The sequence below is a fragment of the Elgaria multicarinata genome, chromosome 1 (genome assembly GCF_023053635.1).
Source record: "Elgaria multicarinata webbii isolate HBS135686 ecotype San Diego chromosome 1, rElgMul1.1.pri, whole genome shotgun sequence".
NCBI lineage: Eukaryota > Metazoa > Chordata > Lepidosauria > Squamata > Anguidae > Elgaria > Elgaria multicarinata.
Genome location: NC_086171.1, coordinates 140560808 through 140809339, shown reverse-complemented (window position 1 = coordinate 140809339; position 248532 = coordinate 140560808). Strand labels below are relative to the sequence as shown.

The 248532-nt window shown below is 40.0% G+C and overlaps 2 protein-coding genes across 2 annotated transcripts; both read left to right on the top strand.

Moving 5' to 3' along the window:
- The first annotated feature begins 7483 nt into the window (after positions 1-7483).
- UBE2U (ubiquitin conjugating enzyme E2 U) lies at positions 7484-30549 on the top strand. Its single transcript, XM_063134880.1, has 10 exons — positions 7484-7552; positions 9580-9661; positions 10955-11047; positions 13938-14035; positions 15539-15665; positions 17624-17702; positions 20295-20383; positions 22373-22454; positions 28095-28192; positions 30416-30549. The coding sequence occupies exons 1-10, from the start codon at positions 7484-7486 to the stop codon at positions 30547-30549; spliced, it is 951 nt and encodes a 316-aa protein (XP_062990950.1).
- A 53976-nt stretch (positions 30550-84525) lies between these two features.
- CACHD1 (cache domain containing 1) lies at positions 84526-233727 on the top strand. Its single transcript, XM_063134748.1, has 27 exons — positions 84526-84768; positions 140653-140715; positions 159603-159751; positions 171556-171662; positions 180078-180204; positions 183425-183569; positions 184642-184858; positions 187229-187378; positions 187566-187799; positions 191197-191346; positions 191508-191631; positions 195376-195493; positions 196561-196729; positions 204743-204885; positions 205547-205728; positions 207114-207224; positions 213347-213469; positions 216555-216654; positions 216786-216902; positions 220095-220255; positions 222329-222415; positions 222618-222734; positions 223398-223549; positions 224470-224631; positions 226028-226105; positions 227009-227110; positions 232940-233727. The coding sequence occupies exons 1-27, from the start codon at positions 84526-84528 to the stop codon at positions 233176-233178; spliced, it is 3870 nt and encodes a 1289-aa protein (XP_062990818.1). The 3' UTR covers positions 233179-233727.
- The last annotated feature ends 14805 nt before the right edge of the window (positions 233728-248532 follow it).

The window sequence follows — 248532 nt, the reverse complement described above, 5'->3', positions numbered from 1 at the left end:
TTACCAGGAAACTGTCTTGATATACTCAGCTGTCTTGATATACTTGATATAGTCTGATCTTGATGCACTGGGCCTAACCCCATCCCCTCCTCTATCTGTTGTTATCAACAAGGCTCTAATTTGGCCCCAGGCCAAGGTGGGCAAATGCATTGGTAGGAGAACGGGACAGGTTGCTTAGCAGCTCCATTTTGTCTCAATGCCCTGCCATTAGTATTTAAAGGATAGAGCCTATTTTAGACAAGAACCTGGCAGCCATGTCTGGTTGCACAGGTTTAAGCTTCTGTTCTCAGGCTCCTGGTGTAGACAGCTTTAGAGAGGATGCTTTTGCAGTGGAAAACAATGCGTACATTTAATAAATGGGTAAGTTAGAGGACAATTTAATGCAAATTAAACATTCATTTAGTTATCATGTTCACATAATTGGCTTTCCTATATCTTTACATATAGCATGTTGAATTGAATATATTTTATTACGGTCATTGACCAATACCAACAGTACATTTAACAAACACTATATACAAAATATGTTAACACATTAAAACTACCAACATCTAGAAAGTCAGAGTTCAAAACAATTATATCAGCAAATCCATCTAAAATCACAGAGTACACTCAGGGGCTAAAAAGGTACGGCATGTTATTGCAATTGCACAAAATTTAGCTACTTTATTGGTAATATAGGGAATCTTATCAGAGAGTAATAAGGAAATATAAAATTTTGCAGTTCTACCCGGGTATTTATATAAAATAGGTAGAATAAGGTCATTCCTAAGATCCCGATAAAAAGAACAGTATAAAAGTACATGCCTCACCATTTCAACATCCCCGTTATTACAGGGGCATAGGCGGTCTTGGAATGGTATTCCCTGGAATCTCCCCTCCAAAAACTTGGAGGGCAGAACATCAAATCTGGCCAGAGTAAAAGCTTTTCTATAATTTGGGTAAGTCAGATTAGTCAGATAAGCACTTGACTCAAAGGTCTTATTTCTTAAGGGACTGTCATAAGACAATGAGCTGACATGCTCTTGCAGTACAATATCCCAGATTCTCTGTTTGACAGCTGCTTTGGCATTTGAATAGCCTAAAGCTATTAAAGCGTTGGGAGAAAATCCCAATAGAGATAACTCCTTACCCAAATACTTTTTCCATTTTGATTGAAAGGAGTCCAACAATATCAAAGGAGCCAACCCAACTGGTAAGAATATAAGTTTCAACCAATAATTTATCATATGCAATTTAGTACGGGCTTCAATGGGAATTAGACCAGCCTCTAGCCTCAAAGCAGCATTGGACACACAATGAGGTATTGAAAATATAGTTCTTAGAAACTTGGTCTGAATGATTTCTAAAGGGCGGAGGTTATAATAGGCGTACAACTGAGATCCATATAGCATTTGGGCAATAGTTTTAGCCACAAACACTTGGATCGCGGAAGGGATATGTTGCCCACCTTTAGTATAAAAAAATCTTATCAGTGCTGCAGTGCTCCTTCGTGCATTTGTCACCACATGATTTATATGAGTGAGCCATGATCCTGACGCATGGAACATCATTCCCAAATATTTATAGCTAGCAACCTGCTCAATGGGATTTTCATTAATCATCCATTTATGTTTTATTTTCCTCCTGCCAAAGACCACCACCTTGGTCTTTGAATAATTAATTGTTAGTAGCTCTTCATTACAATATAAATGCAAAGCCCTCATTAAGCGTCTTAACCCAATACTGGTTAGAGATAGCAGCACAGCGTCATCAGCATATAAAAGAATTGATAAAGAGCGATTGTTCAGCTTAGGTGGATGGAAGTCGGGGTTTGATAGTCTCTTCACTATTGAGTTAATATAAAAATTAAACAAGGTTGGGGCCAAAATACACCCCTGTTTAACTCCATTAGATGTTGGGACAGGTCTTGACAAAACCCCTTCCTTGTTACAATTTACTCGAAGCCTGGTGTTTTCATGCAGACGCCGCATAAGCAGCAATAATCTTCTGTCAATATTAGTGTTCTCAAATTTGGCCCATAATTTATCTCTAGGAATAGAGTCAAATGCTGACTTAAAGTCGATAAATACAGAGAAAAGGGCACCAGCTTTAGGAGAGGCATATTTATCAACTAAATGTTGAAGAACAAAACCTTGATCTGTTGTTGATCTCCCTGTTCTAAATCCTGCTTGTTCTTCTTCAATAATATTTTCTGCATATAGCCAATCCTCTAATTTATCAAGCAGATGGCGAGCATATAGTTTGCTAATAATACTCAGCAAACTAATAGGTCTGTAATTGGCTGGGTCAGATCTATTCCCTTTTTTATAAACTGGAATGATAATAGCTAATCCCCAATCATCTGGGATACATGCTGTATGATCTATCCATGTGAATAAGGAAGCTAAAACAGGTGCCCACCAGTCAAGGTTGGCCTTTAATAGTTCTGCAGGAATATTATCAGGACCTGGCGCTTTACCTAATTTTAGTTGATGTACCAAATTGGTAATTTCAGAGATAGATACGGGTGCCCAATCCATCATACCTTCTAGACTCCCCTGAGGTCCCTGGAGATTTCCATTATTCGCTGCATAGATACTCATGAAATGTGACTCCCATACAGTGGGAAGAATACAAGAGTCAAGTTTGTCTGTGTTGCTATGCATGCCGCCAGCAATTATTCTCCAGAAAGCAGCTGAATCATTCTTTTTAGATGCCATTATTAAACTCTGCCACATATCTTTCTGTGCCTGGTACTTTTTCTTTTTAATTAGAGCTTTATATTTCCTTTTCATCCCAAACCATTCATCAGGGATCCTTGTCAAATTCTGATCTCTGTATGATCTATATTTAGCCACTAGACAATTTTTCGCCTCTCTGCATTCCCTGTCGAACCAAGATTTCGAAGCAAAGGTTGGATTTCTCCTTACATGTTTATATGTCAGAGAAATCTGTAAGGAGTGAATTAACTCCTCATAAGTCATTAGAATGGTTTCAATGGAATCAGCTGTTCTGATAGAAGAGCCAAGGTGTAGATAGGGCTCAGTCTTAAGTAGTTGTCTCAAGGAGTTATCATATTTGCCAGACCACTTAATACGGGAGGCTCTGAAATCAACATCATTTAGCGGTGTTGATTCTGTATCTGCATACCTTTTTAGATCTCTAATTTCCAAGTTTAGGGCCAAGGGCAAATGGTCACTCTCTGAACGACAGTCAACCTTAAAGCCAGCCACGGCTGATAACAGATTGTAAGATATCAAAACATAATCAATTGTGGATGCTCCAAAGTTGGATAAAAAAGTAAATTCTCCCGGTCTGTCGCCCTCCGTATTCCCATTAACAAGGATCAGATCTAAATTATTAATCATGTTCAAAAGGCAAAAGCCAGCATAATTACAGCCATGATCCTTGGAGTATCTGTTTAAAAATAGGTAACCAGGATCAGGTTCAGGGGGCATCATATGAAAACGTGAAAAAAGAGCTTCATCATTTTCACCTGTCCTGGCATTAAAATCACCAGCAACAATAATCGAGGCTTCAGGATAAAGCAGTATCAAACTATTAATATAATCCTCCAATTTATGCCACATCATTCTAATTTGTGATTGTAATCGATAAGGGGGTAGGTAGACATTAATAATCAGAAGAACATTTAAACCAAATTTAATTATCAAAGCAGTGGCAAATTGAGAAAGAGGCTTTACATTAGTAATAGAGGCGTATAACTTGGTTGAAACAAAGATACCCAGTCCACCTTTGTAACGACCGCCTCGTTCACTCGGGGTTGATTTAAGAATAAAGGATCTAAAACCATCCAAAGACAACTCCTCCTGAGACCATGTCTCTTGGAATAGGAGTATATCAAATTTAGTAACATACTCTACAAATGTCAAATCTCTAACTTTGGTAGCCCAGCCTGCTATGTTCCAAGATAGCAACTGGATAACGTTGACAGATCCAGTAGTAAAATTATCAGCCCTGTCATCTTTCATAATAGCCACTTCTAAATAAGTTTGGGAATATTCCTTGGTCCCAAGTCAGTATTTATTTTGCCTAACTGATCTACCACACCAAGATTCACCCCACTGATCATAATTAGCTTCCTTAGCATATGCCTGGGTGGGGTCACCATTAAACCATGCACTTGTAAGGGCCAGCCTCCTCTTTTGTCTATCGTTCACAGTGTCCACCCCATTTCTATACCCTCTTCGCTTCCTCCCATTAAACCTATGTGATCTGTTTCTATCTCTAATCAACACTGGAATTTGATTTCCTTGATCATTTCTCATGCTGTCTGAGTCAAATTTAATATTGGATACAACAGGTATTCTGCCTTCCAGAGAACCTGTTCCTTGTGCTGCAGAGTATAACTCCTGTCTGTTGAAGTCTGGTCCCTCTAAGTTTGGCTTACTTGTTACATTTGAAGGGGCAGTCACTTGTGTCATCCCTATCACTGTTTTGCTATATGATTTATCTTTCTCTAATATCAAATCCCTAGTTATTCCTTCTCTTGATTTTGGTTTATTTTGGTCACCTTTTTCTCTTTTATTAGCATCCTCTATATCTAGCAACTTAAAAAGGGGCTTAAAATTCAAGCTGCTTCCTTTTTTCCCCATTTTATTTGTGCCACCCTTATTCCCAGTTTTACTATTATTAGTTTGTTTATTCAATGTGATATTAATAGGATTAGGTTTCTTATTATACGCTTTGCCTTTTTTGCTAACTTTGGATTTTGCCTTATCTACTCTGACAGTCTCTTGAGGTGATTTGGCTTCAACTTCATCAATGGGAGGGTACTGGTCACTGGCCAAATCTTGTTTATCTTGATTGGTTGAAATTAATTTTAAAGGATCCCAGGTGTTTTGTCCTAGACATAGCAATAATTCCTCATGTGATAAACTAGCAATTCTTTTAGCTGTATTAGGTGATAAATTATAATAATCGTCTTTATCTGAGCAAAATAAGGGATTTTCTTTCGTTCTTTGGATCTGTCGTTCCACTTGTTGAAGATGGTCTCTCTCCTTCAGTAGTCCCATCGTTACAGTCAATAATTCTTTTATTTCCTTCACTAAATCCCTAATTTCCAATAGAACATCAGAGGGTGAGAGTTTGGTCTCATCCATTGTAGGCACAGCTATATCGGGGAAGGGATACATTTCAGGCTGTGAACTCTTAATGGTATTTGTGTCCCTGGGTTGGTGTTCGTTCTGAGTCTTCCAAAACCCTTTACTTATATTAATCCCTTCAGATATCTCAAATGGGGTAGCAGGAGATGGCAAAAAATCCTCCTTTCTTAATTTACCAAAATCCACATTCAAGGAACTATTTAGTTGGCTACTGTCCAAAATCTGTTCCTCACTCAATAATGTATCTGATAGGTCAATAAGGAAGTTTGGTTGCATCTCTATAGAAACCTCCTGCTTGTACTTCGACTTAAGGGAGAGATTTTTTTGCTTCTTAGTAAAATCAGTTATCTTTGTTTGCTTTGTTCCTATACTGGCTTTTCCATATCTTCTGAGCATATCGTCTCCACAATTACAATTTCTGCTGACATCCATAGGAAGTGATAGAGACGACAGAGCACTAATATTCATTTCTAAAGGTAGACGTTCCTCCAGTAGCCCTGGGCACCGATTGTTCCTTTTAAATTCAGTCATAGGAGTTATAGACAACGGTGTGGTCCTCTGTATCTGCTGTAAAACCGGCGGAGATAATGTTATGTCCAGAATTTCCCCGTCATTAGAGAAAGGCAATTCCATTATGCTCCTAATTTAAATTAGCTCTGCCCGCTCTTCCTGCTGTATCAAGGCTGCAGCTTCTCCTTACCGCCGTGTGTCTTCACAGTCAGCAGCTTTGATAGATAACACCATCAGATCAAGCACTGTTTGTAGAATGTTTCCCAACAGTGGGGGAGAGGAATGCAGAGGAGTCTGACAACTCCGAGCTGAGCAATTAAACAAATTCCAGAGGCTAGCTTTCCTCATGTAAAAAGCACTAATAATAATGCCAAGATAAAATCGAACTTCAAACAATAGGGTAAAAGAATAAATAAATGAATTAAGATAAAAAGAGTAAAATTAGGCGGGCTAACAGGCTGCGTGTGTGCTGCCTCGCCCAACCGGAACCGGAAACCCCCATATAGCATGTTGATTCAAAGACCAGGAAGTTAGTGATGCTGAAGGAGGTGGTAGCTATTCACAGCAATGGCTGTGATCTTGAAAACCCATCCCTGGAATATGCCACATATATATCACATATATGCCATGTGTGTATGTACACAGGCATTATTGCATCAGTTATCCTGAGCCTTTCCAATGTGATTTTTACAGCTCAGAAAGAACAGAATATGTTTGAAAGTTTTCATGTATAAATCCTGCATAGGTTGAAAAATTAATAGGAAACTGCATTCCCCCCCCCCCAATTGAGAATTATTGCATCCCAAAGTAAAGTAATAGATCCATGCAATTGTTCAACCTACTTATGCTTAGGCAATTTCCTTATTGTCTTCAGCAGCTTCCTGAGGTATTTACAGGTGAGTTTTTTATTGAGCCATCATGCTGCCTCTTCTACAAATAACCCTCCTGCGTTTTCCCACCATTTCTTCCAACTTTTTTCTTACCACAGAAGATGCATTAAGAAAGAAAACACAAGTATAAAGTTGTAATAAAAGAAATACTTCTAGGAGCCCTCTGTCTGGAAGCATCCCTCATCTAGCCAAAATCTTAAATTCTTCAGAACTCCAACTCACAATTCCTTGCTGGGAAAGTAAGTTGATCGAGCCAAGCAAATAGGAAGCTGAGATTAATCCTTATAGTGAAGGGAAATGAAATTTAGCTTGTAACAGGCACTTCTGAACACTTCCTGTGTTTTTGAAACCCATTCTTCTGTAATCTAATCTCAGGAGAAATTGAGAATTGCAGTTTTCGTGTCTGGATGAAAAGTTCCCTATGATTGGAGGTGGGTAAAAAGAGAAAACAAAGACCTAGACCGATTGGTTGAGAGAGAGGACTACTCTACCAAGTTGTATCCTCAGTGGAAAGAAAAGCTGCTGTTGCTAGGTTACATACTATACACAGAGTCCGGCCTAGTTCTTGGTCTGCTTTTCTAGATTCTCGTTAAAGATGTTATGCCTGCAGCTGCTCTGCTATGTGTGTGTGTGTGTGTGTATAGATGAGGCAGATGAATCTCCATAAGGAATGGATAAAGGTTGACCTGTTTTCCCTGCTGTTTTCCCTTCGTCAAATATGACTGCATAACATCCTAGAGAATTTAATTTGCCGTGTTTCAGATCCTCTGCTTCAGGATTGCTTCCCCAGCGTAACTTCTAATTTACCATTATTTACAAATTCATCCCTCAGTTCATTTTATCAATTTGAAGAGAGGAAAATTGCTAAACCTTTATTTCTGTGGTCTTTAGAACAAATAATATCCTCTTGGTAAAGGAAAAAGAAAAATACATTTCCTGTGAAGCTTCATGATCAAGGTATAAACTACTGCAATTATGAATCACTCAAGAGCTTACTTATTACTGGAAAGAGAGTATATAGATTTTGAAAAAGCCAACATCTTTGTGAGTATATTTGATTCCTCTACTTTGTTTAAAGTCAAGATTGTGAGCACTCTGTTCATCAATGTACATTGATGGTGCTATATAAATAAATAATAATAATAATAGTAATAATCATTATTAGACTCCTCCACCTTACTGAAACATTGTAATATTTATTATTATTAATAATAATAATAATAACAAATATTGCAACGTTGCAGTGTCTGTTCTTTGTGTTCCATGAATCTAGAGACTCTGAAATAAAATGTTTTTATGGAAAGTGACAGGCTGCTGTGAGTAGCCTCCAGTTAGATGAAGAAATCAGCTATAAATGTTTTTAATAAAGAACTGAGAGAGATTATTATCTTTATTAAAAAGAAGGGTGGTAATTTATGAATTATGTAATCAAATGAGAAAAAAGTGTCTCTAATTCTCCCCACCCTTTTTTCTGACAAAGACCCAGTTCTCCCTTGTATATCTTGAATTATTTTATTTATTTATTTATTGCATTTTTACACCGCCCAATAGGCAAAGCTCTCTGGGCGGTTCACAAAAATTAAAACCGTTCAAAGTATAAAACAAACTGTATAAAAGCATGATATAAAATACAATATAAAAGTAGGATAAAATCAGCAGCAGTGCAGAAATACAAATTTGAAATACAAATTTAAAACAGCAAAATTAAAATTAAGTTTATAGACTGTTAAAATGATGAGAATTGCCAGGATCTAGTCTGCTAGGGCCTTAAAGCAGCTCTGATAGTGCTTAGGCTAGATAGTGCTTAGCTCTAGTATAGAGCTCTTAGGCTAAGAGCTCTATAGTCTTTCATTCTCTCTGCTTCCTGACAATAAAGTCGTCGATGCCATTTTTTAAAGCTTCATGACAGACCGAAACCTTACAGGTGAAGCCTTTACTGCAGTTTCTCCCAACTCGGTGTCTTCCAGATGTTTTGGATCAACTCCAAGCATTCTTGCCCATTGGTCATGCTAGCTGTGGCTGATGGGAGCAGGAAATCCAACACATTTGGATGGCACCAGTTTAGTGAATGCTGTTTTACAAGTTGATTTTTTTTCATCTGTCATGCAGCAGTTAAAAGCACAGGAGAGCTGCCACACAAATGTGCTAAGAGTCCCTGGAGTGACACTGTTGTCCAAGAGCATTTCTACATGAGGATGTTAATCAGCTGTTAATCCACTGTATCTACTTTCACTTTCGTCACAGAATTAAGTCTTGAGTACTATACAAGGAGTGTTTCCCTTCTTGCTTTTCTGCTACGTAACCTCTTGGTGGCACTGTGGTATAGTGGAATAGCACAAATATGCAAGAGGGAATTGTGCTTTCTTTCATGTTCTTTCACGTTCACAATTAAATGTTGCATTTCCTTGCTCTAAAAAAACTTGCCGGTTAGACACAGATGTCATTGTCTAAAGAATACATAAACAATTGTGAGTAGGGAATGACGAGCGCACAATAAATGCCTCAGGTAGAAAAATTGGGTTTTGCAACAAAGCTGCAGCAGCAGCAATCATCATTCATATGTACAAGGCAAACATCTAATAGCATTGTAGCAAAGCAATTATTCTTTCCTTAAATGGCTGCTGGGGTATGTGTACGCTATACAGCTTCTTAATGTCATATTGGTCTTTAAGATCTATCCAGTTTATGGAATTTTCTAATTCTCCCCTTCAGCACTTTTGTGGAGATGAGGAGGCTGGATGGACATACTGTTTCATCTTTTGAACAAGAATTAACTTTGAAATAACTTGAATTTAAGATAAACAAGGGCCAGATTAGAGTACTTGAACTGTGTGGAAGAGTTCTGCATCCCTGGATTGTGGCCTTCCAAATCATCTGAAGGGCAATAGGTTGGTAAAGTCTGGTTTAAACAAACCAGAGTCCCCCAGGGTGGCTTTAGAACAAACACAGTCTCCTCTTGCACATGAAAAAGGAGGAGAGGGATTCCCATTAAGTCTGAACTATGCCATTTTCCTAGTGAAGGAGAGTACATTAGTCAAGCCAAAGATTTTCATTTTCTTTCCTGTCTTTAGGGCATTTCTGTTACTCCTGTGACAGACAACTTCATGGAATGGGCAGCTGAAATCGAAGGACTGAAGGATTCCCTATGGGAAGGTAGGTGTTCTGTTTCCTAGGAATTCTACAGTACAGTTTGATATTACATTGCTAAAAGCAATGATGGATGCAATATTTTAATGTACTATAATGCTTACTATTTATATAGCCCTTTTGCAGAATGCTTTAACAGGGACAGACAACCTATGCCAGATGTTTTTGCCTTCAACCAGCCCCAGCCAGCATAGAATCATAGAACAGTAGAGTTGGAAGGGGCCTACAAGGCCATCAAGTCCAACCCCCTGCTCTATGCAGGAATCCACCCTAAAGCATCCCTAACAGATGGTTGTCCAGCTGCCTCTTGAATGCCTCTAGTGTGGAAGAGCCCACAACCTCCCTAGGTAACTGATTCCATTGTCATACTGCTCTAACAGTCAGGACGTTTTTCCTGATGTCCAGCTGGAATCTGGCTTCCTTTAACTTGAGCCCGTTATTCCGTGTCCTGCACTCTGGGAGGATTGAGAAGAGATCCTGGCCCTCCTCTGTGTGACAACCTTTTAAGTATTTGAAGAGTGCTATCATGTCTCCCCTTAATCTTCTCCTCTCCAGGCTAAACATGCCCAGTTCCTTCAGTCTCTCTTCATAGGGCTTTGTTTCCAGACCTCTGATTATCCTGGTTGCCCTCCTCTGAACACGCTCCAGCTTGTCTGCATCCTTCTTGAATTGTGGAGCCCAGAACTGGACGCAATACTCTAGATGAGGCCTAACCAGGGCCAAATAGAGAGGAACCAGTACCTCATGTGATTTGGAAGCTATACTTCTATTAATGCATCCCAAAATAGCATTTGCCTTTCTTGCAGCCATATCGCACTGTTGGCTCATATTCATCTTGCGATCTACAACAATTCCAAGATCTTTCTCATTTGTAGTATTGCTGAGCCAAGTATCCCCCATCTTGTAACTGTGCCTTTGGTTTCTATTTCCTAAATGTAGAACTTGGCATTTGTCCCTATTAAATTTCATTCTGTTGTTTTCAGCCCAGCACTCCAGCCTATCAAGATCACTTTGAAGTTTGTTTCTGTCTTCCAGGGTATTAGCTATCCCACTCAATTTTGTGTCATCTGCAAATTTGATAAGCGTTCCCTGCACCTCCTCGTCCAAATCATTAATAAAAATGTTGAAGTGCTTGTTAATATACACAAGGTTGTTAATATAAAGCTGCAATCTATACCCACTTACCTGGAAATAAGACCTATTGAATTCTGTGGGACTTACTTCCAAGTAAATTCACATAATTTGGGGCTGCAAATGTGCTTATATAATCATGTGTAATATATACCTTTTCTGTATTAGGAGCTGCACTCCAAATATCAATGAAGTACACCGAAGGCTACAATATCATCCCTCCATGCCTCACTTTCATCACTATTCCTTTCCATCCCAATGGTAAGGATGTTACTGATGGTAGGGTCCATCCTATTGTATCTGATCAGCAGCAGAGGCTGTGTCCTCATTGACCCAGTTTTGACTCTAGATATCACATAGATACTTCAGATTGTGTTTCAGCAGTTGAACATAATTCATTCACTGCAGCCTTATCTCAGTGATAGGGATCTATCTATTTACTACTGACATTTCTCCAAGGGCTTAGACCTGCATTTTGGCTTCACAGCAACCTTATGAAGTGGACCTGACTGAGAAAAAGCCACCAAAGAAATTTCATGCATGAACCATTCCAAACTGCTCTAGTCACTGGACCAATCCTGGCTTTCTAAAAGCTATCAACTTGAGAGCTAAACTTGCAATTTAGACAGGTGTCCTGAACATATATTCTGATAGCTCAGGACTAATACTGCATCTTGGAATACTTTTACATAAGTTTCCTTACCCTTGGTTTCAGGATTCCAAAGAGATCCACCAGTTAGAATTATAATTTACATATGTTCAATTGTTACAAGACAGATGTATTATAAACATATAAACAGAATGTTCCCTTAAATTGGACACACACAGCCTGATTTGGACAATTACTGTGTAGTATTCAGTATTCTGTTTTTTAAGCAAGGTGCTGGAGCATGTGGTGGCGACCTAGTTCCAGGTTTTCCTAGATGATGCTGATGAACAGATCCCTTTCAGTTGGGGTTTTGCCTGGTTTTGAGACAGAAAATATCTTAGTCGCCCTAGTGTGTGACTTATGCTGGGTGATGGAAGGAACGAGTGTGACCTTGTTGAGTCACACAGTTCTGTGACTTGTAGCACTCCCCCTGAAATAACAGCTTGGGATTGATCCTTCATCCTGCATGGTGCTGCTCCTGAAAAGCATACAGAAACAACCTGGTGCAAAGTACCACTTCTGTGTTGCTGCAGGGAGCAGCCCATCAGAACATATTATTCTGACATTGTTTGGTCTGCACTGGTTGCCTGTTTGTTTCAAGGCTCAATTCAAGATGATTGTTCTTACTTTTAAAGCATTAAAGCCTTGCACCCGCACTTGCCTTCCTTCCCTGGGGTTGCACGGGAAGCAAGGCAAGTGTGATTTTTCAGATGGGGGTTGACTGGTCCTCTCAACTCATCCTGCCCGGTGCTTCTTGAGAACTTTTTTTTAAAAAAGAAATGGGGGGGGGGGGAGGAAAGGAACGGGGCTATCCCTCACCCCCCTTTTTTTAATTTAAAGTTCCCAATATACGGAGCTCCACGTATTCAGATATGGGGGTTGATCGGTCCTTTCATTTATATTTATATTTGTTTCTGTGGAGCTCTGCAGATTTAGATGATGTGGAGGAACCCTGAAAAGGCAGGTTCCCTCTAATTGGGATTCATTGAGTGGTGGCCAAAAACTCCAAGACATGGTTTCTCTCATTTTAGAAAAAGTTTATTACGAGCAGTGCTGCAGCACTGCAAGGTGGTAACCCCTAGAGGATCTGAAGGCCTGCCCACTAGTTGCAGGCAAAGCTAACATACTTATAGGGTAACATCCTCAGAAGCAACAACAGAACTTCCTCATATAATAAACCAATCATAATATAGTAATAGGTGAACTTTTCAACCAGTGACAGGCAAGGATTGATATGCATGTGCAGAGTTCTAAGGACAGGAAAAACAAGACATGGATGGGTATTGCAATCCTAGAACATCTGTTCCTTGTGGTTACTACTGTTCCTGTCCTCGCCGGGAGGCTCACACTCTGACTAATGTGTCAACACTTCTTGTTGGTTGAGCAAGGGTTACTCAATATATTTTCAGTTACAGTTTGGATCAAATTGCTACAGAACTTAATTTCTAATAGATGGGGCTTACAGCAAAACGGTGGGCACAGATAAAACAGCCCATTCACTCATTTCTTCGACAGATGATAAAAAAGGGGGGGAGACAAATGGCACTGCTCCTCTACTCTCCCCCCTTTTATATTTTTTTAAACTTTTTTTTAGTTTTTAAGAGCCTCGGAGCCACCTCCTCTGTCAAAAAAGTCGGGGTAAATGCCCAACTTTTTTGAAGCGGCTTTTCCAGGGTTTGACCCTGGATGGCTTTGCATTTACGGCTGTATTTACGTCATCTGTCTGAAAATGGGATGATGCGCATTTACGGAGGTGTAAACAGCTGTATGGACAAGCTGCTGAATACCTTTAGAACAGCCTTCTCCTGTATGTACTGTCTCATGCACTTTGTTTACTAGTTGTGATCTTTTCTCGTCTGCTTGTGGGTTCCTGGTCGACAGCTGGTGGGCCACTGTGTGCCCAGAGTGCTGGACTAGATGGATCCATGCTCTTATCCAGCATGGCTCTTCTTATGTTATACTCCCTCAGTGAAGTTTGGTACATGCTTACTAGGAGCAGTAGTACCACCACCAACCTCATGGTAGAATTTTTTCCCCAGGGAGTCCTGCCCTGTAAAACCACTTTCAGAAGACATATAAAAACCTGGCGCTAAGGAGGCCATTATGGAATTAACTTTGCTGTCATTTTGCTTTTTTCATGGGTTATTTCCTGATTGGGTTATTTATGAGTTTCAGCTGATATGGTTACAGCAATTTGATTTTGTTTGTTTGTTTCTGCTGTTGTGTACTTTTTTATGTAGTTTATTATTTTCACAATTTTGTTTGTTAGCTGCTTTGAATTGTTTAATATCTAAAGTAGGGTATATATTATTAAAATAAAACTAACTCTGAATGAATAATCTTTCATGTGGCTAAATTGTTAGACATTACTGTTTGTTGTAGAGAATAATCCTTATTCAAAACTTTCCAATAGAACTCTTAAACCAAGTTTGGACTACCTTATTATTACACAATTTTGCAGACCTACATTTTGAACATTAATGCTTTTGTTCCCAATATAAGTCGATCCTAAGTCTGGGAGACCTTGTGTGGATTTTCTAGATGACCCTACCATGTGGGACACCAAGTTAACGATGACTAATATCCTACTTAGTCTCCAGGTAAAGAAAGAACTGTGAAAACATTCATTTCTCTTATGTTTCTTTTGCTAGTGGGAGAGTTAGAATTAGCTTTGTATATGCAAAGCCAGGATCCTAACAGCTACTTAGGTTCACTCAAGCTGCTAGTCCAGTTGGAATGTTTGCTTTTAAAACAATTTTCCTCTACCTCTTCCAAACTTGTTTGGAAGCTCCTCTCAGTTTCAAATGCAGTTTGACTTTGGGAGTGGGGGATGTTGAGGGAAAAATGTATACCACACACACTCATTTGGGCTCATACAGCTAGTTTCGCCATTCTCTGGATTCTGGCCACAGTATTGATTTCAAACCTAAATTCCATTTATATGAAGAGGGAATATTTATTCATGTATTTGCTTCACTGAACCTATTAGTGGTTTCACAGTCAGAACATGGAAATCAAAATAAAAGGAAATCTGTTTCAGTTGAAGGGGAAGAAGTAGTATGTTGCTTTGGATGCATTATAGAGCGGTTTGGTAAAAAAAAAATTCTTTGACTCTGTTTTTCTACTAAGATATGAAATATGAAACCGAATTCCTTGCTGTTTTTTTGACTCATGTGTTTACCATGCTCATTATTAACCTGTTTCAATACCATTTTGACAAAACTTTTTTTAAAAGCGTAAAATACAAGCAGAAGTAGATGGTCTGTAAAAGCAAGAACAGTAATAACATCCTTAATTTGGATATATGATGTTTTTGATGACACCTACAGACAGTGTGAATGGCAAAAGTTGATAGAAAGCTGTGTTTCAACCTTTTCCATCCACATAGTTCAGATGTTTAAGATCAAGCATTGGTCTACAAGGCTAGTATAACTTTGCAAGGGATCAGGGTGGACAGTGTAAACCACATGATTAGCTTCCCATCCTGAATATTTGCATACCCCGTGATAAAAAGGTACCTGCATTTCTTTGGTGTGGTTGAAGACACCCAATTGGATAAAGTCTAACAGAAAGTTGTAAGTGAATTCTTACCTTCCATGTGCATAAGGCAGGCAGAGCCTCCTGCCTTGCCAGGGTCAACTCAATGTTTGAAGTTCTTGCATGGCAACCTAAGGCCCTTCCCTCTTCCATTGGGGTATACAGCATCTATGGACATATGCTACTTAAGAGTAAGCACTGTGTATGGCGGGGCCTTCACAATTCGCTGCATCAAGAAGAGTGGAGTCCTTGGGAACTAATAACAAAGAGGGAATAGTTTATGCTGACCCACTCATTCCTCCTCCTCACATCCACCCCTTGGGGGTGGTAATTGAGAGGGACAGAGCAGAAAAAGAGAAGTGTAGGCTGACTTCACATGTTTTAAAAATCTGTATGCATATGTAGAGCAGGATTTGTGTCCTGTGTCTCCCTTGGCTCATCCAAAGAAATCATTTGAATTGTGTTTGTAACTTACTTTACATGTGTAAAACCAGCTTTACTCTTTGGTTGATTCTGGTGATTTAATAAAACTTTACAAACTGGTATGTACATGTATCTCCACACAGGTTTTGCTGTCTAATCCAGTTTTGAATAATGCAGTGAACTTGAATGCAGCTCAAATGCTACGGGACAATTATCCCCTGTATAGACAAAGAGTTATACAGTGTGTCAGAACTAGCCAGCACCTAGAAGGTAATAAACCTCCATGTTTTATGCTATTAGTCATAAATATATACTTTGAGCACCACAGGGAGTTTTAGAAGAAACCATTTAAATTGTGTGTGTTTTAAAAAACAACCCCCTATTTTATACGCAGCAGTAAATTTTAATTAGAGTGATTGGCAATGTAACTTGAGTATGGGCTCTCTAGGCAGATCTGTGATCTCACAAAGCACATTTGCCAGGCAATGTTCAGAGGTGATGCAGAGGTCATGAGCTAGAAATTGAGGGAAGAGTAACACTGATGTTAAAGAAAGTTAGGGTTGTTACACCAATGATTCCTTCAGATGCCATATGTACTCCATGGCATCAGCACAGTGAGAAGTATGTACACAGCAGTATCAGTGTTTTGCCACTGCTCTGCATTGTGATTTGAGCCCAAGTAAATATTACCACAACTTTGCCATTGTATTTGGATGTATTCTGCACCTTCCATGTATTCTGGTCAGTCTGAATTATGTCCCATGGACATATGTATAGCTCTGGACCTCACTCAAGATTTGGGACACCAAGTAGTGTGCTCTGGTCTTCATATGGCAAAATTCTATGTGAGCAATCCTTCTTTGAAGCCCTGTTTGGCTTTTGTCTCCCCCCAGCCCCCCAGTATTTATCTGCTGTGTTGGTCCTGGATTCGGTGAAGGATCTGAATAGTTAAGGCTTCCTGCATTTTCTTTCTCCCTAGCTCACCAGTTTTTATTATTGCCCTTTAAGAGCTCCTGCTTCTCTTGCAAGTAGAGATTGGAAGGAAATTATGTCTTTTTGAGTACTTTACTAGTCCACATGAGAGTGAAGGAAAAAGGCTCAGGGCTCTCATACAGATTTATTTACTGTGAGAGCATCTCTACACCAGTGATATATGGCATGTTGAATTAGTTGTATGTATTTTATGGTGTTTTTATTTATGTTGTACCCCGCCTCGATCCAGAGGGAGAGGCAGGTAACAAATAAATAATGATGATGATGATGATGTTTGTGATTGGCCACTCACAGAAGCTTGTGGGTTCTTTAGATGATGTTGTCAACCTCTTGCACACCTCCCATGCCTTTCCCCAGTTATCCCATTCTAAAAAAAAAAACTGGATATATCCCAATTCTTCTGAAATATCGCTGGATTTCCTAACGTGTGCAGCCAAAGTTGCACTACAAAGCACTCACTAGAGGGTGATGTCCCATTCAAGGCTATGAGCACTGAAAGGAGAGGAAGTTTCCAATTGCCAACCATGCGGTCGGCAATTCAAACCACATGATCGCCCTGTCCGCCCATGTAATGGAGCCCATCACAATTGTGCAAAGCAGCAGCCCCAGCAAGGCAGCACAATTTCCCCCTAATTTGAAGACTCTATGAATGTGGTTTCTCAAAGCAAGAGACATACCTTCCTATAAAGGTGTGAAGAGGGGAAAATCCAGCTGAACTTGATGGAACATTTTCAAGTTAAGGTGTTTAGGATTGCTGAGGGCAAGGCTGAGCTACAAGGCACTTCCAGGTTTTGGGTATATACTGTCAAACTGCATTCTTCAGCCTTGTTAGACCCATTTCAGTTCCTCATTGAGCTCAATGCAATTGCCTGTGGAATGGCATTATGTGTGGTACAGCTGCATATCTCATAAACCAGACAAGATCAAATGTGGCACTAGTTGCATAAATTAGTGTCCACACATGATGGGTAGACAGCAGCAGTGCTTTTTCAAGCTGTTGTGATTGTGCAAACAGCAGCAGTACATCTCACACTTGAAAGTGTCAGTTCACAGAAACATTTTATCTACTCAATCTTGGCCAGGTCGTGAGCCCATTAACATACCTATGTACTCCCACAGGTGATTGCATTGGGCCCGACCAGCATCTAAACAGGGTTTTAGTGTTTCATTTAGGTAACATGAAATGATTGGACTTCGTAAATGCCCATTATTTGAAAAGTTCTTCTCTTTTATAGCTCATCCCAGTTTGGGAAGATCTGGCATTTCACTTAAGTTTCACCATCCATCCGAAGAATATGTTCCTACCCAAAGGAGGTAATAAATTAGAATTTAAGTTCCTGTGAATGGGCCACAAGGAACCCAAAATGTTACAACCATCCAAATTATGGCAACTATACAGATTAACTCTTTTTGCCTATGACTGAATAATTAGTAATTATCTATTTAGCATCCTGCACTTCAAGTAAAAATTCTCAAGGTGGCAAATAATAAAATGACGTAAACCACGAAAATCTAAAAGAGCAAAAGCAGCATTAAAACAAACACATACATATTAAGAGAATGGACAAAACTGTAATCAAAATCCTTCATACTTTTGGAATGCCCAGGCTACCTGGCACTAAAATGACATCAAAGTTAGCACCAGTCAAACTTCCTTGGGAAGGGCATTCCATAGATGGGCACTAAAGCAAATTCCTGGTCACCACCTGACTAAAAGCAAATGGCATGGGGGTATGGTGGAAGGCGCCTGTCTGATAATACCTATGAGGTTTGGGAAGGCTCATGTGGTAGAAGCTGGTCCTTCAGGTACCTGGCTTCCAAGCTTTATAGATAATCATCAACACTTTGAATTGTGCCTGAAAATGGGACTGGCAGCCACTGGAATTGTTTCAGAACTGGTGAGATATGGTGAGATATAGCCAGTATATGATCCATATAATCTGTGCTAATTGAAGTTTCCAGGAAGTCTTCAAAGGCTCCGATGTCAGTGAGGCAGTCAGCCTACTCGAGGTTTCAGTCTGAACCTGTCAGAACTCTGTAGGAGTTACCCATGGCTGATAGCTCCTTTAGGGTTCTGAGTGTTTCTGACTGAAACCCAGAGCAGATTCTCCGTCCCACTGACATCAGAGCCACCAGCCTCCACTGCAAACAAGTGAAAATGTCAAGTACATCACGCATTCCTATATACAAAACACCAATACCCACCTAACTGCAAGGTTCCTTAGCCCTTTTAAAAGCATGAGCAGCGTGCTATCTCTTCACACTGACAATGCTCTTAACCATCCAACAACTGACATTCTATAGATCTTTCTTCACACTGAAGCTCCTAGTAGCAGGAATGTAATTCAGGTGCAGATCTTTCAGGCAAGGTGTATCTGGGAATACACACAAATCTGTAGAGACCCTGGCACAGCTTTTCTGTCCTGTGGAATTCGAAAGGTTTGGCCTTCAGTGGAAGGGATGTTAAGAACATATTAGGGCAGTGTATGGTCTAGGAGGCCAAAAGTCTTTAAAGTTGAGGATACTCAGAAAGTTAAGAAGTGCCAATCTTGCTGAAGAAGAGTTTATAGTGGAACAATTTCTCACAACTTGAAAGAAAGGCAAAAGAATAAAGTCTTTGATGAGCAGCTGCTGACATTTTACAGGAGAGCAAAAGCAAAAGAGGAGCAGAGTGAAGAGCAAAGACATCAAATAAACCAAGAATACTGATGGTCATTGTGCTCAAGATTCTTGTCATTTCACGAGACAGTATGTTGCTAGTTTCCTTCTTCTTGAGCTAATTTCTGAAGCCTGCTGAATTATCTTAGACAGCAATAAGCCCACATGAGAGTTGGAGCATATGCACTGTTCTTTATCTTTGAACTCTTTATGAAATTACTTTGGCCGTTTCACTTTTAGTTGCTTAATTATTGTGATTCAGTGATAGCCTTATTTTTACTGAAGCAAGTCCAATATGAACAAAACAGTACATAAAACCCCAAGAGCTATTTTTACAAAGGCTGTATGCAACTTTGCTTTCTTTCTCATAGGTTTTCCCCCTTCCCCCTTGACCTCTGCAGGTCTGACAAAAGATGGTTGTTGTTCCTGGGAATCATGTACCCTTTTTTGCAGAAGTCATCTCAGGAGGCAAGATCATGCTTGTCTTAAGTGAATCTCCCTCTAGGGTCCTTCAACTCCACTAAAAGGGAAAGCCTCCAGAGTAGTTTTGCAGGCAGGAATATCCCAATCTTTTTTCTTCAGTTGCAAACAAAAAGAGGGAGGAGGAAGCCCTCCCCAGCTCACAGGTGGAAACTGGTCACTTTATTTTCTCAATGTGATCCCTTCCATGGGTAGAGTCACATCAAGAAACAACAAAATGAAGCAGATTGTCTTCAAATGTTGTCACGTTGCAAAAGAAAAAAATGCTATGACAATTCTGGAAAAGTCTGCATCTTCATCAGCCTGATTCACTTTGAAGTTTGTGAATCACATACAGAGGAGGTATCGAATGGAGAAAAATGTGGCTTCTTCATATATAGATTTATAAGTTGTTCATGTTGTTGGTGGTGTTGTTACTTTCAGCAAATCACAGCTGCTTTTTATGAGGAAACCCTTTACATTTCATGTGTTTATTTTATAAAAGGGAATCACTTATTTTTTAAGTAAAAGATCCATCTGAAAGGATTTGGGTGAGAACCAATCCAGCTTTATCAAACTGAAAGTACGTAGGCAGGTCATGGGTTTCTTTAAACTCCTGCTGTTTGGTCTCATTTGTGTGTGGAAGATGAGTAGTGAGTAATGCAGCCCTTTAAACCTCTTGTTTATTCTGCTGTTTTGTGAACCATTCTGCAGGAAAGTCTGTGTCAAATAACTAATTGCAATATCACCTCTGAAAACTCATCTTTTGTTTCAAATGTATGTTTTCAGAAAGTTTACAGCTGTATCATATGAAGATTATTATTTGACATGGGTTCAGATTGCCACCTCAAAAGCAGCTAAAGATTTTAAAACCCCAGGTAAGCTGACGCTTTTAGTTTTAGTAAAATTAAACATTGCATGCCTGATTCTGATCTTGTGCTAGATTTGAATAAGTGCAAGGGCTCATTCTCATGACCTCCCAGTATGGCAGCTGCAGATTTAAGTCAAGCCATACAGACTTCCAGGAGTGCTGTCATGCACTGAGGAAGTTGTGGAACAAAAGGTTCCTCATGACTTTGTGATATTTTGGTTGGCCCTAATAAAAGTCTTACAATACTGTAGTTTTTGGATTTTTCTTATAGACAAATGCAGCTACCTTTCTTCTTCTTCTTCTTCTTCTTCTTCTTCTTCTTCTTCTTCTTCTTCTTCTTCTTCTTCTTCTTCTTCTTCTTCTTTTTAAAGAAGGCTGTGTGTATGACAATACCACATGCAGAATTACTTAATTCATAATAGCTAGGTGAAAAACATATTGAAAAGCTAATCTTGTGACAACTAGCAAAAATGTACATTGATATATATGGCAGAATGACTGGACATCAGCACAGATTAATGCCAAATTAGGTTTTCATAAGGCAAGAAACTTGTGAAAATGTACCCGACCCCTTTCACTTTGACCCCCCCCCCCCGAAAAGTAACATCTGTGAATGAGGGCGATGGTGGAATAAAAGTACCATAGGATTATGAAACAGGTTTTTTTAAAGTGTATATAAGTACATAAATATAAGGATGAGCTTTAAAAAAAATTAGTAAGTGAATGGCAGACAAAATTCCAATCAAGCCTGTTTAGAATTAGCCAGGCATTCATTGCGCCGACAAGATGATGACCCTGAGAAATGAAAGGACATGTTGCTTGCAAAGAAGACAATTCCGAGAGTATTCAAGCATGATTAAAAACTTTCTAATGTGGTTTCAATGTATTCCTGAGAAATTCATATCTTTTTTGCAGACTTTCTAAAAAATTAGAGAGAACATGTTGTGCAATACCAAAAGTCGGGCAAAGAGGGCAGAAGGTTGCATCCCTGAATTGGTGCATATACATGTATATAGCTCAACAGCGTATTCAATATGTAATACCTGTAGTCAGGGCTGATGTCAGTGGTAAGCATGGTTGGGCGCTTGTCAAGGGCCCACTGGCAAGAACCCACTGGACTTGCTCCTCCTCTTCATCATTGCAACCTGCTTGTTTACCTGTCTCTTGCTCTGTCCCAGACAAGGGTAGTGATGATGATGAGGAGGAGGAGCGGTAGATGCCACTTGCTCACTGGTTCTCTGCCTGTCAATCAAACAAGTAAAAAACAGTGATGAGAACGAGGAGGAGGAGCAATAGGAAGTGGTGGCAATGGTCAGGGAATGTAGACTCACTGAGGGAGGGAGCCCATGGAGGGTGTTTTTCCTAAGAATCCTCAAAACCTGGAGGTAGTACTGCCTGTAGATAACTACTTTGCACCTGAGTCCCTTATTTATTTGTTTATTTTATTTTAAATATTCATAGTTTCTAATAAAATAATATTCAAATCAGCTTACATAACATGGAATAAAATCCATAAACAATATCAGTAATTGACTGAAGAGCAGCAAGGACAATAGGTAATTAAAACTTTAAAAAGAGACAAAGAACTGTTAAAACACTGAAATTTAAAAGAGCAGCAGTAGTGGCATAATTCAAAGCTTCTGTGAGTAAATAGGTTTTAACTTGTCTCATGAATAATCAAAGGATTGGTACCTCCCTTAATTGCCATGGAAGGGCATTCAAGAAACAGGGTCCCATCACTGAGAAAGCTCTTTCTCAGAATGCCAATTGCCTAATCTCTGCTGGCAGGGGAAAAGCAGGTCTGAAACTAACTTTGTACATTAAGATTGTTTCATATCAGTGTCTACAGGGTTCATATTGCTTATTGAAGTCTTCCTTCCACTTTGGTACCACGCAGAAAGGCATAAAGAATGCACAAGCTTGTTGATCTGATATTTAATATTTTCACTGAACATACTTGTTCTCATATAAAAATTATTTCCAATTGTCTTTCTAGTGTTTGAAGACCCAAAGTTCATAGGAAATTACTACGACTGGATTGCAGACAATGTGGCCAAAGGAGAATGGGATGAAAATATGTAGGTATCTTATGAAAGTTCACAATGTACACACCTTGCAGCCATGGCTCAGCAAACATGATAGCAAATTTAAGGACATGATATTGCTGTGATACATGCACTTCTAAAGTGAAAAGGTGTTAATAATAGATCAAAGTGTATGCCTTTAATTATTGAGTCATAAAATCAAATCATATATAATCTTGTAACAATAATACTGTATAGCAAGGACTCCATCTGCATCAAATCCAATTTGCACAGGATCCAAACATTTTCTTTCACGGGCTTTGCCTCTTGTGACAGTTTCATAGCTTTTGCAAAGCATGGCACTTATTGGCTGTTAGAGGCCGTGTGTGTGTCCCTCTACCTCTAACCCCAGAATAAATAGTAATCCTGATTATAATGTTGCAATTTTTGTGAACCTCCCAGAGAGCTTCGGCTATTGGGCAGTATAAAAATGTAATAAATAAATAAATTTACATAATATATGTGATATAGGTTATAGCTGTATGGAATCATCTGTTTTGAGTGTCTCACACTATATATATATTTAATTGGTTTTCAAATATACTAGAAAAGATTGCAACTAATTATTTCATATATATCTTTTATATGTATGGTGTGAAAAAGCACGTCATCTGATAGTTTTGCCACAAGTGTATAGAAGGCCCAAGAAGCTCTAATTTGGGGGGTTCAAATGGAAGGAAAGCAAACTATGGACTAAATGAGTTTATTTTTCTTTCTGAAGAAACTCGTATATGATAGGGTTAATTTTTCTTTGACACAACTTCCTTGTTTTATTTCCTTTCACAGAAGTTCTTTGTTTTATGTATTTGATAATTGCTTCATTATGTACTACCACAGCATCCTACGTGACCCAAGAAAACATTCCAAAAAACTAGGATGTCCCTTTTGACCTATCTGTCCTTTTATTTATTTATTTATTTATTTACTTTAGCATGAACAGGCTGGTGCTTTTTGAGAAAACAGCCTTAGCTGTGAATCAGAACAGCTTTTTCATGTTAATTTCATAGAAGCATGAAAGGAAATTGCTATGATTCCCCCCTCCACACACACACACACTTTCAGTTGAACTCATGAGAGTAAAACAGCCACCTTCCACTGCCCCCTGGTGGTAAGATACAAGCAGTTCTTTTTACCTGCTGCTAGGTTTGGATGGTGAATGGCTGATTTCCCTAACCATTGTGTGTCAGGATAAGAGCTAGAGAAATCCCGGTTGTGGCTTTGCTGCTGAAATGGTTGTCTTCAGGCACAGCACCCCCTGCCACGCATCAGGGGGAAGTGACCTGCTTTGGATGTCCCTGTGGGCAAGGGGGATAGTTGAAGGAAGAGATTTGTGAATGAATGGTCCAGCAAGACCTTTTAAAGTGTTGACCCTACTGGGAGGTGCCATTTGTGGTCCACTTGAGGCAGCAAAGTGTCATGAGGCAGCATTGGCTGTTTGAGCACTTTACCCTGAGCATAGATTGTCTATCAGATATCTTCTGCAAAGGGTGAAATGTCATTTCACCCTTTGGAATGGCCCAGACTGTGGAATGGCCTGCCAGAGGAGATTCGTCAACTTGACAGTCTTTTAGAATTTAAAAAAGACATAAAGACTGATCTATTTTGGCTGGCCGATCCAGTGAAATTTTAGAATGTTTTTAGGATGTTTTAAGGATGTTTTAATCATGTATGGTGTGTTTTAATCAGTTTTTAATGTGTATTTATATCATGTTTTTATACTGTTTGTTTTATACTTTGAATGGTTTTAGTTTTGTGAACTGCCCAGGGAACTTCGACTATTGGGTGGTATAAATTTATTTATTACATTTATATACAACCCCATAGCTGAAGCTCTCTGGGCAGTTTACAAAAGTGCAATAAATAAATAAAAATAAATAATTTTTCAACTCAGGCTTGCAAGCAAGCTGTACTCAGGTGAAGTTCTGAGCCATTTCTAATGTCAGTATACTGAAAATAATAATTTTACAAGCATCATGAATGTGTATACTGGTTACTGACTATATAATGCATATAATATATTAGAAAGTAATAGTTTTGAAAATCACCATAAGCAAAGACTCTGGCAATTAATATTTCAGCTTAACATGCAGAAATGGTGATGTGAATTTGCTTAAGGATGAGTTCACATATGTGGCACTGGATTTCACTGTAAAGTGCTCTGTCTTCTAGTGGTTCCCCTATGGCAGACAATACATGTTTTAATATTTACAGTTTCTCTTTTACGATGTAGCTTTGGATAGGAAGAAAAAAACAGCTTGACAACCATAATTTCAGCTACACACTATATATATATATTATCACGATGATTAAAGCTAAATTCATAAAACATTTTAAAATAGATTGCAAGGTTATTTCCTTTTATGTAGCATTTGTTCCCACAAACTGTGGTGGGAACAGTCAGCCACTTCAAACTTCCCCTTTACCAGCTTGAACCATGAAAATAACCGATTGTCTGGAGGCTCTAACCACATTGTGAGCTGAGTGGACTTCCAGAACTGGTGGGGAGAAGTTTAGAATATACCATTCAGCTCAGCATGTAGCTGGAGCCTTTTAAAGACTGCCACTCAATGCAGTTGAAGTTGCCACTGGGGATCTTTTGAGTTGATGACTGCATGTTAAGTGGTTATCTGTTTTCTCATTCTGATGCTTCATAAAGTACTGAAGGCAATGCGTATTACTGAACTTGTCTGTTGGTAAACTTCTGACTTCTACAGAACTCTTTCGAACTCTGCCTGAAAACATGTTGTTTGAAGATAGAAAGCTCTCAAGTAGTCATCAACTATCACTTGTCTCATAAAAGCTACAATTTTTTTCTGCTGGTTCTGTCATTTGCTGAACCCAGTAAATAGCATTATGCACCAACATGCTACATAGCAATTCCACTTACATTAATAGCATCTTTAAATGAGTGATTTATAGCACGCTCGTGACTGGCCACTCACCGAAGTTCACGGATCATTTTGATGACATTGTGAGCCTCCTGCACGTCTCCCGCTCCTTTTCCCAGTTAATCCGTTTAAAAATAAACCTTGGAAAACCCAATTTTTCTGAAATATGTTGGGATTTCCTACCCTGTGCAGTCAAAGATGCGCTATAAAACACCCAGTAGAGGGTGCTGTCCCATTGAACTATATGGGCTGGGAGGTTTTAAATTATAGGCCACGTGGTCACTGCTCTCTTTCCGTGTAATTCAGCTCATTTCAAATGCGGAAGAGAAGGTAAAGAAATGCAGTTTCCCCATCTGAAAGCACTCTAAGTGATCCTAAACATTTGTTCTTTCCTGGTATATCTGCTACAATGTCTGGAACACTAGCATTTTGTTCTGTGTTTAGATATTCTGCAGGTGTACCAATTGATGTTCCCCTTCGTGAGTGTCTTTGGCAGATTTAGCAACTCCTATGACAGACCATCAGATTTTCTTTAATGAGGCATCAATTATCTAAAAGCAAGATTCTTGGTCCAGCTTCTTTATCACAGCATGATGAGGAATTGCTGGGGTGAGGCTGTACAGAAATGTGTGGGTTCATTTTTCATAGGCTCCCATTAAGTGCTGTGGGACAAACTAAGCTGGCTGCAGTTTGGAAGTCTTTGGGGAAGAGAAGGAATGGGGGAGGGGACTCAGTTTTTGTCTGGATATTCCAGACTCCAGTGTTTGGGGTAGAGAGTAGGTTTTGTCCACGGTCAGTATGTTTCCTGACTCTGGGTAGTTCTACCTTCACTGACAAGGGACTTCATGGGAGATGTGTGTAAGTTTGCGTGTTTGCAAATAGATCACACACACACTGGAAGAATATACACCCTGCAACAAACAAATATACAGGCATACGCACACACACACACACACACGCTATTGATTAGCAGTTTTATTAATTTTATTAGCAGTTCTATAAACTTGCATCACCTTTTCTATTTTTAAATATTAGTGTGCACATGAACATTTTACTTCAAACTTTAATAGTGGAAATGAATATTTATTTTAGAATTTCAACAAAATCGATTTCAACAGAAGCTCTTTGCCTGACTTTACAGTTTTATTGTTTTCTTCTTCTCTCAGTTACCTAGTGAGTGGACCAAATTAATTTCTGTTGCACAGAAAAACCTTTGGTTTATCCATGTGTACCAGACGGTGTACTTTGAAACTATATATATAGCAGTTTCAAATAACAATGACAAAGTTGCATATGGAGATAGATATAAATTTAAAATTTGTATTGTGAAGGGAGTTTCCAGTTCATTGAACAGTATGGGAGAGAGCATGAGGATTTTACCAATAATGCTCAGTGAAGACTTTTGAGTATAAAGTATGTTTTAAGGAAGGCTCCCCCACAATTTTTTTGTAGATATCTAAACCATTTATGCCCTCGTGTGGCTGAAAGGAGAATAACTAAATTACACATACATTTCATTGAAAGTACATTTTTGTTGTTATAAGAGGGATAAATCAAGAGCTTATATAGACTGTTCATGTTTTGAGTGATCAAGGGACCCTCAGCTTCACTGGTTTGACTTCCTTTCCATTTATGCCTTGCCAGGAAGTAGAAACTGGATTTTTCACAGCAAAGTACAAATCATGCTGGCCAACCAGATTTTCTCTCCCTAGCAACCACTTAAGCAAATTATGTAAACTTTCGTGTGTAAACAATTCTGTCATAGACATTTGTCTTATCACATCAGTGACATCAGTAATGACTCAGCTCCCCTATGTATAGCTGCACAGTACAAGAGAGAGAGAGGGTGAGGGTGAGGGTGAGGGGAGTTTTTAAAGATTAATACAAATGCCCAGGACCACAAAATTGTTTATGTCACTCATTTAAAAGAACTTTGAAGACTAACCCTTCTGCAACATAGTATTGTCCTTGCAATGTTAGATGACCTTAGATGTTGAGTGTACTAAATGCGGAGGTTCATGCCGGGAGCTGCGCTCCATCAGGTACTGCAGTCCCAAGCCATGTAAGACTTCATAGGTCAAAACCAGCACCTTAAATCAGGCTTGAAAACATATAGGCAGCCAGTGCAAGTGAGCCCAAATCATTGTTATATGTTGAGACCTTCTTGTCCCTGTTATCAATCTGGCAGTTGCATTTTGTTGAAAATTGTGGTCGCTGTAAATGGCCATTTATGGCCACCATAGTTTTCAACATTGGTAGATCAAGGAAAAGACAGAACCTCCATCTTCCTTAAAAATGGCGGCTTTCATGGAGGACAGACAGCTGCCAGTCATGACTGGGTGGTTCAGGTAAGACCTGCAGATGGGCTGAAGAAGTGGCTTGGCATCTTCCCATCCTGGATTGGACCTGTTCCGCACCACTTTAGCCCAATCTGGTCCCTATCCAGATTCAGACCAGAAACAGTGTACAGCCCTAGTTAAAGCCTATTTTGTTATTTTGCTGAATGGCAGGTAAAATTCTAAGTATGTTGCAAAGCAAGGCCTGTATTGCTTCATTCTTGCATGATGAAAAAAAAATTTCAGGTGAGAATTCTGGTGTCCATATCTTAAAGCCGTTTCTTGCAGATAAGACCAACTGAAAATCAGGTTTTACTGCTGATGCTATAGCAATAAATAAGCCCATTTCTGGTTGTGCTCTGAATTATGCTCAGTAGGGCTCATTTTCCTGGGGTTCTTTTTCATTTCAGTTTTCGATTTTTTGTCTATGAATTTATTGAAAAACAAAAGAGACAAAGGTTGTTAGAAAGCCGGACAAGCAGTCACCGTAGCCTAAGCCCATCTCCAGGTAAGACAGGAATATTTATGAGCCTTACAAGGTGTAATAAAGTTGTTTTTTATTTGTTGAACATGGTCTTCTCACATCCACCCTTAGGGCTGTACCTTTTTGTGGTGAACTTACATTTTCCCAACATTCCAGTTGCAGCAGTTCATATCTGGGAAAATGTAACTCTTTGTTACACCCTTCCCACTGTAAAACTCCTGGGAACATTCATCTACCAACCACACACCCCACTGTTTGGTGCAAACAGCAAAAATAACACCACACCTATCTGCCATTTTGTGAGACTGTTTTCTTCTCTTTCCATCCATTATGATCTTGGTATTGAAAAGGGACTTGCGGCGGTAACACACGAAGGCTAAAAATGATTGGGACACACTTTGAATGATTATGCCGAAAGGCCTCGTAATAAATTTCAGCTGCCAAGACGTAGCATTCAATTTTAATTTAAACAGGTCGTGTAAACACTACTGTGGGACCTTTAGTTAGTATTTTAATTCTGGACCCCATGTGTTTACTCCTGCTCCCTGTTAACTACAGCAACAAATCAGGAGGAACAAGAGTTGTCTGCCAGTATGTATGTATTAAACTTTTGTATAACCTGCCTTTCTTCAATGAGCCCAAAGTGACCAACAACATAAATTAATAACTTAATCTTTGAAAATCAGTTTCACAGCAATAATAAATACAGTAAATTAGCCTTAAAATATTAAAACAGTGAAGATAAAAAAATGTGAATGATAATTAAACATAATGTAACCACAACTATTAAAACCACTACAAAAAGGCTTGTTTTTTTACCATCTTAAAGACCATTAGAGAAGGGATGAGATAAGCCTTCCTTTGGAGAGAGTTTCAGAACCTCTGCACAGCCACTGAAAATAACACAACTAGCTGTATTTTGGGGGCCTCTGAGGGATGGGGGGTGGGGGGCTCTGACAATTAACTCAATTGATGGGCAGGTTCACAGTATGGAAACAACAATCAGTTCCTTGCCACCCAACTAATAGCTATTCATGTGGGTAGCGGGCAAAAGTGCCTGGTGATTCTCAGAGTGGGCTGCATAAAGAGTGTTTTGAGGGCTAAATCTGGCCCATGGGCCACAGGTTGCCCACATATGTCTTACTAGGAATATAAAATACTGTATTAAAGTTATAGCTTATCTTTTCACTGTTGAAAATCATGTAACCCTCTTTAGACAAATGACAAAGGTATGAGAATTCTGTTCCTACCTCTTTGTGAAGTGCATCATGTGAAGGAGTGCTCTACAGGAGTCTCTTTTGCAGCATGCTGCCCCTCCACAGCCATGGGTGCTGCTATTTATGTTCCTGTTAGGAGTAGCCTTGCACTAGGAGGCTGGAATGGAGGCCCTTCCAGGTGTGTCTAAATGCTCAGAGGGTTCATCTTCTGCCTGGATCAGTGTGCAAAGAGAGAGAAGATTGTTCTGTCAGATTGAAGAGACTTCCCAAAATGTAATGACCCATCCTTGGCAAATGCTTATCAATCTTCCCCTTAACTACACACCCTCCCTAGGCAATTATTTCTATTCCCCAGATTTGCAAGACAGGATACTTTCTCTCAGTTTACATTATTGCTGCCGCACTGCCTCTTCTCCTGCATGAATGGTATGTGTGAATCTCTATCTTCCCTGTGACTACATTTTTAATAAATGGAAAATGTTACACCCAGGCAGTGTACATCAAATACCAGTCCTTTAAAAACAACAACATTTAAATGTTTATTTACTTTAAACTATTTCTAAACCACAACTTCATCTTAAAACAGATTCAGGGCGGTGCACATAAAATCCCAGTTGTTATTTCCCCCACCCCTTTAAAATCCAGTGTATACATGTTTTGAGAAATGTTTGCATAAGAAAAGCAGTATCTATACCAAGAACTAATACTTAATCAATACTATCCCAAATATGTTATATTCCCATATACAAATAATTATATGTATATTATTTATTAAATTGTCCATATACTATATCAGGAAGGGTCACTTTAAATAACTACAATTTTCTCAACATATGAAAAGACTATTTTTGTTCTTTAGAAAAAATAAAAAATGCACGTTACTACACCACTTTCCCCCCTCTCTCTAAATAGCAACAATACACAAATACTACAATGCTCCATACTTCTATCTACTCACAAAGTTTTGCAAACTGATTTATTTTGTTCATTTATCCCTTTTGTTTCCTTTTGCATAATTCCTATCATGCAGTATCTGGATCTCAAAGGACTTCTGCTTTCGAACTTAAGAAGCAAGCCAGAAGCCAAGATGAGGAGCAATGGGAGAAAGAAGCAGAAGATCTAGTACTCTGGTCTACAAATCTTGATCAAAGAGGATGGGATTAAACTATGGTCACCAGTATAATTCAGCTTAAGCAAAACACTTATTGGCTTGTGCAGTAGGACCAAATGTTAGATATTAATCAGGAGAATTCTTATGCAGTTTGACAAGATGGTGATTCTCAGAAACTGGCATGTTCTCGTGGTTTAGGCTCTTCAGTCAGCCTGAATCACAGCCCCTAATGTCTTCTCGTTATAAAAGGCTACGCAAGTAGACAAGCACATGGACAGGTTTTTTTGGGCAATTCAGATAAACCTAGCTTGGCTTTATTCAAAGTGTTTCATTCATTTTGGAGAAAGATCACAAATGAATTTTAGTATCATTTTAGCATAACGGAAGGGGTTGGGGCCAGACCCCTTATGTCATTTGGCTCACTGAGGGCCGGTTGGGGTCATCTGGTGCCCCACCCGAATCCAGTTCACCACCTCTGGTTTAGATCATAACTGAGAGCATCTATACTTCTTTCACTGGTAGCCTTGTTTACATATTACTTTATCTATTGGAGCCTCGTAAGTTATTCCTGCTTTCACAATTGGTTAAGTAGTTCATTCCACCTTGCCATTCCATGTTTGCTGTCTATTGACCTCCTGTAATCCATTTATCCTGAGTCACACCCTTCTTCCCACTCTCACCTTCAGATCTGAACTTTGTATGCCTATAGCACACCCTTAAGGCGCAGTGTCCACCAGACGTACACATCAATCAAGCCCAAAACAGAGGGTAGTATCTAATGCAACACTACCGCTAATGTAAATTATGCTGCACTAGTGTAAACAACCTCTAACACAATGCCAATAGAGCTAGCTGGTCTGATGGATTTTCTAGGGGAAACATTTCCTGCATATTTCCCACCCACCAGCCAGCCATGATACCGCAGCCTGCAGCTCTTCCTGGAATCCTTTCCCACCTCCCCACCATATGACAGCTGAGAGTAATTTTCATATCATTCAAGCCTGGGATGATTTGCTTCCTGTTTCCGAGCTCATTGGTGCTCTTGTGAAGCTCACATTCATTGTCATGGGGTTTGTGCAGGAAAATGCCCAGATGGATTATGACTTGAGGTTAGTGTTGGAGATCACAGAGTAACACGATAACTGTAGGAAAGGAAACAGAGGTGTGGAGTGGAGACGTGGCTCATACTGCATTGGCAGTGACATGAACACATCATTGATCACTTTTGGGCAAGACAACCACTGACCTGATTCTTAGAGATGTACCTGTGGCATACTTGCTTCTGTGTCAGGTTATTCACAGGCCATTTTGTTACCCTTGTGCTCCTTGTACTCAGAAAGGATGGAGAAGCTCAAGAGTAGATCATGATTGGACATGTACACGGATGCCATCCACAGCCAACAGTTTGGGTGGTGGAAAGCTTTTCAGTTCTGTTTCCCTTCCTATGGGCAGCTCTCCTTTGGCAGCACAGTCTGTCTCTCACCATGTGTTTGTGCAGTGTCTAGTATGGGTGGGCTGTGATCTGTGCCAGGATTACCAGAAACTAGTGCACTATAAATATATTATTTTTTAAATGATGGATTATTTGGGCCCCCGGTCATCCCACTGCTTTTTCTGCTGGAAGGCCTTTGAGAGCAGCTTCTGCAGGAACACATGCCTTGAAGATGGTTAAAAGGTTTAAAAGATAGCATTATCACAGGTTTTTCAATTCAAAGTAACAGAGACATCAGGCATTCTTAATCATAAGTTGGCTTTGAACAAATGATCATTAACTCTACGAGCAGAACCAGGCTTTTCCGTTTTGTGCATTTTTATAGGAACTGTTTAACCGCAGGCCCTTTTTATGAGTTCTAGGATCACGAGGCTTAAAGAGGGGACACAGCCAGGATTTAGACGTGGGAGGAACAAAGTGTCAAACTGAGCGTAGCTCCACATGCACATCTGGGACCATTTAGAAAGCGTACACTTTGTTTTTAAAGTACTTCAACTGAGTGCAGGCAAGTAGCAGCACTGCTGAATGAAACCCAGCAATGTGAATGTGAGAACAATACATTGTTGGGGCTTACTTGACACTCCTTGATGGTGGCCCTGTTCAGCAGTAGATGTAGGACACTGGCATGGGAAGAAGCTTAGCAAATTCCTGTGGACCACCATGCTGGCATTTCCCTAATTTCAGCATTGTCAGCCCTTCCAGCTGATGAAATTTCATGTCATAAAGTTAACAATCTAATTGTAGGCAGAGTTAGGCAAACCATACCTAGGTTAAGCATGCAGAGCTCTCCATAGAAATGATTTGTACTTTTTGTATCAGTATTTTTCTGATTACATGCTTGCTGTGTGAAGAGGAATGCTGTCTTGGCAACATCTGCTAATTTGTGCAGTGCTCTATTCGTGCAGTGACAGTGCTCTATCAAAGAACATGAACTCCATGCATTGAACTGTATTCTGGAGCCCCACATTTCTCTGACCCATATGCTAAACTCCTTCCTCCTATGCTAACACACAGGGCCAGGCGCCTTAGCCTATCCTCCTAAATACAAATCATGCTAAAGCAGACAGAATTCTGCTCCTCGTGCTTTGTAGGAAATAACCATTTTAGGTTTCCCCCACAACTTGCCGCATAGACATTCACTTCCCAGTATCTTCGTTGTGTTTTGAGAATTGGATTGCAGTTAGTGTTCTTGAGCTCAGTGTCCTCTAGAAGGCACTATATCACTGTCATATTCACAGATTTTTCATCCTCTTGCTGTGCTATTACTTTGTAATTGCTTGATTTGAAGCCAGCTATCCAGAGTACTTTCCTGCTTTGAATTGTATATAAAGGGGGTTCGCCTTTTTAAACACAATACAGTATATCCTTCTCAACGAGTGGGATGTTTTGTATTTTGTAAGAGAGGAAGTTCCCTGAGAGGGAGTTTATCAAAGCATTTTTTTTAATATATAAAGACATCTCAGGAACATATATTAAAAGTGTTATCCTACAAAGAATTCTGGCATCTAAACTTCTAGGGAAATGGTGTATTGTTTTAACATTCTATAGTGTTTTTAAGTGCACAGCTCTGGAATCTCCGGTGTGGTGCCTGTGGGCTCCAATGTGCCCACAGAGACCTCTCCTGGTGTCTACCAGCTCCCTGCCCTTCCAGATGTTTATATTATTTTTAAAAAGATTTTTTTTTAAAAAAAATCCCCCCAATTGTGAGGCTTGTATGCTTCAAAGTGAAGTGCTGCCCTCCAGCGCCATCTTTATTTGGCTTCAAAGGAATGTTTTTCTGTTTTGATGCTCAGACTCCCACCTCTGCTTTCTACTTAAATTCTTGGACAATTTACTTTTAATCTCAGCAATTTGCCTAATAGCGAATGAGTGTTTTGTGGCTGGCCCTGCCCACCATGTGTCATGCCTGACCGTGGCAAAAGCTGAGATGACTCTTCAAATGAAGAGCCTGATTTGGCAGTGCATACGGACCCTGTGCCCCCCCCCGATTTTAGGAAGACCTTGGGCACCTTTGGCATTAGTGGAGAGAACAGTGGGCCCTTCAACAGCACTGGATTCTGAGGTTAGGCCCCTGAGGACTGTTCTCGCCAGTGGTGTCAGAGCAGGAAACTAAGCATCCACCCAGCCCTTGAGCGCACTGGCTCCAGAAGGTGAAGGCACAGGCTGCCACACAGAAGTGAAGCATGCACCTCAAGATCTGTAGCAACTGGACTCCTCGTGAGTAAAGATCTTTATGAGTAAGACTCCTGCCACAGTGTTGATGACCAACAGTGGAACTTTGGGTGAGACTCTGGAAGATCTGGCTGTATAAACTTTCAGTTGATAGCTGTTGGAATGCTGGAATGGTGTCTTTATTCTAGCTCCAGTGCCTTGAACCCTTGCTTTGTGGCTAATCCCTTGTCCTGCTGACCCTTGGACTCCTGCTAGACTCTGCTCTTTCAACTCCATTTATGTTGGACTGCTTACCTGTGTTTTGACTTTGGCCACACTTCAGAACCTGCTCTTGGACTTCTATTTTCTTGACTGGTAATTCTGTGCTCTTAACCTTTGCCTGCCTAGTGACTTCTGCTTTGAACTGCCCTCTTGCTGGACTGATAAACAGTGCTTGACCTTTTGCCTATCTGCTGATTTGCCCAGGCTTAGCCTGACTCAACAACAGCAGGACACAGCTCTTCTAGGAATAAGCAAGCCCCACTCCCATGGAAGCCATTTGAAAAATTCCAAATGTGCCCTCTGCCTCAGAAAGGGGGAAGACCCCTGCCTACACACAAAATTGTCGCAGGGGAAGAAAAAAGCTACCATAATGCTCAAGATCCTATGTAATCATTGTGACATACATTTTAACCTTGAAAATAATGGACATATATTCATTTGATCCGCTTAGTATTTATCTTTAGTGGCTGCACTTTCCCCCTCTGAATCAGGAATGAGGAACTTGTGGCTCTCAAGATGTTGTTAGACCACAACTCCCATCATCCCTGCCCATTGACCATGCTCTATATGTAATCCTTGATTTCAGTAGCTCAAGATTGCATTCTGGGTCTGCATAGAATATGGGGACCACAATAGATTCATACAGTAGGGCTTGCAAATGTTATATGGAGGTTGTTGCCCTCGTTTACACGCGGCGCGTTACATCACGGCCACCAATGGTGGCCACGATGTAATGTGCTGCGTGTAAACAAGGGCAACAATCTCACGATTGTAAAATCGCGAGTTTGTCGCCCTCCACCCCCCCTCGTCTAGCTGAGGCCTAAGTCTGCTTGTGTGACACTGGCAGACAAGCAGACTTATATCCTGCTCATCCTAAGTCTCCAACCAAATATGTGGATGTTTGAGCAGTGTCAGTAGCCCATTTCTGAGATCACTGTAGAGTTCCTACAAAATCTGACGAACACTATGTGCTTGATTTGATACCCCCCACTCCCTGCCACTCCACATTTATGAGAGCATTTCTGCTTCAACATGGTAATAATGACCTGATGAGAAGAAGCATACTGTGAGGATTATAACATCTTGACAAGATGTGACTAATGACGATGGCAGGGGAATGCTGGCAGGTTTGTTGAAGAAAGCCAAAGTACCTTGATCAGACCGTGCTATGGAATGCAGAGGGTGTACGGAGGTGCCCACATGCAGTGCAGCGTAACTCTGGACTGTGTGACCATAAGCAAGGCTCCACTGGTCATTGAAAGTAGATCTAGTGCAAGATAAATAGAGCTAAAGACAGAATATGAAGGTGCTAAGGAAAGGAAGGGGAACACTTGGAAAAGAACGGACTGCTTTGGACCTAGATTTACACACACACTGGCCTTATAACCCTTCCTATGTGCTTGATTTGTGAAAAAAAGCTCATGAGAAGAAACAAGTTGAGGATGTTTAGAACAGCTGTTGTCCTATTTTTAGCTGAGAGCATAATCCTTTCCATGTACCTTTACAATGACAAGGTCCCATTCCTATAGTACAGTTTACCCTGAAGACAGACTGAACTGCATTTCTGTCCTCTGTTATGTCAGCACTGCCAATCCGAATAACTGAGTTAAACTAGAATTACAAATTGCATTGCTACAATCTATGTCTTCTTGCTAGGTAATTTATGTTACAGCCACATGATGGAAAGTGGTGGCAAATCTTGGCCAAGTGTCAATAGTCATCCCAGTTTATATTATATCATTTCTTTTTGTAGTTTGAGTGGGGATCCTCCTGAAAGTTTCAAAGAAAAGGCTGTAGACATTAAACCAGGGAGAATTGTGTGTATATGTTAAAAGATAAACAAGAAATATACATTTAAAAATATGAAGAAAGGTACATTAGAAACCCATTTGTTGAAAATATCAAATAGTTATTTCTTTAGGCCATTTTCCACATGGCTGAAGAGATGCTTACAATTGTTTCCCTGAAGCAGTGTTGGTATTGTTGCTACCAGAGAATATGGCTTCTGCAGAAATTCACCTGAGGGAAGGTGGGAGGATAATGGCAGCAGTTCAGTTCCATTTAACCTGTAAGTATTTTTTGTATGTTCTTCAAAGCCAGTGTTGGCATCTATGAACTTCACATGAGGCATTTATTTTGCACTCATGATCCCTTACAGTTATTTATGGATTCTTTAGATGATGTTGTGACCCTCCAGTTTTGCTTCTGTTTTTAAGAGCACTTTCCTAGGGTGTGCGGTATGGGGGGGTTAGAGCAAGAAAAATGGGATGTTGTTTTTGAGAATGAAAGAAAAGGTATTTCCTTACTTGTGTAATTGTGATATTCTACTATGCCACCTAGAAGTTAAGTGGCAGAAAAGCAGGAAAGGAAAAGCTCTTTGTGTAGTGTTTGGGTTTCAGTTCTGTGATGAAACTCAAGATACAGCAATTAACAGCCTCGTAAAAAAGCTCTTTGTGCCTTATTGTATTTGCACACACCCAGTAACACCTAAGTTATTTGTATAACTGTTATGCCCATATTGCTAAGACAAAGTGTGAACTTGGCTATGCTCTTCTTGTTTAGGAGATACTGATCCTGTTCAGATGACATGTAAGCCACGGTGGTTAAGCATTCTGAGCTAAACTAGGGTGACCATATGGAAAGGAGGCCAAGGCTCCTGTATCTTTAACAATTGTATTGAAAAGGAAATTTCAGCAGGTGTCATTTGTTTATATGGGTAACCTGGTGAAATTTCCTCTTCATCACAACAGTTAAAGCTGCAGGTGCCCTGCCCTATTTTAAATCTGATCACTCTAATATAGCTCCTGCACCTTTAACTGTTGTGATAAGGAGGGAATTTCACCACGTTCTCCATATATACAAATGGCACCTGCTGAAATTCCCTTTTCTATGCAACTGTTAAAGATACAGGAGCCCGGTCCATCTTTTCATATGGTCACCCTAGCTAAACATTATGGTTTATGTGTCGTGTGAATCATTCCTAACCATGGTGGCTACATAACCATCATTTAAACATGCTCACTAAACATTTGCTGCAAAAGGGTTAGAGGCCTAACCACGGCTTAGGTTGTTGTCTGAACAGGCCTACTCAGTGATTGTTCCCTTTTGGTTTAATAACTTTTACTTTCATTAACCTGATAATTGGATACCTGCCTGATAGTTGAGTATTAGGTAAGAGAAACAAAGAATAGCTCCTCCATCCAGTTCCTGAGATGAAATGCTTTATTTGCTTATTTAAAGTAGGCACTGTGTTTACGGATAAAGGCAACAGCTCTAAGAAGTTAGTGTGCCAAATCCTATGTTGAGATATTTGTGAACTGTGGATTTCTGACATACTTCTGATGCATTCGTGACAATGCTATTACTTGCAGCATTGTCATGAAAGGATCAGATGCAAGTCAAGGACAGTGTCAACAGTTGTAGGCATCTGAACACCTGACACTGACATTATGGGGTCAAGTTACATTAGTATGAAAATACTCTTAGAAGAATATATGGAAAGTAAACTGGCTGTTTGGCAGGTGCCAATCAAACCCTCCAACTTCTGACAGAAGAAAATAGGTGCACTTGTGTTAAGTTAAGTAAATCCAGGTTAATAGTGTGTTACCGAGCAAGCCCAAAATGCAAGTCATTTCATTGAGGTGTGTTGCATTCCCCATCCAAAAAAAAAAGGCCTGAAGTACCTTTGTTTTATCACAAATGATATTTAATTGTTCCTTTTGACAGCAAGAATATTTTAAAGAAAATGGTGATAAAAGGTGTAGTTGCACTTTTAACAGTCTCTTTCTTGGTTCCCCCCCCCCCCCCGTTTTTTATTTGCCATTGTCTTCAATCTGTTGTTTGTTTTTTGAAATGTGATATCTGTGGACTATTAATAAACTTGAACTAAGTGTGTGTGTGTGTGTGTGTGTGTGTGCACATATTCATTTTTCGATATAATAAAGTTGACAATGTATCCATTTTATTATCATCGTATAACTCATTAAAGTGTTAAAGCATTCAACCGCGAACCACATGTCATAGAGCAATGTGGTTCCCTTACCCGTTCCTGCTTCATAGTTCCCTTGTCTTCCTGCCATGGTGGCTGCATAAACTAGTGTCCACTGCAGGGGGAATCAGGTTGCAATGACTGCTTCAGCTGTCACTATGTGATGGCAACCATAGAGTTCAGCCACTGTAACTACTTTCAATTTTGTTGCAGAATTGAAATCTGAGCTCTACACAAAGAGCTTTTCCTTTCCTGCTTTTCCACTACATAACCTCTAGGTGGTGGTGTGCTGTAGCATAATATTGTAATTACACAAGCAGATAAATACCTTTTCTTTTGCTTTCAGAAATAATACCTCATTTTCCCCACTCTAAAAAACCTGGAAAAGTGAAACTGGAGGATGTCACCATAAGAACCCATAAACAAACATTAGTCAGGAATCATGAGTGCACAATAAATCTATTGTGTAGAAAATCTCACACATAGACCTTTATAGGATTTTTTTTCCTTCTGGGGTGAGCCCAGTTGACACCTGCATTCACAGTGGAAGAGAACAGGCTTAAATGCTGCTAATTCAAGAGTTAATTCAGTTCTTAGGCTTTTTTTCTTCCTCATGCTTCAGGTAGCTGGGCGCCTTTTTGTTTAAGTGCCACATGGACACTTACAGTGCAGTTCTATACATATCTACTCACAAGTAAGCCCCATTGAGTTTAATGGGAGTTGCTCCCCGATAAGGAGCATAGGACTGCAATTATAATCAATTAAATGTATATGTATGGCCATCCCTTTAAGGAAAAAAAAAAGACTCAACTACAAATGTTGAAAAAGTGCTTGTGGGAGGAGGTGAGATAGAGATGTCACCTGTTCTGACCAATCAGTGCTGGGCATAATAAAAAAAGTTTATTCAGTTGTTTGTCAGAGCAGCCTTCTCCAACTTGGTGCCCTTCAGATGTGTTGGATTGCAAGTTCTATCATTCATTATAATGGTTAGGCTACCAGCTACTGGCATTCAAAATAGTGGCTCTGCACCTGTGGAGTCCTGTCCTAGGGCAATAATTGTGACCTTCTTATCCTGGTTTCTCAAGAAAACTCTCCAGAATATTTATTCCAGTCTGCGTTTGGTTGAATTGTGCTGATGCTGGTCATTATTAATCTGTGGTTTAAAGGCTGACATTGGGATTATTTTTATGTGTTTTAGAGTCTTGTAAACTGCCCTGCAAGGGCAGTGCAACGTGAGAGAGGCGTTAAGAATCTTTTAAATCAATAAGCGGGGGTTGGTTGTGGGGCTAGCAGGCACAATTTAAGATCCCATGACTGGCTCCTAGTCATGATGCTGAAAGGCTACCTCCAGGATCAGAGGCAGCATTCCTCTGAATACCAGTTGCTGGGGAACAGCAACAGCAGGGGAGGGCTTTTGTTCTCCTGCCCTGCTTCCAGGCTGTGGGAAACAGGACGCTGCGCTGGAGGCCTTTGGTCTGATTCAGCTGGGGCTCTAATAATGCTCTTATGCATGCCGGTATACAGATGTGGTTGTGTGGACAAGGCTGCATGTTACATTGTGGGTGTGATTAGAGATGCACCCAGGAGCTTGTGTACATGCCTTACTCCGGGACTGATTTCAAGCTATTGATGGTTAAAGCGTCAACTAAATGCAATCGCCATCCTCTGTCTTTCTCCTCTCCAGCACATTTCCCCCTGTCACAATTGTGTGTCTCTAGGCACCTCATTTCAGGTGGGTTTGGAAGCAATGCTCCTGCCTATATGGATGTGCTCCTATGAAAAAGGGCCAGCTTTGGGTTGGGGGGGAGGGGAGGTTTGCATCCATTATACTCTCTGTTCAGATTGATTTTCACTTAATAGCACCTTTCATCACCGTGATCTAAAGCTAGTTTTATATAGAAGCAAAATGGATAGATGAGAGAGAGGGAAAGGAAGAGAAGCAAGCAAATGAGACATTTTCTGTGCCACTTCTTACAAACATTTGATTCAACAAGTAATAAAGGCCAGCTGCTTTGTCTGAAGTGTCACAGCAGGGTGGAAAACCAGCACTGAAGAGGAGAGAGCTGTTGGCAAGCGAAGGGCCCTGGCGAACTCTGCCAGGGTTATTATTAAATGATTAACTTTTCACGAGAGGAAGAAAGGCTGTCTGCAGCAGGTCCGAATGGCTGCAGGATAAACAACCCAAGCCTTCAGCAAGCAGCAGGCATTGGAGAAGGGGTATTACCCCTCATCCAAGAGGGATGGGAGGTTAAACTAGAATCCCTTCAGATTTTTAGAAAAGCTTTTCTCTGTCCAGAAAGAGCCACCTTACACTCACGACAATAGTGTTTGCCAGGGCTGCACAAGTGTTAAATTCTGGAGAATGGGACAGGCAGTGCCTAACATGCTAGGGACACTTTTATCACTGTTTCCAGATGTATGTCATTAGGTGGGTCCAAATGTTTGCAGATGTGCAGCATCCTTTTCATACATTATTCTTATTCTTATATTTATTTGTATCGTGCCTTTTGCCTAATACTGGGCCTCAAGGCAGCCTTACAAAGTTTAAAACATACATTGGGGGGGGGAACACTTAAAATACACAACAAAATTATAAGTAATTTACATACATTGAGAAGGCATCCCCCTTTGCAGACACCAGTGAGTACTGCTGCAGTCAAATATGTCAGTATTGTTACTCATTGTTACACTTGCCCCAAGCAAGGGAGTTCCCCTAATACAATTAACAACATTTATCAGTACTGTGGCATGCAGATAATCCAACTGCTGCACTCATTGCTTGATTCATCTCCATACGACATCAGAGTAGATTATTTTCTGTTGTGTTTTTGCATCACTTCATACATATTAGACTTGAAGCTGAGGCTAAAAGTTAACTCCTGAATAGTGCTGAATTGGACTGTGAGATATCCCTTATCTTGTATATTTCCCTTTACTTCTACACACAGTAGCTCTATAAATATCAATAGAAATTTTGTCTCCTAGAATGCATCCAGTTCCATGGAACAAATCACACTGTTCTGAAGGTTTGTTTGACAAACCCCACTGCCAATGCAAGATTTGAATCCATGGCCCCAGACCCCACCCAACTATAAACAAATAAACCAAGTAAAACAAAATACATCTGAACTCATTCTTTCTGTTTTTCATATGACCCTAACGGAGACCATCTGTGTTCAGAAACAATGTTTTGCCAAGGCTCAGGAATTTAATACCATTGTTTTTTTTAAGGATAATTAATAAAATTCATTGCATATTTTAATCTTAAATCATACAGCATGTTGCAATTCAAGATTTTTGAAATTATTCATTTAGATTCTCATTCTACACTATCCTAAGGGCTTTAGGTTGACTCTCGACAATTTGAATGTCAAAATGATAAAATCATCCCAGTATAATTAAAAAAAACATTTTTCATATATATTTTGTTGTTTATTCGTTCAGTCGTTTCCGACTCTTTGTGACTTCATGGACCAGCCCACGGCTGAGCTTTCTGTCGGCCATTGCCACCCCTAGCTCCCCCAAGGTCAAGTCTGTCACCTCCAGAATTTCATCCATCCATCTTGCCCTTGGTCGGCCCCTCTTCCTTTTGCCTTCCACTTTCCCTAGCATCAGCCTCTTCTCCAGGGTATCCTGTCTTCTCATTATGTGGCCAAAGTACTTCAGTGTTTTATATATATATATATATATCTCTCACCTAAACCTATTCCTTAATCCCCAGCCTCAGTGAAAGAAATTGAGATTTTCCAGTTGTCCAAATGAAGAGGTAGAAGCTTAATAGTAGAAACATGCCTTGTTTCCTGAATTATCATCATCATCATCATCATCATCATCATCATCATCATCTCTTTATTACATTTTTGTACTGTCCAATAGACAAAGTTTTCTGGGCACCTTACAAAAACTAGAACCCTAAAATACAACAGAATTAAACATAATATAAAACCTTTAACATAAAACATTTTCAGCAATTTAAAACAGCTAAAAACAATTAGCAATAAAATACCAGAACCTGACAAAACTAAAACTTTAAAAACCCCATCATCTGCCAATAACAGCCTGGGTGTAGAGGAAAGTCTTAACCCAGTGGTTCCCAAAGTGGGCAATACTGCCCCCTTGGGGGCGGTGGGATTGCATAGGGGGGTGTTAAGAGGCAAAGGGACAGCAGGGAGGCGCTGGCAGGGGGCGCTAACAGGCAAAGGGGCGGCAGGGGGGCGCTCGAGGTGGTCTCTCCAGAAGGTCCTAAAACCCAGGGATCGAGCAAGAAAGCGGCAAATTCAGCTGCTCTGCCCACTCTTCTCCTGCCTAGGAGGGCCCAGGGCTTCTTTCCCGCTGGAGCCACCGCCGCCTGCTCGCTCCCTCCCTCAGCCAGAGCTGCTCCCTCCTACAAGCCGCCCTGGCAGACCTCTCACGATAGTTGCTGCACAAGGCGGGAGCAGCAGCCATGTGGCGGAGAGGAAGGAGCATGTGGAGGACTGCGAGTGGCAGAGTGACAGAGCTGCCAAGAATAACAGTCAGCCGGCAGGCTGGGTGGGGAGCAGGACTGTTTGTGCTGCTGCAAGGTCTCACCAGGCTCCCTTCCCCCATCTTGCTGATTGGGGCCATTTCCCCTCTGAGTTGCTGCCCTCCTGTCGTAATCAGCCCGGCAGCTATTGTGAGGCTTGGGGGGAGGGGGGTTGGGGAGAGAGAGAGAGAGATGCTGTATGTGTGCCCACCCCCCAAAAAATCTGGACTACAACAGGATTGGGAGAGAAAAGAAAAGGGGGAGGGAGAGAGAATTGCAATTCCCCAGGTCCTTCCTGGCTAAAGAAGATTCAGCAGCACCTTTTTCCAGAATGCTTGCTGAAACAATTCCTATCTGCCCTTGCTTATTTCAGGGTGTCCAACCCCCTTTTTTCAAGCGTTCTTTTGGTAAACATGGTATGTGTGTATCTTGTGTCACCATAAAAACAGAGCTGCAGCACAGTCCTAAGTATGTCTACTCAGAAGTAAGCCCCACTGAGATCAATAGAACTTACTCTGAGGTAAATGTGCATAGGATTCAGCCTGAAAACGAAGAGAGGGTGAAGAAAAGACAGGAGAAAATGAATTGTAGAAATAGAATAGCAAGGTAACTGTGGGATATTTAACTAGGGTGACCATATGAAAAGGAGGACAGGGTTCCTGTATCTTTAACAGTTGTAGAGGAAAGGAAATTTCAGCAGGTGTCCTTTGTATGCATACAGCAACTGGTGAAATTCCCTCTTCATCGCAATAGTTAAAGCTGCAGGTGCCCTCCTCTCTTTTGTATCTGGTCAAGAGGGCAGGACTCCTGCAGTTTTAACTGTTATGATGAAGACAAAATTTCATGAGGTGCTACATGCATTCAAATGACACTTGCTGAAATTCCCTTTTCTATGCAACTTTAAAGATACAGGAGCCCCTGTCCTCCTTTTCATATGGTCACCCTAATTTAACCATATTTAAAGACAATAAGTACAGTAAAATTAGTGCCCCTCTACTTCAGTCCCAGCCAGGTTTTCCATAGGAAAACTCTGTACAAGGTGGCAGATAATTATTTTAAAATTTTAATTAAAATACATTATCCTTTCCTATAACAAAATGGTGCTTACTCCTAAGTAAGTGTGTTCCACTAAAGAAGGAAACCCTATTTGATTCCTGTATTCATGCTAGTGTGACATGGTAAGTTAAAGGCACAACTTTATGCATGTTTAGACAGAAAAAAGTCCTTCAACTCCTAGAATCCCCTCTAAATGGGAAGCACCTGCCCCAAGCTTGCCAAGGGAGGGAGGGAAAAGAGAGCGAACGCCTCTGTTTGCAGCCAGCATGGCAGGGCACACCAATTGGATTTTGAATAAAGTATTCAATTAATTGTTACTGTTTTGAATTTTATTGTTATTATCTTCCTTGATGGGTCGTTGAAAACCGCTATTCTGAATAATGATTTTATGTTGATGATAGTGTACGGATAGGTTAATGCTAGGGAGGTGCTCTATTCACAGGCATTGCATTCTGAGCCAAGTAAAACTTTACAGGTCTAAACCAGCACTTTAAATTTGGCTTGGAAACATACAAGCAGCCAGTGCAAGAGGTCCAAGAATCGGTGTTATATGCTCAGACCTTTTGGTCTGAATCTCCAGTCTGGTCTCCACATTTTGCACAAGCTGCAGCTTCCAAACTGTCTTTAGAGGCAACCCCAGGTAGAGGGCTGGTGGTCCAGTCAAACCTGGAACTTATTTCTCAGCTCTGTTATATTTTATCATGAAAGGCCATAGAAGCTTACCAGGAATGCCCATATTTATTAATATTTTTACTGTCTGCATTGCATTCTCTTGTCACAATTTTTAAACAAGTGTTCCTGAAGGGGGAGCTGGTGTAGCATAGTGGCTAGTAGTCTTATTGCCCTTCAAGGGTTTTGTAATGATCACTAAAAGGGCATGTATGCATCACAAAAATGCCAACTCTGCCTTCAGCAGCTAGTGCTCTGCAGTTTATTGAGGACCATGTCAATGTTTTATTAAGAGAAGTAAGAATTAGGTGGCAGTGGGTCTAATCACGCTCTTCCCCTTCTCATCCCTTCATAGGTGGTTCAAGGACTAGCCCATAATCTAAAAGTAGCTGAACACACAGAGCCTTATGGCTTTTCAGTTTGGAGAAATGCACCTACTGCACCTATTTATGCCTGCTGGTTTCCTTCTACAGCCCTCCCCCCCCCCCCCCGCGATCTCTTCCTCATACTCATTTTGTGATCTTGGACAAACCACTTGTCTCTTCCTAATCCAGTATCCTTTTTCCAGTGGTGCCTCTACAAAGCAGGGCATGAGGACCATGCCATTCTCCTGCTGTTCGCCCTGAAAGTCAGGCATTTAGAAGTAGACTGCCTGGGAATGATGGAGTCAACTTTAACTTACATGGGTCATAGGAGAAGCTTGAATTGGTGGAAAAGGCAGCAGGAGCTTTGGGTGGGCCAGATGAAAGAAGGGGTGACTTGGCACAGCTGCGGGTGAGATTTGGAGCACCCTTTAGGCTCCAAATCCCATAGTTCAAGATAAAATTAAAATTGCATATCATATCTGAAAAAAACATAGAAAATACATTGGTTATTTTTTCTACTGAAATTCCATTTACTTCTGATTGAAAAAAATGCTACAGTGGGGGTGGCATATGAGCAAGATTTATTGGGAGGTTGTATGTCTTCCTTTGCTCATTAAACATTCTGTGGTGCCTGTCTGCTGTCTGTGAACTCCCTCTTGCAAACCAGGTTGCGTGCAATACAGTGTATATTATTGTTCTCCTTCAAGGACTCTTCACCACATGAGGTGCATCTGTCTTAGAGAGCAGAGGTCACTGTGGGGGTCCGTAGTATCCAGTTCAGCGATCTAAGCCTAGATAGCCAATTCGGTTAAGTCAAGAGAGATGGCTAGATCTTCTTTTTCATGGAGGAGCATTCAGATATATATGTGTCGTCGTCCCCCACCCCACCCCCACACACATACATCTCCTGGGCCAGCTTCAGGTTTTTGAGGACCATTAAGCAAGACACCCTCACTGTCTTCCCAGGCCCGGCTCAGCCTATCTTGCCACCCAAGGCTGCTAGGTTTCATGGGATTTGGGATGCATGGAGGCTGGAAAGGTGGGCTGCTGCTCCAGAGAGCCTGCTAGCTGCTCTCTTACTGCAGCAAATGCCACAGTGGGCGAACAGCTATTGGGGATCTCAAGAGCACCTATTGGAGGAGACGGCAGGCCAACCTGGTGGAGGCAGGTGCATGAGCAATGCAATTTGTGGGAGTCGGGAGATCTGTGTTCTAGTCCCCATTCAGCCATGGAAACCCACTGGGTGACTTTGGGCCAAACACTCTCAGCCCAACCGACCTCACAGGGTTGTTCTTGTGATGATAAAATGGAGAGGAGGAGGATTATGTACGCCGCCTTGGGTTCCTTGGAGGAAAAAAGGCGGGATATAAATGCAATAATAAATAAATAAATTTGCATTCTTCCCTCTCTGCTGCCTGAATTGTTTGCCTTAGACTACCTACTGAGAAGGCCAGCCTGTACCTCCCTGAGTAAGTCTACCTTCTCTGAGTAAGGCCATAGCTAGACCTAAGGTTTATCCCTGGATCGTCCAGGGGTCAAATCTGTTCATCTAGGTGACACACAGCGGATCCAGTGCTCAGGCAGGGGCGAACCCTGGATGATCCCAGGATAAACCTTAGGTCTAGCTGTGGCCTAAATCTTACCTATCTACCTGAGTAAGTCTACCTATTGTCATCTGCTGCTATTGCTCTTCAACCTCCTCTTTCTCATCACTTGCTTGCTTGACAGACAGAGAGGCAGTGAGCAAGGCCAGATCTACACCAAGCAGGATATAATAATTTAAAAATGGTTTGAAAACTGTATCTGGAGAGTGTCCTGGTCCCCAACAGTTGTTACTACTGTTATAAACCATTTTAAAGCAGTAGTGTAGAGTCTTCCCAAGTAGGCATCTACTGCTCCTCTTCTTCACCGCCACTGGGCCAGAGAGAAAGGCAAGTAAACAAACATATTGTACTGGTGAGGCGAAGGAGCAACTCCAGGAGGCTCTTTTCAGTGAGCCCCAGCTGTTGCTTGGGCCCTTGGGCTGGTGCCTGACCATGCCTACTCTTAACGTCAACCCTGTTATCATCACCCCATCTATAGTAGGTACAGTACAGTAGAGTACAGGTGTACATTTCAGGATCTTAGGACAAGGAGGAGACTCACAGGATCAAGGTGATCCTAGCCATCAATGCAATTCACGAGCAATCAAGCCTAAGTGAAGGCCCAATGTCTATACCTATATAGTCCTTACAGGAAAAACTGCATTGCAAGATTCTGTTTCATGTGTACAGACTGACTATTTGTGATTTTACTCATCAAAGATTTGTCAGTGACAATTGCTCTGATGTCTCCAGGTCCAACACTCTGTCCACTCAGGCACACAAGTTCCCATGGATATGTTTACTGAATGGATAGCTTAGAGGCAACTCAACCCTCATGAAGTTAACATTTTGGCCCTTTGGTCCTGAAAAAGATCAGTATAGGAGAACTCAAATTTACTATAGGTTACTCCAGAGGAGTCTCATTGGTCCTGAATGCTCCTGAGGTATTATCATCATGCAATTCAATGATACTGCTTTATTTGTAATGCTCTGTCTTTTCAGACTGAATATGCAATTTGGCATTAAGATACCTTACAGGATCACTGTGTCCCCCATTGTCGCAGCATGAATAATCTCAGAGCCAGAAATTATTTATATGAAACCACTGAGTAATTTCTGCTTTTGTAAAGGCAGTAAATAAAGGAGATCAGTTAATTACTGAAGCCAAACAGAAATAATTCTTTCCAAAAGCATAAAGTGCCTAATGCCCCTTCCAGTGCTGGGAATTGACTCAAATGAGATTTAATGTTGGATGCTTATTAAAGGCTGTGCACAAAATGAAGTTCCATTGAGCCTTCCACAGCTTGAAATATAATGAATTCACTTCACCAAAGTTCTTACTCGCACATCCTCAACAAAACACTCTCAAAATAGTTGATTCCCCCCTACTCCGCTGTAGTTCCTATAGCCCCTTCTCCTTTTCCTATCATGACCAAAATTAATCAACAGAGCCATTGCATCATATCCCATCTTTGAGCAACCAGTATTAAGGGATCAGTATTGTGCTGGTTCCTGTAATGCTTCTGCTCGTACTGTAGTTATAGCATGGTCTGAAATGCCAAAAGTAACCGAGTAGCTGGATAAAATCTTAACACCATTTGTCCTCCTTCAGATAATAGAAGAGGCAAATGTATAGAGGGGGAGTTAGGGAGGAAATCTACGAGCTGGAGCCCTGTTAGGGGTGCAAGACAGCCCCCCCCCAGCTGCCAGAGGAAACAGCAGCAACAGATGATGGGGGCAGGAAACAGCTACAGTGTCAGTAGCTGGCATGGGTAGCCGCATACCTGATTTGACATCTGCTGCAACATAGCATCCCTCTTTTTTCTTTTTCAACTTTTAGTTGGGCAAGGATGCTGCATCGCAAAGTGACCGTTGCTGAGACTCCAGATATACCTGCTATCTTCATTTGCCCAGAAAGGCTCTGGTGGACACGGTTGGCGCTTTGGCAGCAAGTACATCACTGTGCAATGTGCCTTCTAAATGTTAAATGAAGAATACACACAGAAATGTGACTGTTCCCTTCTGCTATTACCTGGTAAACTGGGGCTGGGAAGGAGAATGGAGCGGCCGGGTGTAATGCCTGCCCCAGGCCAGGATGACACTTTAGATGAAGCCCCTGCCACTACAGAGACTAAAGATCTTGTGGCACCCCCTTACCCTAGTGAAATCCCAGGCACCTCTGGCATTGGTGGGGAAGCTACACCAAACCCTTCCACAATGGGGAACCTTGCGGAACCCCCAGACAAGAAGTGTATTTCACTCAGGGGGTCAGAAGAGGAGTCCAAGCCTCTGCCCAGCCCTAAAACTTGCCAGCTTCAGAAGGTGGAGGCACAGCTGCCACTCAGAGGTAAAGCTTGCATTTCAAGTGTCACAGAAACTGGGCTACATGAAAGGTCTCCTTGACCCAGTTTGCACACAATGGTGGCAAATCATGGCTTAATTAATTTACCCACTATTTGCCACAGTGCATGCCAGGCACATTCCTCAGCCATTCCAATAGGGGGTTGCTACATGATGTCTGAATCCAGACACTATATGTTAATTAGTAGTTAGACTAACTGTGGGTTATTTATCCCATAATTAACATATAGTGTCCAGGTTCAGATGTCACAAAGCAACCCCCACCCCCAATCAGAGGTTGGCTATTCAAAAGTCTTTTCAGAGAACCTTACACAGACATTGTGTGTTACAATGTAAGACATTGTAACACATTGGCTGCTGTTTTGTGCAAAGGGCCCCCTTGTGAGTAGGGCCCTCCTCATGAAGAGGACTTCTTCCAGAAGCCTCTAATGTGCCACAGCTGAGTCCTGAGTGTGGCTCTGGAAGCATCAGCATATGATCCTTCAATAGGGATTTACTAGCTGCTGGAACAATACCTTTATCCTAGCTTCTGATACTGTGAAGCCTTGGACTGATCTCTTTTGCTGCTGGTTCCTGGAAAGACACTGCTTTTGAGCTGCCCACAGAGTGGGGCTCTTGGCCTTTTTTTGCCTGTAAACTTCTCCTGCTTTGAATTGTCCTTTTTTGATGGTTTGATAAAACTACTTTGACCCTTTGCTTGCTGACTTTGCTAAATGGCTTTTCCCCTAGTTTCCCATTGAGTTGAGCCCCAACCCAGCCATAGCAGGCGCCAGGGACTTGGGTAAAGAAAGTGGCAGAGTATGGAAGGAGGAAGTATGGAAGTAGTGGTGAAGCATTGGGGTGGGAAGAAAGTAGCTGCAGAGTGTCCAGGTGACAGGTGGGGAAGGGGGACCCCTCACACCTGGTGGAGTCACTGACTGTAGGTGTGTGTTTGTGTTGAAAGAATGAGAGAGCACACATGGATGGGGTAGGAATTAAGGGAAGCTAGCTGACATGTGACTCCTTTCTCCTTTCCTACAGTTCCAAGAAAATTTATGAGGATGACTCAGCGGCTAGGAATACATGGCTCAGAAGATCCATATAGTTAGCATATGTGTGAAATGAGTACAGTTCAAGTGCTGAGGTACAGCAGAAAGGAGACTCTCAATGCAATCCTATACATGTCTACTCAGAAGTAAGTCATACTGAGTTCAAAAGCATTATTCCCAGGTCAGTGGAGTGTAAGACTGCAGCCTTCCTTTCAGTTGAGAATAAGGTGAGGACACATGTACAGCTGTCATCTGGTTTCATGTAAAGATACCATGCAATTCACAGTATTCATAGTTGCAAGCCACAGATTGATGTGTGTGGTGCTGATATTTATGAAGTTATAATTTGAAAGAGAGCTAATTAATCCCATCTTAGCTGATGAAGCTTTATTGCTGTGGATGTGTTATATCCTGTATGGCAGGAAGTGTGTAATTCCCTGGCCAAGGATGTGGTGGGGATTATTGTCCATGGGTGTTTACAGATGTGCCCAATGAAGCTTAACATGGCCTCAATTATTTTATCTTCATCATCACCACCATCACCAGTGAAGCTTGTGAGTCATAAAATATCTTCATCTGCTTAAACATACCATAGAGACACAGCTGGTACATCTAGAGACATCACTAACCATTCTATCATAGCTTATTAGAAGATATTTAGAAAATGGGTTTGCTGTCTTTACTGAAGGATCAATAATCTACCTCAGAAGTGGGCAACTTGTGATCCTCCAGATGTTTTGGTCAATTGCTACCATCATCCTTCACTATTGGCTATGCTGGCTAGGGTTGATGGGAGTTGGAGGCCAAAACATCTGGAAAGCCACAAATTTCCCACCTCTGGTCAACACCACAAGTTATTATATATCTCAAACTAAAACTAGCCTCCTTCCTGGGCAGGATCTACACTACTGCTTTAAAGCGCTTTATAACAGTTTTGACAATTGTAGGGGCCCAGGACACACTCCATATACCATTTTCAAAACTGTTATAAAGCACTTTAAAGCGGTAGTGTAGATCCGGCCCTGAGGTTACTTTCACATATCTTGAAATAGGACTTCAAAGCAGTGATTCCAAACTTCGTAGGTCCCAATAGCACTGATGTGTCCCATTCAGCAATAGCCCTACCTTTCTTTCTTTTTTGTCCTGGACATCAGGAAAAACTTCCTGACTGTTAGAGCAGTACGACAGTGGAAGCAGTTACCTAAGGAGGTCATGGGCTTTCCCTAGAGGCATTCAAGATACAGCTGGACAGCCATCTGTCAGGAATGTTTTAAGGTAGATTCCTGCACTGAGCAGGGGGCTGGACTCAATGGCCTTATAGGCCCCTTCCAACTCTACTATTCTATGATTCTAGGAGCATGCATCCAACCTGCATTTCCCTCACCACATCAGAGGGACTGAGAAACAGAATTTCCTGATAAGACCATGCAAACTCCAACGAGACATTAGCCCTGGTACCTTTCTTGCTAGAAATTAAGCTGTTCTGATACCCATTTACATATTTGCTTTACTAAGTGGGAAGGGCCACACTTCAGTGAGTAACTGGAAGACTGGAGCACCATTTCAAGAATTAATAAGAGGAGAAAGAAGTCCCATCTCCAGGAAGTCCTGTTATTTGTTTTATTTGCTTATTTGTTTAACTTATTTCAGACAAGTAATTGTCTCTCAAAGCATCTCACCTAAATTTAAAAATGAGACTCCTGTCCTCGGACTTATACACTTTTTTTTTAGAAAAAAAGATACACAAGGGAAGGGGTGGAATGAAAAGGCCAGAACAACAAGGTGAGTTGTAAGCAGGCCTTTATATTCAGTTGGGGCTGGGCTGATCTTTCCTTACTATTGTACTTGCTTGGATAGAAGAGGTACAACTACCAGGTGGCCCTTAGTTCTCTAGCTCACTTTTGTAGAGTTATTTCTGGCAGGGAGTGGAGTAGGGGAAGCAAGCATCTTGCAGTGCCCCTTCTCTGGCCGATTGCTGGGGCCAGGCTGGTCTTCTGTGATGATCCTCTGAGAGGCAAGGGATGCAACCTCCCGATGTCCCTTAACCTTCTATCACAGCCATTACTCCATGCCTTTCACCTCTAATTGGCAATTGGAAGGGGCAGCAGGTTTTACCTCTGAGGGACAGATTTGACCCAGCAGCCTGCAGTTGCCGACCCCTTTACAAGGCTGTACTAACATGAAGAGACTTTCCCCTTCACTTCAGCCCAGTTATGATGTATTTTGCTTCTTAATTTGAAGTAAATTACTTGGGAGAAGAAATCAAAACCAGGTTACACCAAGGTTGGAAGGAGAAGGAGGGGAGAATTTTGCTCTTTTTCACCATCCCCCAGTGGTGTCCGGTCCTGTTTTTCCTTCCTGCTTGACAAGGATTGCCGACTCTTGAAAATTATAATACCTGGGCAGATCCTGGAATAGTTCAGGAGCAGTGTTATCCTGCCTTATATTTCAAGCTGGTTTTTTAAATAAATAAATAAATAAATAAATAAATAAATAAATAAATAAATGGTTTCTAGTGGATCCAGCATCATTGCCCAGCACAAAAACTTAATCACCTGGGTTGGCAGCTTTAAAAAATGACTGAGGGGGTGGGATGGGAAGGAAACAGCCCCCTCTTGCTTTTCTGGCAACTGACCTGAAAGCAAAAGAACACAGACAGGCCAATTGTTTTCTGGTTGGCAGTCTTGTGGGCAAGACCTGCCAGAAGCAACAGCCCAGCTTGCACTAATTAAAGGAGGAGGAGGAGGAGGATTTCTCTTTGTGTTTGTGGGCCGTCCTCCCTCCCTCTGGACTGGAGTCCTGGGTGGCCAAGTCTCTGGGGCCAATCAAGCAGCTGCCCCAACACATGATCTAAGAGGACCAGTTCTGTGATTTGCAAATCCAGTCAACACAGGGGAACACAGCAACCAGGGGATAGTTTCACTGCAGAAAAATCCAACCTGGATTTAATCCCTCACCCATTTCCTCATTGCCATTGCATTCAATGTCACAGGGATGCTTGCCTCTCCACCATCTCCCCAATGTAGTGAAGTTTCACTGGTTATGTGTATACAGACCCCAAGTGTCGTTTTCTTGGGACAGTGGTGCAGTTGGGTAACTGTAGACTCTGGACTCAATTGTCTTGCAGGGTAATATTTCACTTCAAAATGTGGTCAGCCCTCTTGCTCATTCTGTTGAGTGAGACCTTGGACTTCTGCCCACCCCCTGCCCAGTGTCCTGTTCTGATGGCACCACTGACTTTGAGCCCCCGCACTGTGTCAGCAGGATGCCATTTTCTGTGGCTGACTAAAGAATCATTTTGCTCTTTCTGTTGTGGTGCATATGTGGCTAAGAAACAGAGTCCTTCCTCTCTCTCTCTCTCTCTCTCTCTCTCTCTCTCTCTCTCTCTCTCTCTCTTTCTCTCTCTCTCTCCTGTAATTTTTTTCAGTGGCGTCTGGTGGCTCTGATGTCAGCAGGGTAGTGAATCCGCTCTGGATTTCAGTCAGAACCAGTCAGAACTCTAAGGGGGCCATCCAAGGTGTTTCAGCACCTTAGATAGCTCCTTTAGAGTGCTGACTGAAACGCAGAGCAGATTCAACACCCCACTGACATTGGAGCCTCCAATGTTTGTTTGTTTGTTTTCAGTTCCTACTGTGGCAAATTGGAATGAAGTAGATGGTGCATTAGGACCAAAGCAGGCATTACTTTAAATGGGTGTCTAGATGCTATGTCTACTTCTCACAGGGAGCCCCATCCAGATCTTAAAGCCCTCCTCCCATGCTAGGGTCCTAATCTGGATAAGGGGCCTGTTCCTATGCTAGAGTAAAAATGAAAGGCTGCTGGACACACATTTAAAGTAATGTCTGCTTTGGCCATGGCTAGTATCAAGGGCAGGCTTGATTGGGCACCTGCCAAGGGCCCACATCCCCAAATGTACTCATTGACAGAAGCTTCCTGGGGTTGCTTCTCTTCTTCAGCATTGCAACCTGCTTATTTGCCTCCCTCTCACTCTGTCCCAGGCAACAGCGGTGGTCAGAAGGAGGAGCAGTTGTGCCACTGTCTGCTTACTCACTGGCTATCTGCCTGCACAGCAAGCAAGCAAGCAGTAGCAATCATGAGAAACTGGAGGAGAGCGATACCATGATGAGTAGGTACGCTCACTCAAGGAGGGGGGGGCATCGATGGTATGTTGTCCCAGAGCCCTCAAAAATCTGAAGCAGGTGCTGATTTTGGCCTTTAGTTTACAAAAGTGGAAGCCTCTTTTTGAGTGTAAAGAGAACCTTGGAAATGTTGCACTGCCAAGACTTCGTGATGATGGGATTGATACTGCACTGGGGGGGCGGATATTGTGGGTGTCTTTTTGGTCATGGCGTGGCAGGCATCCAGCTGCTTGAAGTGGTTCAGGGCAGCTGTAGCTGATCAGAAATTCCTCCTTTGATAGTGGGCCCTGGTGGGCTTACCTGACTGGTGCCACTCTGAACACAAAAGCCCGTGTCCTGCCTGCAGATTCATGGTGAGATAATATATTCATGGCTGTGATTCATTGGTGAGATAATATTTTGCAGATGCTTAAAGGCCCTCTTTCCTCCAGTGAGCCAATCCGTAGAGCAGTGCTATTCAGTTGTTTGAGTCGAGTTTAATTATATGCTCCTTCTCCACAGTGGAATGTGCCCAAAGTGGTTCACAATAAACACCAGCTTATCAAAATACACCACATTTGGGGGGCAGGGGGAGCAAATTACAAAATGTGTCAATAAATTCAAATGAGAAAAATACAGTGCAGTAAACTTATGATAAATTCCATATTACAATGAAGCAATAATGAATTAATACGTAACAGGTACAGAGCAAAATTGCCATCACCCGTTTACCCTTACTAGTTTTGTTGCATTCAAAGGGACATAGTAGGCTGGCTTAAATACAGCTCGTCTTTCCTCCAGAGAAGGTGGATTACAGCCAGAGGGAGATGGTGGAGAGTCACAATGGTGGTGAGTCCTCTTCCCTGGCCTTCCAGGAGTCCCAGTGAGGCCGGCCTCAAAGGTCCACATCTCATCAGGAGGCCAACTGACAAGAACCCCTCAACCTACACCTCTTCTTCATCATTGCAACATGCATGTTCCAAACTTTTTGCACTGGCCCAGAGGGAGTGGGCAAGGAGGCAAATGAAGAGCAGTGGTGAGAAGGAGTGGTGGTGGTGGTGGGCTGTCACTGCCTGCTTGCTCATTGACTCTCTGCTTGGCAAGCAACCCGAAATGATGAGGAAGAGGAAGAGCAGCAGCAGCTAGGGAGCACTGAGGGAGCAGTCTGAGGGGAGCCCATTGATGGGCCTCCAAACCTGGAGCCAACTTGAGTTTCAGACACGTCTGCAACTCTTGTTGCATGTACAGTTCCTTCACTTTGCACTTATTCTTACACTACCCACTTTCGTTTTTGAAAAATCCAGATTTATGTCACCAGCACTGTACTTCTTTTCTTTTTCTAAAGACAAGACTCCATCTGAATTTAATAGGATGCCTCATTACCACATCCTCTTTCATTGCTCATGCACTCGGAAAAGGAGCCTTTGTTCTTCCTTGCATCCTTGAAAAAAAGTTGCCAATGTGCATATCAAGAGGAGGCCAGCAGAGGGGGTAGACATCTGCATTTAGTCTTCCACATTCATGTTGCAATTGGTTTAATAAGACTAACCGTCTCTAATACTTTTTCCTTAACTGCCGCTATTATTCTTCCTACTTCTCAAATCAATTAGATCGCTATTCATAAGACTAGGTAAGAGCAGGACCAAACAATATTCTGGAGGGCAACACCTAGGCCATCTAGTACACTTGACACCCACAGAGTTGAATACCATTCCCACTCTTCTGCTAGTCCTATTCCCGAAATCAGTCACAACTTGCATACATGTATTTCTTGTTTGTTGGGACCAACGTGGCAATTGCTGTAAGGGTTTTCATTTTTATGAAATGATTATTACTTAGATTTGGAGATTTGGGAGCTGTTGCTTGAATTTCTGGTAAGTGTCACTTATCTTTATGATACGTTTTGTTGCTAAAGAAAACAAGGCCCTGATTCTAACATGAACATTCTGGTGACCTAGAAGCTTCACTAACAAAGCTGCACTGCTGGAAAGGAAGCCCCCCCCCCCACAAAAAAACCCTCAGAAATACCCCCCTTCCCTTCTCATACCACCTGCTTATTTGCCAGTGCACCAAGTCTTCATCTTAGGTTATCAGTACATAGTCCTCAAACTATGTACTATCGTGTAGACCTTTCCTGTTCATCCCTCTGATTACAAAACAGACTGAGCAGAAATGTGTAGTTCTACTTTCTTACTGTGGATTTCTTTTAAAATGAGACTGGAGAGGAGTTATATAAAATTTGCATCAGTTTTCTATATGCATGCTATGTGTATTATAGATTTATGCAAGACTTGATACAGTATTGCATTAATATTCCCAGACCCACACACAAAGGTTTAAATTATAATGACAAGGAAGCTAGAAGTATGAGGAAGTCATGATGAGCAGGTGCAAAAGCTGAAATTAGATATCTGGCAATTTCTGCGGAAGGGGAGGGGAGCTGAAGTCCTCCATTGGAGGGTTTTTTTTAATCATCTTCCTGCAAGGTTACGTTTTTGCTCATTACTTTCATGTAGAAGCAATCTGACCTTAATTAGCCATGTTCCGGTAACCTCCAAGTTAGACTACTGTAATGTACTATACATGGGTCTGCTTTTGAAGATTGTTTTACAACTGCAGTCAGAACAGAATGTGGTTGCTAGGATAATAACTGGGATTGGAAGTTATGATCATATTATGCCTGTGCTCTGCCAAGTGTGCTGACTCTCAGCCCATTTTCAGAACTCAATTCAAAGTGACTTTGACTTTAAAGCCCTTTATGACCTAGGACAAGGGAATCTGAATGATCGTTACCTTGTCGTGGTGCTGGAGCTTGAGCACCTCAAGGACGCCATGAGCTAAACCGTGAAGGGACACCCAAGACGGGAAGGTCATGGCAGAGAGGTCAGACTAAATACGATCCCTGGGGAAGGTAATGGCAACCCACCCCAGTACTCTTGCCATGAAAACTAAATGGATCAGTACAACCAGAGATATGTCGGTATAGCATCGGAAGATGGGACCCCCAGGTCGGAAGATGGTCAAAATGCTACTGGGGAGGAACAGAGGATAAGTTCAACTAGCCCCAGATGTGATGACGCAGCTAGCTCAAAGCCAAAAGGACGGCGAGCGGCCGATGGTGCTGGTGGTGAACGACGAATCCGATGTTCTAAAGATCAACACACCATAGGAACCTGGAATGTAAGATCTATGAGCCAGGGCAAATTGGATGTGGTTATTGGTGAGATGTCAAGATTAAATATAGATATATTGAGTGTCAGTGAACTGAAATGGACTGGAATGGGCCACTTCACATCAGATCACCACCAGATCTACTACTGTGGACAAGAGGATCACAGAAGAAATGGAGTAGCCTTCATAATTAATAATAAAGTGGCTAAAGCAGTGCTTGGATACAATCCAAAAAATGATAGAATGATCTCAATTCGAATTCAGGGTAAGCTATTTAACATCACAGTGATCCAAATATATGCCCCAACCACAGATGCTGAAGAAGTAGAAGTAGATCAGTTCTATGAGGATCTGCAGCACCTACTGGATAATAAACCAGAAAGAGATGTTATTTTCGTTACAGGAGACTGGAACGCCAAGGTGGGTAGTCAAATGACATCTGGAATTGCAGGTAAGCATGGTCTAGGAGAACAAAATGAAGCGGGACATAGGCTGATAGAATTTTGCCAGGACAACTCACTGTGCATAACAAACACTCTCTTCCAACAACCTAAAAGACGGCTTTATACATGGACTTCACCAGATGGCCGACACTGAAATCAGATTGACTACATCCTTTGCAGCCAAAGGTGGCGGACATCTATACAGACAGTAAAAACAAGACCTGGAGCTGACTGTAGTTCAGATCACGAACTTCTTATTGCACAATTTAGAATCAAACTAAAGAGAATAGGGAAGACCCACAGATCAGTTAGATATGAGCTCACTAATATTCCTAATGAATATGCAGTGGAAGTGAAGAATAGATTTAAGGGACTAGATTTAGTAGATAGGGTCCAGGAAGAACTATGGACAGAAATTTGCAACATTGTCCAAGAGGTGGCAACAAAAAACGTCCCAAAGAAAAAGAAAACCAAGAAGGCAAGATGGCTGTCTGCTGAGACACTAGAAGTAGCCCAAGAAAGAAGGAAAGCAAAAGGCAACAGTGATAGGAGGAGATATGACCAATTAAATGCAAAATTCCAGAGGTTAGCCAGAAGAGATAAGGAATTCTTTTTAAACAAGCAATGTGCGGAAGTGGAAGAAGACAATAGAATAGGAAGGACAAGAGACCTCTTCCAGAAAATTAGAAACATTGGAGGTAAATTCCAGGCAAAAATGGGTATGATCAAAAACAAAGATGGCAAGGACCTAACAGAAACAGAAGAGATCAAGAAAGGTGGCAAGAATATACGGAAGATCTGTATAGGAAGGATAATAATATTGGGGATAGGTCAGATGGTGTGGTCAGTGAGTTAGAGCCAGACATCCTGAAGAGCGAGGTTGAATGGGCCTTAAGAAGCATTGCTAATAACAAGGCAGCAGGAGACGACGGTATCCCAGCTGAACTGTTTAAAATACTGCAAGATGATGCTGTCAAGGTGATGCATGCCATATGCCAGCAAATTTGGAAAACACAAGAATGGCCATCAGACTGGAAAAAAATCAACTTATATCCCCATACCAAAAAAGGGAAACATTAAGAATGTTCCAACTATCAGACAGTGGCACTTTTTTCACATGCCAGCAAGGTAATGCTCAAGATCCTGCAAGGTAGACTCCAGCAATTCATGGAGTGAGAATTGCCAGATGTACAAGCTGGGTTTAGAAAAGGCAGAGGAACTAGAGACCAAATTGCCAATATCCTCTGGATAATGGAGAAAGCCAGGGAGTTCCAGAAAAACATCTATTTCTGTTTTATTGACTATTCTAAAGCCTTTGACTGTGTGGATCATAACAAACTGTGGCAAGTTCTTGGTGGTATGGAGATACCAAGTCATCTTGTCTGCCTCCTGAGGAATCTGTATAACGAACAAGTAGCAACGGTAAGAACAGACCACGGAACAACGGACTGGTTTAAGATTGGGAAAGGAGTACGGCAGGGTTGTATACTCTCACCTTACCTATTCAACTTGTATGCAGAACACATCATGTGACGTGCTGGGCTTGACGAATCCAAGGCTGGAGTTAAAATTGCAGGAAGAAACATTAACAACCTCAGATATGCAGATGACACCACGTTGATGGCTGAAAGCGAGGAGGAGCTGAGGAGCCTTATGACAAAGGTGAAAGAAGAAAGTGCAAAAGCTGGGTTGCAGTGAAACCTAAAAAAAACCAAGATTATGGCAACCAGCTTGATTGATAACTGGCAAATAGAGGGAGAAAACGTGGAGGCAGTGACAGACTTTGTATTTCTGGGTGCAAAGATTACTGCAGACGCTGACTGCAGCCAGGAAATCAGAAGACGTTTACTTCTTGGGAGGAGAGCAATGACAAATCTTGATAAAATAGTTAAGAGCAGAGACACCACACTGACAACAAAGGTCCGCATAGTTACAGCAATGGTATTCCCCGTAGTAACCTATGGCTGCGAGAGCTGGACCATAAGGAAAGCTGAATGAAGGAAGATAGATGCTTTTGAACTGTGGTGTTGGAGGAAAATTCTGAGAGTGCCGTGGACTGCAAGAAGATCAAACCAGTCCATACTCCAGGAAATAAAGCCAGACTGCTCACTTGAGGGAATGGTATTAAAGGCAAAACTGAAGTACTTTGGCCACATAATGAGAAGACAGGATACCCTGGAGAAGAGGCTGATGCTAGGGAAAGTGGAAGGCAAAAGGAAGAGGGGCCGACCAAGGGCAAGATGGATGAATGATATTCTAGAGATGACGGACTTGACCTTGAGGGAGCTGGGGGTGGCAACAGCCGACAGAAAGCTCTGGCGGGGGCTGGTCCATGAAGTCACGAAGAGTCGGAAGCGACTGAACGAATAAACAACAAACCTGTTTCCATATGTCCTTACTGTACATTAAGATATTCCATAGAAGGCCTCCCAAAGCTGCTGCTGCTATCTGACGTCAAGTGGAAGCTACCAGAGGGGAGGCCTTTCTCAGTGGTGGTTCCCAATTACAGAGAGGTTTGTTTGGTGCCTGTTGTCCATTCCATACCTGGCAAAGGCCATTTTATTTTTCTGAGCTTCTTGGATGTAGATTTAATCCTGCTGGCTGTTTCATGCTGCTTTCAAAATATGCTGCTTTCAGCTTATTATGTGTTTTTATTTATATTTTAATTGTTTTATTCTTTTGGGGGGAAACACAGAATCTTGTGGCAACTTAAAGACGAACAATTGTTCTCTCAGCAGTCTTGCATTGATATCTGTCTTAGAAATCCTTTAGTCAAGATGTCTACACTAAATTGCTGGAGTACAATTCATCAAGAGATTCAGCTCTGTTCCCTGTGGTTTGAATAAAGAGAGAGGCTTTTTTAAAAAGCACATGTGTTAATTGGCTCACCATTGCAATAATGTCTGTGTGATCACCCAACCTTGTTTTGTGGATGGCAATTGTTAAGGTCATTATCACTGTCTGCACTTTTTGCATTTCAGTTCCCTCTAACAGTTTGCATCTCCACACTCAGTTCTGCCTGTATCCCCCCCCCCCCCCAGCAAGTCTGCTAATTTGATGCACTTCATGCACTTTGGTGAAGTGGACATTATCCATGAAAGCTTATGCCAATACGTATATTGTTTTTTCGGTGCCACAAGACTCTTGGTTGGTTTTGCTGCAAAATACTAACATGGCCACCCCTCATAGAATTTATTATTTTGGTAAACTACTCCTGGAATATGATGAGCCTGTAGTATTAAAATACTTATGAATTAAATTTATTTAATTAATCTGATGGTATTTAACTAGCAACATGAGGGATACTATTTGGGGTGTCCCTTTCTCTGAGTTCTAGTATGTTTAAGGCAGACCTTGGACTTAGAGAGGACAATACTGGACACACATACTGCCTTTGTAACGATCCATTTATTTCCAAATACTATCTATTATTTGGAAGCAAGCACACATGATGTCTTAGCAACTGCAGTCCAGTCCCCCCAAAATCAACTTTCTCAGTAAAAACTCCTTAGCCACATTGTCAGCCAACTCTAAATAGTGGCTGCTCAACTGTTCCTTCGAACGACACTCTTTCTAGGCTAAGGCTAATACGAGTTCCCAAACCTGGCAGATGGTTGTGACTTTCATTCCAGGTTCTTGGAGCAGACTAATTGTTTTGTGCCCACTAGGAACCACCCCGCATCTAGGGAAATTTGAATCATAGCATAGTGTAATTCTCAACAATACCTGAATCTGGCATCTAGAAAAACAGGCATTCTCCTGTAATGCAGGTGGACTCCTAGGCTCACCATCCACGAAAGCTGCAGGCAGGCCAAGGAAATCTGTGGCCTGAGCCTGGGAGCCAGTAATAACGAACAGAAAATGGGTCTATCTATATATTTTTCTTTGTTAAGATTTATAACATCTTTAAATCAAAATTGGTAGTTTGATTCCTTCCCCCTCCCTAATTATTTATAATTGTTTGATCTACTATGGGATCAGCAACCATTTTTTATAATTAGTAACATTTTGCACTTCTATGGCTTCTTTCATTGGGAGGCAATATTTTATGAATGTAAGCTAATTGAGCCACACCATATTCTCCACCTGTCAGGTTGGATAGATAAAAGAATGTATTAAAATCTCCTCTAATGTTATATAATTTTGGGTGGAACCCAGTTGCTGTTTGACACTCCCACATCAGTCAACAGCAGTGAATATCATCAGGTGAAGGAAGCACTCATAGACAAAATGGTTCTTTCAGCAGGCATTTCAATAAGCATTATGAAAGCAAAGTTCTAATGCTAAAATTGGCTTGGGTGATCAGTGTAGACAACTCATCCTGCTGTTGCAGATGTACCACAAGAGCTTTAACAACCTGTCTTAACCTGTCTCAATATTTATCCCATTAAAAGATTAACAGATATTTAACATCTGGCCTGCATATGACCCAGCAAGTCAAGCAAAGTCCACCAGCTTGGTATGGTGGTCCACTAGGGTGCAGTTAATTCCTTTCCACCCTCCTACATAATTGGGAGTGGGGTGAAAGGGTGGGTTGTAAAGTTCACACGTCATGATAAGCCATGCTGAAATCAAGCCATGATAGGTTGGTGAATCGCTTGCTAAGCCATGCTGCTGCCGACAGATGATCAGGTACTTGCCACCTTGGCATGATTTGTTTCCCATTTTATCTGCTCACCCACTCCCAGCATGTTTCCCAATTCATCTATAATACTACTACTGTGATTCTCTTGCCTCCTTTCTTACCTTTCAAAGCACCTGCATTGATATATATTCATAGTGAACATAAGAAGAGCCATGCTGGATCACACCAAGGGTCCATCTAATTCAGCTTTCTGTTCACACAGTGGCCAACCAGTTATCGACCAACAACCCACAAAGAGAACATGCATGCTACTACATTACCCTCTTGTCCATGTTCTCCAGCAACCGTTTTATATAGGCTTACTGCCTCTGATACTGGAGTGGGCGGATGTTACCCTACATTTTAGGATAAGGTGGCTGAGGGGTTTTGTTCAATTTGTTTAACCTTTTTAAAAATCCTCTTTGACTGCTCCTCACAGCTTGTTTCTCTTCTTAGTGTGATTGACTTACCTCTGGGTTTGTGATTGATTTACCTTTGGGTAAGCATGTGTACCCCCAATTCAGGACCATGATGATTTGAGGGTGGATTTAAGCTTCCCCCTCCTGTTTTCATGCTGAAATCCCCCTCCCCACAGGGAATTATTAAAAAAGGGAAGAAAATTAAGGTTTTCTTTCTTTTTTAATAGCTTCATGGGGAGGGGTTCAACATGAAGCTGGGGGTGGGGGGGAAGCATATGTTTATGTATTTTATTGCTGTAAGCTGCCTTAGGAGGGCTTCTGCCCTGAAAGGCGGCCAATAAATGTTTAAATAAATAAATACATAAATCCTCCCCTCGTGATTGGCCATGGTCCCAAATTGGGGGAGGGCAGGCACTAGAGGCAAGTCAGTCACACATACATGCACAACTGTGCTAACTTGGCTTACAAGGGATAAAGCCAGTTGCCATCAAATGAAGCCCTAAGCTAAATGGCAAGGAGAAGAGGGCAGCATGAGGAGTAGCGGGGTTTTTCGCTGCTCTTCCCTGGCAGCTCTGGAGCTCTTTCTGACAAACCATGCACAACCCACTCTGCTGGGTTCAAATGTCATGACAAGCCACCCTGAACATCCCCCAAACAAGCCGTGGGTTCTCAGGGTGGCTTGTGCATGGTTAACAAACCATGCTAAGGAAACTGTGCTAGGTTCGGATGTCATGACAAGCCATGCTGAAACAAACAAGAGTAACAAGCCACTACCATTCAACAGTTATGAAGGAATATGGTACTATTAGATTATATTCGAAGTTACATGAGCAGAAGCTTGGCTTGTGCAGCTGCCCTGTTCCCACTGCAGCTATGTCTCTATGTCTATTAATTTTTCACAACTAATTATAATATTAGTTTCTATTCATGCTGTAATATTCTCAAGTCATACAACTCCCAACTCTTAACAAATGATTTCCCATCTCATCCAACTTGTAAGATTCTGATAGATATATTTTTGTTTCTTCTTCAATTAGGGCTGTGCCTCAGAGGTTCATAAGCTGCCATGAGCTCCTTTATATTATACTAACCTGCTCCCAGGCAGGATATTTAATTTATTCCAAACATTCAAAATTGCTTTTACTATAACATTACTATATGATTACATCTTCATCTCTTTCTCTCTTGCCCAAGGTAAATATTCCAAGTTTTTTTTAATAGACTGTTGTTCAAAAGATAATTGTGATGTTACATTGTCTTGTCTGATCCACTTTAAATAAATCTAACAAATCTTCATAATATAAGTGTTAACTGACACCATTCATTTTTAAATTGTAACACCCTTGAAATCTTTTGCCACTTTCCATTCATACAGAGATCCTAATTTTTTTGCCATTTTTCCAACAGATACATTTTAATTAAAGAAATATTTCATAGCAAGTATATTTTACTTTGTTTTCATGTTTTTAGACTTTCTATTAATCACTGGATTATAACTGGTCATTCCTGATTTATCTAATTTAGGAGAGTTTAAGGAACCTAACTAATCCAGTTTCCCCCAAATATGTGCTCTGCATATGTTTTGTACAACTTCCATCAGCCCCAGCCAGCACGGCCAATAGCCAAGAATGATGGGCCTTGAGTTCAAAACATGTGGAAGAAGGCTGATCTAATAAATTGCATTTCCCACTCATCATTAAACATTGTTAGTATCTTCTATCATTGATAAGTTGATGGATGAACAATTCCCCATGGAAATGAGAAAAGACTGACCTGGCACACTAGTCTTTTCCAAAGAGATCTGGTGGAAAGAGTGGGGTGGCTCAATCAGCTTTTCTGAGGCCCAACTAATTTAAGATGCTAACTTAGTATCAGCCAATGTGGATAGGGCTGTCAGTTAGGTGAATATTGACAGTATTCCTCTGAAGCTAAATTTCAGAGAATGCTAAAGAGATTCACCAACTGTGCTTCCTTTATAAGGTTAGAGGCTAGACACAGAGTGAACATTAGATATACCCACAAAGATATGGGAAGAATAAATGCTGACAAGAGAGGTCTTTAATTGCAGCCGACACACGCCTCAAACAAGCAGGGCCAGCCCTACCATTAGGCAAAGTGAATCAGTCACTTCAGATGGCATATGCTGGGAGGCAGCAGCAAGGTGTCAGGGAAGATACATTTGTGTCATGCAGCCTGCTGCTTTCAGATGCCTGGGAGGATGCTGTCCTACCATCAGTGCTGAAGACAAATGAATCTGCCAGCCCAGTTGGCTTTTGTAGGTGGAATGGGAGGGGGGGCCATCTTGTTCTTTACCTCAGGCAGCAAAACATCTTGGGCCAGCCCTGCAAACAAGTGAATTCCATGCAGACCAAAGGCAGCAGCCTAACAAAAGTAAAGGGCTAATTCATTTAAAATCCTGATCTCCTCAGTCTGTCATGACATAGGAGACATTTACACTGTGAATGTAGGTTTAGAGATGGCATATATGGGGGAGGGAATAGAGCAAGAGAAAGATTTTTCATTAGACACCAGCAGCTGCATTAAGATTTAAGGTATATTAACAAAAGTATTGTTGAACCCTGGATTATGAGCTACTTGTTGTTCAGAAACTAATTTGACATGGCTCATGAGTGTCCATTAAAGGTGCATTTGATGCTGACATTGTTGCACTTAAATTTTAATTCTGTGAAGTCTGTTAAGCACATGTTTCATCTGACAGGAATGCATCTTTATCAGGTCATTCTCTTCCACATGATTAGTGGAGGTCAGTACCTGCTTAAACAGGAAGAGGTGGGGTGGAGGGAAGAATTCTGATTATTAATCTCGTGAAAAGTCCTGTTAGCCTGAAATCTGAAAGTGTAAGATTTATTTATTTATTTTATTTATTGCATTTTTATAGTGCCCAATAGCCGAAGCTCCCTGGGCAGTTTGTTTATTTATTTATTTATTTATTTATTTAAGGATTTTTATGCCGCCATTCAGCCAAAAAAGGCTCTCACGGTGGCTTACAAAAGTATTTCTTGACAGTCCCTGCCCACAGGCTTACAATCTAAAAGACATGACACAAAAGGAAAAGGGATTGGGAGGGAGGAGGAGGAGGGGGAAAAGGAAAGCAAATTCAGGCACTACAATCTTAGTTGCAAAGTTCAGCAGTTACAGTTGACAGCAGGAGGGAGGGGGCTCTCAGCTGGAGCTGGACCCAGGCATGGTGGAGAGGTGCCTGGCTGCTGCTTCCTCCCTCACTGGTGGCCTCTGCGGAGACAGTTGGTATCAGGAGGGAGGGGGCTCTCAGCTGGAGCTGGACCCAGGCACGGTGGAGAGGTTCACAAAAATTAAAACCATTCAAAGTATAAAACAAACAGTATAAAAACATGATATAAAATACAATATAAAGATACACAAGAAACATTGACTAGTTTTCATTTATCCTAAAGATACTGCTACCTGGGCTTCTTAATTTTCTGCTTATGACAATGCAACATTCTTCTGGCTACTCAAAGCAATATTGAAAAGGTATTTGTTTAAAAGCATTGGGTCTGATTCGGCCATTGTAGGTACTTTTCAATTTCATTGATTTAGTAAGGGAGATGGGCATGCGATCCATTGGAATCAATAAGATTTAATCACAGTCATAGTTTTTCTTTCTTTATATCAGGAATGGGAAACCTGTGGCCATCAAGATGGTACTAGACTCCAATTTCTATCATCCCTGACCATTGGCCTCCGGGAGGTTACAGGTTCCACTCCCTACTTTAATTCTTCTTCTTTTCTTTCTTTTTTTTTTACAGAAAAGGGGTTTCATACATTCAGAGGAAACAACCAGGTTTTCTACGTTGATAACTCACACAGGCCCATAGAAAAGCAATCAATGAAGATTATTTATTTGTACTTATGTGCAAAATTATTTATTTAAACATTTGCATCCCACCCTATATCATTGGGATCTCAGGGTGGCATACAGATAAAATCAAAGAGTACAGCAAAAAAAATTTTAAGCAACTAACAACCCAGTAGAAAATTTAAAAGCAATAAAAACAATTAAAACTATGTGCAGCTTTAGGCAAATTTAGCCCTCAAAGGCTTTGATAAAAAGCCACTTTTTAACTTGGTACTGAAATGAAGCCAGCGTCTGTGCCTGTTGGGCCTCCAAGGGGAGGGTATCATTTGCTCCCATGTGCAAGTTGCCTGTGGTAGGAGATACCTGTGGGGAGTGGGAATGTGAATATTAGTAATTTCATATCTATTACACTACCATATTTATCCAGAGTTTTTAACTGTTACCTTTCTTTTGAGTGGCAAATGCATGCATAAATTCTTTTTAAAAGTTTATTAATATTTTATTATCTCCTTCCCAGTGCATCTTTTCGCCAATTTTAATCTGTGGCGTGTGAAACTACGAAAGCATAGTAAGATCGTGTAACGAACCTACTTAAGTATCAAGCAACATGATGCAATTTCTGAGCTGGTTAATATTAAGAAATTCTTAGTAGTACATTAAGTGCTTGGCTTGTCATGACAATTCCCCTGCTTGAACATTTACTTCATTTGGCAGACCAATAAATTCTCTAATTACTCACATTCACAATGTCTTCTTGTAATACATGTTAAGATAAGTGGGTCATTGCTCCCCTCATCCCCAGGTTATGCAGCGTGTTTTTAAAAGGATGATTCAAAACATTGTTCAGATTCACACTGAATATGAAGAACTTTTGAATGATATTATGAGATGTCATCGTATGATAGTAGCTGGCAACTAAGGGTGCTTCCCCACTAGCCATTTTCTCTGGTTTGGGCCTGTTGAGAGTTTTAAAACTCCCCCCCCCTATCTAAACACCCATAGGATCGTTCACTAAAGGGCTGATTCCTATAATGTTTATGACTGACAGCAGGCAGATCTCCTTTACAAAACAGCCAATGGGGAGATCTTTGGCAATCGAGTACTGAACATAAGAGTACATAAGGGTGCAGTCCTATGCATGTTGAGACAGGAGAAATATCCTGTAATTCCCAGCATGCCCCAGTCAAGATGTGATATCATGAAAAAGTGAGTAATCAGCATGGCTGGCTGAAGCATGCTGGGAATTGTAGGGCTTTTTTCCATCTAAACATGCATAGGATTGAGCCCTAAGTAAATAGATAAAGAATCTATAATATGGAATAATGTGCATCTTGTCCTAAATTACCTACCAGCTTCTTGGAAGTTAACACATGGTCAGTGCAGATGCATCTTCAGAGCCCTTATGGCAGCCCAAAGACATATTATCACATTGGAAGGACAAAATCACACCTCCCATAATGCAATGGATCAAGGACCTAATAACATTATCAGCTTTTGAATGAGTGTTATATAAATGCAACTTGCAAGTGGATAAATATTTGGATATCTGGTCTGCTTTTCTTGAAGCCTTTGTATAACTCTCTCCCTTTTTGTTTTGTTTTGTTTGGAATGGTAGATATGATGGGAATGATAATTCTATATCCGTTTTTCCATTTTTACAATGTATCTTTTGTTTTGTTTGTTGATATTCACAATACAAAAGTTAAAATAAAAAATGTACTTATGATCTTGTGGAAGGGGGTGGACATTGTGGCCTTGTTTCAGGAAATACGTAATGCTTTGTGAACAGAGGCACCACTAGGGTGCAGAACATAAGAAAGGAAAATCCTAGTTATCATTTCTGACTCCTTTGTGAAACCCGTTCAGAGCATCCACAGAAACAACAGATGAGCTAATAAATGAAATGGTGCCCTACTCAGAATCCTGTTAGTGTGTAATTTATTAGGACCAGAGACTCAGGGGGTGGGGGAAGGTCCAATATACTATAATTAGAGAGATTCCAAAATGGGAATGATTTGGATTAGGGGTGTTTCTGAAAATGTGTGGCATGTTTTCAGAGAAGAAAGTGATGCTGCAACCCGGTTATTTCTCCTTTTTGATGTAGAAATGCAGAATATTTCAGCTTTGCCTCATTTGTTTCTTAAGGTGAAATTCCATTTGAAATGCACAGATTATTACACTGGGTATATGTTTTTAACAAGATGTATTCCTCTACTGCTTTCATGTCATTATCGTAGCTGTGTTATGAACTTTCAGTGGTTGTGGTTATTTTTAACTGTTTTTCCAGTAAAATCCCCAAGGTGCTGTACAAAAATAAAACAATCTAAAAACCTAGAGCCTAAAAGGCAGATAACTATGATGCAGCAGCTTTTCAAAAAGGCTTGAAGAACACAAAGGTCTTATCAGTGTCAAAAACTAAGTCGTGATGTTGCAGACTGTTCCATAGTTTCAGAGCCAACTCTGAGAAACTCTGCATTAAGTATTGGTGTCACAAAGTGGTGGACCAGTGCTGTCTAAATATTATCTGAAAATAGTTATGTTACTTAAATTTGCAGCTTTTTACATGTTACTATTTACAGTTTCTTTCTCTGAGCATCTTTACACTAAGGGAAATTGTGTTGCTTACATGGGGCTTTTGTTCCCTCATTCTTTGGTGCAATTGTTATGTGCTGCATTACACAGGCACAGAAGGGAAACCAAGTGCTTTGAATTGAATAGTTCCCCTCCATTCACGTCTATTGAGACAACGACATCTAGTGGCAGAAGATCCCAATTTCCCTGGCTATTACCACTTTAAAAGTGGTTCCTTTCATACTGGGATTTCCAGGAGATACTGTGGAAGACATCCTGGTTGTTCATGAGGTCATATAATAGACCCCAAAATGTCTGTGAGTGGCCAATCATTAGTGTGCAATAAATTGCTACTTTAGAGGAGCTCTCTCTCTCTCTCCCCCCTCCCCCATCCTGACCTGGGGTCATTCAATGAAGATGAAAGGTGGGAGATTCAGAACAGATAAAAGGAAGTACTTCACACTGTGCATATTTAAACTATGGCATTGTCATGGCCACCAAAGCAGAAGGATTTAAAAAGGAAATTAGCCTTATCCTCTATGAATTTGTCCACCAGTGGCTCCCAGTCGTAATGGCTATGTATTACCTCTAGTATGAGAGGCAGCATGCCTATCAGTACCAGTTGCTGTGGCACATGAATGGATGGGTGCCATTTCACGAGTATTCTGCTTGTAGGTTTTCCAAGGGCATCTGATTGGCTACTGCAGTAACAGAATACTGGAGATGATAGACCTTTGCCCTGTTCCACCATGGCTCTTTTTATGTTCTTGATTTAGGCGTAAATCCAGAGTCTTGAAGGAAAACTTCAGGCTTATTTGGGGCTGGCATATCTCCATAGCTGGTAGCGATGGTGGAGGGAGCAGGATAAATTGTTAGGTATCTATATGGCTATGTATAGAGCAGGTAAGCAAACCAAGAAAAATACACATTCTCATATTTCCTTCTAGCGCATAAGGGGAATTGTTTTACTTTGATGGACCAAGCTACTTATAGACTTAGAGGATTGCCAAGCTTGTGTAACTTACATTGTAGGAAAGCTGAAAAATATTACAGAGGCATCTTCATAGATTATTGCAGTCCCAGTCCAGATCTAGAAGTTGGCTGTTGTTTGTCTTGAACTCTTTGTAATCTCCCTTATCCATATAAATACTTTGGACGTCCTTTTATCTGAGCCAGATGGTCTCATAATAGTTTCCTATCATCATTCCTTTGGTCTTTTTATTTCAATCCAAACAATTTCTGCCCTGCTTGCCAAACTTTATATTGTATGACATTCCTTCTTTCTTCAGGCGCACTGTCTCAATATTGGCAACATTCCACCTGCCCTGTTGTGTCTATCCCTTATATAAACTTTCTGCTTTGGAATTGTATTATCCCATTCCCATCTGTTTTTACTTTGATCCTGTTCTCTGTTAATCCTGTTACATAATATATTGATTAGTCATGAAGCAGGGAGATGAATTCCACACATTCCAGTAGAAAGTAACGTGAAATAACTGTACCATATTTTCTGCACTTTTCTGCATATTTCTGATTGAATTAATAATTCTCTTTATTTAAACCCTTTTAATGCCACCCTTCATTGAATATGTTTTCATGACTGCCTCAATATATGCAAATCATAATACAATAAAACAATAAGCTTAAACATGAAAACATCAATAAAATCAAGAATACAACATCAAAACAGTTTAATGTCTGGGTAAATTTTATTTATTTATTTATTACATTTTTATACTGCCCCAAAGCCAAAGCTTTCTAGGCAGTTCACAACAATTAAAACCATAAAATCCAACATGATAAAATATAACTAAAAATATACAAGTTTAAAACTACAGTATAAAATAAAACTCAAAACTGAAATAAAGCCTAACAACAGTGCAAAGATTGTGGTATGTTACAAAGTGGTATGTTAGGCTGAGAAATAGTGACTGGCCCAAGGTTATTTGGGTTGGTTCAAACAGATCAGTAGTGGTTTTAACCTGGGTCTCTAAGGCTGATACTGTAACTACTGCACCAAAGTGGTTATCACTGGCAAATACTTTTATTTTCATTTTTAAAAAAACAAAAACAAAAACAAAACAAAACATTTGTAGTTCTTTCTACCAGAATCCATTAAAAGTATCTACTGAAGTATGCATTTTACTAAGGCTGTGCATGGTCCCCCCGATTTGCCTCAGAGGCCGTTTTAGAGCCCCCGAAATGGGTGGTTTGGGGGTTCTGCCTTGCCTCGGCACTGAAGCCAAGGCAAGATTAGGGGGCCCGAGGTGACTCGGCCTTGCAGGCCCCGAGGTGCCGGCCGGCACCCAGGAAAGCCGGGAGCAAATCTGGATAGGAGTCCATTGGACTCCCGACTCTGTGCTCCCTCCCTCACCCCCTTATCCCCCCCCAACCCAGAGCTGCTGCTGCTGCTGGGACTTACCTACTCACTTGCTGCCACCGTGCTGCTGCCGCCGTTGCATCGCCCCATCACTTCCACCATTGCCCCATCACCGCCACGACCAGGAAATGCAGCAACCTCCTGAGAGCCAGGTTGCAATTTCAAGATATCACAGGGGTTCTGTTTTAGTACATCTGTGGCCACAAACTACGGTGGCCACAAAGGGACATTTTCCCTTTGTGGTCCAGAGACCCCCACAATATCTTGAAATTGCGGCCTGGCTCTCAGGAGGATGCCATGTTTTCTTGTTGGCAGCAGTGATGAGACAGCAGCGGCAACGGCAGGTGAATGGGGAGAGGGAGGTGAGTCCAGTGCTGTCTGAAGTGGTCCAAGGCATCCCAAAGCTTCAGTACCAATCCACTTTGTCTTCGGGTCACCTCAGGCCACCCCAGAACCAACTTGGAACCAAGGTGAGGCAGGCTGAATATTGTAAAACTTCTGTACTTAATGTACACTGAGAAAAATGGTTTGGATCTAAAAGCTGTATTTAAAATTCCAATATGGTACAGCTTTCAATTACTTAAGAATAAATAATGTACTGCCTTTTAGCCTTATTGAGCCAATAATAATAATAATAATAATAACAACAACAACAACTTATTAACTTGTTATAACAACTTATAAATAATAATATCAACTTTAAAGTCAATTTAAAATCAACGAGCAACAAAACATCCCCCTCTTCAACATTATTGTTTTGTTACTGGTTGATTTGAAATTGGTTTTAAAGTTCAGCTATGATTTTATCAACTTGTTATACTGATATCAAATTGTATGTTTTATATTGTAAGCTGTTTTAGGAAGATTGGAAACTTGAAAGGCAGCAAAGAAATGCATTAAATAATAATAACAAAGTTTAACTTTTGTGTGAATGATTACTTGTGGTGGCCATCATGTCTGGTGGGGGCAAACTGGGATCATCAATATATCTCTTTTGGGAGGATTGGATGCTATGATTGTTTAGTCTTTAATGAAGTAAGAACTGTGGTTTTCTTTCCGTAGTTAGCCCATTCTGAGCCTTTTCTTACTATATTAGGTTGTCGAGTGGGAAATTGCTATTGTCTTCTGGAACTTCCTACCAGTCTGTTGTGGCACCAAGGTTAAACCTGAAGCTTTGACTACAGTTATTTTCATCTAGAGAAGAATGTGGGAAACTGTGCCCTGTTGGTCTCCTCTAAATGTTTTTCTTCTGATATCACCTTCAGTCTGTATACCTGATCTATGCAGTACACAGATTCCTGGGACTTTCTCCTGCTTGTGTTATGGGACCACTAGATGAAATAATGGAGTGAATAGCGTTTTGCATGCTAATAATAGTCAATTCTGATCCCCACCCCACCCCTACTGTTTTTCATTCAACCCAGCAGCTCTTACCATTTTTCTTATCTATGTAGATTGGAATTAAGATAAATGTGAAATATTTTTAAAGGCGTGGATGAAGCATCTTTTAAAAGATGTGGGGGCATTCGTAGAAGCACTTTTAAGTCCCATGAATTTCAATAGGAGGGTTAATCATATTTAAATCTCTCTCATTAAAATCAATGCTATTTAAAGATGCCTAACTGTGCGCCCTCGATTCATATATCTCAATACGTTTAAAAGGTAATGCATTGTATGTTCTTGCTACACCAGCGAAAAACATAGCACAGGCAATACATAGGCCATTTCGGCTTCCTTCATTTTGTTGCATTTTCTCCAGAATCGTAAACCTAATTGTAATTCTAACTCAGTACTAAACTCCAGGATGTGCTGAGAGATTTCTTTTCCAAGGCTTCTTTCTTTCCAAGATCATTCTCTTTGCCTTGTTTGTAGAAGGAAGATATATGTTTACATATCTCAATGAAATTTTTAAAAAGCATTTTAATGACAATGCCAGCAAAAAAATATTATAATTTCTTGAAAGTGCCAGAGTTCAGCAATTGTAGATATTGGTTATGATTACTGAACTATTGTGTTTCTTTAAACAAAATAATTGCTCGATGCACAGTCAAAAACAAGTTTATATTAGGTGTACAGTATGCTTTACTGGGCAGTAAATCTATGAACATACTAAAAGAATTGCCTAGGACATGAAAAGGACATTTTGAGAGAGAGACAATGTATAGGTGTTTATATTGTAATGCCAGAAACCTTGGAGCAAAGGAAGGGAAACTGTAGATCCTTGTACTAAAAAAGAACATAAATGTAATGGGCATATCATAAATCTGATGAAAAATATTAAACTTTTTTAAAAAGTGCAACATGTTCCAAGGATTGGGCGGGGGGATGTTCTTGGTGATATTATAGTGGGCCAGAAAAGTAGTATTAGCAGTGGAGGCTGGTGGCTCTGATGACAGTGGGGCATTGAATCTGCTCCAGGTTTCACAACTTGGATAGCTCCTTTACAGTTCTGACTGAAACCCGGAGCAGATTCACCACCCCACTGACATTGGAGCCACCAGTCTCTGCTGAGTAACAGAAAGCACCATCTTCTTGCAGGACCATTTTTTCCTGAGCTCTGAAAAAAATGCTTCTGTAAGATAGAGCTCCATCACACCTAGGAAGAAACGCTGGCTTACCGTCGCTTCTCTGTTGTTGCTCAGCTACTTCCTGTTTGAAAACTGGAAGTAATCTTCATCCTCAGAGAAATCCGTGAGTGCCCAGTAATGAGCGTGCAATAAAACACTCATTGGATGGAGCTCTTAGAAGCAACAACGCTGTGCATGATGCTAATTGGCTGGTCCGCTATAAAGAGCACCTTCTCCCAATCCCTGGAGGAATTTTGTACTTGGGGGGGTGGGGAAGCATCTTTTCCCAATGACATGTGTCCAAACCTGCTTTATCACTCTATATGTTATATCAGTCTTCATCCTTGTTCCTATGCTTTATATATTTCCTTCCTTTGCCTTCATTGCAGCTACAAAGAATGAGAGTGACATCCTTGAATTGTGCCTCATGTTTATGTAAATAGATTCCTCTGTACATGACATCTGAAATGCACTTTGCATTCACCTTTAATGGGGATGGATATGTTGAAGTGGGAAATAACAATTTCATGTTCTCATTAGCTAGTGAAACTGAAAATCTGTGATTAGAATCTGAACTGTATAGCAGGACTGATAAGTATTCTAATCCTATTTGTGGAAGAAGGAAAGAAAAGCCAGCTGGGAATGTATCCATCTACATTTGAAATTCTTTGTTGTTTTAATTAAGTCTAAAAGACTTTGTATTATACAGGTCAGAAATCTGATGAAATACATTCATAATTGCAGTTTTAATTCTGTGACAATAATCAATCAAATTATTAAATGAAAGAATTAACCAATCTGTTGGGGGCTGGGGGAGTCACATAGAAATGTATTCATTGTTAATGGAATATCACTGTACCTTTACTGGAGATATAAGATTTCCTCTATTTTTAGAAATCGTATGTTCTAAGCAGTGACTGGTCTGGATCTCATGGAATGGCAATTCTATCTTGAAGAGAAGGAATAAGGTTTCAATTTTTCCTGGCACAAAATTACTTACAGCACAATCCTGAGTTACACCCGCTGGGTAAGGATAGGATCATTTCTAAATCCTCTTGTGGAGTAGAGGCAGAAGATATGCTGGCAGAGTGAATTTGTGTTGGCATAGTGACACATTTGTGCTGGTGAAGGCACAACATTATGCCCCCCCCCAAAAAAAGAGAGAAGGGGTGTAACTTAAAACACTCTTATTACATTAATGGAAAGCCCCTAAATGATTGCTTTATACCTCCTAACACTGCCAGTGCTGCCACAGTGGAGGATAAGATTCCAGCTAACTCTTCATCCAGACACAGCACAGAGTCAGGAATATATATGATCCACTAAGTAAGGTTTAAGACCCATGGCATGTGGCTACATCACTCCGTGTCCATTGGGAACTTTGGCGGTGGGGGATGCTTTACACAAATAGCAAACGTTCAACAGCCAGGGAAAACAAAGAGATAAAAAAACCTATCACCTTCAAAAAATGCTTACAAGTACTTTGCCTCAGGACTGCAGATGAAAATACCCACCAAGAACCTCAATTCCATACCAGTAACTGCACCTACAAGGGCAAGGCGTCTCACACAAGTAAAGCCAGAAGGAAGGCACCTCCACATCTACTGTCTCTCCCTCCCCCCCCCAAAGTCTCCATGAAGAGAGATGGGAGTACAGAGCATTCAGATATGTTTGAAGATCTCCCATTCATCCCTGGCATTCTACCATTAGGCAGAATGAGGCAGCCACCTCAGGGTGTGATGCCACCCTGGCCTTCCTCTCAAACATCAAGATGTTGCCACAACTCAATGGTTTATAGTAGTGTTTCCTTCACAGGGTGCACAGCACAGGATAGGCATTATGGGATCCTTGTTGGTGAGCCAGGTGAACTCCCAGAATGTACTGGTCAAAGGAATGGGGCCATGTCCACTTTTATGAACAAACACAAGAGAGAACAAAAAAAATTTGTTCTCTGAGAGAACAAAAAAATTCAACAGTTTGTTCCTTCCAGATAAGCAACACCATTGCCCTGCCACATTTACAGGATTTTGCAGGGCGTCCAGATGTCGTTGATGGCCAGCCACTCATAATCTTCCCATGTTTTCCCACTGTTTCTTCCAAAATTTTCTCTTACTACAGAAAATCCATTAAGGACAAAAAGATGAAATAGATCCACACTGGCTTCTAATTGGTAGTGCTAAGAACGCTCTTTCTGTAAGCACCTTGTGATGCTCTCAGAACTCACTCAATAACTGATGCTGATCAATAAAAGTTAAGACGTTTTCAGCTTGAGACTGTCTTCTCATGATAGCTCTCCTTCTTGCTCACTTCAACTGCTTTCCTGATGGGATGCACAATGGAAGGGAATCAGTGAGTTAGTGCAGAAAAATGTCTGGTTCTTGAAAAATCTTCCCTTTCTCTGACCCACTGACTAGAATCTCCATCTCAAGGAGGCTGACACATCACCTGTTTCATCCATTTCTCTCAGACACGCAGGATGATAATTCCATTTTTGTTCTGCATACCAGTAGCAGATAGGAAATAACTGTGATTCACACCTCCTACCCTACCTGGGTTGTTGGAATGTGCTAATAACCCATTTCCACAAGTTGCTTTGTGTATGGACTGAAACACCCTGTACCAAATGTAACATAAAATCCACATCAAGGAACTCTGGGCATGCCTGATTGGTAGATTTGCTTCCCCCTACCTGTTGCTGTCCTCTGATGCTCCATGGATTAAGGTGAGGCTATTCCCCTAATGAATTAGACCTTTGTGACTTGCAAGTAAGGTATGGAATGTCTCTTATTGTAGCGTATTTACAAAGTAAACTTGATTTAATTTTGTTATGCTACCTAATTGATTTCTCTCTCTTCCTGTATCCCTAATATTTCTTCTTTTTTTTTAAAGCTTTTTCATTGGAACCTGCAGCTTGACTGCTTACTTTGATAGCCCAAGCATACTTGCCATTTTATAAGATTTAATTAAGGTGAGGGAAAAGAGAGAATAATGTAAAACTCTGCCTAGTGGTGACTGGATAGTATTAGCTGGTAATTGCCACCTCCCAAATCAGACCTGCAGATCAATGGGTCCCCCTTGCCTCAGTTCTAGGGTTGAAAAGAGGGATGGAGGTAGCAACCATAGGTAAGTTAGAGAGAAGCATTGTAGAGTGGCCCATCCAACATAGTAGATGGTGCTCTGTTCTCCATACTCAACAGGGCTGCCAGCCCATTTCTTGGCCATGGATTTTCCCCTGGAACACCAGCAAGAGTAAGGGAACTGGACCCAAGAGCTCATTATTCTTCTGGCTTCCCCATAGCTACTATTGCTGTGATAAACCACTCAGTTGGGCTGGATTGTAGGAATGGGTGGAAAGTGATTAATGGTCTAGTCAAGCAGACACCCAAATTCACACTGGAATGTTGATTGGTGGGATGGAGGAAGCTGGGCAAAATGAAAGGCATCTCTAGCAGAACATGGCCAGGGTAAGTCCATCGATTCTTGCACCATTCTGACTGGTGGTTAGATTGCATTGCCTCTGCTGTGAACATGTCTCTTATCAAGCCTTTCTCCAGGGAGATGATCATCAGGATTCTAACCTGGAGTATGCTAATCCAATGCATTCTACCATACCATATACAACACTTCAGTTTTAGCTCAGTGTGACTGGATCCAGGTGGAGCTGGGAGGTCAGAAGGGGGTAAATCATGGGACAAGCCCTTGAAGACTACAAGAACCTCACTGTGTCTCTCCCCTCCCCCGTCTAGTTATGCGGCCCTATGGAGAAATTTCAGCCCTCTGGTGATGGGAGTCCTGGGTTTGGATCCTAACTCACTCTTATGTTTGCACAAAGGTATGTGTAAAGATTTCTATTGACTCATCTGTCCATCTGCAGCCTCCTACAAAATATCCCATACCCACTCCCAAGGGTCCCCCAACACTCAGGAAGGCACAGGGGCCTGCAGGGAACAGGGAGGTGGAAAAGCCATACAGGTATTAATACAAGGGAAGGACCCATGCCCTGGTTTCTAATCTTCCTTTTCCATTTAATCCTATTGTTACAGCATAAAGTTTGACTTTGCCCAGTGGAGGACAGTTCATAATCTCCCACAGATGAACTTACCCTGTAAGGTAGGTCAGTATTATTAGCACTACAATTCGATGTATTTCTACTAAAAGCTACCTACTAAAAAAAGTCTACTAGAAAAACAACAACCTCCCAGCAAAGTGTGTATAGGATTGCAGCCTCACAGTACAATCCTACACCTGCCCTTTGATTTAATGAGGCTTACTCCTAGGTAAGTGGACATAGCATGGCAGCCTAAACAGTAATTACACAATGTAGCCTTTACATAAAAAAGATGAGACAAAATGTAACTTTCCATGAGAGATGTATTCCTTTTAATAGTTTCTGAAATTTCATTTGTAGAATTAAAGTGAAGGAAAGAAACAATTTGAATTTATTGCTAAAGTGTTTATGTTATCTTATACCATATATTTGACTAATAATATGAGTAATGGTTTAAAAATGTAGTGATGTCATGAAACAAATGATAATGCAACAGTAAGTGAGCTTTATATTAAAGCTATTGCTATGGTTTGTAGAGAAGATAATTTACAGAAGACATATGTAGGAGTATAGATTAATGAGTGCCTCTGAACTGCGAATAAAATATTGTCTCTTTTGTACACATTGTGGAATGCATGGGGAAAGGATTCAAGGATGTGTAACCATGACTTTAAATTGGAGTTCATTTGAATTAATGGTTGGGAACAGAGCTGAGATCCATCACTTCTTCAATAACACCCTCCACCCCAAAATAATCAAGCTAAATGCATAGATTACCAAAGGCATAGGATAAGTGTTTGATTCCTAAAGAGTAAGTGATTCAAGGAAGGATGTAATGTGTTGCCAGGTAAGAGCTGGACAAGAGTGCTTTAGGACAGATGTTGGGAAGAAAGGACCCATCAATAGCCATGGTCATTTACACAACCTTCAGGGCTAGGTTTCTATTCTAGGCCTTGACATTCTACATAGAGCACGATTAGATTATAATTTAAGTCAAACTGTGTTCCAGAGAATCCTAGGCTTTTTCAGCAACCATATAGCTATTTTTTTCCTGGGTGCTAGGCAGGACTACTTATGATATTTTAGATATCCTCACCGTTGGAAACATGGCATTGCACATCTGAGATGTGGTAAGAAAACAGTGGCTATTTTTAAATGAGTCCAGGGAGGAAGCAGGACAGATAACACACACTATTCATAAAAAGCTTGCAGTAAAGAACCTCACTCTGTGAGCATAACAACATACTTCATATGAGGAATTACTGCTGCTTTTCTAGTCTAAGGGTTAAATTTGGCTTTATACAAAACCAGACTTTTACTCATGCAGCAAGAGTTTCCCTTCTCCTTCTCCCCCCTCCCACTGCAGCCTCCTCTAATGTTTGCAGGTGGAGCCAGTTCAGAGACAGCAGTGTGAGGAGTCTGCTTTAGTTTGTTTGTTTATTTATTTATTTATTGCATTTATATACCGCCCCATAGCTGAAGCTCTCTGGGCAGTTTACAAAATTTAAAAACAGTAAGCATTAAAAGAAATATACAAAGTTTAAAACCATAAAAAGCATAAAAACACAGTATCCTTATAAAAAAGCTATTCTGGGGTCCGTTAAAAACAAACAAACTCAGCATATGTTGTTAAATGCTGTTAAATGCCTGGGAGAAAAGAAAGGTCTTACCCTGGTGCTGAAAAGATCACAATGTTGGTGCCAGCCAAGCCTCGTCGGGGAGATCATTCCATAATTGGGGGGGGGGGGGCACCACTGTCAGATGTAGGGAAGTGTGGACATACAAAGTGGGAAAGCTCCCCTGGGCAGAATCTGCACTACTACTTTAAAACGGTTTATAACAGTAGTGACAACTGTTGGGGCCCAGGACACACTCCAGATACTGTTTTCAAAGTGTCATATCCTGCTTGGTGTAGATCTGGCCCTGGTCATTCCTCCTGTTCTCCACTGTTGGAGGGCAGGACATAGCTGTATGAGCCACATCATGGTCCGCCTTGCACCCCCTAGGCTAGTCTGCTCCCCTCAGATGTGGTAAAGGATGCTTCCCTACTGGCACTGGTGAAGTAATATTCAACTCTCAATTGGGGGGTGGGGTGGAACAAACATCATGGCCTTTGCCCCAGGTAGCAAAGTGTCTGGGATTGGCCTTAGGCCAGGAGGTAGGATCCTATCCACCAAAAATAATCAGTATCCTTGAACAGGGCTATACTGAACGGCTGAACGGCATCCAGTTTCTTCATGCCTGATCAAACATTTGGATATGTTTCCCTTATCCAAACTCTCCATTCTTGCTTCTGCACCACACTGGAATTCACCCTTGCTGCATCATCCTATCTGCAAACAATTCATATTCAGGCAACAGCTTTCCACCAAAACAAGCATTGAGAGGATCCCCCAACTCTCTGGAGCAGGTTTGGGGGAAGTGCAGGTGACTGCAAGAAGCATTTCATCTGCCAATGGTGTCCAATCTGCTGGTAGAAGGGCACCGTTAGATACACTGCTATGTCCGCAAGATGAAAGCCACAAAGTATTTTAATAGTCCCCACAAAAGTGTTTCTACAGCTACAACAAGGAGCTCATGAGCAACACCATGAGTCTAAACAATCCACTAGCAAGAGTAGGGGTGTAAATAATCCATTGCTATTGGAGAGGCTTTTATGCCCAATGGGAGTGAGTTGCTAGTACTATCCAGAGCTATTATATCAGCCCCTATTAAAAGAAAAAGAAAAGAAAAAAGAGGCAAAGTCATTTGAGAGGAAATAATGCCAGTGTAGAGGCGCTTCTAACTTGAACAATCTTTCAGCCTGTAATTTTACAATAGGGTACCAAACATATGTTGAAATGCCACACATCTAGACATTATATAACATTGTGGTTTGTGTTAGAAATGAAGTTTAGCGATACATTGTTTAATGGAAAGAATGTTCTCAAATGCACAGCTGCAGGCAAGTTTCCTTTCATGGCCGTGCCCATTTCTATATTATAAACACTGGACCAAATCCAACTAAAGTTAGTTGTGATCAAAGGAACCAATGGAAAAAATAAAGCTAATTAATTTTTTTATTGCTTTCTATGAGCTATAGTCATTTCATATGTAACTTTAGCTGGATTGGGCCCCAAATATTAACTATAGAGGTGCATCTAATGTTAGTCCTACTTAGAGCGGAAAGGAATGGGACTTTAGTCAGCATTAACTTAAACCTCATTCTTTACAATGGTTCTACTCTAAGTAGGAATAACATTGGATACGACCACTGTAATACATGTATAAAATTGTGATGACCTCAAACTTACTTTCAGAAAAGGTGCACAAATAAAGAATAGTAGAGAGTTGTTGAAGATCAATGAAAGAAGACAAGTATATAATAAAGTAATCTTCATTACAAAAAGTAAATAATATTTATTAAATATGTTACACGCAGAAGAGCTACTGGGAACCTGATTTTTTATTCCCATGCAATTGCTGCCAAACTTGGTTATATAAATATTAGTGGGGTTATTACTTCCAATATTTACAATTGCAATGGGTATATAATGTACATCTAAAGGGTTAAAGGGGTTACTTTGCATTACTGCGAATCGTGGTGTGTGTGTTTTTACTTCCCAGGAGACTGCTTTACTACTTGGATGTCAAAGAGATTTTTTTTTCCTAGGGTTTTTGGCCTGTCACATTCTCTCTCTTTTAAGCGCCATGTCCCAAGATGGAAGCTGTCACTGTTTGTTGCTAAATCAGCTAGACTATTACATGCACTCCTGAATTTTTTCTGGGGCTTTGTAAATGTTTTCTCAAGAGTAAGCTGCCTCTTGTGAAAATGCATGGAACATTTGAAAACCTTCACCTTTTAAAAATGAAATATGCTTATAGAATATTAAATACTCCAATGTACTTTCCAGTTTTACAATTCAGGGAAGTTCATTATGAATGAAGAACAGTGTTAGTTTAAAATAGAATACAGAGGGAGGCCACTTAAGCCTCATCCTTAGTGTTTGGGGATGGGGCCCAAGCAGAGTGAGAAGTCCAGCTCAAGAGCATGTGGGGGTGCAAAGAGGTGAGATCACCCTGGTCAATGCTCTCAGTGGCCAGAGCTGTGTGTGCCACATGGCTTGACTTGCACCCCCTAAGCTAGTCTGCCACCCTCAGGTGTGGAGAAGGAAGTTTTCCCATTGCCACTGTGTTGACGTAAGGTTCAGCTGTAAGTCTGGTCAGCATTCTGTATATGGAATGTGGAGGAAGGGGGAAGGACATCTTGTCCTTCAACTCAGGCAGCAAAATGCTTGGTTTGGCCTTGGGCCAGTAGGTGAGATCCTGCTCCCGCTCTTCTTATTCATTATCCATGAACCAGGGCTATACTGGGGTGGTCAAGGCCATCCAGTTTCTTCATAATGATCAAGGATTTGGATCCTACATTCCCATAACCAAAGTCTCCACTCTAGCTTCTGCATCTTAACAATGCTGCATCACCCATAATCAAGCAACAGCTTTCTATCAAAACAGGCATCAAACTTCAGTATTCTTTAACGGTCCAGCCCTACAATTAAGCACAACAAGGCAACTGTCTCAGGTGGCAGATGCTGGGGGGCAGCAGTGGCAGACTGCCCCCCGCCAGGCATTTCTCCTGAGATCCCTGAGGCATTCCACTGTCCTGGAGGAGAGAGCTGTGTGCCCACAGCCTGTCCTGCACTCCTAAACAAACCAGCTGTCCTCAGATATGGTGGAAGATGCAACCCCACTGCCAATATTAAAGAAAGATTCAAGTCTAGTCCAACTCAACTTCTGTGTGGAACATAGTGTCCTTTGCTTCAGACAGCAAAATGCCTTGGGCTGGCCCTGGTTCTCTTTAATATTTCCATGGGAACTTCCACTTCCCAACTCTAATTATTGTGGGAAGCCTCATTTTCCACTCTACATAACTCTAACCCAGGGAGTTGTGGGCTTCCCTGTAGCCTTCTCAGAGCACACACTTTTAGTCATGTGATTGTGATTCACCACACATATGTCTGATGTGTTCCTCATTCTGCACGTGTTGATCAATGGCTAAAATGCTTCATGGCAGCTTCTGCACTGTTGCCTGGGGTGGGCGATATGGTTACATTTATTGAACCTAGCAATCAGGTGCAGAATTTAGTTGAGAGGCACAGTTGGGATGTATGCATTTATTTATTTACTCATTATGAAGTAAATTGGTCCTTTTAGAATCCTTGCTCTTAGGGAAACTTGGAAGGAGGTTTGGCACAGATGGAGCTGTGGCATAGGAGCGGACAACTTGGATAGATCCCAACATAAGTCCTACATAGAGTAGACCCATCGAAATGAATGAAACTTAACATAGTCATGATTAACTTAAATATAATTCATGTCAATGGGTCTACTCTAAGCAGCTCTTACATTGAATTCTACCCCTTGTCCCTATAGATTTTTTGGACTGCAACTCCTGTAACCCCTCACCGTTGGCTATGCTGTCTAGGGCTGATGGGAGTTGTAGATTCAAATAGTTGGAGATTACTCTGGTTTCTCATCCCTATCGTAGTATAACAATGGCGTCCTGTCACACTATGAAGACTACAAATTATTGTGACAAACTTTCTGAGAGGTATAGAATGAATTGTATTAGATGCATGCTGCAATGCTGTAAACGGGCAGGGGACACAAACACGTATAAAGAACCGGGGTGGGGTGAGTTAACAATGGATAGCTGTGAAATGCTCAGCCGATCCTCGCAACCCAACAGGTGAACGAGGCTGCGGCTGTGGAAAAGCTTTGAGCTTTCTCCCAATTGCAGGCCCGCTGAGGTGGGCTGGCTCAGTTCGCTGGAAAGTTTCTGCCTGCCGTGGGAGGGGGCGCCGTCGGGGAGCGCGCGAGGCTTTCCCGGGCTCTCCATTCTACTCGCCTCATTGTTGTGCACAAGAGCCTGCACGCAGCTTGGTGGCACCAGACACCTCCCTTTCCCCCTCGGTGACTCCGATCCCGGCCCTGTTGCTCCTGCTCCGCTTTCTGCTCCGCAGTTTGCCGCTCTCCGCAGCCACCGCTGTTTTCAGTCGGCAGCCAAGGCAGAGTTCCCAGTGTCCCTGGAGCTGGAGCGCCGGCGAGTAAAGCGACTGGCTGCCTGGCTCGGGAGGGAAGCTTACTGGACGCTTGCTTTGGCTGGTCTGGCCCGTTCGCTTGGGAACAGGTCCGCGGAGGGGTCGTGCGCTCGACGGCCCTCGTATGGAGACGTCGGCCGCCTCTTCTTGGAGCCCCGCGGCGTAGCGTTTTCCTCCCCCCGCAATCCCACACCGAAGTTTGGGAGGCGCTCAGGAAAGTTTGCGCGCCGCGCTCTGCACGGCGGTGGCCACCCTCCCCGCCAGGGCGCTCGCACAGTCGCCCTCGGCATCATGGCGAGCAGGCCGGTAGCGCTGGAGGAGGCCGACCGACTGGCTCGCCGCCCCATCGGCGGCCCGACTTCCCCCTGGAGAAGGGGCAGCGCTGGCCGACGGCCCCTGTGGATCGTCTACATGGCGCTTTTCTGGAGGCTCAGCGCCGCCGACTCGGAGTTTTCCATTTTGGATGAGGCGCAAGTTTTAGCCACTCAGATGAGAAAACTGGCCACGGAGGAGCTCGGGGTGGTCACTATGCAGGTAATCTCTCCGTCTCCTGGTCTCTCTTCTGCTGGTTCCCTCCCTCAGCTTTCCCTTGGTTTCTCAACCTCCTCCTCTTATTTTCTCTTCCTTCCTGGTTTTCTTTCTTTCCTTTTCCTTCATCTTTTCTTCCTGTTTTTCTCCCACTTTCTTCTCTCTCCGCCCTCCCCCTTTTATAATAATCTCTCCTATTTTTCTTTCCTTTTCCTTTCTTCTCTATTGTGAAGGAACGAGTGTGCTACTTGCTGCTTGTTGAATGCTTTTTAGATACTTAAAATCTTGATTGGAAGTAGCATCCGTCTCTCCCAAGTCCAGGGAGTTAAGAGAAGAGTGAACCTTTCTTAGTAGCGATTCTCCCCACTCTCTACGATGTGGGGCACCAACCTGGCTCTCTCCGTCGATATGGGGCGGGAACGTGGGGGGGGGGGGAATCTAGGCAGCAAGAGTTCGTGTTTTCTCACCATTTGCTGACTTCTGATCACAGCAGGCTCCTTAATGCTCTCAATATAAGAGCATCGATGAATGCTGAAACATGATCCCTTGGTTTCAAGCTCTTGCCCCCTGGGCAGAGATACTTTTGGTGTGTGTGGGGACGATCGGGGTGGGTGGGGTGGTGGAACATACTTTGTGTCCTTTTCCAAAGACTTGCTTCATTTTGAGGTGGTTATGGAAATCCTTGTCAAATCCAAGTCTGGAAGATCTGAAAAGTTTGAATGATTTCAGCCTCTGAACTTTGGAGCCCTAATTAGTAACTAAAGTCAGATTACTTTGGAAACGAGTGGAATGATACTTGATTGTTGATCAGACTTGTTTTCCTTTGGGACTGTTTTAATGGCACAGTTTGCTTCAGAAAGAAAGTACATTAACAGCACGATCCTATACATGTTTACTCAGAGTTAAAGCCTATGAGGTTTAATAGGGTTTTCTCACAAGTTAAGTTAGCATAGGATTGAATCCTAAAATTATTATTAACATTTCCCCTTCAAGTTGCCATGTGGCTTAATTATCTCTAAATATTATTTAGACTGAAGGCTTCTTGGCAGGGGGTGGCGTTGAGCGCCTTGGTTCAGATTGTTATTATGCATTTAACATTTTATGGTTTTTAATGTGGTTTATGTATTTTATGGTTTTAATTGTGCACTGCACAGAGAGCCTGGCAATTGGGCAGTATAAAAATGTAATAAATAAAATAAATGTTAGGATTTTTCTGATCCTCTCTATTTTAAGCTGGTAACAAATTCAGGGCGGGGGAGTGTCAAGTTTATAAATGGAAATATACACAGCACAGGGATAATTTACTTTTTAAATTTGGAAATGCAGTTTAACTAGTTCATTGCTTTCTTCCCGAAAGTCATTTCCCAGTTTTGGATAATTTGTCCCAGTTTAGAGGGCGCGAGATAATTAGTAATTATAGCCTACCTCTGTCTTTGTGGTTGCATATTAATGACAGTTTGACTATTGTGCTTTCTGTAAAGGAGGCTAATAGCTGTGTTACAGCAACCAAAGGCAGCCTCCCCTGACAAAAGGTGAAATTGGATCCCAAACACACTGCAAATGCAAGGTACGGTCAGTGGCAAAGGCAGTTTTAAAAGCCTCCCAGATTGAAAAGGAGACACTTCTATGGAAGCAGCAGGGGGTCTGTGCCCAAATGGCCCTTTATCTTCTTCAAACCAGCTCCCTTCTACTATCTTTTGAAATATTATTGTTTCGGCTCCCTCCTAGGGCTTGGGCTTTGTCAGTGCTTCTCTTCCCCTCCTTTATAGTAAGAAGCCATGCATTAAAATGACTTCGCTTAACAAGGTAGATAGTAGTAAATTATTGATATACTGAACTATGGAGAATTCAGAAGTCACTTCCTTGCTCCCACAAGAGCTAACGACACATTCTTTCCCCCCTGAGAAACCCGAGTATAATCTGTAGGCTGTGGAGATTCCATTCAAGAAATATTACTATTCTTCAGTATGCTGTACAGTTAAAATGGATTCCTTTGGTTTATGAACTTTTCCCTTACTGGTATATGTCTGCATGTCACTGTATGTGTAGAAAGCATGTATAAGGCACATTAAATGCATACACGTTGAGGGTGTATTACTTTCATGTTAATTCTTCAGCATATTTGAATGACAAAGGATCTGTCACTAAGAATTGTATCTCTTAAAGTTTATTGGCTTGAAGAAGGATATTTGCTGTAAATGCTAAGTATAGCACACTATTGTTAATTGGGAAGTGGGAGGCCAGATGCCATCAATACAATAAAGCCTGTTATTTTCATATTTATGTTGTGGTCTGTGCCCTTACATCTGTTTTCGCAGTGAAAAGGATGAAGGCAAATTTGCTAGATTTTTCAAGTTACTTTGCTAAGTCATTCGAGTAAAAATGCTTAATATATATATAGAAAATTGTAATATTTTTAACTCCCTCACCAATACAGTATGTTCATTTATATATGGAAAGTCATGTGGTAGTCAAACATTTTCATTATTTTGAAGGTCTACAGGCATTAGGATGCAATAACAGAGGATTGTCCTATGATCCTAAGAGCATAGTCAGATGTCCGTTGTAACTGGAATATATCAAAAAGAAAATAGAAGATTTAGAAAAACAGTGAAGAACCATTGCATACCTTAATTATGAGTCTGCTCCTTGCAGTGGAAGCAGCATGGAAGAAGGCCTAAAATTAGAGACCAACTGAAGGAGATAAAAGGACGAAGCCTGGAGAAGAGCGAATAGTGATATAAGGAATGTAGAAACAAATGAGAACCAGATACAAGAAGTTTTGAAGGCAAACATTTGTGTAGATATTCCAGATGTGGGGAAAATGGTCAGGAAGGTTGAAGGAGAATGAAATGTTCTCCAAGACCATTAAGTAAGTGTATAATTGATGAGAGAGGTTAAGATAGATGCTTAATGGGCATGGAAAAATTCATATCATGCCATTTGGAGTAAGAAGCCTGGAGAATGCTGAGAGTTTTCTGTCTACACATGCACAGGACTGTGTCCTTAGACAGCCATCTTTAAGTGGGAGGATGTGATGCAATCAGGTCAGCATGAAAACAAAAAAAAATGAATATCCACTCATAGGTATATGAGACTAGCGATGAGGGGATGGAAGTGTTTATCTGTACAACAGTTGATTTGAAAGGCATGAGAGGGTTTATATTTCCTTTTTAGGGAACAGTAAACTTCATTTCAGATATGATGTGAGTTTTTGATATTGAGATGAAATATCAGAATGGTTTGTGAAAACATATTGAGAGCTTGACTTAGGTACATTTGAATCTACGGCAGTTAGTTTAGATTGCCCATGAAGCATTTGTGAGGGAGCAACCCGCCTCCAACCCCCCATTGAAATGGTCCAAAGTCCCTTTCCAAAAAGGAGGAGAATGGATGAAGCAGAATCTCTAAATCTGTCACTGAATGGGCAGCTGGAAAGGTGAGAAGGAGAACCAGGAGAATACTCAGCCTCGGAAGTCCCAGCAATGGGTGCATATCTATAATAGAGGGCAAAATATTTTTGAGATGCCAAACTCCTGTTAGGAGCAGCTGTATCTTCAGCATTGTCTTACTACTGTTCTCAGATTTTAGCTGTCAGCTGGTAGGTTTGTTTCTTGAATTTAATGAATTATTACAGTTGTAATACCCAATGATATGAAGTGCTGGATTTGCAATTTTAATATAAGTAAATAATAATAATAATAATAATAATAATAATAATAATAATAATAATATTTAAAGGAATCTTCCAAAATATCTGTGATAGGGTGATTCACAACTGTATAGTGAAAGAAATATACCTCTGTTGTACAGAGAGTGAGGATGGTAGCAGTAATTCATCGTCCTAAACAGGAAGATGCATATATAGGTGCTTTTATTTTCTGTCGCACAAAGAATTAATAACTTTTGACTTCAGTGTGGGGCTCTAAATTCATATAGTTGTATTAATTTGCAGTTAATATACTGATGATGATTGTATAGCTGCTCTTATAATGAGTCTTGCACTGTATTTTTTTGTCAAAATAATACAGTACTATGCACTATGGGAACGTTACATAAACTGTATGAAGGATTCTGCAGTGCGATGGTTGTATCTCATTAATAGCTGTAAGGTATTTTACATAGTCCAGAATAAGAGTCTGATTGACGTTGGTCCATAATATTGTTGCTAGCATTTAAATGAAAATGAGTTGATGATTTCTTTAACTTAGGTTGCTCTCCTAAATACACTTACTACAGAGTAAGCCCACTGAACACAACAGGACATGTTTCTGAGTAAATATGCATTGTATTGTGCTTTTTGTGTACTGTAGTTTATAAAATAGAAATAATATGGGCCTCTGTAGCATAGTATTTGTACTTAGGTATAAGATAACATTGTAATTTTCAGTAGAATGCTCAGTGTTTAGGTGTTTTACTGTACTACAAATTTAATGTTGGTGCTAAGGTATTTTTATATTCTTGTTTCAAGCCATACTAGGCTGATTTGAAACTGCTTGAGACTGATGTCTAGGTTATGAGAATACATTTAAAAATTCTGGCTAAAACATCCTAGTTTAATTGAAATTGGTATCAATATTTTTATTCGGATTTTGTTTCTTGGTAGACCAATGAAGTAATCTTACCAAGTACCTTATGCTGACGTACCTGGAAGTGAGTCTCATTGAATTCAGTGAGAATGACTTCTGAATAAGCAGGTATAGGATCAGGCTGTTAGCCATTGCTATTTCATAATTGTTTGGAGAAGAATGGAGTAGTTCATGCCTGCATATACAATCACTTATTTTTTTTTACGCTTGAGACTCTTATGTGCATGATGTGTGCATGATTTCCTCTGAAATGTATTGTACTTTGAGTTGGTATCAGACAATAGGACAATAAGAAAATACCTATCAGTGTTATTCAATCTCTTGACAGTTCATGTATGCAAGCCATCACTTGATGCTACGTGTACAAGGTAATGTACCTGCATGTGACCCCATAGATGTTTGATGGGAGAAGTGTATGTGTGTGTCTTCAAAGTTTTTGTTTTTAATAATGAAAATCAGCTTCAGGACACTGCTAGCTTAATTGGAGACTGTTGGGAAGGACTACCCTTTTCACTCTGATTTTTCTTTTGCTTAAAATGTGATTTGCTTTTCCACTGACCCTCCCTCATTGTGAATGGAAAATAGCCAGAGAGGCCCCTCCCTCCCAATCCTCCGATCAAACTGGTAACCTCCTGCAACTGTTTTTCATTTTTTTAAAAAAGGGCAGACTATTTATATGCATTTTCCATGTACCATCTAATTTGTTCCTAAGATGATTCACTTCATTTTAGGAATATACTGAACTGGCATAGGGACTTTCCATGCCACTATGGTGGTCTATTAGGTGACCAGATGCTGTTTATTTCAGCTTCTGTGTGGAATCTCCTGCATCCAGAAGTTTTTCCACACATTTCACACCTGATGGCTGTAACATAAGAATTGGCCACTAGTTTGTAGCTAACAATAGGCTTTGAGTTCTAATGCAAGTATTTTAAGGATAACAGCATTTGTTTGGGGCAAGAGTCATGTCTGTATCACTCAAAAGTTGTATGCTTCACATAAAATAATTGGTGTGACCTCTCTGCTTTTGTTAAAACCCTGAAAATTCCAATCTTTTTGGGCCACATCAATTATTTCTTGAACAGCTTGCAACTTGTGATTTTCCGACATTCATGGTACTGGATATAAGCTTGAAACGGATGGTTGTATTAAAAGCACAGTATTCAGAAGGCAAGTAAGCAGGCATTGACATTTGTTCTACTTCAAAGTTCATGAAATCCAGAACTAGTTTCTGAGGGAATGATTCAAACTTTATATAGCAATTGTGGTTTGCTGCTAGTATATGCAGAAAGTGAAAGATATCTCCAAAGATGCAGTAGGCATGTGTACCAAGAAATTACATTCATCAGGTGCTCCTATTCATGTGTCCACTGTATGTTCTCCACTTTTTGAAGATGTGTGTGTTTTCTGCGTGCTGAACATGTATAAGGGGAAAATATCAGTGAATAATTTTTAATACAACAATTAAAAATAGTAATCATTAAAAGTATACAAAATTTTTAAAAAACATAAAAACAGTATAAAAACAACAACAGTATCCATTTAAAACAACAATTCTGGGGTCCATTAAAACAAACTTAACATTATTAAATGCTGTTAAAATGCCTGGGAGAAGAGAAAGGTCTTGACCTGGCGCCGAAAAGATAACAACGTTGGCGCCAGGCGAGCCTTATCGGGAAGACCATTCCACAGTCGGGGGGCAACCACTGAGAAGGCCCTCTCCCTTGTTGCCGTCCTCTGAGCTTCCCTCGGAGTAGGCACTCAGAGGAGGACCTTAGATGTTGAGCGCAGTGTACGGGTAGATTCATGTCGGGAGAGGCGTTCCATCAGGTATTGTGGTCCCAAGCCATGTAGGGCTTTATAGGTTAAAACCAGCACCTTGAATTGGGCTCGGAAACATATAGGCAGCCAATGCAAGCGGGCCAGAATAGGTGTTATGTGCTCAAATCTTCCTGTTCCAGCTATCAATCTGGCCGCCGCATTTTGTACAAGCTGCAGTTTCCGGACCGTCTTCAAAGGCTGCCCCATGTAGAGGGCGTTGCAGTAATCTAATTTGGAAGTTACCAAAGTATGGACAACTGAAGCTAGGTTATCCCTGTCCAGATAGGGGCGTAGCTGGGCCACCAACCGAAGTTGGTAGAAAGCACTCGTGCCACCGAGGCCACCTGTGCCTCAAGTGACAAAGATGGTTCTAGGAGAACCCCCAAGCTACGAACCTGCTCCTTCAGGTGGAGTGCAACCCCATCCAGAACCGGTTGAACACCCCCCATCCGATCAGAGGAACCAACCACCAGCAGCATCTCAGTCTTGTCTGGATTGAGCCTCAGTTTATTAGACAAATTTATTGAAGATGTCAATGGCTACTAGTTGTGATGGGCATATTCTATTTCCAGGATCAGAGGTAGCATGCCACTGAGTACCAGTTTCTGGGAAGCCACCCCAGGAGTTACTTGTCCCACTTGTGCGCTTCCAATAGGCATCTGGTTTACCACTGTGGAAAAGAGGATGCCAGACTAGATATATCTTTGGTCTAATCCACTAGGGCTCTTCTTGTGGAAGGCTTGTGAACCATCCAGAATATGAATATCACACAATTGCTCCAAAATGTCAGTAAATGTTGTTTTATTGTACTTGTGTAACTCAATAGCATATAATTAAAATAGAAAGAGTAGGTGCATCTTCCCTCCTCATGATAAGTTTCTAGTTCTGTGTAGCCCAAAGGGATTTCTTGGGCCTGTGAAGCACTAAACTGCTTTATGTCATGTGTTTAATGAAGCAAAAGCAGACTTAAATCATGCAAGGGTCAGCAGATCACTTTAAAATTGGGTGCTGTAATTGCATGAAGCATTTTGCTAGCTTGAGACTTAGCATATGAAGAGCACTTGTGGCTGCCAAGTCAAAAAATTCACAACACACTTTAACATGGTACAATAATGATTATGCCAGACTTAAAGGGACACCATATACATTGCACTTCTGTCTGTGTTGCTATTTAGTGCATTATTTACACACTTCGAAAATTGCTGAAGCTGAAAGAAATGTGAGAGGGGAATAATTCCCCCCAGCCTGCTGGTTTGCTTTGTGTTTTTGCAAGTGCTTTGGGCTAAATGATCTATTGGCACAATTTTGCCCTCAGAGAATTACACCATTTGTATAAAAGTCAAATTATTATAGTTTTACCAGGCAGTCAGGGTTTGGCTATGCCAAAGATATGATGGTGAAAAGGGATCAGATAAATGTGTTTGTAATTCCACAACAATTGATAAAGAATTCCTACTCAAATTATGAACTGCCCCAAATTATGTATAATAAATTTTAAATATTAATTAGCCCTAAATTTGACAAATGTTTTAATTTGTTCCATCACAATGTAAATGTCTGGTGTCATTGGTGCATACATTATTAATGGCCTGGTCTCTAACAAATAAGGTATTGTGGATTCTGTTTGCATCTGATATTGGGTAGCTATCCCTTAGACAAACCAAAACCTGTGATGAATGTAATCCAGAAGTGGTTAGGCTGGTGAGTACAAGGGAGAAGGTCTTCTCAGTGGTAGCCCCACACCTCTGGAATCATCTTCAATCAGGGGCTTGTCAGGCCCCTTCTTGTAGATCTGCAGGAAACTTCGGGAGACCCAACTGTTTCCACTGGCTTTCCCCATAGTGTTCTGGGCTGCTGGTTTTATTGGTAATTTCCGTTTGTATTGATTTTTATTGAATATGTACTTACTGATCTTTATTGTATCCATTTTGTATGGGTTTATTTTGTACACAGCCTATAGTGAAGATGGCTGTATATATTTGGTAATATCAGATACATGAACACACAGTGGGCTCACCTTGAATGTAGCAGCAAATGGAAATCTGCATCTATTTACAGATAATTGCAAACCTAACTTTACAGACAATATCATCTGAAATACAGTGTTCAAGTGCAGATAACTGTGGTGATGTTAATGGATGTGCAACCCATGGGAGTAAGGTTATCTGTTCTTTTGATAAGTACGGTTGCAATCCTGTACACACCTGAAAATAAAATTTATTTATTTTATTTATTTATTACATTTTTATACTGCCCAATAGTCGAAACTCTCTGGGCGGTTCACAAAAATTAAAACCATGAGGAACATGATAAAACAACCAACAATCTAAAAACCCAAATACAAAATGTAATATAAAAAGCACAAATCTCATCAAATTGGATGGGACCTACGTCTGAGTAGACGTTGATTGGAATGCCCTGCATGTGAGTCATTTAGGCTGGAATGCCTCTCTCCATATGAGCCAGCCTCTTTTCAGAATAGCAAGAGTTTTAGGAAGGATTCCAAATGGATTTCATTTTTTAAAAGCATAGAGTAATTTTCTATGGTTGTGTCACTTCAGTAATTTCTTAATAATCTAATTTTGTTATTTTAATGATATGCAATATTATGTTGATTTGGGCCTCAAATGATTAGAGCCTCAATTTTCTGGAAAGGGCAGGTCACACCTTCTAGAAACTTGAGGTTCTCGTTGTTTGGGGCTTGCCCTTGGAAGCACTACATTGCTGCTGCTGCCAGTAGGGGCCACGCACTGCCGGGGCTGGCTGCACACACACACTGGGAATGGTGGTAGGGCCCTGTTAGATCCTACTCATAGTGTTTAATTTGCCTTCTCAGATAGGCTTGTTGAACCCAGATTCCAGTCATTGCAATAGCTTATTCACTGATTATCCTGACTTGTTTAGAAAAAGTAAGTTTCTCAGTGCTTTTCATGTGGAGCAAAGTTGTTGGTCATGAAAGGAAGCGTTGTCTTGTCAGTGCTTGATTTGAGTGTTAGAATATTTAGCTTTGGTAGTGGAAATTATCATTTGGATAATGGATGTCACCAAAGCAAGTCTTCAACTGTTGGACTCGGCCTTATAGGCCCCTTCCAAGCTACTATTCTATGATTACTAGCTTTTGAGTGAAGTGTATAAAGAAGATAGTGTGATAGTGGAGTTTGCATTATGACTTTGCACATGATTCAAGGGTTGCCCAGGTTTGTACTGGATGAGATACATATAGCTCAGAGTAATCTTTGCTACTTTTCATCTGTTTGCTTAGAAAAGGAAATTACTGCATAGTGACAGTCTGAAGGAAATGATGCTATGTTTTAGTCTCCTTGATCATTATCGCACTGGCTATCAGTTCTGAAAGAAATGGGCTCTGGTCGCTGTTTATAAAACAAATTACCTCCTTTTGGCAAAAGTTTGGACTAAGTACTTGAAATAATGACATAGTCAAAGGTCATGGTGTTATAGCAGATTGACCGGGAATCCTTCAGTAATGAGAATTTGAATAGTCAGTGTCAAAAGATACATTGAGTAATTGAGGAATTTGATTGTGACATGGAGAGAGCAACCCTGTAGTTCCTGTGAGAGCATCCCAAGGACCATAGGATATTTTGGATTCCCTCCTCTGAGGCTGTAGACAGTCTTGGGATCTTAGAGGCAGGAATCTGAACAGAGATTGTTTCCCCTCTCCACTCACAGCTGCCATGAAAAGCGCTATGGTGCCTTCCTCATCCAAGATTAGAGTTCCAATCTTGGGAGAGAATGCAAATGAGAAGTGAAGGACATGGTTGGGGAATGCGGGGAATTATAGGATCTTTTTGTTTGTCTAAACATTCATAGGGTTGAACCCTAAATCAGTAACAGAAAGATGCCCTGCACATGAGCATTGTAAAACATTCCATGTTAGAATCATAGAATAGTAGAGTTGGAAGGAGCCTATAAGGCCATTAAGTCCAACTCCCTGCTCATTGCAGGAATCTACCTTAAAGCATACTTGACTGTTCACAAACACAACACCCTGTCCACACACACAACACCTTCAGAGAGTTTGGCAAAACATTTATGGAAACTGCTGTGTCTTGTAGTTATTGAATACAGGGTGATTGCAGACAAATAAATGGTTGAGTTAAAGTTTATGTAGAGAGAATGGGTAAAAAAAAAGTTGGCTCCTTTTCTGAGGAATTTGTTGACAAAAGTGATCTTATATGAACCAAATTTAAAAAACCAACCAACCACAAGTTTGCATCTGTTTAGTATGCCTGTCAAGAAGAATAGCAATAAAAATGTTCACCTGAAGTATCTGAAGACAGATGTTCAACTGAATTATGGTGAATCAAAATCATGACATGTATATTAAACAATTCTTCAAACATGAGAATAAGCCATTTTCCCTGGACAGTCCAGCATATACAGTAAGTATGGATAACAAATTAGGTTTGGTACTATTTTTAGAGACGACATGATATGACTTGAATTAGTATATCACATCACATAGTGAAGTGTATGATGGAGCACTTGCTGATATTTTGAGACTCTGCATGTTGGAGACATTCAAGCAGTATTTTATCTCTAAAGTCACTGGCCATATTCAGATGTAACACTTAACTATAATTTAGCAAGATGTGAATGTGAGCCTATGTGAGTACTCCCCCTCCTCCCACGTGATTGGGAAGAAGGGTCTGGAAGCTTTCTCTTCTACTTTGATTAGTTGTGGCTTCTTGTTTTGTCTAAACTAGCAAACTCTAATTAAAATGCTTTATCTTAAAACATGCCAATTTGAAAATATAGAATAGATGCACATCCTCAATAATTGGGATATTGCAAGGAAGCAAAGAGGAGTGGGAATGAGGAAGCCGATTGTATTATTGCAAATAACTGGCAGAATATTTACTAGGGATTTTATTGAACCAAGGAAAGGAATTTCAGCTTCTTGACACCTTTGCTGTAGTTTGTGTTACACATGTTCAGGTGGAAACTACTGTGGAATAAATTGTGCCCTAATGCCTATGATCTTAATGTTTTCTTTTAAAAAAATCAGTATTGTATGCTAAGGATGGGTTGTCCATATTTTGTCAACATTAAACATATTTCAACAGGTCATAAAATAAACTTTTACCAGTTAAACTAAGGTTTGCGTTCATTGTAGACGATTACATTAATAATGTATATATGTATCTAGCTTGTCCTAAAATAGACCAGTTTAATGACTCAAATGTAGTTTTCTTCTTAGGTTTTTGGTTGATGTAGATTGTTTGAATATCTGACTGACAGAAATTGGAACAAAAATAAAATGTTATAGCTGATAAATGCTTTATGGGGGCATTTCCCCTTCAAAAATGGTGTACACTACAGTAATTAGAATGGAAGGCAGTGAAGTAAAATCTCATCTGTTTTACATGATTGTGTGTTGGTTTGGTTCCAACCATAACAGTCTTTTAAAAGGCTGCATGAATGCCCCAAATACAGCAGTTTTTATCCTATTCCTCTTCCATTTTTTTTTAAATGAAACATTTTGGAAAGATATAACAAGGCCCTGGTGGAAAGGCAGTTAATATTGTCATGCTTAGGAGAACAAATCTGAATTTTTAATTAGGCTTTAGTTGTTTCTTCAAAGTGTCAAGGCATCATTAGTGATGTAAGCCTTGTTGCATTAGCAGAGACTGACATTTCACTTCAAACACGGAGAATGCAGCTGTCCTGTGCAGATAAAAGTTGCCAAATGTGGTGCAGCAAGGTGGATTTGTAGATAATTAGCTGTCCCATTTTACCGCTGTGTTGAAGAACCCTGCCAGTCATGTCGGGGAGAAAGAGAAAGCGGGAATTATTAACTGGGAGAAAATCCAAATATGCCATAGAGCACTTTGGGAATCACTTCAGCTGTGGCAGGGTTGATAAGACGTATGTTAAGGAAGCACACAAAATAAGTACTGTGTTTGTTAGCTAGGTGCTGCCACTTTAAAAATAATAATAAAACTTTAATTTAGCCAACTGGATAAAGCTGTAATTCTCCCTTACTATATTCCAAAAGAATTGCTGGGCCCCCTTCAGTCTCAAGCCCTGGTAGCATACAATAACAAAACATCTGAATGGATTGTGTTGCTTATACATGTCTCATAAGAAAAGCCCTGCTGGATCAGACCAGATGCCCATCTAATCTAGCATCCTGTTTTCCACAGTGGCAAAGCAAATGCTTCCGGGAAGCCCACAAAGAGTCTATGGAGGCAGTAGTGCTCCTTGTTTGCTGCTCCCCAACAGCTGGCATCCAGTGGCAAACTTTCTTTGAAGCTGGAGGTTCTATAGAACCACCATGACTAATAACCACTGACTATCCTTGAAAATGCATTGCGAATTTGTATATCCCTCTTTTAAAGCTGGCTAGACTTGGTGGCCATCACCATACATGGTGGCAGTGAATGCCATAAATTAATTATCATGGCTTATTGGTGAAGCATTGTGGAAGCTGATGGTATAGAAATCCACTCATATCTACATAAAAAAATTACAAGAGTTTGTAACCACCATCTTGACTGAAATGGGGCAATGAGAAATTCTGCACCTCTGTCACTTAGTCCTAGTTTTAATAGATATCACTTCTTGATAATAGTAACTTATGTACTCTGGAGAAAAGGTACAATAACTGATTCTCTTCCTTCACCCAGTTGAATAGCATAACACTTGAAAGGGCATTTTCTTTGGTCAGAATAAAGGTAATTTCCTTAACTATTTTACATAAGGAAATAATTCCATGAGTAAATAGTTAAAGTTGATAGGGTAGAAATCCACTGATCTTCGTGGTGGTATCTCATAAGGTTCCACTAATGTATGTTCACACATGTGTGCTCTTTTCCCCTCCCTAAGGTGCCTATGTCACGGTAGTCAGATAACATATCCCTACCACCATCATTTCCAGAGTATTTCCTCTTCTTGCTTAAGAACCATTTATTTATTTATTGCATCATTTATTTATTTATTTATTTACTGCCCCATAGCCGAAGCTCTCTGGGTGGTTTACAAAAGTTAAAAACAGTAAACATTAAAAACAAATATACAAAGTTTAAAAACATAAAAAGCATAAAAACAACAGTATCCTTATAAAAACAGCTACTCTGTTAAAGAATAGACTAGAGTCTGTTAAAAACAAACTCAGCTCATGTTGTTAAATGCTGTAAAATGCTTGGCAGAAGAGAAAGGTCTTAACCTGGTGCTGAAAAGATGATAATGTTGGCACCAGGTGAGCCTCATTGGGGAGATCATTCCATAATTGGGGGGTCACCACTGAAAAGGCCCTCTCCTTACATTAGAGGAATGTAGTCTTGGCTATAGTCATTTATAAATACATACATTTCTAAATGTATGTAATTATACACATGTTTACATTTATAATTTTATAAACAACATTACTTGTTTATAAATAATGTTTGTATAGCCATGCAGTGGAATTCATGAAGTCTGGAGTCTGCAGGTGCCATATTTTCTTTTTCCTTTGTTTTACAAAACTGTCTAATTATATTGGCCTTACTTTTGATCTGTCTTGCAGGTTCATTTAATTATGTTTTGCAATACAACCAAGCTTTGTGGTATTATTTTTTTAAAAAAAATATGCGTAAGAACTATTGTAAAGTAGCGACTAGTATATCTTTTTACTTTAAAAACAACTATTGTACATTTGGATCAACTTGCAAAATAATAAATGAGGGGAAATCTAGCCTTAAAATATTATTTTTCTTTGTCAACCTTTTAAAAAATGTCAAGCATAGAACATAAAATATTGATTTGTCTTTTGAGATAGATGGTTAGCTGTCAGCAATTGATATCTTGTGGGCCAAATCTGGCCTCTACATGGCCCTGCAGTTGTCAACCTGAAGCAAGAGAGTGGAAATAGTGTTGCTTGTAAGAGGATTTGTCAGCATGTCACTTGGGTAGGTTGGGCCCTCAAAATGGCCCTCCGGCAAAACTGATTGTTAACTAGGCTATTAAACAGATCTATGGCTAAGTAAAAATTATTTTGAAAAAAATTACCATTTACTATTATGTATGTATTCTGTGTTTTGCCTAGGAGCATGTCATAATAAAGCCTGAAATTTCATCCTAATGTTACTTTTTTCGGTGAAAGCAAATTCCATGATGGTTAACCATTTAAAAAGAAGTTAATGCTTTTCCAGACGATGTTGCTTGTTTGCCTTTTGTAGTTTAAAAACACAAATGAGAGGAAGAGATATTGTTGCAAACCTTGCTTTACTCAAATATGTTAGTTTAATTGACTTAACCATAGTTAATGCTCACCCACAGTTCACTATTATCTGAATTGGAGACAAGGGTTTGAAGCTAATTTCAACTCTCAGGATGAAACTAAACATTCTCCTAATCGTGCATAGTGCAGCTGAGTGTGATAGTTGTACTTGTGTAAGTGCATGTGGCCCTTATTTGAATTGGGACCACAGTGCTCTAGGATGGGTGATTAAACCTTTCCCCTGCCCCCCCCCATTTTTCACTGAAATTCGAGGTGGCGGGGTGTAAAAAAAAAGAAGACAAAAAGGCCTCAACTGACTCCAGTGTGACTTTTTTGTCGTTGTCCACTCCATGGTGTGCAGTGGAGTTTCAGAGAAAAAATGGGTGGATAGGAAGGTTTAACCTGCCCTTCCAGAGCATTATGTTCCTGCTTACACAGGGGGAAGTAAAACTATCACACATAGCTACACTGTCTGATTAGGAAAACGTTTAGTTTGGCCTTCAAGTTGAGAGCAAACCTTGCTTATCCTTTTGAAAGCAGCACTTACCAGTTAGGACCAGGATATCAAGGTAATATCAAGTGAAACAACTGCAAACAATAGGCAAGGAAAATATTTGTCAATAATTTATACTGATAATTTGCCTTATTTCATACCTGCCAGCCAAATGTATCTCAAGTTTTTGTTTCCATTATTTCTGTCGCTTTACATGGTTTCTTTTTTTGTGCAGCTTAATATCATCAACCGCGATGTTTGGGGTTTCAGTCAATCCAACTTGAGATGGGAAATAGCAGGTTACTCATTGATCAATTGGATTTTTGTCCTCAAAGGAGCTCAGGGCAGCAAGCATGTTGTCCCCTTCCTCTGTGTAAGTTAGGATAAGAGATAGCATCCAGCACTAAGGGGATTTGACCCTGGCCTCTTAGTCCACAGTTCTTACTAACTTCATTAGCGGTAAGCAACCTGATGCCCTCCAGATGTTTTGGACTACAACTCCAATAATCCCTGACCAGTGGTTATTTTGAGAAGAAAACTGTTATTCAAACAAACAACTCTTAGCCCCTCCATAACTAACTTCCTGTTATTATCTTTTTCAGCTACAGCATCTTGTGTGTTCTATACATGCTTCCCTGTGTTCCCTGGGATGGTGGGTCTTGGTCTGGTGTTTTGAACCTTGTTTAGTTTTTTGTGAACCGCCCAGTGAGCTTCGGCTATTGGACGGTATAAAAATGTAATAAATAAATAAATAGTTTGTCATCTTTTGTTTTGCCTTTTCCCAGAGAGCAGATGGGTTGTGTGTGTGTACATGTACGTGTGTGTGCATGGGAATATTTTGAGGATAATCCCTTTGAAAATACAAATTTTGTATGATACAAATCAAAGTTAAATTATATGGTTTTAGACCATTCAGTGGTTGTTACTCCTAGATAAGCATGTAAGGAATTACAGCCATCATAACTCTTTAAAGCAGCCAAAGTTAGGAGGCTGCTTGGGGCTGTTTGCATGATGTGGTGGGCTATTGTGTCATGCAAACAGCCCCAATTTGATATATATATTCATTGGTGCTTGCTTCTGAGTAGACATGCATAGGATTGCATTAGACATCTTCTACATGTACACAACATCTCTAAAATGTTATGTTCTAAAACTATATAATTTAATCTTAATTTGTATTGTACAGAATTTGCATTTTAAAAGGGATCATCCTCAAAATACTCTCCTCCCCCCCCACCCCGCACACACACATTTGCTCACTGTGGAAAAAGGCAAAACAGAAAGTGATCAACTAAACATTTATTTAACACATGGTGAGACTGTTGTGTGTGGGGTGTGTGCAACTGCCATTTTTAATATGCTACCTCCAATCAGGGGTTGTCATGTTGTGTGAATCCAGCAAGCATGGGTTATGCAAGGGTTAAACAGGTTTGTTTAACCCTTGCATAACCCAGTCTTGCTGGGTTCGCATGACCACAACAACTCCCAAATGGGGTTGGATATGCAACCTAGCAGTCATAATGTGTCATCTGAACCCAGTCATTTTATTGTCACGGACAAAACATTTCACTTTGGTGAAGAAGACTACTGAAGGGCAGAGTACATCTACTGCATCAATGTTGTTTGTTTATAAAGCTTCTCTACTAAAACGACACCACAAGTTATGTACAAATAGAAATAAAAGTGTCACATAAAACCAAATACGCAACAAAAGATCAAGTCACATTCCTCCACAAGAACCCAATTTTTAATTATCATGTAAATAATAGCTGGGAAAGCTCGGTGGAACAGGGAAGGATCTTCATTAATTTCCGGAAACATATAGAAGTTGTACTTAAGTTGCAGCCCATAGGCAATTTGTTCCATTATTCAAGCACCCACACATTTAAATTTACCAAGTTTGGACTTCTCAGCAGAAGAACTGCCTGAATAGATTCTAATAACAGGGAAGAGTCATATGGAAGCAGGCATTTATAAAGTTAGACTTTGCCTGACAATTTAAGAGCTGTAATGATTATAAGCAGCACCTTAAAGTTGACATGGAAGCATACTGGAAGTACCCTTGGACTGGAACATGATATGCTCTTGCTTTTTACAAGAGAACACATGACATGACATATTTATTAGTTTATTTCTTAATCAAGCATTTGTACTTGGGATTAGATTCCGTTTACCATATATTCCATACGAAGTAGTTTTTATTTTGAATAAATTTACAAATTTTAAATTTATACACATTTTTTATTTTTTGTAGAACTTGCAATTGTTTTAACAAGGAGTTGAATAGTGGCAGCAAGTGAGTTTTGGTTTTTAGGGTTTGGGAAAATAACTAGAGGTGGCAGGGCATGTTGTCATGCAGGCCAAAGAAGTTGTGGCTGAGCACTAAGCTTTTTGCAAATACTATGTGGATGTCTTCAAGTATGTCTCTGCAACTGTGAGAACTGGAAAGCTGAGATTCCAAATATCTGTGAATCACATACTAAGACTGGGTTTGCATAGTGTGATAAGTGATGATGGTTTATTTTTCTGAATTAGCCATGATGATTTATCATGTCATCTGTGAGTGGTTTTCCCCAACCACGGTAGTTTATTTAGCCAAAATAAGTCACCCTGATAAGCCATGGCCTGCAGTGAGGTTTATTTTAACCATCATGGCTTATCATGTCATCTGGTGCTCCAGAGTGGTGAAACAGATCGCCTACAAAGTTGCCTGGCAAGAGTGGTGAAAACTGCTTCCACCACCCTGCTCCTTTCGGGCAAACTCTGTTTCCAAGATCTGCCTAGCAACAGATTGTGCTTTCCGCCCCACCTCTCCCTTGGGAGTGCATGCTGCAAACTTCTAAAGTGTCAGACCCCCATGTTTCCCATGGAGAGGCATAGCTGCGCAGGGTTTTAGTTCTGCCTTGTGTGTGTCCCTGCGAAGGTAACCTGTGCATGTAATTTTGTCCCGTTCCTACAAACTTCCAAGGGTTTAGAGATACCACCCACACTTTTGGTGGGTGAAGGAATGCCTCTTCCCATAGGTACCTGCCCGGACCCTATGGTCATCCTCAGGGGTTCTTCTCTGTGAGCCCCTGCCAAAGGAAGTAATGCAGGTGGCTACCAGGAGGAGGGCCTTCTCTGCTGTGGCACCCTGGCTGTGGAATGAGCTCCCTAAGGAGGTTCGCCTGGCATCTACACTATATTCTTTCAGACGCTAGGTGAAGACGTTTTTATTCTCTCAGCATTTTAACAGTCTGTAAATTTAATTGTAACTTTGCTGTTTTAAATTTGTATTTTAAATTTGTATTTCTTCCCTGCTGCTGGTTTTATCCTGGTTGTGCTTTTATATTGTATTTTATATCATGTTTTTATACTGTTTGTTTTATACTTTAAATGGTTTTAATTTTTGTGAACCGTCCAGGGAGCTTTGGCAATTGGGCGGTATAAAAATGCAATAAATAAATAAATAAAATAAAGGTGGTTTTGGTTGTGGACTGGGTGCCTCCCTACTGCAAACTTCCAAGGGTTTAGGGCTGTCACCCCCTTTTTGATGTGGGCAGGCAGGGGGGAAAGGGTAGTGTGAGGAGAGATGGGGAGCACCATGGGTTGGGTGGGATGATGGGGGGGGATTCAGGCAGACAGGCGTGGGGGAGGGAAAAGCATGGAAATCTGTCTGGCAAAAAGGGCAGTGGGGAGCAGTGTGGTGCGGCTTGGGTGAGGGTGCTGGGAAGCGGGTAAGGATAGGCGCCATGGTGAGATAGATGGCAACAAGGCAAAGACTGAAGAAAATGCCCCTTAGTACACAGCCACAAGTTGGAGAGTGTAACATGACTTTGCTACAGTGCAGTGGTTGGCAGGGAATGATTTCCAGTGCAAAGGAAGCTGGGATACCATCCTGGCCAGACGGGAGGACTACAGAGGGAGGAGGGGTGAGGGGGAAAGAGACTACTCTGCATAGCTTAATTGTCCACTTGTGTGAGGGATCATAGTAGCTTATTTTTTTAATATTGTGAGTAGCTTATAAACCACCACGGCTTGATGTGCGAACCTGCCCTAAGTGTCTGAAAAATCAAGATTTGCATTTTAAGATTTGCATGGCACACAGATATCACACACACACACATACACAGAGTGAGAGAGAGAGAGAGAGAGAGAGAGAGAGAGAGAGAGAGAGATTAACTGCAGAATTTCTTATTAAAAGCACAAGTGTCGAGGTTCTAATAAATGTCTTGGTCATACTAATAAAACATGGTCACTTGGACATTAGGCAACTGGATTTTTGAACGTGCCTTATAATATCCACTGTTGAAGCATTTGGGAGCAACTATTGAGTGCTGTAAAAGAGTAAACACTTCCATTTTCGGTAAGCCTTGCATCTCCCCCCCCCCCCCCTTAGTATTACAATTAAAATCTTAAATATGTGGGTGATTTAGTGCATGAGTTTGCTCTTCATAATCTCTTTATAAAATGTGTGCACATTAAAAGGATGTTTTTAATAGAAGCACCGCCTGGATGAAAGAATGCTTTGTGAAGGGAAGCTATTGTCCATTTCTGGATCTCTCTGCAGTTCCTGTGGAGCTTCCCAAGTCCCTCTGACTCAGAGTAAAAAAAAAGAAGAAAAAAGAACCCTTCTAATTTTAAGCTTGAATGGAGAATAATTGGAGGGGGAGGAGAAAGAGATGTGAATGGGGGAAGGGAGGAGAGGATTGGTATTGGCATTTGTGATGTGAGCATTTAATACTTTTCATTCCTCCTCCTACAAATGGAGCTTATGCATTTGTATTGAGGGCCTCTCTGAGGAGAAACTGGTCTTCTCTTATTCCATTCATATTTAGACAGTTTGCTATAGATATGGGATCCAGAACACATGCATTGGTTCAGATCCCTTTTACCTATTGTCTGATATTCTAACTTTATACTGAGCTTACAGCTTGTTGTGTTTGTCCATTTCAGTGGAAAGTATTTTTTGGTTCAAAATAGCAGTGGTAATGTGGCTGTAACTTCTCCCTCCTCCATAATGAAATTACAGAGCTGTTTGTAAGTTTTAGAAGATGTGTAATATATAATGTTACCTAAAGGAAAATAAAGAGGCAGAATATTTTTGTCTTATTACAGAATAAAGAACCTTTTTTCTTTTTAGTCAAGAAAGTACACACTACATTCTCCATTCCCTTTAAATATTTTTAGCTGAATATAGTATCAGCTGGTGCTTGTTATCAATATATAACTTGTGTATTGCACATGTTACATTGCAGTACATTGTACAATTTTAAAACAAGCAAAAATCCATGTTGTTACTCATCAGCAACCCATTATTGGTACAGTATATATGAAGGTGAAGGCCTGATCTGCTGTGTGGTACATGGATTTCAAAGCTCATAGCAGATGCACAATTGCATGTTACCCTTATTATTAATAACAACAACAACCCTTCATATGTTAAAAATATGCGTGACTTTTTTGTACTCTTTAATTATGCAAGAAAATGTTATGAATAATCAGGGTTTGGGTTTATTCTGCACCCAACTTTACACCAAGAAAATCAGAATTCTGCGTCTGTTTACATTTTCTATTTCTGATAGTCACAGGGAGGAGCGAAGACATTTTACCTCCTGACTACTCAGAATTCTGCTCAGCCTCATCTGTTTTCTGTTGGGTTGCCAACCGATTGTTTTTGGAATTACTAACTTGGTTTTTTGACTTTAGGATTGCTTGTCAGACAAGGTTTTTGTTTCTTTTTAATGAAGGAAGACTTCTCTCCCTTCACCTGCTTTCTTCTCAAATATTTATTATTAATGGGTTTTGTTTTGCACATGACTGTGGTGTGTCTGTGCATGCATAGTGGATTATGGGAGTGAGGAGGCCCAAAGAAGCTTTTTTGTTTGACTGTGCACCGTGCATGAATAGAACATGACATAAAACACAGCAGGCAGAGGAAGTAGTGGCCTGTGTTTCATCTTGGCTTGACCCAGGCAGTTGATGGATCTGCTTTTGGAGGTGGCAGCAGCAGCCTAGCAGTAACCAGCACAGCTCTGGACAGAGAGGAAGCTGGAGGTGGCAGCTGAGTCAAGCGGCATGCATGTTGGCTGCATTTCACAGGCCAGCTCTGGATGGGGATACAGCAGAAGCAGCACAGCAGGACCTTAAAACTAGCTCACGTGCTCTAAACGTGCTGCCAAATACAGTGCAGCCCAGAGGAGGTGGAAGCTACTAGCATCCACAGTCACACTAGTTTTGTCAAAGAGTGGGATGAGAATATGCTGAAAGAAGTAGTAGTAAATGGGTGGGTGGGTACCATCGTTGTTACCATCTCCCAGATGCCCTCTAGGCCTTTCCTAGCTACTAGAATGTTATTTTTCAGGAATTGGCAGTCCTAAGGCTTACAAGATTTCATTGAACATTGGCCACACAATTTTCAGCCTGTTCTCATAACCATTAGAGCAAGAAAGGGCTGCTAAGATGCCAGGATGCTGAATTCTGTACTCAGTACCAACTCCAGTGCTTGAGAAATGCAGTCATGGTATACTGGTAGCCATGCATATGAAGTGGGCACCAGTAAAATGTCAGTGATCAAGCACACAAATGCATCTGTTTTTACCAACTGAACTCACTTCAGTAAGAAGTGTTCATATGGTCTCTTCTTCGCTGTTGTCAAAATGATAGTAACACTAAAAGAGCTGGGGGCCTACACTTAGGCCAGTGTTTTAGCATTTGAGCCCATTGTGCGCTTTTGTAGAAGTGGAGCTATATAGACTTAGGGCCAAACTAAATGTTCTTTAAAGCATGCATAGTGGAGTTATGCATACTAGCTTTCTCTACTCTCCTATTAGCATGCATGGCCCTGATTCAGATTTCAACCACAGCATTCTGGGAAAGGAGGATTTAAGCTCCCCCCCCTGATTTTTCCATGAAATTCAACACACAACTTCTGCAGGGGGGTTGAAAAAAGAGAAAAGGGCTCCATTGACTCCAATGGAATAGGAGGGTAGTCTACTTGAGAGAGGCATTGTGAAGTGATAGTGCAGTTGTGCAGTGCTGAGTTGGCTACATATTTGGTTCCACTTCTTAAAGGCTAGGAGTAAAGGAGAGATGTATGGGCAGTTGAGGTTCTCCTTTTTGTAGTTATGAAGAATTGCTAGTTCTTTAAGGGCCAGAAAGATATTACTTTTAAGTGTGTGCCTAATAGCTGTTTTTTCTCCCTCTCCATGTTCACCCTAAAGTAGGTGAGGGCCCTCATTCTGGATCAGACTGGCCCCTATCATAAGCAGAGAGGGGGTAGAGTGTATTCACTGCCCCACCGACACCATAGTCACGAGCTCCATTGCCTCACTATTTGATCCACAGTTGAAAGTGTGTTCACTTTCAGCTCCACACTTCATTTCTCAAACGGAGACACCAAATTTCTGTTGGTTCCTTGCTCTCTCCCCCCCCCCCCACTCTTCATTTAAACAGCTGACGTTAACTAATTCATGATTTGCTGTGGTTATGATGATTCTCCCTAGATAATCCTCTGGTTAGAACAAGATTTGTCATAGGCAAACCACATTCTGAATGTGCTGATAGCTTGAAACATATACAATTCCACTTAATAGTCATGTTATAATACAGTGCCTGCTGTGAAAAGCTGATTTTACTGCCACAATATTAACCCATAAGGACTATGAAATAGTTTATATATTTAAATTCCTCTTACTTTATATTTTATCTATGTATCACAATATTATTGCGGGAAAAGTAAATTAATATTATATTTTTGTTTTGTGAATGTGTGTCACTGTATGATGGAATAACAATTATGCTTTGTTTCCATTTCATAAATTGGCATATTTTATTTATTTACGGGGTGGCAAAACAATTGAAATGGGAAATGACCTTAGATACGGTTTCCATGACACCCTTCAGTCCTATCCAGTTTTCAAGAAGATGAAAGGCTAAAGCTGTCTTTTGATAGTGAGCAACTAATTGGATGGCTGAAAGTGGGAGAGATTTAATGCAAAAAATACAAAATAAAACAGAGGAAAAGTGGAACAGCTGTGTTTTTGTATACACCTATAATCCTCTTTTATAGCATTCCAAAGACAAGGTGACCTAACAGAGCTTAGAGTACACTCAAAATACTAAAACCTCTGAAAGCACAAGGCTACTTTAAAAAGAAAAGAAAAGTATTGCATATTTACAATGAAAACTAAATGATCTATGATCATAAAGTACTTTAATAGGATTTTCCTGTCCAGATGAACTTTCTCTAATTTCAGTCCTCCAACCATTTTTAGTTTGGATTTCTGAATTACTTCCTGGTTAGTAAAGCAGACAGAATATTTTTTATTATTATTAAATTGCTATAATATATCAACCTGTGTGTGTGTGTGTGTGTGTGTGTGTGTATATATATATATATATATATATATATGTGTGTGTGTGTGTGTGTGTGTCTGTATTTGCTCGCACAAAGTTCACCTTCGCTATTCAGTCGTATTTACAGGACTTGACCAGAACTTCTGTCTTCATTGTAGAGTTGTGTGAGGCCTTCCTTATTTCTCACTGACATTGCACGTTCAGGACACTTGTCTTCAAAAGTGGATATGGAATTTTCATGGAGGTTGGATTGTCCACATAATAATTTTTCTTGTTAGACTGGAGTGTAGCATTACTGCATATTGTTCCTTGATAAATTTGGTTATTGTTCCTTGATTTAGTCTAATTAATGCTCTTCTTGTTTCCCATTAAAATCAGAGACCAGTTAGCAATTTTTTGACTCATATAATCAGTGCAAAACCAGCTAGCAATTGTGAATCCATCTGATCTGATGACTGACTGCCCTTTTGTCAAAGCGGCTTAATTCCACAACTCATTGTCCAAGTTACCCCTTCTTAAATTTTGCAAATCTGTGAAAACTGTTGCATTATTGGTTGCACTTATCCACACTTGCAAATATGTGTTTACTTTAGGAAATGAAGATTGTTCATATTCTATGCATCCTTATTTATTTGCTTTAGCCAAAAGACTGAAACTTCTGCTCTTTGCAAAATAAAGTGCGTTATGGAACTAATATTAATTTGTAGTAATGACCTATTTTGAAAGCAAAGGTCAAAAGTAAGAAGTGTTCTTGTCTCAAATGGCTATCTTTCACATGGGTTTTGTATATAGTTATGGTAGGAAATTAGTGAGTGAGTGAACAAAATGGTGCAAGCAATATTGAAAGGTATCCTTTAAAAATCACTACCACCCTTTATATTTCTTTAAAGATATTTCTCATTACATTTTGCTAATCAATTATCTGTTTAATTTTATAGTCAAGTATTTGCAAAAACAACTCGAATGCAAGACGCTTTGTGAGAAGTGGCTTTCAGCCCTGCCTGAAACTAGGAGTTAGAACACAGGATAAGTTAGGAGGCTTGATCAGGATTGAGTGACAGTGGGGAAGTTTTATGAGCATGAACGTCTCACCTTAGTTGCATTTTAAAACGTGTGTTTATAGTTTCTATAAATATACTTACTGGAATGATATCTTTATTCTCATAAATAGTTTTAGGAAGTGGGGATAAGCAAAAAATACATTTTGGCATCTTGCCATTTTCTTCCTGTTCCCATGACATAATACCAGTATGGTGGATTTACCAGATATTAAGAATCATGGAATAAATATATTTTCAGAGTCTGTCTTTTGAAGTGGTACTCTGTCAATGTACTCATTCCCTCCGATTCTTAGAGGAACATCATTATCTTTTCATTACCACAGCCATTTGTTGCTTGATAAATATGAGCTATGTTACTCAAAGTTTTAACAAGTTTATGAGCGGGTGGTGTATCCGTCAGTTAGCACAAGTAACACATGTTGTCTATCTTTGGCCAAGATGGCCTTCATATGTTGTTGAGCTGGTTCTCTTCTAAGATGCTTCAGTTAATACTTGAAGTTAGCTGGAGAAGGTTGGTGCAGGCTCGCCTGGCAGCCTACCAATTAAATGTATCAATTAAGCATATCTTTTGGGAGGTACCAATAACAAAACATAATTGAACAATTCTAAGAGATGAAAGATTTTCTTAACCTTCAAAGGAAAAAAGCTACTACCCCTCTCTTCTCCCATTTTTACCATGGTGCTGGGAAAAGAAGACAGATTATAGCTTTTATAATATTGCTGTGTTGAGGAAGCAAACAAATGCCATTTAGCTTTAATTGGTTTTACTATTCAAATGAGTTACAAGCACTACTTTCAACCCTTCCTTTACCTGAACATCCTGTCAAGTTATAGTAACTCTGAATATATAAATATACCCCCCCAGGTTTCACCAATCAGCATTCTTAATTCTCTTGCCATTAAATTTTGATAACAGTTTCTAAACTGGACCATAGCAGCTTACAGTGCTTGGCAATAACCCAGGCTGATATTTACCTGCAGCACACATGGACCAGGCACCTGTTTTGCATGCAGAAGGTCCCAAGTTAAATCCCTGTTCCCTCCAGGGAGGGCTGGAAAAAGTCCTGCCTGGAGAACCACTGTCAGTCAATGTCAGCAATACTGGGCCAGATAAACCAATGGTCAGACTCCGTATAAGGCAGTTTCCAACTCCCCTTCTGAGGTTGGAGTGCTGTCTCTGACCTTGGAGAGGGGAATTCCTCAGATAAAGTTATGCTCCTATTTAATTTATAAAAGATAGAACACAAAAGGAAAGGAGCAATGGGGAGTGAAAAGGAAAACAAGAAAACTAAGGCACCAGTTCTTAATGTTACAAGATCCTTATAATGACAAGGTTACTGTGCAATGGATATGGGCTACTTATTGTCTAGAAGTGGACCTCCAAGGAATATCCTGGTGACCCAACCTTCCTTGACATGGCTGTAATGCAGCTGAACATTGTTGGTCTTACAGGGGCCTTCTGGGCCTTAGCTGGAATCCGCCACCGTCTTCCACCACTACAAGTAAAGCTTAGGGGCCCACTTGATACCACTACCACCCTAGAGCCGATGGGCCTGCTATTCTTCTTCACAGGGCAAATGGTTCTGATGGCCTCTGTGGGAATGGAGAAGGGGCCCAGTGGGTAAAAACAGCAGTGAATGGCATGGCAGTTCCTCTCTTTCAATATCACGTCCTTTATTAGCCCTCTCACAACACAGAAAATGTGTATTATGTCAGACAATCACAGTGGTAAACAGCACCCAGGGATGATATGGATTTCATTATCTGAGGACATGATTTACTGTACAATATACTTCTAGCAGGGTAAATGCAGTCTGTTATATAATGGCATTTTTTCTGTCTCTTTTGATTCTGTGCTCCTGTAGTATAGATAGTGACATGCCAAAAGCGAAGTGTTCTTTTCTTCTTTTCATCTTGGTTCCATTCAACAGGCAGCTTTGAACCCATCCTGTTTAATCACAAACTTAATGGATGAGCAGCTCTAATAACAAACTTAATGTATGAACAAAGGCTTGCAGTCTGGCAGTGATCTGAAGTGAATTTTGGTATGTCATCTGAAATGATGTACCAAAACTGTACTAACATGCTCCCTCTATAGTTTTGCAGAGTATCTGGGCTGGTTTGCACACCATATTAAGCCACTTCGGGTTAATAAACCCACAGGGTTTGGGATGTGTGCCAGCTGCCATTTTGAATATGGAAGTCATGGCATGCAAATTCAGGTGGCATGAGTTATGCAAAGGTAAAACAACCCATGGGTTGTTCTAGAGTTATGCAAGGGTTGTTTAACTCATGACACCCAGGTTCGCATGACGTTAGAAGCTATGGCACCTGCTATCTGGCATGCACTGTAGCCAGCCATGGTGGGCTGTTTTTATAGTACAAACCAGGTTACTGTGTGATAGATATGTTAGTGGGTTTTGGATCAGCATTTCAGTAGTAACTTCTGTCCCTGTCTCTAGCAACTCAGTTATTTTACATAGATGCCCCATATCCACCGATAGCTATGGACCATGTCAGGATTCACCACTGTGTGTCAGAGGTCTTGCATGTGGCTCATCAATTTACCCTCTGCAAAGGAGTTGGACATCAGATAGACTGCACGTATACTGGGTAGCATAGAAGGGGTTAAATGGTTTGGGTGGTTTTAGCATGGTAGTTTAAATATGTAGAAGAAGAAGGATGCTGGCCAAAAGATTTAACATTGGAACACCTGGGGAGGGCATGTGGGAAGATAAGACAGACCTTGGCGCCAGAGGAGAGCTCTCTTATCAGGCCCCAAGGCCATAAACCAGCATGGGTGGCAGAAAGGAGGTGCTGCAGCTGGGGAGGTGTGAAACCAGGCCTCTGGGGCTGTGCCAGAGGGAGGGTGGGAGCCCGGATGGAGAGGTGAGCTTCGAGGGTATAAAGATTGGAGAACTCCACCCCAGTTTTTGTCTTGTCTTTCCATTGGGTTTGGATGGAGGTGTCCGTGGCTGGCTCAGGCTACAAGGCCCTACTTTGGAGTGAGTAGATAGCCTAGCTTTATTGTTTTAAGGTTACTGGGTTTCTTATGCATGCTTGCATAGTTGTTTTACTTTTCATTCTTCCCCAAACCCCTACCCTTACTTGTAAATAAATTCCTTCTATCTCAGTTGTTTGTGCTGCTAGCTTCTTGCTACTGGGTCAGTGCTAAATCCAGGGCTACCATGCCAGGCCTCTGGTGTCCTTCCCTAGAAAAACAGCATTGCTGCTATTTTTATCTGGTTGAGCTTTTATATTGTATTTTATATTATGGTTTTATACTGTTGTTTTATACTTTGAATGGTTTTAACTTTTGTGAACCGCCCAGAGAGCCCTGGCTATTGGGCAGTATAGAAATGCAATAAATAAATAAATAAATAAATAAATAAAGGCTTCTGGTGCTAGGAGGTCACTGGGCATGGTAGCAGCAGAGACGAGGGTGTAAGCTAGCTACATGTCCTCGGACTACCTTTACATGGTGGTAGAAGTGGGATGAGACACTGATTCCAGAGCAAAAGGCTGGTGGAGGCAGTGGGAAGAATAGAACATGAAGGCAGCTGGTGTGGAAACCCGGTTACATAAGTGCACTAGCTAGGGATTAGTCAGATGCAGGATTTACGTGAGGCCATGGCCACCTTGAGATTTCGGCCTTCGGAGGTGGTGCTGGATGGAGGCACTGCCAGAGAACTGAACCTCACCTCCATCGAATGGGTGGTGGAGGGCTCGCCAGTCCCAGGGGAAGAGGCCAGGAGATTGTGTGCCGAGGAGGGACTGATGCTGAGCAGTGTGGCCGGACGAGCTTGGAAGGAGCTTGGGCCAAGACAACTCTCTTCCACAGCTTCGATGGGGGAGCGAAAGAGAACTTCCATTATAGGTCAAGCTTGGAAAAATAGTGAAGATCACTGCATAGTGAAACTTTTGAGAAGTTGCTGTCATAAGCAATCTTGTGTGTATTCTTTGTACAATCTATAATCCAGTGCAGAAGACGCATCTATATCAAGGTCTAAACTTTGACCTGTAGAAAATGGGAAGTCCAAGTTGTTTGTCTTTACATAGCAATTCTGTGATTCAGTCTACTCAGAAGTAAGTCTGATTGAATTCAGTGGCACTTCCTGATAGGTAAGCATGCATAAAATGGCAGCCTTAGAAGTGTGTTATTTGGATTATCCTTAGTCTATAATCTCAGGAGAAGTATTTTGTTTACTACTACATGGGTATTATTTTTAAAGTATGTGGAAAGAATTGGTAGATAAGGGAAGTGGTTTCAAATGATAGACTCTGGTAGAAAAGTAAGCTGAATATCCAACTATTTCTCTACATTTATTTACTTGTAGTGGAATCTGTTAAGGTAAGGTACAGCAAATTGGCTGGTAATATGCTGGCTAACTTTATCTTGGAGTGGTACTATTTGCATAGAAGCCAGCAAGACTTCCACAACTCATTATTTTAAGAGTAAAGAATGGCACACCATCAGTTGTGAAGGACAATGACGTGCATAGAAATGTTTCCCCAGGGTTTTCAAAGGTAGCATTTTATGTCTTGGGTTGTGTCATTACTCATAAGATCACAAAATCTGCCTGTCAATCATATTAGACTTTACTTGTGCACATGAATTATATCTACTGCTAAGGACAGAGAAACTGATATGTTTTTTCCTCTAAAATATTTTTTAAAATTAATGCAGATACCTGTAGTAAAACTGTAAAGCAGATAATGCTGCAATCTAGAATAATGCATTTTCTTGGTGCCTGTTCACATGGGCTGCTCACACGTGAATCTGATTCCTCCTTTGAAATAAGTGGGGCAGTTTGCACATGGAAGAGCTCTGTGTGCTAGGTGAGACTTGATTAAGATCCTATTTAAGTCAGTAGTAAACCCCCCCCCCCAATTTTTGTAGATTGGAATACTGTTTTTAAAAATCACTTACTAGAGAGTAAGGGTGGGTCATCCCATGAAGCTGATTGGTGGGAGACTCAAGTAAGATAGAATGAAGTACTTCTTCACACAGTGCATAGTTAAACTATTGAATCACTACCACAAGATGTAGTGATGGCCACCAATTTGGATGGCTTTAAAAGGGGGTAAGATAAAGGAGGAGAAGGCTACTAGTCCTGATGGCTGTGTGCTACCTCCAGTATCAGAAGCAGTAAAGTGCTGTTGAACCTATGACTTGCTTGCTGGTTCCTGGTTGACAGCTGGTTGGCCATTGTATGAACAGAGTGCTGGACTAGATAAACCTTTGGTCTGATCCAGCAATACTCTTCTTATTCTTATGAGGAAGTATGCATACAATGCATTATTAAAATTCTTTTAATGTCTAGATATAGTAGTGATTTGTGTTGGTAATCCATTAATTGCCCCAGGGTGGGTGTGGACCTCTAGAATTGCCACAAGCCAACAACAAATATGAACCTCTGTAGTTTTTTGCCAACACCGAAAGCCTGTGATAAACAATCCTAGCATATTTTATTAGTACTGAACCACTTGCTAACATCATGACTGAAAGTTAACCTTGGGATGTTGCTTTCTATTTTGTTATTTTCATGATATTGCCTTCTGCTATTACATTTCTGTCCTTCTAGGCTTGTCATTGTACAAGCACAAGAACAAAAAGACTCCTTTACACTCAGACTTGTACTGTCTTAATGGAACACCATTGGGACTGTCATGCATTGGAAGACTCTTCCTCTGAGGAAGAGTTAGAGGCCCCAACAGAGGACAATGCCCAGTTCCTGCCAGGTGTTGCACTGTGACAGGGGCCTGAGCCCATGGAGAAGCCTGTTGAGGTCCCAGCCCCTTGGGAAGAGAGGAAATCTGCCTCAGAGGAGGAGGCTGAACTCCCTAAATGCAAGGAAGTGATGGTGCCAGTGGAGGGAGGACCAACTCAAGAGAATCTCAACAAAGAAACTCTGCAGCAGAGGTCTACTTGGGAGGAAAGAGGCTCCTCACAAGGAGGACTTTCTGAAATTGAAGTGAACAATTGCAGCTGGGGCTTACTTGGGGCTCTGGCCGCTCCAGGATAAAAAGCCCAGTAGAAGCTTACAGAAGCTGTTGGAAAAAGATTCTGTGATTGACTTTGGCCCCAGCCTACTCCCTGCCTGTGGGCCCTATCTTCTACTTGGATCCCACTCTGTAAGTGACTTTTGCCTGGACTTGACTACTCTCCCTGCATAACCCCTTTTGTCTACACTGCCTGGCTTTGCTATTTGTTACTTTCAATCTGACTAGGATTGTTTGTGGGAGTCTGGTTCAAGTTGTTCCTTCTTGTACCTTCAGCTACTGACTCACCAGACCCCACTCCAGCCTCATAACATGGGTGGGTCGGTGGGGGATAGGGCAGGACAGCCATTTCGATGTGACCTTTTTCCAAAACATTAGGCCATAATGTCTCTTAGATTCTAGAACTACATTGGCTCATAATAATAAGCAGGATTCCTGGCTTATCCTGACTTACTGTGAACAAGCAGCCAATGCTACAGCCATTGGAGGCTTTCCAATGATAGTTGATGGGAGGCATGAAGCTTCAGATTCCCATTCAAACTCTATTCAATTTGAGCAGATTCTGAATTGGTCTGAGGTAAATTGTTTTGCCCTCAGTGTGATACAATTTAAAAAATACCCAAGGCAACGCAGCCCTCTCCTTTACCCAGCAGCACTAGGAGATCATTATCTACTTCTCACAAGGAAGACGGTGAATTTTTCTGTAGAGAAAGGCCAAGAGATAGAATAGTGACAGGAGAGGTTCCCTGCTCCCCCCACAAGTTTGTTTTCCAAAGCTCCCTTCATATTGCATCTTAAAGAAGCAAAACAGCGACTCACTGTTTTGCAAATAGCATCCAATACAAACACATCAGATTTTGACAGCCAAATCAAAAGTGCAGGAGGAGAGGAGTAAGCCCTCCTCCTTATACAAAGATGGCCGTCATGGTGTATACAGGATGCAAGCGCTGGTTTGCGAAAGCAGGATAAGTAGCGGGTGCCACAAGCACTGCAACACAATGGCTTAGTTGACAGACAGTGGACCGGGGGAGTGCTCTCTTCACAAGCAAGCGCTCTAGCAGTTCTAAGAAAATGTGCTGTGAAACTTCTCCATGTCATGGATCATCAATCATTTAATATAAAGAACTTCCATAAGGTCATGGACATGATGGGAATGATGGGGGTTGTAGTTCATCACATTTGGAGGGCACCAGGATGGGGAAGATTGGGTTAGGGAAACTCCATAATGATACCCAAATTTTGGATAACTTGGCAACATTTCACATTGATTTCAGTGGACTCGTTACTTTCAGGTAGTCTGCAATCAGAGAAACACTTAAGGTAGAACTCTGGTGTCGATTCAGATTAATAAATTGAGTCTGATTATGTACAGCTCTCTTTTTTATTTTCCAGAGAAAACCTTACATACTATTCTGCTCCCACATAATTGCCATATGTTTTATCGGTTTAACCCTATAGTTATGGATGCCAGGGATCTCAGAACAACCCAATATTTGTCAAGCTTCCATATTCCTTAAAGCTTCACATTTGCCTGAGGTTTGTTTTGGAGTCAGGATTATAATTATAACTATCTAGTTTGCATGAAATTATTTGCATTAAAAAAATATAAAGTAATTATTTTAGATGTTTAGACTTTGTATCTTTCAGGATTTTTTAAAAAATTAAACTTAGCTTATCACATTCCTATGGCAATGGCCATAAGCCTCCAAACACAGAGGCTTCTAGTTATTCTGTGCAGGGCAGAAGAAGTGGTGGAGGTGATCTTCACCTTCGCTGCTCCTCTTGCCCTGCATTTTCACTAGACAGCCTTTTTTTTTTTTTTTTGCCCTTCTAGCGAAAACAGTGGGAGGTGAGGAGGCTAGAGAGGCTCAGGATAGCTTTTAATGATGCACTGGTTTTAAACATTTGAATTAGTTTTATGTATTTTGTGGTGTTTTTATTTGTGTTGTACCCTGCCTCGATCCAGAGGGAGAGGCGGGTAACAAATAATAATAATAATAATAATAATAATAATAATAATAATAATAATAATAATAATAATAATAATTTCCTGGCCTCTTCCATCTCTTCCTTTCCCGGCCCACCAGAACATCCCTTTCCCTCATACTCTGAGGTTGAGTTCACAACCTCAGAGAGTAACTAGCATGGTTCTTTCCATGCACGGGGAGCTGGGAACTCTGATTCCCAACTCCAAGGTCAGAACACTGTCTCTGACCTCAGATCTGGGAAATCCAAACTATCCCCCATATGCTGGCTAGGAGCTATAGGATTGTCCCCTTACTGTTTTTTTAAAAAATATTAATTACAAAAATATCAAAAAACAAGTAGAAATTTTGACTGAGTTAAATATTCAGACAACTTTTTTTATATTATTTGCATTTAACAGGGAAATCTTGGGTAATCATTTGCAATTTCCACTGTTCTTTCACAATTAGTGAAGTTTATTCTTTTTTGTTTAAGCATATAAATTATGGATATGGAATTTGTAAGCCTTGGTGATGTTTAGAAGAATTTGGGGGTATGAAATTAAATATAAACATCTGTCGCTTCCCTCCCTCTGTTGTCAAATAGTCTCCGCCAGCCTGTCTGATTGGATTTCATGTTTACTCTTTCTTTTTCAAGAATGAAAGCAAAACAAAGTTGATGTAATTCAGGTTGCAAATCACATTTTTTTTGTCACTGAACCTTTGAGCTTATCTACACCAAGCAGGATATACTGCTATGAAAGTGTTATATAAAAGGCAGGAGCCACACTACTGCTTTATAGCAACATTGAAGTGCGCTGCAGGATCTACACTACTGCTTTATAGTGATACTGAAGTGCACTGATAACTGTTGGGGCCCATGACACATCAACACCAAGCAGGATATAACTATGAAAGTGGTATGAAAGCAGTACATGGTATGTGTCAAAGGGCCCCAACAGTTGTCAGTGCACTTCAATAGCACTATAAAGCAGTAGTGTGGCTCCTGCCTTTTATATAACGCTTTCATACCACTTTCATAGTGGAATATCCTGCTTGGTGTAGATGAGCCCCTCCTTGAAAACAGGCACAGAATATAGTATGGGTCAGTCTCCCCATCCCCATTGTGTGTTAAGTGAAAGGAAAAAAAATAGAGGAAGGAAAAGAAACAGGTCTTAAATTTGGAGTGGGGATGGCAAGTCACTGAATTGCTGAAATTTTGGAAACAAAATCTATACAAATAGGACACCATCTGGAAATTATCCTATGCATCGTTCTTGGTATTACCAGTATAATAATCAAATCAAATTCCCATAATTGCTAAACTCTGTTATACACATTAAACAGGCTTTGAAAAGGAGTTTAAACATTTTGCTTTGATTTGTATTACTTTGAAGATTTGTATCCCTCAATCTTTGTCTACATGAACGAACAGCGTGATCTACAAAATACCATACACCCTGTTGAGTTTTACAATCTGAATAATGGTATTTGGGCTATGGATAGACAAATTAGATACAAACATTCAGACATTTTGTGTAGCATACGCAACTGGTGGCCCTTGTGTTGATCAAAAACAGTAGCTTTGAAATTACTTAAAGTTTTGGAATTATTATTGGAAAATGGACATCTGTGGAATAACTATGAAGAATTTGGCTAGCATTCTGCTCTCTTTTTTAAAAAATATAATTTACTATGAGGGTCACCACCTCATAATTCGTAACACATGTAGAATGTTCTTAATGCCTTGGTGGTGGTTTCCCTGGACACTTTGTTTTTATTAGATAATGCCATTATTGCAAATTCCACTTTGTACCAAGAAATTCCAGACTTTGGATATTTTAACATAGTCACTAAAAAAGCTAACATGAACCCGCAACTGCATTTATGTAAATGTAGAATATAGTTTACTTCTAAAATATGTATTCATGATAATTTGCAACTTGGAAAGTTTGATTGATAGAGTTTCTAATCCTGAACACATTGGTGATGTTTGGATAATCAGATCCTCACTTAATAAGCCAAGTTATGAATGAGCTCAGTGTACCCACATGCCGTCCCTTTGCTGCTGCTTCACTCCTCCCTTTGTATGAGTGTCCCAACAAACAAGAAGCTGGAGTTAACCATAGCTTCCCTTTACATGCAAACTGGAACTCTATTAATGGCTTCCAAACAAGCCAAATTCAGAAGCCTTGGCCTTAGCTAGACCTAAGGTTTATCCCGGGATCGTCTCGGGGTCATTCCTGTTCATGTAAATGACACACAGGATATCCCGGGAGCAGGCAGGGACGACCCTGGAACGACCCCGGGATAAACTTTAGGTCTAGCTAAGGCCCTTAACATTGGTTTCTGAATCTGGCTTGCTTGGAAGCCATTAATCATAGTTCCAGGTTTGCAAATGGCTATCTCCTTTATTTATTTATTTATTACATTTTTATACTGCCTAATAGCCGAAGCTCTCTGGGTGGTGCTTTGCTGTATCTTCTGAAGGGAGCTGTGAAGCAGCAGCAAAAATTGCTGTGTGCAGCTACATGGAGCTCATGCTGACCTTGGTTTATTAAGCCAACATTTGATCATACAAACTGGGCCATTGGCCTCACTTCCAAATGTCCTTATGATTTCCATCTCCTTTCCTTGCCTCACGAAAACTCAAACGTTAACAGTGTATAGTTCAAAAGGTGCCACCACTACTTGGCGTATTATATTTCTTCAACAGTAAACAGGGAAATGATGACAGCGTAGTTTGTACAAAGTCTGGCTTTGTAGAACAGTCTTGCAATTTTGAAACATTTTTATTTCTATTAGAATAAATGTATTTAGCTCTTATTACTGTGAGACTGTGAGCTACTAGTGTTAGACTGTGAACTGCTATTTGGAGAAATTGTGATTTGTTTTGCTGCATTTCATGCACTCGTATTGTAAATGACCAGTATGATAGCATACTGGACAATTGAAGCAAGGGGGCAGTGAGAAAGTGACTCTAATCCTTAATGCGTAGTATTGGTGCTTGTGTTTAGTAACTTTAATATGCTAGTAATGCTATTTTTTATTTGCATGGAGAGAAAATCTCTATTTTTATTGGGCATTATGAGTACAGTGCTCAGATACAATGTGACAGTATAACAAAAAGCATTCCTCTGAAAGTGTGTGTGTGTGTGTGTGTGTGAGAGAGAGAGAGAGAGAGAGAGAAGAGCTATATTTACTGTGTTCCCTATGATTACCCTACTTGCCCCAAGGCATTTCCTGTCTGCTCTCTGATAGTTGGGAAAAGATGCCTTAATGTGAACCTTGTGCGTATCGCAGCTTTGATAAAATTAAATACACTGCCTTGTCAAATCATTTAAAGTAACAGTGATTTGCAAAGAGCTAGTTGGGGGTAGAATGAAGAGAAAGTGCTGACAGCGATTTATTTTTGAGCTTTTCTATTTGTAATTACTCTAATGTAAATTTGCGGGCAGCAACTGAATTCTACCTTTCAACTGTTTTTGAAATAGGGAAGTTGAAAAATGCAAAAATATTAGCCATTGATTTTTTTTATTCCACGTACATTTTTTAAAATAATAATTCACTTTGGAATTAGAATTAGATAAGAGAGAAGTTTATTGCTGTAATAACCATTCTCTTAACCTACTCTATATATCTTTATCTGTGCATACCATGGCAACCATTCTTCTCACCACAGTACTATCCAGTTGTAGGTGACTAAAACTTTGCAACATGCCCTTAACGTCTTTCATGGTGTTATTACTTGTTGAGTCCTTGGAGTGGAGAATGGGAAAAGACATCTTCATATGTTGTATGTTCAAATTATTTTGATGGAGTAGAAATTCCCCTTTCCAGAACCTTATCCTATTGGAAAGCCATAGAAAGAATTTTAGGAAAAGGGGTCCCATGACAAGGTTCCTCACTGATTGAGCACTTCAAGGGTTTTCCCAGTCTTCCTACAGTGCTCAGAGCAGTTTGTAATCACCAGTGATGGGCCTACTCTCTTAGGCAACAATTGAGTTGACAGCACCTTGGAACACTTCAGCTATTGGGTGGCACAGAAATGCAAATTAAGAGTAAATTAACTGTGCCCACTTTAAACTATTTGAATATTGTTGCTGCCACTATTAAGTGAGTTGATTAATCATCTGTCAAGCATTGCTATTGAAAAACTGGTATAGTGACTATGTTATGTAGGATTTTACAAGACAAGTCATGCCGTAGATGCAGGTTCCAATCGTTGTGCATTAAACCAATAAAATTCTGTGCCAAGGAAGTTCAGAACTCTGCTAGATAAGCAATTTCTTCATATCAGCCAGATGCTCCCCATCTTCATAAGTGTATTTCCGTCAGTTCTTAGCTCATATGTTCCAGAATAAAGTTTTAGCATTGAAAACATGCTGGGGATGAGCACTGGTGAGCACTGTCATTAATTAAGATCTAGTACATGAGGTGCTGTGTTGCTAAACCCCGCGGATGAATTGTGGACACGTCAGAGAAGAATCTTAGCAGGCCACCCCTCATAATTCTTTTTAATATTTCACATTGTTTCTAGTCTCTCTCTCCCCCCGCCCTCTCTAGCTATGCACGCTTCACCTGCAGACATTTTTCTGTGGTGTGCTTCAACCGGTTCTGCCATTGCCATGTTAGGCAACCAACTCTTTTTCTCCCTGCTGCTGCTGAGATAGTGTTGAAACCATTTTATGTTTCTGAATCTTCAGGGAGAAAATTGCTGTCTGCAAGGGCTTGTTTGTGGTCATGTTTCCAACCCGGTTGGATCTTGAGGTTTGTAACTTCTGTGTAAGGGTATGGTTATTGCTCTGTGTTCTTGGGTAGTGGCAAGAGCTTTCTTAGCAGATATTTTCTCTCTCACTTTTAGCAATGGCAGAGAAAGTCTTATGAAACTTTCTGGTAGTGTGTTTAATGCAATCCTAATATCTCCTAGCTTGAACATTTAATTATTTTCATGCCTTTCCTTATGTGTGTTGCATTTTTTCAAAACTTTTTTTTTGCTCTGAATCACCCTCTTTCTGTATTTTTTATAACAAAAATCATATCACTTCTACATACCAGTTTGTTTTTACTAAGGTCTGATGCAGTTAGTTTCTCTTGTTTAAAGACACAGAGATCACAGATTTACATATGAGGAGCACCAGGGGCATAACTGGAACTTTTAGTCAAATCCTTCCCCCAAATCTTTGCTCTTTCAGCTTTCCAGATGTTGAGTTTTCATAGAAATAGCATCCATTAGTAAATCCACAAAGGAATGGTAAGGAATGCATTCTGATACATGTATGGTCCTCAGCCCCCTAAACCCTGATCTCAAAAAGCAATCCTGCAACCTCTCTCTAGGTTTGAAAAATCTTCTTTTGTATGTTTCTTTAAAAGAGGCAGGTCCTCTTGTCTACAGTTTTAATGGAGGCAAGGAAAGTGAGTTAAAGAGAGAAGAGGGGGCTGGAAGGTGTTACCAAAAATGCTGAGATCACAGGGTGGAATATAGATTGAAACTCAAATCATTTATAATCCTTTTTCAAACACCTTTATTTATCTAGAATGTAGTTAAATCCGTTACATTAACATCTTCACATTCATTTCATAATAGTTACCAAAGTTGGAGCAAGAAGTTAGGATACCTTCCTAATTGCATTTAGAAGCGGGACAAGCCATTATATGCATTAGCCAAACTTTTCAGGTGTTAATGTCTTGCTTAAGGCTCAGTTGCCTTTGGGGTACCTTATATACCTTTTTTGTTCTTTGTCTTCATTTCAAGAAGATCTCATCCCTTGCCTTACCTGCCTTGGTGCACCTAATCAACGTATGTACTACATCACTCAGTTTTGATGAGGTCACTCTTCCAGTTACGCACACCTTTTGTAGCTACTGGTTCTTCTCAAACTCAATCAATTTTTTGTTGGTGGTGTTTGTCCAAATTCCGCCAATTATGCTGTCCATCGACTTAAGTTAACACATACTTCATTGTTCTGTTAATCTTATGGACCTTCTGGCAGTATTTCCATTTGAACCCATTTCTATCAACTGGGATTGTTTAGCTTGGAAAAAGGAGGCTAAAGGGAGACATGATAGAGGTGTACAAAATTATGCATGGTGTGGAGAATGTGGATAGGGAGACATTTTTCTCCATCTCTCAAAATACTAGAACCTGGGATCATCCCATGAAGCTGATTGGTGGGAGATTCAGGACAAATAAAAAGAAGTACTTCTTCACACAGCATATAGTTAAATTATGGAACTCACTACCACAAGATGTAGTGATGGCCAGCAATTTGGATGGCTTTAAAAGGGGGTTGGATAAATTCCTAGAGATGGAGGCTGTCAATGGCTACTAGCCCTGATGGTTGTGTGCTATCTCCAGTATTTGAGGCAGTAAGCCTGTGTGCAGCAGTTGCTGGGGAACATGTGTGGGAGGGTGCTGTTGCACCATGTCCTGCTTGTTCATCCCAGGCCAATGGCTGGTTGGCCACTGTGTGAACAGAGTGCTGGTCTAGATGGACCCTTAGGAACCCATACACCCGTTAACTTTGCGGAGACCTTTATATAATTTTGTGTAACAGAGGCATCAATCTAAAAAAGCCACAGCAAATGGATGATTGAAGTAGGCTTTTAAATGCAGCAAGCAGCAGAAGATGCTGACCAGGTGTTGAGGTGAAGAATTCCAATGTCAGGATAAAAAGGATGGAGATAGGCAAGAGAAAGATGAAAATCTGGTTTTAACTTGATTCTGTCCAACTGTTTTTCTTCAGTTTGCTGAGAACAGCTTAGGACACTACAGTCTCCAGTCAATCTTTAACTTTATGTTTAACTAAATCCTTGGTGTGTGATAGAAGGAGGCCAATAAACTGTAATTTGAAGATTGAACACAGACATGACATTGGCCTGGGTAAAATACCTGCTTTTATAAATGTTCCATTCAACACCCGAGATATTGTGCCAACTAGAGACAGAAGGACCCTCCAATTTTAAAAGATCACATCTAAGCACTGTCTCAAATACAGTAATGCTTGGATTATTGGTAATTGGCAAAAATTTGGATCGTGGTCTAAATTTGACCTTCTTGTCAGCTGGAGAGATACCAAAAAGTTGTTTAAGTTTGATTAATCATATCAATTTGTACACATCCACTCTTGTTGTATTGTATTGTGGAGTAGGGACAAAAGATAACCCTTGTTTAAAAGGTGGAGATTATTATTGGACAATGGAAAGGAGGATAAGTTGATAACTTAAAAGTGTTCCATACATGTATATATGCACTTACTGCATGAGTCCCTCATTTGCATGTTAACACACAAGTGATTGGTGTTACGTTTATACATGAATGGGCCAATGCAAATAATGTGTTTATAAGTGGCCAGGATGTGTTTGGAAGACACATACCTGTGGCTACCATCACATCCGTTTCAGCAGCCCTTTAGAGTTTATCACAAGCAGGAATGTGAAGCATATCAGTTTAAGAGATGCTGCTCACTTTTAAGCTGATATAAACATAAGATGGAGAATAAACATGCACGAATTGATTATGATGATGCTTACATTAACAGAATTATTGTTCCCCTTAATTAGTATATAATTTATTAATTTAAATGACATTTTCATAGGACAAGGAGATGAGTAAGGCAATTAGTTGGTGGGAAAGCTAGTGAAATTGGGGGAGAAGAATTGGCTTTCCTTTTTTTTTTAAAAAAAAGCATACATGTTATTTCCATATTTTGCAGGGATAGCTTATACTGTGTCATTTCAGAGATTGCAAAAATTAAAGATTTACAGAAAATCTTAAGTAAAATGAAAGGGGGGAAACTATTTTGAGAGGGAGCCTGACATTTTACCATTCCAGTTTCAAAAACCTTACTGATAAATAATGTATGTGCTGTGAACTATTCTCAAAAATTAAATATGAATGAGTATAAGGAAACCTTGCTGAACTATGCACACTGAAGTTTCATAATTTCATGAGTAAATGTGTGGCAGGAGATGTAAATTGTTTTTAATTAAGAAGGCGTTGTACTCATCATTGGCATAGGTGTAGCTTATATAATGAAGTTAATATAGAAAGAAGGTGTTTGGAAATAAATTGCATCAGAGGTTTATTTTGAATAAATGAGTATGCTTTCTCCAGAGACTTGTTTTTTCTTTTTTGTTATTTCGTTTCATCAGACAAGCAAAGCAAAGTGACAAGTGACATACATTTCTTCCCAATCTGTAATAGAAATGGTTTAATTGTAGCAATTTGTCAAAAGCAGCAGTTATTATGTAATTGAAGGTAGCTGACTGAGAGAAAGCAGTTGGATATAATTGATAATTACTGGAAACAGTCCTCCTATGCGTTCACTATCTAATTTATAAGTTTAAAAACATGTCTTCACACTAGTGTTACAGGTTTCATAGAATCTGTAAATCTGGGTTAGGAATGTTTTTTTTTAAAAAAAAAACACCTTACATGAAAAACTTTTAAAAACTAGCAGTTTCCCTTGCAAGTGGGTAGCTTATGCCAAAGAATGGGGCAGGTGGCGATGTGGGTCTGGGGATGTGGTTGTGCATTTCTTCATTTTGTGTTTTTTGTATTGTAGCAGTTAATATTTTTGTAAATATCACCAGAATGAATAGTAATACCTTTGAGGGGAGGGGAAAGTGGAGCATTGTTGTAAAGTAGAAATTCAGAGTACTTTACAATGATTCAGTATGACCAATAGAAGAATTAAGATAACCTAGGATCCAGTAAATCTGCTCTTGAAATAAAGCTGATGAGAGATGACTTTCACTACTAAGCCACAGGAATTTTGACCACATGCTGAAAATTTAAGATAGTTATATGATTGGAGACAAACTATCTCCATGGATATTTATTTATTTATTTATTTATTACATTTATATATTGCCCCACAGCTGAAGCTCTGTGGGCAGTTTACGAATATGCAAATATGTTGCTTGTGTGAGAAATAGCCAATTATATCTTGTGGATAACTAGGTTTTTTCTTGTAATCAGACTTTTAATGTTGTTTGATATATATATAGCTTCTTTGCATCATGTTTTGCTTTGGAGATGAAATTGTTCCTTATAAAATTTTAACTTTTGTTTTTGGGCAGCTTTTTTGGGCTGGGCATCAAAAACATTGTTAATCTTTAAGGAAGGTCCCATAGGTGATGTTGTTTGTTTTTATTGTGGAAAGAATGAGGAATATGCATTCCAAAGGTGTGCAGTGGAAAGCATCCTGGGTTGGATTCCTGTCGCTAATGTTGTCAATCTGCTGTACCATTTTTCATTTACAAGACCTTTATCTAAGTTCAATGATCAAGCTGTTGTGTTCAAACTGTTTTTCACTCTAAGCAACCTACAGATTATTAATACTATTAAAGGCAGTCTAAATATCATTTTAAATAAATAAATATTGTGTTGGTCTACATAGGTGTTTATCTACCCTCGTGTGGCCCATAGACAACATGTGGCCCCTGTTGTACTCCCACCCCACCCCCCAAATTCATTAAAAAGACAAGAAAGGAGATGGCTATAGAGCACCAAAAGGGTTAAAATTAGCTTGTTTGCAAGGTAATTTTGACCCTTTTAGTGCTCCATACCTGCTACAGATTGTGTTATGGGGTGGTCCCTATGCTTTGAAGTAGTCAGTGGTGTGACCACTCTAGAAAAAACCCTCCCTTGATTCAGAGATCTATGCTAACTATTGTCTAATTGCAAACACCATGTTTTTGAGCAAGGTGCTCAAGAGAGTGGGGGTGTCTCAACTGCAAGCACTCTTGGATGAAACTGATTATCTGGATCCATTCCAGTCTGGATTCAGGACCAGTTTTGGGATGGAATTGGCCTTGGTCGCTCTGATGGATGACCTCCTTTGGGAAAAAGACAGGAGGAGTGTCACTCTGTTACTTCTTCTTGATCTCTCAGCGGCTTTTGATACAGTTCACCATGTTATCTTCCTGGACTGCCTTTGTGAGTTGGGATTTGGAGGCACTGTTTTACAGTGGTTGACTCCTACCTGCAGAGACAGTTCCAGAGAATAGGATTGGGTGACTGCACTTCAGTGTCATGATAGCTGAACTGTGGTATACCACAGGGCACCATCTTGTCCCCAATGTTACTCAATATTTATATGAAGCCGTTGGGAGCAGTCCTTAGGAAATTTGGGACAAGGTGTCATCAGTATGTTGATGATACCCTGCTCTATTTCTCTATAACATCTGAATCAGGAGAGGCTGTGCAAGTTCTGAACTGGTCCCTAGATACAGTTATGGCTTGGACAAGGGCTAATACACTGAGGCTGAATCCTGATAAGACAAAGACCCTGTGGGTTGGTGGGTCTCAGGTCTGGGAATTGGGGTGTTTGCTTGCTCTAGGTGGGGTTGTACTCCGTCTGAAGGAACAAGTCTGTAGTTTGGAAGTGCTCTTGGGTCCATCTTCGTCACTGGAGACCCAGGTTGCCTTGGGGGCCCAGAGCTCCCATTATCAACTTTGGTTGATATTCAAGCTACACCTGTTCCTGGATAAGGATAGCCTAGACATGGTCATTCATGCACTGGTAACCTGACAATTAGACTACTCTATGTGCTCTGTGTGTGGTTCAGAAGCTGCAGCTTGTGCAGAATGCAGTAGCTAGGGTGCTCATGGAGACACCTAGCTATGTCCATATAAAACCTGTGTTAAAAGAACTGCACTGGCTGCTGGTTAGCTACCAAGCCACGTACAAGGTTATATTATTAGCCTATAAAGCCCTAAACAACTTGGAACCAGAATACTTAGCAGACTGCCTTCCCTTAAATACATCAAGGTGACATTTACGATCTTCAGAGGAGTTCTTGCTTGTCATTCCAAAGCGAACAGAATGTCGCCACGATGAACCTTAATGGTGGGCCTTCTCTGTAGTGGCACTCACCATCTGGAAAACCCTCCCTCATTGCAGTTCAGGAGGTGGAAAATGTAACATCCTTTAAACACCTCCTGAAAACATTAAAACATTTTGACTTGTATGTTATAGTTTTAATTGTAAACTGCCCACAGAACCTTGGCTATTGGGCAGTATAAAAATGTAATAAATAAAAATAATACAAATGTCCACAGTGGGCATATGGCTCATGGGGCCCCACGGACCTCCTGCAGTTACCAAACCCTGGTCTATGTTAATGCATAGGTGTTGATCTACATTAATACAAGCTGTAGTTAAAAGTATATGATTTTGTCTGGATTGTGTCCAAATGTAGTGTTATAGTCCTCATGCTTTAACCTTTTATTTTCAGCATAACATTATTCAATTATGATTGAAAGTGTATAACACCTTTAAGTAAATATTTCCAGGCAATGCACATTTTATTTACGAAAACAATTAAGTGCATGAGAACGTGAATAAGCTCTTGTACTACCAGCTTGTGAAAACTATATACTTCTGGATCAACTGTGCTGATCCGATATTTAATTCCTTTTGTTTTGTTTGTGTGTGTGTGTGTGCGTGCGTGCGTGCGTGGTTTGTTTGTTTTTGGGTGGGGTTTTTTGTGCTGAGTATGAAGTTGCACCAGCCTAGCTGGAATATTCCATGCCATCAACAGGGTGTGCTTGTGTTTGTGCGCTGCCTTGTGATAGATGGATCTGGAAACTAGAGAAACAAAGCGGTAAGAATGACATGAAACTCTTGGCATGAACAGAGCCTCTCTGAGACCAACATTCCTTCTTGATTAATTCTGGTCAGGTTTTCTGTTTTCTTTCTTTTAATAAAAACTCTTGAAGGACAAAACAGAAATTCCCAATTGTTTTAGCATGATTTCTCATGTGATGATATTTAAGACCTGGCTTATACTTTAGCAGCAGAAGAAAATTGAGTTACTTGCAAGTCGTCTTTCTCAGCTACTGCAGTAACATACAGAGTAAAAAATCAGCACCTAGCAGTCACTAGTTCATGGTGATGGAGTAGTAGTTCAACATCATTGGTTTACTGTTTTGTCACATATCATTGTTGTCCCCAACACACAACTTGTGTGTATACACATGTAACAATCAACACGATTTAAAGGGGCCTTTAAGTATGTTGCATACACTCATTTATGGGCTATGCTCTTACTAAATGGGTGAAAGCTACTTCTAAAATGGGGGAATTTGATCAAATATTTGTGAAAGAAGTGTTTTTTTTAGCTTGGTTTGTAAACCAACCTCTTAGCACATGGGTCACTATACCAGTTGTAATAGGCCTAATTCAGGAGAAAGAAAGAAAAAATGAAGATTGGGGAAATTAGTGTTTACTAAATAAGGAGGGGAAGGTGGTGCTATGGAAATGGCAGATCAAATGGATTGGAAGGCTGAATTACCAAGATAGCTCAGGTGCTGGTGGAAACGGTTGGGTCATGGGAGAGCGGAATGGATCGATTTAAAAGGAAAAGAAATGGGGCAGGAGTGCTATAATTGCTTAACTTAAATGAAAGAGGAATGCAAAGTACTTCACTCCCTGGTTGGTTGCCAAAAATGAGGGGAATGCTGTGGGTACAGAATTCCTCTCATGTTTCTCAGCTTTAGGTCCAAGTGCAGGAATAAGGCATTAGGCTTGTGCTATTTTGGCCTTGTTGACAATAGGCTGTGCCACACTGACCACAGCCATCCAAAAGAAAGATGTCTGGTCAGCAATGATAGGATACTGAATGGAGGGTATAAGCTGTTGTTAGGGATCCAGAATCCACCACACCTTCAGTTAAATGTGGGTTTAGATGGAATTGCTGATTGGGGTTCTCTTTCAAATTTCAGTTCGTTTCAGCTTGAGATACTTGGTTGGTAGCTGCTTCCCAGCACTCCCTGGATTTACACCTCTAGATTCAGAACTGATAAGTTACACACAGATCACAATCCTATATCAGGCACTGGAATGACTGTATAGATCTGGCAGGCTGTGTTGAGTTATGTGTGGAACCTGGGTTTGGACTCAGTGGGGTTCTTTAGTAGGGGTAAAACTTCTCTCTAGATATGTGAGGCAAATGGATCTGTCTGGAGCACATAAAGCAGGAAGGCAGAGGAGGCTCTGGCCCTGGGCGCTAGATCAGAGTGGAGAGTTGTGCTAGGATAGAGTCACAATGAATTCTATTAAAATTCAGTTGGACTCTGGGTTATTCTAGGAACTGAGTCACCACTCTTGAGGGATGTCCAAGCAGAAAGAATGAACAATGCCCAAACTCCTAAGTAGTTACAGGGATTAAAACAGAGCTCAGAGGCTGGACCCTAGATGGGTTGAAACAATGGTTTGATTCTTGTAACTAGCTCGCCTTTAGAATACCATAGAACAGGTGTCATCAGTGATAATCACTCAGGGCTTGACCTGGCTGGGAGGTGGAGACACTTCAGGATTTTTCCTACCAGGACTTTAGGTTGGCTAATTCACAGGTAACCTTGTGGGTTTGACAGCTGGGTGGATGTCATGGTGATCAAGCCAGCATTTGCATGTTTTCCCTCAATGTAGGGGAACAACTTTATTTATTTTAATCAAGGAGGAAGCAAGTTGCTCCTGTGTCTCTGCAGTGGTTCCAGAGCCTTAGCAGTGTTTCTAGTAGCTCTTGGCCTTCCAGAAAAAAAATGGATTCCTGAGCCAAGGTGTTGTGGTAACTCCAGTTGAATCCATAGCACATGGATTAGAGAGCCAGTAGGTTTAGTGGTTCCTCAGGATAACTACATAGGCACCTGCACTTCCTGGCTCTCCCATGCTACCCAGTGGTAATTGTTAGTATGTACACAAGTCTTTTTCTTCCTTGTTTGCCCAGACTCACCATCACTGTCATAAACACTAGAAAATGAGGGCCTCTTCTCACAGTCATTTCAGCATCAGCAGCATCTGTGGAAGCTTCTAACAATGTTGAATTCCTTTTGAGCCAGCTGTGTCCAATGTCTGTGCATTCGCCACTGTTAACATACATATATGTTTCAGACCTTTCAGCTACTGTAGTAGCTACTGTTGCAAAACGAGCTCCATAAGGCCTTTTCTCTTGCTCTACTGTCATTCAATAACAACCATTCCACATCCAGCAACAAAGCCAGCTCCATAAGGCCCCTCCATCTATCTATTGTCACTTGGTAGCAGCCATTCTGGCCCTTTTATCAGGCTGCAGAGAGGGAGAGAAGGGAAGCAGTGCCATTCTTTTAGCTCAGCCAAGAAACCAGTAACTTTTGGCGTCTATCCCTGGACTATTGCCGGACAGGAGAGTAGCTATGTGGCATCTTTAAGACTACCACCTTTTCTTCTGGCATAATCTTTCATGGAACCTGTCCACTTAGATACATAAAGTATTAACTTCAAATTGTCAGATTTCTATATCCTTGGAGGGCTGGGAGATGTAAACTGTGTTATCAGAGGGAACTGAAATGCAAAAAGTACAGACAGTGATGACTATCTGAACAGTTACCCTTCACAAAAGGTTGTTGAGTGATATCAGTTCAGTCAATGGCCTTAAGATGACCATACTTAAAGGAATTTCAAAGGCAAAGAAATCAACAGGAAATTCTGAAGTACAATTCACCAAGAGATTCAGCTCCATTTTATGTTTGAATAAGGACAAAGGGGCCTTTTTAAATCACACTGCATGTTTGTGTAATCGGCTTCCCGTTGCAATGATGTCTGTGTTATCTGATTACACCAGTTTACATTATGTCTTTAAGGTGCCACAAGACTCTGTTGTTCTCCTTGAATTGTTTCCATTCCAACTGATTCTTATAAGAACATTATAACTTAGAACCAGTGCCCGTGTTTGCATTTTTTTTTCTTCCCCATTTTTTTTATTTTGAATTGTGTCTTAGTTTTTTGAATTAGCAGCACCATGGACTGCTAATTACCTTGCATATGCTGATTGTGGGCCAACCAGATTTGCATAATTACCCTCATTGGCACAGCTTCTCATGTCATCCGAACCCAGTTAGGGTGTGGGTAATAAAGCCCTGGGCTGTTGTAGGATTGTGGGGTGGTTTGTTTTAAAGCCACCTCACAAAAGCCATCCTCATCAGGTTAGGACAACTCTAGAAGCTGTACCAGTGAGAGTAATTTTGTAAATCCAGCTGGCATGCAACCAGCATGTGCAAGGTGGTTACCAAGACTAACCTGCAATTGTGCAAACCAGGACTACGACTTTTTATTGGTTTTTGTAAGGCATTCTGGGATTTCTTTTGTTCTTTTTTTTTTTGGCTGAAGAGTGGGATAAAATTCTCTAAATAAATAAATGGATGGGATTCCAAAAGCTGAATTCAGCACATGGCATTTAATGCATAGCATAGGATTACTAGTTATCACAGTTTAGAGCAGCTGGAAGTTGACATGCGTTTGGTTTTTCCCTGGAAGTCATCAGAGGCTAGGCTGTCACATAATAAAATATTTATATGAAAAAAACATTTACTTGGCTGCATTAAATGTACAAGTGAAAATGTGTAGGTCACTCATATTGAGGTGGGTTGTGTGTTTTTTCTTGCTTCTAGGCTGTACTCAGGATATTAGGATTCACTTCCTGTGTTGTACTGATTCATTTTAATTATATACAAGCAAGTATTTTTGTACTAGAAATGTATATGTCTTGTCCTTTACAATTAAAGCATTTGGACTCTGCAGCCCTTGACATTGCATTTGGGGGCTCTTATTGGATACAGTTCTTCCTTTTGTTTCATATGTTGTTATGTTCTTAGTTTCCACTGAGAATACAAGAGTCGTACTAGAGAATTATTACAATTTTATTGTGGGTCATAATAAATAAATTGCCTTCATCCCCCACTCTCAGACTTAAGATGAAGAAAAAGAATAGTGTATGGAGGTTTATTTCCACCATCTGCTTTATATTTTGAGGTTGCATAACATCAACTTTAGTTTTCTGAAAGATTGCCATGCACATTGTCATGAGTATAACGTTAGTCAAATTACATAGACTAAATGCTGAATCGTTTTAACATGTGGAATTAATTTTCTTTCTCCCCCCCCCTCTTCTTTGGCTTTAAAAAAGTACCTTGATGACATTTTTGGTAGTTTTCCAGCACTTCTTTACTGAGGGTAAATAGGGGGTTTCTAAAAGGTTATGTCTAGAAATATTGTGCCCCAGTCGGGGTTTCACTCTGTGGGCTTTTTAATGGTCTCAATCTAGAAGTCTTTCAGTGGTAGCTTAGTTATGAGCAATTGCACTATCTCATTGACTTTTATATATTTGAAAGAAAGAAAGAAAGAAAGAAAGAAAGAAAGAAAGAAAGAGAAAAGCACTTTTGAGTATAGAGAAGCTCTACCACTCAAATCGTTTCAGGAATGGAGCCCAGTGGAACAGAATTTTAACATTGCATAACCTGTTGTGTTAACAAATAATTTGATTCTCTCCCAGCTTTCAGAATACTTTGGCAAGGATTTGATTGACAGACATTAGTGAGGGAAGGGAGGAAAAGATTGATGTAATAAATGTATTAGGAATCAGAAAACCTTCGTAAGTTCTCCCCACCTTCTCTCTCTCCCCCTTTTTTGTTTTTGTTTCATTCTAGGGCAGTGGTTCTCAACCTTCCTAATGCCTTTAATACAGTTCCTCATGTTGTGGTGACCCCCAACCATAAAATTATTTTCGTTCTTCTCTACACGATCCATTGTCATGGGATGGTTTGCTAATGAAAATAATACATAACAATAGCTTTAATAATACAAAAGATGATACATGACATAGTTCAGTCAATACAGTTTCCTAAGACCATCGGAAATATGTGTTTTCCGATGGTCTTAGGCGACCCCTGTGAAAGGGTCATTTGACCCCCAAAGGGGTCCCGACCCACAGGTTGAGAACCGCTGTTCTAGGGGTTTCACAGTGGTGCTAACACCTTTTCATACTTTTAAATATTTGATACAAGAAGTTACTTGCCTAAAAATGCTTGCTTCAGATACAGCTAAAAGCTTAATCAGTACTGCAGGTATCACTCCTGCTGCCTCCTCCCAATTTTAGTTGGATTCCTATTTGCACATGAAGGTACTGCCTAGTTTTCACCCTCTATCCTGTGTTCCTTAACAAGCTGTTTCCATCCATCAGGAAGTGGAACAAGTGCATGTGGGAACTAGAATGCATTTGTCTGTGTAGCACATTTAACTGCCCAGTAGTCCCACCTTCCCCTTTTATGTGAAATACCTTTAGCTTGGTTTTTCACAATCCAAAATAAAATGTAAAGCAGTCAATAAAATGACAGTTTGAATAACACAAAGAAGTAATGATTAGCAAAATGAATTAAACAAAAACCTGAGACAATAGAGCATTTGCTTGGTGCCTAAATAACAATAGCGTAGGTACCAACACTTAGAGAAGGTCCTCCAGTGATATATGATTGTATGAGCAAGAAGAAGTAATATGTATGGTTAAACTCTGCTCATTCAAGTTGTAGTTTGGAAGCAAAAGAGTTCCGCCTAATGGTGTTAAAACTCATATAACACTTATTTTTTGTGCAGGTCTAATAGCAGATTTTGTAGAGGAGTACTTAAATTTGTACAATGGCATAGGGAAGTGTTAAACTCCCTCTCCCTTAGCACTGCTGTTGCTACAATCCAATTTCAAGCCTCCTGGGAGCTGCTTTCAAGTACAACTCTTTTAAAATGTCAAAGATTTCCCACCTCACATGCAGTAAGCCTGGTGCCTGGGCCAAGCTAGGAATTACTACTCCTGTCATGCTTTGTCCTCCCAAATGGCAGCCTAGAATTGGCACAGAGCATGGAACTCAATGTAGCCAAATTTATATTAAATGGTAAATGGTGTTAGTGGTCAATTTCCCCCAAGACCCCAAATGCTTTGCATTACAACCAAGTACAATATATTATTGTTAGGAAAACTCATTCTCCCCTCCCCCAAGTTACTGTAAGAATTTCAAGTAAGCTCAGAGGGCCTAGGAAGCCTGAGGGGTGTGTATGTGTGTGTGTGACAGATGGCATTCATCGACTCTGCTAATTGAAAAATGCCATCCCTCTGACCCTGGCTCCATTACACCACTGGTTACAAATACTTGTAGGCTCATTCACACTTTGTCTTGTACCACATGTAGAAAATGACATGTGAATCAGGTGTATGTTTCTTCATGCAGATGCCATCCTTTTTTATGGATGGGAAGGATCATGGTAATTGGAGGGTTATCGCATGTGCACTTAAGAGCACATAAATCCAGTTATCACATGTGTCTTCCTATCTGCGATGGTAAGTGCATGCAGGCTGATGCCCTGTTATTCCCATTTAATCAATCAGGTTTACCAAACAGTAAACCAGCCATTAGTCTCCCAATGAGTTCAGATATACTGAACATTCCTTCAGTACAATCTTTATGTATTTCAATGAGTCTTACATAGGAACCATATGATTTTTACCCCTTCCTTGTATGACCTCCTTTTTTGGTCTTCATAATTTCTTTTGATTTATAGTTAGACATTTGGTTGGTAGTAGTGCTTCAGATTTTGGATGGAACATTTAAAGCAAAATCATTAATAAAGAGAAGATTTTACCATTAATGGTTTTTGCTAAAATGAATAAGAGCAGTTGCTTAAAAACATAAGCCAAGTAACCAAATAGGACATTATTAGTATTCTGGTATTTCTAGTCCGTAACCGTGTTCATTATTTTTAGTGCATCTTCACTGAGCAATGTGTAAGCTCAGGTGAAGGGCCATCTTCATATTATGGATAGAAACTTCCATGTTAGTTCAGTGGCTCTTTCTTTGTTTCTTTTGATGTACAGAGGTTCTGCAATTTGGGAGTAGAAAAGAAAATGTGGCCCATTTTGCATCAAAACGACACCCTTTAATATATTTTTGTCTGATGTTAAATTATCTTCTCATCTCACTGGTGCTTGTAGATGTTTGTAGTCTTAGTAACTGATCAGAGCTTTTAATAAGGGTGTAGAAAAGTTTCAGTGTTGGCCTCCCCCCCCCCTTTTGAATAGTCGTATTTTGCCTTTTTAATCCTTTTAAGGCTCACTGGGACTTGTAAACTCAGAAGATTTACTGCTGCCCTCTCCAGGGGTGGCCATAGAATTAAGAGTTCAAATTTCTTAAATTCCTGAAGTCCCCAAGAGGGAAACGAATAAGGAAAAGTGACAGTCATAAGCTCAGTGGAACAAAATGTAAGATTATTTCAAAGTGTTTTGTGTGACTATAGATATGCTTTCACTGAATAATGGCTATGAGAGTGCTGGGAAAAGAATTTGCCAATCTGCTTCTTATATCTTCATTTGATTATATTCTAAATGTAGTTATGTATAATAGTTGCTTCCTTGTTTTAAGAGTAAAATGGTGTGTTAAAAGGAAGTCAGAGGATTAAACTGGACAACAAAATTAATATAATAAAATGACAAAGGCATTTTACAAAAGATGCTTACAAGTTAAACCAATCATATTTTTAACACCTAAGGTTTGCCTAAGGTTAATTTGACATTAAATTACTGGACTTTTGCCATTTTGTCTTTTTCACTTAGCAACATGTAATGAAAGTTATGAGTTTGTAGCTTTTCCATTTCACCCAAAATGCTCTCTTCTACTGGTCTTCCATATTTCTTTTCACTAACTCATTGTCCGGGTTAGGACAGTAATGGGAGTAAAAAGCCATTGTGGCTTCTCACCTCGTGTGTCCTGTGCATGTGCCTGTCATTTGCATAATTACCTGCACTGCAGTTCAGGTTGACGTATTGGTCAAACCTCACACAGCAGGGCTATCTTGCAGTAAGGGCTGTAGGATGGGTACAAAGTTATGCCTGCCGTTTGTCGGGTTCGGATGACATGCCAACTCGTGCTGCAGTGCAGATAATTATGGGCATGCGGCAGGGCGGGGGGAGAAGCCACAGTGGTTTCTTTCACCCCCACGATTGTCCAAATACCCTCATTGTCAGTTTATCTTGTGTGCCTGTGATCTAAATGGCTTTTTAAATGGTGATTTAAACCATGAATTAACTGTTGATTTAAATCTAGTTTCCCATTTTGTAATATGTATTTCCTAGGCAAAAGTGGATACTAATTGTTGTTATAGCAATTAAAACAGCTTGCAAGTAAATAAAGATTTTATTATGCTACCAGGAATAAAATCTAAAACCTCTGGCCATACAGCTGAGACATCTTTTTGTACAACTCAAGTATATCTGCTTATAGGCTAGGGCAGGAGCTGGAAGGATGATGAAATTAAAATAGTTCAGGTTGGGTTTTCTCTATATACATGAAAATCACTTTCTTGAAGGCAAGGAGCTCAGCCTTAGTGAAGTGTGCATTCCAGTAGCTCTATGAATAAATGTTTCTCCGTGAGATGGAAAATAAATTTTCATGCAATTTAAATATTCAGAATTTGCCAGAAATAATAAATAGTATACACTACATGATTTTTTGTGTCATGATTGATCACAGGTAAAATATTTTCCCTCATTATTTCTTCCCCATATGAATAGAAAAACAGGGTTTAATTCAATAAGCTTAACCTTCATTCAGAACTCATACAAAATATCCGCAAACATGTGTGCTGGGACATTTTCACTATCCCAAGCTATTATCTAATATATCCTGGGGAGGGAAAATCCTCCCCCCCCCCGAAACAGTTGTGTCTATGGTGTCAGAAGAAGTATGTTTTAAACTCAAAATATTTGAAACACATCAAGGTTAAACTTTAGATAAAGCTTTATTAGTGGATTTGGGGGTTCTGAGGTATTTTTCTGACCCAATAACAAATCTGTTTCTGGTGAGGTAAATGCTCCTCATTGAAATCCCATAGTTTGTGCCAATGTACTGATGCAAATCATTCTTAAGCCTGCTTTTCTTGACCATGAGACTTTTTGTACCCCAATACCTTTGTGGCCATGAAGGGCTATATCCAATGAGGCCCAGCTCCACCTCTGCTGGTTCTATTGTTCATCTACTTCTGGGTAAATTCTTGTAATTCTGTACCTTGCCTTATTAATAGAGAGCCATGAATTCATTCTTATGAGAGGACGTTAACATATATGAATGAAATACAAGTTTCATTTTAAACCTAGTTCACAGTATATCTGAAATTTTAAAAATTAAATTGATTGAAATAACAAATCTTTTTGGTAGCAATTATAGCAGTGCTAAGTTGTATGAGAGTGGTATAGTTAATGGCATAGCATAAATTAATGGATATAGAGAAAGTAAAGAAAGTAATTTCAGGCATCCCAACAATACTTGTATCTTGAGGATAGAAAATGTATTGGAAGAGGGGAATTGTAATTATTTTTTCACTGGAAGTAATCTAGCTTTTATGTGTAAAACTCATATATACAGAAAACCTTAGAATGCAAATACTGTTCCTTGTCTATTAATTATGTATAGGCATTATGTATATCGGTATATAAAAATAATTCATGTGATTATTTGACTTTGGCTGCTACATGGATCAATCCTCGTGCAAGAATGAATGTGAGAACTGAAGTTGTGGATGACTGGAGTTTTCACAAGCACAAGGTAGTGCTTGCCTACATCCTGGGGGGGAGAGGATGGAGTGGTTTTCTAAATGCTTCCATAAATGTGTGGTTTTCTAAATGCTTCCACTAAATCCAAGATAAGCCCCTTCTACTGCTTAGGGAACAGCCAATCATACCTACCGTGCTGGTTATTGAAGGTTCTTGATAGGCTTGGACTGAAAGGAAGTAGTTTATTTTCCCCTTCTGCCTAGCCAAGCCTTGTTAAGAGCTTTGGATGCAGGGATAGGCTGAATAACCATTAGATTCCTGCCTCACTCACAGTTTGGCTTGCGGGGAGGATAGGTTTCCATCCTTCAGCCCAGTGCAAACCTTGCTGAATTGTGGATAAAGATTATCTACCTCTGAAGCCATGGTGAGACACTTTCCTCATTGCTGTTGTCTTAGCTGTGAGAAAGAGATAGGGTAGGGGTGGGAAACCGCAGGCCTATGGGCCAAAATTGTTGTTCCGCACCCCACCCCGGGTCTCAATCCAGCCCTCTGGGATTCCCTGGATAGCCCCCTTTCCCCTGACCCCTAGCCAATCATTTATTGGTTTTCCAGCTTATGCATGTTTCCCCCCCCCCCATTCTAAAAGGTTGAAATGCCTCTTCTAAGGCAATGACAAATCTTGATAAAATAGTTACGAGCAGAGACACCACACTGACAACAAAGGTCTACATAGTTAAAGCAATGGTATTCCCCGTAGTAACCTATGGCTGCGAGAGCTGGACCATAAGGAAGGCTGAGCGAAGGAAGATAGATGCTTTTGAACTGTGGTGTTGGAGGAAAATTCTGAGAGTGCCGTGGACTGCAAGAAGATCAAACCAGTCCATACTCCAGGAAATAAAGCCAGACTGCTCACTTGAGGGAATGGTATTAAAGGCAAAACTGAAGTACTTTGGCCACATAATGAGAAGACAGGATACCCTGGAGAAGAGGCTGATGCTAGGGAAAGTGGAAGGCAAGGGCAAGATGGATAGATGATATTCTGGAGGTGACAGACTTGACCTTGGGGGAGCTGGGGGTGGCGACAGCCGACAGAAAGCTCTGGCGGGCTGGTCCATGAAGTCACGAAGAGTCGGAAACGACTGAACGAATAAACAACAACAAACAAGGCTTAGTTGCTGGCAGAAAGAGATGTAAGCCAAATTATGCTGGCATTTGGGCCACATCCCTTTTGCCTTTGACCCTGCCCACCACTGGAATGTAGCCCCTGAGAGCCTGAACTTGAATTTGGTTCTTGGGCTGAAAGCGGTTCAGTAGGGGCAGATAAACAGCTGGAGTTGGGTTGGAGAAAGAGTACGAGAACAGTAGAAACAGGGCGGGCAGAGCTAGTTTGTGTGCACATGAATAGAGGGGGGGCGGAATTGTTTTTTGTTTGTGCTGTTTTCTTTATCAAACTTTTGAAATGCATTTGTGTATGTGTTGGCATGTATGTGTATGTACACAGTGGAAGTGACGTCTCACCCTTCTGTTCCATTCCCGCCACTGCAAACGTTCATGGGGTTTGGGACCCCACTTCTGTATACTAAACATCATCAGTTGAGTCTGAGTAAAATATAGACAGATTCCCAATGAATTAAGAATCGGGTGGGGTGGGTGGAACATGAAAGTTAAGAGATGTGGAAAAATTTTTTTTTGAAAGAGCTGCATTGCATTAAATGTATGATATATGTAAACAGTTTAGAGAAAAGCAGATTTCAAACGTGAAGCATAGCTATTTTAAATTTATAACATTTGGATTCAACAGCAGACACTCTGGATGTAATATCCTATACTTTTCCACAAAACACAAACATCTGTTTAATTTAATTATGGAAGCATATGTGTTTTTAATGAAGCTGGTATGGTTTTGCAGTCTCTATTACCATAATTCTTTTAATCTTTCATCTGTTGTCTTATATTACCTGTTCTGTATGTGCCTTTTTTTCTAAGTATGCTCAGACATTACTATTGTGCCAATGTGTCTAAGCAGCCTTTCTTAATTTTATTACAGCGGATATTCAACTCCTTCGTGTACACAGAAAAAATCTCCAATGGAGAAAGTGAAGTTCAACAGGTAGGACTTATTTTCCTGAACACCAGAGTAGTAGTAACACAATAGCAGTGATTCGTTCTTTTATTAATTTTACTCTAAAATTCTATATAGGAATATATTTGTTTCTTATGAATTTATTTTCTTTACTGCTCCTTGCTAAGTTTCTTGTACATAATATTTGTATGCAGTAAGAGTTGACTTTGAATGTATCTTGGCATAGGCAGGTTTCATCAGCGCTTATTATTTCATGAATAATATGCCTTTTTTTTAAAAAAAATCTTGATTGAGTAGCTGTTGGGAGTGACTGTCATGCTACTTTTCTCTTCCCTTTGATTCCTGTAGTTGGCTATATTCATACTAGGCCTGGGTTCTCTAGTAAAATTTCTCTGACTCGAAAACAGCATTCAAACCTCCTGAAGTGTAAATAAGACAAAACAAAACAAAGACAGTTCATCTGGAAGTACTTTTGCTTGTCCTCTGCCTGGGGGGAAAATAGATCAAAGGATGATGGAATGAGTAGGCCCATGTGGCCCAACAAAGAAGGACCATTTGGAAGCAAAAAGCCTGCAGAAGAAAGAAAAAGAAGCAACTGTGCCAATTATCCCCAGTGTTGATGCTAAAAACAAGAGGCAGGTTACATATTGCACTGATTAGGATGGGCATGGGAGGTAGTTTGGTGCTCTGCTTTCTGAAATGCCTATAGAAAGGTTTTTAACTTTTTTTCTATTTGGTGCAGAGTATACTAGGGCTTACTCTAGGCTAGGGTATAAACTCATTTGACATGAGGTGCTGGCTAGGCTTGAGAGCTCAATTCTCCATGGCTGCACATGGTTTTAATTGTTTCTTTTGCTTTAAAAAAATTCTACTAGTTTTAATTTGTTAACGATTTAATACATTTTTAGCTGTGTATATTATTTATTGTATTATATTGTTCTGATTTTATGTGTATGCCATCCTGAGATTCCAGTGATATAGGGCGGGATACAGATGTTTTAATAAAGAAATAAATAAGTTTAAGTGCCATTGTGTGTGAACTGAGTGTCCTAGAAAACCTAACACTCTCCTGAAGCTGCACTTTGTATGGGTGAGGTAGGAGTAGGAATTGTAGACTAAGTGGCATTCAAAGAAACTGCCGTTATTGAACTTATGGAGAAACTCTCTTAAGTTTTTCTCTGGCCTGGTTCAGAGAACACACTAAACCATGCTGTTTAACCACAAAATGGTTAACGGAATGCATTGACCTTAATGCATTCCATTAAGCATTTTGTGGTTAAGCAGCATGGTTTAGTGTGTTGTCTGAACCAGGCCTCTGTAACCTGTGTCCTTTAGAATACAGTAGGAAAACAACTGGCTTAGGTTATATACTTGTGGTTATGTGGGTAGGAATGGAAAACAAAGATCCTAAACCTTTCCTGACAACTGTCCATTGCTTTCCTCCCCAGATCTTAAAGCATGAGATTTGTCTCATGCTTTAAGAAAAACGAGCTTCCATTTATTTTACCATCCAAAGGATGAAGTGATGGTGGCATTTATTTCACAGTAATTCATCCTACTTTCTGAGAGGAAGCACCACATTTTTAAAAGGAGCATATAATGGATCAATCTGCCCCATCATGTTGTAGCCACTCAATAGCAATGTGAGGTTGTTGCTTATGCTTGTGTCTGGTGTAGAGCTAGAATCTTAATCTAAAGTAAACACTCTTCCTTACTTATTGGGCCAATATCATACTAACCAAAATGCCACTGAAAATATCAATTCTCACATTATTCTTTAACTGGTAACATTAATGGAAAGCTGTTTGTTTATTTATTTATTTATTTATTTAGTACTTTTTTTAAAAAAAAACCTTGCAAGGAGCTCAGGCTGTATACATAGTTCTTTCCCCTCTCCATTTTATCCTCACAATAATTCTGTAAAGTAGAATGACCTTGTAAAAGAGAGTAACTGGCCCAATTGATTCATGCCTAAGTGGAGATTTTAACCAGAATCTCCAGGGTTCAAGTCTAATCGTACCATACTGACTCTAACTGTACCACACTAGCTTCGTATAAATGGAATATATGCCCCAGTGTACTTATTAATGAGGCATATTGTTTAGGGGGATGGGTAGAGATGTGAAGGCCCAGAAAAAAACCAGAAAAATTCAGAAAAAAAGGGTTTTTCCCATTTTTCCCGAAGCCTTTTTTGGGTTTTTTCCTGAAAAATTGAAAAAATTGAAAAAAATGAAGAAAAAACTGATTATGGAATGTTTTATTTTAGCATGATGAATAAAATGTTTAAAACAAGGTGTTCAGATATTTACTTCTCCAAATGATTTCTAAAAACTGTACAGTATTATATTATTACAATGTCTGTGCACCAAGGACAAGCAAGTCCTAGGTTGCAAACCGAGACTACAACTCTCAAATGCAAGAGGAAGATGCATTTGTAATTTTGCATTGCTGCTGTTTTTATCTGGTTGAGCTTTTACATTGTATTTTATATTATGGTTTTATACTGTTGTTTTATATTTTGAATGGTTTTAATTTTTGTGAACCGCCCAGAGAGCTCCGGCTATTGGGCGGTATAGAAATGTAATAAATAAATGTCTGCCTCTAGGGGGCGCTGCCATTGACGCAGAGACTGAAACCAATAGTGATAGTTATAAGTCAGAAAATGAATCTGATTAAATTTCATGCCTATTCATTGAGAGCAGGCCCCTCCCACCATTTTTCTCAGTTCTTTTTATGGGAGTGGGGTCTTTATGTCTTGACACTGGAGGACTAGCAGAGACGTAAATAATTTTCTTTGTTACTAATGTTGATGGTTTCTTCTGTTGTTGTTTTTTAAAATTGTTTTTTGCCTCCTCATAAAGTGGCAGAACCAAAGAGGTCCCTTACAGTTCAGGTGTTCCTAACAGTTCAGGAGCTTGTAGCTCCATTTGTTACCAAAAAAAGTTTAAAAAGTAAATTAAATTTGTAATAATTGTTTGAATACACTAGTTTTATTATACCAAGTGTAATAATTTTATGCCAAACCAACTTGGACATAATTACATTTTATGTTCCTAAAGTAACAAAGTGACTTTCAATCTGTAAAAAGTGCTAATATTGCATTATTTCAATTTTTCTGAAAATTTCCGTTTCCCCCTGGAAAAAAAACGGGAAAAACCCGGGTTTTTTCCATGGCGTCAAAATTTCCAGAAATTTTACATCTCTAGGGATGGGGTCTTGTCAGGAAAGGTGCAGGCCTTCTTTTTCTACTCCCTCCTTAAACTAGTGGTTTCCAAATGGTGTTCCAATGAGCCCTGGGTTTACTGAAGTGCTTGTGATATAATGAGCTGGTTTGCACATCATGACAACCTATGGGTTGTTTAAACCATAGATTGTCGGGAACCAGCGCACTCCTCACTTCCACTTTCAATTAGCAACCTATGAGTAACAACCCAGAGTTAACCTATGATTGATTGTAGTATTAACTCAGGATTATTTAACACCTGAACAACCCAGAATGTCTGGGTGAGTTCAGACGTCACACTACCAACCTATGAACGGTGCAGTCATAGGCCGTTAATTGAAAGCAGAAATGAGGAGCACACCAGAGGCAGATCGCTCGCCTCTGCTCACCACCAATTCATGGGTTAAATAAATAGTCCACAAATTGGCATTATGTGTGAACTGGGTCAATGTATACCATCATAAATAATAAATCACCCAATAATGTGTCAACAATGCTCTTTTGTCATTTGTATCTACACAAGATAATAAGTGTAAAAAAGTGAGGGAGCCTTTCATTCTCCATGAGCTTTCAGTAACGGACTTGGAAGTTATACTTCTGAAGAAAATCTACAACAAAGCTTTACAGAGAGACTCTAGCACAGTGGTTCTCAACCTTCCTAATGCTGCGACCCTTTAATACAGTTCCTCATGTTGTGGTGACCCCCAACCATAAAATTATTTTCGTTCTTCTCTACATGATCCATTGTCATGGGATGGTTTGCTAATGAAAATAATACATAACAATAGCTTTAATAATACAAAAGATGATACATGACATAGTTCAGTCAATACAGTTTCCTAAGACCATCGGAAATATGTGTTTTCCGATGGTCTTAGGCGACCCCTGTGAAAGGGTCATTCGACCCCCAAAGGGGTCCCAACCCACAGGTTGAGAACCGCTGCTCTAGCACGAAGCAGCTATGTTGGTCATTTGTAGATTTGACACTATCAGACTTGGGCTGAATAGAGACTGGGAGTGGTCACCTTTGTACAGAATGTAATTATCCCTATTTAGGTGCTTATTTATACTATTTGCCTGCTTTGCCAATCATTACCAGGTGAGAGTGAGTCACACCCGCTTGGTATCTTTTACTCTTTTGACTGGATTGTATTCTGCATAGTAATGTGACACACCTACTTCCAAGATTGCTTGCCTTTTGGTCTCACTTCGTAATATTACACACACACCCATCCTCTTTGCATTGTGTGTATGTGTGCGTGCACGCACACAGACACACACCGACTGGGGATAACATCATGCATCTAGAGAAGTTGGTTCTTATGATAGAAAAATCTGTTAGTCTTTATGTTGTCATACAACTGTAGTTTCTATGCTAAGTCTGGGGAGATCTGAGTTAGCCATGTTGCTCACTTACACTAACTCTTTTGGGGCATCAAGGCTGCGGTCCTATACACACTTGTCTGAGAGTAAGCCTAACCCATATCCATTGAATTTACTGGATCTTACTTCTGGGCATGCATATGATTGTGCTGTGGGATAACTCCATGTTTGCAGTCCTGAGTTCCTTTGAGAAAGGGTATGCTTTATCACAAATTAATGTGATGATGATATTGGTTGGCAGTGTCATTTGTGGAAGTGCTTTATGTGGCCATTGCTGGGACTTCCTTAATAATGCTTCTTGCTATGCTAGTCTTCGAAAGACTGACCAACTTTTAGAAATGTAAATAAGATACCGCCAGGGACAATTGACATGATTATGACTGTTGCACAATATTTGCAACTGCTTTTTCATTGCTTGGTTGTAAGAAACACCTATCACCAATTTGCTATCACCAATTAGAATTTCTTGTCATTTCAGCATATTAATTGCCTGGCCGGGGTGGGTGGGTGTGGGTGTAGGCAGTTGATAGAGGCCACCAGCAACTGTGCCATGTCATGTGAACTGGTTGTAACTGAATATTCACAAATTTACTTTAATCAACAGGTTTATCGTCTCACTTCTATTGCTGGATTACTGGCAATGAGTTAGGGTAACTAATAACATGATAATTGATAATGGTGTCTCATAATGAAGAGTATCAAGATAATTGTTATATCCTTCAAGGAGTGCAGTGCTGTGAGCCAAGGGCTGTATATTACATTTCTATTAGTCATGCTTAAGCTCATGTTAACATTGTTCAGTAGTTCCATCAGTATGGTTAACCATTACTCTTCTAGACAATATTTCATTATGCAAGATTAGACTTTAAAATACAAGACTTCAATACAGTGTATAGATGTTGTGTTCTAAGATATATCTCACTTAAGAGAAGCATATATAGATTGGTATTGTGCTGTGGGTAAAATCTTTTTAGGATGCAATCCTATGCATATTTAGACAGAGAACTCTCAGCATCTCCATGGATTCCAGTGTAGATATTTTTCTGGAGATATAGGGTGGGGGGTGGAATTTGGGGGCTGAACTGAACCAGGCATAGGCACACTTACACTAAGAGAATGTTTAGTTTGGCCCCAAGGCTACAAGGATACTCTGAGACAGGAGATTGAAACTATTGGCTGACAATCATTCTTTTGCCAGGGAAAATGCTGAGGTCATACAGAGAAGGAAAGTCTACCATTCTGGTCCAAACAGTCAGCCAGATGTATAGTCCAATCAATGAGAAGCTCTGAAGAGAGAATCCACAGGTGACAACAGGAGGAAAGTTCTAGGCCTACACTACGTATGATAATAAGAAAAAGCAATTTATTGACGCTTAGTGTCAATTGCTTTCTGTGATTCTTATTTGGAGAAATTGGCAGTAGAGTAGCTTGGCAATAGTATGTTCATAAACTTTCATGATAGCAACGGTCATTCCATTCAAGTACTATGTCTGTTAAAAATGACTTAGAAGGTTCAAGAGAGGGTGTACAAGCCCAGTAAAGGATGTGTTTAGGTGAGGTATTTACTAACAGTGCTTCTGGGGAAAAGAGGAGAAATCCCTAATCCCAAACTTTGATGTTTGTCTTTGCCCTTTTGAGTAGATATTCAAGGAATTCACTTTATTAAACCTGGAGACAGTTGTACAACGAGAATAGATGGTAGGTGTATTTTCTTGCTTTAAAAAAGATAATTATTCCAAATTAAACTGGAATGTTCTCATAGTCAGTTCCAGGCATTAGACTAAAAACAAATCTACCCTTTTCCTGTACTTTAGATATCCTAAACAGTAGTTAAAGCATGTGAAGAGGAGACCAGTCTCTGTTGCAGTTTTTCTCTGGGCCAGTTCATAGGCTTATTTGCCTGTGGGGGTAACCAGAAAATAGACTTGAGAAAAGAATAAAAAACTCATCTCTTGTTAGTTCTTGTTTAAAATAGCAATACACCATGTTGTACAAATTTGCTGCTTTTATGAAATTTTCCTTTGCAAAGAAGAAAAGGCATGTTTTATTGGATCACTGAGTTTTCAAACAGAAAATATCATGCGAAGTGGCCAACAGTTTGTAACCACTGGACCACTAAGGCGACCTATGAGATGGATTTAAAAACCTGCTGTTAGGCCCTTTTCCAGGAGAGTGCAGCAAGTATGACCTAGGGACCACAAGAATCTTTCCAGGCATCAGGTCAGACAAACTGTGCCGAGTAAGGATGTATGAACTTTGTAAAAATCTGTTCTTTCTGCATTTTGTTGATTGTCAGGTTCCTTTCGTTCTGTTGTTTACTCATTGACAGAATTGGAGGATTCTTTTTCCAATTTCCTGAATCTGCGCAAATTCATATTTGTGCAAATTCACACTACATGTAGTTCCTTGTTTCTTATGGCTACCAGGCAAGTGCTTAAATACAAGGGTCCTATCATGTTTAGTTAGCTAATTAGTTCAAATATTTCTTATCTCCCTTTCAGGGCCAAAACCCTCCCATGGTCACTTACAGCGATAAAATATATAAAAAGATAATAAATAAATACCATAAAAACATCAAAGCATATTGTGACATCTTAAAGTCTGTCATCTGACTCCTGTGAACATGACCATAATTATTAAATGTCTTGAGACACTTTGCCACCCTGTGTACAAGACCTCACAGTGTAGTCAAGACAACCTTTACTGTCAGTGTATTTATGTTTTTGTCTGAATTTGTGGGGATTTTGTGTGAAATTGAGAGCTAAAAGGACTTATTGTGAAAGTAACTATAAAATCTAGCCCTTTTGGAACCATCTTGATCCTTTCAAAAACTGTCTCGTTGGCTTTATTTGAAGGATAATGCTTTTCACTACCATTTTCTGGGTGGTCTGCACACCACTTAAAATCATATGGGTTAAATTATACAATGGCTTTTAGAAGTAGGATGTGCTATGGAGGGGGAGGGGTTCCCTGGTAAAGCCTCCAATAGGTATTGCTTACACCACAGCACTATAGATGCATACATTAACTCTTAACTAGATATAAATAAATGTCTAAACATTCTAAGTATTGTGATGAATACTTGGCTGTCAGAGAAGATAGATGAGGCCTCCCTTAGAATATAACTACCATGGTTAAAAGCTCAGGATTGAAAAGATCGAAAGAGTAAGTGAGCACTTCTATTTTAATAATCGCTTGGTCTTTCAGTGATAATGAATCATGAGTACTAGAGTTTTATGAGTAAAGGTAATGTATACAAATGGATCACATTAAAACAGATGTGAACAAATTGTAAGCACACCTAATCTTCTATCAGCAGTTCATCGTCTTGTTGTTCATTAACTTCTTCACTGTCACCCTAAAAGCATTTGTTGCCAGTTAGTCAGCTGAGAATGTCTCTGGTAGGTTACTGATCTGTTACAGTTTTAAATGTACCAACTTTCTGCAAACCAAAGACATGAAAAACGTGAAGGGTTATTGCATTAAATTTTAATATCACTAAAAAAAAAAAAGGTGTTCTAAATGTAAAACCCAAGACTTGATTCTCCAAAATTTAAAGTTACCTCTCCTTTGGAAAAATATTTCTGATGACATTTCCCCACATTATTAATACTAGGAAATAAATTCAATATAGGGGAATTCTGAGAAAGTTGTAAGAAATAACAGTGGGAAACCATTTAGTTTCCTTTTGGGAAACCATTTTGCAGAAAAAGAGTATAGAAAAGGCAGGGCTTACAGAATAATAGAAACATTTTGGGAGACATCATGTTTCATCTACATAGAGAATAGAAGACCAAATTTGAAAGATGTAGAAAACAATTTTATTGGCAGCCTTTTAAATTAGTAACTGATACATTCTGCTTTGGTTGAGCTATGATATGATGAAGTGAGAAGAATGTAGTCAAGAAAGCTAACTCGGCTTTTCAAAAATAAACATCATCAGCATAACTATGTAACTAATCTCCACTCCACAACATCTTTGAAATAAAACGTTCATGAAAATCATCTTGATTTGTTTTACTCTGGTCTTTCACATTTACTTCCATTTTTCCTCCATAGAGACGTGAGGGAATGCAGTGGTAAGATCTTGACAGCTGAACCAAGATTTCAGTTCCATTTCTAATTCATTGGTCAGCCAAACCCATTCATCTATATGGGGACATTAATACTGGCCTGAACTACAGAATTAGGATTGCTGAGATAATGTGCGCGGCACTCCTTGGCCTCTCGTAACTTTTGCATCAGACCTTAATGCAAAAGATAGCTTACTGCCTTCTTTTCTGACAAGATTCTCACAATTCTTCTTGATGGTTTCAGCATTTATGTGGATAATATCTCTGATCCAGTGTAAGCAGTCTTGAACTGAGAGTCCCGATGGCCAATACCTTACCTTGTGTACCTATTTTCCAAAGGAGTTGCAGTCTGAACTGTCCTATCCATATCTACTACCTAGAAAGCATATCTTCCAGTGAAAAGGTCTTGGCAGATCAAGGTCCTCTTCCTCATAATCTTCCTTTGGAATGTGACCATTCACCTGTCTCAAACTGCATTGATTGCCTTGGGCATATCTGCTTGTAAGCTGATTTTTCAGGAACTTGACTTTTGACGTGTTTTAAAGTACAGAGATTGCTTTTGGACCCCATCAGGCTGATAGCTTGCACTCCTGTGATTTTTCAGGCTTTGAGACTTTTACCACTTGGGATGTTGATCTTCAGTGGACTCTGATATTGAATGGTCCTCCACTTCCTCTTCAACTTCATCCTTTGGCTTCCTCTTTGGGTCTGACTTCCCCAGTCACTGCCATGAACATTGTCCTGCTTTTGTCTTTTGTAAGAAATTTTGCTCCATCTCTCACTATCACTGTGTAATTTACTCTGATTAATGCAGCAAAAAAAATGTGCACTTTCCAGAGGCTCCAGAAAGCGTGTTCTCTCCCCACCCCCGCTCCAATGGGACCCCTTAAGGGTACCTTGCGTTAAGAGGGCCTTTAAGGGTCCCATTAGAACAGGTGGGGGTGAAAGTGTGCTTTCCAGAGCCTCTGGAAAGTGTGCATTCCCTCCCCCGCTGCGTTAATGGCGGCCGCCATTAACTCAGCGGGGAGGAAAAGACGAGATCCTGGAAGTCAGGGCAGACCTGAGCACTTGCAGAGGCTCATGAGCACTCAGGCACGGGTCCCATTAACACAGCAAGGGGAAAAGGGTGTGATCTTGGAAGCCAGGGTGGACCTGGGCCACTACTTGCTGTGACCACGGTGCGTCTTCCTGTGCAGCTGCCTCCATAGCAAAAAGGAGGTGAGGGAGTGTCTCTCTCTCCCCCTGCCCCTCCCCATGGAGTGGTGGTACCCCAGTAAGGGAAGCAGGAACCAGAAATAACCACTCCTGCCTTTATAGCCTACTCCACGGATGACTTATTAGCATGTTGCCCAAGCACAACATGCGAGTAGTCATCCGTGGAGTGGACTATAGAGGCAAAGTTGGCTATTGTGTCGTCCAAATGCACCCATTGTTTTGGTTGGTTTAAGTTGCAGAATGATTTATGCCTCTTCAATACAAAGTTATTCTGTAGGACATTGTTAAATATGCAATTCCTTTTTTTAAAAAAAAATGCGCAAGTTAATTTGTTTGTTGAAGATTTGCTAGGATATGCTGGCATAGATAACTGAGAGGGGCACCCTCTTTGATACATATTACAGAAGTGGCTGTTAGTAATTTTACATGTATGAGCCTGCTTGTGAAAAGGGTCAGAAAGTGTCACTATTGTATAAACAAGCCACCATCGCTGGCTTAACTATAGCTCTAAGGAAGGTGTTAGCATTGTATCATATGGAAAGAAACAGCTGATAGATAGCAGGCATTCCCATAGATCTCCTGTTTGTAATTCAAACTGTCATCAGATAGGGGTTGAGGCCGCTTCCTAAATCCATCTATGAGTTAAAGAGATGCTATCAGATACAGCTTAGCAATGGAACATACAAAATAGTTTCTAGAGACAATATCAAAGAACTGTTATGGATGTAGCAAACACCCTAGTTTGAATTATATGGGACAATGGCTAGTAATATCAGGCCATTTAGAAAGCAGTGAATGACCATATAGATTAGAGCAGTGTTTCTCAACCTTTTTCCGACCACCCTTGTGCTTGATGACCAGAAACAAGCTTTTTTATATCCGGTTCTATTGCTGTGAGGGATAACCGAAGATTGCCTCTGTCCATTATGTTAAGGCGATTCCGTGTTAGGCTGAGTAAATAATTCGCACGACTGAAACCTGATTCTACCAAATACGAAGTGGGAAATGCCATGAAGAACAATTTTGCTTTATCCCAAAGCTGTGGAAACTTTTTAGATATTGTACTCTTTATCCCAAAATCGTGTTTTTCTTGACTGAAAGTTACTTTGGCTGCTCTGTCGCTCTGTTGCTCTATGAGCGCTTCTTGCAAAGAAACATCAACATCAGCAGCATTCACAGCAAATGGATCAACTACCCAGGCCAGAATATCCATGTCCAGCAGATCACGGAAACGAACTTCCATATCATTATAAAGCTGCTTCAGATGATCCACATACGCAATTATTTCATCATCTTTCAATTCATCACTATCTGCTGCCAAAGAGGAAAACTGGGCGAATTCTCGACATCCAATATTGGTGGCATACACCTTGACCTTTCCAAGAAACCCTGTAATAATCTCCTTGCTTGAAAAAGGGTCATATTTCCACCCCTGTAGTTGTTTGTTTAACAAATTGAGCTTTTCGAAGACATCACACAGGTAAAATATATCACATTTAGCGGAGGTTATTTCCCCCCCCATTTCCTTGCCTCTGAAAAATGTCACAACTGACTCCCACAAAGCAACAAAACGACAAAGGCAGTTACCTTTTGACAGCCAATGGACTTCTGTATGCAATAATAAGTGTGTGAAGTCTTCGTTATTGTCTTCGCAAAGCTGTCGAAACAGGCGGTCTTGAAGTGCATTTGATTTAATGTAATTTACTGCTTTTATTACAATCTGTAGAGGCTCATGCAAGCACCCTGCTAGTTTTTTTGAAACCAAGTTTTGAAACCTCTGTGGCCCCCTAGTCTCGTGCCGTGGCCCCCCATTTACAAAATTTTCACCTGTGTGAAAATATCGTGGGGGGAATATCGTGGGGGGGCCCAGGGGGCAATATGGCCCCCAGTTGAGAAACGCTGGACTAGAGGATATATTCATTACAGCTGCAAACAGTTCTGTACACATGTGTAGCATGTAGGCATGATATTCTGCTGGACTGCCTACCTGGGTTGGGCAGGATGGCATGTTGCTATTATAGTGGTTCCAGTCCATCTTGAAGGATCAGTAGAAGGTATAATAAGGCAGCTGCCGATGTTCCTATCATGTGACAGCTGCATTGTACTGTTATTGGCCTTTGAAACCCTAAATTTACTCTTTTACTCTGTACAGCACCATGTACATTGATGGTGCTATATAAATAAATAATAATAATAATAATAATAATAATAATAATAATAATAATAAATGGTCCTGGTCCAGGTTACTTGAAGAAAGCCCTGCTTGTTTGCCTGTCTGCCTGATGGGCATGACGGATAGGACCTTCTTGGTAATGATGCTTTTTTGTGTGTGGAGCTCTGTTCCAATTGATGTCTGCCAAACCCCATCATTACAGGCCTTCAAGTGGGCCCTAAAGACTTATTTATTTACCTTGGCCTATAATTGAGTCAGGGCATTATTGGGTGTTGTTTTGTAAATGGTGTTATCTGATCTTAATTTTGATTTTTTAAATTGTTTTAACCATTGTTCTGTGGCTGGGGGGTGGAAGGGTTTCCCTAAAAGAGGACTTACAGATCTTTTAAATGAACGTAAATGCTTTTATTTACAAAATTTGGAAGACTTTTTTTTTAAAAAAAGAAATTATCCATCTTCCTAGTGGAACTTTCTTCATGGAATCATGCGGCTGATGTCCTACGTTTGTTATATCAACAGTTGTTAAATAAGTGTTGGCTTAGTTGATGTGTATTTTGAATACAGTTTGATAACATTAATTTTTCACAAATGGCATTAATAAAGCATATTCTGTAGCTTTTCTTCCTTCTCAGTGAGTGGGGCAAAGGGTTGAGGGGAGGGAGAAAACATCAGAGAGAGTTTAGCAATAAAAGGAGCTTTTAAAGCCCATGGGGTATATGCAAATAAGCAAGGTGTCTGAAGAAACTGAAAGAGAGATATGATGAAATATTATCAATAGGAGCAGTAGCATTTTAAGTGTTCTTACACATGGGCATAAATAAATGCAAACAGGTGTTAGCCTCCGACATGCATTAATAGTAATTAAGCTCTGTGACCTTCACTCTGGCTATCCCCCCTCCAAAGAGAACTAAAACAATAACATTGTGTAGACTTCTTAGTATTTTGTCATAATCTTCTTTTCATAATATGCAAGTTCTAATGTAGCAGTTCAAACTGCATTACATTACAAGTGTAATTCCATTATACTTGGGCAAAAGGGCAAGCACATGTGTGGCAAGTGACGAAGGGCAAGAGCCCATTGGGATGCACACTTGACTTTTGAACCACAGGGCTCAACTACCTGATACTCGGACCTGTGAGATATTATGTATGCCAAGTCAGAGTTTTCCCCTCATTTCATGTTGATTAAGCATCTCTGGATCTCCATAGCCTTCTCTCTACTTGAAGATCAAGCAGCCTGTACATAACAACGTAAGAAGAGCCAGTATCTTAAACAGTCTGGCAAAGTTTAGTTTAGATGCTGCCCTCCTCTTACCTGCATATGTTTTTTGTTTTTTTGGTTTTTTTGCTACTTGAGGTTTAGCTTTGGCAATTTTACCTTTAAGATTCTGTTTATATTTTACAGAATTATCTATGTATTTGGAGTTGGAATAATTTCTAGCTTTCCCTTTCCCTTTATCCTTGCCTTTATATTCACCTTTGTTCTTATTAGTGTCTTTATTATTAGCTGTTACGGGGGACCCATTGACGTTTACATCATTAACATCAGAGTTAGAGTGGTATTGAGAAATCCCACAATTAGGGTCTATGGAATTTAGCTGTTCCTCACCGGTAAGTTTGACAATGGCAAAGCTGGTTAGAGTTGTTAAGAGATCTTTGCATTCCGCAAGGAATTTCTTAATAGAAGATATATTTCCAGCCTGATCTAGCAATAGGCTTTTGGTTCTTTCATGATGATTATTGAGTAAGTTTATTAAGTCTATTTGGTTATTACTCTTTGTTCCATGGGGGTTTAGGTAGAGGGAGAAACTGGGTATCAAGGGGTCGCTTTCTTTGCACTGTGTATTGGACTGTTGTTCGCTATTATTCATAGGACAGTCAGGCGAGCGTAGAATATGCATGATGCTCGATGGTGCTTCTTCAATCAGTGCTAGCTCAGAGGCTAAGTCATCTTGCTCATTCCTCTCCGAGGTCCTCATTATACACTGGGGGCCAAGTGACCAATCCAGTATACTCTCATTGTGCTGCGTAAATTCCTGTTTCGGGCTTGAGTGTGTCTCTAAATTGGGGCAAAGGAAGTCTGTGATTTTTAGTTGTTTTTGTTTTGCAGCCTTGATGTGGATTTCCACATCATCGGTCACTGGGACAATCCCCTGTAGTTTATAGCCACCTCTGGTAAGAACCATGTTATCCACTGTGGGAGTTGATTCTGTAAAAAGTCTGCCAAAGATCTCTGAGGCTGTATAGATACTGTCAGCCCCTGAGTTAAAGCAACAAGATTTGATAGTACAATAGATATATGGGATAAAGACTTACGGATAGTCTCCAGCAGTTACTTCAGGTCCTTTAAATGCTTGGTTTCCCTTACTCCGTTGAGAAATTCCCCTTTGGTTGCACTTTCTACAACTGTAGTAACTTTAGTAATTAGTAATTAAAACCCTTCTCAAAGCAGCATCAATTACACCACCAGCAGCTGGTTGATATCATCAAATTTGGCTTATCTCTATTGCTTCTGAGCTGTTAATGCTGCTGCACTTAACTCTTAAAACTTTTAAAATTCCAAACCGCACGCTTAGTTACGAATTGAAGTTAAAATTGTATTTAAAAAATTTGTATTAATTACTTATCACATCTTGCAATACTTATCAGGTAAGTATGGCCCATGCTCCCCATACTCATTAGGCCTAACTAGATACACTAATAAAGATGGTCCTCCATATTTATGCTGGTTGACTATTCCCAAGTATAGGAGGGCTTTTACCTTGGCGAGATTTAATGCCCTTCCTTCCAGGTTGATGGAAGGTAGATTTAAAAAAATTCCTTTATGCAAAAGATGCTGCCCTTGTAATGAAACTGAAGTAGAAACCATTACCCATGTCCTGTTTTTCTGTAGCTTCTGTGACGATATCAGAAAAGAGCTGATACATCCTATTATACAGGTTTTGCCTGGCCGCTCCCCAGAGACCCTGATGGTTAGCCTCCTCCAGGGCCAAAATAAATCAATTACTATACAGGTTGCCAAGTTTCTGAATCTGGCCATTCTCATCAGACCACATATGATTGCTTGAATTTTCCTCCTATGTTCTGTTCAAGATCTAATGTTAATACATGTCCCATCCTTGCTCTGATCTTACTCCCTTTTATGTATTAAAATGTATTACTAATGATATGTTTTATTCTTAGGTTATCTTATTGACCTTTTGCTTGAAATAACTGTACATTTCTTTTTCTGGTCTATTGACTGTAAATAAAGGATTGATTGATAAGAAGAGCCATGCTGGATCAGACCAGGGGTCCATCTAGTCCAGGACTCTGTTCGCACAGTGGCCAACCAGCTGTCAACCAGGGTACCACAAGCAAGACATGCAACAGCACCCTCCCACCCATGTATACAGGCTTATTGCTTCTGTTACTGGAGGTTGCACTTAACCATCAGGACTACGCCATTGATAGCCTTCCCCTCCAGAAATTTATCCAACTCCCTTTAAAAGCCATCCAAATTGGTGGCCATTGCCACATCTTGTGGTAGTGAATTAAATTAAGTATGCGCTGTATGAAGAAGTACTTCCTTTTATCTGTCCTGAATCTCCCACCAATCAGCTTCATGTAATGACCCTGGGTTCTAGTATTATGGGAGAGGAAGAAAAATATCTCCCTATCCACATTCTCCATACCATGCATAATTTGGTATACCTCTGTCATGTCTCTCCTCATCTTCCCTTTTTCCAAGCTGAATAATCCCAGCTGTTGTAACCTTCACTCATAGAGGAGATGCTCTCTAGTTCCCTGATCATTTTAGTTGACCTTTTCTGTGCTTTTTTCCAGCCTGTACAGAGTATCTTCTCAGCTATATATTCTATGACAGTTGATAACAATTGAATCATGTTAGTCATAGCTGAGTTGGAACAATTAGCAGTCCTCTGGTGTGTTAGTAATAAATCATTCTACAATACCAATTAGGTATAATTCTGCAAGTCTTTTCATTTGAAAAACATTCTGTTAAAAACTATGTCCCTTGGAGACCTGTAATTGAGCTGTTGTATTTGATGGAAACAATTGAGGCAGAGTCACTGCTCTTATCAATGTACACTTCATTATTCACAAAAGAACGTAAATCATGATGAAATGGCTTGTTATTAATGGTTAGGAAGGATATTTGTCAGTCTCTTAGACTAATGAACAGACTAGTTACAAATTTTAGTATACACACTGAGTTGTTCCTTTAGGTGGTGTGGGGAGGGGTGGGAGAGAGAGAGAGAAGGAGGGTGTGCGTGTGTGTGTGCGTGTGCGTGTGTGCGGACGATTGGAGGATGTCGAAAGGAAGCCAGTTATTACTAATTAAAGAACTTTATCTGTCTCTGAAGGCAGAATGCATTAAACTGTAATATTGAACATTTTGCTGTGAGCTGTAAATTGTTAAAAGATTATTCTCTTTCTTCATTCAGACAGCAAGCTGTAGGGAGTTTCTTACGGGAATTATGAAAAAAAAACTGCACATGGACTGAGTAAAACTATGCGTTTTCAAGGGTTGTGCTGGGTTCTGAAAGCATAGAAATGAAGGTTTTAGATAACAATTGACCAGAAGATTTCATCTACACAAACACATATGCTAGTTGGTTTACAAGCTTTTGAGATCTAGTTTTTGTCTTAACAAGTTGCTTACAGTTGGTTTACTAAAACAGTTTATAAGCACAACAGTAGAACTGTATTCATTTATAAGTTTTCAATCTGTATGGTAAAGATATATTTAAAACTTATACACATAAATCTGATTTATGGTCCCTAGAGCACAACTCTGTTATCCTTCTAAATTATTTCATAACTGTTGATATGATAGTATATATTTTTTTGTTTTCTAGGCACTGCAAGCTAAATTTATATATAGGTTCTTAGCCTATCTCTATCATACATAATTCAAGTGACCATAACTTACAGGTCTTCTGCCATAAGATATGTATAGATTAGGTATTTTTTTGTGTAACAGTGCATTCTGGAATACCACATGGGTCTTCATAAATGGATGAAAATGTGTGTGTAGCTAACATCTATTATATTACCACCATCTCAGTTAAATTGATGATGTTGCTGGAATATTATACAGTGACTTACCACTGCTTTGTTCTGAGCCACATGTAGTATCAGAGGTAATTTATCCAACCCCCTTTTAAAGCCATCTGAATTGGTGGCCATCACTACCTCCTGTGGTAATGAGTTCCATAATGAAGAAGTACTTCCTTTTATTTGTCCTGGATCTCCCACCAGTCAGCTTCATGGGATGACCCCGGGTTCTAGTATTTTGAGAGAGGGAGAAAAAATGTCTCCCTATCCGCATTCTCCACATCATGCATCATTTTGTACACCTCTATCATGTCTCCCCTTAGCCTCCTTTTTTCAAGCTAAACAATCCCAGTTAACGTAACCTTCTCTCATAGGGGAGATGCTCCAGCACCTTAATCATTTTAGTTGCCCTTTTCTGCACTTTTTCCAGCTCTATAATATCCTGTTTTAGGTGTGGTGACCAGAACTGTACACAGTGTTCTAAGTGTGGTCACACCATAGATTTGTATAAGGGCAGTATGATACTGACCGTTTTATTCTCAATTCCTTTTCTGATAATGCCTAACATGGAATTTGCCTTCTTTACAGCGGCCGCACACTGGGTGGACACTTTCATCGAGCTGTCCACCACAATCCCAAGATCTCTTTCTTGTTCGGTCACAGCCAGATCAGATCCCATTAGGTTGTACTTGAAGTTGTTGTTGTTTTTACCCCAACGTGTGCATCACCTTACACTTGCTTACATTGAACCGCATCTGCCATCTGGATGCCCACTCCCCCAGCTTGGAGACATCGCTTTGGAGCTCTTCACAATTTATTTATTTATTTATTGCATTTGTATATTTCCCCATAGCCGAAGCTCTCTGGGTGGTTCACATAAGATAAAACATTTAAAAACAATATACAAAAATTAAAAACTACAAAAACATGCAAAATGCGCATACAATTAAAACCACTGTAACAACTTTAGAAACGATGAGCCAAAAAAACAGACCCAGGCTCATTACATATTGCTAAATGCCTGGGAGAAGAGAAAAGTCTTGACCTGGTGCTGAAAAGATGACAATATCGGCCCCAGGCGGGCTTTATCAGGGAGATTGTTCCACAGTTGGTGGGCCACCATAGAGAAGGCCCTCTCTCTTGTTGCCACCCACCGAGCTTCCCTCGGAGTAGGCACCCAGAGGAGGACCTTAGATGTTGAACATAGTGTTTGGGTAGGTTCATGTCAGGAAAGGCGTTCCATCAGGTATCCCTTTGTGTTTTAACAACCTAAATAATTTGATGTCATCAGCAAACTTGGCCACTTCACTGCTCACTCCTAATTCCAGATCATTTATGAACAAGTTGAAAAGAATTGGTCCCAATACTGATCCCTGTGGGACCCCACTATTAACTTCCCACCATAAGGGGAATCGACCATTTATTCCTACTCTCTGCTTTCTGTTCTTTAACCAGTTACTGATCCATAAGAAGACCTCTCCTCTTATTCCATGACTACTAAGTTTATTCAGGAGTATTTGGTGGGGGACTTTATTAAAAGCCTTTTGGAAGTCCAGGTAAACAATGTCCACCAGATCACCTCTGTCTACATGTTTGTTGACACCCTCAAAGAATTCTAGTAGATTAGTGAGACAATAAAGAATCATTTGTTCACAATAAATATGTTTTAGGATCTTGGATGTGGTGCTTTCATTTTCATTTTTGGCAATATTAAGGCTTGCACAATGAGCATAAAATATGCATGCTGGAACACATCTTTGACTTTGTTTCTTTTCTTTAAATTGTCCAGCTAGCAAAAAAAATTCGGGAAAAATTTAACCGTTACTTGGATGTGGTAAATCGAAACAAGCATGTGGTGGAAGCTTCGTACACTGCTCATTTGACATCACCCCTGACCGCAATTCAAGATTGCTGCACCATTCCACCATCTATGATGGAGTAAGTATTCCAATATGTCCCAACTGGGAATTGCCTTAATGGTGGGGGAAAGCCTGTTTCTCTGGGGTCATCTTGATTTGGTCTTGGAGCACAATCCATCTGGGAAAGGCTAGGGTAAGGGCTTGAAGGAACAGACCATCTGAAATGATCCCAAGTTGGACGCTGAATCATGGACAAGAATATAAGTTATTGTTTTATGGTCATTTTATAAACTTATCCTTCAAGCCTCTCTAGCTTGGTGCACCCTGCTCCAACCTACTCTCTGTGCCACAGTGTAAATGGCATGGGAGAAGCAGTGTATTGGATAAGGAGAGACCTGTCAGAGATTATCAAATGAGATTTTAGCTACTATCTGAAAGCAATAGCTATTTCAGCATGGTGCTGCAGTTTATTCTGTGAGTTCAGTGCTTTGGAATTTTGTCAGTTGCTGTGAAAAATATTGCTGGTAGGGCATTTTCAGAAGGAAAATTAATTAATGCATCCGATTTTAAAACTCATTTATATACATGAAAGAGCTGTTTGGCAAACATAATTAGTGCTGCTTTTTTTTTTAAAAAAAAAATGCCAGCTGAAAAGTTGAAAAGGCTGTATATTCTAGGATTGGTTGGATGGGTTAGTTTTGGTTGGCTGATCAAGATGAATTAACCTACATCAAATTCTGTGAAAAGATAAAAAAACCATTATATGAAAAAGGTCACTAAAATTATCTTTGTATTTATTCGTTGGTAAACAGAGATGACTTTGTCCAAAAAGGCAGCTTATAAATATTTAAATATATATCACAACAATTAGAATTGTTGCAATTATCCATTGTAAATAATTATCAAGAGTCCTAGTGGATGTTTTCCAATGTTTACAAACAAGTTTGCTAAAAACAGATGGCTCTTGAATGGTTTTATAAAGGCACATTTCTTGCTTATTGATGTAAGACTTCCTGAATTACCCTGATAAAGCTTTTTTTTTTTTTTGGAATACTGTTCTAAATTTAGTAATGTCCCTTCTTTGTGTAGCTTTTAAATTTTAATGGGGTTACTTTTATGGTGGCAGTTTGGGGATGATCAGTATAAATATTCTCTTCCCTGACCAACCTCAGCTTGGCCAGTTTATTTTGAGCCAGGCTAGAAATAGCAGGGGCAGTTTCTTATAGGAACTACTATTCAAATGTGTATCCATACAGAATACATTGAAAGCATTGAATTGACTGTGTATTGATTACTGAGTTGTGAGTGGAGGCACACAGTGGGCATAAGCCATGTCAACAGTGCTGTCAAGAAAAGACTGTTGGAGCTAATTGCAGTCCTTTCTTTTGTGTACCACTGGAAACTAACCATGGCTTAGTTTCAAAGAGCCAGAGCACTGCAAGGCTTAGCACAGTTTAAAAGACTTGAAGTACAGACTCACAAGAGCCATTATGTTCTTCCCAGTTAATGTAATAACGGCTGTCCCAGCTTCCTTCTTAAAGCTAAGAGGGACAGCTCAGTTAGTCAGGTTGTGTTCTTTCCAGCCTGGAGAAGATAAGCTGAGCATTTTTCTAAGCTGAAAGGAGTTTTCTGGAATTGCCTAAGGAAATTAGGATATATCTATGGAGATCTTTCCATGAAGGGAAAATCAGGACAATTCCTTAGCTGTAAGGATTTCTAGGTGGAAAGAGACCAGTGTTGAAACAGAGAATGTGGCATTGAGTGAAAATTTAGTAAGGTGTTTTAGAGATCTATATCGTATACTGGGTATAGCTAAGGATAAATTTCATCTAGGAGCCAAGACAATAGAGTGACATTAGGGTTGCCCTGAGCTTGTACGGAGTGCTGCCATCCCATTTGCACTTTGTAGAGGATGACTGATTGAAGTACTGAATTTCTAGAGAAGAATGATCCTGGCACCTCTTTTGGCTCAAGCTTTCATAGCAGCAAAGCAAGTTACTGTAATGTGTAACTGAAGTTAAAAGAGTTAAAGAAAGAATTATGCTTGGTTTTATTCATTATAGAAAACAGAAGACATTACAAGGAACTGTTTTTATGTGAACTTGAAGAAATTATCTTATTGAAAGATAATGGGAAATCTCCAGGGGGAAAAGTTCAGGAAGCTGTTGAGACCCTGTTTTAGCTGGAGACTGTAGGAGGTATAGTCCAACATATCTGGAGGACACCAGGTTGGGGGAGGCTGAAATAGACAGTTCTAGACCAGATGGACAGATAAGTTCATCTTGTATGAGGTAATTTCATATATTCCTATCAAGACAGGTCCCTGGACTTACCTAAATAAAGGTTGTGGACACTCCCAAATCCATGATAATAGTGGTAACAATGGCTTCCACTATCTAGAACAGGGTTGGGGAACCTCAGGCACTCCGAGGCCAAATCCAGCCCTCCTGGGGTCCTAATTTTTGTCTCTGACATTCTACAGTTTGCCACGTCCCCTTTCCCTCAGCCATCGATTGTTATGTAGTGTTCCTCCCATTCTAAAATGTTGAAATACCTCTCCTATTGTCTTACTGACAATAAGAACTTTAAGCTACAACCGCTGAGGGATTTTAATATATTCAGCAGTATATAAATACCACTAATAAATAATGAATACATATGCTGGCAATATTTTGTGTTTTTGTTTCACCTCTTTGCCTATGGCAGTGTCCACCACAGGAATCCCACCCCCACCCCCAAAAGCTTCTACAAAATTGAGTTTGGTCCTTGGGCTGGATTAGGAAAGAAGTTTCCTAATCCTGATCTAAAGTGTGACTCAGTTCTACATCCTGATCTAGAATATGCTCAGTATCTCAATTCCCAATTGCTTGACATACTAAAATGGCAGGGAGAATTCAGAGGGTTTGGGTAGAAAACTTTTAGATACATTTATGTTCAAATTGATTACTATGCCAACAGTCTTGTCAGCTTTCATAGTCCTTTTGCTGCACATTTTAATAAATTGCACTTACTCAAAAAAAGCAAAGTGACAGAAAAGTACTTTCAATATGACAGGCACATTGTCACTATCATCTTGTCTGTCGTCTCTTCTGAGATTATTTCTTCAGCAAAATGTAAACTATTTCCCACCATTTACTTTAATGCTGCAAACCATCATTCAAAAATGGTAATTTCTGCCATTAGATAATTCAGTCCTTCCAAAGGTGTTTTTTTAAGGTAATGTAGACAACATGTAGTTGTTGTTTTTTTAAAAAATGAACACATTTCACACACAAGAAACAAATGTTAGCTTCCATGATTTTGCCACTTTAATTTAGTAAAAAGTAAGTATGATAGAGGTGTGTAAAATTAGCAAGGGGGAACATGACAGAGATATGTAAAATTATGTATGGTGCGAAGAAACTAGATAGGCCTCTCCAATAATACTAAAATCAGGGGTCATTGGGTGACCATATGAAAAGGAGGACAGGGCTCCTGTATCTTTAAAAGTTGCATAGAAAATGGAATTTCAGCAGGTGTCATTATATATGGAGAACCTGGTGAAATTGCCTCTTCATCACAACAGTTAAAGCTGCAGGAGCCCTGCAAAGGCTATATATTACCTCCCAACTGAAGCCTGTATCATAAGCTGAATTCATTTCTATTGCCAGGGGCTTGAATCAGGATAAAGGTTTTTGCGTCCAGTTCTGGGCTCCACAATTCAAGAAGGACGCAGACAAGCTGGAGTGTGTTCAGAGGAGGGCAACCAGGATGATCAGGGGTCTGGAAACAAAGCCCTATGAAGAGAGACTGAAAGAACTGGGCATGTTTAGCCTGGAGAAGAGAAGATTGAGGGGAGACATGATAGCACTCTTCAAATACTTAAAAGGTTGTCACACAGAGGAGGGCCAGGATCTCTTCTCGATCCTCCCAGAGTGCAGGACACGGAATAACGGGCTCAAGTTAAAGGAAGCCAGATTCCAGCTGGACATCAGGAAAAACTTCCTGACTGTTAGAGCAGTACGACAATGGAATCAGTTTCCTAGGGAGGTTGTGGGCTCTCCCACACTAGAGGCCTTCAAGAGGCAGCTGGACAACCATCTGTCAGGGATGTTTTAGGGTGGATTCCTGCATTGAGCAGGGGGTTGGACTCGATGGCCTTGTAGGCCCCTTCCAACTCTGCTATTCTATGATTCTATGTTTTTTTGTTTTTAAATTGCATTGCATGTGTTGATTGGCTTACCTTAGTGCCAGGATAATTGTGCTATCAGCAGCAACTGTTTTGTGAATGACTGTCACTATCTGCGCTTACTGTAGTTAATATCCTTTTGACCTCACTGTTTACAATTCCAGCCTCGTATGCACTTTATATAAACCTGAAACTTTTGATAATACTTCATGCATTTGTTCAAGTGGATTGAAATCCTTGGAAGCGTATGCCCTCCCCAAAAAAACCCTTTGTTAGTTTTGCATGAGAGGAAAGTGCAAAGAAGTTAATGTGTTCATCTAGGTTTTACAGCATCTACCCAAAATTTCCCTATGCCAAATCATCTTGTCAGGGATTTCTGTCTGCTGATGATGTCAGCAGATCCTGTGTTGTGAGTTTTAGGTTTTCCTGAACCATTCTAAAAAAAGACATGTAGTTTGTTGAATTTGGAGGGGAAAACAAACACCAGGAGGCATATACAGATAGAATGTGGAACCCCCCCCTTAATGTGAGTGATGGGGTATCTACATGTACTCATGCCTGGACATGTCCAAAATCCCACCCCCAAGCGGAATCCGGGGGGGAGATTTCAAAATCCTCTTAAATGTCTGGATAAGTTGCCAGATGGCCGTGGCTTCCCATCCTGCACCTGTGGGCTCTAGACATGTGCCATCCCCATGACAGAAAAAGAGCCCCCCAAAAAGGCACCACAAGAGCATCTGGTCCGGTACTCTGCCAGGGACGAGTACTCATCTACCCCAATGTTCTTAATAGAAGAAAGAAATATCAGCAGTCCTGTTAGTTTGTGCAGCACAAAAGTAGCGACTGAAAGGAAGGAAGGAACGAACTCTAGGTCTCTCCCTCCCCCCACCCCAAATAAAATCCAAGATACAAAAATGACACAAATAAGATCCCAGACAAGAACACTTTTCAGGGGATCCTCCTCTCCTCATCCCTACCTTAAGGAGGGAACTATCCCCTCAACATGTCCAGACTTGTGAATCTTGCCATGTGGAGTGTCCTGAATTCAACTGTGAACCCTTCCTGCCGACAACACCTCTTTCATGCCATCTCTTCTCATGTTAGCCCATAGAAATGAATGGGAGCTCTGGAGCCCTTTGTGCCGCTGCAGGTGGGTGGCTGCTCCGGCTGTGGCTGGTCTTCCTCTGAGCTCCATGGCAGCTGGCCAGCCATCATTCTTCTTGGAGCACACATGTGCCCCACGTTTCTCCCAATACCCACAACCCCTTTCAATTTGTGCGAGGCAGAGGGCGCACGCGTGTCTTCTATGGTTACACATCACCTCTGAAGCCACTTTAAATACTTTTATACTTTGTCATCTGGATTAAAATTATAACAATGTTAAAGTCTGTGTTGTCTTGTATGGCTCTAGAAGAGATTACACACATAACAGAGCCATGGCATAATAGAGAATGCAACAGTTTACTGGTACCATGATACTTTTAATCTGTTTTAGTGATTATGATTTTTGGATTTTACAACTTAACACCTCTTAGGTGCTGAACTTGTTTTTAGGGTGGTTTAAGAAAAACCTAAAGATGGTTTTTCCTTCATTTTTTCAGTGTAAGTTCAAGGGTAAAGCAGAGATTGTAACCTAACACTGACTGTAAATAGTTGCAAATAAATAACTTCCTAAATATTGGAATAATAGAAATAGAGCAGGGGGTTGTGATCTTATTGAGGTGCCATCTTTTGACTTGGCTGTTGTTGTTGTTTTGAGAGATTAATATCCACTAGTGTTGAAAGAAAAAACAGAGTTTGGTCTTGTTTGCTTGTGTTGAAGCTTTCTTAGCTATAAAGTTTTCAGCTGTAGAATGGTAATGCCTACTCTTGAATACATTCAAGGCTTCATTTGCAAAATTACTTGGTAATTTAAGAGCATTTGTTATTATTATTATTATTATTTATTTATTTATACAGCACCATCAATGTACATGGTGATCATGTACCAATAATCATTGTTGTGATCATTTTCTTTTTATAACATATGACTATAATAATGTTATCAACTCAGTACCACTCACCTACTTACTTACTTTTGAAGCAAGGATTTATTTTACTTTTTTACCTTTAGCATAAATCTCTGCTGGCCCACAAGCCCATTTAATTGTTTCTCATAGCCATTCCTGTCTATCAGCCTCCTCCTAACCTGGTGCCCTCCAGGTTTGTTGGACTGAAGCTCCCGTAATTCCCAGCCAGCATGCTGGTTGGGAATTCTGGGAGGTGTAGTCCAATACACCTGGAGGGCACCAGGTTGAAGAAGTCTGCTGTAGAACTAGGGAAGCTGGCTAGAGATATAGGTGCTTCTGAGTTATAATCATTTAAATAGAGCCAGTGTGATGCTGTGGCTAAAGTGTTGGATTGGGAGATCGGGGTTCTAGTCCCCACTCAGCCATGGAAACCCACTGGGTAACTTTGGGCCAGTCACAGACTCTCAGCCCATCCTACCTTACAGGGTTGTTTTTGTGAGGATAAAATGGAGAAGAAGAAGATTATGTATGCTACCTTGGGTTCCTTGGAGGAAAAAAGGTAGGATATAAATACAATAATAATAAATAATCACAAGTGGCAAGAAAGTAGGGCTTTGAGGTTGGTCTTTCCTATCTTCTTGCCATCCTCCCTAAATTGTGCATGTTTATCTGTGGAAAGTGGTTACTAGATGATGATGATGATGATGAGCGTTTAGTCAAACTGTTTTAGCAACACAACAGCCCTTTAAGGTAGGCCAATTGCACTAAGAGATTTTATTTTGTTTCTAAGGAATTTCTAAGGCTGAGCATGTTGGGGTGGACATGCCTTCTTGAGGGTGGCCATATTGTCATGTGACCAAGACCATACCCCCTTGTGGGCCGGTCATGTCAAGATGGTCCCGCCTTAGGGGCTGGGCATGTTGAGGTGGGCACGCTTCCTTGAGGGCGGCCATATTGCCCTCCTTTTTGGTTTCCAAGATATGGTCACCCTGGCATTATGTAAGCATTTTTAAAAGTTTAGTGCTAACATTTATTTTTATGCTGCCCTGAGATCCCAGTCATCTAGGGAGGGATACAAATGTTTAAATAAACAATAAATAAATAAATAACTTTCTAAAAGTAGTTATTGGTAGCTTATTTAGTACTTGGTAACTGATACCTTTTACACACACGGTGTGGCTGGCTGTTTGGTTTTGGTTTTCTATGCCTAAATTCATTCAGCAGACTTTTTTTAATCCCTTAAGGAATACTTTTATCTGTCTCACTTTGTGGAAAAGCTACACTGGAGAAATTCTTATCAGTATAACATATTTCTTGACAACTCTACCGCAGATTCATTAATGTAATATTTACATGGGTAAACCTACAGATCTATTTTTGAAGATCATTTACTTTAAGAATGTGATAATTCCTTCAGAAGTGGTCTGCCTTACCTTTTTAAATAGCTGCTTAAATATTTGCTATTGCAGCCTAGCTTTATCACAACCTTTTCTTTTGTTTACCTGTCCTCCCATGGGCTGTTAACTTGGGAGATAAGGGGTTCTCATTCTGATTTTTCAAATTGCTGGTGGAGTTGCATTTTCAAGAGTACTAAACTGGATTGGTCTCAACCTAGACGGAATTTCAACAGTATGCAAAGAATGGGATATAGACGTTTAGATGGTCTAATAGTCTTGTAAATCTTGGGGAGTATTATATTGTCGAAACAATTAGGCACTAGTTAGAAATTAGCATTCAACTTGCAAGATAAATGTCATAGCCTGGAGAGAGTCTTTCTAAGAAAATGTATGTCAAGGCATGTATTATTTTATTATTCCCCAACTCAATCAGCATCGCCAAGGGTCAGGGATGCTGGTAGTAAAGTCCTATGACAGAACCTCCTGTTATCAGAATCTCTGTATGAGTCTACTAGTTAGTCTTACTATTAACAAACAATAAATATTTAAGAAGGCTTTGAGCATACGCTTATCCTCATGTCAAATAACATAAACAGCATTTTTTTTTGTCCAAATGTATTGGATAGTCCCTATATTAGTCATATGGATAATGGTTTTCTGTGCTTGCATGCCTTAAAAAGAGATGCAGGCTTAATGTTTTCTGAATCAGGACTCCACAATTAGTTCAAATTAGGAAGCCATTGGAACTTTGGGTAAAAATGCCTGTTGGCTTTTAATGTTTCATTACTGCAGTATTCAAATAAAATACTGTTTGCAAGCATATGCCTTGCTATTAATAAAACATACTATTTTTAGGATTTTAAAGAAAACAGTGGGTTTTGAATGAATTTGTTTTGTGGCTACATTTACCCGAAGCACGGGGGCAGGGGAGAACACCTTTATAGAAATTTAAACAAAGAATTGGAAAACAAGGGTGGGCATTAATACAATAACAAAACTTCAGCTGATGAGTGTCATTTTTATATGCACATTTTTCTCTTCTTTTTTTTTTCTTTTTCTTCATTTTCCAAAACTGAAACTACATAGAAGAAGTTGATTTACTTTGTGAATAGAGGCTGAATTAAATCCAATTGGAGCTTACTTGAACACTGTTTTGATGTAAGATTCAAAGCTTCTGCAAATTTATTTTATCTTCTACATTTGCTGATCTTCTGCTTGTAAATCCTGTTGAAGGAGAATAAAAATGACTGCTGCCTGATGGGAATTAAATGTCTGAAGTTCAAAGCAGTTTGCACATCAGAGCAAACGTCAATCACATGAACATCTTGCAAGCTAGGCAGGGAGTGAATTTCTCCATGGGGAAGAGATCAAAGTGGGAGTCACAGTTCTGTTTTCTCCCTCGGGATGCAGTTTCGATCAGTTGTTCATTAAAGTGAATCCAGAAGGAAGGGTTTTCATATAATATAGAAAAAGAAAAGGAGAAAGGAGAGGGTTGGGATGTGGGGTGGGAATGGATTTTACTTTCTCTTGAATCTAAAGTTAAGACTGCATTTTGATCACTTCTAATACCAAAACCTATTTACTACCAAACCCCTTTTTCAAGAGCTGTTTTATCTAAAAAGTAAATTTTAGAATTGTTATTAGGGAACATGTTTTAAAAGCTGCATGATTCATCTACATTCTGCTTTTTTGTTTTCCTGTTTGTTTTTTAAAGAGAGAGGAGCTAGTTGAACAACTCCCCTGTTTCTGTCTCGACTACCTGTATGCTTTATTTATCTGGAGATAAGGAGTTCATTTTCTGGTTTTTTCAACTTATAGCTTGATCGTTAGGAAACTGTGAAGTATTATTTTAAGTAATTTTATTGAGTACATTTTAAGGATGAATAATAAAACTATAATTGGTAGTTGGTTGATTAGTTATTAATTGTTAGAAACAATGTCTGTAATGCAGTAACTCCAATATGCATCTCCTCCATTTCCTTTCATCAGGAGGGCAGTTCTTGGCTTACCCAATAGGTAAAGGTAAAGACATGAACTCACTAGGACTTCTGAGTAAACATGGTTAGGATGGAGATGCAAGTATCATTTCCATCAATGGATTCTTATATTTGTGTAGCTGCATGCAGGGCTGCAATTGAAAAACACATCACCCACAATGTGCAAATCGATCCTTAACATTTTGAAATGAGACTTCATTAATTTTCTTAAATTTCCCTTATGGGACAATACAAAATTACTTAAAGCAGACTTGGATATATTCATAGTTTAGACTTGAGCAAAAAATGAATTAAACTGGAGGGTTGCTGTTAACTTAGGTATTTTATATTTCGTACATTTTATATATTATCAAACAGTATGTTCTGTATTTCATATTTTGAATATTCTGTAAAACCATGTATATTGGGTCCTTTCACAACTACATCTTCTTTGGCCTAGTTCATACATTATTGCAATGGCATGATAAACTACTAAATAACTAATCCCCCTTGGTCTAAAATTGAATTTCATTGGTAATTTACAGAAGGTTGGATGATATGAGGTCTCTCTCATTACTTCTATGTCCTTTTCTACTACCATGATTCCCCCCTCCACCCCCAATTTTGCAACTAATATTGGTTTGGAAAGAAACTATGTGATGATTCACATAAGAAGAGCCATGCTGGATCAGACCAAGGGTCCATCTAGTCCAGCACTCTGTTCACACAGTGCCCAACCAGCTGTCAACCAGGGACCCACAAGCATGACATGGTGCAACAGCACCCTCCTACCTGTGATCCCCAGCAATTGGCATATATTGGCTTACTGCCTCTGATACTGGAAAGATTACAGAAGAAATGTAGAGCTCTATTCTTTTGGAGCTTTCTCTCCAGTGACTTTTCTCATACTCTTGAATTAAGGTTTAGGGAATATAAAGCATCATTTTAAAGCTCTGTGCTTTCCCCTCCTGCAGGCTACATTTCCTTGGGGGTAATCTGTGTGGGGCCACATGCCAGCTGTGGGATATGCTGGAGCAAAAAGTGAAAAGGGCCACCAACACTCACTCCCCCCCCCCTTCACACACACACACACACCAGCCTTATCCACATGCCTGATTTGGATCTGGATCTAGACCCCCAGTAGGGGGCAAATAAATAATGCTCCCTACCCCCTGATGCCAGAATTCCAGTTTGTATTGCCCCTCTCCATACCTGTAATTTTCATTGTAAAAACCAACAACCTCCCATTGGAGCAAAATGGAAATTCCCTCCCCATACAAATTGCAGGCTTGGGGACTCAGGATTGGGAATGCAGTGGAGGTCAAAGGGTTAAAGCACTATCGCCCACACATGCACCAGGGTTCTGATCTGTAATAGACCCCCTACCTGCAATTTCCTGCACTTCTGTGCTGGCTAGGAAGGAAAAGTAGCCCCTCCTTCTGCAACCAGCATGGAAGCCAAGGCAGAGGGTCAAGAGCCAGGAAATAGAGGTCCTGGGGTCTAGTTGGGAATCCTCTAACGTTTGTATTTGGCCTGTAGGCTGAAAATTGCCCACCCCTTCTTTAGAACATTTATACTTTGTTCCATGTTTTAAAATGACATATTATTATTATTATTATTATTATTATTATTAATTTATATAGCACCATCAATGTACATGGTGCTGTACAGAGTAAAACAGTAAATAGCGAGACTCTGCCGCATAGGCTTACATTCTAATATCATAGAACTTGTATATTACAAATGATTAGTTTTCTTGCTTAAAACATTGTTTAATACATTCTAGTTGGTAGAAACAGACCTCTCAAATACTTCAGATTTGGTTGAGTTTTCCATTTATTTGTTTTCCAGAGGGATAGCTATCTTAGTCTATTGCACAGCAAAAACAATAAGGGTGCAATGTTATGCATGTCCAGACAGAAATAAGTCCTACAATTGCTGGCTGGGGAATGCTGAGAGTTGTAGGGCTGTCTAAACATGCAAGAGTTTCATGACACCTTAAAGACTAACAGATTTTATTCTAGCAAAAGCTTTTGCGGACAAGACATCTGATGAAGTGAAAGTGTCCATAAAAGCTTATGCTAGAATATAATTGTTAGGTGTCATGAGACTGTGTGTTTCATTTATTTAATATCTGTTTAACTCTTTCATAAGTTCTGAGCTGCCTGCCCATTTAGAAATGAAATTGGCTAACCTTCCCAGTACTCAAGGCTAATGGCAATGACAAAGTTAAAACTCTCTTCCCTGAATATAACCTCAAGAAAGAGTCACCACTTAAAAGTCAAGAGTAAGCTTTTCCCCCCTTATTCACCTTGCTATTGTATTCATTTCAGGTTTGATGGAAATTTTAACACGAATGTATCTAGAACCATCAGCTGTGATAGACTGTCTACCACTGTGAATAGCAGAGCGTTCAATCCTGGGCGAGATTTAAACTCTGGTAAGTAATGCATCTGTTTTGTAGAAGTTCCTGCATCTTGCTACAGAGAGTTAGCATTGTGTGCCATAGCAACTAAGTTTCGTCCCTGCCTGTAACTGCAGAATAATATTTAATGTGAGGTTTAATGACAGAACGAAGATTTCCTGCAATAATGGTTTTAACTACATATTTATTCCAACATACCATGTAAGAATCTGTTGTGGTTGTCTGTATGTCTGTCTGACCTGCCAACAGTGATGTCAGTTCTCAGTAATGGCAGTCCAAGAAGCCTATTTGATCTTAGAATTCATGAAATGTGCAGGTTCTTCTGCAGCTATCAACATTAACCCTGCTGTGAAGTTGCTTTGAAATATTTTGTATCTTTGATGTGCCATGGAGTTTATATCTTGAAAACTGACCCATTTGCACAACACATTTTTAAGTTGGAGATATGGCTAGTTCTTAAGGCTGTAAAACTTTCTGCAAGAGATTGAGCCTTTGGTCAGTTAGTGCAGCCCTTACTTTTTAGCATCTTGTTCAAATGGAAATAAATTGTGGGGGACGGGAACACTCTTTGGTTGTCTAATACTATATAAAGAGATGAAATCTCAGGATGTTGAAAAATTATGTAGTTTTCCCCCCAAAGAGTAGCTCTACACGTTTTGGTGTTGACTGATACTGTATATATGGACCTCTGTATTTCTATAAGAACCTTCAGAGATCTTTGAAAAAGATCATCTCCAAGATGAATCCTACAACTGGCCACAGTAAATGTGGTAATTAAAAACAATACCATAGTTTTATTTGACTTTAACCCGAACCCCTTTTTTCCTTTTGCTCATGCAAAAGGTCAATCAGGGGGCAACTGAGGGGCTTTAGAGCTCAAAAATTGAGACTTAAGTTGTGTTAGCATGTGTAAGCCTTATGTGGGGGGAGGTCTGTCTATTCTGTGTTTCTGCTTCTGCTTGTAGCGTTGCTTCTCCACCATTTAGGGTAAAGACAGATGTAATATAAAAAGAAGGCCTGGACGCTTTTCTTCAGCTATGCTGGAAGCCCCATTTAATATCACAGCTAGCAGATGAGCATGCCAGCAAATCAAACTCTGGTTCAGGTCATCAGTCTTGCTCTCATTCCCTCATCATTTGCTGCTGTCTCTCCTGCCATCGCCTCCTTTCATTGAAGAAAATTCACCAAGTGCCCTGCAACAAGGTGTCTGAGGGGGAAGCAGGACAGCCACCTCCTGTGTCAGGCATTTGACTTTGGCTTGCTTTGTTAACTGTTTCCAGCACCAGTAGGAGGCAGAGGAGATGACGCCAGTGGTAATGAGGGCCAAAGTATGCCCATCTGATAGTTCCAGTGGGAAACCAGAAAAAACCTGGCCCAAGTCCTCTTCTTATTTTCTGTCTGTCTTCACCTTTCTCTGTGTTGGCTGTTGTAGGTGTAGATTCTCAATGGATCTGCTGCCACCACAACTTCCCAGCTTAGTTCTCACCAGTTGCTTTGCTGCTGGTGAATGTATGCTGTCAATGGACAGCCAGTGCTGCTGTTGCTTCCATCTTAGGATATATCTTACTCTTCTGCTGTGGGGTAGCTTATAGATGATGTGAAGTGCTGTATAGCTATCCCAGGAATTCCTTGCTGTACTGCAGCTTAGAGATGTGAATGAACATAAATGGCAAATGTGAGAGGGGGCAGGTTGATTGTTTTTTTAAATTTTGTTACAGAAATTATATGAGTTAGTGCACTGGTTCACAAAAACACACACACAGCGAAACCACTGCCAGATTTTAAATTCAGGTCCCCAATGTTCTTTAGGTGATTACAGCATACCATATAATACCAAATGTATTTATTCTTGTATATACATGTATTATTCTATATGGGTGTGTGTGTGTGTGTGTGTGTGTTTATAAATAGAAGGGGTTACACATAGAAACTCACTTTTTTGTGTTTGATGATGATTGAAATATGCTCCTTTGTACTCTTTATCCGAAGGAAAATCCGCCCCAAATTAAGGTAAAAGATTATAAAACCACTCACCATTACTGATCTGTTTCGTTAAGGGATCAATCTATAGAAACCCTTGTCTAACCATTGAATAATATAGTCTCTTTACAAACAGACAGATTGTTCCTGAAATTTAAACAGGTTTGCACAGTTGATTGCAGCCTCAATACCTTTCTTTCTTATCTTTAGAAACGTCTGATTTCTCTCCCCCTTTGGTTAGTTAGTTCACTTTGGTTTCCCTCGGGAGAGCTGCCAATTTTGCCATAACCCTGTGCTTATTTTTCTATGACCACAACATACAATCTTCTGTGAGATAAGCAGGGACTACTTTAGCTGAAAAAATAAGCTTTCCCCCCCTTCAGGTGCACTTTTATTTTCCATCTACTAAAGCTGCAAGAATTCCCCACAGAGATGTCTTACTTTCTTCCTTGCTACAAACCCTAAGAGATGTGCTTTGTGGGAGGGGGGGAGCTCTATTTTTCCTCATTCAAAGCCTTTTAATCTCTAAAATGCTTTCCTGTACTTTAATATCCTCTCATGTCTATAGCAAAACCAGTTTGGGGACAAGTTCCGTACTCACAAGAGACTGACAAAAGGTGTTGCAAGGTAACTGCCTTTCAACTTAAAGCTGCATTTGTCAAGCTGCTTTTTAGTTCAAGAATCACACACTAACTGGTGTCAGTATGAAACTGTGCTGAACTTTTCAGTTGTAATTTTATGCTAGGTGTAATACAAGGCTTGCTGAGATGCCAGTTGTTGTGGGCAACCTAGCATTTAGGTTAAGCAAACAGATCTCTCCTGTTCCTGGCATCTAATATTTTACACAAATATTGTCTCTTCATATAAATCTATCCAAGATAATATATTTTATTTATTTATTATTTATTTATTATTGCTTTTATATCCTGCCTTTTTTCCTCCAAGGAACTCAAGGCGGCGTACGTAATCCTCCTCCTCTTCATTTTATCCTCACAACCCCCCTGTGAGGTGGGTTGGGCTGAGAGTGTGTGACTGGCTCAAAGTCACCCAGTGGGTTTCCATGGCCGAGTGGGGACTAGGACCCGGATCTCCCAACTCCCAGTCCAACACTTTAGCCACTACACCACACTGGCTCATAATATATAATGAGTGTCTTCTTATGATAATGGTTCAATTAAAAAAAACATAGTATTAATTACACATGCTCACTAGCAACTAATATCCTAGAAGTAGTGACCAACCAACGTTTCAAAATTGTGCCATATTGGAACTCTAGTACCTGTTCTGTAAGAGCTGTAGTCATTTGTTAAAAGGGATCCCAAAATGTTTATCTAGAGATGTTAGTTTTCTGGGGAAAGGGACACCTAGTGCCTCATTTCTAAGATTGGGAGTACTTGAAAGTTGTAAGATTGATTTTCTTGCAGGCATACATATACCTCCTAACTGAGGATCACTCATGCATGTGATAGGCTTTATACTCTGGATCGGTTCTCAAACTTGGATACCTAAATGATGTTGGATTACAATGCCCATCATCCCTGACAATTGGACTGGGGATGCTGAGAATGGTAATCCAACATCATTTGGGGATGTAATGTTTGGAACCTTGACTCTAGAACAGGAGTAGGCAAAAAAAAACAAAAAACGTTTAGTGTATTGAGGCTCCTCCTCTGCCTTGTAATCAGCCTTTTGGAAAGGCTGCTTGTCCTTTTCCATTCTTCCCATGGTAGCCATTTTATGATAGTGCCCAGTACAGTTTCTTAAATTGCCAGATGTGCCCACGGCCCAAAAATGTTGCCTGCCCCTGCTTTAGAGTATGGAATCTAGCCTGCAAGAGCTTATGCCACATTACATCTGTCAGCCTTTAAGGTGCCATAGAACACTGTTCTAGTTTTTTTCAGTGGTGAGGGAAAGACATTTTGCCCACTCTCAATGGTCCAGTTTACATGTATGGCTTAAACAACCCGTAGTTACTTGGGCCACATGACAGAAAGCTTGCAGCTTCCTGCATATTTCAGGAACAACCCAGGAACATCTCATTCCTGTGTTGTTTGATGTGAACCTAGAACTCTGGGTATTTGAGAAGCAAACAACCCAGAGTCTGATTTGTTCTTGGATTCATATTCTGGGTTGTTTGTTCCTCAACTATCCAGAGTTCCAGGTTTGCTCGTCACATCAAACAACCCAGTGTTCCAGTGGCTTGTTTATGAAAGCTGATGCAAACCAGAAGGGAGTATGTGGGAGGCAATGTGATCACTCACTCTGGTGCAGCCCTGCCAATTCATGGCTTAAAACAATCCTTGAATTGGCATTACATGTGAACCGGGGCAGTATCGCTGTTCATTAGTGGCTGATTCTTGGCATTTCAAACTGAGACCATTCCTTTAAGTGTAGGCCATCTGGCAGTCTTTAGCTTGGATGTGAACATTTTAAGAGATAAATACGGATGGTGCATAACTTTGGTGAAGTGCTGTCAGAACCATGGAAGGAAGATAAAGGTTTACAAAATCCTATATAAAAATGCTACTAGTTCTTGCTGATTACAAATTACCTTAAAGGCATGAAGGACATAACAGAAGGAGAACCCTTTGTGAAGAGAGACTGACAAAACTTCAAAGGGAATGTGAAAATGATAACGTTTAGCACTTATGGATAACACTCGCAAGATATAAAGCATATTGGAATCATTAACTAATTAATCTTCAAAGTATAATTTAAACGTACTAAAAATGGAACATAATTATTCATTATTCAACAGTTACTTTAATAAGTCACATCTTGAGCATTACAGTTGAATGCCTTTAGGCTGGAGAAGAGCAGCACCTTATATATAATGTGGCAATCCTCTGCAGAAGGCAAAAATAGATTGGTTCCCAAGAGAGTGGACTCTACTAGTTAGCAATAACAACAACTTCGGACTATAGAGTTCCCATGCAGAGTGCGCATGATCCTTTCTAAAGGATGAGCATATTTTTTTCCTTTTTAATATTTTGACAAACTTTAACTCCTTTTAAAAATTAAACAGTGTTGGGATGGCTTTTAGGTCTGTTTTTAAAAAACAAAAAAACACAAAGGAAAGTACTGAAAGCAGCAAATGATCAGGGAGAAAAGGTTCTCAGGAGTGCCTTGTTTATTAAGGCCCAATGCATTGAACACCCGTGAGGAAGGAAGTGTTGTTTTCTGAAAAGTGCTGGTCCTTAATAAATTTAGGGCACAATCCTAGACAGAAAAAATAATAATCCTACAACTCCCTGCATTCACCATCCATCCATCTTCTGTCTAAACATGTATACAATTATGCCTTTAGGCCCTTCGAGATTTGTTTCTTTTTTACATTTGTATTAATGGCCTGAAAGGAAATATTCTGCAAGTACAATCTTATTTATTTATTTATTTATTTATTTATTACATTTTTATACCGCCCAATAGCCGAAGCTCTCTGGGCGGTTCACATTACTGCCTGCCATAACACTAAGTCGTATCAGTTTTGTTAACTAGGTTGAATTAAACTTTGTTGTTGCCATACAGTTGTCCAGACATTTTCAAGTTTTCTTTGCAGTGGAGGGGATCCTGTTTTTTTTTTAAAAAAAAAATCCATGTGAATCCATGGCCCACTGAGGGCATGGAGGGTTCAAATTGGTTCTCTGAGTAATCTGATTCCTGCAAGCTAACTTGTACCTAACTTCAGATTTCATTGGTTCTCTGTCCAACTCCATTGCAGAAGTGAAAATAATTGGTGGTGTAGGTTACATGACCGACAACAGTGATATTGGCCTAGTCCTGGGGTTTCCAACATGGAGGGGGACTGTGGCTCAGTGGTGGACCACATGCTTTGAAGCAGAAGGTACCAGGCTTAATCCCCAGTATCTTCAGGTAGCGCTGGAAAAACCTCTGCCTGAAATGATGAAGAGTAGCTGCCAGTCAGTTGAGCTGTTCAGACATCATGCTAACTCACACTGAGTGTCTGAGTTTGAACTATCAGTGAGGGAAACAACACAACCTCGGTTGTTTTCCCCACCCCTGTGCATGCCAGTTGTGTGACCAGAATTACTTTAATTACCCATGCTGTGTTGCAGGTTGTCATGTCATCCGAATAGACAGGTTGCTTACCTGTAACCAGTTCTTCGAGTGGTCATCTGTGCATTCACACATTATGGGCTCTGCGCCTGCGTAGAGCCTAACTCCAGAACTTCTACAAGCTGAGAACAGTTTTGGCAGGAACCCTTCTCCCACAGAGACCATGAAGAAGAAGTATGCATGATATATTAACAACCAATCATCTATTTCAACTCAGTTAATCTCTCTCCCACTTAGGCTGTTTGGGCACTTTCAATTTTACTATCACTATGTATTTTTCTGTTTCACACTGAGACATACATGTGTTTCAAAATAAGCAGACACTATCCCTTGTTATTATTAATGTACCTATTAGACATATTTCAGCATATGCAAGAGGCATGAGCACTCAACCAGGCTTGCACATCATCAGTTTGTTGACATTACAAAGACGTTATGTAATCATTCAGATCTGGCTACATGATTCCATCACAAAGATAATTCAGACTGAGGTGGATGAACAGGATCCCTGGAACTGTGTTATCAAGGGGGTGTTACACGTGGGTTTCTTGCTGCTGGGTCAATGCATTTAGCAGTCAGGATTGCATATATAGTTCCCCTTTGTTGGATTGGTTACAGCCGGCCAGTCTGGAGACAAAATGCAGTGCCTACTCAACAGATAATCACTACTTTGAATGCTGGTGGTGCCAACTGTTTGGGGCATGCGTGTATCTCTGGATCATAGTCTTTATGGTATTCTAATTTTATTTATTAGATTTGTAGACTGCTCAACTGGCAAATACCGTTGGGGCAGTTTATAATAATAAAACCAAACTGCAACAGCAACAACAACATCAAAATCATACAATATTACACATTAAAAACACTGGTACCTGAAATTCCTAAGATTCTTTTGAGAGACTTTTGGAATTTATGTTAGGGGACATTTGGCTCACTTTATCCTTTTTAAAATATAGTATCTATTCAATAATATTAATTTTGAGTCAGTAATTATTGTTTATTTAGCTGTAACTGGGAACAGTCTTATCAGAAGCATACCGCTGTTCTTCTGTTTCTCAACCAAATCTGTTTTGTTAATGTAATTTAGTGTAAAAAACTGACATAGAGCTGGTTTTCTTACTTATTTGGTAAAATATGTCTAACAGCTGTTTCTTTTCCAGGCTTAAATATTGCCTAAAAAATTCAGATCTCACTTAATAAATTGAAAATCTCTACTTGAAAAGCTGTCTATCTGAATAATTAAGAAAACACAGACTAGGAGAGTGAGCATGGTCTAGTAACTTGAACTTTGAGCTAGGAGTAAATCCCCCCAAGGCTTATATTTCTTGCTTGGCTGCTTTGCTCACTTTGAGCTTTTGGATAAGTTACTCCATTTCTCTGTACATGGGCTCCATATTTGTAAGATGAGAACAATACTGCCCCATCTGTGTGTGTCTGTGAAAATGCTTCGAATGAAGCAGGAGCAAGTCTGATATTGTTTTGTGTAGAATTAACACTATATAGTATGAATACTACAGTGCTATCTAGTATAAACATTGTTTTTATCATTCTGTATTAGAAAAGACTTTTAATACTTGCCTTGATCTGAAGCCGAAACGCACAGTCATGCCACAATGCCAATTTCTTAGACTGGGAAGGTCCTGTAACCATTGGGTGGAAGGGTACATGAGTCTTTTCTTCATGGGTGCACAACTACTAGGAGGTACAAGGATGAGTTCCACTTTCTATGGATTTTGCCACCGGAGAAAGAACAAGTAAAGATGGGGATGTTGTAAAGGAGGGAAAAGGAAAAGCGACCTCATACATTTGCTGTGTGCCACCTTCCCCAGCACAGGAAAGCCAAAACACAGTTAAGCAGCCTGAAGCTTTGCCTGTCCTATGCCTTTCTTTATTGGGAAGGACATGGGGAGTGGGGAAGCACTTAGCTCAAAAGAGGTGAGCAAAATAAGGGAAATCCCTGACATAATAACCAGTCACAAATGTGGCCATCTTGCTGGTCTGTTGATACATGGCACTATTGTGGATTGCATATAATGGAAGAAAAGTCTTGTAGGACTGGACATGGCTTGTAGATTTTTGTATTGCCTTAATTTGCCCTAAGGGATAGGACTGTGAAACACGTTCAATTTTTATGAGAGCAGCAGTTATTAACCTAAGGCCCTAAAACATCTTACTAAAAATATGAAAACACAGTAGGCTGTTGGTAATAATGCATTCATAAAAGTATATATTCATAAAGAAAGTAATCTGTTGTATATTTCCTTTCAGACGTATTAATGCCACTTTAAAGAAGCTTTTCAACAAACCAGCATTGAAGGTTTTCTTCCGCTTGTAATACCATTCATTGTAATACTTCCCTCTTTTTTTAAATAGTTCTTGCTGACAATCTGAAATCCAATCCAGGAATTAAATGGCAGTACTTTAGTTCAGAAGAAGGAATTTTTACTGTGTTTCCAGCTCACAAATTTCGATGCAAGGGCAGTTACGAACACCGTAGCAGGTATGACTTAACTGATTTTTTAAAATTCCTTGTTTTAAAAAAACAAAACACCTATTGCTGTATAATTTTATACGGTAGACCCTCTGTCGCAGATTTGGGAGGCACTACAGTGGGAAGTCCTGTTGTACTAGCAGAAGTCCCCTCACATGATATTAGGTGTGCAATCCCTCAATATAAATATTTTTTTCAATCAAGTTGCCTTCCATTAGTAATGTAACATAGTACCCATGTTCATTGCAGTTCAGAATTTATCCTGTGGTCATTTCATACAACTACACAGAGTTTTAACACATGATGAAATTATCATGTGACTGCTTCTTCAGCTCCCAAAGTCCAGCTCAGCCCATATTCAGGGTGCCACCATTTGGCCTACCACAGTTCTGCGTGGAACTGTAATTGTGGAATGAGGTGATATACAGGCAGCTGCATAGTCAAACAGTGATCTGACTGCTTCACAATGTACTAACTGGTTTGTCCAGCCCAGATTTCTAATGCATTAGTTTGATCATCTGAACAGCTTCTAAAAGGTGTTCTTGGACTTCTTCTTTTTTAAATACAGTTTTGCCTACAAGTATTAAAATCAGAGGGCTAAAAGGGCTTTCTAGAGAAGAGGCTGTTCTCCTTGCCTGGACAGTATTCTAAACAGAACTGTCAAATACAAAGCCAAATCGGCTTAATCTTTTTTCCATTGATCAGATTATTTTTAAGTGGATAATTAGAGTGCAGTAAGTTATATCTGAAATTCCATAAGAGATTTGATACATTTCCACCAGACATTGTCCATAAGTGAGGAATCTAGCAAAAATGTGGTCCAAATTAAAACATACACAGGCAACACTTGCACCCTACAAAATTGCTATGTGAATGACAGCAGAAGTTTAACGGCTGGCTGCCAAACTAGAAAGGTGTGGCAAGTGGAATTCCATTACTCAATTAAGTTGGATAAATTAAATAGTCAGTTGAAAATGCTGTAAGGTATTGAAGGCAATTTTGAGAATAAAAAGTACACCAACAGTAATAGCTACAGTCAAATACCCTGATCCAGTGAGAGCAACCTACATGCGGAAACAGGTTTCTCTGTTTGTAGCTCCTCCAGGTGCAGGAGTAAAATAGATTTTACCGAGCAGTGCAGTTGTAAATATGTAACCTTTTAGTAGTAGTACTAACCTATAACAAGGGTGAGCAATTTGTGGTCCTCCAGATGTTTTGGCCTACATCTCCCATCAGCCCTCACCATTGACTATGCTGGTTAAGACTGATTGGAGTTGTAGATTAAAATGCCTGGAGGACCACAGGTTGCCTACTCTTGCCCTATAAGGTTCCCCAGATACCCCAAATGTGTGTGCTAGTCACTCAAATTCTCTTGATTAGGGCAACAGTGCTTCCATTGCCAAATAAAAGAATTAGTGTTCAACTATGCTAATGTTATTTGGTTGAGTACATGAAGCCTCTGTCTTTGGCTCAATAGTCTTCTTGCGGTTACAAACGTTGCTACACATTTTGATAGTTTTAGCATTGGTTTGCCTTTCTTTACTTTCTCCATGGAACTCAAGGAATTGTAGTTCTGTCAGGACAATAAAAATTCTGTTCGGTTTAGGCACTTCCATACAGCTATAATTTTCTGGTTTATAATAAGAGCAATAATTTTTAGGGGTAGTACTGATTAATCCAGATACAAGATTGTGGTATGCTTATTTCCCTCATTTGAATGTTTATTAAAAATTCTGTGCATGTCAGTTAGCATCCATTATGTGCTTTTAAGATGTGAAGTCCTAGATATTAATATTGTATAGCTATAGACTGTTTTAAAATTAAGAGCTTGTTATGCCCATTGTTTTGCTTTTGTGCCTTAGAATATTCTCCCATATTCCTTTTTCCTGTAAATATAATTCTCTGGGTGTCTTTTGATGTAATATTTAGATCCAAAGATTTTTTGTTTGTTTATTCCGAAGAGTCTTTGGTCTAGACAAACTGAGAGGAGGAGCAGGGTGTGTATGTTCCTGTTTTGCCTTCTTAATTTCCTCCATCAAGATTAGTCCAATTTGTTCTAGCTATCAAGTCTCCGAGAGAGGAGGGGAAACAACCACCAACTTTTATTTATTTATTTATTTAAAACATTTGTATCCCGCCCTATATCATTAAGATCTCAGGGCAGCATACAGATAAAAGCATACAGTATAAAACAATAAATATACACAGCTAAAAACAAATTAAACCATGAACCAAGTTAAAACAATATATAATTTAAAAGCTGTAGAAACAATTAAAACTGTTACTTAAACCCTTTTCAACATGCAAAAGCTCTGTGCCTTTAACAGACTTGACAAAGCTTTTTTAAAATAATAATAATAATAATAGTACACAGAGATAAAGAGAACCTTGCAGAGCATGACCTATATGAATTACATTCCGGAGCATTAAAAGAAAAGACTATTGGCAAGAGAATCATATGATGATAAACCCAATCCTAATGCACGAAAGCAATTTTACACTGCTTGCATAAACTTTTTGCATGCCATGTAACCAGCCGCTTTACTGTACAGCACTAATTTTTCTGCCTGATTAGAAATCGCTGCATCTGGTGATACAAACATACACCAGGTCAGCCATATGCTTTCCTTGTATAAAAGGGATTCTTGTCAGAACAGAATGATCTAAACATCATGATTAGTTGTATTGTTACTAAATGATGAGTTTAAGGTTTAATACCTAAGGCTATACTGAGATAATCCAATATGATTAATACACTCTATTTTGTCATGTTGCATTCAAGGATTAGACTGTGGACAGTGTTAAGTGTACCATTTACTCTGCTGTACAGCAGACCCTTTGACCAAGCTATCATACTTTTAATATTTGCAATCTTTATCACTGTATTCCTCTCAAAAATCCCATCAGGTAGGTTAGTATAATTCCAATTTTTATAAAAAGAAGTAAAGTGGAGAGAGAGCGTGTTGCCCAGGGCTACCAGGCAAGTTAGTGACTGATATAGCATTTGCTAAATTAAAAATAAAATGAACAAAAGTTCACCCCTGTGAGTTCTCAAAACATGTTATAATCAATGTTCTAAAATGTTCTCTTATTGGGACTTTTGGATTTATTTGCCCAGCATTACAATACTAAAATAAGGCCTTCTAATTGTCTTCATTTGTTTTTTTCAGAATGGTAAGTGATGGTTAAAAATGGCAATACAATCTTCTAACACTTTCTTCAATTACAGGCCTGTCTATGTTTCTACAGTTAGACCTCAGTCTAAGCATATAGTTGTTGTTGTGGACCATGGGGCTTCAGTTACAGAGACACAACTCCAAATCGCTAAAGATGCAGCTCAAGTTATTCTGAACTCAATAGATGAACATGATAAGGTGAGTTAACTCAGAGTGATAAGTGATGGCGCAGTCCTAACTTCTCAGGGGTTAGTATGGGGTGGAGAAGATCTCTTCCATGGGGGTGGGGAGGGATGTCAACAGTGGAAGGCCCCTGGTACACTCGCAAAAAGCTCCACAGGTGTAAATCTACTGCCAACATTGTAACTGACACAACACCAAACTTAAGAGGTGCTTAGAGTGCCTTTAAGCTCCAAGTTTAGAGGAAGAAGTTGGGAGGGCTGGTTCTTCCTGTTATTCTTGAACTTCAGTTGGCGTTGAGTACCTCTGATCCTCCCAGAGTGCAGGACATGGAATAAAGGGCTCAAGTTACAGGAAGCCAGATTCCAGCTGGACATCAGGAAAGACTTCCTGACTATTAGAGCAGTACGACAATGGAACCAGTTACCTAGGGAAGTTGTGGGCTCTCCCACACTAGAGGCATTCAAGAGGCAGCTGGACAACCATCTGTCAAGTATGCTTTAGGGTGGATCTCTGCATTGAGCGGGGGGTTGGACTCAATGGCCTTATAGGCCCCTTCCAACTCTACTATTCTATGATTCTATGAAGCCCAGGATGGCTACGGAAGAGAAAGAGGAGGGGGGTGGGATTACTCTCATCCCTGTTGTACTGAACTTTGTAGGTGATAACCAGAGGGGAGAATGCCCCCCACAATGGCAGAAAAAAATATGAACCCCTGCTGGTGTTTGTCTTGGAGAAACCCTAACCCTAAAATCATATGGTGCTGTGATACTAATGTTCATTGGTAGTAACCTAGAAACTCAGTGGTAGTTTCTGGTTCAGCATTAGGGAATACTGCTGTAAATATTTACATAAGAACAGAAACCATGTTGCTTCCTTGGAAAAAGGAAGGCCAAAACCTTTTTTCCATAGGTCTAACCCTTCTCAAGTTTGACAGATTTATACCTCAAGCATTCTTTTTCTGAGATAATTGAATTTTAAATCCACATAGACTTCTCTGTTGACTTGTCACAGTGTGTGCCATAGCAGCAAACATAAAAGAATTCTAAACAGTAAGCTAATCCTATATATGTATCTTTTTTCTTTTAAGATCTCTGTGTTAACTGTGGCAGACACAGTAAGAACCTGCTCCTTGGATCAGTGCTATAAGACATTTCTGTCTCCTGCCACCAGTGAGACAAAAAGGAAAATGTCCACCTTCGTTAGCAATATAAAGTCATCTGACAGCCCTACCCAGCATGCGGCAGGATTTCAAAAAGCATTTCAGTTGATACGAAATACAAACAATAGCACTAAACTCCAAGCAAGTAAGTCTATTATTCTGCAGTATTAATGTATCTTTCTTTCTTGCATTTCTACCTTTTTTAAAAATTTGAATTGCTCCTTTTAGCAGGGGATAAGAGGTTGTAACATTTTTAAATACTAAAATTATTACCTGAAATGACAGTTTCCTTTTAGACAATGGAATATATCCCTTAGTAATGGCAAGGTCTTGTTTGGTAGACAATTACTTCAGAACAAGAACATGGAGCAAATAAGCTACCTTCATTAGACCATCAGTGTGCAGCTGCTGCTAAGTGTGTACTGAGGTCAGTTTGAGCTTTGCATGGATTGGTTTTCAACAGATTGACACAGTCTAATAGAACCAGGCAGTTGTTGTGAGAAGTTTGGAGTCCAGAACTCATCACATACAGACGGCAATGATTCACACTCACACACCATCCTAAGATTGGCTAGATACACATTTCTCCATAACTCATACTGGTAGAAAAGCTAGTTTAGTAAGTTGGGAAACATGGATATAACCCCACCTCACCCCCATCCTGAGAGCTAAAAGTGTTAATTAAGAATAGAATTCATAACATAAATGTTTTCTGAAGCATCAAACTCAGCATTAAACATAAACCCATAAATCTACTTAAAACTACCTTTCATACTGTTGGGAAGGGGAGGAATAGGGAAATAGCCTCACTTCCATTAATGAACTTTTGGCTAGTTCTTACTCAGTATTTAGAGATTAGATACTGATTAAAGCAGTCTTGGAGAATTTGCTCATGAGTTAGCATTCTTCCTTGGAGTGCTCAAAATCACAGGTATGCTTTTCTGTTCTTGTGGGAAGCCCCCTTTTTAGTATAGTTTAATATATTTCTGTTGCATTTTAAAATAGATACAGGGGACATATTCTATTGTTTAAAGCTGAGATATTGTATATTCCACTCAAAGAACAGCAATGCAGTGTTATACTATTAAGTATTTTCAGAAGGACGATGTGCCAAGTATTTCCCTTTCCTTGTAAGCAATCTTCTTGCTTTTTTCATTTCTAGCACAAAAATGATTGTTCTGGTACATTGTGAGATTTTTTTTAAACATCCGGCTCTCCCAGCAGGCTCTGCATGCATGACAAAGAATCTGTAAAGGATTCCCCCCCACCCTCCAAATGGAGTTTTGTAGTGCAAAACATTATGGAGGCATATCTGGTATGAGAGATAAGAATGATACTGAAAAGATGGATGTTTGTATACCTTTCAGCTTTTCAGCTAGAAACTCTAAAAGAGCAGTGGTTTCCTCCTAATTAATTTACATTCTTACAGTTCCTTTCGTCCTAGAGGATTTCACAATGCTCTCATAAATGATAAATCCTTATGCAACATTTACTGCAATTCAGTAACCTAGGAGAAAAAAGGATACAAGTCAGGTGGAATGCAGCCTGTTGACTGGGGAAAATTTATAGCCAAGAGACTGAAAACACTCAAGTACTTTGCACTCCAATTTGTTATGTGTATAATAGAAAATAAGATTTTAAAGTAGCAAGGGAGAACAGTTTTGTAGATTGGGCTATAGAGCCATAAAGGATAGGCTACAGCTATGAGCTGTTAACACTAGAAAAAGCAAACTTGTGGTAGCCCATTATGAGTAAATGAAAAATGACAATAAGGTTCTCCTTGCTCTTTACTTTTTGTGGCACTGGCCTGTAGAATAATAGTGTCCCGTAAACTGCTGATTGCCTGCTGATTGTAAGGAAATCACAGGAATATTCCATACTTTATCATTTTCCCAGTAGCCAAAAGTTGTTGGAGTTGAGGCATTCTCCCACAACACACGCACACTGCCACCCAAAGCGTTGTGTTGATTTGGGAAGATTTAAAAATGCAGTTTTTACTCTTCCTCTACAAATATTCCCTGCTTCCCCACTCAAAGGGCCATAATAGTTTACCCATAGGTGGGGACATATCAAAATGAGTGTGGAGGGGAGGGGGAACCCCTCCCCTCCTCATCACATTCACATGCTTTAAGCCTTTTCCCCCCGTCCATTTCCAATATCAGAAGTGAGTGTAAAGGAATGTGAATTTGAATGTGGTATGTGTTTATTGAAGATTTAGAGAATTAGTATTCTGGCCATCATATACACACTATCATCCTCTCTAAGTAACTTTAGCTTGGTTGGTTTGTATAAGAGGTTTCTCTTATTCGGAAGTTAGACTAGAGATTAGATTCTGGCTGGAACAGAACCTGGAAGGATAGCTAAGATAAAAAGGAGCTCTTTCTGCCTAGTGTACCATCATTGTCATAACTGCGTCAATATTTTTATTTGCTGCAAGGCAACTAATGTTGAGAATCCAGTGTTGGAAATATGTAGCATAATCTAACATGCTGAAATTCTATTTTATATTTCTTAGATACAGATATGGTTGTAATTTATTTATCAGCTGGAATAACATCAAGGGATTCATCAGAAGATGGTAAAAAGACTACACTTCGTGTCATCAATGAAGAAAATAGTTTTCTTAACAACTCCGTGATGATCCTTACCTATGCACTCATGAATGGTAAGAGCTGGTGCCATATTTCTGACAAATAGGGGTTCTTTCACTTCTGATCTTCTCTGTTTTTAGTTTTAAAAATGAATTACTGTATCAGATGCCTTAGAGGCCTGTATATGTGAGCTTTTAGGCTCACTTCATAAAATATGCACTTAAGTGCACTCCTCATTTATATGTCACATCTCTGTTGCAGAGGGAGTGACAGGTTTAAAAGAATTAGCATTTCTCCGAGATTTGGCAGAACAAAACTCAGCGAAGTATGGAGTGCCTGACCGAACTGCCTTACCTGTGATAAAAGGGAGCATGATGGTCTTGAATCAGCTGAGCAATTTGGAAACCACTGTCGGACGGTTTTATACAAATCTCCCAAACCACATGATTGATGAAGCAGTCTTCAGTTTGCCTTTTTCAGATGAAATGGGAGACGGTAAGTGTTTCAAAGATACTTATTAAAAATGGAAAGGTTACCTTTGTCGGCCAGTACCACATTTGTAGCAAACAAAGTAGGTGACCATTTTATAGATTTGACCCTTAGGGAAGCTTTGAAATTAGGAGCATTAATGGAGGTACTACACCAAAAATGCTCTATCCACAGTACAGTGGGAAATTGGGGTAATGTAACATGACATGTAAAAATAATGATGGGCTGGGTTACAATAGCAAGGGTGAATTTCTGTTCATACTGCTTGTTGCTTTCAATGGGCTAACTAAATCTTACACACAGATGCATGTATCTAAAATCTGACTGATGCTTTTGATATAGAAAGGTATTGTGACATATCACCTTTTCCCCATGTTTAATTATTCTATAATCACCATTCCACTTTAATATTTTTACACCATCAAGTACAAATTCTGCCTCCAGAATTTCAGTTCCTATACTCAGTTAACTTCCTCCTTGAGGTAATATCTTAGAACAAGTGTGTGTGGAAGGAATATATCAACTATTACCTTTTGTATACTATTATTTTGAAGCTGCCACCACCCTCCTCCTTATGAAGAAAGAACGTTCAACTTCTTTATGTGTGTGGGTGTTTATAGCATTTTGCTTAATTCTTTTGTGATTTCATTAAGCCCTTTGTTGGTAACAAACAAGACTGAGAATGGTGTGGTTTGAATAAACAAAACAAAATCAAAACTTTTTTTTACAAGGGTGAATATGTTTCAGTACAGCTCAGGTTATATGATGTTTAGTTGAAGTTTTAAGTTTTTATTAGTTGCTTACCTACTGTATCCCTTCTAATAATCAGAATTTAAAATAAAAATAGTATCATAGAATAGTAGAGTTGGAAGGGGCCTATAAGGCCAGCAAGTCCAACCCCCTGCTCCATGCAGGAATCCACCCTAAAGCATCCCTTACAGATGGTTGTACCTCCCTCCACCTCCCAGGGAAAACTAACCACCCCACAAATCTAGAGCCCAGATTCTATGATCCTACTCCTCTGAAAACCAGTCCTTATCTAACTTCCCAAAGAAAACCAAGTGGCTGTTATTCCCACCCCCTCAACTGAAAACAGAACAGCCAGTCAGGAGACACCATTCAAAAACTTTAACATTCTAACTCCTCCCCCCCCCCCAGCAACTTGTGGAGGAAAGGATATGTTAAAACAGTGGTCTTCATTCGGTGGGTCACAACCCAAAAGTGGATCATGAGATCAGATGGATTGCAGCAAAGTTATTGCCGCCATGTTGGGCATGGAAAAAGTCCAAGAGGATCTCGGGACTGGAGCAGTTGAATACCACTTTGTTAAAGTACATCAAGCCTGCAAATAAACATTCAAATAAGCATCTAAATAGTGAAATAAAATAACCATTTCATCACAATTATGTCATGAAGGCAGTGGAGGAAAAACTCCTTTCCCTCAAGTTATTTCCCCACTGAAAGACATGCCCCCCACCCCGCTATGGGAATGAAACAGCTTCAGTGTTCTGAAATCTAGACTTTCCTATGTCTGGAAATTAACAGAAAGCTTTTGGACCTTTCAGTGGCTTTTGATAGAGTGGATCATGTAATTTTGTTAACTAGGGCTTTATGCATCAATAACAAACATTAAACCCAGTCCAGTAGCAAATAGGCAGCAAGTGCAGTTCCATTAGAAAAGGTGTTTCATGCTGAAATGAGGCAGCTGTGAAAAACAGCAGAGCTGCTTCATTCTGTATTAGCTGCAACTTCAACTTGCATGGTCTGTATGCAATTGTGAAAGATGTCTTCTGTAGGATTTATTTATATTACTTTGAAAGAGTAATCCAAATCAAAGAGTTGCTCTTGGGTTCCAAGTACTTAATCCCAATAATTTGGAAATGTTGTGCAAGTCCCCCGAAACTAAACATGGCATTTTGTGGGGAGGGTGGATTTAGATAATACATTTCTCAAGACATCTCATCACTAAGAAGGGCTTTCAAGTCTTCACAATTATACACAGTTGTTGAATCAAATGTAAGTAATTACAAAAGATCCAAGGCCTAAAGTAGCTTGCTTCTAGAATGTTTTTAATGTGGCTGCAGGATAGTAGAAGGCATTAAAGTTAAGTGATAGAACTCCAGAAGTCTGGGCTTATGTAAATGAGTGATGTCATTCTGCAGTTTTAAATAAATGAATATACGTTTTGAAAGGCATTTCTATATTGCCTTGTCTCTGGGACACGTGACGAAGCTAGAGATCTTTCGAAATGATTGTGTGCTTCTGTTTTAGAGTTCCCAGATCCATCGCTACTCTGGGATTTAGTTTGCCAAGAGCAATGTGAAGAATTTTTTCTCTCTCGAAAGAGTGGAGACATGATGCAGCAATTCCACTGAAGTTAAGCAGGACTGGGTGTAGTCAGTGCCTGGATGACAGACAGTCTGGGAACCCTATGTATGCTGCCTTGATCTCCCAGGGAGAAATAAATACATAAATGTAATTACATATTGCTATTGCTTCTCTCTTCCTAAGCTCTCCTGATATTCTTCATGCATAATGCTATTTATTCTTTGGCATTACTGCTATCATCATTTCAGGAAGTGTATTGTCAATCTCTATGCTACCCTGGAGGACAAAGGAAGGAATAGTGCACTAAACCTGCATAATTTCATGGGATTATTGAAGGCAACTAAATAAGCATTTGCAATGCAAATCCTTATTTTTTCTCTCTCTCTAAAAGATGCTGCTGCTGCTTGGCTGAATCTAGATTTCATTTGAATTCAGTTGACCTGATTCCTCAGATTACCATAAAAAGTAATCATGACCACCTTTAAGCGTTTGGGAATATTAACACATTACTTTAATATTTCTAAACAGCAGGGAATTAATAGAAACCTTTATTTTACCCTCATCATAGTGATATGCATAATTCCACAGTGGAATGTGCTAGCATAGTCAAAAAATGTGCTTGCAATTAATTGGTCAGTAAATTTATTTAATTACTTTTAATCCAAGAAGAAGCATTCTCACTCATACAAGAGGAAATATTTCTTTTAAAACGGGAGCTAATGTGATGTTTAGGCATTATCTAAGCCAACTTTCTGAAACCTGGATACTTCCAGGTGTTATGGCTTATACTCACCATCATCTTTGATCATTGGCCATGGTGGCTTGGGCTGATGGGAATTGTAGTCCAAAATATTTGGAGGGATCCACATTGGGAAGGGCTGTTCTAAAAACACAGAAGATTCTTTCTCCAAAGCCATTAAGGCAGCAATCCTATGTAAAATCCCACTGAATAAAATGGTACTTCCAAGTAAATGTTCATAAGGTTGGGCTTCAAATTACTTTCCTGACCCCATACGTAGGTGCTGGAGATTTCCTTGTTGTTAATTGAATGTGTTCTTTTTCTTGTTGTTCACAGGCCTGATAATGACTGTAAGCAAACCTTGCTATTTTGGAAACTTACTATTAGGAATTGTTGGAGTAGATGTTAACTTAGCCTATATTTTGGAAGATGTCACCTATTACCAAGATTCTTTGGCTTCCTACACATTTCTGATAGATAATAAAGGTAACTTCAAGGCAGTCAATATACTTCCTATTTCAGAGGCCTATTATCAAATTCTCTTGTACCAGCAAGCACTAACTTTTTAAATGGAAATGTTAATATCCTTCAGAAATGTGATAAATATAATAAATAACATGTATGCCTGCCCCCTTTTTCATTTTTAGGGTACACTCTTATGCACCCCTCTCTTACCAGACCCTACTTGCTTTCTGAACCACCACTTCACACAGATATAATACATTATGAGAATATTCCAAAATTTGAACTGGTTCGACAGAATATCCTTAGGTAAGACTTTGCGTTAATATCATGCAAATTTGGAGTATGCATATTTAATTGCCAGTGGAAATTATGTTATCCTTAATACCTATTACATGGCAGCGACAACTCACATGTGGGTTTCATGATGTATGTGTGTTGTTGATTTTAATGAACAGCTTTATTACACCCAATAGGAAATTCTAATGCTTTTGAATCATGCCCAGTATAGCTACTTCAGTAACCATTGTTTAGATTATGATGATGATTTTCATTGCATTTATATCCCACCTTTTTTCCTCCAAGGAACCCAAGGTAGTGTACATAATCCTCCTTCTCTCCATTCTATCCTCACAACAACCCTGTGAGGTAGGCTGGGCTGAGAGTCTGTGACTGGCCCAAAGTCACCCAGTGAGCTTTATGGCCGAGTGGGGACTAGAACCTGGATCTCCCGACTCCCAGTCTAACACTCTAACCACTGGTGTAGAATTAGAGGCACAGTCTATTCTCTTCTGCAAAAGTGCATTGAAATTAATGTGAACAACACAAGAAGCACAGACATATTGGACTAGTACCTGATTTTCACATAACACTAACCATGGTTTATTTAATGCAGGGTTAGTTTCCCTACCCAGGGTTTGTCTGGTAAATTATTGAACAAACTGATTTGTTTTCTCAATCCATGGATTGTTTCTCCCCTCTTTCCCCTCCTCTTTTCCTGTATCCCAAATGCCTTTGTGGTGCTATAGTGGTGTGTCAAAAGACTGGGTTAGTATTTTTTTTTTTACCACTCTTGCCTGCTGCCTCTGTAGCCTGATGAAATAACCCAGGAGCAACCCACAATTGTTGTTCATACGTAACAACAACCCATGATTTAAAAAACCCCAGAGTTCTCTTTCCGGATTGTTAATGGTCAGCAAAGCATGATTTGTTACCATGGCTGAGTTCACACATTGTGACAACCCAGAATTCAAAAACCCATGGGTTAAATAAACCATTGGCTAGCATTATGTGCAAACCAGCTCACAATTCTCTGACATTTCAAGGGGACTTTCTAAGGACAACATTCTGTTGTATTGTGCTACAGGTCATCTTCTCAGAGCTAAATGTTAGTTTCTTCCATTTCTCCTGGAGACATCTCAGTTTAGAACACCAAATCATCTGATATAAATTATTGGTTTCATTTTATATATTTTTAAAATTCAGTTATTTTTAGGTAAGTTCACTACAGTGTTCTCTTCAGATGTTTGTAGAGTATTGTTATAATATTTCTGTCCTACTTCTGTTATTTTAACAGTACTTTGTTCACATTCTAATCTTGACATATAAATCAGTGCAACCATTATTCTTATCCCCATTCTGCCATTAATAATTTTTACAGACTTTCCCCCTGAACATTGGCTTATTTTAAACTTGACTTTACTGTTGAGGTGCCAAGAGTGGAAACACTGATTCTGACATAACCATAAAAGGCATGGTGTAAGACTATTCAATTTAGTGAGGGAAACTCTTGACAATCTTTACATCAAAGCCATACAAAAGGAGATACTTTTTGTCTTCTTGCTTCACAGCTCCTTGCTTTAAATGTAGATTCACATAGGAAATAGAGTGAACCCCTGGAAAAAGTTTAAAATCTCTCTGCCATGGGACAAGATAAGAAGCAGAAAGAAAAAGTGACATTAGGCTTTTCTACTGGTGTGTCACAGTACTAATTATGACAGATTTTCAGCCTGCTTTAGTGTTTCTGGATTATTGCTGCTTACATATCTTCAAGCTTGAGCTAGCAATTAACCTTTAAACCCTACCTACCAAGTTATTTTAGTTTACATTTTCTTTTGGTATATTGTTTTCTGCTCATATTTTACTATTCGCAATTCAAATCCCTGTGTTGAACTAATTGGTCTCATGCTTAGCTTTTCATCTTCAAAGTATTCTAGTAAACGTTATGCTCCAAACCACCTTTGTAAGATAGGCAAGCTTCCTTAGCCTACATTTACTCTTTGGAAAATGAAAGTAGCGTTCAGTAAGTTGCCTAGGGTCAAAGAAGAAATTCATGTTACAGTGGAAAAGGGAACTAGGACATGCAGCTCTCTACCTGAATAACTTGTTCAGCTTTTTAAAGCAACAAATCACAGCAAAAATATATATTGAAGTCCTTCACACAGGTTTTAAATAATAGCTATTAAATTAAATAATAGCTATTCTAGGGTAGGGTGTTAAATTATGTTTTAGAAAATCAATACAAACGATTGATGGATATGGTTTTCCGTTTTTAATTATCTGGAACAGTTCCATTACCTTTAAGCAGTTATTTATGCTTTCTTAAACCTGACAATTCAGTACTGTAATGCAGTCCCTCGAAGATGAACTAGAATTTGCAAATAGTGCAGAATGCTGCAGTCCGTATTTTTCATGGGTCTATTAAGGCAAGAATGTATTTCACCAGTTCTGTACCAACAGTGCTGGATTCTCATAGTTTCTGGGCCCAATTCAAAGTGCTACTTTTGAGCTTTAGGGAGTACCTCTGTAGTTCAGAGCCTTTCTCCACATATCTTACAGAGCAATCCTAATTGGAGCAGATTGGGATGGGGAAATAAAGTGACAGACAGTCTGTCAATTCCAAAGCCCTGCATCTTTTAAAATGTCATGGATCTGAGGCTGCAGACACATAAACCACAGAAGATCTTTTTATATACCATCTTGCACTTGTGATTTAGTGTTCTGCCACATAGACAGGGACCATATTGTTCTAGAATGGACATGGAAACCATATGTAGTTTTAAAGAAAAATGTAGGATAGCAAAATGCTTTAACTGCATGCTGTACAGTTCTGAAAACTATTTTATATATTAATCTTCCTAATGTTTGGTCATCTCTGGCTTCTTCTTAAGTTTTCCCCACTTTCCTTCATTCCTTGTTCAAAAGATTATCAGAACACTATCCTGCCTGCCTCTCTGGGCCCATGTAGACTGCTGCTACAAGTGCCCCTCCTGGTACTTTAAACCTGGGAGACACAACAGCAGCAACAAATAATCCATTATAGCTAAGGCAACTTGTGGCCTTCCAGATGTTGTTAGATTGCAACTCTCATCAGCTCTAAACAATATAGCCAGTGGTGAAGGGTAATGGGAGTTGCAGCCCAACAACATCTTGAGGGCACATGTCACCATGGCCTCTCTAGTTCATCAGCAGCATAGAAATTCAGTGGGCTACTACAGCAGGGACAGAATCATCTGCCAGTCCCCAGTAGCTAGTAAATTTTTTGAGCTTGTTTGCAAGGTTGCTTTAATTGCTCAGTGCAACTGGTGTGGGAGAAATCTCCTGTCCTTCAGGGTTCACTAGGTGTAGCCTTGTGCCAATGAAAGAGTGTTGCATTGGTCTTTATCAGAATTGGAAGGAATTCTGTGATTCACTTTCTGGCCTGAGCAAAGATTAATTTAGCAGTTGGGAGGAATTGTTGTTTGCCCTGATGAGCAGACAGCCAGTCATACCTCTGCTACTAAACACAACCAGTGCCTCAGCTAAAGATATTATCACTGAAATCTCTCGTTGGGAACCAGTTTACCTGATCGGAGTTGTAAGACCACAACCAGCAGTATTTGGCTTTGAATGTGAGCTGGTAAATATGATGTAGCAATGCATTCCACTGTCACTTTAATTAAGAACAAATTCCAAGCAGCCCTTTCTTAAGTCACCACAATTTAAAAGTAAACACAAATACTGAGTTTCTTTGCTGTTTTAATAAGTGACAGATATTGTTTGTTGCCAACTTAGCCTCCCTCTAGGCAGTCAGCTTATTACAGTCCCAGTGAACTCCTCACTGTCTTGGCATGTAAACAAACTGCGTGAAATTGGGAAGGATGCCTACAACGTGAGTTATGCTTGGAAAATGGTAAGTGACGGAGCTCACTTGAAGGTATGCTAATGTATTGAAGCTGAAGGCAAATTTTAATTGCAACAAAACTGGAATTCTTCTCTTAATATTTCCAAGAATTTGAAGTCTGTTTCATTGGCCTCTGGGCCATGTGCTATCAGGACTGAAGTAAATTGTTAAGCAGTATGTAAATAATAACACTTTAATGTTATTTTTTATGTATGTATGTGCCTGTTTGGGTGATATTTCCTTTCAGCTTTCAGAAATCAACCTGGTACATGCCTGTGATGCAACTTCTTATGAGAGGTGACAGTTGCATGACAAAATTGTGCCCCGTTGATTTCTGAACATTCCAGTTGACCCTTGGTTATGGAAATGCCAAGCCCATATCTGGCATGATCTGGGGGGAGACATATATGTAAATCCTTCTCACTTTGCAATTTGGTCAGCCTTCTATAATAGTCCTCATAACCTTCTATAATAGCTGAGTGAGTTCTTGGGGCTATCCATGTGAATTCAAGGCTTCTATGTCGTTTTTTCCACAGTAGCTACCATCTCTAAACTACTGCAGTACTCCTCTATAATCTCCTTAGTTCTTCTTTCCCAGAGCTATTGCATTTTTAAATGTTACAAGAAAAGTTTTATAAGCTGAGCAACTAACTTAAATAATTTATTTTGCCCATCTCAATATTCACACAGTTTGGAGAATTGATACAAAATTATATATATTTATGTATTCTAATAATATACATAAATTGGAGAGCAGTTCTCAATTGGAAATCCAAAGGGTCCATGATCCTTTATCATTGCCAGGTTGAGCAGATTTCCACATACATGGAAATAGTCTAGACAAACTTTACTGATGGGCCTGAGGATGTACTCACTGGATCTGTAGGGACTTGGAAAATCATTAATGTATGAGGGACTACATTGAGTATTTCTCTAAAAGCACAAATCAGGGAGGGTTTTTCTTTTAATTATGAGGAATCAAAAACAACAATAAAAATGTTTGTTTTGTTTTTAGTATTATTTGTTTTGTTTTAGTAGGAATATATTCCATGCTAACCTGTGATTGATGCTTTTAGGTCCAAGATACATCCTTCATTTTGTGTATTGTTGTGATACAACCAGAAATACCTGTGAGACATCTTAAAAACCTTAATACTGTACCCAGTAGCAAGCTTCTTTATCATCGACTGGATCTTTTGGGTCAGCCCAATGCTTGTCTGCATTTCAAACAACTGGCAACCTTAGGTAAAGCAATTCTTCTGAAATGTATCTATTCGCTCATACATCACTGGGTGGAAACCCTGGTCTTGGGGTGTGGGTTTCTACATTAGGGCATTCCCATCTCTATCTCCAAATGTGGGGAATCACCCCCCGCCATGAGTAAGCAATCCCTCCCTTCATTTTTGCTGCCACCAGTAAACTGCACCCCTTTATTTAAAATATACCTTTTCCCCTAAGGTAGCTGATCATTTGGAGTTGAGACAAAACAGATTAGAACTACCAGGAAAGTAAACAAAGATATATCATATTGTATTAAAAAGATAACAAGAAAGCTTATTATTTTAAGAATGTTGCTACTACTTTCAAACAGGGTTTTAATAAATTACTTTTACCACCAATCAGGTGTTAGAAACTCCAGTTCCTATCCCTAACCAATCTTAAGCCAATTCTCCTATCAAGCTCTATCCCAGTTAATTCACAGGCCTACTGATGAGGCAGCCATCTCTCTGGTCAGTTTGACTACTACCTGGAACTTTTAAGGGTGTTCATCAGGCTTCTCCTGAAGTCTTCAGTTTGATCCAGCAGTTGCTCAGTCTTCAGACCATCGCCACCAGTTGTCACTTAGGATTCAGCATTGAAGCCTGCTCCAGGAGTCTTCCTCTCCTCACTTGCAGACCTTCTTCAGCTTCTGCCTCAACCCAGTGTTTGGGTCTTGTGACTAGGGCTGTGATCCGCTTCTCCTCGGATCGGTGAAGCAGAAGCAGATCGGGGTGATCCGCCTCTGCTACAGGCAGAGGAGAAGCGAATCGGGGGGCTGGAGAAGCATGGCGAAGAGAAGCAACCATAAGCGGATCCCTCCTCTTTTCGCGGAGCGCTTCACCCGCCATTTTGGATATTTTCGCCCATAGGATTGCATTGCGGAAAAGATTAATGGATAACTTTTTTATTTTTCAAGCTATCTATTTGAAACTCGCTGTGCTTAGAGAGTCGTGGATGGGGGTCATTTTGAGCCTATTTTCAGCACTTTGCGTGCTGCAGTTTGCTTGCTATATTTTTTAAAAAAATAGGGTAAAAAAAGTGGGAGTGGTACCTTTTTGAAGTGCTGAGAGACAGATTCAACTCCCAATCATGATCACCTGATGAAGCATCCTCCAATCCCAAAGTTGGAGGGCGGGATAAGCAAAATGGGATACTTAGTAACTTGGGATACTGGGAAACTTTTCTTTCTTAGTCTCTGAACGGACTTTTCCCAGTGTTTTTTTAAACAGTAGCCCCACCAAATGCACAAACACAACCTGAAATCATATACTAAGCAAATACATAACAGATAGGAAACACATCACTGCTACCCACCCTAACCTTGGTGAACAACTGAATAGATGTGGTGCAAGGGGATGAGGTCCCCTAGGGCATGTGGATGTACCCAGTGCACACACTCCTGTCCTTGGAGGGTCATCAGAACCCTCCAAAGATTAACCAGTGGAGAAGCTATGCCTGTCATGAGTTGAAGTGTCAGGTAGCTTCTTAAAGACTGGTACTTAGGGCCAGTCAAATTGGCACAGTCCCCCCTCCAGTTCCAGGACGTGTCCCCCTGGGCACGTCCACTTTCCTCTTACTGGTAAAAGACAGACATAGCCTTTTTAAAAAAATTCTTCTTGTTGTTGTTGTTTATTCAGCAACACTGCTGCTTTTAATTCCACCCCTCCTTTGTTTATTTATTAATTTACTTATTACATTTTATACACCCCATAGCCCAAGCGCTCCTGGCTTTTCCTCTTCAGTGAAGTCAGGCAGGCTTTCATTGTGGTTCAACTCCTTATTGTTGTTGTTGTTGTTATTATTACTGCTATTAATATTAATTAGTAATGCTATTAGCGTTATTATTTTGTTGTTGTTTAATAATGGCTGTGATCACAATGCAGTCAATCAACTCTGAAGCAAGGATCACAAAGCTTTACTCTTATCCTCCTAGCCTGCAAGTTATGGGATGCAAAAGAAAAGGCATCTCTCTGTGCTGTTCCCGCCTCACAGGGATGGTTTGCATTACTGGCTTTGAAACAATCCTTGGCTCACTTCCTTGTGCACCCAGAAATGTCTGCTCCATGCCTGCCTTCCCGCCTCCGCCTGGGTGCTGTTGTTTTGGGGTATCTGCTGGGACTGACTCCCCCATAGATCTATGGCCTCTCTGCCCGCCTGGTGCCTGGGAGCTGTACTACATGATGGACTTTGTGGTTCAACCCCACAAGCCTCTGGCATGCTTGCTCCCAGTGCTGCCTGTCCTCCTCTGTGCCCGCCTTGCAGGGATGGTTTGTGTGTGTCTTGCTTTGACTCAGGGGATAAGTCGTTCCTGTGCTCACTTAGACTTTTTGAAGTTCCAAATAAATTTTTCAAGTGTGGAAGAAGATTCATACTTAGGTTTATCTACTCCCCAATTCATGGCATGTTGGGATTTCCTTTAAAATGGCCATAAATAAAGAAAGCCCATTGAGCTGTCTGCAGCTTTAAAAATCCCTGAGATACTGGGGTGTTGGATTTTCAAAAATCCCCCCAAAATCAGGGAATGCTTGGATTTGCTTGAGGCTTGGCGTGCATGTGTATACATGGATCAGCTGTCATGGTGCCTAATTGGAGGTTTCTAATGTGAAAATTGCCAGAGTTCTAGCATGGGACTTGAATTGGGGTGAGTTAAAAGGGAAAAAACCCGCCAAAAATCAGGGGAAGATGGGATTTGCTTGAAACTTTCCACGAATGTGGATCTAGATGCCATCTGTGAAGGTGCCCACTTCCAAGTTTTTATCTGTAAAAACGTCGGAGTAAATCCCATTTCTGAAAATGGGTGTCAGATTTTCAAAAATCCCCCCAAAATCAGGGGATGCTTGGATTTGCTTGAGGCTTGGCATGCATGTGTATACATGGATAAGCTATCATGGTGCCAAGTTTGAGGTTTCTAACGTTAACAGAAAAAAAGTTGTAGGCGTTTCTGGATTTCAATGCAAGTCTATGGGGGGAAAGCGGAGCTCCGATTCGGATCCAGAGCTCCGCAGGGAAGCAGAGCGGACCCGATCTGAAAGTTGCGAATCTGGAAGAGAAGCGGATCGGGGGGTCTGTGCACAGCCTTACCTGTGACTGCTTTTCTTCCTGGCTGATGTCTTTTTCAGGCAAATTCTCTTGTCAGACTCTTCTGACAAACTTCCCCCTGATACCTCCCCACAGCTCCTTATATTTGCTTCAGTCAGAACCTCCAGCCAATCAGCTTTGGGGTAGTCAACATTCTATCACCCCCATCTCTGTGTAAATTTTGGACCAATAGGAATCTTTAGAATGTTCAGTTATGGTCAGATGGTACCAATTTCAATTCTATCTTCCAATATAAATCTCTGTAAACTGCCCAGAGAGTTTCAGCTATGAGGAGGTATATAAATGTAATAAATAAATTAATAGGCAGAACCTGGCTTCATTTTCAACTGCCAGTTTTTCAGCACACTGTATTTACAATATAATGTTCCTTAGGCACAAGGGTTGACTAGAAAGAAATAGCTATGATATCAGAAACGCAATTATTGAAGAGTGCTAACTTTTGAAGTCCTTTCAGCCTATGAGAAGGAGAACAAGAAGGATCATCATCAACCCAAACCTTTTTGAATTGAGGTCATATTGGGTTGAATGAAAGATGATCCCAGCTTCCCTGAATCACCATGTTCCACTGTGTCATTTAACTGAAATTATACTGCTGAAACTTAAACCATTGCCCCATTGCAGTTGAGAGCAATTGCTCTTCATTATCTCTTTTTTGCACTCATCCAATCATTATCATTTATTTAAATAACTTCTAAGATGTTCATTACTGTGCACATCTTGAGTAGAGCTAAGCTGTCTATTTTTGTGACAGAAATTGTATGTGCAGGATCATCTTCTGTTATATGAAAATCAAAACTGATCCCTGTATTTTTATCCACGTCCTGGACACTAATCACACAGAGTACTCTATGCAAACACTAGTGCAAGGCTGTTACCTCTCACATGCGTTGTGTCATGGGCAGTTCCCATTCCCACTGGCATTCATACGTGCTGGCAAACTGACACGAGACCCCCATGTCAGTGAGACTTCTTTTTATTGAGGAAATCACATGGTAACAAGCATAATAGTTAACTTCTTCAAACAACACCATTTAAATATGAAGGTTGTCAGAAAGCTTTAGGCTTCTTTCCTGATACGATCCTTCAGACAATCACTCGAGGGGTTAGGGTTTGCCACTACCCATTTGAGCTTCTCCAGATGTTGCATACATTGGCACTTCAGGGGACATGGCCAAAGCCTAAACAAGATCCCAGGGAGGGGGAAACACTTATGCTCTGAGCCACCAGAGCCAGGCAGAGAAGAAAGATCACACACCATCAAACACAGCCTGCCAAATGCTGAGCTGACAAGGTAAGCGTGATCACAGGGAAGGGAATATCTTAGGCGCAGGAACTGCCCTGCACATAACGTCGGCTCTGGGGAAGCTCTCTTGCCATGCACACAATCCACAGCAAATGCAAGATCAAGTCTATGAAAAGTCTCACAGTACTTTTCATGGCACAGTTCTTAGATATCCAAAGTCTAAATAGCAAAGCTTCCATGTGCAGAGTACTTTCAAAGTCCTAACCGGAGATGGAAACCCAAGCAGGAGGGAGGTCAGGCCTTGTGTTGAGAGATAAAACCTAGCAAAGCTTTTCCAGCTTTGCACCAGCATTTAAAGCCTATTCAAAGCCACTTGACAGACAGGTCCTCTGACTTGTAAGCCATGCCCACGTGCCAACAGGGTGGGACTGGACAACCCACTAAGGTGACGCTTCCGTGGGCCCTCACCTTTCCAAAGCATTCCCAACTTCCCAGAGAAGCAGCAGCTTCAAGGCCAAGACAAGGAGTTGCTCCCGTGAGAAACTCTGGCAGTGATAAGCTTGCAGAGACATTTGACATTCTATAACAATTCCTAATAAAACTACCTACATTGTACAAGGCCTCCGGCCTGACATGTTGGAAGACACTTACTTAACCGGAAACTGTCAAAGCCATAGCTCCGTCTGGTTGGAAAAGCTCCCCAAGCATCACTGGTGAGAGAGCACAGCCACAATTCCATGTATGCCCCGTCCCACATCCTCACCCCTTCTTGATGTTGCCATCACACCCCAACCCTGTAGACGTCGCTGCCTCACTTCACCCCTTCCCACTGCCTATTCACTGGATTGCAAGTGATCTCAGGGACACCCCTCCCGCAATGCCTGGCTCTGAGGATGGAACCCCTCCAAGCTTGACATTTGGGCTTGGTCAGCTCTTTCTTGCTCCAGCCAACATGGCTCTTCAGAGAACCCACTCACCCTCTAGCTTACACTGAGAGGTTTTTCAGCACTATTCTCAGCACCATTCTCTGGTTTGCTCTGAGGATTCCCTCAGAGCAAAATGTAGGACAGGTGGCTTTTCCAGAGAGCACTGCTGGCTGTTCTCTGGCTACAGCATTTTGTTGTTGTTGTTGTTGTTGTTGTTGACTGCAGCATTTGCCACAGCAGGAGAACAGGACTGGTGGAGCTCTCCAGACCAGTCTTTAGAGTTGCTGAGCAAGCGGCTGCTCTGGAGACTCCTGCTGGTCCTGCTCTCCTGCTGTGGCAAATGCCAAAGTGAGAGAGTCTGCACTCTAGAGAGCCCCACCTGCTCTACTCTCCAGATGCAGTAAATACCACGGTGGGAAAGTAGCCAGCAGGACTTCTTAGTGGAGGTGCTGGTGGGCCCTCTTGGCAACAGTGGGGTGGGGGGAGGGATGAGCAATTCTCTGCTCTCCCACTCTGCCAACTTAGGTAAGGGATTCACCCCATCTCATGGGAGGGCTGGCTCTTTCTCCAAGCTTGTTCACAACAAATTCAGGAATTGCCCAGCTGAACTCCCAAGGATCAGGAACTGCCCAGCATGTGCTCTGTGAGCTAGCTTACAGATTGCATGGTCCAGGAGCTGGAAAACCCAGCTTTGGGGACTTTTGCACATTTGTGACTAAGTATCTAGGACTTGGGAGAAGAATAGACAAAATTTCCAGGTAATATTGAAAGTACACACAAAAACAAAGGTTCTTTTCAACAGTGGAAAAGGTGAAAATGACACTAAAGAGGCTCTCATGCTGAGCATTTTACCTTGGCAACCTTTTTTCACTCTTCCATTCCATGTCTAACAATTCCTTATTTTCAGCAGAGTTGCCTCAGTCCAGCGTAGGCATGGGTACTCTTAATGTATAATAGAGCAAAGGCTTCTTTTCTCCCTTTCAGGCTCTTACTGCTATTGCACTGTGCTGTTTTCTTTTTGCTGTTCTCCATATGAACCTTCTGAAATAGGCCAGGCAACACCATGGTTAAATGCTACTAAGTGGAGTTTCTTGAGACTGTCTGCTTCATTTAAAAAAGAAAAAAAAAGTGAAATAAGTATACCCTGAAAGCAGGTAGTTGCATAATTTACCTTTCAGAAAATAGGATATGTTAGGTATGAGTAGTGTTGTTATACTACTTTCAAAGCTGAGCTTGATTCTCCTGGCTGTCAAATTAATCATTAGCAATAACATGAAAACATTGAAGTTCTTGCCAGTCATGCCGTATCCTGTTGACTTTGGAATTATGCAGATTTTATTCCCAGCTATAAATATTTAATACCATCAATCCCTCTGAAAGAAGCCAGAAGTTAGAACTCTAGTGAGAATATACTTTGAAATATTTTTAATTGGCAAGTTCAGAGATTCTTAAAAACTGTATAAAAGTTCTAAATTCAGTGGAATATCTTAACTCTTTTTTAAAACACACACACACACACACACACACACACACACACGTCTAAATAGTTTTATATATTAAAATTAGGCACATCCATTTTAGAAGTTTGCCCCCAGGTTATGCTGAAATAGAAAATTAAACTTATAGAAAGAATAAATTATTCTCAATCAAAAAAGTTTTGACAATATATTTTGACACTTTTATTCACATTAAATTTCTTGTGCAAACAATTTCTCACCTGCCTATTTAAGAAAAATGCTCCCTTAAAGCCGCATAAAACCATTGCCATGTGGTTCCTCTCCAAATAATGGATCCTTTCTTACAGTCTTTGGAACATCACCAGAACATTACAGCCATAGGTGGGGAGGTCTCATCAGCTTCTTGTTTCACCCATCAATATTATGTAGTTTAAATGTTTGTTTTAAAACTATCAATGAAAATAGCTTTATCAACATGATGATTGCTCTTTATTTGGAATATTTTAAAGATTATGTAAGAAAGAATATCCCCAATCATTCTATTTTCCATGTATCAAGTCATATCAACCATGGGGTATACAAGCTACATTTCTCAGCTGGCCTATGCGGCTCCAGCGAAGAATGAGCTTGTGGAGAGGACACTTTTGATACCCCAGAGCAAACATTGCTTTTATGCCACAAGCCCTATTGAAGCTGACTCCTGTCCATGCAGGTAGCTTCTCACAGCTGCCTTACCATGGGTAGAGACTTCTGGAAGTCTACATTGGCTGACTGACTGACAACTGTAGCTGCTGCAAGTTGGATTGGTTGTCTGAAGTGCTACAGTAGCTGTGCTATAGTAGCTAAAGCCTTTTTTTTTCACTTTTTCTTGCATCTCTTAATACCACCCAGGGCCCAAGCACCCAAGACTTAGGCATCTTCTACCTCTCTCCTCCCTGCCAACAGTTCCATTTTCCCTATGGCATCCTTGACCATAACAGGTGTTTGTCTCCCTACATTTCAGGGTCCATCCCTCCCTTTCAGATGAGGATGGGGAAGAAGAGAATGATTGTTGAGTGATATACTGTTGTTACACCAGTACCCCCTGGTGGCCATATGCACTACAACATAGATGTTGGAGAAGCATTTGTTAAGAGCAAACATTCTCACATTTTCATGATATTCTCTGGTTGCTCCACTTTGTTACTGTAACAGCTAGATAACTGAGTTTTCACATGGCTGGATTTGGCTGATACTTTGGGGTATGCCGTATTTACTTGTCTTGTCTTTCCAGAAAGCCCTACAGTTATGCTGTCAGCAGGTAGTTTCTCTTCTCCATATGAACATTTGAGCCAACATGAGACTAAGAGGATGGTGGAGCATTACACAGCATATCTTAGTGACAACACACGCCTCATTGCCAACCCTGGGCTGAAGGTACGTTATCTTTGCTGGATCTTGACTATTTACCTTCCTTGCTACTGTGATAGCCTTGCTTAGACATTTCTTGACATTTGCTGGGACCATGTGGTGTGAGAAGATTTTAAAGAACTAACTGGATTTAGATGATCTCTGATGAGCCTTTCTATGATTAAAGAGCTGACTTGGTTGCCATTTTTGCTTGTTCGTCAGCACCAAGAGTAATGAATGAACTTGCCATACGTAGAGCATGAATGTTTAAAACAACTTCTCAGCTGTGAGTGTAAGATTATGCAGTGGAACAGTTTAAAAGGCTTCTCTATCAGATCACATGCACGTGAACAATGTGAAGATCAGATCAATGTTACAAACACCAGGAACAGATACCCTTCATTTTTAAAGGCATGGGAAATAAAATGTAAGGGCAAGATTTAGATCTACCCAGCGTACATTATTATATAGTGTGAATAACAGCAACAAGATTTTCCGTCATATAAGGGTTATAAGCTTCTTTTTTCATTTCTTGAAATTTGCTGGGTCCATCTGGTGTGAGAAGATTTTAAAAAAGTAATTGGGTTTAGATTATCTCTGATGAGTCTTTAGGAAACCCTGCGAGCAGCTTATTATCTTTTCAGGCAAGTCTTAAAGGAACCCTGCTAGGTCTGTCTTTGTTTTGCAGTTCTCTGTCAGAAATGAAGTAATGGCTACCAGTCACGTCACAGATGAATGGATGACACAAATGGAAATGAGTAGCTTGAACAGTTACATTGTCCGCCGTTACATAGCAACGCCCAATGGGGTGCTCAGAATTTATCCTGGTTCCCTCATGGACAAAGCATTTGATCCCACTAGGAGACAATGGTGAGTTTTGGGATCCCATTATGTAAGGTTTAAGAAAAGGTTTGATGTTCATAATATTGCACAAGAGAGATTATTTTGTGTAGGATTTACTGAACATTGATTAAACAGACAGATGAAATATTTCTCTAAGTGAAACAGTGTAGATTTAATGTTTTAAATTTGTGGTGGAAATTGCATTGGATGCTTGCTTTTTAAAAGGTAGCTTCTGTTTCTTGCCCGTCTTGCAGCAATGAATAATGGAAACATCTACATATGGTTACTAAAATCCATGTTGCTTGTAAAAAAAAAAAAATCCTTCAGGGCTTATCTCATGTGGTTCTCATTATGAATCTCAGATTCTTGGTGCATTCTTGCCTCTCACTATTCCATGAAGCACTTTTCCTGTTCTGGAGATTGCTTGCACTGTAATTCCACAGAAGATTAGGCTCCTTTAACAGAAGTCTATTAATTATGCACAAGCATGGTTTAAGAAAATGTTTTGTATACACTGTAAATGAGATAATAAACATGAGGGAACTCCTGAATGTGTTCTAATCCATATGCTCAGTTGAATTAAGCCAGTTAGGTGGGGGCTGTAAATCATGTCAGCAACTAGTGAATATAACCAAATGCAGGATTTCCCACTCCCAACCCTCAGACTACTCACACTGTCAGTCACTTCTGTCAATTCTACTGGCACCAGCTCTTCATCTCTCTCTCTCTCTCTCTCTCTCTGTGTGTGTGTCTTTCTCTGCTTAAAGAGCAAAGTACAGGAGAAATGAAATAATTTCTCAGCTGCCCCTTTCTTCCTTAGCTCAAATATTTCCATTGTCCTCATAATAACACTGAATCTTAAGAAGCTTGCTATAGAAAACCCAATTTTAATTAGATGACTTCACATAGTGCATTTCAATGTGGGGTGCGGGGGAAGGGACCCAGTAGGGCTAGCTCTGCAAAAATGTCACAGAAAAACAAGCTGCAGATACTCCCAGAAGGGTTTGTTTAAACAGTAAATGTCCTACCTGTTTTGGGTGCAGCTGTTCATAAGGGGAAGAATCTCTGAAATGATACATATATCACCAGTTACATTCATTTGATTATTTTCTGCAACTTCTATCTTGCCTATTGAAAAGATAGTCAAGATGGCATTCTTACTAACACAAACAGAATGCTAAAAACAATAACTGGAAGTTGCCCTATAAAACCTGTGAATTATAAAATACAGTTTTAAAAAGGAATATAGGATCCTAAATGCGTAAGTCAGTTAAATTCACTTTGTACCTGTTTTGCATATGCATGGATTTATGCAAGAGTATTATTATTTTGTGTTACAGAGTTGCAGCATTTATTTTAGTCACATAAAGTTTCTTCATTACATTAAAGATGTTTATTTTGCTTTCTGTTAGGTATCTCCATGCAGTGGCGAATCCAGGACTAATTACTTTCACTGGGCCATATTTAGATGTTGGAGGAGCTGGCTATGTGGTTACCATCAGTCATACAGTTCATTCTTCAAGGTAAATTTGTTGGGGTTTTTTGGTAGTGACCATAATGTTTGGATCTTTGATCCACAACTAAATTGGCCAGTATTTTATGTAAGAAACATCAGATTGTACTCTGGTTCAAGTGAATTAAAAAGGGAAAAACCCATCCATATGATGGCATCTTAAAATATTTGTTTGAACAGCTTACTTTCCTTGCATAGCAAGTCTAGATAGTGAAAGAGATAGTGAGGCTAAATGTTAGTAGAAGAGATAACAGAAGATGGGTGTTAAAGTGGCACTGTTTGCTGATTGTATTTATTTATTTTATTTTTAAACTTTTTTTGAATTTATGTTCCTCCCTATGGCCCTATTGGCCTTCAGGGCAACTGTCTTTTGAATACTGAGTTTAATTTCAAGAGAAATTAAAAGAGACCCTGAGCTCCGTTTTTGAGGAGAATAGATTGAGGAACATGAGAAATGTTGTCCCAGTATAATATGATAATATTCAGCTATCCTTTAATGCTCTAGAGTGACAACCTCTAACCTTTAGTGAATTTTTTTCTTGCTTTTTTCTTTTTTAACTTTTTAAATTGTGAATACCAACAAACGGAACAGAAAATACATCATGAAAATGGGGGCAGGGACACACACGTCGTGTATATAGAGTTATCATCATTTCCATCAGTTCCACAAAAAATAAAATTCAGCTTTAGTGAAATTTTTGATCTGATTGGCCAACTTAATTCTGGCAAAGCATGATCCTCCTAATTCCATATCTCCTGCTCTCTTAAAATCTAACCCTGAATGGCAGGCTTCCTTACTCTCAGGCCATGGCTAGACCAAGCCTATATCCTGGATTGTCCCGGGATCATCCCTGTGCATCCAAATGACACACAGGATCCTGGCAGCAGGCAGGGATGACCCCTCCATTTGCCTGGAATAATCCTTAGGTCTAGCTAAGGCCATAGTCTTCTTTACTTTCATTAATAGAGCCAGAAATATTCCTGACTTCTGGAGCGAAGTAATAATAGTCCCTGTCTTTAAAAAGCATTGATAGGACAAATCTAGCAAATTATCAACCCATCAGATTTCTTTTAGTTATTGGAAAACTTTATTGTTTTTATCTAGCTGTTCTTAATTTATTTATTTATTTATTTATTTATTACATTTCTATACCGCCCAATAGCCGGAGCTCTCTGGGCGGTTCACAAAAATTAAAACCATTCAAAGTATAAAACAACAGTATAAAACCATGATATAAAATACAATATAAAAGCTCAACCAGATAAAAACAGCAGCAATACAAAATTACAAATTTAAAACCATGTTATTTAAAATTTATAGATTGTTAAAATGTTGGGAGAATAAAAAGGTCTTCACTTGGCGTCTAAAAGCATATAATGTAGGTGCCAAGCGAACCTCCTTAGGGAGCTCATTCCACAGCTGGGGTGCCACAGCAGAGAAGGCCCTCCTCCTAGTAGCCACCTGCCTCACTTCCTTTGGCAGGGGCTCATGGAGAAGAACCCCTGAGGATGACCTTAGGGGGTCCGGGCAGGTACATATGGGAGGAGGCGTTCCTTCAGATAACCTGGCCCCAAGCCATTTAGGGGTATCTGTTCTTTTTATCAAAATTCTTATTAGTTTGTGACTGTGATAAATAAATCATCATCATCATATGATATACTTTTTTTTTTTTTTACTATTGACTAGTATTTACAGACTCCCATTCTTCTGAGAACTAGAATCTCATTGAAGCTGTAGCCTTACTGCTTCCATGTGGTCAGGGTTCCACATTGCAACCACATGGGCTGGATGGCTCGCCAGTGTGATATGGTGCTTAGAGTGAATGACTTTGTCCAGAGAGATCAGAATTCAGGTCCCCATGCAGCTGTGCAGCTCACTGGATAATGCTAGGCAAGTCTGTCTGTCTGTCTGTCTCTCTCTCTCTCTCTCTCACACACACACACACACACACACACTGCTTTAGCCTAGCCTACTCCCAGGTTTGTTGTGAGGCAGGGGTTCGCAACTTGGTGCTCTCCATATGTTTTGGACTATAAGTCCCATAATTCCTGGTAGGAGTTGTAATTCTACACATCTGTATGCTGCATAACTGGAGCCTGTCCATGTATGCCAACCTGAGCATGGGTGTAGGGCTGCTCCACAGAACCCTCATGGTTGCTTTCTTGAGCCAGAACCTTCATGGAAAGTGTTACTTTTGCCTGTATAAGGCTTATTGTGTCATAGTTACAAGCATATTGAGGACAACTCTCCATTAATGTTGTCATATGTAATTGCAGCAGAATAGTACAGGTGGAAAAATGGTACCAGATGGCTGAAGATTCTTTTCCCTTTCCAAACACTGTTGTAAAAATATGCCAGTATAGGCTCTTGAAGACTGTGTTTTATGGCCCTTTGATGTGTCAGTTGCTAAGGCAACAATACGTAGACTTGAGCAGTAGAGCAAAATAGGAGTATCAGCAGACCTCAACATATAGGCAAGATGTTATCATTTATTCACAGCAGCTCTTGCTACTTCTGCATCTTTTAAGCTTTAACATACACAACACATATGAAATATCCATACAGTCCTGTCTCTCTCGAGTTTAAATTATCATGACTGTGCCCAGCTAAGGCATGTGGACCCAAGTATCTTATATCTGGAGGTTTAGTAATTTTCATGATAATGTAAGTCTTTCTAGCTTCTATTTAAAAAAAAAATTCTTTAAGCCTCCTTATTGTTGAAGGGGTTAAAAAAAAAGAGCCGAAAAGAATATAATTGACGTGTTTGCTCAGGCGAATGAGAGGGCATATAGGTAAACTGACAGTATGCAATTCAAATAGTGGAATGGTAAGGGCGCACTGAATTAAACTAGGGCATTTTCACACAGTGTATGCGCATTTATTTCTCATCTTTGCAGTTCTTGGTCATTTATTTCTCACCTTGTGCATTTCTACTGAGATGCTGAAGTTGACCTACTTGTTGCTGGTCAGTGGTTGACCCCACTGACCAGTTAGGACTATCGCTATCCTAACTTACCTCCAAGAAAAAAACAATGAAGACCAACACATTTATTATGGCATACGTTTTTATGAGTCCATTTCATCAGATGCATGAAGTGTTACCCTAAGTTGCCAGGCATATATACGCAAAGTTGTATGGTTGTGTGTGTGTGTACGGGGGGGGGGGGGAGGGAGGGATTTTTTAAAGCATTGAGACTGGAAGGAAATGAAATGCAAGAAATACAGACTGACAATTATATTGAAGCTTAACCTTGCAGGGCTGTTGTGAGGATAAAATGAGGGAGGGGCATGTACACCACCTTGAACTCCTTGGAGGAAAAGTGAGATATAAATGTAATAATAATAACAATAACAATAATAATAAATACACTATCACAATATTGTTACTTTAGGCAGCAGGCATAGCTAAAGTGACATAAAACTCAGAGGGATGTTTCCCACCTCAGGGAGTCCTCAGATGATGATGATGATCCCACCTTTTGCCCAATACTGGGCCTCAGTGTAGTCTGCAGTGTTCATTCCTCAGAGTCTTTGGATGTTATGCTCTCTACTCCACATCCCTGATGGTTTGTGCCCACAGCCTCTTTATAAAAGGAATGAACAGCAACACAGTTATAACTGAGCATGCCAGACAAATTCAAAAAGATGCTGGTTGGGCCTTAACAGGTGGGAATCTATGTCACCAATAGCCGGCCAAGAAATGAAAATGTATATTCAATCTATTACGTCTGAAACACCCCCCCCCCCCATGGATATGAATTCCATATCTTAGGCATGCCTCATAATAGTGGTTGTAAAGATTTCTGCTTCACCTAAAGATTGAGAGGTCATGGATGGAGCAGTCCCTCTGGAAGATGTGTTTCTCCATTAATGGCAGACTGCTTCTGCCCATACTAATTTTTCTATGTGACTTTTATTTTGAGTTTTGGAGTCTTCTTGGTTTCATCTAGGTAGCTTAGGACCAGATTATTTACTGTATGGTGTTACACCAAATTTACACTATAGCATTCTATGATGAAATACAAACAGTCCATCTCTTGTGCAACGACCCTGATTTCATAGTGTAGAATATATGTGTGGTTGCTGGTTGGGCCTTAACAGGTGGGAATCTATGCCACCAATAGCAGGCCAAGAAATGAAAATGTATATTCAATCTATTACATCTGAAGTGTAGAGCTTCGGCTATGGGGTGGTATATAAATGTAATAAATAATAAAATATGTTGTATTCCAGCATTTAATCTTTAATCTCCATTATATGGGGCGAGGGGATACAGGTTTGATAAGAAGATCTTTTCAGAAAGTATAATTTTATCCACAAACCAGTTAAGCTGAAGCACTTGAATGTAAGCTGATTTTAGGCTTAAATCCAAGCTTTCTGACCTAGATGGTGGGTTATTCTGTGACCATATTCATTTTTAACCAAAGCTTTCAAATGGGAATTAGAAGAAAAATCCAATAGAAAAAGAATGACCTTTCAGCTACTTGGAATTTTAGCATCTTTACAGGGAATTCATATTCCCTTTCTCATGATGGGAGGATAAGTGAAAAGCTGTGAAGAATTTTAATAAGCACAAGGTCTGAAGGCCATGCAGTTCCCCAGAAGCTGAAAGGAATCTGATCCTTTAAACAGCGTCTACCCGCAGAAGGCTTCTGTATTTCTCTAACTGATCCAATGCTTCAGGGGACCTGCAGGCTCTGATGAGCCAAGGGATTTATTTTATTTTTATGTTTACAGTTCAGAATTTTTAAAAGCTGATCTAGCATTGCTATATTTTAATGAAGACCAGCACTGATTTTTTTTAAAGTAACTGATTTCTATGTGCGCTTGCTATTTTGACATAGTGGCACTGCTGTGTTTTAATAAAGAGAATGTTTTAGCAAAGATCAAATTTTGAGACAAAAGAAAATGCTATGAACAATTGGTGTTTGACTTTTCATGTGTCTGGATAGAACTGGATAGGAAGAGTACAAAGAATGTTGAAAAGCTGGATGCTCCCATGGAGAGATCCCAGTTCTTAGTATACTGCCAAGGAATGCAGGCTAAATTGCAGAGCACGTTTTAAGTGTTACTGCTTTGCCTCCTGGACTTAGTTGCCAAATGGACACTAAATTATGGGTCATCTTTAATGTTTGGGCATGTCCCTTTCTCAATGGGAATTTCCATTAAGTTAATTGCACCTGGGTCTTCGTCCTAACTCCCTACCTAGCAGTAGCGCAAGTTTTGGAAAGTACACATTCATATGGTTCTGCAATCAGAAGCTTCTGGAAAGTCCTGTTAAAATACATCCCAATTTAATTGACTTGTGTTTTGTGCACTTTAGTTTATAGGTGATTTGTGGATTCTTCTATATGTTATAGTGAGTGTGCAATGATCTTAGCCCAAATTAATAACAAGTGTGAAACACAACAGTGTGATAGTTATGTTACTGATATTCAAAATGAAAATAGTATCACCCCCAGCATTTGATCCTTTAATATGCTACACTTATGCTGTTAAGCATATAGTAAGACACAAATGGTGGTGGGAAGGACAAAATTTTAATTTGTGTATGTCGTCCAAAAGAAGCTTTTGCCACCCCTAAACCAAGAGATATTTAACTCACAATTTTCAATAAATTAGTCAAGTGACTCATGGCTTTCCCATCTATGGTAATACATAATGGGCAAAAACAGAGACACCCCCGCCCCTACACACATAGTATCACATCAGAGTATAAATTCAGTACTTCCCAATCCTGACGTATCAGTTGTCTTTTTATCCATTGAACCTTATAGCATATCAAGATAAAGGTAGAATAAACACAGTTCACCAGCACGTGTTTTAAGCCAAAATGTATACATTAGTTGTTTTCCTGTTAGTCTTTTTTTAGCCAATTAATATTCTTGAACTCTGAGGGGAATCTGCTGAGATGTGTAAAGATATGAACACTTGCTTCTATGAACTGATGAGAGTCAGAGGTTAATTGGTTATAATTTATGAGCCCAGGGAACAAACAGTTCCTTGCAGATTCAAAATATGTAGTCTGCATTTCACTTGACACTTCTGTGAGGACCACAAAATATGAATGTTTTGAATATTTTCTTGATAATATGTTTCTCAAGACCTGCCCACACTTTTTATCATTGTAGTTCACAAATGTCTTCTGGCCATTCTGTTGCTGTGATGGGTATTGATTTTACTCTGAGGTACTTCTACAAGGTACTAATGGACCTTTTACCAGTTTGTAACCAAGATGGGGGCAATAAAATAAGGTAAGCTTGTGTTTGTTGTACCTTTGTTTTAATTTGATACATATTTTAGAATTCTGTTCTTTACAGTCTCCTCTACTCCCTCACTTTGTGTGTGTGGGGGGGTGCTTTATAACTCATTACATTGCAACTTAAATTCATTATCCCTGTCAAATCTTTTGGGCATTTTAGAACTCAGAGGCAAAGGTATGTTAAACTTGTGAAAATTGTAACTTCTGAATTACCAAAAGGTAACCACTTTAATCTGTATTAGCAGGGAGAAAAAGTGGTGTGCATTTCAGAGATTAACCGATTTACAGTGACGTGAGATTGTGTAAACTATTGTTATCAGATATGTGAAATATTTAGTAGTTTTAGTAGTAAGGACATGTTTAGTAGGTACACAGAATTTGAACACCAAGGTCACCATCATGAGAACTAAAACACAGGTACACAAATACTAGAGCACTGAATTTATGAATAGGCAAAATTTGGTAGTGAAGAACTATCTAGAATTCATATTCAAATCCCTAAGGGACACAAGCAGGAGGATGCTGTTGCCCTCATGTCCTGCTTGTAGGTTTCCTAAGGCATCTGGTTGGCCACTAGTGAACAGAATGCTGGATTAGATAGGGCTTTGGTCTGATCTAGCAGGGCTCTTTCTAGATTCTTACAGGGTAGTTGAGATTGAGACTGGGATATCTTGTGCCTTGTCTGTGCAAAGTTAGCAGTATAATCCTATATATTCTAAATTTAAATATATATATATTCTATATATTTAAATTTTGCTACTAATTTAAAATGTCTGTTGATTTTATTTCAGTAGTTGATGATACACTCTGGGCTTTGCATGGTTGTTATTTATGACAATTGCACACTTCTAAAGCCACATCTTCCCATTTCTCCTTGGGCCCCATAGAGGTGAAGCAATGGATTCTACACAACTGCTGTCTCCAGCCAAATTGGGAATCAGCTCTTTTCCTCTTGCATCAGGCACATTAAGTGGCCGGCATTAACCTCTTTAGCATTCCTCTCTGCGACCAGAGATCGCCTTGATCTTTGTGGAGTCAAAGCTCCTCTCCCCATGGAGCCTGCTTCCTTTCTCTGGCAGAACAGCTGCTTCTGACTATGGAAATGTTATGGACAGAGGATGAGAAGCAGGAGTACTGCCAGTTTTTAGGTTCAAAATGCCCTTGAGGGAAGGAGAGCCTAGTCTCTGGGGGTCCTAGAATTAACTTGAGGAATGACAGGTGAAATAACTGCAGAAGAAGAGGGAAATAGAGAGGGACTGTAGGGGAAATACCATGTTTGACAAAGAAAGCTGAGGTGAAGGGTGTTCCTAGTGCTGTCCATAAGCACTAGGAATTCTATGGTTCCTACAACAGAGTATCTTTGATCACTTGACAGAGTTTTACTTACAGTGCAATCCCAGCCACATCTATTCAGAAGTAATTGCCGCTGTTTTCAGTGGTGCGTACTCCTTGATAATTTTGTACAGTATTGCAGTCTTAGTAAAGTATCCACACACCATCTCTCAACACAGCAACTGAAGGAAACAGAGACCTTAATGTTTTCTTCACAGTTGTATAGTCATGGATTGTGGGATCAGTTTCAGTGTCGAGGCCTGTGGACACAAACAGGATGCTCTTTAGGACAGCCACATGCCCTCTCGATCCCTGCCCCTCCTGGCTTGAGGAATCTAGTAGGGAGGGGTTGACTGGGGGGGGGCAGGAAGTACTTTGTTAGGAGGTGTTATGCCTGTCGCCTTGAAAGAGGTGGTGGTGTATCCCCTCTTGAAGAGGCACTCCCTGGACCTAGTGTTTTTAGACCATTACTGCCCAGTTGGAAATATCCTATTCCTGGGCAAGGTGATTGAGAGGGTGATGCGTGACTAGCTGCAGATGTTCCTGGATTAAGCAAATTATCTAGACCCATTTCAGCCTGGCTTCAGGCCTGGACATGCACTGAAACAGCCTTGGTTGATGACTTCCTTCCGGAGGCAAGTGGCTGGAGCAATATCCTGTTGATTCTCCTTGACATTTTGGCAGCTTCCAATACCATTAACCACATTATTCTCCAGGAATGGCTCAATGTAGTGGGAGTATGAGGCAGGGCATTACTGTGGTTCTGCTCCTACCTACAGGGCCACTACCAGAGGCTTTGGGAGGCTTCTGCTCATGGCCGTTATGCTGTGGAGTCTTGCAAGGTTTCATCTAGTCTCCCATGCACTGTAAAATCTGTATGGAACCACTAAGGGGCATCATCTGAGGACTTGGAACATGGTGCCACCAATATGTGGATGACATCCAGCTCAATCTCTCCATTCCATCTGAATCAGTAGACACAAACTACACAATCCCCACTAGGAAAGGTGTTTGCACAGACTTCACCACTATGAATGAATGGAAGTTTTCCAAGGTGTCCTGCTGCAGTGTTTCAAGGTAGAAGTGCTTGGAGTGTCTTTGTCTATGTTAGTAGTACAAGTCACACACACATCAAATGGCAGTGTGTATACATAATATCGAAAAGGTCAGGCATGACTCTGACACACAGATTTTGCACCCCAGACCTGGGAGGTCTGGTAGATGTAGACAGAGCAAATGAATCATAAACAGAGAAAAGTAGCATCCCAAACAGTTCCTAAAAGATATTGTAAAGGGGAGAGTTATGTGTACTTTGCACTTAAAACATTAAAATTCTGCACTGCAAAACCCAAATTCTGCACCCAAACTGCAGAATTCGATGACTGGTGCATATTACACAAATGAATCTTATTTGCTTATATTTGTTTTTACTTGTGGGGATAGGCAAGGAGCGATGTACGACACTGAATCCATACTAGAAATCCTTCTGAACTCCCTACAGCATCAGAGATTTCACTATTTGTCCACATATATTTCATTGCACACGTTCAAGCTATGAGACTAGAAACACTCTGCTTAAAGAAGAAATGGAGGTGTTCAGGATACTGACTTTTCCACCTAGCAAATCCTGTGATTTCCCTGCCCCAGGTGCTCATAAAAAATTCAAGTCAATACACAGCCCTACCTGCATATACATGTACAGCTATTCTGACGTAGGTTTTATTTTATTATCTCCCCTTGGGCAGGTGCTTCATTATGGAGGACAGAGGGTATCTTGTGGCACACCCAACGCTTATTGATCCCAAAGGTCACGCTCCAGTAGAACAACAACATATTACACACAAGGTTTGGCTACATCATGGTATTTTTTATACATATATGTAAATGTTAAATTAACAGCATAAACATGGTATTAATGATTTGTGAAAATTATATATATAAAAAAAGTTATCAAGTTCTCACCTTTTTATTTGCAGGAACCCCTGGTGGCAAATGATATCCTGAACCATCCAAACTTTGTGAAGAAAAACCTTTGTAACAGTTTTAGTGACAGAACAGTCCAGAGGTTTTATAAATTTAATACCAACCTAACGGTATGTGTTGATGGTTGTTGTTGTTGTTTAGTTTTGTTTGGCCCAGTTGTTATTTTTTTACACCTGGCTGCAGAAATATAGAAAAATAGAATGAATGGATTGTTTGAGATATTGTATATAATACAAGCCAATCCATTCTGAAGCAGGGGTCTGATAGACTGAATGATAGATTTGGGGGATACACATTCAAAACCCTTGAATGACCTGGATACTGAGAATGACTTTAGGCAGGTTGCTGTATGCCAGCCAGAAAACAGAAAAAGAAAGCAGGAAATGAAATAAATGCAAAAGAGAGAGAGAGAGAGAGAATCGAGAAGAGGACATTAAGAAATACTTATAAAATGTGCATTGCAAAATCAAAGGTATTATTTCAGAATTTTGTTTAAAATTTACAATTACTTGGCATAAGCATTTCTACTTGAAATGCCACACTCAAAAACTCAGCCCAGAAAAGGAGCTTCATTATTTGGTTTTAGTTCTATATTGAACTGGAACTAACTAGGAGATGCTTAGTGACTTCTCTGCTAGCTAGTTTGGTGCTAAACAGAGATTTAACATACATTTAAATCATTCATATGCCTGGAAAAGATACATATACAACCTGAGGTCACTGGGGAAAAAATCAGTTTAAGTTTTACTTGTTTATTTACATTTCTATACCACCCAGTAGTCGAAGCTCTCCGGGCGGTTTATAAGACAAAGGCTATAAGACAAAGGGCTATAAAATAGTGGAAAATAATAAAACATTGTATAAAAAACATAAACCAGAATAAAACCAAAGTAGTAACCAATATAAAAGCCACCAGGAGTGCAAAGATCTAAAAACACACTATTACAATGTTAAAAAACCTAAACGGCTAAAAAGCCTGGAAAAATTAAAAGATCTTCATCTGGTGCTGAAAACCACAATATAGGTGCCAGGTGAGCCTCTTTGAGGAGGTCATTTCACAACTGAAGTGTGACCACTGAAAAGGCCCTCTCCTTAGTAGCCAACTGTCTCACCTCTGTAGACAAGGGCACCCTGAGAAGGGCATCTAAAGATGATCTCACGGTCTGGGTTGGTATGTATGGAAGGATGACGCAATCCTTCAGATAACCTAGCCCCAAGCCATTTCAGGCCTTGTAGATTTGAATTTGGCTTGGAAATAAGACTGGAAGCCCATGCAGATCATAAAGGAATGGCATAATGTGTTCATATTGGCCCATGTATAACACATTGCAGTAATCAAAATGAGAGGTTAACCAAGCATGGATAACTCATTCTCAAGGTTTTATTGTTTATAGCCAATGGCCATCACAATGCAAACACAAAGCACACAAGTATTAAACAGAAAAACATTTGATACAATAAAACAAGAATACAATAAAATGTTGAGGATTTAAAACATTCCTTCTGTTTAAGCATGGATAACTGTAGTTAGGGTATCTCTGTCTGGATAAGGACGTAGTTTGTATAACAACCTTACTTGATAAAAGCTGCTCTGTGCCACCCAGGCCACCTATGCCTCCAATTATAGTGCTGGATCCAAGAGCACCCTTAGACTACGAACTTGATCCTTTAGGAGAAATTCAACTCTCTCCAGAATATGTTGAGTATCGCTATCCAGGCAGAAGAACCTCTCAATAAAGTCTCAGTTTATTGGCCCTCGTCTAGTCTCTTACCATACCCAGGCACAGTCAATTTAAAAAACAATACACTGACAGTATGGTTATACGAGTTAGCTCAGGAAACAAAGGTAGTTTATTTTATTTATTTGTAATATTTTTATACCGCTGAATATAATAGAATCTCTCAGCAGTTCACAACATTAATTTACCACAGAGATTTCCCTCCAGCCACTAAAAATAATATGCAACCCATCCTTTTGGCCCACTCAGTCTGTCTGATCCTGCTAGGCTCTTCTGCGGCTCCAGTTCCTGCCTGGGGAGCCATGCCTCTTCAACCCTAACCATAACCTGAGGATTAACCCTGACCCTATTTTAAAACTTAACTTCCCTCCAGCTACTAAAAGTCAGTATGCAAACCATCTTTTGTTCCATCTCAGTATGTATGGCCCTGCTAGGATCTTCTGTGGCCCTAGTTCCTGCCCAGGACAGCCATGCCTCCTCAACCCTAACCTTAATCTGATGATGAACCCTAACCCTATTTTAAAACTAAGACTTTCCTCCACCAACTAAAGCCATCCTGGTGGCTCACTTTCTTGTCTTGCTACACTCTTCCGTGATCCCAGTTCCTCTCTGGCAGCCATACCTCCTCAACCCTAACGCTAACCTGAGGATTAAACCTTATCCTTCAACTGAGACTTCCCTCCAGCCTCTCCAAGTCAGTATGCAAGCAGTCCTGGTGGCCCACTCAGTCTGCCTGGCCCTGCTGGGCTCTTCCACAGCCCCGTTCCCTGCCTGAGGATCTGTTCCTCCTCAACCCTAACCTTAGGATTATTCCTATCCCTAATGTACCACTGAGACTTCCAGCCATTCAAATTCAGTATGCAAGCTGTTCTTTTGGCCCACTCAGTGTGTCTGGCCCTGCTACTCCTCAGGTTAGGATTTGGGTTGAGGAGGTCTGGATGAATCCAAGGACTTTGCCTCTTGTATATTCTTTGACTGTATTCATGAACAAGACTGATGGTAAGGGGAGTTTTGTGCTTTTACTCTAAATCAATTGAGTCCGCACTAGCCCCATTTTATTCTTATCCTCTGGGTAGGGAGGGGAGGTGGAAATTGCACGACAGGCTTAGGATGCAGCACTGTTCTTTTAAATCAGAGGTTTACCAGGCAGGACGGTGGGTGGCATGACAACTTGAATGTCTGGCCATTGGGAAAAATGGTTGTTGGCAAAATTAATAAGAGTTTTCCTAAGGAAACGATTGTTGTGTACCTTCCATGCCTGTTCATCATAATAGTACTACGAATGTGACATCCAATTACTTTACAGAGCTTTAGTCAGAACAATTCATTCCATGCAGCTTATGTGCTTCCCTATCTGATTAGTCTGTACATTCGTTGCACTTTTCCTACCCTGCTAATGAGAAGAACCACACAGTCTATGTACTGGGACACTATAAGCTTTCTTTGCATTGTAAGTTTGTTTCAAATTACAGCTTAGCGATACATTTCTGGTGGGAAGAATGCTTCACCTCACCAGGAAACATGTTCCCTGCCACATCTCTGACATGTTTTGCTTTCCCCTAGGGTGATCTGACAAATCTTGTGCATGGCAGCCACTGTTCTAAATACAAGCTGACAAGAATACCTGGAACCAATGCCTTTGTTGGAATAGTAAATGAAACCTGTGACTCGCTTGCCTTCTGTGCCTGTAGCATGGTAGATAGGCTCTGTCTGAACTGTCACAGGTAAGAGAAATTTGAAGTCGGGTGCGATGATAGGATTGTACTTACTTAAAATGGTGGCATTGCACAGCATCATATAATGTGCATTCTTTTTACAGCAGCTGAGTGAACCCACTGCATGACACACTGGCCATATTTGAAGCCGTATTTATGTAAAACATGTGCGTTCTTCTGATTTGCCATGTGTTGTTTATCTAGATGTCCTGTGGGTTGGGTGATACCTTGACAGAGGTGAAAAACATTCCCAGGTAGTTGGTCACCATGGCAGCTAAAAACCTTGACATCTGAGGCCAGCCAGATTCCCCCCCCCCATTTCCTTCCAGAGGGGCATTGGTGTCAGCAGCAGCAGCAGCAGCAGTAGTAGCCATTCCCTCATACTCAACTGTGTGGGTAAGAAAAGATGGGCCCTTCTTTGCTGCTACTTCTTGAGCACAGAGCAGTTCCCGCCCAGCCAAAGTGACTGAGGAGCTGCATTCCCAACTGCAGCATCAAACGAGCAGGCAGGTCACCTACTTCACTTAGCATAGATCATTACAACAGAGCTCCACTTTCTCTTGGGCAAAGGAGAAATATACTTTCCCCTTTCGCACTACACATACGCAAACTCGGGAGTGCCATCCCATCAGCGCATGAGCTGTGATACTTTTGGCAGTGTAGGACAGAGGGATTTGCCACTTATATGAACCAGAGTTTGGTCCATGCATCAGCATAGCTTTGTTCTTGCCTGACCCTGAAACTTCCAATAGCATTCTTCCTTTTGGGTTGGTGGGCACATTTGGAATTTTGAGAGAGTATTGTAAAATGGCTGCCACTGGAGAGGGGCTTGCCCATTCGTAAAATGGTGGGCATGGCCGGTCGCAAAACACTCACTTCCCAGAAGGCAAACTGGTGAGATGAAAAGAAAAGTAACCTGTGCAAGAACCAAATTAAAAGGCAGAGGTGGGGGTCTGAGCTCTAAAACACAAAAAACATTCCTTTGAACCCAAATAAAGATGGCGCTGGAGGGCAGTCCTTTGCTTTGCAGCATGATAGTCTCTCCGTTATTTTGTTTAAATTAGAAATGTTCTTATGAAATAATAAAAAGGCAGAAGGAACACAGAGCCTGCTGGGTGCCAAAAGAGGAGACGATGGGCACCAAGTTGGAGATCCCAGTTCTGCACATTAGAACTGTGAATAACCTAGGTGGTGAATCAGTTCAGTTTAACTCAGTAAAATTATTCATTCAGTATACTGTTGATGAAATCAGATTTTTGTATCTGTGGTGTTGGATCACCTTTGGAATACTGTGTACAGTTCTGATTGCCACATCTTAAAAAGATGCTGTAGAGCAGCTGAGCAACAAGATCATAACATTCCAGGCTGTTTAGTTTAGGAAAAAGATGCAGGTGATGGTGTGGGGAGGGGGACATGATAGGGGTTTATAAAATTACACACGGTGTGATGACATTGGACAAAGATGTTTTCTCCCTGTTTCATAATACTAGAACCAAGAGTCACCCGTTGAAGCTGAACGGAGGGAGATATAAGACTGATGAAAGAAGTATTTCTTCACACAGCATATAGTTAAACTATGAAATTTGCCAAATGATGTTTGCCAACTTGGATGAGTTTAGAAGATTAGACAAATTTATGGAGGATAAGGCTGTTAATGGTTGCTAGTCATGACGACAATATGCTACTTCCAGGCTCAGAGACAGTTACTGGGGTGGAACACTGGGAGAAGACTTACAGCCTTCGTATCACATTTGTGGGCTTCTCAGAGGCATTCAGTTGGTAACTGGGAAACAGGACGCTGTGCTAGATAGGCCTTTGGACTTACCTGCAGATCTTATAATAGTTACATTGGCAATACCTTCAGTACAACGTAATTGCACTGAAAGAATGGGATAATACTATAAGGCATCTTTGGCCAGGTACACCTTGTAAGCTTCTGTTGAGAAGAAAGATCTCTTGCCCCCATCCCAAAATTATTTCATAGCCCAGCATAAGAGAGCAAGAGCAATTAAAAGGATAGTTCCAGGTACATACTGTGCCTCTGATAAGCAGTGACATTTTTATTCTTTTTCCTTCCTGAAGAATGGAACAGAATGAATGTGAATGTCCTTGTGAGTGCCCTCTGGAGGTCAATGAGTGTACTGGCAATCTTACCAATGCAGAAAGCAGGTAAGTAAGACTAACACCATAGTAACGATTTTGCATTATATTCACAACATTTGCGCAAGGATTGTAGTTCCCCATGCTGATAGATGTGCAGTGTATAGTATGTGTTAAGGTAATAAAATAGGGTGGTTGTTGTTTTTACTTAAAACAAAAGTAATAGCACTTTCTGGTTACTGAGTTTTCCTTGTGCTTTTCCAAAACATAGAAATCCTAGTTGTGAAGTCCATCAGGAACCTATGACGTTTGCTGCAGTTGATCCCAGTCTACAAGATGCTCTTCCACAGTGTATTAATACACGGTGTAATCAAAGGATGGAGAGCGGGTAAATTACATTCTTTTCCTTTTTTTAAAAAAAAAAAGCAAATTCAACCAGAAAACATGTTTTGCCTTTATTGTATAGTAATAAAGTTTAACCTAGAAAAAAAATCTATAGGATAGAAATAGTGTCTTGCTTAAACCTTATATAGAGCTTTGGTAGAAAAGAAAATCACTGTATTTGTCTTAAAACCAATGTCAAACTTAGTTTAGTAAATTCAGATTGTACTTCATTTTAGAGACAAGTTCTCACAAAAGGCAAATACAAGCCCAATAGGTTAGAGAAGCCTTGAAAATGTTCTTTACATCGGGTTGGTGGATAAACTAAAGAGGGATGCCCAGTATGGTCCATACAGATTCTTTGGACTCCAACTTCCATAAGCCCCAATGATCAGGGATTATAAAAGTTGTAGTCTAAAACATCTGAAGGGCACCAGGTTGCCTACACCTGAACTAAAGCATTATTAGCCAGCTGGCAGTCCGTGTGCCAGTGGCCATATTAAGTTTGAATGAAGATGCAATAACAACAACAAAAGGTCTCATACCACTTTTAAGGAAAAGTAACCCCTAATTGTGAAAAGATTAGGATTGGTTTCACTAGTGTATAATGGTGAACCTGAGGATTTGTTCTAACAGTGTTCATTATCATTATACTCTTCTTATGTTGCAGGGATTGTTTTGGTGTCTTAGACTGTGAGTGGTGCATGGTGGACAGTGATGGAAAGACTCATCTAGATAAATCCTACTGTGCTCCGCAGAAAGAATGCTTTGGGGGTATTGTGGGCGCCAAAAGCCCTTATGTGGATGACATGGGAGCCATTGGTAAGGGTGATATTTGCTGTTTGGGTGCACTTTCATTTTTTTATGCATTCCATTCAGACCTGGAATAAAGTCAGGCCCAGCCAGTCTGTACAAGTGACCTTGTAGAAATTGCCTTGGGGTGACAATTTTTTAAGGGATGCCAGTGAAGCAGCATGTGATCTGAGATTGTGAGCCAACATCCTCTGTCCCAAAGGATTATGGGATGCACTTTGGAACTCTAGGTACAACTGCTTGGGGCAGCAGAATGTATTGACTGGCCTGCATAACATACAACATTATCAGCCACTGATAATCTTAAAATGAAGTGCCATTGTTGATGTGCCAACCTGAACAGGAATTTTGTGCTCATTCATATCAATCTTGCCATATATCACTTTTTATATCGGGGTACATAACATGTGCTTCATGGATCACATTCAGCTCCTGCTGCTCCCTTGTCCAGCCCCATGCCATACTGTTGAACTTTGGTGGTGTCGAAAAATAGAGCTTTCAGCACTAAAAGAGGCACATTTCAATTGTCCTGAAGCTAAATATAACCTCTTTAGCTTGCCACCAGATTTCAGCAACAAGCTGCCAATTCTGTTTTGAATATTTTCATGGCACCCTGTGGACTGTGTAATGCCCCATGGAGCATGGTCCAGGGGCAAAAATCACCTCTGGACCTCTTGAAGTTGCCCATCCCTGGTTTATGTTACCTGGAACAATGGACCAAGCAGACTGATATTCCTATTGTGTGCCATTTTGAAAAATGGTATGTTTTCATTGTCCCTTTGGAACTCTTGTGTGTGATCAGGATTACAGTTGTTGTGGCTTTCTCTCAAGTTGTTGTGGCTTTTCTCTCAATCTCTGTTTTAGGTGACCTGGGACTTTTTGCAGTGCATTTACATAAGCTTTTGTATTTTTCTCCCTCTGAAATTAAGGAGATGAGGTGATAGCTTTGAATATGATAAAAAGTGCTCCAGTTGGGCCTGTAGCAGGAGGTATCATGGGATGTATAATGGTTCTAGTTCTGGCGGTCTATGCCTATCGTCACCAGATCCACCGCAGAAGTCACCAACACATGTCCCCACTTGCAGCACAAGGTGAGCTTAAAAATGTCTTGCTGAAGGGGCAGGTGAATAGAGAGTCGTCTAGACCCAATAGCTGCAACAATTTACTTTACGGTTCCCCCTGTTGTTTCTGTTTTTGTTGTTGTTTTACAAATAAGCTAAAGTTTATTTGTAATCCTACATTCTGCAATATTCACTTTATTCACTTTTCTGCTGTAACATAGAATAGAAACCACTGCCCTCTGCTGGATGCAGAATTGAAACTTTTACTGTTCTTCCTGGATGACCTGAAAAACATAAAAGTATCTGCTTCTAAGATCTTGCAAATATGATTTCTCCCTTTAAGGTCTAGGATTCTAGATTCCTACCCCCTATCTAGAGATTCTAGATAGGGGATAGTTTTTCAACATAAAAGTGCATTATGTTGCCATAATTTTACATTGCCTCCTGCTTCTAGAGTTCTTTTTCTAGAAACTTTACTCCATTCCAACTGAATAGAAGACAAAATATATTTTCTTGATGTAATCTGTTTCAGAAACATAAAATAACTATTATGACATTGCTATCTTCTTTGTGATATGATGATAATATGCTATGTAACTATTGAGTGCTACTGTACAAACAGTGGGAAAGCATACACAGGACTTAAGCAAGAGTTACACAGGAATTAAGAAAGAGTTGCCACTCCAGAAAAAAAAATAGAGCATGGCCGAAGCTTTCCAATGTTTCTAGAGTCTATTATCTCATAGAGACAGATGGTTGTAAACACAAACAGAAGTGACTGTGTGAACATAATAAACAAATTATTTTAGAGGGCACTGGCTGGGTTCATGTAACATCACAACCCACGCTCAAGGTACATACCTCAACAGCAAACCATAGGTTCTCTTTGTGGGTTATTTGTGGTTAACTAACCATGGTTTGTTAGCATGACTGGGTTCAAACAACACAAGAACCCATGGTTCAATGGCATCCCACACTCAACCCATAGTCAACCTTGAGTATAGGTTTGTCATGATATGACATGTTGTGTGAACCTAATCACTGTAAGTAAGCTAAAGAATTGGAGTTCTAGTTAGATAGAAATTTAAAAGATAACAATTGCAAAGTGGAAGTCAGTAGGAATTCCCTGGCATTAAGACATAATTAGTGACCCATATTCTATGAAGATTTGCTTTATGTTGGTGGCTTAAGAAAGGAGGACAAGAAGATAACAAATTTATACTCTTATTTTAAATATTGCTATCCACCCCTTTGGTATTCACTGTTCATAACTTCATCCAAAATATTAAAATGCTTTCTGAGCCTCAGAAACCTTGTTCTCAAAAGAGGGGCATCCCATGGCCATTTCCAAAGCATTGCACTCTTACAGGCTAATGCAACATTTTTTCTTTAACAGTTGCATTTTTCTGTTTGTAATGGTGTGTAGAAATGTCAGTCCGCATGTCCAACCTGGAGAATGATAGGGATGAGAGGGATGATGACAGTCACGAAGACAGAGGAATCAGTAAGTATTTAGCAGTCACATTGTAGTTCGAGGTGGGGAAGAATATGGGGAGATGCTCCATGCTCTTTGTTCCTGCCTTTCCTACAGCTAATATGTAGCATTTATCACCTGTATATCCATCTCAAGGGAGAAATTTTACCATTTTTGCCCCATTCATCTTGACATCAGCCCTGTGACTGTGGCTATACTATTTGCCTTTTTCTCTCTCCCTAAACCATAAACAATAGAAAACCATTGACTTACCTAAGACCACCCTCTGTGTTTGTGACAGAGCAAAGATTTGAAGCCAGGGACAACTTTCTGTTCATTTTATTGCACCACCATTTCCTGCCTTCATGCATTCTTCCAAACACCATACACAATCTGGAAAATACAATTGTAGCCCAAGTTCAAACAGATGATTCATGAACTGCAGTTGATTTTGACTTGCTGATTTCTGTGCCCTCGCTAGCAATAGGTTGTCAGACTCTCAGTCCACTTTCAAGGGAACTAAATGGTTAATCCACTTTCAAGGGGTGTGGAACTTAGGTATCAGTGTAGCAGGTTGAATCCACAGCTATTATTCTACAGGTTCTTGTGTTTGCCTCACCAGGTTTTAGCATCCGTTGGCATCTCTACCATTTTTGCAGCAAGCATTGCAGTTGAAGGCACCTTAAATACAGATGTGGATGTAATTTGCTTCAAGATTTTATCCCAAAGAACTCACAGTACTAGCCTAGGACACAAAATCAGCAGTTACTCTTTTTGTTGTGGGATTTAGTAGTTCGATCAATATTGGAATTTCACAACAACCATATAATGAGCTGCTTTATAATGTCATCTTTTAAACTAATCCGTTTGTTGAATGTTTAACCAACACAAACCTTGTCCTTTTATTTTATTCTTCTTTCCGTTCATTCTTAGTCAGTAACACTCGGTTTATAGCAGCAGTTATTGAGCGGCATGCACACAGTCCTGAACGTAGACGCCGTTACTGGGGGCGGTCAGGAACAGAAAGCGATCATGGTAAGACCTTGGAAGTTGCTGACATCTGTACTGCACGCTCATCTTATTTGGCGATGCTACATACAAATCATCAAAGAAAGCATTCCCAATTCCAGTGCTGCTCTTCGTTTCTTTGTACTTAAAACAGTTTTGACACTTTTCATTCCAGGGCAAGATGTTCTCCAGCATTGAAGCTATTTTTGTCGGAGTGATATTCTAACATGAATCATTTAGCTTAAGTCTCTGCTCAGTATCTTAATCATGGATAGTACCAACTGCTCAGCGTTGCAAGAGGCAGAGCTCACTGAGCTTACGTTCCCTCCTTTCCCTTGTAGACAATCCCTATGCCTTTCAAATTCTCCAGAAAACCAGAGAAGAGCTAGGTTTTTTATTGTATTATATATTTTGTGTCATTTGAAACAGTCTGTAAATCTTTGATAAAGTAGCCTTTCATTTCTAGCTACCTGATTTAAGGATGTCCTTCTGGTTGCTGGGTTAAATGAAGCCTGGATTAGATTTTAAAATGTTGAATGCCTTCTGGACTTACTGTTACGTGTTACGGTTCAGTAGAGGCTGGGTGACACAAAAGAAAATATATTGATATCATATATATATATATATATATATATATATATATGATAAGAAACATGTTTGTGCTAATAGCATTTGGAGTTTTCTGACATTTCTTTTGTCACGAGGCTATGATTTTTGCCACATAATTGACCTATGACAAATAGCTAGTAAGAGTGAGCAGCTGCTTCAAAGTCTTAAAACCTGTATCAAGTTGATGAGCCCACTAAGAGGATTAATGTGAGTTTAGCAAGGGTTTCTGCCAGGGCTGTCAGCTGTATCTTCATGTCACTTTTACTATAAATACAGATATGTTATGTCGCTAAATGCAGGGACAGGGAGAGGTCTGTGTTTGTATTTGATTTCTTGCAGTCCTTGAATGTTTCTGGATGGCAGCATCTCCACCCAGTACATGGCTCTGAGAGCTGATTGAAAACGTACAGGCAGTCATGTATATGTCTGCATTACTTCAGAATGCACATGGGAGGGTTGCTTATTTGAATATACCTCCATGTCATAGTATGTGTTAACCTGTAAAACATGTACTTCAGGACGAAGTCTAATCTAGGAAGGAAAACAAGTAATTCCCCCATGTAAATGTTGAGTTGGTATACTCATGGGAGGAGACAATACCATATGCATGGTGGCACTTTTCAGTTGTCTCTAATGTGCCAGCTGTCAAGAAAAACTCAAATGAATCTGTATCCCAAAGAGATCACAGTTCGGAAGAAGAACCACCACATTGCCTGCTGACCACAGTATGCTGTTGCTAGGTATGGGAACCAATATGCCTCTTCAGTACTTGCAGGTTGGAGAGACAGAATGTGGCAAAGCTTTGCAATGCAGAAGTTGCAAAAGTACTCTGGTAAAAGAACAAAATTATGGCCACTTTCAGAATTTGAAAGCGGAAACCCGACAGCACCACACTAACTAGACATGCATGTTTTAATGCATTCTTCACATTTATAATTTGATGATCTGTTTCATTTTGTTCACCAGAACAACTGAAAATAAAAAGCAAGAAATGTAAACCTCTGGTACCCTTTTGTGACAACTCTAGGTAAACAACAAATCTTTATTGCAGTCAATAAATCATTCCAAACAACTTTATGTGTCCATCTATAAAAAGCACAATGCTAATCTCCCACATGTATTCTGAGGTAATACAAGCATATGAGAAGACTGAATCACATGAGCGTTTGCATGTTTCAGTTGGTTCCCAATGCCACATACTGATAGCATTCTAAGTTGGTGGTATCAAATCTTGGTTTGCTTCCAAGTATACATCCAACAGTGGCTTCCTGATCCGCAGCCCTAGGGACTTCCAGTATGCAGCAGCAGATTCTGATGTGGATAAGACACAGAGTACTTCCTTGAGGATAGTACCTTTAGTGTGTTATTCAGGGAACCTCCGACCAGAGGACACGCCCCTGACATTGTCCTTGGGCTCAGAGGATAAGTTACCAGCAGAAACTCCATCTTCGCAGCCTTGCAGAAATCTCAGGGTACAGAATCAGAAAGGAGCCTTTAACAATCCGGTCAGCTCCACTGGGAAGAGGGTGGTGCTTACCACCCTACAGGTTTTGTCAGCTTAAATAAGGCTTCAGTTGGTTTTAGCTCCCTGCTAAGACAATATCCTTCTATTGTCCTAGCAGGAGAAAGTTCCTGCCAGCAGGACCGCCTTGGAACTATCCAGGGTCCTACTGCTGTCTTCCTGCCTTGATCTGTATTCCTATCTTTAGCCTATTACCAACTTTCCCTGCAAGCCTCAAGGGACCCCATAATGAGACAGTGCCTGTATGATATACAATATACATGTTTGCAAATGTGTTTGTTACATTTGCAATTTATATACTGTATTTAGCCATATACATAAGATGCATTAAGTATATACCAACAAATATAATGTGTGAAGTGATCCTAAAATATTACATAATTGGGTTGTACATAATACATATAATTGGGATACAATATGGTTGTATTCAATGTTAGTCTAACTTAAGTCCCATTCATTTCAACGAGTTTACTTTAAATAGGGCTAACATTGGATACAACCCTTAGTCTGCCTCCAGAAGCAACATAGAATAGTCAAGGACTTGGAACAATAGCTAGTGCTCTTGGGAAAGTCAACTTTTGGAGTGCCTAATTTTAAGCTTGTAAAACTGTTGCCTATGTTTCTCATCCTGAGTTACTCTGAAATGCATCCTGGGCATCTACGCCACAAATATTCCCCTTTCTCTTGCCTCCTTTTGCTTGGAGAGACTGGCACAAGACTAGAGAGTGTAGAAGTTTACCTACAAAATGGAACTTTATAATTATTCATTACAAATGCTTGTAATGTTTGTTAGCTTTTATAAAGACTGTAAAGATACCACCTTCTTTACTACAGATACTTTTTAATGTACTCCATAACCCAATATATGTGAAATGGTTCCAAAGAAGCATGTTGAACTTTATATGGAGGGCCCCATTTTCCTACCTAAAAAAGATCTTAAAAAAGATCTATGAGGTGTGTGTGTGTGTGTGTGTGTGTATATATATATATATAAAACAACATTTCAAGGGAGACGAAGTAGAAATAAATCTAGAAGCAACAACTGGAGAGAGATTGCATGATGGGAGACACACATGCAACAAAATGTGCAAATAAATGCAAACAAGGTGAAGGCCATCCTACAATAATGATACCATAAAATATAAATGTATTATGTGTAAATGCAGGGAAAAGTAACCTAGAAGGAGTTGACTGTTTTAGAGGAAATCAGTACCTAGTTAGCTGAACTAGAACTGAATCATTTTTTAAAATAGGCTGATTAGTAACATTGTGGCTTCAAGAATTAGCGCCATGATGAAGCAGATGGTATAGCAGCATCCCATTGATACTGACTATATCATACTGTTCCTCACAGATTGGTATAGTTACAAAGCTTTCACATGTGAGTGGCTTATATCTAGGCCGGTGATTTTTTTGCAGATCTATACAAATCTCATCTACTCATATAATGTTCACTTGCAATGCATTGCACAGTTCAATAAAATTTTGCAGTGCAAAAACGGCAGACTTCTAGTGGCTTGGCATATATTGCTTCCTTTTCTTCTAATGGATTTTTTAAAAGGTTGGAAAACTTTTAAAAAATCACACAACTATTTGTGTTGCCTTTTGTATATTTATGCATATTTCTCCAAATATTTTATGGTGGCAATATTGTAGGATGTTGCTCATCTTTTTGGACTTCAATATCTTTGGGTGCATTTTCTATTTGCATCCTTTGTAGCTGGACTTCAAAAGCTTACTAAAGTGCAGCCAGACAAATTGGCTGAAATATACCCTAGAACTGTGGATTTTAATGGTGCTGTCTCCAATCAATGTTGCCAATAACTGAAAGGCAGATGAAGGCCTGAAAGCAGATGAAAGAAAGCACAAATGAGATCCCATAGGGGAGCTTAAATTGCTATTTATTTTGGTTTGTTTTCTGAATGATAACACCATTGTCTCAATTACAGTACTGAACAAATTGTGTTTATCTAGGAAATGCTGGATCTTATCAAAGCAAGTTTCAGTCTATCATATTGGCTCAAAGTAATTCCTTGTATTGCTGTATGGTACCTATGGAGTGATCTGATTTTGTGTCTGTACTGTTCATCAGTGCCATACAAAAGTCCAGAAGACTAGCTATCTTAAGACAGATTTATATGACTGTTGGGCTTCTGGTGGCTGCTTTTTTATTCCATTCGTTGTGACTCTTGGCTTGTTGCAAGTGGGTCATCAGACTACCTTCGATCAGTGTCATTTTGCACAGCACTGTCCAGTCCACATATTGACATACAAAATTGAAAGATTCTGCTCAGGGTGAAGACAAATGACCCTTTGCCAAAAATAGGGATCTACCAAGGTTAAATGCAGCGGCCACAAGCTATAATGTGAATAAGCCCTGAGTCTTGGTCACCCAAATGTCAAGAAGGCGTTGTGGCCCATAAAGAACTGAGGTCATGACCAGCCATTCTTGTACAGAGCAGAAGCCATTGTGTGCGCAGTGATGAATAAGAGGAAGAAGGGGATATGCCATCCTCCCTTGTTTCTCTTCATCCCCGTCCTCTCCACTGTCCTTGTCTTGTGATTGTGTCTGACCATGCTTTCCTCACCTGGGAACATCTAGCAGGGAGCTACTTTGGCTCCTAGTAAAAGTATAGTACATGGGGGGAGGGTGTGTGTTGCTGATGTGCCCAGGAAGGAGGACATCTTCCTCAGCACCTTCAGGAAGCTAAGCAAAAAGAACTAAGACAAGCTGAGGAGAAGGGAAAATAAGCTAGGACAGCCTATTCCCTTCACCCCACTTCCTCCTTACTTATTATTAGCAGTCCACAAATATTGACTTCGATCAGTAACCAGATATTGTTTGTGCTTACTACCAACCCTTCCCAAGTACCCTGTGTGTGGTAGAAGACTGTTAAGGAAGGAAGGAAGGGGACCTCTGCATCTCAAATGACACTGGATATGAAAAGCAGAGAACCACCACATCCCTTCTTTGTGTAGGATAAAAGAGATATCCCCCTCTCCCATGTTCCCTGCAATTTGCAGAGAACTCAGAAGAACAGTCTGTGTGTTGCTTGGTGAATCACTGCCACACCAGAGACTTTGAACCCTGCTGTGCAGCCAAGGAGATTTATGGGAGTCAGTTGATGTGGGAGAAGGTGCTCCCTCAGGTACCCTAGTCCCAAGTTTGGTATGCATAAGCTTGTAGCTCAAGCCTATCATAGAAACTTTTAATAAAGGTATAGTCTGGTCAAAAGCTTGTAATTCTATGGAAATATGCAGACCATTGATTTCATTAAGATTTTGAATTGCATCGCAAGCTTTCTGAGAAAAGAGCAAGTTAAATATCTCAGGTGTTCCTCTTATAGATTGACTAGTTCTGATTTTTTTAGTGATTTGACACACATGGTGAAATATGGGTTAAGCTATACAAGCTGATGATTTTGGCAGTAAGAAATAAGATCTGAGGGGAGGCATTGGGAATCCATGTAAGTGCAGGAAACTAATAGACTGCCACATTTGTCACTTGTTAAAAAAACTTTATGATACTCAACAAATGTGACAGGACAATGAAACAGGAACTCACTTCTGCCAATTTACATGCAGAGTAATTGAAGCCTTTGTTGGGAATGTTGATCATGCTATCGTTTTCTAAAAATCAAAATACTAAATATTAAAACATCATGTACATCTGTGTTTTTTGTTACAAAGTCATCACTTTTTACTAATGTGGTTTTATTTTCTAGGTTATAGTACTATGAGTCCTCAGGAAGACAGTGAAAACCCTCCCTGCAATAATGACCCATTATCAGCTGGTGTAGATGTGGGAAATCATGATGAAGATTTAGACCTGGACACCCCTCCTCAGACTGCTGCACTCTTGAGTCACAAGTTCCATCACTACAGGTTGCACCATCCAGCGGTACATCATAGTCACCACTTACAGGCTGCAGTCACAGTACATACTGTAGATGCAGAATGCTAACGACCTCTGACCTTGGGGGGAAATGCAGCTAGTGAGTACTGACTCGTCCAGGCAGTGAAGGCCAGACTTGCATTTGTACCTTTACCAGGCATGGTCTTGACTAACTTCATAAAACTCCTTTCAAATGAAAACTTTACATTTCTAAAATGTAAGGTTAACTCTGAAGTGGAGGAGAAATTACCATGATGAATGAACCTGCCATAACATTCAATAAAACAGAATAAGAGGAAAGTTCGGCCTCCAAACACAGGAAGAAAGGTTTATACAGTGAACGGAGCCTTTTGAACCCTGTTAATCTGAGCCAAGAAAAGAATCTGCTCAGACGAAGGAGAGGGAGATCTTTGCTTTCCTTAACTGGAAGAACAGAAATCTTTGCAGCTAGAGACAAGAAGGTGCCGGATCCAGAAATAGTCGTTGCCACAAGGTTTCCATTTGTTGAGGGTGTTCTTGGTTTTTTTAAAAAAAGTTCATTACTCTTACAAATTGCTGTATGGGACCTGGGACAGTGCATCTCCAGATTTTTAAATAAAGGATTATTTTTGTACTATTTATTGAACTCAAAACGTTCATGAACTCTGAGGGAGAGGAAAGGGAGGGGATGAAAGCATTAGAAACTCTATGAATACAGCCTATGATATATATTTGTGTTGGTGATGCTGTGGTGCGTCTCAAAAGGACTTGCCATCCCTCTGAACGGGATAGTCACCCTCCCCCCGCCGTGCTATAAAGGGAAAATGAAGAAATTGTATGCTGATTTGTTTACATGATTAAGGTTTGGTTTCCATGGTCATTTTGTACACATTGAAGATGGTTTATAACACAGTATTTTTTTAGAGAGATATTAATGTGGGGAGGAGGAATGCCGAGTCTGGCCAAAGCACTGAGCAATCCTGCTCCTCTCTCCACACTCCAGTCTGCTCAATCCCAGGCTAGGGGCGATATTCCATTCAGTGTGGTAATACAGTGTAGTGTTCAAACTACATTCATGTTCAGTAAACTAATAAATCTGCTTTTTTGTTTCCCTTTCACGTTACAATATTAAAACAACAACAACACAACAAAATATTCAGAGGTAAATGGAATGCTTTGAAAACTTGGTCATTTGTGACAGGTTTATTTTGGAACCATGATGATAAACCTCTGTCATCTTTTTCTGGAATTTAACACTACTTTAGTGATTCTTACAGGGATTAATCACATCTGAGTTGGTATCACATGAGCCATCTCAATTTTAAAATAGTTTTAAATCACAGTGTTTTGTTTATTGTGTTTAAAATATTATGAAAACCTTCTTGCACTGTGCATATGATAAACATCAATATGTAGTTTTTGAAAAAGATCTCTGGATACTGTTTAAATGATAGGGTGCTTAATACTTATTATGTAAAAAATGGTTCTTACACAGTATGGTAAAGTAAGTATGCGTGTGCTATCAGAATCCCCTTTATACTATGTATAAAATTACAATCTCTAGTAGAATAAACTGTATATAAATTATGGGTCCATGGATTACTTTGGACGTAACTTTGTTTCAAACAAATCTCATTTTAACTCATAAGTAAATGATGCAAATTGTTCAGTGTTAGGCTGTCATCTCCATTTCTCCATGTTCAAACTCAACAATACTTTGAGAAATACCTGTGTGGGGAGCATGTGGAGAATTCCACATTGTGCACAGACTATGTGTTGTAGCCAATGAATAAGAAAGCCTTTTGTTGGATCAGTATCTTTGGTACTATAAGAAAAGGAACTGAGAATAAAACTGCCAGTATCATACTGCCTTTATACAAATCTATGGTGCGACCACACTTCGAATACTGTGTATAGTTCTGGTCACCACACCTAAAAAGGATATTATAGAGCTGGAAAAACTGCAGAAAAGGGCAACTGAAATGAATAAGGGGCTGAAGCATCTCCCCTATGAGGGAAGCTTACAACAGCTGGGATTGTTTAGCTTGGAAAAAAGGAGGCTAAGGGGAGACATGACAGAGGTGTACAAAATTATGCAGGGTGTAGAGAATGTGGATAGGGAGACATTTTTCTCCCTCTCTCAAAATACTAGAACCTGGGGTCATCCCATGAAGCTTGGTGGGAGATTCAGGACAAATAAAAGGAAGGACCTCTTCACACAGCGCATAGTTAAATTATGGTAATCACTACCACAAGATGTAGTGATGTCCATCAATCTGGATGGCTTTAAAAGGAGGTTGGATAAATTCCTAAAGGAGAAGGCTATCAATGGCTACTAGCCCTGATGGTTATGTGCTACCTCCAGTGTCTGAGGATTCGATCATTTTTGTCTGTCTCTTCTGCCAAGACTCTTGTTCATGCATTGGTTATTTCTCGGTTGGACTACTGCAACCTTCTTCTCACTGGCCTTCCTTATTCTCACATCAGTCCGTTGGTTTCTGTTCACCACTCTGCTGCTAAGATCATCTTCTTGGCTCGCCGCTCTGACCATGTTACTCCACTTCTGAAATCTCTTCATTGGCTTCCAATTCACTTCAGAATCCAATATAAACTTCTCCTGTTGACATACAAAGCTTTTCACTGTCTAGCTCCTTCCTATCTCTCCTCTCTCATCTCACACTATTCCCCCGCTTGTGTTCTTCGCTCCTCTGATGCCATGTTTCTCACCTGCCCAAGGGTCTCTACTTCCCTTGCTCGGCTTCGTCCATTTTCTTCTGCTGCCCCTTACGCCTGGAACGCTCTTCCAGAACATTTGAGAACTACAAGTTCAACCGCAGCTTTTAAAGCTCAGCTAAAAACTTTTCTTTTTCCTAAAGCTTTTAAAACTTGATTTTGTTCTGACTTTATACTGCTAGTTTTACCCTACCCAGTGCCTGTTTACCCTACCCTGTGCCTGTTTGGTGCATTCTCTTCCCTTCCTTATTGTTTTATTATGACTTTATTAGAATGTAAGCCTATGCGGCAGGGTCTTGCTTTTTACTGCTTTACTCTGTACAGCACCATGTACATTGATGGTGCTATATAAATAAATAAATAATAATAATAATGTGTGCACCAGTTGCTGGGAAACATGAGTGGGAGGGTGCTGTTGCACCATGTCCTGCTTTGTTGGTCCCTGGTCTACAACTGGTTGGCTACTGTGTAAACAGAGTGCTGGACTAGATGGACCCTCGGTCTGCTCCAGCATGGGACTTCTTATGGAATTCCTGAAAGAAAAAGTGCCTGTGAGAGTGGTGTTCTCTCTGTCATCCCAAATCAAGCACATTATATTTATAGATGGAGGTTAGCAATCATTGTTCATACCTTGCATATATTTTTTTACTACAACATTTTGCAAATGCTACTACATTCTCCTTTGTCTTTTTAATGTAATTACAAAATCTGTACCAGTTTCCAAAACACAAATGCATCATCTGGTATTCAAATGTACTTGCAAATTGTACAATAGCATTTCCTATGAGTATACTATGACACTAGTTCCAGTTGCTGTATTATGATACTAAAATAGGGGATTTTCATAATTGGTCTTTAGTACCTGCAAAAGTTGTCATTACTCATTTATTGAGAAACTGCTAAAATACTCATGATTTCAGAATGGCTGAAAGTAACCAAAATGGAAAATTGACTGTACTTCTATAAATGGGAAATGGTTTATGTGGACATAAAATATTTTAACTTTACATTTTCATTTCTTTAGATATTGAAAATGCTACATCAGTGATAATAATTTTCTTTTCATTGAATATGATTTTTTAAAAATCTACACAGCTTGACCTTTTAGAATCCTCAGAGTTAAGCTTCGAAGTGTTCATAATATTCTTGCACCCTAAAACACTTTGCTTGAAACGTAAGTCTTCCATTTTAGTAGGATTTACTTAAAAGTAATGAGCAATGGTTTGTATCCAGTGTCCTACATGTGTAGCTGAATGTGGATCACATTGAAATCAGCTGGAGAATTAAGTGAAACGAAGGGCAAGACCCTCTGCATGTTTAGACACAGAAAAAGTCCTACAGTCCCTGGGAGTTAATGTCTGTTGTAGAACTTTTTCTTTCTAGGATGTTTTCCGTCTAAGCTGGTGTTTGGTACAAACCAATATCCTAAACTCATTTCTTTTAAGTAAGTACTTAAAAATAACTTGCTTAAATCTGAAACCCAGATTTATTTTTTAAGTAACGTGTTTCAGGGTGCAACAATATCTTTTGACAAAATATATTTTGTCAAAACAGAATACTAAAATTGTCCATTTATTGTATTTTTTCAATTTTATGGTGGTAAAATGAAGGTAATGTTTTGATGTCTTTCTTCATCAGAAAAATGGGCTAAGAAGATCCACAGGGCCTCTTTCTCCAGATCACTTTGTGCCACAGGGATTTTTTTTTTAAAGATGAGTTATTTGGAGCCATACATGTGGCAATAAATATGCCTGGACTATTTGTACATGTGGATTTTACAGGAATGTAGTAACGTGAACTGGGAGAAATCTAGTATCTTGCTTCTGATTGCTCCCTGTCTCCTATGCCCTCCCCCCCACACACACACACTACATCTCAACTGGTTACCAGATGATAATTGAAAGCACATAAACTTTTCCCCCAGTGCTTTAACTGCGTGACTCTTGACTGTTTGAAGAGGAAGTGCTTCATTGGTACACTCCCTTTGGGAACAGTAATTTACTGCTGAGTAAAACAAATGTCCCCATGATTTACATGAGCTTAGGAGAGAACCTTTTGCACATAAGAGAGTAAACAGGATTAATCCATCTTTCCTTCCTTTATTTAAAAGGTTTTCCAATCTCACAGTAATGTGTAATGAATTCTGTTTCTGTTTACCATGGGTGGGTACCATTAACTATTTTGGTGGTGTGAGCATTCACATACTACACTTTGTACTGATATTTTATTTATTTATTTATTTTATTACATTTGGATACCACCCCATAGCTGAAGCTCTCTGGGCAGTTCACATAATAACAGTTGTTGATGTCCAGTTGAAGCTCTATGTACAGCACCATGTACATTGATGGTGCTAAATAAATAAATAATAATAATAATAATAATAATAATAATAATAATAATAATTGCATTTAAAATAGGGCATTGGGGTTTTTAAATCCTAAATATATTTTGGTGCATTTATACTTAACAATCCCTACATCAAAGTCCAGGGCCAACTTCTGGTTTGAAGGGACCCTTGGCAAAGTGTCCTCTGGTGGGCCCCCCGGCACTAGGCTTATCCAGTGGGTGGCCTTTTTAATTTCCCACAGTGCCCCAGAGTACCCAACAGAGTGTGCTGCTGCTGCTGCCACCATCAGCAACCGGAAACCAGCAGAAGCTCTGCTAACTTGTTCTGCTGGAAAAACAAACTTTTCTCATTTCTAAGCTGCTTTATGAAGTGCCAGCTTCCTGTTGCACAAGCAATTGCTCCTGGTTGTGCAATAGAACAAGCAGAGGTGAAATGGCACTATAAGATACTGTCCAATATATCGACAGAGAACATACACATATGTCAACAAGATTGAGGTTGTGGATTAAACATGCCCAAGAATCCTTCAATACTTTGTTTTCATCACATATCACTGATGGAGGAATTTATAGTCTTTCCAGTACAGTTTATGCCACAGAGGGAAGCCTAAGTAAAGCAGCACAGATTGGAGGGAAGTACATGGCAAAAGGGAGTTGCACTCCTGGCTTACCTTCCAGAAGATTAGCCCACGTGGTGGTGGTGGTAGGGAATGGTTACAAACCATGGGTCACTATTTGCACATTACTGTCTCAAAATATTTATATTATTTTGTTCAAGCTTACATAACAGTCTCGCCTCTAATCTCCTTTAAGCACCTTGTAAAACTCAGTGAATGAATAGCAAAAAATGGATTTTCTCCAGGTTCACTCAAAGGTAACAATGATCAAATGGTGACTATAGTATTAAAAAAAATGGAATTCTTATAAAACAATGCCTGCCATTTAGTTCAAGGTATTCCTACTTAATTTTTCATTAAACATGGACATCATTTAGTTTGAGACCCCAACTAGTGAGGATTTTTGACTGTGGCATGGCCACATTCAGCTTGCCATGCATTCTGGAGGGCAAAGGAACCATCTCTTCCTAGGGTGGGATTGAATTCCCTGACAAGCAGTCTCAATAAAGCAATGTCTGCACACCAATGTAATGGTACTCATGGTGATGAACTGGCATATGTCCTTGCATGTGCACACTCACACTTCACAGATAGCCCAGGAAGATTATTTCTATGGGCAATATTTCTACATTTTATCCCAGCAGTGGTACTTTACTTCAGATGGCTAAAATTATTATGTAACAATAACTATAAACAAATATGTCAATGTTTTTCCCATAGGTAAGGCTTGATTTGTGCCATTATGTTATCATTGGTGGTATTTGGTTGTATAGAGGAGATTTCCTACCCCCCCCCCCCATTTAAAAAAGAAAAGAAAAGCTAGCTGGGAGTCCAAGGAGACCCGTGCTGGCTGCAGATCAACATAACAGAAGGGCTTATTAGCCTGGATTAAAAGCCTGGCTATTGTTGGCTCTGTTTTTAAGTTTAAGGCCACACACCCTTTAACTGGAATTGCTGCCTACCCATCTGCATTTCTATCAATTAAATAAAACCTATTATATGCACATTTGGCACTTTTCTTCAAGCCAACTATGATGCAAGTTTGGCACTGAAGGTATGACTAGAATAATTTAGAAACCACTTTTAAATGTCAATGCTTTTAGGATGTAATTCTATGCATGTTTAGACAAAAAAAGTCTTAAAACTCACAGCATTCCCCAGCCAGCCATGCTAATTGGGGAATGCTGGGAGTTGTAGAACTATTTTTCTTTCTAAACATGGATAAGATTGCACCCTTAGTGACTTGGACAGTGGATGGAAGATGTATTGATTTTTATTGTGCACTGGAGATCAGCAATAGCAGACAAAACTTGATTAACTTTTCCAAAGTTGAAGAACATAGGCCATAGCTAGACCAGGCCTATATCCCAGGATCATCCCTGTGCATCTAAATGACACACGGGATCCCGGGAGCAGGCAGGGACGGCTCCTCCATTTGCCTGGGATAATCCTTAGGTCTAGCTAAGACCATAGATTACATTTGATCAGACTTAGGGCTGATCAAAATTTATATTTATATTTTGAAAATTTATCTTTAGAATTAATATAAATTGGGGAGAAAAGTTTTTAGGCATGTTGTGTAGAATTGTTGTAGGCCAGGATTTAGAACCAATTGCTATAACCCAGAAAGCTCAGGGAGTGCTAATAGTAATCTCAAGTGGCAAAGAAATGTGCTGAAATTATTGTTTTATTGCATTCCTATACTGCCCCATAGCCAAAGCTCTCTGGGCAGTTTACAAAGATTAAAAATATTAAAATACAGATTACAAAGTTTAAAAACCATTTACATAAAACACAGACAATTTACAGGAAGTCAACATATCTACAAACAACTTGGAATATAACCATAATCATAGGACAAGACTGGATCTTAGACTTCTTGTAGTTGACTATAAAAAGGCTGCGTATTCACAGTCTTTTGAATGAAAGCTAGGACACATACAGAATCCTCTCTTAAGATATAAAAGAGCCACGTTATATTGTATCAGAACTCTGGTACTCCAAAATACTAACCAGCAGGAGACTCAAGGAAAACACAGTGCTCTAGCAATTGAGTCAGACTTCTTTCCAAAAGATGCACAGATTATGTAAGAATCTAACAAACTGTGTGCTTTGACACTGTTGGTGACCTGAAGGCCATCAACCTGAACCTTTTTATAGTGCCCTTTTTACATGCATCACAGGAATCTCTTTCAGAGCATTGGAGGTATGTGTTCTTGAAAATTTAATAAAAGAAACCCTAAGCCTAGACGAACTTTTCCCTTATCTTTCCCAAAATTAGCACGTAGCCATTACAGAGTCTGGAATATTGTTGACAAATAGCATGCAACATTCCTGGGAAGTGTAGAAGTGGCACATTTTTATGGAACAATACTTAATTCATTCACCATAGACTGAACTGCTTCTAGATGTAGTAAGGCAGCCATTTAACATAAGAAGAGGTTAGAATCCTGTTGGCCATACAGTTGCAGGTGCCACATAGTGCTACAAGTATTATTTTAAAGAAACACTGCTTGTTTTAAGGGAAATACCCTTCACTTTTCATTGTAGTTGAGTAATTTAACACAAATCTTCACTTATAATATGTTGGAGGAAAAGGAATGCATAAGTCTTCGTATTTTGCTCCAGTGACTATATGAGAATAATCAACAAACAGGACTTCTGAATGAATGAATGAATGAATACCTTTATTGAATAAGTCTTCTGACCATTTAAAAAAAAATCACATAATCATTAAGAGCAAACCGACATTACTTAAAATTTATGATTTAAAATTTTAAAACAATATACAGTTCGTATGTAATATATTATATATGACTAACAGTTAATAAGACCCCTTGTATATTACAACATTTGCTAAAAACTTAATCCATTTTTTCTAATCCTTTTTTCCTTATGCTGGCTGTTTTAAGAGCGAAGAGAGCAACCTTCTGGGTGACAAAATAGTTAGAACCACATAAGAGAAAGGACAATTAATCCTTGGCTGTCCAGTCTCTCATGTGTATTAAAAACACAGAAAATGTTCTCTACATTTTGAATATAAACAACATTCAAGTAAATAGTGGGCTAAATCTTCTATTTCAGGGTTGCCACATATACATAGTCTATCTTTCGATGGAATACCTTGGAATCTACCCTGTAACATCATTGTGGAGGACTTCTGGATGAAGCCACCTATTGCTAAAACTCAAAATGCAACATGCAGCTTTTTTCCTCAGTGGGTTTTGTTCTGGTATGGAGAAAAAATGGAAGAAGTGGTGGGGAAACCTGGGAGGGCTACAAATGGAAGATGACATCTAGACCTCCTGTAAAATTCTGTGAATGAGGCACAGCAAAAGCCTGATGTGGAAACCCCCAAAGAAGCAACAGAGAGAAGCAAAGCTTCTTGCGGATAGAGAATGAAGCTCAGAAATAATGACACAGGCATCAGAGCTTGGGATAACTAGGGCCTCTTTATTTATTTGGGAAATTCACCCCTCCTGTGAGAGTGCAGGGATCTAATTAATTATTTCTCCAAGCAACTAGTCTGCCATTATGGGCTAGCCACTCGGCCAAACCAGGAGCCAGGTAAAACCCAGCTACACTTGTGTGCTTGGGCGAACCACCCCATGTCACCCCCACTCGGAGTTACACAACCCCAAGTAGGTGAGACAAAGAGGTCCCCAAAGACAAGACATATATTCTGAGTCGTGAGCCACACAGCCCTCGAGTATCAGGCCTCAGAACTTGCCAATCACCATATGATGCCAACAAGTGGTCACCAAAGCTCTTCTGATGTCCTCAGATTCCCACACAACCCTGCCCATTCCAAACAACCTATTTACCCACCCTTGACTAAATTAAATACCAGTATGGAGTAGGCAAACAACCTGTGTCCCAGAGTCGAACCGTGGCAGGTAAAATTCCTACTCCGCTCCCCCTCCAAAGGCAGCAACTGGCTAAACCCATACTAGTTATACGGTGGGGGTCAAGGAGTATGGAGAGTGTGCCTTAATTAGGGTGACCATATGAAAAGGAGGACAGGGCTCCTGTATCTTTAACAGTTGCATAGAAAAGGGAATTTGAGCAGGTGTCATTTGTATATATGGAGAACCTGGTGAAATTCCCTCTTCATCACAACAGTTAAAGCTGCAGGAGCTAGACTAGAGTGACCAGATTTAAAAGAGGGCAGGGCACCTGCAGCTTTAACTGGTGTGATGAGGAAATTTCACCAGCTTCCCCATATATACAATGACACCTGCTGAAATTCCCTTTTCAACACACCTGTTAAAGATACAGGAGCCCTGTCCTCCTTTTCAGATGGTCACCCTACCTTAATAAGCTTGCCCCACCCATGCTAGATGCCCAAGGCACATGGAGTATTCTTTCTTCCTTTTCCCTGCCTGCAATACCTCCTCCTGCCCTAGTCGTACCAACAGGGCAGGAATAGGGCTTACCAGTGTAGCCTTGTTTTCACTCAACTTTGCTTCAAAGCACACACTCCTATGCCAGGCACCTTCTGAAAGACAGGGGATATGCCAGCTCTTTGTGGAGAGCAATACCTCATGGTGGTATATCTCAAAGGAATGGATCATATTCTGAAAAGAGCACTTTGACAAGGGGTGGGAATTTGAAATATGCTTATATCTGATAACCATCTTGAAACAAAGGGTAGCTAATTTGGCCTGTTAAATTTGCACCATATCAAAATATTACCATCTCCAAACTAGGGTTTGCTTTTATATCTGACAATGGGATAGTTTCCCTTTTGATCCTAATTACACAGCATGTCTAGCAATCATTTCTGGAAATATTCCAAGAAACTTGGTTGTGGTAATAAAATTTCATCACCTTTTTCTTTGCTACCACCACTCCCATTTAATCTGTTCGTCATTAACTGGGGAACTTCAAACTCATATATACCTACCTGTGCCCTAAGGTATGGTGAGTGGCTAAAAATGAAGGGGGCTTCTCAGCAGTAGCCCCTCAGTTACAGAATTATCTCCCCAGAGTGATCTTCCTGGTGTTGACTCGAATGTCCATCTGTTGCCAGGCAAAGCCCTTTTTATGCTGTTGTTTTTAACCCTGTTTTAGCTTTGCTGGGTTTTATTCTTTGTTTTGGGGTTTATCTGATGTGGTTTTAATGTTGTCGGGAGATCTGGATTCTAGTCCCCACTCGGCCATGGAAACCCACTGGGTGACTTTGGGTCAGTCACAGACTCTCAGCCCAACCTACCTCACAGGGTTGTTGTTGTGAGGATAAAGTGGAGAGGAGGAGAAGGATTATGTATGCTGCCTTACGTTCCTTGTAGGAAAAAAGAAGGGATATAAATGCAATAATAATTTTAAATATATTATATATATATAATATATATATATATTAGTGAGCTGCCCAGAGACAACTTTTTGTTATGGGCTGAGCTATAAATAACAAATAAAAACAAATGTTTGTAACTGGCTATGGCTACATGGCATAGTAATCTCTAGAAACCAAGAGATTTTCTCTATTAGGTTGAAATGCCATTAAACATCACAATGTGACAGGCATCTAGTTCATATGAAGCTTTCTCTGGATTCATGAAGGGCAGGAATATGAATCATAGTATGGATACACTTAATGGCCACCTTGGTTCTTTCTAATGACGTCCACACAATACTATGATGCGACGAAGAGGAGACAAGGAAGTCATTCCGGACAGCACTTTTGCCCCAGATTTCTTTTCTTTTCGCCCAACCTGCTGTTGCAGGAGCCAGTCAAGCAGAAGTTTATTCTTATGATTATAAACAGCAGGGTTCAGTCTGACAGCCCAATCCTATGTATATTTACAAAGAGGCAAGTCCCTTGGACTTCCATGGACTTCCTCTCAGGTGAGTGTGCATAGAATTGCAGGTTTACAATTCTATACACATAGCTATGAATGCAATCTGTCTCTATTATGCCCACTCTCCTTCTGAAGTAAAACTGTTTTAATATATAAAATTTTTATATATATATATATATATATATATATATATATATATATAAACTGTTTTAATACCATTCCCTTTAAAGAATAGGTGTTTTCAAATTACTTATTGTTGTAACCTATTTTCCCTGGCCTATTCCCACATAGCCACATATTATCCACTCTACCAAACCCCAAACTGGAGCAGGTGGCTTCCAAGTAATCTGTTCCAGCTGGAAGGAGTATTGTGCTGGAAAGAAAGAAGAAGTGGCTTAAAACAGACTGAATCATGATTCTTGGTAGCTATCTATCCATAAATTACCTCGTTTAACATTTGAGATGTTGAAAGGAGAACTTTGCCAAGCTCCAGAAATCCCAATAGCAAAGGAAAGTTTAAACGGTAGTATATATGTATGGGTCGAAGCAGTGAATGAAAGGATATTGAGAGCTAGAAAAAAGTTATGCCATTGCACTTCATTTTAAGGGGTATCTGCTTTAGCCATAAATAAGAGCAAAATGTTCCTAAAGTGCTTGATCAATTTTGATTCATGTGATTCTGAGTGCATAGTGGCTTATTTAAGCCCACAGTCCTAAACAAACTTACTAGGGATTAAGCTTCATTGAGCACCGTTGGACTTATTTCTGACTAAATGAGCATAGGATTCCCTTGTAAGGTTGAGGACGAGATCATTCGGGGTGAGCCAAGTATCTAAGGCAGCAACTACATCCAGAATTGGATGTGTTGCAGGCCACCATTTGCATGACTGATGCAAACCTGGAGCTGCCATGCACTCAAATTTAAGTCATCATATTTCCAGGGGAGTTGGATCCCTGGTTTCTTGTCTTTAGAGTCATAAGAATTATGCATTTGATTCTGAACAACTTGAACCAGAGTAGAGCCCTTTCTTCTATCTTTCTAGCTGTTTGAAGATTCCTGCTGAGCAGCCATGCTGAAACACAATATAGTGTCCTAACAACATTTCAAAGTAACATCCTTCAGCCATTAAAGGCAATGCACCACTTAGGACAAACACTGCAGCTCGTGAAGTGGGCAGATGTTGAATTTAATAGCATTTTTGTTCCCTCTTAATGAGTATTTACTTTACCATTTATGATCTTTTGCAATCTTATGGAAGTATTCACCATAGCAACAATAATTTAAAAAAAAAACCTATAACACAGTCAAGGCCAGCAGATGGTGGAAATAATATCACTGTATCACTGAAGACTGAACAATTATAGTTTTACAGCCTGGTTTTCTTTTCTAAAAACAGAAGTCATTGAATTTCAACAGTAAACACATATGTAACATGATGAAGGATGTTGTCATGTTGAAATATAAGGGTGTTGAGGAATTAAGTCACATCATACATTAAAACATACATTTTAATACTACAACTAGTTGCAAGCTCAGTGTGTTATGAGTACATTGTGAGATTTCCCCCCCTAAGATTATGGCAGTTTCTTATATGTTTAGGTTACTCTCAGTCACCTGTGGCCTGAGAACAAATATCTGGGCTGTAATTTCATTTGCACTTCTGTTGCTCTTGCCAAGAACAGATGAATAATATTTCAAATATTTTGGCTTTTGTATAAATATAGCAAAAGAGAACACAGGAGCATCAGAGAAATATATAGCAGTAAATTTATGATGCTTATAAATTTATGATGCTTTTAAATATTGAGTTTGTTCTGACTCTATACTGTTTAGCTTCACCCTACCCAGTGCCTGTTTTCACTTCTCTGTGCCTGTTTGCATTCTCTTTCCCTCCTTTTTGTTTACTACAACTTTATTAGATTGTAAGCCTATGCGGCAGGGTCTTGCTATTTACTGTGTAATCTGTACAGCACCATGTACATTGATGGTGCTATATAAATAAATAAATAAATAATAATAATAATAATAATAATAATAATAATAATAATAATGCCCTAATCCTTTTGCTGAGGGAGCCGCCGGTCCTGTACTCGGAAGTGGGGTAAGCTTTTCCTGCTATGCTGATTGTCACTTGCAATCTTATTACAAAATATATCTAGAAAATATTAGCATAGAATATAAAAATACTAAAAGAATAGTTCAGACCTAATCTGTACAAGAACTTTGAATGAAATAGTTAAGCCATGTCTGCCATGCCACATCTGCTGAAGCACCAACTCATTTATCCTCACACCAACCCTGTGAGGTAGGTTAGGCTAAACCTATGAGGTACGTAAGGATACTGAATGGCCCCAAGTCACCTTGTGTGATTTATGGCCAATTGGGGACCAGAACCTAGATCTCCTGAGTCCCAGTCCAACACTCTAACCACTACACCATGCTGGCTCTCATGCAGCTGATTAATCTATCCAGTTTGTGGAGCACAAACCTGCAAAGATGTCACCTTTAATTGATGGGCATTGTGTAGTAAAATTAAATGACCAGAAATTAAAAATACAGAATACAGCCAACTTACAACTGTAGAAGGTGAAGGGTAATTAAGTGTGGAGTCAGTCTGTTTAGAGATGTTATAGATTCCACTTTATTTGATGCCAGGCTTGATCAATACAATTAGGTTTATTTATAGCAATTCCAATATGGAGGATTCAGCAACCTTTATCTACAGCAATCAGATTCAATGTGTGACTAATGATATTCCTTGAAATACTGCTAACTACTTCTGTTCAGATAGGCAATCCTTTAGATTCATTTTAGTTATTAACTTTCATGAATACCTTCACTGACGTTTGGGAGAAATCATCTTGGCACAGCCAATGATGGATCTAGTTTTGTTCTGTTTTTACTGCGAAACTGTTTTGTTTATATTTTAGACTATAAAGCCAGAGTAAGAAACTGAACAAGAATTCTTCCCTTTGTTTGCATCTGTTTCCTTTATTTTCATCCTGTTGTCACATGACTGTTGAAACGGAGCAGGATTTTACTTGCTATTATGCCCTTTTTGCTATTAACTTCTGCATCAACTTTATTTCCTCTTTCATGCCTGAAATCACCTATAATGTTTTAACATACTCTTTTTCTTTTTTTGTATAATAAAATTAACACATTAAGGAATACAATAATAAACTATCTGGATCTGTAAAGTACAGCTTTATTTTACAAAGCTACTGAAGCAACCAATTCTCCCATTTTACCCTTTCTTCTGAACAGAAAGGGAAGAGAGAAAGAAAAGGTTCCTAACGGCTAGGAAGTTTTAGTTGTTACTTTTTACACTCCACCCTTCCTGTGAGGAACTCCAGAAGCTCTCCGAGTTCTTTCAACACATGTAAAACGGCTTTTAGAGTGCCAAAAACAACATTACAGTTCTGGTGAAACATTAATTCACTTTCATTTCGATTTGCCAATCCCCCTTTCCCCCGCCCCCCTTTGCAAGCTGCACGCAATTCAACAGGCAGAGCTCCCCCACCCCCATTGCATCTCGATTACTGGGGAATTGCCACTTCCGTTGAACTGCTGTTTCTTGAGCAGCTGTTGGAAGTACAAACCCGGCCACCTATAACAATAATACTTTTTGAAAGACAAAGCGAGCGGAGGAGGGGAGGAAGCAACCCCGTCTTCTGACTAGCCTTGGTCGGGAGTTAACAGTTAGGTCGCAGGAGCAACAAATAGAAGAGCCGCGCGTCGTCTTGCAAAAGCCGCGTTTGGCTCTTGTTGAAGCACCCTTGCAAAAGTGTACCATTTGCTGTTTTTCTCCCCGTCTGGCTACTGTTGGGAGATCCTAAGGCGAGAAGTGGGATATTAATCCACGAAAGTTTATGCCAGAATAAACTTAATCGTGTTTTTTTTTTTAAGATGCCACAAGTCTCGTTGTTGGTTTTGAGGCGAG

Excerpts from the sequence above, each read along its gene's own strand:
- UBE2U (XM_063134880.1), top strand. The coding sequence starts at position 7,484 with ATGAATCACTCAAGAGCTTACTTATTACTGGAAAGAGAGTATATAGAT. Across the intron at positions 9,662-10,954 it reads GAAGGATTCCCTATGGGAAG|GAGCTGCACTCCAAATATCA; the intron begins GTAGGTGTTCTG and ends TTTCTGTATTAG. Across the intron at positions 15,666-17,623 it reads AACTAGCCAGCACCTAGAAG|CTCATCCCAGTTTGGGAAGA; the intron begins GTAATAAACCTC and ends TCTCTTTTATAG.
- CACHD1 (XM_063134748.1), top strand. The coding sequence starts at position 84,526 with ATGGCGAGCAGGCCGGTAGCGCTGGAGGAGGCCGACCGACTGGCTCGC. Across the intron at positions 187,379-187,565 it reads TACCTATGCACTCATGAATG|AGGGAGTGACAGGTTTAAAA; the intron begins GTAAGAGCTGGT and ends TCTCTGTTGCAG. Across the intron at positions 195,494-196,560 it reads TGAGTTATGCTTGGAAAATG|GTCCAAGATACATCCTTCAT; the intron begins GTAAGTGACGGA and ends TGATGCTTTTAG.